The 288,358-nt window shown below is 44.1% G+C and overlaps 1 protein-coding gene and 1 long non-coding RNA gene across 3 annotated transcripts; one reads left to right on the top strand and one right to left on the bottom strand.

Annotated features, from left to right (window-relative positions):
• Positions 1–53,565: 53,565 nt before the first annotated feature.
• Positions 53,566–126,162, top strand: LOC132402248 (uncharacterized). Of its 2 annotated transcripts, none has more exons than XR_009514855.1 (3): positions 53,566–53,926; positions 102,046–102,572; positions 125,837–126,162. It is a non-coding gene; the product is annotated as an uncharacterized LOC132402248 (long non-coding RNA). The 2 variants fall into 2 exon arrangements; XR_009514856.1 differs by lacking the exon at positions 53,566–53,926 and adding an exon at positions 83,422–83,553.
• Positions 59,084–268,663, bottom strand: sae1 (SUMO1 activating enzyme subunit 1). The gene is made up of 9 exons (XM_059985018.1): positions 268,533–268,663; positions 263,322–263,433; positions 259,379–259,552; positions 206,371–206,513; positions 204,207–204,306; positions 142,887–142,989; positions 67,756–67,900; positions 63,907–63,976; positions 59,084–63,291 (listed from the first exon to the last, which is right to left on the bottom strand). The coding sequence occupies exons 1-9, from the start codon at positions 268,622–268,624 to the stop codon at positions 63,199–63,201; spliced, it is 1,032 nt and encodes a 343-aa protein (XP_059841001.1). The 5' UTR covers positions 268,625–268,663; the 3' UTR covers positions 59,084–63,198.
• Between the last annotated feature and the right edge of the window lie 19,695 nt (positions 268,664–288,358).

The following is a 288,358-nucleotide window of genomic DNA, read 5'->3' as shown; positions in this document are numbered from 1 at the left end:
CATTTTGTGTGTGTTACTCTGACCAGAGACACTGTCTGACCTGCTGAGTTCCTCAAGCATTTTGTGTGTGCTACTCTGTCCATAGACACTGTCTGACCTGCTGAGTTCCTCCAGCATTTTGTGTGTGTTACTCTGTCCGTAAACACTGTCTCACCTGCTGGGTTCCTCCAGCATTTTGTGTGTGTTACTCTGTCCATAGACACTGTCTGACCTGCTGGGTTCCTCCAGCATTTTGTGTGTGTTACTCTGTCCATAGACACTGTCTGACCTGCTGAGTTCCTCCAGCATTTTGTGTGTGTTACTCTGTCCATAGACATTGTCTGACCTGCTGAGTTCCTCCAGCATTTTGTGTGTGTTTCTCTGACCATAGACACTGTCTGACCTGCTGGGTTCCTCCAGCATTTTGTGTGTGTTACTCTGTCCATAGACACTGTCTGACCTGCTGAGTTCCTCCAGCATTTTGTGTGTGTTACTCTGTACTTAGTTACAGTCTGACGTGCTGAGTTCCTCCAGCATTTTGTGTCTGCTACTCTGTCCATAGACACTGTCTGACCTGCTGAGTTCCTCCAGCATTTTGTGTGTGTTACTCTGTCCATAGACCCTGTCTGACCTGCTCAGTTCCTCCAGCATTTTGTGTGTGCTACTCTGTCCATAGACACTGCCTGACCTGCTGAGTTCCTCCAGCATTTTGTGTGTGTTACTCTGACCATAGACACTGTCTGACCTGCTGAGTTCCTCCAGCATTTTGTGTGTGTTACTCTGACCATAGACACTGTCTGACCTGCTGAGTTCCTCCAGCATTGTGTGTGTGTTACTCTGTCCATAGACACTGTCTGACCTGCCGTGTTCCTCCAGCATTTTGTGTGTGTTACTCTGACCAGAGACACTGTCTGACCTGCTGAGTTCCTCAAGCATTTTGTGTGAGCTACTCTGTCCATAGACACTGTCTGACCTGCTGAGTTCCTCCAGCATTTTGTGTGTGTTACTCTGACCATAGACACTGTCTGACCTGCTGAGTTCCTCCAGCATTTTGTGTGTGTTACTCTGTCCGTAAACACTGTCTGACCTGCTGGGTTCCTCCAGCATTTTGTGTGTTTTACTCTGACCATAGACACTGTCTGACCTGCTGAGTTCCTCCGGCATTTGGTGTGTGTTACTCTGTCCGTAAACACTGTCTGACCTGCTGGGTTCCTCTAGCATTTTGTGTGTGTTACTCTGTCCATAGACACTGTCTGACCTGCTGGGTTCCTCCAGCATTTTGTGTGTGTTACTCTGTCCGTAAACACTGTCTGACCTGCTGGGTTCCTCCAGCATTTTGTGTGTGTTACTCTGTCCGTAAACACTGTCTGACCTGCTGGATTCCTCCAGCATTTTGTGTGTGTTACTCTGTCCGTAAACGCTGTCTGACCTGCTGGGTTCCTCCAGCATTTTGTGTGTGTTACTCTGTCCATAGACACTGTCTGACCTGCTGGGTTCCTCCAACATTTTGTGTGTGTTACTCTGTCCGTAAACACTGTATGACCTGCTGGGTTCCTCCAGCATTTTGTGTGTGTTACTCTGACCATAGACACTGTCTGACCTGCTGAGTTCCTCCAGCATTTTGTGTGTGTTACTCTGACCATAGACACTGTCTTACCTGTTGGGTTCCTCCAGCATTTTGTGTGTGTTACTCTGTCCATAGACACTGTCTGACCTGCTGTGTTCCTCCAGCATTTTGTGTGTGTTACTCTGACCATAGACACTGTCTGACCTGCTGAGTTCCTCCAGCATTTTGTGTGTGTTTCTCTGACCATAGACACTGTCTGACCTGCTGGGTTCCTCCAGCATTTTGTGTGTGTTACTCTGTCCATAGACACTGTCTGACCTGCTGAGTTCCTCCAGCATTTTGTGTGTGTTACTCTGTACTTAGTTACAGTCTGACGTGCTGAGTTCCTCCAGCATTTTGTGTGTGCTACTCTGTCCATAGACACTGTCTGACCTGCTGAGTTCCTCCAGCATTTTGTGTGTGTTACTCTGTCCATAGACCCTGTCTGACCTGCTGAGTTCCTCCAGCATTTTGTGTGTGCTACTCTGTCCATAGACACTGTCTGACCTGCTGAGTTCCTCCAGCATTTTGTGTGTGTTACTCTGACCATAGACACTGTCTGACCTGCTGAGTTCCTCCAGCATTTTGTGTGTGTTACTCTGACCATAGACACTGTCTGACCTGCTGAGTTCCTCCAGCATTGTGTGTGTGTTACTCTGTCCATAGACACTGTCTGACCTGCCGTGTTCCTCCAGCATTTTGTGTGTGTTACTCTGACCAGAGACACTGTCTGACCTGCTGAGTTCCTCAAGCATTTTGTGTGTGCTACTCTGTCCATAGACACTGTCTGACCTGCTGAGTTCCTCCAGCATTTTGTGTGTGTTACTCTGACCATAGACACTGTCTGACCTGCTGAGTTCCTCCAGCATTTTGTGTGTGTTACTCTGTCCGTAAACACTGTCTGACCTGCTGGGTTCCTCCAGCATTTTGTGTGTTTTACTCTGACCATAGACACTGTCTGACCTGCTGAGTTCCTCCGGCATTTGGTGTGTGTTACTCTGTCCGTAAACACTGTCTGACCTGCTGGGTTCCTCTAGCATTTTGTGTGTGTTACTCTGTCCATAGACACTGTCTGACCTGCTGGGTTCCTCCAGCATTTTGTGTGTGTTACTCTGTCCGTAAACACTGTCTGACCTGCTGGGTTCCTCCAGCATTTTGTGTGTGTTACTCTGTCCGTAAACACTGTCTGACCTGCTGGATTCCTCCAGCATTTTGTGTGTGTTACTCTGTCCGTAAACGCTGTCTGACCTGCTGGGTTCCTCCAGCATTTTGTGTGTGTTACTCTGTCCATAGACACTGTCTGACCTGCTGGGTTCCTCCAACATTTTGTGTGTGTTACTCTGTCCGTAAACACTGTATGACCTGCTGGGTTCCTCCAGCATTTTGTGTGTGTTACTCTGACCATAGACACTGTCTGACCTGCTGAGTTCCTCCAGCATTTTGTGTGTGTTACTCTGACCATAGACACTGTCTTACCTGTTGGGTTCCTCCAGCATTTTGTGTGTGTTACTCTGTCCATAGACACTGTCTGACCTGCTGTGTTCCTCCAGCATTTTGTGTGTGTTACTCTGACCATAGACACTGTCTGACCTGCTGAGTTCCTCCAGCATTTTGTGTGTGTTACTCTGTCCATAGACACTGTCTGACCTGCTGAGTTCCTCCAGCATTTTGTGTGTGTTACTCTGTCCATAGTCACAGTCTGACGTGCTGAGTTCCTCCAGCATTTTGTGTGTGCTACTCTGTCCATAGACACAGTCTGACCTGCTGAGTTCCTGCAGCATTTTGTGTGTGTTACTCTGTCCATAGACACTGTCTGACCTGCTGAGTTCCTCCAGCATTTTGTGTGTGCTACTCTGTCCATAGACACTGTCTGACCTGCTGAGTTCCTCCAGCATTTTGTGTGTGCTTCTCTGACAATAGACACTGTCTGACCTGCTGAGTTCCTCCAGCATTTTGTGTGTGTTACTCTGACCATAGACACTGTCTGACCTGCTGTGTTCCTCCAGCATTTTGTGTGTGTTACTCTGACAATAGACACTGTCTGACCTGCTGAGTTCCTCCAGCATTTTGTGTGTGCTACTCTGACAATAGACACTGTCTGACCTGCTGAGTTCCTCCAGCATTTTGTGTGTGTTACTCTGACCATAGACACTGTCTGACCTGCTGTGTTCCTCCAGCATTTTGTGTGTGTTACTCTGACAATAGACACTGTCTGACCTGCTGAGTTCCTCCAGCATTTTGTGTGTGTTACTCTGACCATAGACACTGTCTGACCTGCTGTGTTCCTCCAGCATTGTGTGTGTGTTACTCTGTCCATAGACACTGTCTGACCTGCCGTGTTCCTCCAGCATGTTGTGTGCGTTACTCTGACCAGAGACACTGTCTGACCTGCTGAGTTCCTCCAGCATCTCGTGTGTTACTCTGACCACAGACACTGTCTGACCTGCTGAGTTCCTCCAGCATTTTGTGTGTGTTACTCTGTCCATAGACATTGTCTGACCTGCTGAGTTCCTCCAGCATTTTGTGTGTGTTACTCTGTCCATAGACACTGTCTGACCTGCTGAGTTCCTCCAGCATTTTGTGTGTGTTACTCTGTCCATAGACACTGTCTGACCTGCTGAGTTCCTCCAGCATTTTGTGTGTGTTACTCTTTCCATAGACACTGTCTGACCTGCTGAGTTCCTCCAGCATTTTGTGTGTGTTACTCTGTCCATAGACACTGTCTGACCTGCTGAGTTCCTCCAGCATTTTGCGTGTGTTACTCTGTCCATAGTCACTGTCTGACCTGCTGAGTTCCTCCAGCATTTTGTGTGTGTTACTCTGTCAATAGACACTGTCTGACCTGCTGAGTTCCTCCAGCATTTTGTGTGTGTTACTCTGACAATAGACACTGTCTGACCTGCTGAGTTCCTCCAGCATTTTGTGTGTGTTACTCTGACCATAGACACTGTCTGACCTGCTGTGTTCCTCCAGCATTTTGTGTGTGTTACTCTGACAATAGACACTGTCTGACCTGCTGAGTTCCTCCAGCATTTTGTGTGTGTTACTCTGACCATAGACACTGTCTAACCTGCTGTGTTCCTCCAGCATTGTGTGTGTGTTACTCTGTCCATAGACACTGTCTGACCTGCCGTGTTCCTCCAGCATGTTGTGTGCGTTACTCTGACCAGAGACACTGTCTGACCTGCTGAGTTCCTCAAGCATTTTGTGTGTGCTACTCTATCCATAGACACTGTCTGACCTGCTGAGTTCCTCCAGCATCTCGTGTGTTACTCTGACCACAGACACTGTCTGACCTGCTGAGTTCCTCCAGCATTTTGTGTGTGTTACTCTGTCCATAGACATTGTCTGACCTGCTGAGTTCCTCCAGCATTTTGTGTGTGTTACTCTGTCCATAGACACTGTCTGACCTGCTGAGTTCCTCCAGCATTTTGTGTGTGTTACTCTGTCCATAGACACTGTCTGAGCTGCTGAGTTCCTCCAGCATTTTGTGTGTGTTACTCTGTCCATAGACACTGTCTGACCTGCTGAGTTCCTCCAGCATTTTGTGTGTGTTACTCTGTCCATAGACACTGTCTGACCTGCTGTGTTCCTCCAGCATTTTGCGTGTGTTACTCTGTCCATAGTCACTGTCTGACCTGCTGAGTTCCTCCAGCATTTTGTGTGTGTTACTCTGTCCATAGACACTGTCTGACCTGCTGAGTTCCTCCAGCATTTTGTGTGTGTTACTCTGACCACAGACACTGTCTGACCTGCTGAGTTCCTCCAGCATTGTGTGTGTGTTACTCTGACCAGAGACACTGTCTGACCTGCTGAGTTCCTCGAGCATTTTGTGTGTGTTACTCTGACCACAGACACTGTCTGACCTGCTGAGTTCCTCCAGCATTGTGTGTGTGTTACTCTGACCAGAGACACTGTCTGACCTGCTGAGTTCCTCCAGCATTTTGTGTGTGTTACTCTGACCAGAGACACTGTCTGACCTGCTGAGTTCCTCCAGCATTTTGTGTGTGTTACTCTGACCAGAGACACTGTCTGACCTGCTGAGTTCCTCCAGCATTTCGTTTGTGTTACTCTGTCCATGGACACCGTCTGACCTGCTGAGTTCCTCCAGCATTTTGTGTGTGTTACTCTGACCAGAGACACTGTCTGACCTGCTGAGTCCCTCCAGCATTTCGTGTGTGTTACTTTGTCCACAGACACTGTCTGACCTGCTGAGTTCCTCCAGCATTTTGTGTGTGTTACTCTGTCCATAGACACTGTCTGACCTGCTGAGTTCCTCCAGCATTTTGTGTGTGTTACTCTGTCCATAGACATTGTCTGACCTGCTGGATTCCTCCAGCATTTTGTGTGTGTTACTCTGTACGTAAACAGTGTCTGACCTGCTGGGTTCCTCCAGCATTTTGTGTGTGTTACTCTGTCCATAGACACTGTCTGACCTGCTGAGTTCCTCCAGCATTTTGTGTGTGCTACTCTGACAATAGACTCTGTCTGACCTGCTGTGTTCCTCCAGCATTTTGTGTGTGTTACTCTGACCATAGACACTGTCTGACCTGCTGTGTTCCTCCAGCATTTTGTGTGTGTTACTCTGACAATAGACACTGTCTGACCTGCTGTGTTCCTCCAGCATTGTGTGTGTGTTACTCTGTCCAAAGACACTGTCTGATCTGCCGTGTTCCTCCAGCATGTTGTGTGCGTTACTCTGACCAGAGACACTGTCTGACCTGCTGAGTTCCTCAAGCATTTTGTGTGTGCTACTCTATCCATAGACACTGTCTGACCTGCTGAGTTCCTCCAGCATCTCGTGTGTTACTCTGACCACAGACACTGTCTGACCTGCTGAGTTCCTCCAGCATTTTGTGTGTGTTACTCTGTCCATAGACATTGTCTGACCTGCTGAGTTCCTCCAGCATTTTGTGTGTGTTACTCTGTCCATAGACACTGTCTGACCTGCTGAGTTCCTCCAGCATTTTGTGTGTGTTACTCTGTCCATAGACACTGTCTGACCTGCTGAGTTCCTCCAGCATTTTGTGTGTGTTACTCTGTCCATAGACACTGTCTGACCTGCTGAGTTCCTCCAGCATTTTGTGTGTGTTACTCTGTCCATAGACACTGTCTGACCTGCTGAGTTCCTCCAGCATTTTGCGTGTGTTTCTCTGTCCATAGTCACTGTCTGACCTGCTGAGTTCCTCCAGCATTTTGTGTGTGTTACTCTGTCAATAGACACTGTCTGACCTGCTGAGTTCCTCCAGCATTTTGTGTGTGTTACTCTGACAATAGACACTGTCTGACCTGCTGAGTTCCTCCAGCATTTTGTGTGTGTTACTCTGACCATAGACACTGTCTGACCTGCTGTGTTCCTCCAGCATTTTGTGTGTGTTACTCTGTCCATAGACATTGTCTGACCTGCTGAGTTCCTCCAGCATTTTGTGTGTGTTACTCTGTCCAGAGACACTGTCTGACCTGCTGAGTTCCTCAAGCATTTTGTGTGTGCTACTCTATCCATAGACACTGTCTGACCTGCTGAGTTCCTCCAGCATCTCGTGTGTTACTCTGACCACAGACACTGTCTGACCTGCTGAGTTCCTCCAGCATTTTGTGTGTGCTACTCTGACAATAGACTCTGTCTGACCTGCTGTGTTCCTCCAGCATTTTGTGTGTGTTACTCTGACCATAGACACTGTCTGACCTGCTGTGTTCCTCCAGCATTTTGTGTGTGTTACTCTGACAATAGACACTGTCTGACCTGCTGTGTTCCTCCAGCATTGTGTGTGTGTTACTCTGTCCAAAGACACTGTCTGATCTGCCGTGTTCCTCCAGCATGTTGTGTGCGTTACTCTGACCAGAGACACTGTCTGACCTGCTGAGTTCCTCAAGCATTTTGTGTGTGCTACTCTATCCATAGACACTGTCTGACCTGCTGAGTTCCTCCAGCATCTCGTGTGTTACTCTGACCACAGACACTGTCTGACCTGCTGAGTTCCTCCAGCATTTTGTGTGTGTTACTCTGTCCATAGACATTGTCTGACCTGCTGAGTTCCTCCAGCATTTTGTGTGTGTTACTCTGTCCATAGACACTGTCTGACCTGCTGAGTTCCTCCAGCATTTTGTGTGTGTTACTCTGTCCATAGACACTGTCTGACCTGCTGAGTTCCTCCAGCATTTTGTGTGTGTTACTCTGTCCATAGACACTGTCTGACCTGCTGAGTTCCTCCAGCATTTTGTGTGTGTTACTCTGTCCATAGACACTGTCTGACCTGCTGAGTTCCTCCAGCATTTTGCGTGTGTTTCTCTGTCCATAGTCACTGTCTGACCTGCTGAGTTCCTCCAGCATTTTGTGTGTGTTACTCTGTCAATAGACACTGTCTGACCTGCTGAGTTCCTCCAGCATTTTGTGTGTGTTACTCTGACAATAGACACTGTCTGACCTGCTGAGTTCCTCCAGCATTTTGTGTGTGTTACTCTGACCATAGACACTGTCTGACCTGCTGTGTTCCTCCAGCATTTTGTGTGTGTTACTCTGTCCATAGACATTGTCTGACCTGCTGAGTTCCTCCAGCATTTTGTGTGTGTTACTCTGTCCAGAGACACTGTCTGACCTGCTGAGTTCCTCAAGCATTTTGTGTGTGCTACTCTATCCATAGACACTGTCTGACCTGCTGAGTTCCTCCAGCATCTCGTGTGTTACTCTGACCACAGACACTGTCTGACCTGCTGAGTTCCTCCAGCATTTTGTGTGTGTTACTCTGTCCAGAGACACTGTCTGACCTGCTGAGTTCCTCAAGCATTTTGTGTGTGCTACTCTATCCATAGACACTGGCTGACCTGCTGAGTTCCTCCAGCATCTCGTGTGTTACTCTGACCACAGACACTGTCTGACCTGCTGAGTTCCTCCAGCATTTTGTGTGTGTTACTCTGTCCATAGACATTGTCTGACCTGCTGAGTTCCTCCAGCATTTTGTGTGTGTTACTCTGTCCATAGACACTGTCTGACCTGCTGAGTTCCTCCAGCATTTTGTGTGTGTTACTCTGTCCATAGACACTGTCTGACCTGCTGAGTTCCTCCAGCATTTTGTGTGTGTTACTCTGTCCATAGACACTGTCTGACCTGCTGAGTTCCTCCAGCATTTTGTGTGTGTTACTCTGTCCATAGACACTGTCTGACCTGCTGAGTTCCTCCAGCATTTTGCGTGTGTTACTCTGTCCATAGTCACTGTCTGACCTGCTGAGTTCCTCCAGCATTTTGTGTGTGTTACTCTGACCACAGACACTGTCTGACCTGCTGAGTTCCTCCAGCATTGTGTGTGTGTTACTCTGACCAGAGACACTGTCTGACCTGCTGAGTTCCTCCAGCATTTTGTGTGTGTTACTCTGACCACAGACACTGTCTGACCTGCTGAGTTCCTCCAGCATTGTGTGTGTGTTACTCTGACCAGAGACACTGTCTGACCTGCTGAGTTCCTCCAGCATTTTGTGTGTGTTACTCTGACCAGAGACACTGTCTGACCTGCTGAGTTCCTCCAGCATTTTGTGTGTGTTACTCTGACCAGAGACACTGTCTGACCTGCTGAGTTCCTCCAGCATTTCGTTTGTGTTACTCTGTCCATGGACACCGTCTGACCTGCTGAGTTCCTCCAGCATTTTGTGTGTGTTACTCTGACCAGAGACACTGTCTGACCTGCTGAGTCCCTCCAGCATTTCGTGTGTGTTACTCTGTCCACAGACACTGTCTGACCTGCTGAGTTCCTCCAGCATTTTGTGTGTGTTACTCTGTCCATAGACACTGTCTGACCTGCTGAGTTCCTCCAGCATTTTGTGTGTGTTACTCTGTCCATAGACATTGTCTGACCTGCTGGATTCCTCCAGCATTTTGTGTGTGTTACTCTGTCCGTAAACAGTGTCTGACCTGCTGGGTTCCTCCAGCATTTTGTGTGTGTTACTCTGTCCATAGACACTGTCTGACCTGCTGAGTTCCTCCAGCATTTTGTGTGTGCTACTCTGACAATAGACTCTGTCTGACCTGCTGAGTTCCTCCAGCATTTTGTGTGTGTTACTCTGACCATAGACACTGTCTGACCTGCTGTGTTCCTCCAGCATTTTGTGTGTGTTACTCTGACAATAGACACTGTCTGACCTGCTGAGTTCCTCCAGCATTTTGTGCGTGTTACTCTGACCATAGACACTGTCTGACCTGCTGTGTTCCTCCAGCATTGTGTGTGTGTTACTCTGTCCATAGACACTGTCTGATCTGCCGTGTTCCTCCAGCATGTTGTGTGCGTTACTCTGACCAGAGACACTGTCTGACCTGCTGAGTTCCTCAAGCATTTTGTGTGTGCTACTCTATCCATAGACACTGTCTGACCTGCTGAGTTCCTCCAGCATTTTGTGTGTGTTACTCTGTACTTAGTTACAGTCTGACGTGCTGAGTTCCTCCAGCATTTTGTGTGTGCTACTCTGTCCATAGACACTGTCTGACCTGCTGAGTTCCTCCAGCATTTTGTGTGTGTTACTCTGACCATAGACACTGTCTGACCTGCTGTGTTCCTCCAGCATTGTGTGTGTGTTACTCTGTCCATAGACACTGTCTGACCTGCCGTGTTCCTCCAGCATGTTGTGTGCGTTACTCTGACCAGAGACACTGTCTGACCTGCTGAGTTCCTCAAGCATTTTGTGTGTGCTACTCTATCCATAGACACTGTCTGACCTGCTGAGTTCCTCCAGCATCTCGTGTGTTACTCTGACCACAGACACTGTCTGACCTGCTGAGTTCCTCCAGCATTTTGTGTGTGTTACTCTGTCCATAGACATTGTCTGACCTGCTGAATTCCTCCAGCATTTTGTGTGTGTTACTCTGTCCAGAGACACTGTCTGACCTGCTGAGTTCCTCAAGCATTTTGTGTGTGCTACTCTATCCATAGACACTGTCTGACCTGCTGAGTTCCTCCAGCATCTCGTGTGTTACTCTGACCACAGACACTGTCTGACCTGCTGAGTTCCTCCAGCATTTTGTGTGTGTTACTCTGTCCATAGACATTGTCTGACCTGCTGAGTTCCTCCAGCATTTTGTGTGTGTTACTCTGTCCATAGACACTGTCTGACCTGCTGAGTTCCTCCAGCATTTTGTGTGTGTTACTCTGTCCATAGACACTGTCTGACCTGCTGAGTTCCTCCAGCATTTTGTATGTGTTACTCTGTCCATAGACACTGTCTGACCTGCTGAGTTCCTCCAGCATTTTGTGTGTGTTACTCTGTCCATAGACACTGTCTGACCTGCTGAGTTCCTCCAGCATTTTGCGTGTGTTACTCTGTCCATAGTCACTGTCTGACCTGCTGAGTTCCTCCAGCATTTTGTGTGTGTTACTCTGACCACAGACACTGTCTGACCTGCTGAGTTCCTCCAGCATTGTGTGTGTGTTACTCTGTCCGTAAACACTGTATGACCTGCTGGGTTCCTCCAGCATTTTGTGTGTGTTACTCTGACCATGGACACTGTCTGACCTGCTGAGTTCCTCCAGCATTTTGTGTGTGTTACTCTGTCCATAGACACTGTCTGACCTGCTGAGTTCCTCCAGCATTTTGTGTGTGTTACTCTGTCCATAGACATTGTCTGACCTGCTGAGTTCCTCCAGCATTTTGTGTGTGTTTCTCTGACCATAGACACTGTCTGACCTGCTGGGTTCCTCCAGCATTTTGTGTGTGTTACTCTGTCCATAGACACTGTCTGACCTGCTGAGTTCCTCCAGCATTTTGTGTGTGTTACTCTGTCCATAGTCACAGTCTGACGTGCTGAGTTCCTCCAGCATTTTGTCTGTGCTACTCTGTCCATAGACACTGTCTGACCTGCTGAGTTCCTCCAGCATTTGTGTGTGTTACTCTGTCCATAGACACTGTCTGACCTGCTGAGTTCCTCCAGCATTTTGTGTGTGCTACTCTGTCCATAGACACTGTCTGACCTGCTGAGTTCCTCCAGCATTTTGTGTGTGCTACTCTGACAATAGACACTGTCTGACCTGCTGAGTTCCTCCAGCATTTTGTGTGTGTTACTCTGACCATAGACACTGTCTGACCTGCCGTGTTCCTCCAGCATGTTGTGTGCGTTACTCTGACCAGAGACACTGTCTGACCTGCTGAGTTCCTCAAGCATTTTGTGTGTGCTACTCTATCCATAGACACTGTCTGACCTGCTGAGTTCCTCCAGCATCTCGTGTGTTACTCTGACCACAGACACTGTCTGACCTGCTGAGTTCCTCCAGCATTTTGTGTGTGTTACTCTGTCCATAGACATTGTCTGACCTGCTGAGTTCCTCCAGCATTTTGTGTGTGTTAATCTGTCCATAGACACTGTCTGACCTGCTGAGTTCCTCCAGCATTTTGTGTGTGTTACTCTGTCCATAGACACTGTCTGACCTGCTGAGTTCCTCCAGCATTTAGCGTGTGTTACTCTGTCCATAGTCACTGTCTGACCTGCTGAGTTCCTCCAGCATTTTGTGTGTGTTACTCTGTCCATAGACACTGTCTGACCTGCTGAGTTCCTCCAGCATTTTGTGTGTGTTACTCTGACCACAGACACTGTCTGACCTGCTGAGTTCCTCCAGCATTGTGTGTGTGTTACTCTGACCAGAGACACTGTCTGACCTGCTGAGTTCCTCCAGCATTTTGTGTGTGTTACTCTGATCACAGACACTGTCTGACCTGCTGAGTTCCTCCAGCATTGTGTGTGTGTTACTCTGACCAGAGACACTGTCTGACCTGCTGATTTCCTCCAGCATTTTGTGTGTGTTACTCTGACCAGAGACACTGTCTGACCTGCTGAGTTCCTCCAGCATTTTGTGTGTGTTACTCTGACCAGAGACACTGTCTGACCTGCTGAGTTCCTCCAGCATTTCGTTTGTGTTACTCTGTCCATGGACACCGTCTGACCTGCTGAGTTCCTCCAGCATTTTGTGTGTGTTACTCTGACCAGAGACACTGTCTGACCTGCTGAGTCCCTCCAGCATTTCGTGTGTGTTACTCTGTCCACAGACACTGTCTGACCTGCTGAGTTCCTCCAGCATTTTGTGTGTTACTCTGTCCATAGACACTGTCTGACCTGCTGAGTTCCTCCAGCATTTTGTGTGTGTTACTCTGTCCATAGACATTGTCTGACCTGCTGGATTCCTCCAGCATTTTGTGTGTGTTACTCTGTCCGTAAACACTGTCTGACCTGCTGGGTTCCTCCAGCATTTTGTGTGTGTTACTCTGTCCATAGACACTGTCTGACCTGCTGAGTTCCTCCAGCATTTTGTGTGTGCTACTCTGACAATAGACACTGTCTGACCTGCTGAGTTCCTCCCGCATTTTGTGTGTGTTACTCTGACCATAGACACTGTCTGACCTGCTGTGTTCCTCCAGCATTGTGTGTGTGTTACTCTGTCCATAGACACTGTCTGACCTGCCGTGTTCCTCCAGCATGTTGTGTGCGTTACTCTGACCAGAGACACTGTCTGACCTGCTGAGTTCCTCAAGCATTTTGTGTGTGCTACTCTATCCATAGACACTGTCTGACCTGCTGAGTTCCTCCAGCATCTCGTGTGTTACTCTGACCACAGACACTGTCTGACCTGCTGAGTTCCTCCAGCATTTTGTGTGTGTTACTCTGTCCATAGACATTGTCTGACCTGCTGAGTTCCTCCAGCATTTTGTGTGTGTTACTCTGTCCATAGACACTGTCTGACCTGCTGAGTTCCTCCAGCATTTTGTGTGTGTTACTCTGTCCATAGACACTGTCTGACCTGCTGAGTTCCTCCAGCATTTTGTGTGTGTTACTCTGTCCATAGACACTGTCTGACCTGCTGAGTTCCTCCAGCATTTTGCGTGTGTTACTCTGTCCATAGTCACTGTCTGACCTGCTGAGTTCCTCCAGCATTTTGTGTGTGTTACTCTGTCCATAGACACTGTCTGACCTGCTGAGTTCCTCCAGCATTTTGTGTGTGTTACTCTGACCACAGACACTGTCTGACCTGCTGAGTTCCTCCAGCATTGTGTGTGTGTTACTCTGACCAGAGACACTGTCTGACCTGCTGAGTTCCTCAAGCATTTTGTGTGTGTTACGCTGACCACAGACACTGTCTGACCTGCTGAGTTCCTCCAGCATTTTTTGTGTGTTACTCTGACCAGAGACACTGTCTGACCTGCTGAGTTCCTCCAGCATTTCGTTTGTGTTACTCTGTCCATGGACACCGTCTGACCTGCTGAGTTCCTCCAGCATTTTGTGTGTGTTACTCTGACCAGAGACACTGTCTGACCTGCTGAGTCCCTCCAGCATTTCGTGTGTGTTACTCTGTCCACAGACACTGTCTGACCTACTGAGTTCCTCCAGCATTTTGTGTGTGTTACTCTGTCCATAGACACTGTCTGACCTGCTGAGTTCCTCCAGCATTTTGTGTGTGTTACTCTGTCCATAGACATTGTCTGACCTGCTGGATTCCTCCAGCATTTTGTGTGTGTTACTCTGTCCGTAAACACTGTCTGACCTGCTGGGTTCCTCCAGCATTTTGTGTGTGTTACTCTGTCCATAGACACTGTCTGACCTGCTGAGTTCCTCCAGCATTTTGTGTGTGTTACTCTGTCCATAGACACTGTCTGACCTGCTGAGTTCCTCCAGCATTTTGCGTGTGTTACTCTGTCCATAGTCACTGTCTGACCTGCTGAGTTCCTCCAGCATTTTGTGTGTGTTACTCTGTCCATAGACACTGTCTGACCTGCTGAGTTCCTCCAGCATTTTGTGTGTGTTACTCTGACCACAGACACTGTCTGACCTGCTGAGTTCCTCCAGCATTGTGTGTGTGTTACTCTGACCAGAGACACTGTCCGACCTGCTGAGTTCCTCCAGCATTTTGTGTGTGTTACGCTGACCACAGACACTGTCTGACCTGCTGAGTTCCTCCAGCATTGTGTGTGTGTTACTCTGACCAGAGACACTGTCTGACCTGCTGAGTTCCTCCAGCATTTTGTGTGTGTTACTCTGACCAGAGACACTGTCTGACCTGCTGAGTTCCTCCAGCATTTTTTGTGTGTTACTCTGACCAGAGACACTGTCTGACCTGCTGAGTTCCTCCAGCATTTTGTTTGTGTTACTCTGTCCATGGACACCGTCTGACCTGCTGAGTTCCTCCAGCATTTTGTGTGTGTTACTCTGACCAGAGACACTGTCTGACCTGCTGAGTCCCTCCAGCATTTCGTGTGTGTTACTCTGTCCACAGACACTGTCTGACCTGCTGAGTTCCTCCAGCATTTTGTGTGTGTTACTCTGTCCATAGACACTGTCTGACCTGCTGAGTTCCTCCAGCATTTTGTGTGTGTTACTCTGTCCAGAGACATTGTCTGACCTGCTGGATTCCTCCAGCATTTTGTGTGTGTTACTCTGTCCGTAAACGCTGTCTGACCTGCTGGGTTCCTCCAGCATTTTGTGTGTGTTACTCTGTCCATAGACACTGTCTGACCTGCTGGGTTCCTCCAACATTTTGTGTGTGTTACTCTGTCCGTAAACACTGTCTGACCTGCTGGGTTCCTCCAGCATTTTGTGTGTGTTACTCTGTCCATAGACACTGTCTGACCTGCTGAGTCCCTCCAGCATTTCGTGTGTGTTACTCTGTCCACAGACACAGTCTGACCTGCTGAGTTCCTCCAGCATTTTGTGTGTTACTCTGTCCATAGACACTGTCTGACCTGCTGAGTTCCTCCAGCATTTTGTGTGTGTTACTCTGTCCATAGACATTGTCTGACCTGCTGGATTCCTCCAGCATTTTGTGTGTGTTACTCTGTCCGTAAACACTGTCTGACCTGCTGGGTTCCTCCAGCATTTTGTGTGTGTTACTCTGTCCATAGACACTGTCTGACCTGCTGAGTTCCTCCAGCATTTTGTGTGTGCTACTCTGACAATAGACACTGTCTGACCTGCTGAGTTCCTCCCGCATTTTGTGTGTGTTACTCTGACCATAGACACTGTCTGACCTGCTGTGTTCCTCCAGCATTGTGTGTGTTACTCTGACAATAGACACTGTCTGACCTGCTGAGTTCCTCCAGCATTTTGTGTGTGTTACTCTGTCCATAGACACTGTCTGACCTGCCGTGTTCCTCCAGCATGTTGTGTGCGTTACTCTGACCAGAGACACTGTCTGACCTGCTGAGTTCCTCAAGCATTTTGTGTGTGCTACTCTATCCATAGACACTGTCTGACCTGCTGAGTTCCTCCAGCATCTCGTGTGTTACTCTGACCACAGACACTGTCTGACCTGCTGAGTTCCTCCAGCATTTTGTGTGTGTTACTCTGTCCATAGACATTGTCTGACCTGCTGAGTTCCTCCAGCATTTTGTGTGTGTTACTCTGTCCATAGACACTGTCTGACCTGCTGAGTTCCTCCAGCATTTTGTGTGTGTTACTCTGTCCATAGACACTGTCTGACCTGCTGAGTTCCTCCAGCATTTTGTGTGTGTTACTCTGTCCATAGACACTGTCTGACCTGCTGAGTTCCTCCAGCATTTTGTGTGTGTTACTCTGTCCATAGACACTGTCTGACCTGCTGAGTTCCTCCAGCATTTTGCGTGTGTTACTCTGTCCATAGTCACTGTCTGACCTGCTGAGTTCCTCCAGCATTTTGTGTGTGTTACTCTGTCCATAGACACTGTCTGACCTGCTGAGTTCCTCCAGCATTTTGTGTGTGTTACTCTGACCACAGACACTGTCTGACCTGCTGAGTTCCTCCAGCATTGTGTGTGTGTTACTCTGACCAGAGACACTGTCTGACCTGCTGAGTTCCTCAAGCATTTTGTGTGTGTTACGCTGACCACAGACACTGTCTGACCTGCTGAGTTCCTCCAGCATTTTTTGTGTGTTACTCTGACCAGAGACACTGTCTGACCTGCTGAGTTCCTCCAGCATTTCGTTTGTGTTACTCTGTCCATGGACACCGTCTGACCTGCTGAGTTCCTCCAGCATTTTGTGTGTGTTACTCTGACCAGAGACACTGTCTGACCTGCTGAGTTCCTCCAGCATTTTTTGTGTGTTACTCTGACCAGAGACACTGTCTGACCTGCTGAGTTCCTCCAGCATTTCGTTTGTGTTACTCTGTCCATGGACACCGTCTGACCTGCTGAGTTCCTCCAGCATTTTGTGTGTGTTACTCTGACCAGAGACACTGTCTGACCTGCTGAGTCCCTCCAGCATTTCGTGTGTGTTACTCTGTCCACAGACACTGTCTGACCTACTGAGTTCCTCCAGCATTTTGTGTGTGTTACTCTGTCCATAGACACTGTCTGACCTGCTGAGTTCCTCCAGCATTTTGTGTGTGTTACTCTGTCCATAGACATTGTCTGACCTGCTGGATTCCTCCAGCATTTTGTGTGTGTTACTCTGTCCGTAAACACTGTCTGACCTGCTGGGTTCCTCCAGCATTTTGTGTGTGTTACTCTGTCCATAGACACTGTCTGACCTGCTGAGTTCCTCCAGCATTTTGTGTGTGTTACTCTGTCCATAGACACTGTCTGACCTGCTGAGTTCCTCCAGCATTTTGCGTGTGTTACTCTGTCCATAGTCACTGTCTGACCTGCTGAGTTCCTCCAGCATTTTGTGTGTGTTACTCTGTCCATAGACACTGTCTGACCTGCTGAGTTCCTCCAGCATTTTGTGTGTGTTACTCTGACCACAGACACTGTCTGACCTGCTGAGTTCCTCCAGCATTGTGTGTGTGTTACTCTGACCAGAGACACTGTCCGACCTGCTGAGTTCCTCCAGCATTTTGTGTGTGTTACGCTGACCACAGACACTGTCTGACCTGCTGAGTTCCTCCAGCATTGTGTGTGTGTTACTCTGACCAGAGACACTGTCTGACCTGCTGAGTTCCTCCAGCATTTTGTGTGTGTTACTCTGACCAGAGACACTGTCTGACCTGCTGAGTTCCTCCAGCATTTTTTGTGTGTTACTCTGACCAGAGACACTGTCTGACCTGCTGAGTTCCTCCAGCATTTTGTTTGTGTTACTCTGTCCATGGACACCGTCTGACCTGCTGAGTTCCTCCAGCATTTTGTGTGTGTTACTCTGACCAGAGACACTGTCTGACCTGCTGAGTCCCTCCAGCATTTCGTGTGTGTTACTCTGTCCACAGACACTGTCTGACCTGCTGAGTTCCTCCAGCATTTTGTGTGTGTTACTCTGTCCAGAGACATTGTCTGACCTGCTGGATTCCTCCAGCATTTTGTGTGTGTTACTCTGTCCGTAAACGCTGTCTGACCTGCTGGGTTCCTCCAGCATTTTGTGTGTGTTACTCTGTCCATAGACACTGTCTGACCTGCTGGGTTCCTCCAACATTTTGTGTGTGTTACTCTGTCCGTAAACACTGTATGACCTGCTGGGTTCCTCCAGAATTTTGTGTGTGTTACTCTGACCATAGACACTGTCTGACCTGCTGAGTTCCTCCAGCATTTTGTGTGTGTTACTCTGACCATAGACACTGTCTTACCTGCTGGGTTCCTCCAGCATTTTGTGTGTGTTACTCTGTCCATAGACACTGTCTGACTTGCTGTGTTCCTCCAGCATTTTGTGTGTGTTACTCTGACCATAGACACTGTCTGACCTGCTGAGTTCCTCCAGCATTTTGTGTGTGTTACTCTGTCCATATACACTGTCTGACCTGCTGAGTTCCTCCAGCATTTTGTGTGTGTTACTCTGTCCATAGACATTGTCTGACCTGCTGAGTTCCTCCAGCATTTTGTGTGTGTTTCTCTGACCATAGACACTGTCTGACCTGCTGGGTTCCTCCAGCATTTTGTGTGTGTTACTCTGTCCATAGACACTGTCTGACCTGCTGAGTTCCTCCAGCATTTTGTGTGTGCTACTCTGTCCATAGACACTGTCTGACCTGCTGAGTTCCTCCAGCATTTTGTGTGTGTTACTCTGTCCATAGACACTGTCTGACCTGCCGAGTTCCTCCAGCATTTTGTGTGTGCTACTCTGTCCATAGACACTGTCTGACCTGCTGAGTTCCTCCAGCATTTTGTGTGTGCTACTCTGACAATAGACACTGTCTGACCTGATGAGTTCCTCCAGCATTTTGTGTGTGTTACTCTGACCATAGACACTGTCTGACCTGCTGTGTTCCTCCAGCATTTTGTGTGTGTTACTCTGACCATAGACACTGTCTGACCTGCTGAGTTCCTCCAGCATTTTGTGTGTGTTACTCTGACCATAGACACTGTCTGACCTGCTGTGTTCCTCCAGCATTGTGTGTGTGTTACTCTGTCCATAGACACTGTCTGACCTGCCGTGTTCCTCCAGCATGTTGTGTGCGTTACTCTGACCAGAGACACTGTCTGACCTGCTGAGTTCCTCAAGCATTTTGTGTGTACTACTCTATCCATAGACACTGTCTGACCTGCTGAGTTCCTCCAGCATTTTGTGTGTGTTACTCTGTCCATAGACACTGTCTGACCTGCTGAGTTCCTCCAGCATTTTGTGTGTGTTACTCTGACCAGAGACACTGTCTGACCTGCTGAGTTCCTCCAGCATTTTGTGTGTGTTACTCTGTCCATAGACATTGTCTGACCTGCTGAGTTCCTCCAGCATTTTGTGTGTGTTACTCTGACCAGAGACACTGTCTGACCTGCTGAGTTCCTCCAGCATTGTGTGTGTGTTATTCTGACCAGAGACACTGTCTGACCTGCTGAGTTCCTCCAGCATTTTGTGTGTGTTACTCTGACCAGAGACACTGTCTGACCTGCTGAGTTCCTCCAGCATTTCGTTTGTGTTACTCTGTCCATAGACACCGTCTGACCTGCTGAGTTCCTCCAGCATTTTGTGTGTGTTACTCTGACCAGAGACACTGACTGACCTGCTGAGTCCCTCCAGCATTTCGTGTGTGTTACTCTGTCCACAGACACTGTCTGACCTGCTGAGTTCCTCCAGCATTTTGTGTGTGTTACTCTGTCCATAGACTCTGTCTGACCTGCTGAGTTCCTCCAGCATTTTGTGTGTGTTACTCTGACCAGAGACACTGTCTGACCTGCTGAGTTCCTCCAGCATTGTGTGTGTGTTACTCTGACCAGAGACACTGTCTGACCTGCTGAGTTCCTCCAGCATTTTGTGTGTGTTACTCTGACCAGAGACACTGTCTGACCTGCTGAGTTCCTCCAGCATTTCGTTTGTGTTACTCTGTCCATGGACACCGTCTGACCTGCTGAGTTCCTCCAGCATTTTGTGTGTGTTACTCTGACCAGAGACACTGTCTGACCTGCTGAGTCCCTCCAGCATTTCGTGTGTGTTACTCTGTCCACAGACACTGTCTGACCTGCTGAGTTCCTCCAGCATTTTGTGTGTGTTACTCTGTCCGTAAACACTGTCTGACCTGCTGGGTTCCTCCAGCATTTTGTGTGTGTTACTCTGTCCATAGACACTGTCTGACCTGCTGAGTTCCTCCAGCATTTTGTGTGTGTTACTCTGTCCATAGACACTGTCTGACCTGCTGAGTTCCTCCAGCATTTTGCGTGTGTTACTCTGTCCATAGTCACTGTCTGACCTGCTGAGTTCCTCCAGCATTTTGTGTGTGTTACTCTGACCACAGACACTGTCTGACCTGCTGAGTTCCTCCAGCATTGTGTGTGTGTTACTCTGACCAGAGACACTGTCTGACCTGCTGAGTTCCTCCAGCATTTTGTGTGTGTTACGCTGACCACAGACACTGTCTGACCTGCTGAGTTCCTCCAGCATTGTGTGTGTGTTACTCTGTCCATGGACACTGTCTGACCTGCTGAGTTCCTCCAGCATTTTGTGTGTGTTACTCTGACCAGAGACACTGTCTGACCTGCTGAGTCCCTCCAGCATTTCGTGTGTGTTACTCTGTCCACAGACACTGTCTGACCTGCTGAGTTCCTCCAGCATTTTGTGTGTGTTACTCTGTCCATAGACACTGTCTGACCTGCTGAGTTCCTCCAGCATTTTGTGTGTGTTACTCTGTCCATAGACATTGTCTGACCTGCTGGATTCCTCCAGCATTTTGTGTGTGTTACTCTGTCCGTAAACACTGTCTGACCTGCTGGGTTCCTCCAGCATTTTGTGTGTGTTACTCTGTCCATAGACACTGTCTGACCTGCTGGGTTCCTCCAACATTTTGTGTGTGTTACTCTGTCCGTAAACACTGTATGACCTGCTGGGTTCCTCCAGCATTTTGTGTGTGTTACTCTGACCATAGACACTGTCTGACCTGCTGAGTTCCTCCAGCATTTTGTGTGTGTTACTCTGACCATAGACACTGTCTTACCTGCTGGGTTCCTCCAGCATTTTGTGTGTGTTACTCTGTCCATAGACACTGTCTGACTTGCTGTGTTCCTCCAGCATTTTGTGTGTGTTACTCTGACCATAGACACTGTCTGACCTGCTGAGTTCCTCCAGCATTTTGTGTGTGTTACTCTGTCCATATACACTGTCTGACCTGCTGAGTTCCTCCAGCATTTTGTGTGTGTTACTCTGTCCATAGACATTGTCTGACCTGCTGAGTTCCTCCAGCATTTTGTGTGTGTTTCTCTGACCATAGACACTGTCTGACCTGCTGGGTTCCTCCAGCATTTTGTGTGTGTTACTCTGTCCATAGACACTGTCTGACCTGCTGAGTTCCTCCAGCATTTTGTGTGTGCTACTCTGTCCATAGACACTGTCTGACCTGCTGAGTTCCTCCAGCATTTTGTGTGTGTTACTCTGTCCATAGACACTGTCTGACCTGCCGAGTTCCTCCAGCATTTTGTGTGTGCTACTCTGTCCATAGACACTGTCTGACCTGCTGAGTTCCTCCAGCATTTTGTGTGTGCTACTCTGACAATAGACACTGTCTGACCTGATGAGTTCCTCCAGCATTTTGTGTGTGTTACTCTGACCATAGACACTGTCTGACCTGCTGTGTTTCTCCAGCATTTTGTGTGTGTTACTCTGACAATAGACACTGTCTGACCTGCTGAGTTCCTCCAGCATTTTGTGTGTGTTACTCTGACCATAGACACTGTCTGACCTGCTGTGTTCCTCCAGCATTGTGTGTGTGTTACTCTGTCCATAGACACTGTCTGACCTGCCGTGTTCCTCCAGCATGTTGTGTGCGTTACTCTGACCAGAGACACTGTCTGACCTGCTGAGTTCCTCCAGCATTTTGTGTGTGTTACTCTGTCCATAGACACTGTCTGACCTGCTGAGTTCCTCCAGCATTTTGTGTGTGTTACTCTGACCAGAGACACTGTCTGACCTGCTGAGTTCCTCCAGCATTTTGTGTGTGTTACTCTGTCCATAGACATTGTCTGACCTGCTGAGTTCCTCCAGCATTTTGTGTGTGTTACTCTGACCAGAGACACTGTCTGACCTGCTGAGTTCCTCCAGCATTGTGTGTGTGTTATTCTGACCAGAGACACTGTCTGACCTGCTGAGTTCCTCCAGCATTTTGTGTGTGTTACTCTGACCAGAGACACTGTCTGACCTGCTGAGTTCCTCCAGCATTTCGTTTGTGTTACTCTGTCCATAGACACCGTCTGACCTGCTGAGTTCCTCCAGCATTTTGTGTGTGTTACTCTGACCAGAGACACTGTCTGACCTGCTGAGTCCCTCCAGCATTTCGTGTGTGTTACTCTGTCCACAGACACTGTCTGACCTGCTGAGTTCCTCCAGCATTTTGTGTGTGTTACTCTGACCAGAGACACTGTCTGACCTGCTGAGTCCCTCCAGCATTTCGTGTGTGTTACTCTGTCCACAGACACTGTCTGACCTGCTGAGTTCCTCCAGCATTTTGTGTGTGTTACTCTGTCCATAGACACTGTCTGACCTGCTGAGTTCCTCCAGCATTTTGTGTGTGTTACTCCGACCATAGACACTCTCTGACCTGCTGAGTTCCTCCAGCATTTTGTGTGTGTTACTCTGTCCATAGACACTGTCTGACCTGCTGAGTTCCTCCAGCATTTTGTGTGTGTTACTCTGACCATAGACACTGTCTGACCTGCTGTGTTCCTCCAGCATTTTGTGTGTGTTACTCTGACAATAGACACTGTCTGACCTGCTGAGTTCCTCCAGCATTTTGTGTGTGTTACTCTGACCATAGACACTGTCTGACCTGCTGAGTTCCTCCAGCATTTTGTGTGTGTTACTCTGACCAGAGACACTGTCTGACCTGCTGAGTTCCTCCAGCATTTCGTTTGTGTTACTCTGTCCATGGACACCGTCTGACCTGCTGAGTTCCTCCAGCATTTTGTGTGTGTTACTCTGACCAGAGACACTGTCTGACCTGCTGAGTCCCTCCAGCATTTCGTGTGTGTTACTCTGTCCACAGACACTGTCTGACCTGCTGAGTTCCTCCAGCATTTTGTGTGTGTTACTCTGTCCATAGACACTGTCTGACCTGCTGAGTTCCTCCAGCATTTTGTGTGTGTTACTCTGTCCATAGACATTGTCTGACCTGCTGGATTCCTCCAGCATTTTGTGTGTGTTACTCTGTCCGTAAACACTGTCTGACCTGCTGGGTTCCTCCAGCATTTTGTGTGTGTTACTCTGTCCATAGACACTGTCTGACCTGCTGGGTTCCTCCAACATTTTGTGTGTGTTACTCTGTCCGTAAACACTGTATGACCTGCTGGGTTCCTCCAGCATTTTGTGTGTGTTACTCTGACCATAGACACTGTCTGACCTGCTGAGTTCCTCCAGCATTTTGTGTGTGTTACTCTGACCATAGACACTGTCTTACCTGCTGGGTTCCTCCAGCATTTTGTGTGTGTTACTCTGTCCATAGACACTGTCTGACTTGCTGTGTTCCTCCAGCATTTTGTGTGTGTTACTCTGACCATAGACACTGTCTGACCTGCTGAGTTCCTCCAGCATTTTGTGTGTGTTACTCTGTCCATATACACTGTCTGACCTGCTGAGTTCCTCCAGCATTTTGTGTGTGTTACTCTGTCCATAGACACTGTCTGACCTGCTGAGTTCCTCCAGCATTTTGTGTGTGTTACTCTGACCATAGACACTGTCTGACCTGCTGTGTTCCTCCAGCATTGTGTGTGTGTTACTCTGTCCATAGACACTGTCTGACCTGCCGTGTTCCTCCAGCATGTTGTGTGCGTTACTCTGACCAGAGACACTGTCTGACCTGCTGAGTTCCTCAAGCATTTTGTGTGTGCTACTCTATCCATAGACACTGTCTGACCTGCTGAGTTCCTCCAGCATTTTGTGTGTGTTACTCTGTCCATAGACACTGTCTGACCTGCTGAGTTCCTCCAGCATTTTGTGTGTGTTACTCTGACCAGAGACACTGTCTGACCTGCTGAGTTCCTCCAGCATTTTGTGTGTGTTACTCTGTCCATAGACTTTGTCTGACCTGCTGAGTTCCTCCAGCATTTTGTGTGTGTTACTCTGACCAGAGACACTGTCTGACCTGCTGAGTTCCTCCAGCATTGTGTGTGTGTTATTCTGACCAGAGACACTGTCTGACCTGCTGAGTTCCTCCAGCATTTTGTGTGTGTTACTCTGACCAGAGACACTGTCTGACCTGCTGAGTTCCTCCAGCATTTCGTTTGTGTTACTCTGTCCATAGACACCGTCTGACCTGCTGAGTTCCTCCAGCATTTTGTGTGTGTTACTCTGACCAGAGACACTGTCTGACCTGCTGAGTCCCTCCAGCATTTCGTGTGTGTTACTCTGTCCACAGACACTGTCTGACCTGCTGAGTTCCTCCAGCATTTTGTGTGTGTTACTCTGTCCATAGACTCTGTCTGACCTGCTGAGTTCCTCCAGCATTTTGTGTGTGTTACTCTGACCAGAGACACTGTCTGACCTGCTGAGTTCCTCCAGCATTGTGTGTGTGTTACTCTGACCAGAGACACTGTCTGACCTGCTGAGTTCCTCCAGCATTTTGTGTGTGTTACTCTGACCAGAGACACTGTCTGACCTGCTGAGTTCCTCCAGCATTTCGTTTGTGTTACTCTGTCCATGGACACCGTCTGACCTGCTGAGTTCCTCCAGCATTTTGTGTGTGTTACTCTGACCAGAGACACTGTCTGACCTGCTGAGTCCCTCCAGCATTTCGTGTGTGTTACTCTGTCCACAGACACTGTCTGACCTGCTGAGTTCCTCCAGCATTTTGTGTGTGTTACTCTGTCCATAGACACTGTCTGACCTGCTGAGTTCCTCCAGCATTTTGTGTGTGTTACTCCGACCATAGACACTCTCTGACCTGCTGAGTTCCTCCAGCATTTTGTGTGTGTTACTCTGTCCATAGACACTGTCTGACCTGCTGAGTTCCTCCAGCATTTTGTGTGTGTTACTCTGACCAGAGACACTGTCTGACCTGCTGAGTTCCTCCAGCATTTTGTGTGTGTTACTCTGACCATAGACACTGTCTGACCTGCTGTGTTCCTCCAGCATTTTGTGTGTGTTACTCTGACAATAGACACTGTCTGACCTGCTGAGTTCCTCCAGCATTTTGTGTGTGTTACTCTGACCATAGACACTGTCTGACCTGCTGTGTTCCTCCAGCATTGTGTGTTTTACTCTGTCCATAGACACTGTCTGACCTGCAGTGTTCCTCCAGCATGTTGTGTGCGTTACTCTGACCAGAGACACTGTCTGACCTGCTGAGTTCGTCAAGCATTTTGTGTGTGCTACTCTATCCATAGACACTGTCTGACCTGCTGAGTTCCTCCAGCATCTCGTGTGTTACTCTGACCACAGACACTGTCTGACCTGCTGAGTTCCTCCAGCATTTTGTGTGTGTTACTCTGTCCATAGACATTGTCTGACCTGCTGAGTTCCTCCAGCATTTTGTGTGTGTTACTCTGTCCATAGACACTGTCTGACCTGATGAGTTCCTCCAGCATTTTGTGTGTGTTACTCTATCCATAGACACTGTCTGACCTGCTGAGTTCCTCCAGCATTTTGTGTGTGTTACTCTGTCCATAGACACTGTCTGACCTGCTGAGTTCCTCCAGCATTTTGTGTGTGTTACTCTGTCCATAGACACTGTCTGACCTGCTGAGTTCTTCCAGCATTTTGCGTGTGTTACTCTGTCCATAGTCACTGTCTGACCTGCTGAGTTCCTCCAGCATTTTGTGTGTGTTACTCTGTCCATAGACACTGTCTGACCTGCTGAGTTCCTCCAGCATTTTGTGTGTGTTACTCTGACCACAGACACTGTCTGACCTGCTGAGTTCCTCCAGCATTGTGTGTGTGTTACTCTGACCAGAGACACTGTCTGACCTGCTGAGTTCCTCCAGCATTTTGTGTGTGTTACTCTGACCACAGACACTGTCTGACCTGCTGAGTTCCTCCAGCATTTTGTGTGTGTTACTCTGACCACAGACACTGTCTGACCTGCTGAGTTCCTCCAGCATTGTGTGTGTGTTACTCTGACCAGAGACACTGTCTGACCTGCTGAGTTCCTCCAGCATTTTGTGTGTGTTACTCTGACCAGAGACACTGTCTGACCTGCTGAGTTCCTCCAGCATTTTGTGTGTGTTACTCTGACCAGAGACACTGTTTGACCTGCTGAGTTCCTCCAGCATTTCGTTTGTGTTACTCTGTCCATGGACACCGTCTGACCTGCTGAGTTCCTCCAGCATTTTGTGTGTGTTACTCTGACCAGAGACACTGTCTGACCTGCTGAGTCCCTCCAGCATTTCGTGTGTGTTACTCTGTCCACAGACACTGTCTGACCTGCTGAGTTCCTCCAGCATTTTGTGTGTGTTACTCTGTCCATAGACACTGTCTGACCTGCTGAGTTCCTCCAGCATTTTGTGTGTGTTACTCTGACCACAGACACTGTCTGACCTGCTGAGTTCCTCCAGCATTGTGTGTGTGTTACTCTGACCAGAGACACTGTCTGACCTGCTGAGTTCCTCCAGCATTTTGTGTGTGTTACTCTGACCAGAGACACTGTCTGACCTGCTGAGTTCCTCCAGCATTTTGTGTGTGTTACTCTGACCAGAGACACTGTTTGACCTGCTGAGTCCCTCCAGCATTTCGTGTGTGTTACTCTGTCCACAGACACTGTCTGACCTGCTGAGTTCCTCCAGCATTTTGTGTGTGTTACTCTGTCCATAGACACTGTCTGACCTGCTGAGTTCCTCCAGCATTTTGTGTGTGTTACTCTGTCCATAGACATTGTCTGACCTGCTGAGTTCCTCCAGCATTTTGTGTTCGTTACTCTGACCGTAGACACTGTCTGACCTGCTGAGTTCCTCCAGCATTTTGTTTGTGTTACTCTGTCCATAGACACTGTCTGACCTGCTGAGTTCCTCCAGCATTTTGTGTGTGTTACTCTGTCCATAGACACTGTCTGACCTGCTGAGTTTCTCCAGCATTTTGTGTGTGTTACTCTGTCCATAGACATTGTCTGACCTGCTGAGTTCCTCCAGCATTTTGTGTGTGTTACTCTGACCAGAGACACTGTCTGACCTGCTGAGTCCCTCCAGCATTTCGTGTGTGTTACTCTGTCCACAGACACTGTCTGACCTGCTGAGTTCCTCCAGCATTTTGTGTGTGTTACTCTGGCCATAGACACTGTCTGACCTGCTGAGTTCCTCCAGCATTTTGTGTGTGTTACTCTGACCACAGACACTGTCTGACCTGCTGAGTTCCTCCAGCATTGTGTGTGTGTTACTCTGACCAGAGACACTGTCTGACCTGCTGAGTTCCTCCAGCATTTTGTGTGTGTTACTCTGACCAGAGACACTGTCTGACCTGCTGAGTTCCTCCAGCATTTCGTTTGTGTTACTCTGTCCATAGACACCGTCTGACCTGCTGAGTTCCTCCAGCATTTTGTGTGTGTTACTCTGACCAGAGACACTGTCTGACCTGCTGAGTCCCTCCAGCATTTCGTGTGTGTTACTCTGTCCACAGACACTGTCTGACCTGCTGAGTTCCTCCAGCATTTTGGGTGTGTTACTCTGTCCATAGACACTGTCTGACCTGCTGAGTTCCTCCAGCATTTTGTGTGTGTTACTCTGTCCATAGACATTGTCTGACCTGCTGAGTTCCTCCAGCATTTTGTGTGTGTTACTCTGACCGTAGAGACTGTCTGACCTGCTGAGTTCCTCCAGCATTTTGTGTGTGTTACTCTGTCCATAGACACTGTCTGACCTGCTTAGTTCCTCCAGCATTTTGTGTGTGTTACTCTGTCCATAGACACTGTCTGACCTGCTGAGTTCCTCCAGCATTTTGTGTGTGTTACTCTGTCCATAGACATTGTCTGACCTGCTGAGTTCCTCCAGCATTTTGTGTGTGTTACTCTGACCAGAGACACTGTCTGACCTGCTGAGTCCCTCCAGCATTTCGTGTGTGTTACTCTGTCCACAGACACTGTCTGACCTGCTGAGTTCCTCCAGCATTTTGTGTGTGTTACTCTGACCAGAGACACTGTCTGACCTGCTGAGTTCCTCCAGCATTTTGTGTGTGTTACTCTGACCAGAGACACTGTCTGACCTGCTGAGTTCCTCCAGCATTTCGTTTGTGTTACTCTGTCCATAGACACTGTCTGACCTGTTGAGTTCCTCCAGCATTTTGTGTGTGTTACTCTGTCCATAGACACTGTCTGACCTGCTGAGTTCCTCCAGCATTTTGTGTGTGTTACTCTGTCCATAGACACTGTCTGACCTGCTGAGTTCCTCCAGCATTTTGTGTGTGTTACTCTGACCATAGACACTGTCTGACCTGCTGAGTTCCTCCAGCATTTTGTGTGTGTTACTCTGTCCATAGACACTGTCTGACCTGCTGAGTTCCTCCAGCATTTTGTGTGTGTTACTCTGACCATAGACACTGTCTGACCTGCTGAGTTCCTCCAGCATTTCATGTGTGTTACTCTGACCATAGACACTGTCTGACCTGCTGAGTTCCTCCAGCATTTTGTGTGTGTTACTCTGTCCATAGACACTGTCTGACCTGCTGAGTTCCTCCAGCATTTTGTGTGTGTTACTCTGACCACAGACACTGTCTGACCTGCTGAGTTCCTCCAGCATTTTGTGTGTGTTACTCTGACCACAGACACTGTCTGACCTGCTGAGTTCCTCCAGCATTGTGTGTGTGTTACTCTGACCAGAGACACTGTCTGACCTGCTGAGTTCCTCCAGCATTTTGTGTGTGTTACTCTGACCAGAGACACTGTCTGACCTGCTGAGTTCCTCCAGCATTTTGTGTGTGTTACTCTGACCAGAGACACTGTCTGACCTGCTGAGTTCCTCCAGCATTTCGTTTGTGTTACTCTGTCCATGGACACCGTCTGACCTGCTGAGTTCCTCCAGCATTTTGTGTGTGTTACTCTGACCAGAGACACTGTCTGACCTGCTGAGTCCCTCCAGCATTTCGTGTGTGTTACTCTGTCCACAGACACTGTCTGACCTGCTGAGTTCCTCCAGCATTTTGTGTGTGTTACTCTGTCCATAGACACTGTCTGACCTGCTGAGTTCCTCCAGCATTTTGTGTGTGTTACTCTGTCCATAGACATTGTCTGACCTGCTGAGTTCCTCCAGCATTTTGTGTGTTTTACTCTGACCGTAGACACTGTCTGACCTGCTGAGTTCCTCCAGCATTTTGTGTGTGTTACTCTGTCCATAGACACTGTCTGACCTGCTGAGTTCCTCCAGCATTTTGTGTGTGTTACTCTGTCCATAGACACTGTCTGACCTGCTGAGTTCCTCCAGCATTTTGTGTGTGTTACTCTGTCCATAGACATTGTCTGACCTGCTGAGTTCCTCCAGCATTTTGTGTGTGTTACTCTGACCAGAGACACTGTCTGACCTGCTGAGTCCCTCCAGCATTTCGTGTGTGTTACTCTGTCCACAGACACTGTCTGACCTGCTGAGTTCCTCCAGCATTTTGTGTGTGTTACTCTGGCCATAGACACTGTCTGACCTGCTGAGTTCCTCCAGCATTTTGTGTGTGTTACTCTGACCACAGACACTGTCTGACCTGCTGAGTTCCTCCAGCATTGTGTGTGTGTTACTCTGACCAGAGACACTGTCTGACCTGCTGAGTTCCTCCAGCATTTTGTGTGTGTTACTCTGACCAGAGACACTGTCTGACCTGCTGAGTTCCTCCAGCATTTCGTTTGTGTTACTCTGTCCATAGACACCGTCTGACCTGCTGAGTTCCTCCAGCATTTTGTGTGTGTTACTCTGACCAGAGACACTGTCTGACCTGCTGAGTCCCTCCAGCATTTCGTGTGTGTTACTCTGTCCACAGACACTGTCTGACCTGCTGAGTTCCTCCAGCATTTTGTGTGTGTTACTCTGTCCATTGACACTGTCTGACCTGCTGAGTTCCTCCAGCATTTTGTGTGTGTTACTCTGTCCATAGACACTGTCTGACCTGCTTAGTTCCTCCAGCATTTTGTGTGTGTTACTCTGTCCATAGACACTGTCTGACCTGCTGAGTTCCTCCAGCATTTTGTGTGTGTTACTCTGTCCATAGACATTGTCTGACCTGCTGAGTTCCTCCAGCATTTTGTGTGTGTTACTCTGACCAGAGACACTGTCTGACCTGCTGAGTCCCTCCAGCATTTCGTGTGTGTTACTCTGTCCACAGACACTGTCTGACCTGCTGAGTTCCTCCAGCATTTTGTGTGTGTTACTCTGTCCATAGACACTGTCTGATCTGCTGAGTTCCTCCAGCATTTTGTGTGTGTTACTCTGTCCATAGACATTGTCTGACCTGCTGAGCTCCTCCAGCATTTTGTGTGTTACTCTGACCATAGACACTGTCTGACCTGCTGAGTTCCTCCAGCATTTTGTGTGTGTTACTCTGACCGTAGACACTGTCTGACCTGTTGAGTTCCTCCAGCATTTTGTGTGTGTTACTCTGTCCATAGACACTGTCTGACCTGCTGAGTTCCTCCAGCATTTTGTGTGTGTTACTCTGACCACAGACACTGTCTGACCTGCTGAGTTCCTCCAGCATTGTGTGTGTGTTACTCTGACCAGAGACACTGTCTGAGCTGCTGAGTTCCTCCAGCATTTTGTGTGTGTTACTCTGACCAGAGACACTGTCTGACCTGCTGAGTTCCTCCAGCATTTTGTGTGTGTTACTCTGACCAGAGACACTGTCTGACCTGCTGAGTTCCTCCAGCATTTCGTTTGTGTTACTCTGTCCATAGACACTGTCTGACCTGTTGAGTTCCTCCAGCATTTTGTGTGTGTTACTCTGTCCATAGACACTGTCTGACCTGCTGAGTTCCTCCAGCATTTTGTGTGTGTTACTCTGTCCATAGACACTGTCTGACCTGCTGAGTTCCTCCAGCATTTTGTGTGTGTTACTCTGACCATAGACACTGTCTGACCTGCTGAGTTCCTCCAGCATTTTGTGTGTGTTACTCTGTCCATAGACACTGTCTGACCTGCTGAGTTCCTCCAGCATTTTGTGTGTGTTACTCTGACCATAGACACTGTCTGACCTGCTGAGTTCCTCCAGCATTTCATGTGTGTTACTCTGACCATAGACACTGTCTGACCTGCTGAGTTCCTCCAGCATTTTGTGTGTGTTACTCTGTCCATAAACACTGACCTGCCGAGTTCCTCCAGCATTTTGTGTGTGTTACTCTGTCCATAGACACTGTCTGACCTGCTGAGTTCCTCCAACGTTTTGTGTTTAATCAGATGGAAATCCATTGGCTGACTGAGCCTGTGAGGAAGCGTTTTGATTTCAGGGATATCTTGTGACAGAGTGGTTGCCTTTACTGTTGCTTTCTTATTTTGGATTTGCTTACCCCGGAGTGTGCTGTACTGCAATGCTCTGCTTTGCACGCTCATAGACTGGCAATTTCACACCCACTTGTTAACCATTAAAAGAGCCTACTAGAGGAACAAAACTAAACCTCCTAGTAACAGTTGCAACCAATGGTTCATCTATTGACATGAGATTCTATATTTGACTCTCAGATTGCTTATCAAATCTAGTCATCTGGAAAAGCATCTCTGTACAAATACTTAAATATTTCCACCAGGCGCCAGACCTATTGTTATCAAAGTCTTGTGGCTTTAACATTCTTCACTGACACAGCAATTGTACTTGATCAATATTCAATAAGAGCTTGTGTAGAACTAAAAACACAGGAACATCTGCAGACGCTGGAAATCCAGAGCAACACACACAATATGCTGAAGGAACTCAGCCGGTCAGGCAGCGTCTGTGGAAAAGAATAAGCAGCCGATGTTTCAGGCCGAGACCCTTCTTCAGGACTGGAAAGGAAGGTTCGGGGGGGGGTCTTGAAACCAGAATAAAAAGGTGGGGGAGGGGAAGGAGGCTAGCTGAGGGTGATAGGTGAAGTCAGGTGGATGGGAAAGGTCAAGGGCTGGAGAAGAAGGAATCTGACAGGAGAGGAGAGTGGGTCATAGGAGAAAGGGAAGCAACAGGGGACCCAATGGCCAGAGTGGGGAATGGTGGGTGGGGGACAGCGTTCACTGGAAGGAGAAATTGATATTCATGCAGTCAGGTTGGATGGTACCAAGACGGACAGGTGCCGCTCCTCGCGAGGCCACGGATCCACACGTCAGACTGACGCGTGCCTTTTACACCTTGTGTAAAAGTAGCTTTGGGTGCTCCTTCCATGAAATCAGTGCATTGTGTTGTCACACACTGTTCAAATTCAGGCCGTTTCAAGTTCAATTTCAAACCCAAGTATACTGTCGCTTAACTGTATACATGCACACCATCAAGTGAGACATCGTTTCTCCAGACCAGGATGTGAAAGCACAGTAGCATGCATAACACACAATAAAATAAGAATTAAATCTACAAATGAATTACACACAATTAAACAAAGTGAAGTGCATAAATTAAATATTGTATGGTGCAGTACAAATTATTCGGTGACACTTCAAATGTGATGCGGCTGGGAGTTCAGAAGCCTAACGGCCTGAGGGATGTTTTCCCATCCTGACCGTTCTTGTCTTTACGTATTGGAGTCTCTGGCCTGATAGTAGAAAGTCAAAGAGGGTGGGATCCTTGATAAAACTAAGGGCCCTGCGTACGCAGCACTCCTGATAAATGGCAGGGTGACTCCTATGATCCTCTCAGCCATTCTCACAGACCTTTGGACTTCCAGTCCGATGCTCTGCTGCTCCCAGACCAGATGGAGATGTCTCCATGGCGTTCCTGTAAAATTCAGTTAGTACGGGGGAGGGGGGAGCCTCACTTCCCTCAATCTCCTTAGTAAATGGAGGCGTTTCTGTGCCTTCTTGATCAGAGAGGAGAACTTGAGGCACCAGGTGAGGTCACCTGCGATGTAAGTAAACAAATAATCAATTGTACGCGGTCCAGAAGATAATGAAGGTGCTTTTACAACACGTCAAAAACTAAAGAATATAAGGTTACTGGTGGATCACACGTGACGAGACCTGGGTGGTGGCCCGGAGTCTCTCGGCCTGGGGGAAGCAGTCCTTGTCCTAATGCTACCTCCTGCCTGATAGTAGAGGGGCCAAAGAGATTGTGGGACAGATGGGAGGGATCACTGACAATGATTGCAGCTCTCCTGCTAGATATCATGGAATGGTGGAAAAGAGGCCCTGATAGGTTCCTCCAGCACTCTGTGTGTGCTGTTTAGGTTGGACTGATCAAAGCACCAGGTCGATTTGGAAAGGTCAGATACAGGCCGAACCGAGGCAGCGGGATCCAGACCCAGCGTGTATCCATGCGACAGGTCCTAGAGAGAGAGGAATGACCCGATGCTTGGATGATTTAAACGCTGGTCCAGTTTAATTGAAAAGGCAGGTGTTGGGACCAGAGACCAGGATTGAGCCAGTTCTGCTGACATTTACTCCGCTACGTGCTGAACTGAGGCTGTGGGCCTACTCCGAGCTCGTGTCTGAGGGCTCCATGACGTTCACTCTGCTGTGTGATGAACTGAGGCTGAGGCTGTGGGCCTGCTCCAGCTGCTCTGGGCTTCGTGTCTGCGAGCTCCCCGATAATTTGTCCCACTGTGTGAGGGACTGAGGCTGAGGCTGTGGGCCTGCTCCAGCTGCTCTGGGCTTCGAGCCTGAGGGCTCCCCGATGATTTGTCCCACTGTGTGAGGGACTGAGGCTGAGGCTGTGGGCCTGCTCCAGCTGCTCTGGGCTTTGAGCCTGAGGGCTCCCCGATGATTTGTCCCACTGTGTGAGGGACTGAGGCTGAGGCTGTGGGCCTGCTCCAGCTGCTCTGGGCTTCGAGGGCTCACTTTCATTTTAAATGCTACTTGCTTAATTTTATCGCTTGCACTATATATTTTTTTCCTCGCTCTCTGAACATTGGGTACTTGTCAATTTTTTCATGGGTTCTTTTGGGTTTCTTGTTTTGTGGCTGCCTGTAAGGAGGTGAATCTCAAGGTTACATAATGTATACATACTTTGATTAAAAAATGTACTTTGAACTTTGAACTTTAAGGGATTGTTATCACAGGAGCAGAATGAGACCATTCAGCCCATCAAGTGAGCTTCAACATTCAACCACGGCTGATTATCCCCCTCAACCCCATTCTTTTACCTTCTCCCTGTAACCCTGACTAATCAAGAACCTATAAGCCTCTGCTTTTAATATACCCAGTGACCTGGCGTCCGCAGCTGACTGTGGCAATGAATTCCACAGATTCACACAGTGATAAATAAACAAGAAGCTGAATCGACGGCTCTGGACTGACATTTCAGTGTAATCTGCAGACGGTGTCGTTCAGTGGAAATGCTGTCGTTCGGACGGGACATTAAGACCAAGGACTGTCTGTTTCATGAGGAAGAACAAAAGTGTTTCCCTTGTGTTTTTGGCCAATGTCTATCTGTCAATCACCATCACTGATGTTACTGAAACAGCAATGAAGAATCCCTTCACATTTGAATGCGACACTATTCTTGGGTCTCCACCTACGACTTGCCTGACAGTAGAGAAAACCGAGAGGAAGCTGCTGACGTGATGAAGGAAGCCGTGGCCATCACCCGAGATGGAGGCCCTTCACTGCTGCTCTAAATGCCAGTGAAATAATGGGCAACAGGTGTGGTGAACTGTGTGCCTGTTGGGACACGCCCCTGCTGACTGCTCCTGTGGCTCCTCCCACAGGCCCCTGTATAAAGGAGATCTGCGGCCTGACGCTCGGCCTCGGTCTCCAAGACCTTGTATGATAGACACTCACTCCTGGTTCCTTCTTCCAGTCAATAAAAGCCGATATCTCGCCTACGTCTCAGTGTGAGTTATTGATGGTGCATCAACAGGTAAAAGAGGCCATCACCGACCCTGAATTAGTCTGCACCATGCCACTTGAGAAACTCTGCAGATGCTGGAACTCAAAAGCAACACACACACAACGCTGCAGGAACTCAGCGGGTCAGACAGTGTCTATGGTCAGAGTAACACACACAAAATGCTGGAGGAACTCAGCAGGTCAGACAGTGTCTACGGTCAGAGTAACACACACAAAATGCTGGAGGAACTCAGCAGGTCAGACAGTGTCTATGGTCAGAGTAACACACACAAAATGCTGGAGGAACTCAGCAGGTCAGACAGTGTCTATGGACAGAGTAACACACACAAAATGCTGGAGGAACTCAGCAGGTCGGACAGTGTCTATGGTCAGAGTAACACACACAAAATGCTGGAGGAACTCAGCAGGTCAGACAGTGTCTATGGACAGAGTAACACACACAAAATGCTGGAGGAACTCAGCAGGTCAGACAGTGTCTATGGACAGAGTAACACACACAAAATGCTGGAGGAACTCAGCAGGTCAGACAGTGTCTATGGACAGAGTAACACACACAATGCTGGAGGAATTCAGCAGGTCAGACAGTGTCTATGGACAGAGTAACACACACAAAATGCTGGAGGAACTCAGCAGGTCAGACAGTGTCTATGGTCAGAGTAACACACACAAAATGCTGGAGGAACTCGGCAGGTCAGACAGTGTCTATGGTCAGAGTAACACACACAAAATGCTGGAGGAACTCGGCAGGTCAGACAGTGTCTATGGACAGAGTAACACACACAAAATGCTGGAGGAACTCAACAGGTCAGGCGGTGTCTATGGACAGAGTAACACACACAAAATGCTGGAGGAACTCAGCAGGTCAGACAGTGTCTATGGACAGAGTAACACACACAAAATGCTGGAGGAACTCAGCAGGTCAGACAGTGTCTATGGACAGAGTAACACACACAAAATGCTGGAGGAACTCGGCAGGTCAGTGTTTATGGACAGAGTAACGCACACAAAATGCCGGAGGAACTCAGCAGGTCAGACAGTGTCTATGGACAGAGTAACGCACTCAAAGTGCTGGAGGAACTCAGCAGGTCAGACAGTGTCTATGGACAGAGTAACACACACAAAATGCTGGAGGAACTCAGCAGGTCAGACAGTGTCTATGGACAGAGTAACACACACAAAATGCTGGAGGAACTCGGCAGGTCAGACAGTGTCTATGGACAGAGTAACACACACAAAATGCTGGAGGAACTCAGCAGGTCAGACAGTGTCTATGGACAGAGTAACACACACAAAATGCTGGAGGAACTCGGCAGGTCAGACAGTGTCTATGGACAGAGTAACACACACAAAATGCTGGAGGAACTCAACAGGTCAGGCGGTGTCTATGGACAGAGTAACACACACAAAATGCTGGAGGAACTCAGCAGGTCAGACAGTGTCTATGGACAGAGTAACACACACAAAATGCTGGAGGAACTCAGCAGGTCAGACAGTGTCTATGGACAGAGTAACACACACAAAATGCTGGAGGAACTCGGCAGGTCAGTGTTTATGGACAGAGTAACGCACACAAAATGCCGGAGGAACTCAGCAGGTCAGACAGTGTCTATGGACAGAGTAACACACACACAATGCTGGAGGAACTCAGCAGGTCAGACAGTGTCTATGGACAGAGTAACACACACAAAATGCTGGAGGAACTCGGCAGGTCAGTGTTTATGGACAGAGTAACGCACACAAAATGCCGGAGGAACTCAGCAGGTCAGACAGTGTCTATGGACAGAGTAACGCACTCAAAGTGCTGGAGGAACTCAGCAGGTCAGACAGTGTCTATGGACAGAGTAGCACACACAAAATGCTGGAGGAACTCAGCAGGTCAGACAGTGTCTATGGACAGAGTAACACACACAAAATGCTGGAGGAACTCAGCAGGTCAGACAGTGTCTATGGACAGAGTAACACACACAAAATGCTGGAGGAACTCAGCAGGTCAGACAGTGTCTATGGACAGAGTAACACACACAAAATGCTGGAGGAACTCGGCAGGTCAGACAGTGTCTATGGACAGAGTAACACACACAAAATGCTGGAGGAACTCAGCAGGTCAGACAGTGTCTATTGAAAAGAGTCAACCGTTGACATTTCAGGCCGAGACCCTTCTTCACACTGCTGTTTGTGGAAGTTTGTTGTACACAAACAGAAAATGATATCAGAACGTTGAACTGTACAACACGGCGCAGGCCATTCAGCCCACAATGTTGTGCCAATCTTTTAACCTACTCTAAAATCAACCTAACCCGTCCCTCCTACAGAGCCCTCCATTGTTCTGAAACTCGTGTGCCTCTCTAAGAGTTTCTTAAATGCCCCTGTTGTATCTTCCGCTATCACCACCCTGGTAGGGTGTTCAACACCCACCACACTCTGCTGAAGAAAAACTTACCTTTGACATCTCCCCTATACTTGTCCCCAGTCACTTTAAAATAATGTGCCGTTGCATTGCTTTTTTCTGCCCGGGGAAAAAGGCATTGGCTGTCCACCCGATCATCTTGTACACTCTACCCAGTCACTTCTCATTCTCCTTCGCTCCAGAGAGAAATGCCCAAGCTCACTCAACCTCTCCTCATAAGAAACAGCAGCATCTCTAGTCCAGGTAGCGTCCTGGTAAATCTCCTCTGCACCCTCTCTAAAGCTTTCACATCCTCACTGAACAGAATATTTCAAGTGTGAAATGTTATCCCCTGGTTATAAAGAATACTGAGACATGAAGGGTGACCAAGAGAAACACAGCTCTTTAGATCTAACCACCACCCCTTCCATGTTGTGTATCCTCCAGCCTTTCTCGTCAACAGATAGCAAGCAAAGGAAGGCTGGTTCAAACTCCACTCTCCTTGCCATGTCAGGCCCAGAACCAAGCATGCTGAACGCGATTGAAACTGAAGTGATTGCTGAAGTTATGCGCAGCAAATTGTAACAACCAAATAGCGTGACTGAATTTGCAGAGATAAGGGACCCTCACCTCAGCCAAGTAAAACAGACAGGCAGCATTGTTTAATCTTTACCAACCTTGGACCCCTATCCCTATGGGCAGGTTCACATGCAACAATCGGGTCTCACTTGGATGAATTTTTCAATTGTTGTCATCCAGAGACAACAGCACCAACTCCAAACCTCGTTTGTTCAGAAGCCCGGGGAGCTTTTCACCGATGAAAAGCTGACTCAATGCCATATGAAGAGGTGTTCGGACAAGATCAGTCACAGCAGTGGCTCTAAGGGACTGTAAGAGGAAAGGAGGGGACATTGACTTAGACTCTGATGCAGAAGTTCCGCTCCCACGGACAATCAGGCAACTCATTCATATACTCATCATATCCTAACCCTTTTATTCCAATTGTACCCTAAACCTCTAATACAAATCCCACCATAACAATGCTACCCTTACCCAACTATAGCTACCCTACTGTAACCAATTTATACTAATCCTACATTAACCCCTTCACACTGTTCCTACCTGAACCCTTAAATACCATTCCAACCCTAACACATTGGTACTAATCACACCATAACCCATTTATAACAATCCATAAGACCATAAGACATAGGATTAGAATTAGGCCATTTGGCCCATCAGGTCTGTTCCGCCATTCAATCATGTCTGATCCTTTTCTTCCCCTCCTCAACCCCACTCCCCAGTCTAATTGTACCCTAAGCCATTTATACTGATCCTACCCTAGCCTATTATACTAATCATACCGTAACCTATTAATACCAATCCTATCCTCACTCATTGGTATATCCTAGTTAAACCAATCCTACTCTAACACATTGGTACTAATCACTCTGTAACCCATTTATAATAATCCTATCCAACCATTTTTATGAATCCTACTCTAAACCATTTACTGTATACTAATCACTGACTAACCCATTTATACCAATCCAATCATAACCCAGTTATACTAATCCTACCCTAGCCCATTTATTCTTCCCCACGTTTATTAACACTCTCCAATTTCTACCACAGTCGACAGCAGAAAACACACCTTCCAGCTCATCTAGTCTGCACCAGCCTTGGTTTCTGCCTGGTCCCATCTACATTGGCCCACAGCATAGCCCTCCATTTCCCTCTCACTCATGTACTTACCCAACTTTCTCTGAAATGTGAAAATCAAATCTGCAGCCAGCACTTCTGCTGGCAGATCAATCATTCCATCTTGGCTGATTTATTGCCCCTCTCAACCCCATTCTCCTGCTTTCTCCCCATAACCTTTGACACCTTTACTAGGCAAGAACCTATCAACCTACATTTTAAAAATACCCAATGACTTGGCCTCTACAGCCATCTGTGGTGATGAATTCCACAGATACACCACCATCTGCTAAAGAAACTCCTCCTCATCTCTGATGCAAAGGGATGTACTTGCATTCTGAGACTGTGCTGCCAGTGCAAAACTCTCCCACGAATAGATATATCCTCTTGCCGTCCACTGTTTCTAGGCCTTACAATATTTGGTAAGTTTCAACGAGATTCCACCCCTCCATTCTTCTAAACACTGGTGACTACATTCCCAGAGGCATCTAGTGCTCCACATACATTAACCCTTTCTTGTAAATCTCCTCTGGACCCTCTCCAATACCAGAATACCCTTTCTTAGGATGGAGGCACCACCTATTGAAGAAGACGTTAAACTGAGGCCGTCTCTAAGGCAGGCAGAAAAGCTTGTTGGATCTTGATACTTTTGTGATCAAAGGTTATTTCGAAGTCAAGAATAAGGCATAAAACTTACTGCTTACAATTATTTTATTAAGTGTTCCAAGAGCAGAAAATGACCGAGGAAGAGGAGGCAAGCGAATAACAAAACGAGAAAGGAAAAAGCGGCTGTGGCCGTCTCATACTCAGGCTGGAGATAACACAAATTCCAGTGATAACAATTAACATATCAGGTGGACAGATTTCAGCGATGTGACACCTGCTACTGAAAACTAAGAAGCTTGTAGAAAAATACAAAAGCAACTGTACTGTAACTGCTGGAAAATTCACTGAATGTATGCCGGTGGTTATGTAAAACTACAAGCAAGTAAAGGGAAGTTAAACTACAAGAAAAATATCATGTCTGCACCCCAATGCAACAAGATCCAGCACTGGAAGAGGGTACTGACCTGTGCTTCCCAGTACACAGCTGGTGTAACGTTAGTGTTAATGTTACAAGCGGCTGACTGCATTGTAAAAGGTGCTTCTCTGGCAGCCTGAGATGGAAAGGCTGTTTGAGAAATGCAAATGTCTCCTTTCGAGTGTGGTGAGGGTGGTGGTGGGGGTTGCTGATGTGAACAATGGAGGGGCAGAGGGGGAGGGGAATATTTAATACAGGGCCGGTCCATATATGTCCAAAGGATTTCTGCCACCCACATAGCCAGAGGGTATGAGCATGAGAGAGAGAATGAGAGAGATAGAGGGTAAGAGAAAGGGAGAGGGAGAGGAAAAGAGAGGGAGGGAAAGAGTGGGGAAAGAAAGAGAGAGGGGGTGGGAAAGGGAAAGAAGGAGAGAGAGGAGCAGGTTGAAATAAAGAGAGATGAGGGAGTTGGAGGGAGGGAGAGAAAGAGAGAAGGAGAGAGAGAAGGGGAAAGTGAGAGAGAGGAAGAAAGATGGAGCGCGAGAGAGGGAGTAGAGGGGGGTGTTGAAAGGAGAGACGGAGAAGAAGAGAGAGCAAGAGAGAGGAGGAGAGGGAAGACATGTACAGGTAGTACATACCACAGGGCTGGAATGTAGTTGATATCACCTTGTACTCATAATTACTTATACAGTACGGTATTAAATACTGCTGAACAAAATGATTCAATCTGGCTGGCATCCAAAACAGACTGCCAGAAGATTACTGAATGACTCAGGATCATCAGAACAAAAGCCATTTGTGATATTCCCCACCTGCCTACTAAATAGTCACTACTTAGTTTAAACTGACTTATTTGACCAGAAGATTAACTTCCAATCCAAAGTGACTCATCCGTTCACGTCTGACACTATGACTGGGTCGTACATTGTTGGGAGAGGTTGCCGAAGGGAAGGTGAGGTTAGATGCCAGTGGCCCTCAGTGAAGCCACAAACCAACCAACTCTTAGCACCACTTGCGGTACATACCCCAGACTACACACTGTCCAAGGTGTCAAATCTTCACCCACTGACCATAGTTCTTGAACCATTAATTTGAGCCACACGGTTCTCCCCTGGTGGTCAGCACATCTCATTGTTTTCAACATCTCCAGCAAATTTCTGCAGATGTACTGATGTTCTAACTGGTTGCTTCAGCACTTGGTATGGGGGGGGGGGGGCGCGCAGGGAAGGGGTGCCTATTGCACAGGGTCGGAAAAAACTGTAGAAAGTTGTGAACTCAGCCAGCTTCAACATGGGCACTAGCCTGCCCAGATTTGAGGACACCTTCAATATGTGATGCCTTAAGAAGGTAGCATCCATCACCAAGAACCCCCATCACCCAGGACAGGCCCTCTTCTCATTACAACATTCAAGGAACCTGAAGACATGCACTCAGTGAGTCAGGAACAGCCTCTTCCCCTCTGCCATCCAATCTCTGACTGGACATTGAACCCACAAACACTATCTAACTATATGATCTCTTCTCGCACTTATTTCTAAAGGTCAAGAGCTCAAAGTAAACTTACTTACATACTGCCTGTTACTCCACTGGCTTTTCAGGCAGCAATGAAGGCCCTTCATCTCTGTCTGTCCTTGGCTGTCTTCTCTATTGTGTCCCACAAGTGGCTCAGGATCCTCATTTCTACCTCTACAGTATGGATTCGAGTTGTCTTTGGTCTCCAGTGTTTTCTTCGCCCCTCAGGGCTCCAATGAAGTGTTGTCTTGATGCTGGAGTCGGCCTCTCTTCTCATCACATGCCCAATCCACCTCCAACATTTCCTCACGATGATGGTGGCCATGTCCTCTTGGTGACACTGAAGGAGACCGGCATGGTTGGAGATATTTCTAGGCCAGAAAATATGGAGTTTCTTCCAGAGGCTCATGGTCTGGGATGATGACAGCTTGGCAAGGTCCCTCTCTGTAAGTCATTTTATTATCAAAGTACATATATGTCACCATACACTACTCTGAGATTCACTTTCTTGTGGGCATACTCAGTAAATCGATCGAATAATAACTCACGCTGATTTGAGTGTATTTCTATGTTACATCGACTGCCCTATTTATCATAAATTATCATGAATTACTATAATTGCACATTGCACATTTAGACGAAGACAGCGTAAAGATTTTTACTCCTCGCGAAAGATGTAAGAAATAAGGTCAATTCAACTTAATTCATAACAGAATCAGTGAAAGACCACACCAGCTTGGATGTTCAACCAAAGTGCAGAAGACAACAAAAAAAAAACCCAAAACAAATAGAAATAGAAAGAACTAATAATAATAAACAATAATTATTAGGAACATGAGATGAAGTGTACTTGAAAGTTGAGTGCATGGGTTGTGGGAACATCTCAATGATTTTATTGTAAGTTGCACTGTACTGTTGCCATAAGAGATCTCACAACACCCATCACCGATAATAGACCAGATTCTGATTGGACTGCAACCCCAGCTTTCTGTCGTGTTGGGGTCATAATCTAGGCCGTAAATCCTCAAGGGTTCGCCGCTCTATCAGCCTAAACCATGTCTGCCCCCAAAGATCCTACAGAAGAATGGTCCGGAGAGTTTCCTCTGCTTCTGGTCAGTTACTGAGTCAGTGCAATATCTGTACTACTTCAGAAGATGAGACTGGCTCTTTAATGTATTCCTAGAGGTGTTCCAAGAACTGATAATCTCTTCATCAGTCAGTTAATTTTTATGGTCTTTAGAGCCTATTCAGATTTTTCATTAAGGTGAGCTAGGGCTTTTCCCTTTAGAACCTTGGAGAGGTGACTTGACAGAGGTGTACAAGATGATAAGAGGCATTGATCAAGTGGACAGCCGGAGACATTTTCCCAGGGTGGAAATGGCTGAGACAAAGAGGCATAATTTTAAGACAATTGGAGGAAAGTATGATGGGGCAGGGGGTATCAGGGGTAGTTTATTTTCCACATGGAGAGTGGTGGGTGCATTAAACACCCTGCTGGCGAGGTCTTAGATTAAAATAGATTAGGGACATTTAAGAGACTCTTAGGCAGGTACATCGATGATAGAAAAATGGAGGGCTACACAGGAAGGAAGGTTAGATTGACCTTAGAGTAGGTTGAAAGGTTGGCACAACATTGTGGGCCGAAGGGCCTGTACTGTATTCCCCCATACTCAAGCTTGGTTCTTATTGGGTCACCATCCTGTCTGCTCAGCAGGTGACAGGACTGCAGCCTAAACGGGTGCTTTGAAAGCCATGTTCGACATTTGGAAAGAGAAACTGGATGTTTGCTCCTTAATGGCGATACAGAACTTTTTACACAGCAGTCAAGGATGCCTACCGTTCTGTCCAACGACTTCATTCGGAAAATCGGACCATCAGGCCGTACTCCTCCTCCCGGCTTACAAACAGAAACTGAAGCGCGAGGTCACGGTGTCAAAAGTGGTGTCGCGTTGGACAGAGGAAACGGATGAGGTCCTCCGTGACTGCTTTGAATCGGTGGACTGGTTAGTATTCAAGGACTCAGCAGTTAACCTCGATGAGTATGCCTCAGCTGTCATGGACTTTATCCGGAAATGCACAGAGGACTGTGTGTCTTGCAAGACGATCCGGGTATTCCCTAACCGGAAACCTTGGATGAATTATGAGGTCCAGTCCCTTTTGAAGGCTAGAGCTGTGGCTTTTAGGTCCGAGGATACCAGTCGCTACACGGAATCCAGGCGTGAACTCCGGAAAGCCATTAAGGGTGCCAAGAGGCAATATCGAGCCAAGTTGGAAGCCCAGGCTAACCGGAGGGATGCCTGTAGACTATGGCAGGGTCTAAATGAGATCACTGGGCACAAAGAAAAGGCTGGGAATATCAATAACTGTAGCGCTTCTCTTCCTGACGAACTTAACGTATTCTACGCAAGATTCGAACAGAAGAGGATCGTCCTGCCCCCTCTGGATGAACCGGACCTGGTGGCATTGAGATTCATCGTCACCGAGGAAGATGTTAGAAGAGCCTTCCTGAAGATAAATCCAAGGAAAGCGACGGGCCCAGATGGCGTCCCGGGACGGGTTCTCCAGGCCTGTGCAAGCGAGCTAGCTGGAGTGTTTGCTGACATCTTCGACTGCTCCCCGCTTCAGTCTAAGATCCCCTCGTGTTTTAAGAAGTCAACGATAATCCCGGTGCCGAAGAAAAGCAAGGTGGCATGCCTGAGTGACTATCGACCTGTGGCTCTAACATCAATTGCTATGAAGTGTTTTGAGCGATTAGTTATGACACACATCAACCATAACCTACCGGTCAACCTCGACCCTTTACAATTCGCCTACGGGAGCAACAGGTCAACGGCAGATGCCATCTCTCTGGCACTACATTCCTCCTTAGAACACCTGGAGAATAAGGACGCGTATGTAAGGCTCATTTTCATCGACTACCACTCTGCCTTTAATACCATCATTCCAAATAAACTGATTCCTAAGCTCCAGAACCTGGGTCGTAGCACTCAGACCTGCAGCTGGGTCTTCAACTTCCTCACAGACAGGACCCAGGCTGTAAAAATAGGGGACCAGCTCTCCTCTACAATCACTCTGAGCACTGGTGTCCCACAAGGCTGTGTACTCAGCCCCCTGCTGTACTCACTGTACACCCATGATTGTGTAGTCAAGTTTCCATCGAACTCAATATATAAGTTTGCTGATGACACCACAATTGTAGGCCGTATCTTGGGTAATGATGAGTCTGAGTACAGAGAGGAAATTAAGAACCTGGTGGCATGGTGTGAAGACAATAACCTATCCCTCAACGTCAGCAAGATGAAGGAATTGGTTGTTGACTTCAGAAGGAGTAGCGGACCGCACGACCCCATCTACATCGGTGGTGTGCAGATGGAACAGGTCAAAAGCTTTAAGTTCCTCGGGGTGAATATCACAAATGACCTGACTTGGTCTAACCAAGCGGAGTCCACAGCTAAGAAGGCCCACCAGCTCCTTTACTTCCTGAGAAAGCTGAAGAAATTTGGCCTGTCGCCTAAAACCCTCACTAATTTTTATAGGTGCACCATAGAAAGCATTTTTCTAGCGTGCATCTCAACCTGGTATGGAAGTTGTCCTGTTCAAGACCAGAAGAAGCTGCAGAAGATCGTGAATATAGCCCAACTCATCACACAAACCAATTTTCCATCCTTGGACTCACTTTACACCGCACGCTGTTGGAGCAGTGCAGCCAGGATAATCAAGGACAAGACCCACCCAGCCAACACAATTTTTGTCCCACTTCCCTCCGGGAGAAGGTTCAGGAGCATGAAGATTTGTACGGCCAGATTTGGGAACAGCTTCTTTCCAACTGTGATAAGACTGCTGAACAGATCCTGACCCGGATCTGGGCAGTACCTTCCAAATATCTGGACCTGACTTGCACTACCTTACTTTCCCTTTTCTATTTTCTAATTATGATTAATAATTTAAATTTTTATTATACTTACTTTGATTTGTACTTCAGGGAGCGCAAAGCGCAGAAACAAATATCGCTGTGATGATTGTACGCACTAGTATCAATTGTTTGGTGACAATAAAGTATTTGTATTTGTATTTATTTGTATTTGATGAAATAAAAGCAGAAAAGTAAGCAGGGTAGACTCGATAGGCTAAATGGTCTAATTCTGCTCCTGTGGCTTATAGGGTTGTTTTTTTTCTGTTCGTTGATAGCACAGGCACAAGTCTCTTGGTAACTTGTGTGGTTGCTTCTAATGAACTGTTTATGCTCCAAATAAGATCAGAATCAGAATCAGGTTTAATATCACCGGCACATGTTGCACAATGCAATACAAAGCAATTTTTTTAAACTGTGAATTATTATATATAAATATAATAGTTAAATTAAATAAATTGTGCAAAAAGAAGTAGTGAGGTAGCTTACGTGGGATTATTGTCCATTCAGAAATCAGATGGCCGAGGGGAAGAAGCTGTTCCTGAATCACTGAGTGTGTGTCTTCAGGCTCCTGTACCTCCTCCCTGATGGTAGCCATGAGAAGAGGGTATGTCCTGGGTGATGGGGGTTCTTAATGATGGATGCCCCCTTTTCGAGGCATCGCTCCTGATAGATGTTCTGGATGCTAGGGAGGCCAGTGCCCATGATGAGGCACAACTTTCTGCTGCCAACGTCGGCCTCTCTCCCAGACGAGCTCGATCGCTTTTACGCTCGGTTCGATGTCGCTAACTCTGAGCCTCCGAGGAAAGCCACCGCTACAACCTGCAACCTGGTCATCCCTGAGGCTGAGGTATGCAGAGGTTTCCAATGAGTGGCAGTCGCAAGGCTGTGGGTCCAGATGGCATCCCAGGGCGGGTACTCAGAATGTGTGCAGCACAACTGGCAGGTGTGTTTACTGACACTTATAATCTCTCCCTCTCCCAGTGTAGAGTGCCCTCGCTTCAAAACATCCACCATTGTCCCTATACGCAGAAAGACCAAGGTAACACGTCTGAACAACTGGCGTTCTGTCGCACTCACCTCAATAATAATCAAATGCTTTGAGATGCTGGTCCAGGACTACATCTGCAGCACGCTACCACCCAATCTGACCCCCTACAATTCGCCTACTGACACAACCGATCGACAGATGACACAATAGCCACAGCTCTACATACCGTCCTTACACATCTGGAGAAGAAAGATGCTCATGTGAGAATGCTGTTCTTGGACTACAGTTCAGCATTCAACACCATAATTCTCTCCAGGCTGGACAAGAAGCTCAGAGACCTCGGCCTTGTGATCCTGGATCCTGGACTTCCTGTCAGATCACCGGCAGGGGGTAAGAGTGGGTTCCCTCACCTCCACCCCTCTGACTCCCAATGCGGGAGCCCCTCAGGGCTGTGTACTAAGTCCCCTCCTTTACTCCCTGTATATCCATGACTGTGCTCTGATCTGCTAATTAAATTTGCCAACGACACTACACTGATTGGCCTTATCTCAAACAATACTGAGGTGGCCTACACGGATGAAGTCATCTCTCTGACACAGCGGTGTCAAGAAAACAACCTCTCCCTCAATGTTGCAGAAAAAAAAGGAGCTGTTTGTGGATTACAGGAGAAATGGAGATGGGCTAACCCCTATTGACATCAATGGATCTGGGGTTGAGAGGGTAAACAGCTTTAAGTTCCCCAGCATCCACATCACCAAGGACCTCACATGGTCTGTACACACCAGCTGTGCAGTGAAAAGGGCACAACAGATGGTTGAGGAAGTTTGGTGTGGGCCCCCAAATCCTAAGAACTTTCTATAGGGGCACAATTGAGAGCATCCTGACTGGCTGCATCACTGGGAACTGTACGGGAACTGTACCTCCCTCAATCGCAGGACTCTGCAGAGAGTGGTGTGGACAGCCCAGCACATCTGTAGTTGTGAACTTCCCATGAGTCAGGTCATTTACAAAGACAGGTGTGTAAAAAGGGCCCGAAGGATCATTGGGGATCTGAGTCACCCCAACCACAAACTGTTCCAGCTGCTACAATCTGGGAAATGGTACCGCAGCATAAAAGCCAGGACCAACAGGCTCCGGGTGAGGATCTTTGACGATGGATGTTCCTTCCCTGAGGCAGCGCCTCCTGTAGGTCTGGGACAGCTTCTTCCACCAGGCCATTAGACTGATGAACTCGCGCTGATTTGGGTGTATTCTATATTGACTATTTTATTTATTATAAATGATTATAAATTACTATGATTGCATATTGAAAAATTAGATGGAGACGTAAAGACATTCACTCTTCATGTATGTGAAGGATGTAAGAAATAAAGTCAATTCAATTCTTATTTCAATCTTGAACAGCAGTTACCTCCTGCCTCCACACCGCCATACCAGACGGTTAGAAGGTCAGGTCACTTAATATAAGCTTAAGTGTTTAAAATTATAAGAGGTGTAGATAAAGTGTGTGTGCACCCTTAACTCCTGGTGGAGTCATCCGGGCACCGTCATGACAAGCTTTTTGCAGCGGTCTTGTTGGTGATTGCTCATCGCAGGGCGTGTCTTGGGCATCTGAAACCTGGCACAGCCCATCCCTCTCCAGGTTTTTTTTTACGAGGTTGTTGCTAGCTCGATGCTCAACCCAGGCACGGGTGGAGAGCGTGCAAGGGAGCCGGCCGGATTCGAACTGAGGACTTCTCGCCCCGAAGTCCAGCGCTGACGCCACCATGCCACCAGATATAGATAAAGTGGATGATAACAAACTTTTCCCCAGGGTAGGCGAGTCCAAAGCTAGATTAGAACTTCACAATGGAACCTTATATTGCTCAAGATAATGAGCTGCTATGGACATAGGTTTAAGCTGAAAGGTGAAAATTTTAAAAGGAATGATAACACATGGGGGCAGAATTAGGCCATTCAGCCCACTGAGTCTCATCCATTGTTCCATCATGGCTGATTTTATTTTCCCTCTCAAACCCGTTCTCTTGCTGCCTTCTTTGATGCCCTGTCTAATCAAGAACCTATCAACCACTGCTTGCAACATACCCAATGGGACCGCAGGGCAACTTCTTCATGGAGAAGGTTCAAAGTAGAAAGTAAATTTATTATTCTCAAAGCACATCTATGCTACCATTTACAACCCTGAGATTCAATCTCTCGTGGGCACTCATAGTGGATAGATGGAAACACAACAGAATCAATGAAAAACTACACACAAAGATGGACAACCAATGTGCAGAAGACAAAAAATGTCACAAATGAAAAAAACCAAGAACAAAAATGAATAAATGGACAAGTAGATAGGTAAATAAATAAATAATGATATAGATCGATAAATATTGAGAACAGGAGTTGTAGAGTCCTTGAAAGTGAGTGAGTCCATAATCAATGCTGGTTCAGGAGCCTGATGGCTGTGGGATAATAACTATTCTTGAACCTGGTGGTGTGGGACCTGAGGCTCATTGTGGTGAGTGAAGTTATCCACACTGGTTCAGGAGCCTGGTGGTTGTGGGGTAATAACTGTTCCTGAACCTGGTGGTGTGGGACCTGAGGCTCATTGTGGTGAGTGAAGTTATCCACACTGGTTCAGGAGCCTGATGGTTGTGGGTTAATAACTATTTCTGAAGTAGGTGACGTGCATCCTGAGGCTCCTGCACCATCTTCTTGAGTGAAGCAGTGAGAAGAGAGCACGTCCTGGGCGATGATGGGGCTGCTGCTTTCCTGTGACACGGCTCTGTGTAGGTGCGCTCAATGGTAGGGAAGGCTTTACCCATGATGGAATGGTCTGTGTCCACTATCTTTTGTAGGCTTTCTGTTCAAGGACTTGGTGCATTGGTGGGTATTTGGAATGGACAGAAGAAGAGGTTGAGGCAATTACAATGGGATCATTTCAGGTGCATTTACATAGATACGTGGAGGGTAAGGTCTGGAAGGGATATGGGCTGAAACAGGAAATTGGGACTAGCAGGGTGAGCACTGTGGTCGGGAAGGACTCAATGGGTAGCAGAGTCTGTACTGTAACCCTATACCGAACACGCACAGCCGGCAGAAGTGGTGACTCAGGTAGATAGGGTCGTAAAGAAAGATTCTGGCACATTGGCCTTTACATAACAGAGTATTCAGTACAGGAGATGGGATGTTATGTTGAAGTTGTATTAGACATTGGTGAGACCTTGTTTGGGGCATTGTGTCCAGTTCTGGTCAACTACCTACAGGAAAGATGTAAATAAGATTGAAAGAGTACAGAGAAAATTTACGAGGATGTTACTGGGACTGGAGGACCTGAGTTATAAGGAAAGATTATATAGCTTAGGACGTGGAAGTTTGAGAAGAGATTTGATATACAAAGTTATGAGGGGTATATAAATGCAATCAGGCCTTTTCCACTGAGGACTACAACCAGAGATTTAGGTTGTGGTTGAAAGGAGAAAAGTTTCTGGGGAACATGAGGGAAACTTCTTCCCTCAGGGTGGTGATAGTGTGGAACGAGCTGCCAGCAAAAGTGGTGCATGTGAGCTCGGTTTCATTGTTTAAGGGAAGGCTGGATAGTTATGTGGATGGTGGGGATATGGAGGGCTATGGTCCATGGGGGTAGGCAGTTGAAATGGCTCGGCCTGGACTAAATGGGCCAAAGTGCCTATTTCTGTGCTGTAAAATTTCTATGACTCCATGTGACATCAAGGCAGCAAAGGGTTAAGTCTAGCTGACTAATACAAACACAGAAGATTTTAGTAAACAGCGTGACAGAAGGCAGAGGGGGCACTTTTGTTTCGCAGAGCTGTTTACTCTGCAGACAAGCCACAGGACGACCGATGAGCCGATACGGCGAGTTGTGTTTTGGTCTGTCTCGCGGCAACAGCAAGAATCACAGAGTCTGGAACCAAAACAGAACACAGAGCAGAGGAGCAGTCAGCGAAAACAAAATAAAAACCTGTTTGAAACAAATTCCTACAAGGAAGTGCCCCATGAGATAAAAATAAGCAATTTACCAAGAAGTGTACTTTGGCGCTCCGTGGCAAACCGCAAGGAGCCCGTGATGCCATAAATACCTCCTACATGTTCAGAAGCCCTTCATGACCTTAAGGCGTCTCTAAGTATCAGTGAAATGCCTTTGAAGTGTAATCACTGAAATAATGTGGGAAAATTCACTGTGAGCTCCCAGAGATAGTGATGACAACACGATCACAAAATCTGTTTAATGATTTTGATTGAGGAGCAAATACTGGTCACAAATAACGGGACCACCATGTAGGTGTGTTCAACAGCCTGGGGAGACTGCCCTGCCCTCCAGCCTCAGCACCGAATCACACCTGACCCACCTTGAGGGTCGATTGACCATGGTTCAGCGACGTACCACAATCGAGAGGAAACATGCAGATGCCAGAAACACAGAACGCTGGAGGAGCTCGGCAGGCCGGGCCGCAGCTATGGAAAAGAGTAAACAGTCAACGTTTTGGGGCCAGACCCTTCATCAGGACTGGAGGAAAAAAAATTGAGAAGTCAGAGTAAGAAGGCAGGAAGACTCCAACCCTATACCTCTTTTACCAATCGGCTTCTCAGCTTTTCACCTCACCCCTTCCCTTCTCCCGGTTTCACCTATCACCTACCACTTTGCACTTCTTCCTCCCCTCCTCAACTTCCCAACTTTTTTCTCCAGTGCTAATGAAGGGTCTCGGCCTGAAATGTCCACTGTTTACTCTCTTCCATAGATGCTTCCTGGCCTGCTGAGTTCCTCCAGCGTTTTGTGTGTGTTGCTCAGCAATGTATCAGAGACGGTGCTTTTTACAGGGCAGCACTCTGAGATCTACCCTTGGTAGGTGATTGAAGCCTTGATCTCTTCTCTCTCTACTCCCGTAACGCTGCTGGTGTTTAAGCAACAATGAAGATCCTTCATCTCTGGCAGTGATCAGAGCTTCCTTCATTGTGTCAACAGCTTCCTCTTGGTTTTCACAAGTTCTGGGTGGAGACTCACAAATGTAGAATGATTCTCCATTGCTGTTTCTATAACAATTTTGTTTTACTAGTCAGAATGGTTGGTCCTGCATTGAACCCTTAAACTTGAGGACTGGTGGACTACTCTTAGATTGGCCTGCATCCTTAGACCTGTTTGGCATGGGTGACTCTACCATGAGCCAAAGCACAAAGCCTTGACTCCAGGCAGCATAGTTCTTGGGTCAGTGAGGCATGCAAGCCTCCAAACAACGACAATGCTTGGTCCTCTTGGAGGATCTCTTATCTGAAATAGTGACAAATCTAAGCTCTCTTCTTGCTGCTGCCATTGGAATGGAGGTACAGGAGCCTAAGGTCCCACACCACCAAGGTCGGAGTGGGCAACTTCACTCAGTCAAAGCTACATCTGTACAAATCCTTGCAGCATCTGGTGATCCTATGGAAGCCAATGTCAGAACATCTTTCAAGAAAGTCAACCCTCACAAGGAGCCAGGCCCTGATGGTGTACTTGCTAGGGCACTGGAAAGATGTGCCAACCATCTGGCGGGAGTGCTCAAGGAGATCTTCAATCTCTCACTGCTGCAGACAGAGGTTTCCACCTGCTTCAAAAGGGCGACTATCATACCAGTGCCCAAGAAGAGCAGGGTGAGTTGCCTCAATGACTGTGGCATGGCACAGTTGTATTCACATCTACAGTAATGAAGTGCTTTGAGAGGTTGGTCATGGGCAATCAACTCCTGCCTTAGCAAAAAGCTGGACCCACTGCAACTTGCCTTTTGCAACAGTAGGTCTCCAGCAGATGTAATCTCACTGGCTCTCTATTTGGCTTTGGATCACCTGGACGATAGTAATGCCTGCGTCGGCTCAGTGCACAGCACCATCGTACCCTCAGTACTAATCAACAAGTTCCAAACCTGGGCCTCTGCCTCTAGATCTTAACTTCCTCATTGGGAGACCACCGTCAGTGCAGATTGGGAAGAAGATCTTCACTTCGCTTCAATCAACACTGGTGCATCTCAGTGCTTAGTTCACTGTAGTCAGAACTAACGTACATGGCTGGGCACAGCTCAAATCCCATCCACAACTTTGTTGATGGGACCACTATCACTGTCAGCATTTTTAATGGTGACGAGGAGGTGTACATGAGTGACTTGTAGATCAGCTGGTTGAGAGGTGTGGCAACAATGCCCTTGCACTCAACATCAGTGTAAGGCCAAGCAATTGATTGTGAACTTCAGGATGTGGAAATCAAGGGATCAGCAGTGGAAAGAGTGAGTCATTTCCAGTTCCTGCGTGTCAGTGTCTACAAAGATCTATCCTGGGCCTAACATATTGATGCAATTACAAAGAAGGCTTGACAGTGCCTAAATTTCATTAGGTGTTTGAGACTTTGTAGGCCACCAAACGCTTGAGCAAATCTCCACGGATGTACTGTGGGGAGCATTCTCATTGGTTGCATTGCCATCTGGTATGGGGCAGCCGCAGACTGTACAGGATCGGAAAACGCTACGTGAAGTTTCAAACTCAATCAGCTCCACCATGGTCTCTAGCCTCCCCAGCACTGAGGACATCTTCAAAAGGCGATGCCGCAAAAAAAAAAAGGTGGCACCCATTACTAAGGACACCCACTACCTGGCGCAGGAGCCTGAAGACACACACTCAACAATTCAGGAACAGCTTCTTCGCCTCTGCCATTAGATTTCTGAATGGACAATGAACCCATGTAAGCTACCTCACTTGTTCTTGCTTTCTTTCTGCATACTTAATTAATTAAATTTATATGGATATATATACGGGTGACACGGTAGCGTAGCAATTTGTGTGATGTCATTACAGCTCAGGTTCGGAGTTCGATTCTGGTTTACCTTCTGTAACGAGTCTCTGTACGTCCTCCTCATGGAATATGTGGGATTTCCTCCCGGGCACTCTGATTCCCTCCCACAGTCCAGTGTCATACTGGGAAGGTTAATAGGTCATTGTAAATTGTCCTGCGATTATGCTCTGGTTAACCGGGTTTGACAGGGGTTGCTGGGGCTGTGTGGCCCAATGGGCCTACTCTATGCTTAATAAATAAATGTACATTTATTCTTCCAGTAATTTGTAGTTTTAAAATCATTTTGCATCACACTGTACTGCTGCTGCAGAACAACAAATTTCACAACATATGCATGTGATGTGAACCCTGATTCTGCTTCACCACCACAGTGAACTGATTGCACAAGCCTATGGACTGACTCTCAAGGACTCTACAAATCCCACTCTCAGTGTTAGAGATTGGTGTATGGACGCATTGATTGATCGATCGATTGATTTATTGTATTCATGCAGTTTTGCACACTGCTTGCCTGTCAGTCTTTGTGTGTAGGTTTTCTTTGACTCTAATGCATTTGTTTGTTCAACTGTGAATGCCTGCAATAAATGAATCTCAGGTTAGTGTGACATACACAGTACATACTTTGTACTTTGAACTTTTCTGAGGAGCTGCACATGAGTGAGCTAGATTGGCTGGTTGAGTGGTGTTGCTACAACAGCCCTGCATTCAACGTCAGTGAGGCCAAGGAATTGATGTGGACTTCAGGAAGGGGAAGTCGAGGGAACGCGCACCAGTCCTCATCGAGGTGACTCCAGTGGAGAGGGTGAGCAGCTTCAAGTTGTTGGCCATCAGTATCTCAGAGGATAATTATGAAGAGGGCATGTCGGTGACTGTATTCCATTGGGAGTTTGAAGAGGTTTGCTATGTTTAGAAAACTTCTACAGAAGTACCACAGAGAGCATTCTAAATGGTTGCGTCACTGTCTGGCATGTAGGGGCTACTGCGCAGGATTGGGAAAAGCTGCAGAGGGTTGTAAACTCAGCCAGCCCCATCATGGGCGCTAGCCTCCACAGCCTCCAGGACATCTTCAAACCATTGTGCTTAAAAAAAGTGGCAACCTCATTAATGACCCTTTTCACCTAGGATATGCCATTTGCTCATTACTGTCATCAGGGAGGAGGTGCAGGAGTCTGAAGACACCCATTCAGTGTTTCAGGAACAGGTTCTTCCTCTCTGCCATCATATTTCTGAATGGTCCATGAATACTATCTCACTACACTCCACCTGTTATACATACAATATATATATAAAATATACACACTGTGGATTCCAGCTAATTGGGACCAGTACATTTTGGCTTAATTAGGCAGTGGTTCAATTAGCGTAAGCCTCATGGAAATAGTTAAAAAGGTATAAAAAAAGACAAATCATCATCTAACTGAGTAAATGAAATACAGAACCAATTAGAACATTACCAATACTACTATGAAACTGTGTATTAGTTCCTAATAGATATTGACAGGGGGTGTAATGTTGAGGCTTTATAAGGCACTGGTGAGACCTCACTTGGTGTATTGTGAGCAGTTTTGGGCCCCTTGTGCTGACATTGGAGAGGCTTCAAAGGAGGTTCATGAAAATGATTCAGGATTGAACGGTTTGTCATATGAAGAGCATTTGATGGCTCTGGGCCTGTACTCACTGCAGTTCAGAAGAATGAGGGGGTGACCTAACTGAATCCTAATGAATGTTAAAAGGCTTTGATAGCGTGGATGTGGAGAGAATGCTTCCTCTGCTGGGAGAGTTTGGGACTCGAGGACACAACCTCAGAATAGAGGCACATCCTTTTAGAACTGAGAGGAGGAGGAATATTTTTTAGCCAGCAAGTGGTGAATCTGTGGAATTCATTGCCCGCAGGCAGCTGTGGAGGCCAAGTCTTTACATATATTTAAGGCAGACAGAGATGCTTGATTGGTCAGGGTACATGGAGAAAGCAGGAGCTTGCAGCTGAGAGGGAAATGCATCAGCCATCATGAAATGGAGCAGCAACTGAATGAGGGCTGAATGGCTTAATTCTGCTCCTATTTCTTATGGTCAAATTCATCTGCTGTTTTCTTTAGAGTGACTGAAACATAGTGAAGATAATAGACTGCCTTCATACGATGCTTTTGATAATTACATTCTACAAACTCTCATTTTCATTGTAACATTCAGGATGATTGTCGATACCAAATTCTTGTATTTCTGAACTTTCTGAAGTAGTGAAATTATTTCATTTTCACTCTGGCCATTTCTTGCTTCTCCAAACCTGAATGTTTGAAACCACGGTGAGCAATACAGTTCGCAATTGTCTTACTGCTTATTTCTCACAAATTATGTGACAAAAATCACTGCTTTTTGAACACAAACAAATGCAAATGACCCTATTTAAAAACTGAACACTCTATGCGCAGTTCTCATTCTCACTCCATATATCAGAATCAGATTTATCATCACTCAGATATGTCATGAGATTAGTTTATTTGCAGCAGCAGTACAGTACATAAAATTGCTAAAGTACTTTGCAAAGATCTTAGGTACCCTAGCTATATATGTACTTAAGATTTTTACAACCAATATGCAAAAGAAGACAAAAGGATAAATAGTAAGAATGTCAATAATTAATGCTAACTAGTAAATTCCTTGAACGTGAGTTGATTGGTTGTGGAGTCCGTAGTGAAGTTATCCACACTGGTTCAGGAGCCTGATATTTGAGGGGTAATAACTATTCCTGAACCTGGTGGTGTGGGACCTGAGGCTCATTGTGGTGAGTGAAGTTATCCACACTGGTTCATGAGCCTGATTGTTGAGGGGTAATAACAGTTCCTGAACCTGGTGGTGTGGGACCTGAGGCTCATTGTGGGGAGTGAAGTTATCCACACTGGTTCAGGAGCCTGATGGTTGTGGGGTAATAACTGTTCCTGAACCTGATGGTGTGGGATCTGAGGCTCATTGTGGTGAGTGAAGTTATCCACACCGGTTCAGGAGTCTGATGGTTGTGGGGTAATAACTGTTCCTGAACCTGGTGGTGTGGGATCTGAGGCTCATTGTGGTGAGTGAAGTTATCCACACTGGTTCGGGAGCCTGATGGTTGTGGGGTAATAACTGTTCCTGAACCTGATGGTGTGGGACCTGAGGCTCATTGTGGTGAGTGAAGTTATCCACACTGGTTCAGGAGTCTGATGGTTGTGGGGTAATAACTGTTCCTGAACCTAAGACTCCTGTATTTCCTTCCTGATGGCAAACGCGAAAAGAACATTGGATGGATGGATGTAGTCTTGTGGCAACACTCCAAACAGATGCTGTGATACAACTATTTCTAAGTTGAGACTGCTGTGTGCAGCTTGCTCACATCTATGTGAGACCTTCGTGAACCTGATCTGAAATACTGCATAATTTTTTACGCTCTTAAGGACAGACATACTAGAGTTGAGAGGCTGGTCAGTAAAGGATTTCTAAAGTGACGTAACAAGCAATCTGCTGGAATTAAGCAGAGCATGGTGGTGGGGGATGTGGGGAGACAAAAGAGGTTTGGGTGGCAGGGCAGTGTAGCGGTTAGCATAGTGCCTTACAGAGCCAGCCAAGTCTGTAAGGAGTTTGTACATTTTTCCCGTGACCACATAAGTTTCCTCCAGGTGCTCCAGTTTCCTCCCACATTCAAAGGGTGTATGGGCTAGGCTTAGTAAGTCGTGGGCAGGCTATGTTGGCATTGGACAAGAGGAACTACTCTCAGCCAGCTGCTGATGTTTGCATTTCTTTATCTCGAGAGGACTGCGGAAGCTGGCACACATTATTATTCTGTGGGGTTGTGACAGACAAGAAGGAAAATAGCCTGAGGCATAGATTAGATCAGCCATAGTCTTACTGAATGGAGCAGGCAAGTGAGGCAGTACATACGTTACTGCTCCCAATTGTCTCTTTGGTATTTTATAGGTTTTCATAAATACTTTTGTATTTCTTTACTCTCCTGTAAATGCACACAAGAAAGTGAATCTCAAGGTAGAATATGATGTGATATACATACCTCACGGTGGCATGGTAGTGTAGTGGTTAGCACTTGACAGTGCAAGTGACCAGGGTTCAACTCCCGCGGCTGCCTGCAAGAGAATGCTGGGCGGTAAGGCTCGAAAGGCTGTTCCATGCTGTATCTCAATAAATAAAATTTCTGGGCAGCTTATCAAGGAAAAGGAAAACTCTGATCTCTAGCTTCTGGCTATATCATTGTTCATTTCCTAATGCATGCATGCATTTCTAAATGACAATAAACGAGGACTGAGTGTCCTCATAATCTAATAATCCACTTATGGGGAAGGCTTGGGGAGTAAACCCCAAGGAAAATTCTGGAGCAGGAATCCCTCAGGCAGTCCTACCTTGAGATTAATGCTGACCGGCAACTTCTGCAACACGACTGGTGCCAAACTGCATCGGTCCATGCCGTAACTCTGGATTCATCAGCTGTGTGGAGAGGGGGAGCTTGCTACACGGGCAACAGCTTGACCTCCATATCGTATTGCCCTGCCTTATGTATTGTAGACAGCTAGGACGCAATATCCATGGTCAACCCTGACCAATGGAGGGCCTCCAATATGTACTTGGATAATAAATATAATTTCAACTTTGAATTTCTTAGTTTTTAACACTAAGTTCCGTGCAGCAAGTCGATTGTAAGGGAAACACACAATTAAATAGCTGTAGTAGGAGGAATCTGATAGGAGAGGAGATGGAATGATGAATAAAAGGGAAGAGAGACCACAGCCACTTGTGATTATCATAACTTAATAATTTCGCTTCACTCTCTTCTCAGTGCGAGGTTGATATGTTTTGTCTTGGTTGGGTTGGACTGATTTTCTGCACAAGCTCTCTTGAAATCACTAAGGGAAAGATAAAGCGAGTTAAGCACAGACAGTCACTCCAGCATGACCCAACCTTGTTGTTCAACCAAATAGAGACAAGAGGTGTTTTTTTACGAAAAAGGTCAACTTTATTTATAGAACGAACACTTGCCTGCAAAATTACAAAACTTTTAAGAAACTCAGTAAAATTTAGTCGAGTCTGCAAGATTATAATTGAATTTAAAAACCAGATTGAAGGAATAACGTGTAGGGTTTGAACAGAGAAGAACTGAGCATCATTTTGGGAAAAATCACTTTGTGTTCATCTTTAAACTGTGGAAGGCAGTCACTGTAACATAACGATTCCTTATAATGGTTCTGTGCATTTTCCAGCTCCAAAGTGAAAGAATGTAAACTCTGTATTTAGCAACCAGTGAAATGAATAAATGGGAACTTACAAACATTGCTCCCCCTTCTCTTCTTCTATTGGCCACTCTGGTTCCCTCTCCTCCTCACCTGCTGATCACATCTGCCTGGTCCCCTTCTCCTTCCCTCTCTCTCATGGTCGACTCTCCTACCAGATTCCTTCATCTCCAGCCCTTTACCTCATCCAACCATCACCTCTCAGCTTCTCACAACATCACACCCCCCACCGTCACTTGGTCTCACCAGCCAGCTTGTACTCCTTCCCCTCCCCCAACTTCTTAACCTAGCTTCTTCCCCCTAATTCTCCAGTCTTCATGAAGGGTCTCAGCCTGAAACGTTTACTCTGTTCCTTGGTTAATAGAAGGGGTCCATGGCATAAAAAAGGCTGGGAATGCCTGTCGTAGGAATGCATCATCCATCGCCAGAGCTGCTTACTACCCAGGCCATGCTCTCTTCTGACTGCTGCCATCAGGTAGAAGGTACATGAGCCTCAGGACTTGTACCACCAGATTCAGTTACTACCCCTCAAACATCTGGCTCATGAACAAAAGGGGATAGATATCTACACTCAGATATTGAGATGTTCACTTGCCCATCCATTGCGATGCTCCCACAACCAAAGATCGCACTTTAAGGATCCTTTACATTGTTATCTCATGTTCCCATTATTTATTGCTGTTTATTTATATTTGCATTTGCACAGTTTGTTGTCTTCTGCACTCTGGTTGATCTTTCATTGATCCTGTAATAGCAACTATTCTATAGATTTGCTCAGTATGCCCACAGGAAAATGAATCTCACGGTTGTATGTGGTGATATATATGTACTCTGATAATAACATTTACTTTGAACTTTGCCTGAGAATTATGTTATTGGGAAAAAGTCTAACACAATGTTCTTAGAGAATCACTCTTTAAATTGAAGTTTAATGCAGCTATAAAGATAGCTGGGATGACGTTCACTGTGGTATCCCAGAATAAGATAATTTCCAAGATTTCTCTTTTTAAAATAAGTAACAAAATAATTCAACCATTGTGTGGTATTGGCACCAAACAACCATATGATCACACAGTAAAACACTATTTATGCTGAAATGATTTCAGCCAGGTTTTGACAGGAATATCAGAGATAACTGGAGTGAGTGACAGAGTTCTTTCCAACTCGCACATCGCTTGTTCAATGATAATTACATAACTGTTCGTCTGGCACTGAAGGTTGTCTTAACAGTAAAGTAAGATGCTGGCCCTAATTCCTGCCAGTCTTTTATCTCCATTAGGATTTCCCAAGGCTAATGCATCTCTGAATTAACAAACTACTTACACTGGACAACAATGATTTTGCTTGTTCTTCTCATTTACTGTATTAGAACTACTACTTATTTGAATTCCAGTCCTTATATTCCACCCATATATTGCAGAATCCTGACTTCAATCAGTTCAGCAGAGGAAGAATTTCCTGAACTGCCCCTGAAAATCCAATCCATTCATTAAGACCAAATGAATGTAGCTTTTGCCAGAAACTACGGATAACTCCCTTCTCTGCAAAGTCAGTGGCTCTTGTGTTACAGCTGGCATCCTCCGGTAAAGAATGCTTTTCTGGTTGGCTGCCAGTGACTGGTGGTGTTCCGCAGGGGTCCGTGTTGGGACTGATTCTTTTTACCTTGTACGACGACAATTTGGATGATGGAATTAATGGTTTTGTTGCAAAATTTGCGGACAATACAAAGATGGGTGGAGAGACAGGTAGTGTGAGGAAGCAGGGTGGCTGCAGAAGGACTTCAACAGATTAGAAGAATGGGCAAAGAGGTGGCAGACGAAATATGTGTCGGGAAGTGTACGATCATGCATCTTGGTAGAAGGAACAAAAGCACAAACTATTTTCTAAATGGGGAGAAAATGTAAAACAACTGAGGTGCACAGGAATTTGGGAGTGTTTGTGCAGGAGTCCCTAGAGGTAAATTTGCAGGCTGAGTCAGTTTTGAGCAAGGCAAATGCATTATTAGCGTTAATTTTAGAATATTTAGAATATAAAAGCAAGCAGGTAATGCTGAGGCTTTAGAAGGCACTGGAGAGGACTCACTTGGAGTACTGTGAGCAGTTTTGGGCACCTTATTTAAGAAAGGATGTGTTGACATTGGAGAGGGTTCAGAGGAGGTTCGCGAGAACAATTCTGGAAATGAAAGAGTTATCATATGACCAGCAACTGAAGGCTCTGGGCCTGTACTCACTGGAATTTAGAAGAATGGGGGGGCGGGGAGGATCTCATTGAATCCTGTTAAATGCTGACAGGCCTAGAGTGGATGTGAAGAGGATGTTACCTTTGGTGGGGAAGTCTAAGACCAGAGGCCACAGCCTCAAAATAGAGGGAGATCTATTTAGAACATAGATGAGGAGAAATTTCTTTAGCCCTATGGTTGTGAGTCTGTGCTGTGGAGGCCCCGTCATTTGGTGCATTTAAGACAGAGATTGATAGGTTCTTGATTAGCTAGGGTGTGAGAAGTTACAGGGAGAAGGCAGGAGATTGGTGTTGAGAGGGATAATAAATCAACCATGATGGAGTGGCAGACAGACTCGATGGGTTGAACAGCCTAACTCTGCCCCTGTCTTATGGAAACCAGATGTACCATGGCCATATCATCATATGGCAGATTACTCACCCATTAACTCATGTTCCTTGTCTCCAAAACACCCACTACCTTCTCACTCACTGTCTCTAACCTCTTCCAGCACCATGGAAATATCTACATTCCTCCAACTGTAGACCATTTCAAACCAACGCTTTCCATAGCTTAAACGACAGAACTGCCGATGCTTGTTCAGCGGAATGACGAAGAAAAAGACTGCCTTGAATTTCCATCACAAATATCACGTCTCGTTCAGAAAGTCCCAATGCATTAACTGTAATATAGGAAGCAGCCAGCTGACCTGTAGCAAGCTTCCACAGACTCTAACTCTTTTGTTTTGAAACAGTAACCACGGCATCTTTTTAAACGTACAATAAACAAACATCGGAAAAGCCAACAGTGCAGCACAGTACACACCAGTGTGAGGTGCTGCACTTTGGAAGGACTAACCAGGGTAGGACTTACACAGTGAATGGTAGGGCACCAAGGAGTCTGGTAGAACAGAGATACCTGGGAGTACAGATCCATATTCCTTGGAAGTGGTATTAAGGTAGATATGGCATGCATAAGTCAAAATATTGAGTACAGGAGTTGGGATGCTATGTTGAAGTTGTATAGAACACAAGAAAGTCTGCAGATGCTGTAAATTCAAAGCAACACTCATAAATTGCCGGAGGAACTCAGCAGGTCAGGCAGCGTCTATGGAAATGAATAAACGGTCAACTTTTCAGGCTGAGGCCCTTCTTCAGGACTGAGTTCCTCCAGCATTTTGTGTGTGTTGGAGTACTGTGTGCGGTGGAAGATTTAAGATAAGTTTGGATAGGAACATGGATGGAAGGCATATGGAGGGCTATTGTCCTGGTACAGGTTAATCGGACTAGGCACAGTAACAGTTCAGCACAGACTGGATGGGGCAAAGGACCTGTTTCTGGACTGTTGTGCTCCATGACTTTATGACCACCCTGAGAATGCAGTCTATATATTTGCAGTTGAGTCTCCGGAATGGCACTTGACCCAACAACCTGGCTATGAAGTGGAATGCAAGGCTGAAGAAGTTGTATCTAACACTAATTACAGATGGAAAATGACACTCTTGAGAGTTGAAGCCCATCGGACCCTCACAGCCTCCAGCTGATCTCTTGCTCACTGATACCTCGGTACCTAAGGAGTGACAGAGGTCTGGTAACCTTCACATGTCTGCTCTTTAGAGCAGGTAATTAATAAAAAACAGCCAAGTGCCAGAGAGTGGAGCATGGTCCAGGAAAGAATGCAGACACTACAGAGGAGAGGGAAAGGCAAAAGGTGAGATGTGGAGTGATACTATAGCTCAATATTAATCAACCTCCTCAAAGAGGACCACAACCATGTCATGGTTTGGAGGCTTGCGTACCACAATGACCTGGAGAGCTAAGCTAGTTGGAGTTTGGGCTTTATGCTTTGGCTTTTGGTAGGGTTACCCATGCCAAACAGGTCAGACTAAGTGTGGTCCACCGGTCCTCCAGGGTTCAGCTCGGGGCTACCAGCCCACGTTGGTCAAATAAAATTGTCGCAAAAACAGCAATGAAGAATCCTTTTACATCTGAGTCTGACGGTATTCCTGAGCCTCCACCTGGGACTTTCCTGGCTCATGCCCTAAACGCTAGCGGCGTAACTGGCATTGACGTGTGAGTATTAATTAACCAAAGACATTCTCATTGGTCTCCAGCTTGAATGGTGATTGAGCTGTTAACCTTTCATGGTGTAGCTTGTCAGCTGCAGTATAACTTCAGGGATGTGGATTCTCTGGCCTGGATATCATGGGTTGGTTGGGGGATGTTGGGGGCCTGCGCAAGAACACATCTGCTTATAGCATCGCTTGATACTGAAGTCTGAGCCAAAGCAATTTGAGGGAACAAGAACAACACAGATGCTTAGAACCAGATCTATTTTGGACACAGAATGGCTGCGATTTCACTGCACGTGAAAGGAATCTTACTTATTTGTAATTTGGTGATTACTTCAGCAGAGCTTTAGAATTGTGCCTGTGTTCAATTTCTCCAAATAATTTCACTTTGTTTTTTTAATGGTAACTTTGCTTGGGAGTTCAACATATTGCTGTTTGCTGGATATTCTGGTTATCGGCTGTGAAGACTGTGCGTCTATGACACCCTAAAAATGTCCGATCTTCCTCAATTTTCCTTACTTGGGCCCGATGCAGTCCACAATTCCATTACTTTTGAGTCCGTCAAAGAAGAAGAAGTTGTTGTGAGGTGGGTCTCGCTGAGACAAGGCCTGTAAAGAACACACATTCACCATGAGCCATTTCCCTGTGGTTTCGTACCTGCCATAACCCTCCCATTCCTAACTCTAGAACTCACACTTGGAACACTGTGTTCGGTTTTGGTTCATTATAGGAAGGATGTGGAAGCTTTAGAGAGGGTGCAAAGGAGATTTACCAGGAGGCTGCCTGAATTAGACAGCAAGCCTTGTGAGGATCGGCTGAGCGAGCTAATTCTCTAAACTAAAAAGAAATGTGGAGGGTAATGGACCAAATACTGGGTGCTGGGACTAATAAAGAAGGATTTCCAATAGTCAGCGTGGATGAATTGGGCTGAATAAGATGTGTGATCCTATGATTCTAGCAGGCAGCATATATTGTGAGAAAGTATACAGCTAGTATAGTAGGCTTCAAGTACTTGAAGAGGGAAAACCAGAGATGTGAGAGGACCTCTTCTTTGGTGTACAGCAGAGAAACAGACTATTTCAGACAGAAATTCAATTCTGTTTGTGCCCTACGTGACCTTCCCCACCTGCATACAATAGTGACCATCTGTGTCTGTACTTGGCACAACCTGAGTCCTGAATTTATTAGTTGCTTATTGACGAGTAGTTTACTGTCTGACATACCTTTACAATTTCCTGGCTGAGCACTCCACCCACAACAGCACACACGGGTGCCAATTCTGAGAAACATGAGCTGGGGGAATCAGACGTAAAGCTTTAGAATATTAGCACAGCATTATTTGACTGCATATCAGCTAAAATATTCTTTTTATTATGACAAAAAAAAAGCACTTCATTTTTCTTCAACTGTGACAAACCAACAAGCTCTTGGAATAAGAGAAGATTAAAAGTTTGGCTGAATTGTGTCACAAAAGCAAGGATGTAATGTTGAGGGTTTATAAAACACTGGTGATGCCACACTTGGTGTAACGTGAGCAGTTTTAGGCCCCGTATCTAAGAAAGTAGTTGCTGACATTGGAGAGGGTTTAAGGGAGGTTCACAAGAATGATTCCAGGATAGAAAGGCTTGCCATATGAGAGCATTTGATGCCAATGGGCCTCTACTCACTAGAGTTCTGAAGAACAAGGGATGAACTCATTGAAATCCATCGAATACTGAAAGACCTTCATTGAGTGGATGTGGAGAGTCTGTTTCCTATGGTGTGAGAGTTAAGGCCCAAAGGATACAGCCTTAGAATAGAGGGATGTCCTTATAGAATGGAGATGAGGAGTAATTTCTTTAGCCAGAGCGTGGCAAATCTGTGGGATTTGTTGACACAGACGGCTGTGGAGGTCAAGTCTTAATGTATACTTAAGGCAGAGGTTGATAGATTCTTGATGGGATACAGGGAGAAGGCAGGAGATTGGGGCTGAGAGGAAAAAATTGATCAGTCATGCTAAACTGGTGGAGTAGATTCGATGGGCCAAACAGCCTGCTTCTGCTCCTATAGCTTACGTTCTTATGACAACAACCTCTCACTCAATGTCAGCAAGACCAAGGAACTGATTGTAAACTTCAGGAGAAGGAAACCAGAGGTCCATAAGCCAGTCCTAACTGGGGGATCAGAGGCAGAGAGAGTCAGCAACTTTAAATTCCACGGTGTTGCTATTTCAGAGGACATGTCCTGGGTCCAGCACGTAAGTGCAGTTGTGAAGAAAGGTGCTAAGGGCAGCCTGCAGGTGTCACCATGCTCCCAGCTCAATGTGACATGCCCACAACTCGCTAACCCCAACCACACATCTTTGGAATGTGGGAGGAAACCAGAGCGCCTGAAGGAAACCCACGTAGTCATGGGGGACGATGTACAAACTCCTTTCAGACAACTGCAGCAGTTGAACGCCGCTGTAAAGCATTACACTTTTAGATTCAAATGGTTCAATTTAATATCAGAGAATGCACAGTATACAGCCTGAAATTCTTACTCTCCACAGACATCCCCAAAACAAGAAACCCCATAGAATGAACGATAGTAACATTAGAACCCCAAAGCCCCTCCCCTTCCCACACACACAAGCAGCAGCAGAAGCATTGACACCCATCTTCCCCCAAGGGGATCAGAAATTATCTATCATTCATCATACTTGAGCTGCACTCCAACAGCTTGTTGCTTTGTCACAGCTGACCTATATGCAGCACACACAATACTACAGTGGCCTACAGTGCTCCTTAAGGTTATTATAGCCGGGGTTGGTAATGGAGATGAGCTTCCACTACCTATTCAATTTTTCCAATGGCACGTGTCTCAAATAGCTTCTGAAGACCAAGTCCAACTCCTGGTCTTCACGTCTGGCTTAGCTACTAAGCCCAGCGGAACCGTTTCTACTGACAGCAGGAGGGGCAAAGAGGGATTACTGGTGACTTAAAACCAGCCACTTCGGGCAGATGGGGCTAATCAGCCGTGGTTGGCAGCTCATCTAGAAGGAAAACTCTTGATCTCAAACCTCTGCTGCCTTGTGGTTATACCCACTCATGGGGAAGGCTTCGGGGAGTAAACCCTAGAGGGCGAAATCTGGAGTTGGAGTCCCTAAGGCAGCCCTACGTTGTGTTCAACACTGACTGGCAACTGATGTGATGCCGCTGGTGACAAACTGTACCGGTTGGTCTCTGCCGTTCCTTTGGGCTCATCACATGCGTGGAGAGGGGAAGCTTGCTACATGGGCAACAGCTTGCTCTCCGTATCGTACTGCCCTGGCCTAAGTATCTAGACAGCTAGGACCCAATATCATGATCAACCCTGAGCAACAGAGGCCTCAGACAACAGTGCTATGCAGGAGCAACAGGTTGAACCAGAAGTGGATGGGCTACACCAGCAGAAGACCACACCGGGTTCCACTCCTGTACCTAATAACATGGTCACCGAGTGCATACCTGAAATATGATTTCTCTTTCATTTATTCTTGCTGATTGCCCAGAGATGGTTTACCAAGATGCTGCCCAGATTAGAGAACATGTCTTATGGGGGTCGGTTGAGTGAACTAAGGCTTTTCTTTTGGAGCTTAGGAGGATGAGAAGTGACTTGATAGAAGTGTATATGATAATAAGGCATAGCTCAAGTGGACAGCAAAAGAGTTTATCCCAGGGTGGAAATGGCATAATTTTAAGGCAATTGGAGAAAAGTATAGGGGTTGTCACAGATAGTTTGCATCTTACACAGAGAATGCGAGTGCATGGAACACCCTGCTAGGGGTTAGGGAGATATGCTAGGAGCAGTTTAGGAACTCCTAGAAAGGCACATGGATAGAAGAATGGAGGTCTATGTAAGAGGGAAGGGTAGATTGATATTAGATCACTGCTGTCTATAAGGAGTTTGTATGTTCTCTCCATGACCACCTGGGCTTCCTCTAGGTGCTCCAGTTTCTTCCCTCATTCCAAAGATGTACCGGTTGGCAGGTTAACTGGTCATTGTGATTATCCCATGATTAGTCCAGGATTAAATTGGGGGATTGCTGGGTGGCACCGCTTGAAGGGCTGGAAGATCCTATTTCGTGCTGTATCTCAATAAATAATGCCCTTACGAATCAAGAACCACTTTAAGTATACCCTATGTCTTGGCTTTCACAGCCATCTGTGGCAATGAATTCCATATATTCAGCACCCTCTGGCTAAAGAAGTTCCTCTTCGTCTCTGTTCTAAAGATACGTCCCTCTATCCTGAGGCTGTGTCCTCTGGTCCTAGACTCTCCCACCACAGGAAACATCCTCTCCACATCCACTCTATCTGTGTCCTCTTGTCCTAGACTCTCCCACTATAGGAAACATCCTCTCTACATCCACTCTATCTGTGTCCTCTGGTCCTAGACTCTCCCACTATAAGAAACATCCTTTCCACATCCACTCTATCTAAGCCTTTCAAAATTCTGTAGGTTTCAATGAGATCCCCTTCCCATTTCAATTTTGAAACTCCGGCGTGTACAGGCCTTCAGCCATCAAATGCTCCCTCATACATTGACCCTTTCATTCCCAGGATCATTCCTGTGAACCTTTTCTGAACCCTCTCGTGCACTGGCTTTACTTGAAACTCATACTACAGTTGGAGTGAGAGATCAACTGGTGTCCCTTTAGGTCTTTAGGTCTCTGCAGGTCTTTTCATTTCTGAAATCATTGCCCATTCTTCGTGTCTGCTCTTTCCTTGAATTATACAGACAGAGGGTTCTGCACCTGGTCTCTTCTTGATTGAAGGCAGAAAATGGAAGACACTTCAGGGGAGAGAAGCAAGTAACATTTTGCACATCATTTCTCTCCAGGAGCTGTATGGTATTTTAAAAAGTCAGCACATCATTGTGAACCTAAGGGCCTGTACAGTGCTGTAATGTTCTCTCCGTCACTATAGAAGACGTACCTATGCTATAACAGTCAGCATGAGACAATGGGAGAAGCATGAAGAAAAATGGACACAGAATACTTCCTCCTTGTCAAGGTTTCTACTGTACTTGAGCACTAAGCTCCTGGGCAGAGCACAGGAAATCCAACTTACCTGATGAACTCGTCTGCAATTAGGTCACTCTTCACCCCCAACGAATCCAGCACATCGCTCCTCAGTTGCAGCAGCAGTTCTGAATCATCTCCATAGCTGTCAGGTGATGGATCGCGGGCCTTCACATTCCGGAACTTCAATAGAACTGCCAGAGAAAGGAGCAATCGATGAGCACTGTGCAGAAAGTAACCATCATCCATCATCAAGGACCTCCAGCATCCAGGCCATGCTGTTCCCATCAGGAGCCATAGGTCCCACACCACCAGGTTCAGGAACAGTTATTACCCCACAACCATCATCCTACTGATCCAGTGTGGATAACTTCACTCACCACAATGAGCCTCAGGTCCCACACCACCAGGTTCAGGAACAGTTATTACCCCACAACCATCAGGCTTCTGAACCAGTGTGGATAACTTCACTCACCACAATGAGCCTCAGGTCCCACACCACCAGGTTCAGGAACAGTTATCACCCCACAACCATCAGGCTCCTGAACCGGTGAGGATAACTTCACTCACCTCAGCTCTGAATTGATTCCACAACCTACAAGGCCACAGGGACTCTTCTCGCTACTACCACCGGACAGAAGGTACAGCAGTCTGATCACTGAACACAGCCTATGGATTCACTTTCAAGGACACTACAACTCACATTCGCAACATTATTGATTCAGTCCTGAAGAAGGGTCTTAGTCCGAAATGTTGACCGTTCACACATTTCCACGGACACTGCCTGACCTGCTGAGCTTGTGTGTACAGCAGACTATCTTGTGTATATTATTTATTTATTACTATTATTATTTGTTTCTCAGTCTTCCTTTATAGCTTTTCATTTATGCTATTGTACTTCCTTGCTTTACTGTGAATGACTGTAAGAAAATGAATACTTGGGTAGTATTTGGTGACATATACATATTTTGATAATAAATTAATTTTGAACCTTTCAATGTTTCTATATCCAACTGTTTGTAAACTTTCAGCAGTGTGTAGTGTGCATAGCCCTATATTTCTGTGTTTTCTTTATGTGCACGTGTTATGGCAAGCTCAGACTGAACTTTTCCACTCTTATCAGGAGACCCCCTTATCTGACCAGCTTAGGGTGAGTTGTTGTATGTATATAGGGAGAAGGTCTTTCTTAGTTTATTTTACTTGCTCTTACATCCTGATGAGCAGTGAAGGAAATGGCCATTCTGTGTATGGAACCTCCAATGTGCAGAGGGTTACAGGCTCAGCCAGCTCCATCACAGGCACAACCCTCCCTGCCATCAGGAACATCTTCAGGAGGTGGTGCCTCACTAAGGACCCTCATCATTGAGGCATATCCTCTTCTCATTACTACCTTCAGGGATGAGGTACAGGAGGCTGAAGACTCACACTTGACACTTTGGGATAGAGAATATCTCTTTCCCATTGTTGAAATGCCTAATACCTGAGGGCATGCATTGAAAGTAAGAGAGGGTAGGGTCAAATGGGATGTGAAGGTACAACGTCCTCTTTATCTATCCTACTTGTAATCTCCTCAAAGAATTCTAATAGGTTCATCAGACAAGATTTTCCCTTAAGAAAACCATGTTGACTTTGTCCTATCTTGTCTTGTGCCACCAAATACTCCAGAACCTCATCCTCAACAATTGACTCCAACATCTTCCCAACCACTGAGGTCAGGCTAACTGCTCTATAATTTCTGCTGCCTTCCTCCTTCCTTAAGAGTGTAGCAACATTCACAATTTTCTAGTCCTTTGGCACCATATTGGAGTCCAATGATTCTTGAAAGATCATTATTAATGTTTCTACAATGTCTACTACTACCTCTTTCAGAACCCTACAGTGCAGTTCATCTGTTACCCTTATGACTTTAAGCTTTTTGAGCATTTTCTCCCTTATAATAGTAAATGCACTCACTTTTCTTCCCTCCGACCCTTCAACATCTGGTACACTGCTAGTGTCTTCCAGTTAAAACTGAGGCAAAATACTCATTTAGTTCATCTGCAATCTCCTTCTCCCCCATTATTATTTCTCTGACCTCATTTTCTAGTGATCCCATATGCACTCTCATCTTTTATTTTCAGAGACATTTGGATAGGCACATGGATATAAGGAAAACAGAGGGATATGGACATTGTGTGGGTAGGAAGGATTAGGTGTTGGGTCCTCTCCTCTCACACTCTGACTCATCTCTCTCTTTTTTCTTATGCTCTGCTGAAGGGTCTCAGCCTGAAACTCTTTTCCATAGATGCGGCATGGCCTGCTGAGTTCCTCAAGCATTTTGCGTGTGTTGCCTAGTTTTTCAGTGTTTTGATTTGCTTTTTAGCTAGTTGGAAAAATGCTTGAAGCTGTTATTAAAGAAGAACTAGTGAGGCATCTGGAAAGAAATGGATCCATCAGGTAGATGCAGCCTGGATTCAGCAAAGACAGGTCCTGTTTGACAAACTTTCTGGAGTTCAAGGATATAACGAGTGCAGTGGATAGAGGGGAACAGATAGACGTTATTTACTTGGATTTCCAGAAAATATTCGATAAGGTACCTCATGAAAGACTTATCCATAAGGATGCATAGAGTTGGGGGTGATGTATTAGCATTGAAAGAGGATTGGTTAAATAATAGAAAGCAGAGAGTTGGGATACATGGGTGTTACTCTGGTTAACAATCATGGTGAGCATTGTGCTGCAGGGGTCAGTGCTGAGCCCGCAATTGTTCACGATATACATTAACAATTTGGAAGAGGGACCGAGTGTAATGTATCTAAGTTTGTTGACGATACTAAGTTGAGTGGAAAAGCAAATTGTGCAGAAGATACGGAGAGTCTGTAGAAGGACATAGATAGGTTAAGTGAGTGGGCAAGGGTGTGTCAGATGGAGTACAATGTTGGTCAATGCAAGGTCATCTACTTTGGAAGGAGAAATGAAAGAGCAGATTATTATCTAAATGATAAAAACTGCAGCATGCTGCTGTGCAGAGGGACTTGGGCATGCTTGTGCATGAATCACAAAAGATTGGTTTGCAGGTGCAGCAGGCTATCAAGAGGGCAAATGGAATGTTGGCCTTCATTGCTAGAGGGATTGAAGTTAAAAGCAGGGAGGTTATGCTGCAACTGTACAGGGCATTGGTGAAGCCACACCAAGAGTACTGCATGCAGTTCTGGTCTCCTTACTTGAAGAAGGATATACTGGCTTTGGAGGTGGTGCAAAGGAGGTTCACCAGGTTGATTCCAGAGATGAAGAGATTAGACTAAGGCGAGAGAAAGAGTCACCTGGGACTCAGGAAGAATGAGAGGAGATCTTATAGAAACATATAAAATTATGAAAGGGATAGATGAGATAGAGGCAGGAAAGTTGTTTCCACTGGTAGGTGAGACTAGAACTAGGGGACATAGCCTGAAGATTTGGGGGAGAAGATTTAGGATGGAGATGAGGAGGAACTGCTTTTCCCAGAGAGTGGTGAATCTGTGGAATTCTCTGCCCAATGAGGCAGTGAAGGCTACCTCAGTAAATAAATTGGATAGCTTTTTGTATAGTAGGGAAATTAAGGGTTATGGGGAAAAAGGCAGGTAGGTGGAGATGACCCCAGGGTCAGATCAGCCAGGGTCTTGTTGAATGGCAGAACCTACTCTTGCTCCTCTTCCTTATGTTCGGCACAACATTGTGGGCTGAATGGCCTGTTCCTGTGCTGTACTCTTCTATGTATGGGTTAGTGGTGGATTAATGGTCACATGGGCGTAATTGGGTGGCGTGGAATTGCCTTTTACCATGTTGTATCAATAACTAAAAACAAATAAGGAACAATCTAATGCTTCCCTCTAATATAATCCTCCATTTTCCATTCATCCATGTGCCCATTTAAAAGTCTCTTAAACTTCACTAACGTATCTGCCTCTACAGAAGGAACCATAAGAAATAGAGCAAATTAGGCCATTCAGCCCATTGACTCCACTCCCCCATTCCATCATGGAGAATTGTAAACAGTCAGCTTCATCATGCATATGAACCTCCATAGCATCCAGGGTACCTTCATGGAGCGATGCCTCAAAAAGCTGGCATCCATCATTGAGGACCCCCACCACCCTCTTCTCACTGCTACCACACACCCAGCAACTCAGGAATAACTTCTTCCCCTCTCCATCAGGTTTCTGAACGGACACTGAACCCATGAACACTACCTCACTGCTTCTCATATTTTTAATTGTGCACTACTTATTTAATATATATACTTACTGTAACTCATGTTTTTTAAATAGTATGCATTGGATTGTACTAGTGCTGCAAAGAGAACAAATTTCAAGACATATGCTGGTGATGTTAGACGTGATTCTGATTCCACTCTTCCTCATTCTTCTGCATTCTCGCTGTAACCACTGATGCCCTGGAACCACCAATTTAAATATACCCAATGACCTGGCCTCATCAGCCATTTGTGGCCATCATAAGATGCAGCCACAACTGACAAATAACGTACAGGTGTCCACTGTATTAGCTACATCTGCTCTTTATGCAGATATCAAAATAGCCAATCATGCGGTGGCAACTCAGTGCATAAAAGCATGCAGACATGGTCAAGAGGTTCTGGTGATGTTCAGACCAAACATCAGAATGGGGAAGAAATGTGAGCTAAATGACTTTGACCACAGAAAGATTGTTGGTGCCAGATGGGATGATTTGAGCAGCCATTCAGAATGCTCTCAGAGGCCACCAAAATTTTTTGCACCGTGGACCGGTTTAATATTGACAATATTCTTGCGGACCGGCCAACCGGGGAGAGGGGGGGTGGTGTGAGGGGTGCGTGAGGGTGTTAATCACGATCAGAATGCAGGCGATAAGTCAACTATAAGACACTTATAAGGGGCTAATACACTCTGGCGCGAAGGTATCACTGCGTTCAGGTGACTGATGACCTCGCATGCGTTCAACAGTGGCCATGACAGGGAATGAGGAAAGCTGCAGTTGACTCATATCGTTTCATATCGCCAAATCATATCGTTCCCGTGCAGTCTGGTAGCACTGCTTTGTGGCCCGGTGTTTGGGGACCACTGGTGTAAATGAAAACAAGTAAAACCTAAATGGGTTTCATCTGTAGCATTTCACAGTATGAAATGAAATCAGTTACCATATATTGAATTAGAGGTGACAATGAAACATAGAGAGCCCTCCGTCGGTCGGAGTTGATCATAGGTGTTGCGTCCTAGCCGTTTATGGTTAGTTGATACTCAAGCCAGGGCAGTACAATATGGAGAGCAAGCTGTTGCCCTCGCAGCAGGCTCCCCTTCTCCACACAGCTAATGAATGGCACAGTGGCGTTGCAGGAATTGCTGGTTAGAGTTGAATTCAATGTAGGACCTCCTTTGGGACTCCAGCTCTAGACATCTCTCTTGGGGGTTTACTCTCAGAGGTCAGAGCTTTCCTCTTCTGAGGTGAGCTGCCAACCACAGCTGACGAGACCCCCATCTGCCCCACCCTTTCTTCCTGTGTCTTGCCACAGATGAGGCCCACTTAGCTTTTACACTCAGAGCCTCCTGTCCCTCATAAAGGTGTGTCTGAGTATATTTACAGTGGCATGCAAAAGTTTGGGCACCCCTGGTGAAAATTTCTGTTACTGTGAATAGCTGTGAGTAGAAGGTGAACTGATCTCCAAAAGTCATAAAGTTAAAGATGAAACATTCTTTTCAACATTTTAAGCAAGATTAGTGTATTAATTTTGTTTTGTACAATTTTAGAGTGGAAAAAAAGGAAAGGAGCACCATGCAAAAGTTTGGGCACCCCAAGAGATTTGAACTCTCAGATAAGGTCTCAGACCTTAATTAGCTTGTTAGGGCTATGGCTTGTTCACAGTCACCATTAGGAAAGGCCAGGTTGTGGGGGGGGGGGGGGGGGTGTGGTTCAGTGTTTCTGCTGGTGTGAGTGGGGCTGAGTGCCGATGCCTTTGCTGTTGCTTGTGTGTGGGGGGGGGGGTGGTGGTGTGTTGTTTCTATCAATCATTCTGTGGGGTTTCTTTTTTGTAGATGTCTGTGAAAAGTATGAATTTCTGTTTGTTTATTGTATACATTTGCTGATATTAATAAACCTTTGAGTCATAAAGTACAGCACAGGAACAGACCCTTCAGCCCATCTCGTTTGTGCTGAACCAATCACATTGCCTACTCCCATCGAGCTGCATTGGGACCATAGCCCCCACACCCCTACCATCCATGTACCTATCCAAACTTCTGTTCAACGTTGAAATCGAGCTCGCATGCACACTTGGCTGGAAGATTTGCTAAACAAAATACCTACTTCAGTATATTTTAAATATAGAAAATGAGACAGTAAAATGTAAAACTGGGAGGCTGAATACTTATTCAAAGCACTGTATGTCAGTGAAAAACTTGTCTATCGAGCAACTCGTCCTTCAGTTGGGGGATCTGGAGAAGATTGTAACCGGACCTGCCCTCTACTCTTGTGGCAGGAGTGATCTCTCTCTCCCTTACTGGTGAGAGAGAACTTGACTGAGATACCTAAGTGCTGGTTTATGGACTGAAGTTTTTGATGGACTCCAGATCTAGATCCAGAACTCTTTGAGGAGCTTTTGCTTTTGCCTGCATGGTAGAGAGTCGGACATTCATTCTTTTGGGTTTCTTCTTTCGTGGATGTCTGTGAAGAGTTAGAATTTCATGGTGTATACTGTATACCTCCTTCGATAATAAATCGAACCACCTGAATCAGATGCTGCTCTGCAGCTAGCTGGTCAGCACAAGTGCAGACCTAGCAATTCTTGACAACTTTTATTTTCTGTAACCATTTCCTGTGACTCAGTTCGTTAATTTTTTTTTCTCACTTTATAATCATGGAAACAAAATGTTTATCAGTTGAATCAGCAGTAAGGTTTAGGAAAGTTTCGCACATCACTACCATCATTATTAATTTCCTGTACAGGTTATTCAGTGCTTTGTTTAGCTACCAACCAGAAGGATTTAGTTAATTTCGTGTCATCTTTTTTTCCATTTCCAACAATATCATTTCTACCTGAGAAACGGAGTCTTTGGAGGTTCTTTGTTTAGCAAAGGTACAACTGTTGCTTGCCAATGGCTCTGTTAATGTACAGTGTCAAAGGCTGGTATAGAAACACCAATGCTTAATGGAGAAATCTTCAAAAAGTGGTGGAGTTGCCCAGTCCATCACAGGCAAAGCCTTCCCCATTACTAAGCATATTTACAAGGAGCACCCCCCGAAGAAAGCAGCATCCATTATCAAGAACCTCCATCATCCAGGACATGCTCTCTTTTTGCTACTACCATCAGGAGGTACAGGAGCCTTAGGTCCCACACCACCAGGTTCAGGAACAGTTATTACCCCACAACCATCAGGCTCCTGAACCAGTGTGGATAACTTCACTCACCACAATGAGCCTCAGGTCCCACACCACCAGGTTCAGGAACAGTTATTACCTCACAACCATCAGGCTCCTGAACAAGTGTTGATAATTTCACTCACCACAATGAGCCTCAGGTCGCACACCACCAGGTTCAGGAACGGTTATTACCCCACAACCATCAGGCTCCTGAACTAGTGTGGATAACTTCACTCACCACAATGAGCCTCAGGTCCCACACCACCAGGTTCAGGAACAGTTATTACCCCACAACCATCAGGCTCCTGAACCAGTGTGGATAACTTCACTCACCTCAACTCTGAAATGATTCCACAACCTATGGACTCACTTTCAAAGACTGAAAATCATGTTCTCAGTATTAATTAATTAATCAGCTAATTAATAGAAATTATTGCATTTCCAGTTTTCCTTCTTTTGCACACTTGTCAGTCTTTGTGTGTAGTTTTTCATTGATTCTATTTTTTTTTGTTATACTGTGAATGCTTGCAAGAAAATGAACATCAAGGTAGTATGTGGTGATATATATGTATGTTGACAATAAATTTTGAGCCATAGAAAAGTATAGCATATAAACTGGCCATTCGGCCCATCTAGTCCATGCTGAACCATTTAAACTGCCCACCCTCACTGACCTGCACTGGGACCATAGCCCTCCCTATCCATGTACCTATGCAAATTTCTTCTAAACATTGAAATTGAGCTTGCATGCACCACTTGCGCTGGCAGCTCGTTCCACACTCTCACCACCCTCTGAGTGAAGAAGCTTCCCCTCATGTCCCCCTTAAACTTTTCATTTTTCACCCTTAACCCATGACAACCTCTGGTTGGAGTCCCACCCAACCTCAGTGGAAAAAGCCTGCTTGCACTTATCCTGTCTATACCCGTCATATTTTGTAAACCTTTATCAAATCTCCCCTCAATTTTCTACATTCCAAGGAATAAAGTTCTAACCTATCCAATCTTTCCTTATAACTCAGGTCCTCCAGACCCAGCAACATCCTTGTAAATTTTCTCTGTACTCTTTCAAAGAAAATCAAATTTGACATTTTAACTTTACCCAATGCATAGTAAGTTAATTGGACAGAATATAGTTGAAGAGATTGTCTTTTGACATTGATTCAGGGGACACCGTGCGTCGTTTTCTCATGTTTATAATACCAAATCCTGAAAGTGTATTCTGTCATGCTAATAGCTTTACACCGACACAAAGTCTGTGATTCTGCCTTAAGTAAGGATATAATTACGAGGATTTGTCTCCTGAAAACTCAGTATCTGCCAAGGTCTCATAAGCGGCACACTCATTTAAGGATACAAGTTCAAATCTTATCGAGGGACTGGACTACAAAAGCCTACACTGATGGAGATGATTTTTCAGATTCATGTGAGGCTCACTCAGTGGGTATAAAGTAATCCAAGTCAGTGGGCTGTCCCTGAAGTCTGGTAAATACATACCCACAACCGGGTGAGGCAACACTTCACCTGCAAATCTGCTGGGGTCACCTACTGTGTACTGCTGCACCTGATGTAGCCTCCTCTACACTGGTGAGACCTGTCGTCAACTGGGAGACTGCTTCATCGAACACCTCCACACTATCCACTCAGTGGCCAAACATTCTAATTCTGATTCCCATTCCCGTTCTGATGTGTCAGTCCATGGCCTCCTCTTGTCTAGTCAAGTTTATTGTTATTTAATTACATACATGTATATAACCATATAATGAAAATGGTTATGTACACATAACACACAATAACATATGAAGGTACAGATAAAACCTACAGATGAATTACACATAATAACAAATTAAAGTGTATTAATTTTAAACATTGGAACGTACAGATTAACCAGTGACACTTCAAATACAATGCGGCAGGGAGTTCAGAAACCTAATGGCCTGGAGGAAGAAACTGTTCCTCATCCTGACCGTTCTGGTCTTTATGCATTGGAGTCTCCTGCCTGATGATAGAAAATCAAAGAGGATGCTGGATGGATGGGTGGGATCCTTAATACTAAGGGACCTACGTATGCAGCACTCCTGATAAGTGTCCCAGATGGAGGGTAGGGAAACCCCTATGATCCTCTCGGCTATTCTCACAGGCCTTTGTAAGGACTTCTGGTCCGATGCTTAAGTGCTGCCAGACCAGATGGAGATGCAGCTTGTCAGGATGCTCTCAACGGTACTCCTGTAAAATGCAGTTAAGATGGGAGTGGGAGCCTTGCTTGCCTCAATCTTCCTGAAGTGGATGTGTTGATGTGCCTTCTTGCTCAGAGAAATGTTATCAAGGGACCAGGTGAGATTATCATGATGTGAACTCTAAGGAACTTGGTGCACGTAATTCTCTCTATGAAGCAGCCGTGTATTTGCGGGGGGAAGGGGGGGGTGGTGGGATGTCTGCACCTTCCTTAAGTCCACAACAATTTTGTTTGTCTTCCCTCCACGTTCAGACCTGTGTTGTTGTTCTCACACCAATCCACCAGCCGCTCCACTTCCTCACTATATTCCATCTTGTCACTGTTCTTGATAAGGCCACTAAGTGTCATCTGCAAACTTGATGACATGGTTTGAGCTGGATCCTGCAACAGTCATGCATCAGCAGTGAGCACACAGCCTGGGGATCACCTGTGCTCAGTGTAATGGGACTAGAGACACTGCTGCCCACATGGACTGACTGTGGCCCTACTGTTAGGAAGTCCAGTATATTACTGCCAAGATGAGGCTGCCCTTCACCTTATATTCTGTCTGGGTAACCTCCAACCTGATTACTCCTTCTGGTTAACAAATTCTTCCTCCCACCCCCTCCCCCAATTCCTCACTCTAACCTTTTACCTCTTCTCACTTGCTTATCACTCCACGTGTCCCCTTTCCTTCCTTTCTCCTATGGTCCACGCTCCTGTCAGATTCTATCTTCTCCAGCTCTTGACCTTCCCCACCCACCTGGCCTCACCTATCACCCAGCTAGTCTCCTCACTGAGCTTTTTTATTCTGGCACCTTCCCTTTCTTTCTCAGTCTTGGCCCAAAATGTCCACCATCTATTCATTTCCATATATGCTGCCTGACCTGCTGAATCCCTCCAGCATTTTGTGTGTGTTGCAGGAGATTCCTTATCAGAACCAATCTAGCCAATGCCAAGTGGAACAACTGGTGCTAAGTTTCCAAGCTGTTGATCAAAAGTTTCACTATATGCGTGGGTAAAGCTCTTGATATGTCCTGAAAGAGATTTGAGAGAAGAATTGGGCTTCTTTCTGACTCATATATTAAGAGCATCTAAAAACATTTTTACAGAGAGTTGTGTATGCATGGAACACCCTGCTAGGGAAATGGTAGACAAAGATACATTAAGGACATTTAAGACACTCTTTGAAAAGAAGCAAACACCAACAAACAATGCTACCAAAGGCAACATCCTCAAAATGGGCCATGAAGCAACTTGCACTTCTTTTACATCTTTTTACGTCAGATGTGACTCTGCTACTGTTAGAGCCTGCTATCTACTTCATGGCGGCATGATTTTTTGGCCAATCGGGCAATCTGGCATTTTGCTGTCTCCGAGAGCCTTCCACAAGGCTGCAACCAAAGTGTGAGGCCAGGAGACCATGAACCATTCCATCTCTTGTTGATGAAAGCACAGCGGAAGAGTGAAATCATTGAGGTGGGTGTAGAGGCGATCATGTGTTTAGCAGCATCTACCAGCCTCTCACTTGCTACTCTGCCAGAGAAGGAATTTGCATACTGTGGACTCTCACTCGAGTGATCTCTCTCTCACTTGATGCTGGTGGCAGATGGGTGCTGGAGCAAGGTTTAATCGATGGGGATTGTAGATTTGTACTCTAATTGAGATTTACGCTGCCTTCTAGTTCAGGTCGCTCTTTTTTGTTACTACTTTCGGGTAAATTTTGAATCAGGGTGGCCTGCAGATAATGAACACCACGCTGAACTGTACTGAAATATTCTTTTCGATTTTGAGCTTTATATTCTGTGTTTTTTGCTAATTCTTTTTGTTGCTATCTGTGTATGGGGGGAGGGGGGGGTTCTGTTCCATGATTTTGTTTTGCTGCTGTCTGTGGGGAAGACGAAGTTCAGGGTTGCATACTACATACGTACTTTGATGACAAATGTGCTTTGAATCTTTGATAAGCATATAGATGATAGAAAAATGGAGGGCTCTGTAGAAGGGTAGGGTTACATCAGAGGTTGAATGAATGAATGAATGAAATTTTATTTCGGTCAGTGCAAACATAACAAAAAGCATAATTTTCAATGATGACTTCATAAGACAAAATTAAATAATAAAAATCTTAAAACAGACAGAAAGGGTGTAGGCTGAAGCTATAGCTTATTACGCCCACCCCTCTTACTTATTGGTGTCAATCATCACATCAAGACAAAAAAATTTCATAATCTTTTAACACAAAATCCAATTATAAAGGGTTCCCATCCCTTGTAATGCTATAGACCAATACTATTAAACAAGGAGTTCATGGACCCCAGGGTTAGACTGACTTAAGAGTAGGCTAAAAGGTCAGCACAGCATCATGGGCTGAAGGATCTATACTGTGCTGTAAAGTTCTAAGTTCTACCACTTAGATAGATGGCACCCAGCAAAAGTTTAAATAGACTGTGCTGGTGGTGTAGTGATATCTGCATGAGTTCTGCTTGTGCTGGGTTGAGCACTGTAAAACAAACCAACGCTAAAGGAAATGGCAAGGTTGCTGTCTGATGTGACAAATTGATGTGGGGTGTAGTAGTAAAGGTTTAAATAAATTGCTCTTTAAATGGTACATGTTACAGTGTACACAAATGAAAGTATGCTGGAGAAAAGCACAGGCAGTTGACAAACTGGAGCTTAAACCTGGTAGTGTCCAGGGAACTATATTCCCCATCTCAGAACAAATTGCAATTAAGTCAGAGTCAATGAGATTGGAGAGAAATATAACTTAACTGCTGTGGAGCCAATTTAAATGCAAGAAAATGATGAGTAGGGGAAAAAACAAATACAGAGCAGTAAATTTTGGAGAGAGAGAGAGAGAGAGAGAGAGAGAGAGAAAATGTTCTCACTTTTAAAAGGTCTGATAAACATTTAAATCTGAAAATTGAAACAAACCCATACTATAAACAAGAGATTCTGCAGATTCTGGTAACAGACATCATCATCATTGTTTTGTGCTGTGCTATATGACGTGATTGATCATGGTCTTCCATCTGTCTTTAATCTGATCCCCTTCACTCTGTTGTTGTTATTTTTTTTCTATCCATGACTATGATTGTTTCTGGAAATTTTTTCCACAGAAATGGTTTGCCATTGCCTTCTTCTGGACAGTGTCTCTACAAGACGGGTGAACCCAGCCATTATCAATACTCTTCAGAAGACTGTCTGCCTGGCATCAGCAGTTGCATAACCTGGACTTGTGATATACACCAGCTACTCATACGACCATCTGCCACCAGCTCCAATGACTTTATGTGATCCTGATCAGGAGGTCTAAGCAGGTGCTACACCTTGCCCCTCCATTGGTAGAGACATAACTCTACCCTGCCACCCTGGAAATCCAGAGCAAGACACACAAAGTGCTGGAGCAGCTCAACAGGTCAGGCAGCATCTATGGAGAGGAATAAACAGTGCTGATGAAGTATCTTTGCCCTCTTTATTCCTTTTCACAGAACTATCTTAGCAAAGGCAGTTAGACTGAATAACAGCTTCTTCCTGAAGGCTGTTGTGCAGCTGAATAATGCTACGCCCTGGCTTGCCAGTGGATTGGAACGTTATGGACATGTTGCATGGTGAACCTGTGGAATTCATTGCCACAGGTAGCTGTGAAGGCCAAGTCATCGAGTATACTTAAAGCAGAGGTTGATAGCTTCTTGATTGGTCAAGGCATGAAGGGATACAAGGAGAAGGCAGGAGATGGGGCTGAGAGGGAAAATGGATCAGCCATGATGAAATGGTGGATAGGCCAGCTATGATAATTAGCAGATTTGATAATTCCACTCCTATACTTTATGTTCTTTACACCTTAAAGTAGGGCTTCTATATGCCTGGGTCACCTCTCTGTGCGATTCTGTTTGACATAAGAAGTAGATGGTCTTCAGGGAAATATGGGAATATTTATTTATTTATTCTTAATTAAGCCACACTGCATGTATTGTAGATATCTGTTCTGCATAGACTGGGTCAGCACTGCAGCCTCGTGGTCTTGACCAATGACAATAGAGTTCTATTCTATTCCTCACACAGATAGCTGTAGAATTGAACCCCAGGAAGCTGGCCCTGTGTCAACGGTAAACTAGCCTCCTTAAATGGCAGCGTGCCTGATTTGTATCTTAGGAACATAAGAAAAAGTAGCAAGTGTAGGCCATTTTGGTTTTTTGATTATATGCTGTCATTCATTAAGATAACGATTTCCTACCTCCAAGCATTTCCCTGCACACTCCCCTATCCCTTAATATCTGAATATCTGTCAATTTTTGTTTTAACAGGCCTCCAGAATACTTCCAAGATACAGAATTTCACAGGTTAATCAGACTCTGTATGAAAAAATTAAATTAATTTACTTATACATTCAGTAAAGTAAATTTTATTATCAGAGTACATGTATGTCACCATTTATAACCCTGAGATTCATTTTCCTGTGGGCATACTCAGCAAAGCGAAGTAACTATAATAGGATCAATGAATGATCAACCAGAGTGCAGAAGACAACAAACTGTGCAAATGCAACTATAAATAAACAGCAATAAATAATGAGAACATGAGATAATGAGATAAAGAGTCCTTAACATGAGAACATTGGTTGTGGAAACAATGACGGGGCAAGTGAGTGTAGTTATCCCCTTTTATTCAAGAGCCTGATGGTTGAGGAGTAGTAACTGTTCTTGAAAAGGCCCTAATAAAATGGTATGTAGCAAAAATATTGTTGGTTCGTGGAGAGAATAGAAGGTAGGAATTACATCCCAGTGACCAGGACTTAAGACAAATGAATTTAAGACTGATGCTACAGAAGAGAATCTTATACTATTTGTAAATTAATTAATTAAATTAGTTTTTCAAGTTTTAATGTTTTAGTTAATTTAGAAGAAGCACATTGAAGCTCTGTATTGGTCAGGGTCGATCACAAATGTTGTGTCCCAGCTGTCTACGTGATATGCAAGCCAGGGCAGTATGATATGGCGAGCAAGCTGATGCCCATGTAGCAAACTCCCCCTCTCCAAGCAGCTGAGGAATCCAAAGAAATGGCACAGATTGATACGCTTCGGCACCAGCAGCATTGCAGGAGTTGCCCGTTGGATCTGAACTCAATGCAGGATTGCAGCTCCGTATTTTTCCTCAGGGTTCACTCCTGAAGTCTTCCCCATGAGTGGACATAGCTGCAAGGCAGTGGAGGTTTGAGTTCAGAGTTTTACTCTTCCGAGATGAGCAGGAAATCATCATCTTAGATGGAGATGCAACTTGACAGGACACTCTCATGGTGCTCCTATAAAATTCAGTTAAGATGTGTGGGGGAGGAGAGCACTTTCCTCAGGAAGTGGAGGCATTGCTGTGCAGCTCTTGTTCAGGGAGGTGATATTAAGAGACCAGGTGAGGTCATCATGATGTGAACTCCCAGGAACTTAGTGCACTTAACTCTTTCTACCTGCTCCCATTGTTTCACAGACCCTGATATCGTCCAGTAAACAAGGACTAAACTTTGCCCAAGGGTGACCTGAAGAATAGCGGAGGGAAGGAGCAATCCTCTCCCTCTGGTATGAGAGAAGCGGAGTATTGGTGTGGAAGTCCCTACAAAGGTCTGTGAGAACGGCTGAGAGGAACATAAGGGTCTTCCTACCATCCATCGGGGACATTTATCAGGAGCACAGCATACACAGGGCCCTTCGTATATTAAGGATCCCATCCACCCATCCACCCATCCATCAGCTTGGCTTTCTACCTTCAGACATGAGACTCCAAAGCAGTAAAACAAGAACAGTCAGGATGGGAACATTTCTTCCCTCAGGCCATTAGGCTTCTGAACTCCCTGCCACATTGTATTTGAAGTGTCACTGGGTAATTTGTACTGCATCCTACAATATTTAATTTATGCACTTTACTTTGTTTAACTATGCGTAATACATTTGTAGAATTAGTTCTTAACTTAGTTATTGTGAGTTCCAGATTCCGGGATTCAGCTCAGGGCTAACAACTCTGACCAGTAAAACAAAACTGTTATGGAAACAGCAATGAAGAATCCTCCTACATCTGAGTGACACCCATGATTTGCACGGCTGATGCCAGTGAAAACCGAGAGGAAGCCCTAAACACCAGCGGTGTAACGGGAAGTAGGTAAATAATTAAGTTACTGTGCGTTACATAAGGACTATTGTGCTTTACACCCTAGTCCAGAGAAGCGGTATATATTTAAAATAGAGTAATCACCAAACTGAAGACATGGAAGTGATCTCTGGGTAAGAATACGTGTTATAATATTTGCCTCAAACCTTAATTGCACTGCGCTACTGAAGTTAAAGAGTATATGAAAAGAAACTATTGGGATTTTCTAACCTTCAGATATTTTTCCAAACATCTACCACGTGTGTTGCGCCACTGAGAATTTCTATCTTGCAGTGATTTAGTCTGCAACTGCCGAACCACGGAGCAGAGGTTTACACGGAATGGAAAATTATTTTGCAATGTTTTCAGCAGAATTAGTCCTGTGCCCATTTAGTCTGCAGATTAAGCTGCTCTAAGCTGTCTGAGCTACAGTATTTCTGCAAACACTGACCTTTACTGACTGCTAAAGTTCACGTGACAGAGAGGCATTCTGTAGAGCTGAAGAGGTTGGTGTTTTAAAAATATAATTTTTAATCCTTGTAAACAAAAATGGTAAAATGCCACGTCTGGAAAATATACTTCATCACAGACACATAGTCTCATCAGCTGCAGGCAAATATTGGCTCGTGACCAAAGCTAGATTTCTTTGCTTTGCTAAATATTTATTGGATTAATAAATTCCATTGAATGAACTTATGCTTAGAAGCAGAATATAGGGCAGATATGTTTTTGAGGCACATTTATGTTGAGAATCATTTGATCAGGTTACCATTGAATAACTCATCCTGTATGATCTTACGTTCAAAATTAGTACAACACTGGGGACCAATAAAATACTTTTGTTGGTAGTGAACTAGATTTTAAACCTACAACTGACTTGTAATATTTCTGGTATATCCATGATAGTTTTGTGTACGTCTTTTGAAAACGGATACCTGTCGTCTCTATCTATCATGGTGACTTGATAGAGGAGTATAAGATGATAAGAGGTATAGATAGAGAGGGCAGCTAGTGCTCCTTTTTCTTAGGGCGAAAATGGCTAATACAAGAGGGCATAATTTTCAGGTGATTGGTCAAGCATCTCCACTCCATCCACCACAAGCACTTCCTTCTGGCCAAACATTTTAATTCCAATTCCCATTCCCGTGGCCACAGGTCCATGGGCTCCTCCTGTGCCAAGATGAGGTCACCTTCAGGGTGGAGAAGCAACATCTTATATTCTGGTAAAAAAAATCCCTCCCTCCCCTCTCCCTCTATTCCACACTCTAGCCTTTTACTTTTTCTTATCTGCCTATTACCTTCCTCCTTCCCTACCTCCTATGGTCCACTCTCCCCTCCAGCCCTTTACTTTCCCATCCACCTGGGTTCACCTATCACTTTCCAGCTAGCCTCCTTCCCATCCTCTCACCTTTGTATTCTGGTGTCTTCCCTCTTCCTTCTCAGTCCAGATGAAGGGTCTCAGCACGAAACATTGACTGCGTATTCATTTCCATAGATGCTGTCTGACCTGCTGAGTTCCTTCAGCATTTTGTATGTGGTGCTTTGGTAACTGGTGTTTAAAGTCCTCCCAACCATTTGTACATTTACATGAAACACTCACAGGAAAGGAGCATCCATCACCAGAGATCCCCACCACCCAGGTCATGCTCTCTTTTTGGTGTTGCAATAAGGAAGAAGGTACAGGAGCCTCAGGACTCTCACCACCAGGTTCAGGAACAGATATTACCCGTCAACCATCAGGCTCTTGAACCAAAGGGGTAACTTCATTTGCCCCATAATTTAAAAGTTCCCACAACCAATGGGCTCACTTTCAAGGACTCTTCATTCCATGTTCTTGATATTTTTATTGCTTATTTATTTATTATTGTTTCTCTTTTTGTACTTGCACAGCTTGTCTTCTGCACTCTAGTGGAAAGGTCTAGTTGGACGGTCTTTCAATGATTCTGTTCACAGATTTGTCGAGTATGCCCACAAGAAAACGAATCTCAGGATTGTATATGGTGACTTATTTGTACTTTGATAATAAATTTACCTTGAACTTTGAAAAGTATGGGGGGGGGTGTGGTGAATGTCAGAAGGTTGTTTACACAGAGATTGTTGGGTGCTTGGAACATGCTGCCAGGGTTGGTGTAGAGGCAGATATATCAGAGACATTTAAGAGACTGTTAAACATAGATGAAAGAAAAATGGAGGGATATGTGGGAGGGAAGTATTACACTAATCTTATAGTAGGTTGAAATGTCGGCAAAACATCCTTGGCTGAAGGTGCTGTGCTGTACTGTAATGTTCTGTGTTCTTTTTTAAAAAATATTTTTATTGAAGGAATGACACAATACAGAATACATAATGGATTACATTTTCCTCCATTTTGCTTTTATATCTTACCCCTAAACAAACCTCCCCTCACCCTCCCTCCCCAAACATACCGTGGCAGCTAATGTACAGTCGGCCCTCCTTATCCGTTGGGGATTGGTTCCGAGACCCCCCGCAGATAACAAAAATCATGGATGCTCAAGCCCCTTATTTAACCTGAATCAGTGCACTGGTCTTTAGGACCCAGCGGAACCCCGGACTTTATTTAACATGTTCAGAGTGGTGGACATTAGGACCCGGCGTAGCTCTGAATCCGCTGTGTTCCTGTTCAAGAAAATAATCACGATCGCGATTGAAAATAAGGTGGAAGTAATAAAGCAATTGGAAAGAGGTGAAATGCCATCGGTCATTGGAAAAGCTTCAGGCTACAGTTAGTTAATGATTGGAACAATTTTAATTGAGCATTTGAAAGGCCCTGCCCCGATGAAAGCTACAATTATTACTAAGCAATGCAGTGGTTTAATTATTGAAATATGTGTGTTTCTTAAGTATTTTATTTGCATAGAAAGGTAAAATATGTACTATATACTAAGAAAAATGTTTGACTGACGCTAAATAATACCGGGTGTACCTGTTCCGACTTCAAATCCGACTTAAAAGATGGACTCAGGAATGGAACTCATTCATAATCTGGGGACTGCCTGTACTTTCAAGCCATTTCTAGATTACTTATAATACCTAATACAACGTAAATGCTATGTAAATAGTTGGTATACTGTATTGTTTAGGGAATAATGACAAGGAAAAATAGTCTGTACATGCTCAAACAACGAGTGCAGAAGAGAGAACTTCCAGGTTTTCCCGATCCACGGTTGGTTGAATCCGCGGATAAAGAGGGCTGACTGTATTTACAATGCAACAATTCACAAATACAAGTACGGACATTTCACAGCCATTTCACGTATGGCTGTGTTCTGTGATCTATGATGACAGCACATATATGCTTCTTAACTGAGGTAACTGGTTCGCAGCTATAAGTGCTGAGGTTAACCATCAAGTTGAATACAGATGCCTAGCGGTAAGAGCCTGTCAATTACAGTTTGGGGCTGTAAGAATTCAGAGTTCAATTCTGATGCTGTCTGTAAGAAGTTTGTTTTTCTTCCCATGAAGCGCATGGGTTTCCTTGGGTCTCCGGTTTCCTCCCAGTCCAAAGAGGTATGTGACTACTAGGGTAATTAGTCATTGTAAATTGTCCTGTGATTGAGCTAGTCCCACTCTGGGGTCCACGGACCTCTCAGTTTATAGTAGGTGTTCCTGGAAATAAAAAAAAAAGTTGGGAACCCCTGGGTTAGTGTTAAATAGGTGGGTTGATGGGCAGTGTGGCTCACTGGGCCAGAAGGGTCTGTTCTGCACTACATCTCTAAAAAAAATAGCGACAGCCTAGGGTCTTCCAAGCCACTGGAAGTATTGGAGAGCTCTCAGTCAAGTTTTAGAAGTGAAGTTAGGCAATATTTTGAAGTGGAAACCAATCAAAGAATGCCAGAACTTAAACACTGGACTCTTCTCAGCCGGCTTGTGGAAGTTTCTTACCAGTAAACTCCAGAAAGGAATTCTAAACTGGAAAGGACACAGTCTCAAAGTCTGGGGTCGGAGGGGAAGATCCGAAAGAGGCTTTAAACATCACGTATGGGGCACCATACACAACATGCTGTATGGTAACCATTGATATAAGCACCAGCAAGACAGTGGCAACATGAAAATTTATACGCAATTGCCATGAACGCTGTCGCAGGAAAACAGCATCCATCATCAGGAAGCCCCACCACCCAGGTTATACTCTCTTCTCACTGCTGCCATCAGGAAAGAGGTATCAGAGTCTCAGGACCTATACCACCAGTTTCAGGAACAGTTACTACCTCTTAACCATCAGGCTCCTGAAACAAAGGAGATAACTTCACTCACCATAATGAGCCTTAGGTTCCACACCACCAGGTTCAGGAACAGTTATCAACTCTCAACCATCAGGCTCCTGAACCAGTGTGGATAACTTCACTCACCACAATGAGCCTCAGGTTCCACACCACCAGGTTCAGGAACAGTTATTACCCCACAACCATCAGGCTCCTGAACTAGTGTGGACAACTTCACTCACCACAATGAGCCTCAGGTCCCACACCACCAGGTTCAGGAACAGTTATTACCCCACAACCATCAGGCTTCTGAACTAGTGTGGATAACTTCACTCACCACAATGAGCCTCAGGACCCACACCACCAGGTTCAGGAACAGTTACTACCTCTTAACCATCAGGCTCCTGAACCAAAGGAGATAACTTCACTTGTCCCATCATTGAAATGTTCCCACAACCAACAGACTCACTTTCAAGGACTCATCATCTTATGTTCTAAATATTTATTGCTTATTTATTTATTATTAACGTTTCTTCTTTGTGCACTGTTTGTGGTCTTCTGCACTCTGGTTGAATGTCCTGGTCTGCTGGTCTTTCACTGATTCTGTTATGGTTATTATTCTATAGGTTTATTGAGTATGCCCACAAGAAAATGAATTTCAGGGTTGTACATGGTGACAGATAGATACATGTGTACTTTGACAATACCATTCACTTTGAACTTCTGAATTTTAGAATGGTACTAGCATGGACAGAAGACTGACTGACTGGCAGGAGGGAAAGGGTGCCTTTTGTAACTGGGTGCTTGTGACTTGCGGTGCTCCAAGGGCCTGCACTCCCTGGAGTTTAGAAAAATGCAAGTGGGGGGGGGGGGGGTTCTCTTTGAAACCTGGTGAATATCGAAAGACAGAGTGGATGCAGAGATGGATGAGTCAAGGACCAGAGGGCTCAGCCTCAGAATACAAACACATCCCTTTAAAACTGAGTGGAACTAATTCTGCTCCTATGTCTATCTGTTTAATAAACTATCTGTTTCAACAAGGGAAAATTTTCAAGGGAAATTTTACTGACTCCGGGTAAAAGCGGGGCGAAAGAGAGAGTGGAGTATTTAATAACTAAATTAAACATTCAGAAAGATAGCTCTTTTAAGAAAATTGCATTGATAGGGACCAGCAGGCTCTCAGCTGAGCAAAGTCTACCCAATCGTTCTCCAATATCCATGAATTTGTCCCACCAAGGAACATGATTAAATTTTAAATACGTGAAAATCTGTAGATGCTGGAAATCCAGAGTAACACACACAAAATGTTGGAGGAACTCAGGAGGTCAGGTAGTATCTATGGAAATGAATAAATTGTCCACGTTCTGGGCTGGGACTCTTCATCAGGACTGAAACGGGGGAAGGCAGCAGAATAAGAAGGTGTGGGAGGTGGAAGAGGACCAGCTAGAAGGTGATAGGTGAAGACAGGTGGCTGGGAAGGGTAAAGGGTTTGAGAAGATAGGAGAGGAAAATGGATCGTTGGAAAAATGGAAGGAGGAGGGGCATCAGGGTGAGGTGATCGGCAGGTGAGAAGAAAAGGTAAGAGGCCAGAGTGAGGAATAGAAGAAGAGGGGAGGGGAGGGGAAAAGCTATTTTTATTGGAAGGAGAAGTCTATATTAATGCCATCATTAAATCTTGGAACATGGACTGAATCTGTTTTCTTTAAATCTCAGTGCAATGACAAGCAATGCTTTATGATATAAAATTAAATACAAATAAGCGGAGAAGATCAAGTATCAAACAGCACTCAATCACAGCAAGGCAAACAATTCTGCTGGTCAAGGCTGAGTAAATACTCAGTAATTATCACTGCTTCCTTTCACTGAAGCACGACTCAAGGACATTTCCAATACACTTGTGTTTTGTATTGTTGTGCCTCGTACAGGAGCTTGGAAGGAGGAAATAACTTAGTCCCTTGAGCATTTCCAACCATTCATTGAGACCAGGGCTGATCTTGACCTAGCTTCAATAGCTCTCTCTGCTCCATATCCATTAAGACTTAAGGACAGAAGTCTCATCGATGTCAGATTTAAAATTAACTGCTGACCTGGTCACCAATTACAGCTTGCGAGAGGGATACTCTCTTGGCTCTGTGATTAGATTTACTCCTTGTGTCCCAAATCCCGACCAACATTTCTTTCACTTTAGGGATCTGGATGGTACAGGCAAGAAAAATGTTCGTTTCATCTTAATTCCCTTTAAGATGGTGATGAGTGTCCTCCTCAAACAGCAGCAGTCCATAAGGCATACCAGTAGAATTAGGCCATTCAGCTCATTAAGTCCACTCTGCCATTCAATTATGTCTGATTTATTATTCCTCTCAACCCCATTCTCCTCATTTTCCCTGTAACCTTTGATGCCCTTATCAATCAAGAACCTATCAATCTCTGCTTTAAATATACCCAATGACTTGGCCTCCACAGCCGCTTGTGGTAACGAACTTCACAGATTCACCACCCTCTGGCTAAAGAAATTGCTCCTCATCTCTGTTCTAAAGGTGGTTGTTGTTCCTCTCTGCTTCTTCTGGTGCATCGGGCAGCATCCTTGCCATTTCTTAAGCATTTGTCTGTTTTTTACGAGGCTGAGTTGCTAACTTAACGCTCAACTCGACACAGATGGAAAATTTGTAAGGCGCTGGCCAGATTCAAAACTGGGAACACTCGCCTTGAAGCCTGCTGCAGCTGCCACACCACCACAGGCCGGCTAACTGTTCTAAAGGGATGTCCTTCTATTCTGAGGTTGTTCCGTCTGGTCCTTAACTCCCCACTATTGGCAGCATCTTCTCCATGTCCAATTTATCCAGGCCTTTCAATATTCAGTGTTTTTATAAATGTAACTGTACCTGCCTATACCACTTTGTCTACTAGTTCATTCCATATATCCACCACCCTCTTTGGCAAACTTGCCCCCACATATCTCCATTATATCCTTCCCTTCTCATGTCATGGATTTAAAGATGAGCGGGAAGGTTTGCTAGTGCTGCACGAGAGGTGAGGGTTTAAACTAGAGTTGCAGAGGGATGGGAATCAGAACGCCAAAACAGATAGTGGAGAGGTTGTGGAGGCCTACATATGAAGCCAGGAATCAAATTGTTGAGCATGGTGGATCCCATGTTCTGAGCTGTGTAAATTTCAATGCAAGGAGTATTGCACGAAAGGCAGATGAGCTTAGGGCAAGGATCAGCACATGGAATTAAGATATGGTTGCGGGGGGCAGGACTGGCAGCTCACAGTTCCAGGGTTTCATTGCTTTAGACCAGGGGTGGGCAAACTTTTTGACTTGTGGGCCACAAAGGGTTCTAAAATTTGACAGGGGGGCCGGACCAGGGAGCAGATGGACGGAGTGTTTTGGTAATACACCTCATAAGAGAAAATAAAATATCATGGGATATGTAGAAAACATGTGCTTTAATTTCAATTGAAAATGAACAAATGCATTACGACAAAATATCTGTCTTTGAAGTCCCATGGTATTTAGCTATTTATTGAAATGACTTTTAAAATACTGAAAATTAAATGAATAAAATACAGCTTTTTTAATAGTAACAGTTATTATTTTAAAGCACTGAAAATTCTGTTATCCTTCAAGATATTATCATCATCACTCTCCTCCTGACTGTCTTTATTTCAAAAACGGTAGGAGATGCAGGTCTACTTGTCCTGCTCCTTCTTATTCAATTGTCCCCTGTGCCAAAACTCAACAACGACCAGCACAATGACAGAACAGTGTGAGCGCGCCAGTATGCCGAGCGCGTTATTTGATCTGGAGCGCATTTTTTATTTTGAGAACGTACGTGCACCTGCGCACTACTCATGTCCATCACTTAACAGAAATTATATGTAACATGTAAGGCTTATTGAAAAAGATATTTTCAAATGCATTTTTTACATAACACAACGAAGAAACTTATTTTTAATTTCAGTGGGAACAGTGTTGTTGGTCTCCCTTTTTAGCCAGCGCATCAAAGTCTGGATTTAGTTTTGTTGTGGCGATTCTCAGGATGGATCTGAGGTGTTGGTCAGTTAACTTGGATCTGTGGCTGGCTTTGTTGATGTTCATGACGCTGAACGCCTGTTCACACAAATAGGTCGAGCCGAACAATGAGTAAAGCGAAATGTGGAGTAATACGCTGCACCTCAACAAAGGTCAATGTGTAGCGGTGTGCTATATGCAGTGCTAAAATTACAACACGGAGTCGGTAACTGCAGTTGAAGAAAAAAACTTTATTCGAAATCCCCAGCCTCACTTTTAAGCCTACCTCAACCTGCCCCCCCTGTGGCGCAGAGGATCCAAAGCTCTGTGCTCGCAAATCCCCGTAGGCTATCTCCCTTAGCCGGAACGCTGGCTAATTGTGAGCCGGTTCGGATGTGCCAGGAAATGGGTCGCCACAAATGTATATAGAGTGCGTCATCTATTGGGAAAACGCCAGAATTGTGGGGAAAAAACGTTAACAAGGTTTATTAATATAATTTCATCAAGTTCTGCGGGCCGGATTAAAAAGCTTAACGGGCCGCATATGGCCCGCGGGCCGTAGTTTGCCCATGCCTGCTTTAGACGTAACAGAGTGGGAGGGATTAAAGGGGGAGGGGGTGGTGTTACTAGTCAGGGAGAATGTCATGACAGTGCTCCATCAGGCCAGCCTGGAGAGTTTGTCTAGTGTGGCTCTGAGGAATAAGAAAGGTATGATCACGTTAATGGGATTATATTATAGACCAAACAACGGTCTGTGGGATTTACAGGAGCAAGTTTGTAGAGAGATGGCAGACTGTTACAAGAACTAATGTTGTGACAGTAGCTGGTATTAACTTTCCACATATCAACTGGGACTCACATACTGTAAAAGGACTAGATGGGACGGAATCTGTCAAATGTGTTCAGGAGAGTTTCTTTAATCAGTACAAAGAAGTTCTAATTAGAGAAAGTGCAATACTAGTTCTCTTATTAGGGAATGAGGCAGGGCAGGTGACAGAAGTGCGAGGTCTTACATAGTGAACGGTAGGACACTGAGGAGTGCAATAGAACAAAGGGATCTAAGAATACTGGTCCATAATTCATTGAAAGTGGCACCACAGGTAGATAGGGTTGTAAGGAAAGCTTTTGGCACATTGCCTCTCATAAATCAAGGTACTGAGTGCAGGAGATGTTGAAGTTCTGTAAGATATTGGTGAGGGCTAATTTGGAGTGCTGCATACATTTTTTGGCCACCTACCTACAGGAAAGATGTAAATAAGGCTGAAAGAGTAACAGAGAAAATTTATAAAGATGTTGCCGAGTCTGGAGGACCTGAGTTATGTGAAAAGATTGAATAGGTTAGAACTTCATTCCTTGGAAAGTAGAAGATTGAGAGGAGATTTGACAGAGGCATACAAAATTATGAGGAGTATAGATAAGGTAAATACAAGCAGGCTTTTTCCACTGAGGCTGGGTGGGACTAAACCTATGGCCTCTGTTTGAAGGGTGAAAGGTAAAGTGTTTAAGGAGAACATGCGGGGCGAAGCTTCTTCACTCAGAGGGTCATAAGGAACTGCCAGGACAAGTGGTGTATGTGAGCTCACATTTAAGAGAAGTTTGCATATGTACATGATGGTAGTAATATGGAAGGCTAAGGTCAAATTGGCAATGGACAGAGGTTCACATACTTTTTTCAAACAAATATATGTAATATTGGATACTTTTTCTCAATAAATGTATAATGTTTATTGTGTCATTTATTTGGGTTTTCCTGTGTGAAGGAATTGTGTGGTCTCTGACGTGAATTGAGAATCATTGTGGTCACTACCCACACTGGGCTGGAGCAAATTCCTGACGTATATACATATGTAGCAGAATCAGAAACTTTGCAGCATCATTACAATGCAATAAATAGTAATAGAGAATAATTACATATATTAAATAGTTAAATAAGTAGTGCAAAAAAAAATTCAAAATAAAAGAAGTAGTGAGGTGGTGTTTTTAAAGAGCAAACACGAGGAAATCTGCAGACGCTGGAAATTCAAACAATACACACAAAATGCTGGTAGAACACAGCAGGCCAGGCAGCATCTATAGGGAGAAGTGCTGTCGACGTTTCGGGCCAAGACCCTTCGTCAGAAGAAGTGAGGTGGTGTTGATGGTTTCACTGTCCATTCAGAAATCAAATGGCACAGTGGCAGAAGCTGTTCCTGAATAGTTGAGTGTGTGTCTTTAGGCTCCTGTACCTCCTCCCTGACGCTAGCTAGCAATGAGAAGAGGGCATGTCCTGGGCGATGGGGGTCCTTAATGGTGGACACCGCCTTTCTGAAGCACTGATCCTTGAAGATTTCCTGGATACTGCAGAGGCTAGAGCCCATGATGGAGCTGGCCAATTTTACAACTTTCTGTAGCTTAATTCGATCCTACGCAATGGTCCCCATATCCCCCATACCAGACAGTGATGCAGCCAATTAGAAAGCTCTCCATGGTACAACTGCAGAAAATTGCGTGTTTTTGGTGTCGTAAAGTCTCCTCAAACTCTATTGAAATGCATCTGTCACCTTGTCTTCTTTACGGTTGCGACAATCTTTATGGTTGGATCCAGGTTAGGTCCTCAGAGAACTTGAAACTGCTCATTCCCTCTCACCTCTGAGAGGGCTGGTGTTATGTTCTCTCGTCTTACCCTTTCTGAAGTCCTCAATCAGTTCTTTGATCTTACTGACATTGAGTGCATGGTTACTGTTGCGACACCACTCAGCTAACTGGTATATCTTGCTCCTGTACGCGCTCTCGTCACCTTCTGAGAATTGCCGAATAAAGTCGATCTGTGATAACAAGACCCTGAAATAATGCCACAGCACATGCTGAATGGGTAGCAGCACCGTCGCCTGTGCTGTGTCATTGTCTAATGACAATGGGAATGAGATCCTGACCCAACTGCATGGGTCAGCAGACAGCACGGGGTGAAAACGTGAAGCTCCATGTGCCGTGGAGGCCTAACCAGTCGAACAATGCCTGACAATGAGCAGCTTACGATCTTTAAGACTGGTCTCTGTAAGGAGACCAAATGGAAATGGAAGCTGTTTACTCTTACTGGGATAATTGTCAATTGTTACTTTTTTTAAAAACTGTATCACATGTCAATTTCATTTGCATCTTATTTAAATTGGAAATAAATAATTAAAAGTGATGAAAAGCTGGTTTAGGATAAGTAAAGTTACTCCATTGTTCATTATTTTCTGACTACCAACACAAAACAAGAGCATATTGTTCAGGATTAGCATCTTAGAACATCATCACACTGCCAATCAGTCAGCCAGCTTTAAAAAAAACTGAAGAGGCTGTAAATCTGAACAAAATCGAATCAGGAAATACAGGACAAATTCAAGCAGCTCAGAGAGATCGAAGGGGGCACCACGGCAGCGTAGCAGTAGGCACGGCACTATTAAAGCTGGGTTTCAGAGTTCAATTCTGGTGTCCTCTGTAAGGAACCTTGCACTAAAGAACTAATGGTGGACTTCAGAAGGATAAGACAAGAGAACACACACCAGTCAGCACAGAGGGGTTAGAAGCGGAAAGGGTGAGCAATTTCAAGTTCCAAGGTATCAATATATCTGTGGACCTATCCTGGGCTCAACTTACTGATGCAGCTATAAAGGCGGCACAACAGCAGCGATGTTTCATTAGGAGCTTGAGAAGATTTGGTATGCCACCTAAAATAGTCTTATATTTCCAGATGGAGAGCTTACTAACTGGTTACATCACCACCTGGTATAAAGGGGGAACTGCAGAGGATCGAAATAACTTGCAGAGTTGTAAACTTAGTCAGCTTCATAATAGGCACCAGTTTCCATAGTATCCAGGAGCGATGCCTCAGACAGGTGGTGCCCATCATTAAGGACCCCCATCACTCAGGCCATGCCTTGTTCTCATTGCCACCATCAGAGAGAAGGTACAGCTCCTTCCTCTTTGCCTTGCCTTCTAAATGGCCATTGAACCTGTGAACACTACCTCACTACTTTTTTTTTAATTTGCATTTTTGCCCTACTTATTTAACTATTTAATATAGATACTTACTGAAATTCATGTTTTTTTCTATTATTGATGTATTGCAATGTACTGCTGCTGCAAAGTCAACAAATTTTATGACATATGCCAGTGAAATTAAATCTGATTGTGTGGGCGTATGTGTGTGGTTGCAGAGTAAGCCCTGCCCTACCCAGACTTCACCGAGTGTCCCAATTGAAATGAAAAAGAACGAGAGGTGACTTGATGGAGGTGTACAAGATGATAAAGGGCATTGATCAAGTGGTGGTGGTGGGTGTTGACGTTTGATATTTTTCTTTGAATGGGTTGGTTCCATGGCTCTTCTTTGTATTGTGGCCTCTATGAATCTCAGCAATGTATACTGCATAGTTACTTTGATAATAAATGTACTTTGAATCTTTAACAGCCAGAAACCCTTTCCCAGCGTGAATTGAATTAAATTGACTTTATTTCTTACATCCTTCACATACATAAATGAACATCTGAATGTGCAATTTACAGTAATTTGTAATAAATAGTATGTACAACAGGATAGTCAATTAACATAAAAAAACCATAGTATCAGTGAGAATTAATCAGTCTGATGGACTGGTGGAAGAAGCTGTCCTGGAGCCTGTTGGTCCTGGCTTTTATGCTGTGGTACCGTTTCCCTGATGGTACCAGCTGGAACAGTTTGTGGTTGGGGTGAATCAGGTCCCCAATGATCCTTCGGGCCCTTTTTACACACCTGTCTTTGTAAATGTCCTAATAGTGGGAAATTAACAACTACAGATGTGCTGGGCTGTCCACACCACTCTCTGCAGAGTCCTGCGATTGAGGGAGGTACCGTTCCCGTACCAGGCAGTGATGCAGCCAGTCAGGATGCTCTCAGTAGAAAGTTCTAATGATTAGGGCCCATGCCAAACTTCTTCAACCGCCTGAGGTGAAAGAAGTGCTGTTGTGCATTTTTCACCACATAGCCGGTATGTACAGACCATGTAAGATCCTCGGTGATACGTATGCTGAAGAACTTAAAGCTGTCCACTCTCTCAACTCCAGATCCATTGATGTCAATAGGGGTTAGCCTGTCTCCATTCCTCCTGTAATCCACAACCAGCTCCTTTGTTTTTGCGACGTTGAGGGGGAGGTTGTTTCCTTGACATCACTGTGTCAGGGTGTTGACTTCTTCTCTGTAGGCTGCCTCATTATTACATGAGATGAGGCCATCAATGTAGCATTATCAGTAAATTTAATTAGTAGATTGGAGCTGTGGGTGGCGACACAGTCATGGGTAAACAGAGAGTAACGAAGGGGACTTAGGAAGTAGCTAATATGAGGTGTATAATTTTAAGGTGATTAGCGGGAGAAGGGGAGGTGGGGGGAAGACATCAGAATTTTTTTAAAACACAGAGTGGTGGGTGTGTGGAACTCACTGCCAGAGGTGGCGGTAGAGGAAGATACATTAGGGACATTTAAGTTCAAAGCACATTTATTATCAATGTATGTATGCATTCTACAACCTTGAGATTTATCCCTTGCATGTAGCCACAAGACAAAGAAACCAAAAAGAACCTAGTAAAAAAAAGACTGTCAAACACTCAATGCAGAGAGAAAATGAAAACAAATTGTGAAAACAATAAAAGTAAAGAGACCCTGAGATTGGCAGATGGTTAATAGAAAAATGAAAAGCTATGTAGGAGGGGAGGGTTAGATTGACCTTGCAGTTGGTTAAAGGGTCAGCAGGACATGGTGGGCCCAAGGGACTATACTGTGCTGTAATGTTGTACGTAAGGCAGCACAGGGAAGCTGCCGTTAGTGCCGGTGACGTTAAACCTCAGTGATTTAAATGGTTCCATTTAATATTGGAGAATGTATACAATATACAAATTGAAACTCTTATTCTCGACTGACTTCCTCGAAACAGAATGTTTTTGTGTTATTTATTTAATTGGGTTCTCTTTACCTAGTTTTAGGACTTATCTGAAGATTTGATCACATTTTAGGTCATACTTATGCAGAAATAGAGAAACTTCTACAGTGTTTACAAACTTCTTAGCACCACTGTATGTTTTTTCTAGGGATGGTAGACAAACAAATGAGGGAGAAAGCAATAGAAAATGCTGGGAATGAGATATACCCAGACACCCTGGACAGCAGAGGAGTTGGGAGAGACAGGAGAAAGACACAGAGACAGGTCTGTGGCAATGTGTGGGATTAACAAAATAAGTTGTTGGAAGATATTTGACTATTCGAATCAAAAAAGATTTGGTAAGATTTGATAGTGGGTGTTTGAGATGTTTGTAACACTGCCATTAGATAAATCAAGTTCTGACTCCTAAATGTTTAGACATCAGCTTTATATGTAACCATATAAAATGCTGGGAACTCAGCAGGTCAGACAGTATCTGCAAAAAGAAATAAACAGTCAACATTTCAGGCCGAGATCCTTCATCAGGACTCGTATGAGGTTTGTGACATCTTCCCCCTTCCTTTTCAGTCCTGGAAAAATGTCTCAGCCCAGAGATGCTGTTTGTCTTGTTGAGTTCCTCCAGCATTTTGTGTGTGTTGTTCTAGATTTCCAGCATCAGTATAACCTCTTATTTTTTACTCTTATCCATAGATGCTGTTTGACCTGCTGAGCTCCTCCAGCATTTTGTGTGTTGCTTTGGATTTCCAGCATCTGTAGAATTTCTTGTTTTTATCTTATGAGTTTTCTTTGTCACATGTATCAAAACATATAATTAAATGCATTATTTGCATCAACAACCAACACAGTCCGAAGATGTGCTGGGGGCAGTTTGCAAGGGTTGCCACACTTCCGGTGGCAACATTGAATGTATACAACTTACGAACCCTAACCAAACATCTTTGGACTGTGGGAGTAAACTGGAGCACCCAAAGGAAACCTGCACGGTCACAGGGAGAATGTACAGACTCCTTACAGGCAGCGGTAGGAATTGAACACTGATCACTGGTGCTGTAAAGCAGTACAGCAGTACGCCAATTGCTATGCCACCGTGGTGGCTGCAAAACACTTATAAATAAAGGAAGCAGTCTGAGGTGATGACTGAAATTCTTACACGGCAAACACATTGCACACATGAAAGCTTTTTGGCTTAAATGAAATTTTCCTATTGCGTGTTTGGGGTGACGTAGAAACCAAAAAGAGAAAACCACAGCTAACTCCATCAGTGGGTGGCTGGGCAGAGAAACATCTTCACCCAAGGAGGTGTAAGGCGCTCCTTTCCTCCGCTAGCCTGCAGGTCACCCTTTGGTAAGGTGTAGCACCTGCGCAGCCCCCACCCCGCCACCTCCTGATCAGGGTCACAGGAAGTCATGTGAAAGTGGTGGATGCTCAGATGAGCAGCTGATGGATATCACAAGTCCTGGTTATGTGATCACTGACACTGACACCAGACAGGTAATCTCTAAACAGTATTGATAACGGCTGGGGTCACCCATCATGTAAAGACACTGCCCAGAAAAAGCCAATGGCAAACCACTTCTGTAGAAAAATTTGCCAAGAACAACCATGATCATACGACGATGATGATGATGGACTACGTCAGATACCCAAGTGCATCTCAGCACTTTTACCATTTGTACTTGGCAAACTGCCTTCTTAGCGACCCACCATTGGTTGAGGTCGACCATGGATGTTGCATCCCAGCTATCTACATTGTTGGTGCAGCTCTGTCTGCGCTGATAAGACCAATGCAAGAGTGGCAGTTAAAACAAAGAGAGCAGTGTACACCGCTTGTGTCGCCAGCACACTGCTGTACAGATGCAAGACCTGGACAACAATGCAAAGGTCACATCTAGAAGTGACCTCAGCTCTGCATTCCTTTGAATGGGCCCGTTTGCCTTCTGCTGCTTGCAGGAGTTTTTCTTCACCAGATGTTGTTTCAGGATGCTTCTCGGTTGGCTGCAGGCTCTTTCCAAGACTCAGTGTTGATGTCCAGCACCTTCATGTCCCACTTTCAGACATCCTTGCTGTGCAATCGCAGATGGCCAGTGGTTCTCTTGCCTGAAGCCAGCTTACTGTGTAGGGGATGGTTTTTGGGATGCAGACAACCTGCATGCAGAAGACAAGGCTCAGCTAGCATAGCCTATAGTGGTTGAGCAGGGTCTACACTAGTGGTCGCCAACCTTTTCAAGCCCATGATCCACTACCTCAGCCATGGTGAACAAATTGTTAGACACACGCATGCGCACCGGGCAGAAGGGACTGGAAGTGGAGCCCTGCAGCCCCGGAAGCAGTCTCTCTTTGCAGGTGGCTTTCCATAGCTGGAGTGTTGCTATGTTACCATTATCTTAATTGGTATTACTTGTTTTCATAATATTCACATTACAACAACTTTAATTCTACGTTTCATTATTTAATTTTATTTCAACACGAAAAATGAATAAAAATTGAGTGTTACACTCAATGTGATGACTGGAGCTGAATACTTTCCGCTAGCTTGCTGAAATTTGGCTCATAACTACAGACAGCCAGTCTGAGTCAGTCTGTGAGGTGTCTGTCAGTAAGACAGCTCCTGTACTTAGATTTAATCATTTTCATCTTTTGCAACACAGCGTTCTCACAAACCTCCTGACAGACTGAATATTTGAATGGACAGTTTCCTTAGTTAGACTGAATGTTGAACCTGCCACGTTTTTCAGGTGTTTTGCATTGGTAAACTGTTACTGAGACACTAGTATAAGTTTCAGAGGTACGCAAGCTAATGACACCACTGTTTATTGTTTCCCAGTTCTTGTACATTTGGGGAACGTTGGAATTTAAAGGGGGAAGAAGTGTTGTAATGTGAGCATTACCAGACATCCCACCCCGCAAAAACTCATTTCAGGGAGGTAGCACCATCAATTTGCAGGAGACTCCTGGGGGAGGTGGGATATCTGCAATAGAGTAGCTCCTTAGCAGCTCCAAGCTAGTTTAAATAACATTAGCTATGATAATGAATGAATGACACCTGTTAAACTCACCTCAACATGTCTTTTACATTTTAACCTACCATGGCCAATAGAAAAATCACTGTTGCAATAAGTGTAGTCTGGGGTGAAGTACGTTTTATATTTTCTTTTTTCTTGGAACCCAATTTTCCTCGGGATCAATAAAGTATGTCTGTCTGACTCTGCCATGGTGCGTGCTTTCTCTCTCTCTTTCACACAAAAAAAAATCAATTTCCGGGATATTGTATATAATTTGCGGGCGTCAGGGAGCCGCTATCAATATGCGGGAGACTCCCGGAACTTCCGGGAGAGATGGGATGTCTGCATTATAAAGATAGGTTGTTGCCGATTAGGACAGTGAGGAAACGATATGATTTGTTGATATGAAACGATATGAGTCAGCTGCACCTTTCCTCATTCCCTGTCATGCCCACTGTTGAACTTGAACCCACGTGAGGTCATCAGTTGCCTAAACGCAGTGATACCTTCGCGCCAGGGATCACTGGTTGGCCTCGGGTAACGGCGGGAAGTGCCGTTGCTACTGTACTGGAGCGCGGACAGATGGGCGCCGCCTCTAAACCTGTTTAGGACACTGAAGGCTCGTGTGGAACCCGGTGCTAAAATATTTGCAGACGACCTAATTCGGGCTCAGCGTTTTGTAAGTAGCAGACCAACTAACTCGCTGCGATCTACTGAAACAAACTTTTGTCGGCCGATAGATCCTACGGGGGGGGGGGGGGGGGGGGTGGGTGGGCGTGCACCCTGTCACACTTCTCGCTCAGTCGCTCTCTCCGGACTGCAATCGCCGCGGCCCCGGCACAGGGACCCCTACCCCTTACCTTGTCCTCTCACCCCACCCACGACCAGCCACACCTGGCCAAAGCGTCTGGCGATGGGTGGGCGGGAGGCTGGAGTTCAGGCCCGGAGGCTGTCTAATGAGGCAATGAAGCCCTCAAAACTGCTTTGGCACCTTGAGACCAAGTACCCTGCACTTAAAGACAAACCTGTTGAGTTTTTTTGAGCTGGAAAAACGTGAGCAAGTGGGACAGAAACGAGTGCTGATAGCCACGAAAACTAAATTGTGGAATAGACTGGACATAAGGAACCTCCTTCGAGTATCACTGTATTCGTCGTGTTTAACACCCCGCCCCACCCCGTTGGCTGGTCTGCAAGAAGCGTGGTGCAAAAAAGGTTGGCGACCCCTGGATTAGGATAATGGTGATGTAGCAGTGTTCCTGCTGTGGACAGCTGTTTGTGGGGAGAGGTTGTTTCTGGGTTTTACTTCTGGTCTTTTCTGCCCGGTGCGCATTTTTCAGTTTTTCCCAGGGTCTACCGGGGAAGTCTCAATGATCGACCAGTTGGCGACCACTAGCGTACACACTTGGGAGGCTGGCATGAAAGAGAATCTCACAGCAGGTACTCTCTCTCTCCAGGGGATACCCAAGATGTGATGAAGGCACCTTAAGCGAAACGTGCTGAGCCTTCTCTCCTGCTTAGCGTATGTTGTCCAGGTCTCGCCGCTGTACAGCAGTGTGACGCAAGCATTATACCCTGCCGGCTTTGTTTTGACTGAGAGCTTGGAGTTCTCCCAGACTGATGCAGTGAGGCAGGTAAGAGTTGTTGCTGATGCCTGAGTCCAAGGAGAGGTTGTCACTGATGATGAACCCCAGGTATGTGAACTGATGAACAACATTCAGTTTGTAGTTATCAACAGTAATGAATGGTGGTGCCTTCACGTCCTGCCCAAGACATTTGTCTTTTTCAGGCTAACGGTCAGACCAAATTCCTTGCACGTGCGGGAGAAGCGATCCATCAAGCTCTGGAGCTGCCACGGAGCATGGGTTGCAACTGCTGCATCATCAGCCCACAGCACGTCTTTTCTGCCGCTACCTAAAAGGAGTTTGTATGTTTTTCCTGTGACATGTGGGCTTCCTCCCACAGTCCAAAGATGTACTGGTTGGTAGGTTGATTGGTTATTGTTGATTGGGATTAAATTGGGGGATGGCTGGGAGGTGTGGCTCAGCTCGAGGGGCCCAAAAGGGCCTACTCTGCATCTCAATAAACAAATAAATCATAGCTTTGTGCACTTTGGTTTTGCATTTTAGGCAGACAAGGTTAAAAAGTCTGTCATCTGATCTAGTAGGTGGGGTCCTCCTATACTTATCAAAAGCAGAATATATGACTCTACTCTGGAATATGACTTACTGAAACAAAGACAAGAAACAGACAAAGAGAAGACAGGTTCCAATTCTTTGGGCTTTACTGAATCCACTGAATTAAGTTGGGCTACCATCTGTACCAACATGCTTAGTTCCACCAAATTAAAAGGGCTATAAATTAATTAAGAGTTTGAAAGATTAAACCTGCAATTGTGTATGAGGTGTCTGTCACCTTCACTCCTGCCCATCTGATCTAACAAGAATCAATGTCTCCTGATGAGATTCTGAAAAGGATTCTTAGAGACAGGATTTACAAGCATAGTCTGATTGGGGATAGTTAACATGGCTTTGTAAGGGGCAGGTTGTGCCTCACTGAATTCAGAGTCAGAATCAGAATCAGGTTTAATATCATGGGCACATGTCATGAAACTTATAGCCGCACAATGCAATACATAATAATAGAGAAAAAAATATTGAATTACAGCAAATATATATCATAGTTAAATTAAATAAACAGTGCAAAACACATAGAAATAAAAAAGTAGTGAGGTAGTGTTCAACGCCCATTCAGAAATTGACATTTCTGGCAGAGGGGAAGAAGCTGTTCCTGAAACATTGTGTGTGCCTTCAGGCTTCTGTACCTTCTCTCTGATGGCAGCAAGGAGAAGAGGGCAAGAGGAGGGTCTTTAATGGCAGATGCAGCTTTTTGAGGCACAGCTTCTTGAAGGAATCCTACAAGAAGGATACTACAGAGGCTAGTGTCCATGATGGAGATGACTAAGTCTACAAATCTCTGCAGCTCACTTCGATGCTGCACAACAGCCACCCACCCTCCAACCATACCAATTCCTTGGAAAAGTGACAAAACACCGATGAAGGTAGTACATGGATTTTAGTGTGGTGTCCAACAAGGTTCCCTGAGGTAGGCTCATTCAGAAAGTTAGACGGTGCGGGAACCTAAGGAAACTTGGTTCCATGGATTCAAAACTGGCTTGCCCATTCTAGGCAGAGGGTGGCTGTGAACAAAAGACCAAAGAGTTTGCCTGTCCCTTTGTGTCTTGCTATGCTTGTGGATTCAACCCGTGGCACCTTTCGCTTGGTTCTTGAGGCTTCACCTACACTGAAGGATCAGAATCCCCTGACAACAGCAGCAATCAAGTGAAAACTACAAATCGTGAGCTCTGAAGTCTCGGTGGAAAACTTTGTAACTTAGTACTTAGTGTGGTTTATTTGTGCTTTCTATTTTTATGATAATAAATTAGGCTTAAGTTACTTCGTTGTGCTTGTGTGCTCATTACCACATCTCCTGGATACTCAAGTTGTTTGAGTCTTTTGGGTCTGATCCAAGTTCTTAACTCCTTGGAAGTGGCTACACAGGTCGATGAGGTGGTTAAGAAGGCTTATGGAATGCTTGCTTTTATTAGTCAAGGCACTGACTTCAAAAGTCAAAAGGTTATGTTGCAACTGGTTAGGCCAGATCTGGAGTATTGCATACGTTCTGGAAGGATGTTTGAGGCTTTGGAAGGAGGTTCACCAGGATACTGCCTGGTTTAGAGGGCACATGCTATCATGAGAGGCTGGATAAAATTGAGTGGTTTAGTCTGGAGTGTTGGACGCTGAGGGGAGATCTGATAGAAATTTATGAAGATTATGAGACAGAGATAGAGTGGACAGGGGGTATCTGTTTCCCAGGGTTGAAATATCTAACTAGAGGGCATGCTTTGAAGGTGAGAGGGGTAGGTTTAAGGAGGATGCGAGGGGTAAGTTTTTTGCTCAGAGTGGTGGATGCCTGGATTGCACTGCATGGTATGGTGGTAGAGGCAAATACAATTGAGGCTTTTAGACCATAAGACACAGGAGCAGAATTAGACCATCTGGCCATCGAGTCTGCTCCGCCGTTCAATCATGGCTGATCCATTTTCTTCTATCTTCTCCTCAACCCCAGTTCCTGGCCTTCTCCCTGTAACCTTTGACGCCATGTCCAATCAAGAACCTATCAATCTCTGCCTTAAATACACCCAACAACCTGGCCTCCACAGCTGCCTGTGGCAACAAATTCCACAAATTCACCATCCTTTGGCTAAAGAAATGCTTTTGCATCTCTGTTTTGAAAGGGCGCCCCTTTATCTTGAGACAATGTCCTCTTGTCCTAGACTCTGCCACCATGGGAAACATCCTTTCCACATCTACTCCGTCTAGGCCTTTCAACATCTGGAAGGGTTCAATGAGGGATGATCTGTACTCCTCATCCTTCTGAATTCCAGCGAGTACAGATCCAGAGCTATCAAACGTTCCTCGTATGATAACCCTTTCAATCCTGGAATCATCCTGGTGAACCTCCTCTGGACCCTCTCCAATGCCAGCACATCTTTTCTAAGATGAGGGGCCAAAACTGTTCACAATACTCAAGTATTGAGACCTCAACAGTGCCTTGTAAAGCCTCAGTATCATATCCCTGTTCTTGTACAGAGAAGCAGACTTGCTGATACGCGTTGAGAAGTGTTAAATAAGCACATTCACAAGGTGAGAGCCTCATGACAATAGGTTTTAATTATTTGTAAGATACACTGCAAAACTGATGAATCACCTCCATGGAATTTAGTTTTTTAAAAAATGTTTATCATAGGCATAACAATTCTATTCGCTACGGAATTTATCTGTTGTCGGGAGCAGATATGGGTATATGGGTATAAAATATGGGTATATTTTAGGGGACGATGCTTGTACAATTGCTAGGAAATGTGGTTGGGATGTTACACATTTCCCACGTCTTGCATCAGCTATGACTCAGAAGGCTGTGGGTTCAAATCCCACTTCAGAGACCTGAGAACAGGAATTGAATCTAATGCTCCAGTGAGGGTCTGAGGTAGAACTGAAAAGATGAGACATTAAATATAGAACTGAGAACAGGTTGTTCAGCCCACAATTTCTGTACTGAACAAGACACCAAATTAAATATAATCTCTTCTGGCTGCACAGGATATATACCCCTCCCCCCATTCCCTGCATATTCAATTGTTCAATGTTTCCTTTTAATATCAGAGAATGTATAGAGTACACAACCTGAAATTCTCTGAGTATTCTCTCGAGTATACAGCTCCTGTGGAATACAGACCTCCAGACAGAATAATACCCTTCCACCATCACTCTGAAACCATGGCCAAGAGATGGACACAGAAAAATCCAAAGGAACTCTTCTGAAGGAAGAGTATATTCCTGAAGTTTCACTGGAATAATTGGCGGGGTTCAGTAAATCTGTACAGAACCACACCGAGTATCTATGTAAAACGTTTGTACACTCCCCCCGTGACTATGTGGGCTTCCTCAAGGTGCTCCATTCTGAACAAGTACAGGCTAGGGTTAATGAGTTGGGGCACGTTATGCTGGTGCTGCAAGCACAACACTTGGGAGCAACCTCCAGCACATTCGTGAACTGTGTTAGCCACTAACACAAAAGAAAGCGTGACAACAGCTTTATTTCGTTAGCAGTTTGAGGAGAGTTGGTATGTCACCTAAAACTAAAGTTCTATAGATGTACCATAGAGAGCATTCTAACTGGCTGCATCATCATCCAGTATGGGAGAGCTACTGCACAGGATCAAAGTAAGACGTAGGGAGTTGTAAAACTAGTCACCTCCATCATGGGCACTAGTCTCCCCAGCATCCAGGACATCTTCAAGAAGCAATGCCTCAGAAAAAGTATCCATCATTAAGGACCCCATCACCCAGGTCATGCCATTTTTCTCATTTCTACCATCAGGGAGGAGGTACAGGAGCCTGATGGCACACACACAATGATTCAGGAAAAGCTTCTTCCCCTGTCAATCGATTTCTGAATGGCCAATGAACTTATGACTATTACCTCACTTTTTAAAAAATTTCTACTTTTGCACTGCTTATTTACTTTAACTATTTAATATATCTATACTTAATGTAATTCATGTTTTTTTTTCCTTATTATTATGCATTGCACTCTAATGCTGTTGTCAAATAAAAGTTATCTTTGAATATTGAGCATACAGCTGATCTGGTTATTATATTATTATCTGTGTGAGCTTGCTACGTGCAGATTGGCTACCTTGTTTCCTATAATACAACCATAGCTGCACATCTGATGCTTCAATAGCTGAGAGGTGCATTGGAACTGATGAAAGCTGCTACAGAACTGCTAGTAATTGCTACATGATATCTCCCTATCACATAGGAGATCATTTTGGCACATCGAATTTTTATGTGAACTGTTCATTCCACATTCCTATCAACTCTAAAACTTTGACAAACCTCTATAGATGCCTTGTGGAGAGTGTACTGACTGGCTACATCACAGCCTGGTATGCACACATCAATGCCCATGAATAGAAAATCCTACAAAAGGTAGTGGATTCGGCCCAGTACATCACGGGCAAAGCCCTCCCAGCCACTGAGCACATCTACATGGAACCCTGCCGCAGGAAAGCAGCATCCATTCACCTCCCAGAAGATCGTCTCTTCTCACTGCCGCCATCAGGTAGAAGGTACAAGAGCATTAGCCCCAGGTTCAGCAACAGTTACTACCCCTCAATCATTAGGCTCTTGAACAAAGGGGATAACTACATTCACTTGCCCCATCCATTGAGATGCTCCTACAACCAATGATCTCACTTTAAGGACTCTTTATCTCATTATCTCACGTTTTCATTATTTATTGCTATTTATTTATAATTGTTTTTGCAGTTTGTTGCCTTCTGCACTGGTTGATCTTTCGTAGATCCTGTAGTAGCATTTGCTGAGTGTGCTCACCAGAAGCTGGAAGCTGAAGCTCAGGGTTGTATAAGGTGACATACATGTACTTTGATAATAAATTTACTTTGAACTCCCCTAGACTCATCCACACTTGGGGCAATCTACATTGGCCAATTAACTCACAATTCACACACACCTTTGAGATGTGTGGGCAAAGGAGGAGCCCCAGAAAAACCCACAAAGGTCAGTGGAGCTGTGAGACAACAGCTCTATTAGCTACACCTCTCTGTACTCTCAGAGAAGCACACACTAAATCCCAAAGAAACTCTGGTGTTAGGCAAATGATAGGAATAATGTTTAATCAGGTGATCCAAAATTTCAACCGTTTATTTCCCTCCATAGATGCTGCCTGACCTGCTGAGTTCCTCCAGCATTTTGTGTGTGTTGCTCTGCAGAATCTTTTGCGACTGTGCCTAGAAATGTCAGTTAATGCACATGCCTGGCATTAGACTTCTGAAGGAGATACGGTTTTCAGCTCTGTTGTGGGAGAAGATGTCTAGGCAGAGAAAAATATTCAAGGATATACTTAAAGCTTTCTTGAAGAAATGCAACATCTTCACAGAATTCCTGAGGACACCTGGCGACGACGCTCAATGTGGAGAAGGAGAAAATGGGAAGGAAGAAAGAACCTCAAGGCCATGGACAAGAATGCACCAGCTTGTGGAGTGCGGTAGCCTAGTGGTTAGCACAACACATTACACTATTGGCGACTCAGGTTCAATTCCCCTTGCCGTATGGGAGGGAAGGGTAGGTTAAAAGGTTGGCACAACGTCGTAGGTCTAGGTGTCTATACTGTGCTGTACTATTCTATGCTTGATGCTACTGCGCCAATCATATGTAGGGCACATGATAGCATAGTGGTTAGCACAACAGACGATCTGGATTCAAGTCCCTCTGCTGCCTGTAGGGAGCTTGTATGTTCTCTCCATGACCTCCCACATTCCAAAGATGTACCAGTCTGTAGGTTAATTGGTCGTTGTAAATGTTCCATGATTGGTCTAGTATTAAATTGGGGGATTGCTGGGTGGTGTGGTTCGAAGGGCTGGAAGGATCTATTCTGCGCTGTATCTCAATAATAAAACAATAAAAATCTTAAAAGCTGCCAATTCAACCACCCCATTAACCACTTCTACCCCATCTGCTGAAGAGCCTGTGGTTTGAACTGATTAGTCAACCTCAGAACCCACAAAACTAGAGATGGGGCAAGTTCTTCTCAACTTCCTAAGAAGGAAGGATGGAAACTTCAAAAGAAAATTTTGCCATTTAAAATCAACACGATGGAATTATTATTTTGTTTGGAGATATAGCACGGTAAGGCACTTCCAGCCCACTGAGAACCAGCAAGCCATCCATTTAACCCTAGCCTAATCACAGAACAATAACCAATTAAACCACTAATCAGTACGTCTTTGGCTTGTGGGAGGAAACCCACGTGCACATGGGAAGAATTAATAAACTTTATTTTTACAGAGGACACTGGAATTGAACTCCAAAACCCCAAACTATAACAGCAATGCACTAACCAGAATCAGATTTAATATTACCGTCGTGAAATTTGCTAACTTTGCTCAGCAGTACAAACCAATATATGATATATAGAAAAAAAATCTGAATTACAGTAAGTATATTAAATAGTTAAAATAAGTAATGCAAAAGCAGGAATAAATTAAAGAAAACCAATGAGGTACTTTTCATGGATTCAATGTCTAATTGGATGGCAGAGGGTAAGAAGCTGTTCCCAAATCACTGAGTGTGTGCCTTCAGACTTCTGTATCTCCTTTTTGATGGTAGCAATGACAGGACAGTTGGTAAGAACAAATTAAAAGAAGGCAGGCACAAGTGCAGCGGCCATCATCTGAATGGACATAGAGCGGTGATCTTAAAGCTTTAGCTCTGGGGCTTCAGCAAAGAGAGCGAAGAGAAGCAAAGGAAAGAAAAGGTCAGATTTTTCTTTCTCTTCTTTATATCTGCTCAGCTAGGACAGTAGAGACGTCAGGCAGGATAGTGTAATGCTCTTTTTGTGGGATATGAAAGGAGACCTCCAGTATCGTCACGACAACCATGAGAAGTACATCCAGCCACAGCTTCTAACAAACTGTATCACGGAGCTGCAGCTGAAACTGGATGAGCTCCGGATCATTCAGGAGGCTGAAAGGTGATAGATAGGACACATAGAAGGGTAGTAACACCCAAGGTGCGGGACACAGGAAACTGGATGACAGTCAGGAAGGGGAAAGGGGTTAAATAGCCAGTGTAGAGTACCCCTGTGGTTGGATCTCTAGCACTGAGTCTACCTCTGTGACTCAGGAGGGAAGAGAAGAGAAGAAACATGCTGTGGTGATAGGGGATTTGCTATTTTGGGGAATGGACAGGAGGTTCTGTGGGCTAGAACAAAATTCCGGGATTGTATGCTGCTTCCTGGGTGACAGGTTCTGGGATATCTCGGATATCTGGGATATCCTGGATATCTGGGATATCCTTAGCATTCTTAAGTGAAGGGTGAACAGCCAGAAGTCGTGGTCCATGTAGGTACCAATGACATGGGTAAGACAAGTGACAAGATTTTGCATAATAAGTTCAGGAGTTAGGTGCTAAATTAAAGGGCAGGACCTTCAGGGTTGTGATCTCAGGATTGCTACCCATGCCATGTGCTAGTGAGACTAGAACTTGGAAGATTGTAGTTTAATGGAGGGAGGGCATAAGATTTTTGGATCACTGGGCTCTGTTCCAGGAAAGGTGGGAACTGTACAGAAGGGATGGTTTGCACCTGAACTGGAGGGGGACTAATTTCCTAGTGGGAAGGTTTGTTAACGCTGCACAGTGGATTTTTAAACTAGAGTTGCAAGAGTATGGGAACTAGAGTGCAGAACAGTTAGTGGAGAGGTTGTGCAGGCAGATGTTGGTAAGACATCAGACAAAATTAGGAATCAATAGGTTGAGCAATATGCGATGAGACTTGAGTTGCTTATATTTAAATGCAAGAAGTATCATAGGAAAGGCAGATAACAGTGATTAAGATGAGGTAGCTGGGTTACAAACAGGGGCAATATGTAGTGAGGAGAGGCTGCTGGCAGATCAAAATTGCAGTCACCAGGATGAGTTGCAATGTAAAAGACGGACAAAATTGAAAAGGGTGAATACAGGAATGAAGGTGTTGTATCTGAATGTGTGCAGTGTAAGAAATACAGGCAGTCCCCGAGTTACGAACGTCTGACTTACGGACAACTCATTTTTACGAACCAAGGAAGGAGTACGCCGTCCACCATCTTAAGTCAGATCGCGACGCCGTCCACCACTTTAAGTCGTTGCCGTTAACACTGTGTTGAGTGTTTAACTTCGTATTTGGCTTAAATTGTTCTTAGTAAGATTGACCCTGACCCGCGCCCCCTGTTCCGGTCGGCTGGTGGCACAGTGAGATCAGAGGTTCGCGAGTTCGACCAATTGACAGACCGCTCCTGTGCCAGGTTGATGTTGATCCAGTGACTCCCGTATAATACGTGCCTGGTTGATGTCGAGCTTGCAACTCGACCGCTTAAAAAAAAACACAGCCAGCTCCAGTTTAAATTCCCACGCGGAATATTGTGGAGGATCATATACCCAAACCCAGCACAGCCCCCATTTGGCCTGTCTCAGTGCAGTGGTCCTTAGGACCCAGCGGACCTCGGGAGCTGGCACAGCTCAGGATCTGCCGCCCGCAGTGTTTCTGCTCCATTGACGGGAAGCAATTGCAATTGAAAATAAAGTGGAAATAATAAAGAGTTTGGAAAGAGGTGAAACACCATCGGTCACTGGAAAAGCGTTAGGCTACAGTCGGTCAACGATCGAAACAATTTTAAAGGATAAAGTGAGAATAATGGAGCATTTGAAATGCCCTGCACCAATGAAAGCTACAATTATTACTAAGCAACACAGTGGTTTAATTATTGGAATACATATGTTTCTTAAGTGCTTTATATGCATAGAAAGGTAAAATATATACTATATACTAAGACAAACGTTTGACTAACTGACGCTAAATAATACCGGATGTACTTGTACTGACGTACGTACAAATCCGACTTAAAGACGGACTCAGGAACGGAACTCGTACATAACCCGGGGACTGCCTGTAAGGTAGATGAACTTTCAGCACTGTTGCAGGTTGGTAGGTATGATGTTGTAGGCATCACTGAAACATGGCTGAAAGATTAGAGCTGGGAGCTTAATGTCCGAGAATACACATTGCATCGAAAGGACAGGCAGGAAAGCAGAGGGTGTGGCATTGCTCTGTTGGTAAAAAATTAAATCAAATCATTAGAAAGAGGTGACATAGGGTAGAAGGTGTTGAATCGTTGTGGATACAGATAAGGAACTGCATGGGTAAAAAATACCCTGATGGACCCCCAAACAATTGTAAGGGCGTGGCCTACAAATTACAACGGGAAGTAGAAAATGCATGCCAAAAGGGCAATAATACAATAGTCATGGGGGATTTCAATATTCAGATAAACTGGGAAAATTGTTTTGGATTACAGGAAGGGGAATTTCTATAGTACCTATGAAATGGCTTTTTAGAGCAGCTCATGGTTGAGCCTACTAGAGCAGGGGTCGGCAATGTTTACCACTGAAAGAGCCAATATGGACCCATTTCCCACAGAAAAGAAAACACTGGGAGCCACAAAACCCGTTTGACATTTAAAATGAAATAACACTGCATACAACGTTTTTTTTTTGCCTTTATGCTATGTATAAACAAACTATAATGTGTTGCATTTATGAAATTGATGAACTCCTGCAGAGAAAACGAAATTACATTTCTGCATGCAACAAAAACATTTTGAACTCCGAAAAAAAGACGTTGGGTTGAAGGTTACTCCATAGTTAGCCTACCTTGGATCGAAGAATTAAAAGAAAGCGTGCACTGGCGTGTGTCAGGCATTGGCAGTGGTGATGTATATTAATAGCGATAAAAAACATGTTGTAGCGGTGTAGTGCTACACGCAGCACTAAAATAAAGACACTGCAGTCAAAGGTAACTTTATTCGAACTAAACAGCCTTGATTTAAAGCCTCCCTCAACTCGTCCCCGTGGGCGCGGATGCTCCAAACGACACGTACTCACAAACCCCCGTAGGCTATCTCCCTTAGCCGGAACGGTGGCTAATTGTGAGCCGGTTCGGATGTGCCAGGAAATGGGGTCTCCACAACGTTTTTAGATTGTACAAGATCACCATAATCTTCAAATTTCGAATTACATTTCAAAAACTAACAAACCACGGGGAGCCACAGCACAGAGATCAAAGAGTCGCATGCGGCTCCGGAGCCGCGGGTTGCCGACCCCTGCACTAGAGGATCAGCTATTCTGGGTTGGGTGTTGTGCAACGAACCAGAATTGATTAGAGAGCTTAAAGTAAAAGAACCTTTGGGGCAAGTGATCATAAAATAATTGAATGCAGCCTGAAATTTGAGAGAAGCATCAGTACAACAGTGGAATAAAGGGAATTACAGAGGCATGATCTCACAATAGGTCAACGGCAGACACAATCTCAATGGCTCTTCACATGGCTTTAGATCACCTGGACAACACAAACACCTATGTCAGGATGCTGTTCATCGACTATAGCTCAGCATTTAATAACACCATTTCCACAATCCTGACTGAGAAGTTACAGAACTTAGGCCTCTAACTGCCCTCTGCAATTGGATCCTCAACTTCTGAACTGGAAGACCACAATCCTTGCGGATTGGTGATAACATCTCCTCCTCACTGACGATCAACACTGGTGCACCTCAGGGGTGTGTGCTTAGCCCACTACTCTACTCTCTCTATACCCATGACTGCGTGGCTAGACATAGCTCAAATACTATCTATAAATTTGTTGACGATACAACCATTGTTGGTTGAATCTCAGATGGCATCGAGAGGGCATAAAGGAGAGATATGCCAACTAGTGGACTGATGTCGCAGCAACAACTTGGCACTCAATGTTGGTAAGCCAAAAGAGCTGATTGTGGACTTCAGGAAGGATAAGACGAAGGAACACATACCAATCCTCATAGAGGGATCAGAAGTGGAAAGAGTGAGCAGTGTCAAGATCTCTGAGAACCTAACCTGATCCTAACATATCGATGCAGTTATGAAGAAGGCAAGACAGCAACTATACTTCATTAGGAGTTTATAGAGATTTGGTATGTCAACAAATATACTTACAAACTTCTATAGATGTACCGTGGAGAGCATTCTGACAGGCTGCAAGTTTACTTGGCTTCATCTTGGTACTACCCTGCAAAGTACCCACGACATCTTCAAGGAATGGTGTCTCAGAAAGGCAGCATCCATTATTAAGGACGTCCAGCACCCACGGCATGCCCTTTTCTCACTGTTACCATCAGGTAGGAGGTACAGAAGCCTGAAGGCACACACTCAGTGATTCAGGAACAGTTTCTTTCCCTCTGCCATCCGGTTCCAAAATGGACATTGAACCTTTGAACACTACCTCACTTTTTTATTATATATTATTTGTTTTTTGCATGATTTTTAATCTAGTCAATATACATATATTGTAACTTATTTATTATTATTTTATTTATTTTTTCTATATTATATATTGCATTGAACAGCTGCTGATAAGTTAACAAATTTCACAACACATGCCAGTGATAATAAACCTGATTCTGATTCCAGTGAAAGAAGAATTGGCCAGAATTGATTGGAAAAGAACACTTTGTTGCAAAGTTTGCAGACGATATGAAGATAGGTGGAGAGGTAGGTAGTTTTGAGGAAGTAGAGAGGCTACAGAAGGACAGACAGATTAGAAGAATGGACTAAGTATTGACAGATGGAATACATTTGTTGGGAAGTGTATGGTCATGCACTTTGTTAGAAGAAAAGAGTTGACTATTTTTTAAATGGAGAGAAAATACAAAAAAACTGAGACACAAAGGGTCTTGGGAGTCCTTGTGCAGGATTCCATTAAGACTAAGGTCGAGTCTGTGGTGAGGAAGGCAAATACAATGTTAGCATTCATTTCAAGAGGACTAGAATGTAAAAACAAGAATGTAACATATAAAGTACCAGAGTATTGCGAGCAGGGTTGGGCCTTTTATGTGCTGAAACACGAGAGGGTTCAAAGGCGGTTCACGAAAATGATTCCAGGATTGAATGGCTTGTGAAATGAAGAGTGTCTTATGGCTCTGGGCCTGTATTCACTAGAATTCAGAATGAGGGGTGATCTCATTGAGTGTTATCAAATAGTAAAATACCTCGATAGAGTGGATGGGAGAGGACATTTCCTATGGTGGGAGGGTCTAAGACCAGAGGACACAACCTCAGAATGGAGGGACGTCCTTTTAGAACGGAGATGAGGGATTTCTTTAGCCAGAGAGTGGTGAATCCATGGAATTCTTTGCCAAAGGCAGCTGTGGAATCTAAATTTTATGGATATTTAAGGCAGAGATTGATAGATTCTAAACTGGTCTGGGCATGAAGGGATACAGGGAGAAGGCAGGAGATTGGGCTGAGAGAAACAATGGTTCAGGAAGCGACTTGAACTGAGATGTTGACTGCGCTCTTTTCCAAAGATGCTGCCTGGCCTGCTGAGTTCCACCAGTATTTTGTGTGTGTTCCTTGGATTCGTAGCACCTGCAAATTTTCTCTTGTCAGCCATGATAAAATGGCAGAGAACACGTGATGGGCCACATGGCCTAGTTCTGCTTCTATTTCTTTTGGTCTTATTGGAGAGCGTGTCCTGGATGGTCAGGTCCTTAATGACGGACACCACCTTCCTGAGGCCCTGCTGCTTGGTTACTAAGGCGGCTAGTACCCATGATGGAACCACCATGCTACTGTGGCACAGATTATCATCTCATGCCAGCACCAATAATCGCTCCTGAAGAAACAGAGGCACCAAAGCAGAGGATTGGCACTGTTCCCACATTTTGCCCAAATGCCTTACAGTCAGCTCACTCTGCCTGGAATATCATAGCCCGAATAGCGGTTTTGATAACAACCAGCAGTTTACCTTCAGGTTCCTGCTGATGCAGCAGGAGACCGGGCTGAGGATTCACACATACACTGCTCTCTGTCAGTGAGGTGGAGGAGGGCACACTATATTGTACTTTGAAAAGCAATGGCAGTTTGGAGGAATGGGTGCTTTCTGTGAAATGTGGTGATACCACTGTAATTGTCCACCACGCAGCTAACTCTATCCGTCAACCTTTATCATCCTTCTCCTCAGTATCCTAAAACAGAGCTATGTTGGCTAGCTTACAGCAGGAATTTTCACCTTTTGCACTGGGTGGTTCTTTTAATAGGTACACCTGCATGTGACCCCTTATTGTTAAAGGATTGAAGTACAAACGCTTTATATGGGGCTTGGAGCTCCTGATCTTAAAAACAAAGATATATCTGCTGCAAAAAATTAGTGGATACTTCCTGGTCAATCATGGGTAAAGCCCTCCCCATGATTGAGTACATCTACATTAAGTGCTATTGCAGGAAAGCAGCATCCATCGCTAGGGACCCTAACCACCCAGGCCATGCTCTCTTGTCGCTGCTGCCGTCAGCAAGAAGGTACAGGAACACCAGGTCCCACACCACCAGGTTTGGGAACAGTTATTAACCCTCAACCATCAGGTTCCTGAACCAGTGTGGATAACTTCACTCACCACAATCAGCCTCAGGTCCCACACCACCAGGTTCGGGAACAGTTATTACCCCTCAACCATCAGGTTCCTGAACCAGTGTGGATAACTTCTCTCCCCACAATGAGCCTCAGGTCCCACACCACCAGGTTCAGGAACAGTTATTACCCCACAACCATCAGGCTCCTGAACCAGTGTGGATAACTTCACTCACCACAATGAGCCTCAGGTCCCACACCACCAGGTTCAGGAACAGTTATTAACCCTCAACCATCAGACTCCTGAACCAGTGTGGATAACTTCACTCCCCACAATGAGCCTCAGGTCCCACAGCACCAGGTACGGGAACAGTTATTAACCCTCAACCATCAGACTCCCGAACCAGTGTGGATAACTTCACTCCCCACAATGAGCCTCAGGTCCCACCCCACCAGGTTTGGGAACAGTTATTACCCCTCAACCATCAGGCTCCTGAACCAGTGTGGATAACTTCGCTCCCCACAATGAGCCTCAGGTCCCACCCCACCAGGTTTGGGAACAGTTATTACCCCTCAACCATCAGGCTCCTGAACCAGTGTGGATAACTTCACCCACCACAATCAGCCTCAGGTCCCACACCACCAGGTTCGGGAACAGTTATTACCTCACAACCATCAGGCTCCTGAACCAGTGTGGATAACTTCGCTCCCCACAATGAGCCTCAGGTCCCACACCACCAGGTTTGGGAACAGTTATTAACCCTCAACCATCAGGCTCCTGAACCATTGGGGATCGCACAGCTTGCTCCTTCACTGAAATGGTCCACAACCACCGGATTCACTTTCAAGGGTTCTTCACCTCACATTCACGATATTTATTGCTTATTTATTTATCACTATTATTTCTTTCCCTTTGTATTTGACATTGTTGTCTTCTGCACTCTAGTTGAATGCCCAAATTGGCGCTGTTTTTCATTAATTCTGTTATAGCTATTATTCTATAGATTTATTGAGTATACCCACAAGAAAATGAATTCCGGGTTATAAGTAAGTATTTAATTATTGAGTTATAGCACAGAATAGGTCCCTTTGATCCAGGCTGCCTAAAAACTGCTGCTTTAACCCTCGCCTAAGTATGGGAGAGTTTGCATTGACCACTTAAAACTACTAACTGGTAGATCTTTGTGGGAGGAAACCTATACAGTCACAGGGACAGCAGACAAGCTCCTGACAGCGATGGAAATTGAACCCTGATCGCTGGTATTGTAAAGCATGTGCTGATCACTATGTTTTCTACACACGTAGTTTCATAATAAAATTGACTTTGAACTTTCAGAGGGTTTGTGGTATGTGATATCTGTTGCACGTAGAGAGACTGGGAAGCCCGGGTCTTTATTCTCTACAGCTTAAAGGATGAACTTATTGAAACATACTAAGTTCTGAGAGTTTGAAGAATAGTTCTTCTGGTTCTCTTGCATAATTTTGTATATGTCTATCACAACTTTCCATGCTCCAAAGGAGACAAATCCAGCCCGTGCAGTCTCAAGCAATGCTCCACTGAACTCTTTTATCCAGTCTATAGAATAATAACCATAAAAGAATCAATGAAAGGCCGCACCAACTTGGGTGTTCAACCAGGGTGCAGAAGACAACAAACTGCAAACACAAAGAGAAAAAATTATTAATAAATGAACAGAGTGCAGAATACACACAAGACCATGAGCCGTATGAGCAGAATCAGACATTTGGCCCATCAACTGCACTCCACCACTCAATCATGGCTGATTTATTATCCCTCTCAACCTTATTCTCTTGTCTTCTCCCTGCGACCTTTGATGTCCTGATTAATCAAGAACTGATCATTTGAGGCCCTCCATAGGTAGGGATCAGCCATCAATGTTGCATCCTAGCTGTCTAGGCGATACATAAGCCAGTATGCAAGCCAAGGCAGTACGAGTGGAGAGCATGCTGTTGCCCCATAGCAAGCTACCATTCTCCATACAGCTGATGAATCTGAAAGAACGGTAAAGGCTGATACAATTGGGCACCAGCAGTGCTGCAGGAGTTACCAGTCAGAGTTCAACTCAGTGCAGGACTGCCTTAGGGCCTCCAGCTCCAGATCTTTCCTTGGGTTTACTCCCAAAATAGGTATAGTTGTAAGGCAGTGGGAGTTTGAGATCAGTTTTCCTTCTCTTAGTTGAGCTGCCAACCACAAATGACGAGCCCCTTCTGTCTGGAGCGACAGTTTTTAAGGCACCAGTAAGCCATCTTTGCCCCTTCTCCTGTCAGTAGAAACAGTTCTGCTGGCCTCAGATGTCAGAGGCTATTTCAGACATACACCATTAGGATCATTTAATAGGTAATGGGAGCTCATCCCTAGCTATAATAATCTTAAAGAACCAGTAACTGACCAACCTCCACTTTACAGCTTCAAGTTACTTGGCATCCACATCATCGAGGACCTCACGTGGTCTGTGCACACCAGCCTCTTTCACCTCAGACAGTTGAGGAAGTTTGGTATGGACCCCCAAATCCTAAGAACTTTCTACAGGGGCACAATTGAGAGCATCCTGACTGGCTGCATCACAGCCTGATATGGGAACTGTACTTCCCTCAATCGTAGAACTCTGTAGAGAGTGGTGCGGGTATCTGTAGTTGTGAACTTCCCATGAGTCAGAACATTTACAAGGGCAGGTGTGTAAAAAGGGCCCATAGGATCATTGGACTCCCAGCCATCTCAACCACAGTCTATTCCAGCTGCTACCATCCAGGAAGCGGTACTGCAACATAAAAGCCAGGACCAACAGGCTCCAGGACAGCTTCTTCCACCGGGCCATCAGACTGATTAACTCATGCTGACTTGAGTGTACTCTATATTACATTGACTGTTCTATTTCTTATAAATTACTATGATTGTACATTCAGATGGAGACGTAATGTAAAGATTTTTACTCCTCATGTATGTGAAAGATGCAAGAAATAAAGTCAATTCAGTTCAACATACCCAATGACTTGGCTTCCACAGTTGTGTGTAGCAATGACTTCCAGACACTCAGCACCGTCTGGCTAAAGAAATTCCACATTGCTCGGGGGATTGAATTCACGAGCAGGGAGGTCATGCTGCAACTATACAGGGTACTGGTGAGGCCGCACCTGGAGGTACAGTACTGTGTGCAGTTCTGGTCTCCATACTTGAGGAAGGATATACTGGTTTTGGAGGCAGTGCAGAGGAGGTTCACCAGGTTGACTCCAGGGATGAAGGGGTTAACCTATGTGTTGAGATTGAGTCGCCCGAGACTATACTCTCTGCAATTCAAGAAGAATGAGAGGGGACCTTATAGAAATATACAAAATTTTGAAAGGGATAGATAAGATAGTAGAAAAGTTGGTAGGGGGTTGACTTTTTTTATATAAAAAATTTCTTTTATGATGTATGACTTATCTTTAAATTTTTGATTACAGAGTAGTATACCTTTATGTGTTATGCTATAACATTTTAATCAATTTTATTACAATATATGAATGTACACAAGTTATGTTGAGATGTATCTATGTGCTGCACTCTGTAAATCTTGTTTTTTTCTTCTGAATAAAAATATTGTAAAAAAAAAAGAAAGAGAAGTTGTTTCCAATGGTAGGTGAAACTAGAAATAGGGGACATTGCCTCAAGATTCAGGGGAGAAGATTTAGGATAGAGATGAGGAGAAACTGTTTTTCCCAGAGAGTGGTGAATCTGTGGAATTCTCTGCCCAGGGAAACAGTTGCGGCCTCTTCACTGAATATATTTAAGATACAGTTAGATCGATTTTTATATAGTAGGGGAATTAAGGGTTATGGAGAAAAGGCAGGTGGATGGAGCTGAGTTTATGGACAGATCAACCATGATCTAACTGAATGGCGGGGCAGGCTCGATGGGCTGGATGGCCTATTCCTGCTCCTATTACTTATGTTCATCATCTCTGTTCTAAAGAGAAGTCTTTGAATTCTAGGCTCTGCACTCTGGTCTTAGGATCTCACACTATAGGAAGTATCTTCTCCATGTCCACTCTACCTAGGACTTTCAATATTTGGTAGGTTTCAACAAGATCTGCTCTTCATTCTTCTAAACTCCAGTAAGTGCAAGCCCAAAGCCATCAAATGCTCCCTTTCAGTCCAGGGATCATTCTTATGAATCTCCTCTGGACCCTCTCCAACGCCAGCACATCCTTTCTTAGATTATGGGCCCAAAACTGCTCACAATGCTCCAAGCGCTCCTTCCTATACAAAGCACATGCTACTACAGCCGTAACACAGCTAACAATTATATTTAAATCTAATATTTAAAAAAAAACACAAATACAACACTTACTATTTCAAAACATTTGAATTTGTAACATGTTGTATATTTGTACCATAAACTCACTGTTCTTAAGTGCATACCCCCTTGCTGACCTTGCTTTATGACTTTGGAGCTAAGCACAGCTCCAGTGCCATATTTAAGTTTGCTGATGGCACCCCTGTTGTGAGCTGAATCAGCATTCAGGAGAGAGATTGAAAATCCGGCCGAGTGAAGTCATAACAACCACCTCTCACACAATGTCAGCAAAACCAAGGAACTGATTATAGACTTCTGGAAAGGGACATCAGAGGTGCATGAGGCAGTTCTCATTGAAGAATCAGAGGTAGAGAGGGCTTAACTTTAAATTCTTTGGTGTTACCATTTCAGAGGAACTGTCCTGGACCCACCATGTAAGTGCAATTGCAAAGAAGGCACTGCAGTACCTCCACTGCCTTAGGAGCTTGTAGAGATTTGGCATGACATCTAAAACTTTGACAAACTTCTATAGATGTGTGGTGGAGAGTATATTGACCAGCTGCATCATGGCCTGGTATTGAAACACCAATGCTGTACCTCTGAACAGAAAATCCTACAAAAGGCAGTAGATTTGGCCCAGTACATCATGGGTAAAGCTCTCGCAACCTCGGAGTACATCTACATGAAAGACTGTCAAAAGAAAGCAACATCCATTATCAGAGATCCCACCACCCAGGATGTGCTCTCTTCTCATTGCTGCCCATTCTCATAGGAGCCTCAGGACTCACAACACCAGGTTCAAGAACAGTTACTACCCCTCGACCATCAGGCTGTTGAACCAAAGGCAATAACTATACTTACTTCCCACAACCAATGATCTCACTTTAGTAAACACAAAGTACACTGCAGATGCTGTGGTCAAATCAAAATGTACAAAAGTTGGATGAACTCAGCAGGTCGGGCAGCATCAGTTGAAAGGAGCAGTCAATGTTACGGGTCAAGACCCTTCATCAGGACTAAAGAAGGAGGGGGCAGGGGCCCTATAAAGAAGGTGGGGGGAGGGTGGAAAACCAATCAGAGGAAAGATCAAGGGGTGGGGGAGGGGAAGCAGGAGCGGTGAAGAAGGAATCTAAGGGGAAAGCGCTATGGGTAGTAGAAGAAGGCAGAGTCATGTGAGGTGATAGGCAGCTAGAAGAGGAGACAGTGGCCCATTCAGGGCCCCAAACAGTCCTTCACTAAGGACATCTTTCCCTCTCTACCCCACTCTGCTTTTCGCAGGGATTGTTCCCTTCGCAACTGTCCACACGTCCCTCCCCACAGATCTCCCACCTGGCACTTATCCCTGCAAGCGTTAAGTGCTACACCTGTCCCTACACCTCCTCTCTTACCACCATTCAGGGCCCCAAACAGTCCTTACAGGTGAGGCAACCCTTCACTCGAGTCTATTGGGGTAATCTATTGCATCCGGTGCTCCCAGTGTGGCCTCCTCTACATCGGCGAGACCTGACGCAGATTGGGGGACCACTTCGTCGAGCACCTACACTCCGTTCACCAGAACAGACAGGATCTCTCAGTTGCCACTCACTTCAACTCTCTTTCACACTCCCATTCGGATATGTTCATACATATGGCCTCCTCTACTGCCATGATGAGGCCAAACTTCAGTTGGAGGAACAACATCTCATATACTGTTCGGGTAGTCTCCAGCCCCTTGGTATGAACATCAAATTCTCCAACTTCCAGTAATTCCCTCCCTCTCCCTTCCCTCGTCCCACCTTCACTCTGTCTCCTCCTCTAGCTGCCTATCACCTCTCATGACTCTGCCTTTTTCTACTACCCATAGTGCTTTCCCCTTAGATTCCTTCTTCAACTCTCCTGCCTATCCCCTCCCTCACCCCTTGATCTTTCCTCTGATTGGTTTTCCACAATCCCCCCACCTTCTTTATAGGGCCCCTGCCCCCTCCTTCTTCAGTCCTGACGAAGGATCTCGGCTTGAAACGTTGACTGCTCATTTCAACAGATGCTGCCCAACCTGCTGAGTTCATCCAGCTTTTTGTACCTCTTGATCTCACTTTAATGACTCTTTATCTCAAGTTCTCATTATTCATTGTTATTTATTAATATTTGCATTTTGTTGTCTTCTGCACTCTGCTTGATTTTCCATGATCCTGTCATAGTTACTATCGCATAGATTTGCTGAGCTTGCCCATGAGAAAATGAATCTCAGGGTTATATGTGTTGACATATATCTACTTTGATTATAAAACTTACTTTGAATGGGAATCGCAGGTTATTGGGTTAAAGGTGAAAGGTGAAATGTTTATGGGAAACATGAGGGGTTACTCCTCATATGTGAAATGAGCTGCCATCGAAATAAGTGGATGAGGATTTGATTTGCACATTTAAAGGAAATTTGTATAGGTTCATGGATGGGCTATGGTTCAGGTGCAGGGTGTTGGGACTAGCAGATTAACAGTTTGTCACGGACTAGAAGGGCCGAAAGGCCAATCTGTAATGTTCTAAGACTCTATGAAATAAATAGACTAACATTCTGGAGAGAACCACACACAATGAGACATGATAGTGACATGGTTCACAGTGTTGTACTGCCAACTGTGTCAAAGAGTTGTAGATTTGAGATCTATTCCAGAGTCTTCAAGGTGTAACCTAGGTCAACCTCAAATGACAATATTGAGGATCGTTTCATTGCTGGAGTTTCTGAAACGTAGCAGCTGATGACTGATGATGTGACCTCTATTCAGACCAGCAGACCTGTTCACCAGAGCAACACACACAAAATGCTGGAGGAACTCAGCAGGTCAGGCAACTATGGAAGGGAATGAGCTGAGACCTTTCATCAGGACAAAGTACAATGAGAAGAATTCTATCCATTGTAGATGACAACCTTCTGCTGCTACATCTATTTGCTGCTTTCCTTTCTGCACACATAGTTACTATCGTTTTTGTATATTGACTGCAGTGTGTCTGCAATATTGGACTGTGAAAGAAGCTATAGAATTTGAAAGGTTCAAAGTACATCTATTATCAACGTATGTATGCAGAACACAACTCTGAGATGCATCTTCCCCACAGTCAGCCAAGAAAGAAAGAACCAAGGGGTCTGTTTAAAGAAATAAAAACCCCACCATGCTAAAAACAAATTGTGCAAAGGGCAACAAGAAAAACGATCAAAAACACAGAATATAAAACACAAAATCATAAGGCATATTTCAGCTAAGTGTTCATTATCTGCAGGCCATCTCAATTCAAAAACCACCCAAAAAATAGCAACAAAGAAAAAAGGAGCGTCCAGAAAGTTGACCACATCATACGCGTGAAGTAGAGTCCACAATCCATGTCAATTAAACCTTGTTCCAGCACTGTCCTCCGACAGCAGCGAGGGAGAGATCATTGCACACAGACACCCTCCTCCGACAGCAGCGAGTGAGAGGCTGGGAGATGGTGCTGAAAACTCGTTTGCCCCTGCATTCGCCTTGATGTTTTCAATTGGTGAGATTTGGAGTCAATCATGGGGTAGTATCCGTCTCCGTGCTTCCTGGCCACCATGCCTCACGCTTTGCTTGCAGCCTCATGGAACCCTCTCAGACACGGCAAAGTGCCAGATCACCCAATCAGTCGAAAACACACCACCAGAATGTAGATTACAGGCTCTTGCAAACAAAAGCCATTATTCTTTCTAATTTTTTCCACGGAAGGGAGGAGGCACCATCATTTCCAAAATCCTCTGCAGCTTGACATCAGCCAGAGCTTGCCTGCTTTTAGCCAGATCACAGAGGGTACACAAGTGAATGAAAGCTCATGAATTTGATTTGCTGACCATCTAATTGCCACACACTTTCTGAAAATTAGGATCCAGGAAAGTGCTGAAAGACAATAATTGGTCTATAAACAAACAGGAGAAAATATGCAGATGCTGGTAATTTAAACAACACACACACACACAAGATGCTAGAGATACTCAGAAGGTGAGTCGGCATCTATGGAAAAAAAGTACAGTCAATGTTTTGGGCTGAGACCCTTTGGCAGGACTGGAGAAAAAAAGATGAGGAGTAGATTTAAAAGGTGGGGGAGGGGAGGGAGAAACACAAGGTGATAGATGAAAGTGGGAGGGGGAGGGATGAAGTAAAGAACTGGGAAGTTGATTGGTGAAAGAGACATGGGGCTGGAGAAGGGGGGATCTGATAGGATCTCAACCAATGCTGCCCTCAACCGCAACTCTTCCATTTCACGCATGTCTGCTCTTACCCACTCTCCCATCACCCTACCAAGGATAGGGTTCCTCTTGTCCTCAACTACTACCCCAACAGCCTCTGTGCCCAGCATGTAGTTCTCCAATGGGATCTCACCACCAAACACATTGCTCCTCACCCCCTTTCGGTTTTCTGCACCCTATGTGGCTCCTTTTTCCATTCTTCCCTCCCCACTGATCTCCCTCCTGGCACTTATCCTTGAAAGTGGAACAAGTGCTACATCTCCTCGCTCGCTACCATTCAGGGCCCCATATAGTTCTTCTACGCGAGGTGACACTACACCTCCGAATCTGTTGGGTCATATACTGTGTCCAGTGTTCTTGTATATCGGTGAGACCTGCCTGCCAGAAGAAGCAAGCTCACCCATGAACCACTCATTTTAATTCCACTATGTCAATCCATGGTCTCCTCCATTGATGTGATGAGGCCACAGTCAGGTTGGAGGAACAACACCGTATATTCCTGGGTAGGTTCCAACCTGATTGCATGAACATAAATTTCTCAAACGTCTGGTAATGTGCGCCCACCCCTCCTCACCTCTCACCATTCCCCACCCCCCTTTCCCTCTCTCAACTTATCTCCTTGCCTGCTCATTGCCTCCCTCTGGTGCTCCTCCCATTTCTTTTTTCCACGGCCTTCTGTCCTCTCCTTTCAGACTCCCACCCCATTCTCCAGCCCTGTAACCCTTTCACCAATTAACTTGCTAACTCTTTACTTCTCCTCTCCCCCTCTCGGTTTTATCTATTACCCTGTGTTTCTGTCTCCCCTTCCCCCACCTTTTAAATCTACTCCTCATCTTTTTTTCTCTAGTCTTGCTGATGGGCTTTGGCTGTACTTTTTTCCATAGATGCTGCCTGGTCTGCTGAGTTCCTTCAGCATTTTGTATGTGTTGCTTGGTCTATGAACAAAGGAAATGCTGCTAATTATGAAAGTCTGCCATGACTGTAAATAATCACGCAATTAAAATAATAATTCAAAGACACAAAATTAGACATCAGCCTTATAAGATGCCTCAATAAGCACAACTTTGTTACAGCGTGTTCTTAGTAACTTAGAATTTCAAGTTCTTGGGTGCCATTAATTTTGAGGATCTAACCTGGACCCAACATGTCGTTGCAGCTACAAAGAAAGCACAACAGTGGCTATACTTCATTAGAGTTTAAGGGATTTGGTATGTCACCAAGGACACTCGCAACTTGCTGGGAAAGCATTGGAAGCATTCTGTCTGACTGCATCACTGTTTGTATGTGGGGGTGGGGGTGTGGCTACTGCAAGGTATCAGAATAAGGTGCAGAGAGTTGAAAATTTAGTCAGCTCCATCATGGGCACTAGCTTAAAATGATGAGTGTCCATCATTAAGGACTCCAGCAACCAAGACATGTCCTCTGCTCATTGCTACCCACTCAACGATTCAGGAACAGTTTCTTTCCCTCTGCCACCTGATTTCTGAATGGACACTGAACCCATGAACATTATGTCACTACTTTTTAATTTATATTTTTGTACTATTTATTTAATTCTGTATTATATATACACACACTTACTGTAATTTAATTTTTTCTTGTTGTTATGTATTTCATTGTACTGCCACTGCAAAAACAACAAATTTTATGACATTTGCTGGTGATATTAAACCCTTTTCTGTTTCTGAATACTGTGCAGCAGAAAATCTCACTAAAGATTTGGTGAATTAGAATATCCTCAGGTCAGGGAGTACGAAATATACATAGAAGCTATTGTATGTTCTGCAATATGAGAGGCCTTGCTAGAGGACAGAGGAACAAAAGACTGCAGTTGCTGAAATCTGGAGCAAAAAGGCAGCTGCTTTTAAAGTTGCAAACTTTCTGCTTCCAACAGGGCAAGCAGTGTTGGTGGAGAGGGAAGGGAGGTGTCAACGATTCATGTTGGACAGGGAAACCAGAGGTCCCTGAGCCAGTCATCATCAGATGACTAGAGGTGGAAAAGGTTTGAAACTTTAAAATTCCTGGGTGTTACTATATAAGAGGGCCTGTCCCAGACCCAGCACCTAAGTACAATTGCAAAGAAAGCACAGCAGCGCCTCTATTTCCTTAGGAATCTGTGGAGATTCAGCATGACACCAAATATTTTGACAATTTTCTATAAATGTGTGGTGGGGAGTATATTGACTGGCTGCATTACAGCCTGGAATGGAAACACCAATGCCTTTAAACAGAAAATCCTAAAAAGGTAGCAGGTTTGGCCCAGTACATCACGGGTAAAGGTCTCCCAAGCATTGAGCACATCTACATGAAACACTGTCATAGGAAAGCAGCATCTATCATCAAAGACTCCCACCACCCAGGCCATGCTCTTTTCTCGCTGTTGATATCAGGTAGAAGGTACAAGAATCTCAGGACTCGTACCACCAGGTTCAAGAACAGTTACTACCCCTCAACCATCAGGCTCTTGAAGAAAAGAGGATAACTATACTCATTTGTCTCATCACTGAAATATTTCCACAACCATTGATCTCACTTTAAGGACTCTTTATCTCATTGTCTCAGGTTCACATTATTTATTGTTATTTATTTATATTTGAATTTGCACAGTTTGTTGTCTTTTGCACTCTGGTTGATTCTGTTAAGGTTACCATTCTATAGATTTGCTTAGTGTGCCCAGAAGAAAATGAATCTCAGGGTTGTATCTGGTGCAATAAAATCTACTTTGAACTTTGAGATCCTGCATCAGGAATAAATGGAGATAATACTGTATACTGACAAATACTCAGTGGCCACCTTATTAGGTACAATTTCTTGTTAATGCAAATATCAAATCAGCTAATCATGTGGCAGCAACCCAATGCATAAAAGCATGTAGACCTGGTCAAGAGGTTCAGTTTTTGTTCAGACCTAACATCAGAATGGGGAAGAAGTGTGATCTAAGTAACTTTGATCGTGGAATAAGTTGGTGCCAGATGGGGTGGTATCTCAGAAATGCTGATTTCCTGGGATTTTCGTGCTCAACAGTCTCTACTTTACAGAGAATGGTGCAAAAAAAAGGGAAAAAAACACATCCAGTGAGTAGCAGTTCTGTAGGTGAAAACACCTTGTTAATGAGAGGTTAGAGGAGAATGGTCAGATTGGTTCAAGCTGAGAGGAAGGTGACAATAACAGTGCAGAAGAGACTATCTGAATGTACACCATGTTGAACCTTGAAGTAGATGGGCTACTTCAAGAAGATGACTAAATACTTGTGCCAAGATGAGGTTACCTTCAGGGTGGAAGAGCAATACGTAATATTCTTTCTGGGTAGGCTCCAACCTGATGGCATGAATATTGATTTCTCCTTCTGGTAAACAAAGACCCCCGCCACCCTTTACTCTATTCCCCACACTGACATTTCACCTCTTCTCACTTGCCTATTACATCCCCCTGGCTCCTCTCAGCCTTCCTTTATCCTACACTCTCCTCTCCTATCAGATTCCTTCTTCTCTAGCCCTTGACCTTTTCCACTCACCTCACTTCACCTATCACCTCCCAGCTAACCTCAGTCCCCTCCTCCCAGTTTTTTATTCTGGCATTATCCCCCTTTCTTCTCAGTCCTGGAGAAGGGTCTTGGCCCGAAATGCCGATTGTCTATTCATTTCTATAGATGCTGCCTGACCTGCTGAGTTCCTCAAGGGTTTTTTGTGTGTGTTGCTTTGTATTTCCAGCATCTGCAGACTTTCTAGAGTTTATACATTCAGTGGCCATTTATTATTAGGTACTGGAGACATCTAAAAATGTGGCCATCGAGTGTAGTTTGGCAAATGGTCACTTGTCATGGACAAAAAAGTCAGACCTTTCGCAGATTAGTAGACAACCATCAGGTTTAGCACTGTTCTTGCGGGAAGAAACATTAACAACAGGAAACCCAGGCTTGCTTTGTCATCCTTGTTTTTCCCCTTTGCTCGGATGTGTATTCTTCCTCTTCAGATCTCTGTGGTTTCAGCAAAGCATGATCAGCCTGACTGATCAGCCAATCAAGATCAGCCACAGATCTCAAGATCTGCGGCTTTAGGTGTTCGTCACCTTGCAAAATAGTATTAAAAAAAACTGTGGTCAGGATTAAATACTTGAAAGTACAAGGCATCATTTCTTGTCTGTTCTACGCATCTGCAAAATATTTCCTTATCCAGCATGGCTTGCATCAAAGCAAAGACAACAATCTGCAATCAAACAGAACAGCTGACCACCTGGACACAGGCGTGACCAAACCCAAAATAATCCTCAAATCCTAAAGACCACCTAAAAAAGAAAAAAGCCCAAATAAAAGGCACATTATGGAAAGCATCTACCTATCTATCTATTTAGCCAATTTGCCACAACATTGTGAGCCAAATGACCTGTTCTTTTGCTGTACTGTTCTCTGGTCTATCCATCTATTACTATCTTTTTTTTCTTTCTCTCTTCCTTTCTTCTACCTGAACCTTCTGGCCAAGCTTGCTATATAAGATGTTGTCAGAGCCTTACTAAGGTCCATATAGACAAACTCTACCAATCTTACCAATCCCCTCAATCACCTCCAAAAAAAAACTCTGACTTGTGAAGCATGACCTACTCTGCACAAAAACCCACTAACACTGGACAACAAAGATTTTGCTTCCTGAGTGCTTTTGGGTGTATCTTACAGACTTTAAGCTGTCAATAACGAAAAATCAGAATGAAATTTCCCTATCTCACACTATTTTTTTTACACAATCACCTATATTTGTTATTTTAATTCATAATTCAAGTCAGAATAACTCACACCAAGATTAAGGAAAGTATTTTGTTGGTCCACAATCCAAACAGGTCATTGACAACAGGCAATTCAAAGAATTTCTTGTGGGACCAGAGAAAACTGCACAGAAGGTATTCAAGGATGTTGTTGTAAGTTTTCTTGGGTGACTACAGAGCACCAAACTACATGCTTCAAGCACACAAAACCATGAAGTGCAACATATCACTAATGATTCATTTTCTGCATTCCCATTTAGATTTCTTTCATGCAAATCTTGGCACTGTCAGTGACGAACATGGTGAAAGGTTTCACCAGGACATTGAGGTCATGGAGAAACAGTATCAGGGCAACTGGAATCCATCAATACTGGCTGATTATTGTTGGACACTTAAGCCAGAAGCCTCAGACACTGTGCACAAATGAAAATCATCAACAAAACAGTTTTAGCTTAGTGGAAATACTGCAAAGCATCAGCAATGTAATTAAAGGCACTATATTCAGAAGTTAATTTGTTTTTCCAAATTTCTATATGATACGAGTAGTCTGAAATTATATATGTGTTCAGTTTCAAGTGGTCTGTCATAAACATAAAACAATTCAGAGGAAACAACACTTCTGAAAAAAATTGTTATCCAATGTAATTAGTCTCTGGCTTTCCAAATTAACATAACTCATGCACCTCAGAACCTTCTTCAACAACTTTCCTACTACAGTACTACAGCAGACTGGTGGAGTGGAGATAAGTCTCCACCAAAGGGCGTGTGAGGTGCTCCTTCCATCCGCTAGCCTGCAGATCACGCCTGGGCAAAGTGCAGCACCTGATTAGTCCCGAAATCCCATTCCCCCTATCAGGGTCACATAAAACCATGGGAGTAGGTGGTGGATGGTTGCATGAGCAGCCGATTTGTATCACAAGACCGGGTTTTGTGACTCCAGGCAGACAATTGCTGAAGAGCATTGTATAGTCACTGCACAGAAGAAAGTAATGGCAAATCCCTTCCGTAGAAAAAATTTGCCAAGATTAATCATGGTCATGGAAAGACCATGATCACCCATGTCATACGACACAGCACATCATGAATGAACGATTATCATGATATGATTGGTGATTTATAATGTAAATAAGGAATTTGAACATCCACAAGGTTACCAATTGGTCAATATTTGTATCTAATTAGTCAATGTCTATAAAAACAGTATTTTTTTGTGCAACATTCAGAATAGCTTGGGCACTGGCCTCCATACCATCCAAGACATCTTCAAGGAATGTTGCCTCTAAAAGGCAGCGCCATCATTGAAGACTGCCCTCTTGCCGTCTTCTCATTGCTACAATCAGAAAGAAGCCAGAATCCTGAAGACATGCACTCAGCGATTCAGGAACTGCTTCTTCCCCTCTGCTATCAGATTTCTGAATGGACAATGGACAATGAACGCTACCTCATTACTTTTTTATTTCCATTTTTTTCACTAATAATTTAACTATTATTATATTTATTGTAATTCACAGTTTTTTCTTATTTATTATGTTACGCACTGTACAGCTGCCTCAAAATTAACAAACTTCAGAACAAATGCTGGTGATATTAAACCTGATTCTGATAGTGGCTAGGCTTATGTCCTGGCATACAAGTGTGATTGAGGAACGCGTGCAAGTTGTCAGAGTCCAGTTAATCTGCAACAACAAATCATTCTATAATCTCGCCAGGTGATACAGCACTTTTTTTTTTTGCAGCAAGGTTCTCAGAGGGGTTAACTGGTAACATCATGGAACAACAGGATGTGCCAGAGAGTTGCGTTCAGATGCCAATCACTATGTTGCTCCCCCAGTCAGTCAGCTTCCAAACTGTACATCACCTAACCCAGGCTGGCTTCCTGCTGGCTGTGCACATCAGCCTTGAGGCTGCGAGCTGCAACACCCACGGCTTTTTCCACAGGACAGCTTGCAAACAAGTGTTGCTACTTCATCATTATTGACTTGATGCTGTTAATGACAGGACGTCTGGAGTCTGCATCTCTGCCACTGGCCTGACACCGTCAATGACAGGCCCACAGGTACTGGCCCGACACCATCAGTGACAGGCCCACAGGTACTGGCCCGACACTGTCAGTGACACGTCCGTTGGTGTCTGTAGTGCTGGACTTGACCAGATATTGTTAACGACAAGGCTGCGGCTTTACTGCCTTCTGATCATCTGAATTGACAAAAAAAAGTGAACTAAAGAGGCCCATTTATTGTTAGTTTATACAACAATGCTATCTTGACCGTCTGTCACATAAAACTCCGATAGTTTTGGATATCCAAAGACTACACAATGGAATATGTTCTAGATTTATCCTCTAACTTCTATCAAGTTCAAGCTTATTGTCCTTCAACCATACATATATACGGCTAAAAGGAACTCTCTTCCTCAGGGGCCAAGGAGCCACACAGCACATATAGCCATACACAGCAGTTACGATATAGCACATATAATTCAGATTAAGCACAATACAGCTACAAAATAAAATTAACACAAGTCCCTGAGCAGCATAGGACTTTGTCCTGGAGCCATTGGAGCACAGTATTAATGGAAGAGCGGACTTGCACAGGGGTTAGAATTTTAACCTACATGGAACCCAGTGTGCTCTCTCACACCACTTCCAGTGCCTTCTCTGCTGGATGATGTAGCAGGCAGCACCACGATAGGCAAGCCTGAAAGACCTGGTCACAAACCCACAAACTACTACCTATTCATCTTGAATCGCAAGAATGTCACAATAAAGCTATTTAAAACAAAAAAAAAATCAGTTAAAAAAACCCTGCAATTTTAAAGTACTTTTCATTATTACCACTTACAAAGCTTCAGAATTCTGGCTTCTTCTCCATCCCTTCCCAGTCCGGACTAAGAGTCCCGGCCTGAAACATCGACTGTTTCTATCTTCCTAGGGAAACTGCCTCTTCAATTTTTCCAGCACTGTTGTGTGCATTGCTACTCTCCTACCTACAACAGGACAACGAGCTTGTCTTGGTTTGGAGGTTTGTTTGCCTCAGTGACCCAGAGAGCTATGTTGGCTGGAGTCAGGGCTTTATGCTATGTCTCTGTTTAGGGTCATCTATGCCATGCAGGTCAAAGGTAGAGGCCAGACTCAGAGTGATCCATGAGTCCTCCAGATTTGGGGGTTCAGCTCAGGGCTAGCAACCCAGGCTGGTAAAACAACAGCGAAGGATTTTTCTACATCTGAGTGGCCAAGGACAGATAGAGATGGAGGACTTTCACTGCTGCTCTAAACGTCAGTGGTGTGATGGGTAGTAAGTTAGTAAGCTCCTCTCCTGAAAAACAATGTGCCTTGACTGCTCTCCATGTGAGCTTGAATGCTGGGTCTGGAGGCAAAACAATTACAACAGGTGGCATAACAAGCCTTTTTCCTGTCACCACGTCAGGAACTTTCAGAGGTCACTTGGAAAAGAATCAGTATTTGCTGAGCTGGCTCAGTTCATGACAGGAGCCAAATCCGCAAATTCCTGCTCTTTGCGGCTAACACTACAATGGGTTCACATACTGAAAAAAAGTACAAAATAAAACATTGGGATCTCAGGGGTCCACATCCACAGATCCTCAAAGATGTCATGCAAGTTGATCGAGTTGTTAAGAAGGTTCAAAATTCAAGTTCAAAGTACATTTATTATCAAAGCATGAATAAATTACACAACCTTGAGATTAGTCTGCCTGGCATCAGTGGTTGCATAACTAGGACTTGTGATGTGCACCAGCTGTTCGTACGACCATCCACCACCTGATCCCATAGCTTCAAATGACCCTTATTTGGGGGGAGGGAGGGAGGAGCTAAACAGGTGCTACACCTTGCCTAACAGTAACCTGCAGGTTAGTGGAGGGAAGGAGATGTCCTTTGGTAGAGATGTATCTCCACCCTGCCACCCATATGATCTTACGAGGGTAGATTGAATGTGTTTTTGCTTTGGAGAAAGGGAGGATGAGAGGTGACTTGATAGAGGTATACACAAAACGATAAGAGGCATTAATTGAGTGGACAGCCAGAGACTTTTCCCGGGGTGGAAATGGCTAATATGAGGGAGCATGATTTTAAGGTGACTGAAGGAAGGTATAAATGGGGATGTTAAAGGGGAGCTTGATTTTTACACAGAGTAGCAGGTGGGTGGAAGATGCTGCCAGGGGGACTGGTTGAGGCAGACAGATTAGAGATTTATGCAACTCTTAGACTGTACATAGGTAGCAGAAAAATGGAGAACTACGTGGGAGTGAAGATTTAGATTGAACTTAGAGAAGGTTAAAAGGTCAGCACAGCTTCCTACGCCGAAGGACCTGCATCCACAGAGATCTTTGCTCTCTGTTTTAATCATCAATTCCTTAAATTGCAGTCACAGAAACCTAACCCTCAGCATTCACACCAACCCCTGAAAGAAGCTACAGGCTGTGATTGTAGCATATGCCTATGCTCAGCTTTCTAAGCAAGTGCTGTGTAGTGGCTTCTACACAGCACAGAGCAGGCTATCAGTGCAGGTTTTGTCTGTACGGCTTGGCCCAAAGCCAACAGTCCTGCTTTGGTCCATATCACAACACACAGGGTCTTTCAATAGTCCGTCCATCTGGTCTTTTGTGTGAAAATCCCGTGTCCTTGCTCCTGGCTGGTTCTCTGCCTCACATGTCTGGGCAAGAACCCCTGTGACAGATTGCCGTGGCTGAGGCATTGTTACAACTCTTTATTCCACTGGGTGCTGGCAACAAGGCGACTTGGAGAAACCTAGAATCCCAATGGATGACACTGTGCTCTTTGTGCTCTAGACACACCCACACACACACACACACACCCAAGATCGATATACTTGATATATTTAAAGCACTTAAAGCTCTTACAGTTTGGATCAGATTAAAACTGCTTGACAATGACTGAGAGGGACTTGTTATTTTAAGCGTTGTCAATCAGTCTGGCTCACAATGCACCCTTTGCTTCAAATTCTCTGCCATATTTTAACTACATGATCTACAATAACAGTAAGATATATTATTGACAGAGAGCCACACACACAAAATGCAGGAGGAACTCTGCAGGTCAGGCAGCATCTGTGGAAATGAATAAACAGTCGATATTCTGGGCCAAGGCCCGTCTTCAGGACAGAAAGCTGGACTGTGGAGATGCCAGTCTTCAGATAAAATATCAAATATAAAACTGCTTCTTCCTTCAAAGCTACCATCTTCTGCTTCCCTCTGAAAAGTTCCATGGAGATTAAAAGCACTTTATATAAAAACAGGAGATTGCCGCTGAGGGGGAAAATGGATCGGCCATAATGAAATGGTTTAGAAGACTTGATGAACCGAATGGCCTAGTTCTGCCCCTATATCTTATGGTCTTATAGTCACATTTATAGACAGTAGGCTAGCATAGAACAGTATAAAACCCTTCAGCTCACAATGTTGTGCTGACCTTTTAACCTACTCCAAGATCAATCTAACCCTTCCCTCCTACAGGAATCCAACTGCTATTAGCAAACATTTAACAAAACTATAGTGCAAGGATAAAACCACTATTGACAAACATTAACAAACCTACAGTGTTTAATTCGTACAGACACCTTACATGCTGCAAGCTCACAAAGAGTTCAGATTTTTAGCTTTTTACAAAAATTATTACACCACAACACACTGTACGCTACATCCCCTCACCAATGGTTGGGTTTTGTTGTTTGGAGAATGTTATTAATGCCTGGCATTCAAGAACAACTGCAGAGTTGAAGAGTTGGTGGGGATAGTTCCACTACGAGAGTTTGAAGAGGTTTCTGAATGCATCAGGCATGGTGTCTCTTTTGAGCTCAAGAACTGTGAGGTAATGTTCCAACTCAATAAAACCCTAATTAAATCACACTTAGAATATTGTGTTCAGTTCTTTTCGGCTCATGATAGGAAGGATGTGGAAGCTTTGGAGAAGGTGCAGAGGAGATTTACCAGGATGCTGCCTGGATTAGAGAGCATAACTTATGATGATAAGTTGAATGAGCAAAGAAAGATGAGTGGCTCAGTAGTGGGTAAGTTGATGGAGAAGATCCCGAGAGGCAGGATTTATGAACATTTGGAGAGGTATAGTATGATTAGGAATAGTCAGCATGGCTTTGTCAAGGGCAGATTGTGCCTTAAGGCTGATTGATAAGTGTGCGTACGGACTACACCGCAGTCTACGTCGTAGCCCTGATTTTCACTTCTGTGTCGCTCTACGCCGTAGCGAGCATGCGTTGGTGTGCGCCAAAACACTAGTTGGCGGTGGGGTTTCTATGCCACTGTGTTGAGTTTCTTCGTGAGAGACATGAACGAGGAAATGCATTTCACATTTCATATTTTCGCATGTCGGCAGGTAGATTTGACGATTTGGTTCATCTATTTCGCATTGGTGTACGCACAGCCTACAGACATGGCGGAGAAGAAGCAACCAGAAATGCGTAGGAGGAAATGTGATGCTACCAAGCGGACTAATCACAGTTGTTGCAGTCTGCGTCACCACGACGCACGGTAACTTTTCTGGAGAGGAACACGTCAGCCTGCTGTGTAGGGTTCAGCATAGGTAAGGCGTAGGGTATGCAATGTCTATGGCGCAGATGCAATGCATAAATCAGCCTTTACGAGCCTGACTGAATTTTTTGAGTAAACACAAAGTACACTGCAGTTGCTGTGGTCAAATCAAGACGTACAAAAAGGCTGGATGAACTCAGCAGGTCGGACAGCATCCGTTGAAAGGAGCAGTCAACGTTTCGGGCTGAAACCCTTCATCAGGACTGAAGGAGGAGGGAGCAGAGGCCCTATAAAGAAGGTGGGGAGAGGGTGGAAGGTGCCAGGTGAAAAACCAATCAGAGGAAAGATCAAGGGGTGGGGGAGGGGAATCAGGGAGTTTTGAGGGTTTTGAGGGATTTATGTAGACCCCAAGATCCCTCTGTTCCTCTATACTGCCAGCGAAAGTGGTAGATGTGGGTCAACTGCAGCATTTAAGAGAAGTTTGGGTAGCTACTTAGATGCGAAGGAGATGAAGGGCCATGGTCTGGGAAAAAGAGTAGACAGGGAGTATCTATCTATGCCTCTCATAATCATATAAACCTCTAACAGATTTCCCCTCAGCCTCCAACACTCCAGAGAAAACAACCGTTTGTTCTACCTCTCGTGATAATCTAGGCAGCATCCTGGTAAACCCCTTCTGCACCCTCTCCAAAGCCTCAACATCCTTCCTATAATGAAGTAACCAGAACTGTATGCAATGTATGCCTAACCAACGTTTTATAAAGTTGTGACATAACTTCATAACTTTTGAACTCAATGTCCTGATAAGGCGAGCATGCCATATGCCTTCCTAAACACCCTGTCAACCTGTGTAGCCACTTTCAAGGAGCTATAAACTTGGACCCCCAAGATCCCTCTGGTCTTGTCCTTAACAGTGTACTGTCTCCTCACATTTGCCTTACCACAGTGCAATACCTCACATTTGGCTGGGTTAAAACTCGAGTTAAAATCGCTATTTCTCTGTCCTTATCTGCAACTGATCTGTATCGTGCTGTATTCTTTGCCAGTCTTCTACACTATCCACAACTCCACCAACCTTGGTATTCAGTACGAACTTACTAAGCTGCCCATTTACATTTTCATCCAGGTCATTTATGTACAGTACATCACAAACAGCTCCATCATGGGTACTACCCTCCTAAAGGTGGTGTCCATCATTAAGGACTTCCACCACCCAGGACATGCTTGTTCTCATTGTTACCATCAGGAAGGAGGAATGGGAGCCTAAAGGGACACACATGACCATTCAGGAACAGCTTATTTCCCTCTGCCATCTAATTTCTGAATGGACAGTGAAACCATAAACACTACCTCACTACTTTTTTTATTTCTGCTTTGCACTATTTATTTAACTATTCGATATATATTTACTTAGACCACTTCAAAATGGCGGCATGACGCAGCGCGCTGTGGCCACTCCAGGAATGAATATTTGTTATCTGTAAGTAGGGGTTGTGTACAGTCCTGATTTGATGGAGACGGACGTGTGAAGCACGGAGGAACATCTGGTGGAACTTCTGACATGCCTGTTTCGCTGCCGCTGCTACTGTGCGATCGAGAAATCTCCAGGAGGAAGGCCCCGAATCCTCTGCTTCGCCTGTTGCTTGGCGGCTGGTGCCAGGGTTGAAGTGCTCGGCAGAGATAGTGCTCGGTGTCGGAGGCTCGAAGTTTTCGGACGGACTCGGAGTTGGCTGTGGTCGGAGCTCCCAAAATGCCGTATCGGCAAGCTGCGGCGCTGCAGGTTCACGGCAGGAAGAGTTTTTCTTCCTTCTACCGTCTGTGTGAGATGATGGGCTGTCAGGACTTTGTGACTTTCTTTTAAACCGTGCATGGACTGCTCTTTATCAGATTACGGTATTGCTTGGCACTATTGAAACTATGTGTTATAATGATCAAACATGAGGAAATCTGCAGATGCTGGAAATTCAAACAACAGCACACACAAAATGCTGGTAGAACACAGCAGGCCAGGCAGCATCGATAGGGAGAAGCGCTGTCGACGTTTCGGGCCGAGACCCTTCGTCAGGACTAACCAAAAGGAAAGACAGTAAGAGATTTGAAAGTAGTGGGGGGAGGGGGAAGTGCGAAATGATAGGAGAAGACCGGAGGGGGTGGGATGAAGCTAAGAGCTGGAAAGGTGATTGGCAAAAGTGATACAGAGCTGGAGAAGGGAAAGGATCATGGGACTGGAAGCCTCAGGAGAAAGAAAGGGGCCAGGGAGGAGCACCAGAGGGAGATGGAGAACAAGCAAACAACTAAATATGTCAGGGATGGGGTAAGAAGTGGAGGAGGGGCATTAACGGAAGTTAGAGAAGTCAATGATCATGCCATCTGGCTGGAAGCTACCCAGCCAGTATATAAGGTGTTGTTCCTTCAACCTGAGTTTGGATTCATTTTGACAATAGAATATTGGATAGACATATCAGAATGGGAATGGGAATGGGACGTGGAATTAAAATGTGTGGCCACTGGGAGATCCTGCTTTTTCTGGCGGACCGAGCGTAGGTGTTTAGCGAAACAGTCTCTCAGTCTGCGTCGGGTCTCACCAATATATAAAAGTTATAATTATGTGGTCTTTGTCAGTTAGCCTTTTATCAATTATGGTATTGTCTGCACTGTTGAAACTATATGTAACTATGTGGTTTTGTGCAGGTCTTGTAGCTTTAGGTTTGTCTGATGGGTTTGTAGTTCCTTTCTGGGGAGCGTGCTAAAACAGTAGCGTGATATCAATACGCAGCAGCCTCTCCAGACTCTGGACTGGGGATTACCAAATGTTATATGGTTTTTCTTGTGTGGTCTGTTTTGTGCTTTTTTATAATATCATTCCGAAGAATGTTGTCTCATTTTTTAACTGCATTGTATTTGTGGTTTATAAATGACAATAAACTGAATCTGAAATACTTACTGTAATTCACAGGTCTCCCCCCCGAAATTATAAATTGCATTGTACTGCTGCTGCAAAGACAACAAATTTCACGACACATGCTGGTGATATTAAGCTTGATTCTGATGGTTGAAGGGTAATAACTGTTCATGAATTCCCCGATCAGGGTCAAATGTAGTCACGGGAGCAGGTGGTGTAGGAAATTTAAAAAAATATTTTCCATCAACCACTGGAGAAGAATTTGAATCCACAGTGGAACAATCATCTTGGCTCATCATTAGTTGAAGTGAACAAGGGCAACGGGAAAGTGCAATATTCACTGACCATCAGGTGTTATGAGAAAGAAGGCAGCTGTATAAACTCATCCAAAAAAATAAGCACAAGGTCTTGTTCAATGCTGTTTTTGTGAAATTTCAGCAGTCCTTTATTTTTGATACAGGTGGTGTTTTGGTCAGATTGACGTGGGAGTCATTTCCAAGTGTTTGTACAGAGGGAAGCAGTGATGCTGGGTTGGAGCAGGTGGGACAGCGAGGGTCGGTGTCCGTACAGATGAACAACTAAGTAGCAATGACAATGGAAAAACTAGCTGCTGTGGCAGGAAACTGGGCTTCAGCTATTTATAATTAATCCTTAGAGCAAGGACTGAAAATAAACCAGTACGTTTTCAACAAAATATTGCGGAAACAAACACTTGGAGAGAAGATATTAGGGAAAGCAATCACAGATGCAGAAACTTTACTACAGAATCGAAGAAGCTTATTGCAAAGAGTGCGGTCACTGATTCATTAACCTGCTTGAGAGGGGGAAAAAGGACAACAAAGGCCTGTGGAATTCGTTTCCACGGATGGCTGTGGAGGCCAAGTTACTGGGCATGTTTAAGGCATGAGAAGATTCTTTATTGGTCAGGGCATGAAGAGATATGGGGAGAAGGCAGGAGATTGGGGCTGAAAGGAAAAATGTATCAGCCGTAATGAAATGGAGCAGACTCGATGAGCCAAATGGCCTAATGCTGCTCCCATATTTCATGGTCTTAATTGTTGTCTTAAAATAAATGAAGCATTTCACACATGCTGAAGTTTCAAAATGCAAAGTACATAGTTTATACAACTTGAGATTTGTCTCCTGACAGGTTGCCGTAAAACAAAGAAACCAAAAAGAAGCCATCAAAAAAGGACCGTCAAACACCCAGTGTAGGGGAGAGGACGAGGATGGCGAGGGCGAGGGAGAATGTGCAAACAATAAAAGCAAGCACACAGCATTCAGAACTGAAGCTCACAAAAGTCAGGCATCCACTAGTTGCAGGCCACAGCCTCTGTCCGGCACAGAGACTAGCAATTTCTGTGGAGCAGCAATCGAACTGGACTGTCCCTCGCCTCCAACCCCGGCACTTAAATCTGACTTGTATAACTGTAGCATGGAAGGCATCGTATAATTCAACATCATTAGGTCAGATACGGCCAACTTGAGCACAATCAATAGCCCAGAGACTAAACCTAAAGCAGCTGTTTTCAAAACAAACGTCATTAGTGCCAACCATCTTCACCCCCCTTCAAAGCTCACTTTAGATCAGAGGTCCCCAAACTTTTTTATGCCATGGACCCCTACCATTAACTGACGGGTCTGTGAACCCCAAGTTGCGAACTGCTCGTTTAGATCAGAATCAGGTTTAACAACACTGGCATATGTCATGAAATTTGTTAACTTTTCGGCAGTAGTACAATGCAATACATAATAATAGAAAGAAACTATGAATTACAGAGAAAATACATATATTAAATTAAGCAAGTAGTGCAAAAATAGAAATAAACAAAAGTAGTGAGGTAGTGTTCGTGGGCTCAATGTCCATTCAGAAATCGGATGGTAGAGGGGAAGACCATATCAATCGTTGAGTGTGGGACTTCAGGCTTCTGTACTTCCTTCCTGATGGTTCCAATGAGAACAAGGCATGACCTGTGTTATGAGGGTCCTTAATGATGGACAGCACCTTTTTTAAGGCATCGCTCCTTGAAGATGCCCTGGATACCATGGAGGACAGAGCTAATGATGGAGATGACTAAATTTACAATTCACTGCCGCCTTCTTCAATTCTGCGCTGTAGCCCAGCCATACCAGACAGTGATGCAGCCGGTTAGAATGCTGTCCACTGTACATCTGCAGAAATTTGCAAGTGTTTTGGTGACATACCAAATCTCCTCAAACTTCTAATGAAATATAGCTGCAGATGTGCCTTCTTTGTTGGGTTCGGGATAGATCCTCAGAGATATTGACACTCAGGAACTTTATTGCTCACTCTTTCCACAATGGATTCAATTCTCCACTCATTAATGAATATCTGTTTTGAAATATATTGCAGATTTAATTGTTTTATATCATCACTGAGATTCAGCAATTGCTCTTCTGTCTGATGAAACTGTTGACTCTTTCGGGTTGTTGGTGTGTCATATACAGAGGTGATCTCTGCCCAAGGTTTTTCTGAGCCAGTAACGGGAGATTATCATGAACAATGCCCTTGTCAAACTGATAATGCTACCACCCAGACATTTCTGAGCAATAGCCACTATTTATAGATCAGACATCCCTCACTCAACCTTTGTGCCACATCAGTTAACAGTCTCTGCAGTAGCCTCATAAAACAGATGCCACAACCACTGGTTTGCTAGTATTGTTCAAAGAGCAGCATGCCAAAATCTTCTCACTGCCTCAGTAAAGCAGTTAGCATAATCAAAGGGCTCACTCCCCTGGACGTTCTTTCTTCTATCAGGCAGAAGATACAAAAGTCTGAAAGCATGTATCAGCAGGCTCAAAGATACAGTCATAGGAAATTACAGCACTGAAATTCACTTGCAATAAATTACAGATCTGTGCTCCCAGATCCCTTTCCTCAACATGCATTGTGTAAGACCGACCCTGATTTGTCCTACTGAAGTGCAAAATCTCGCACTTGTTTGTATTAAATTCCACCTGTCATTTTTCAACCCATTATTCCAGCTGATCTAGATCACACTGCAAGCCATGATATAGTCTTTCTCGCTGTCTGCTCCATCCTTAATCTCGGTGTCATCTGCAAACTTGCTGATCCAGTTAACCACATTATCATGTCCTCTTCCAATATGTAGAAGATTCAGAAGTATGAAGGCATGTATCACCAGGCTCAAAGAAATCTTCTACTCCTATCAAAGAGTTCTCCAGTACAATAAATTGGCCTTTTAGCATCACAATCTATCTCGTTATGATCTTGCATCTGATTGTCTATGTTAGGGTGTTTTTTTCGGGTTCAGCACATATAGCAAATAATTTCAATGACTAACTTCAGCCACTAATCTTCAGATCTGAATAAAGACTGTAGATTAAATTGAAAATGCAGCTCTGAATGATGGGTTCCTAAGAGCTACAGTTAATTGGAAGACCAGACAATGCTGATTTAAGATTCATTTGGGTGACTCATGAGTATATGAAGCAGAAGGTGTGAAGGCTGTATGTAGATCAAAGGAAACACTGTGGATGCATTGCAAAAATATGGAATTGTCCTTTGATCTTTAACATATAAGATGTCAAGTAACATTGGGTCAAGCAGGCCTTGTCCTCCAAAAGGGTCTCAATATACTGCCTGCTGCATCTCATTTTGTTGAACAAAAATACTATTTGATATCAACCTGCTACTTCTCTATGGTGACTTTGTTCATGCGACACCAGACTACCTGCACTGCACTTTCTCTGTAGCTGTTACACTTTATCCTGCATTCTGTTACTGTTTTACCTTGTTCTACCCCAATGCACTGTGTAATGAATAGAAATGTATGCAAGACAAGCTTTACACTTTATCTTGGTCCATGTGACAATAACAAATGCAATTCCAATATTAAATAAAAAAAAGGCACCACAAGGGGGTTAAGTGTCGCACTATAAAGTACATGAAAGATTCAGACTACAGCACCTGCACGCAACTCAGAAGGACTGGAAGTTTAAAAAACTACCCAGTTACACAGTGCACAGGCTGCCCCTTTACCTTGAAGTAGGAAATAATCGCTTGGGGTTCGTTTCAGAGAGGAAGCTTTCTCGTTGCTCCAATCCACTTCTAGAGCCTCTTTGAGGTGGCAAAAATTCACTGTCTGCATCAAGAAAAACAAGGAAAGCAGAAATCAAGCTCAGGAACATAATGAGACAAATTGATACCTCCAAAACAGTAAGACATAGGAGCAGAACAAGGCCATTTGGCCCATCGAGTCTACTCTGCCATTCAAACATGGCAGATTCTTTTTGTACCCCTCCTCAGCCCCACTGCCCCGCCTTCTCCCTGTAACTTTTGACACCTCACATCCCTGTTCTCGTATTCTAGATCTCTTGAAATGAATGCTAACGTTGCACTTGCCTTCCTCACCACTGACTCTACCTGCAAGTTGACCTTTACAGTGCCTATAAAAAGTATTCAGCCTCCTTGGAAGTTTTCATGCTTTATTGTGGATTTAGTTGTATTTAGTAGTTGCACCTTTGGCAGCATTTACAGCTTTGAGTCTGTGTGGATAGGTCTCTGTCAGCTTTGCACATCTGGACACTGCAAGTTTTTCCCATTCTTCTTTACAAAACTACTCAAGCTCTGTCAGATTGTATGGGGATTATGAATGAACAGCCCTTTTCAAGTCTAGCCACAAATTACCAACTGGATTGAGGTCTGGTCTCTGACTTGGCCACCCCAGAATATTAACATTGTTGTTTTTAAGCCAGTCCTGTGTAATTTTATACTGTATTTTATACTTGGAGTCATTGTCTTGCTGGAAAACAAATCTTCTCCCAAGTCACAGTACATTTGCAGTCTGAATCAGGTTTTCCTCCAGGATTTCCCAGTATTTTGCTGCATTCATTTTACCCTCTACCTTCACAAGCCTTCCAGGACCTGCTGCAGTGAAGCGTCCCCACAGCGTGATGCAGCCACCACCGTGCTTCACGGTAGGGATGGAGTGTATTTGAAGACGTGCAGTGTTTCGCTTACGCCGAACATAGTGTTTAGTCTGATGGCCAAAAAGCTCAATTTTAGCTTCATCAGACCACAGAATGTTCTTCCAGCTGACTTCAGAGTCTCCACATGCCGAGATGTGAGCTTTTTATCAACAGTGGGTTTCTCTTTGCCACTCTCCCATAAAGCTGCAACTGGTGAAGCACCCGTTCTACGTGCAGTTTCTCCCATCTCAGCCACTCAAACCTGTAATTCCTCCAGAGTTGTCACAGGTCTCTTGGTGGCCTCCCTCACTAGTCCCCTTCTTTCACGGTCACTCAATTTTTGAGGACAGCCTGCTCTAGGCAGATTTACAGCCGTGCCATATTCTTTCCATTCCTTGATGATTGACTTAACTATACTCCAGGGGATATTCAGTGATTTGAAAATTTTCTTGTATCCATCTCGACTTGTGCTTTTCAATAACCTTTTCATGGAGTTGCTTGGAAACACTTCATGGTACTCCACATTTGTCTTCATGGTATAGATTTTGCCAGGATACTGACTTACCAGCAGTTGAACCCTCCAGATACAAGTGTATTTTTCCTGCAGTGAATTGAAACACCATGACTGCACATGGGTGATCCCCATTTAACTAATTATGTGACTTCTGAAACCTATTGGCCGCATCAGTTATGATTTTGTGTTTAAATTTAAAAGGGGGAGGGTGAATACTTATGCAATCAATTACTTATTGCTTTATATTTGTAATTAATTTAGATCACTTTGACATGAGTTTTTTTTTCTGTTGATCAGTGCCAAAAAAAAGCCAAATTAAATCTACTGTGATTCAATGTTGTGAAACAATAAAACATGAGAAGCTCTATTTCCATCTTTAATATCTTCATTTTTCCCTTTCTGGATTCTTTTGAAGACTCTGACCTGGAGTTCCACTCTGACTTCGGTTCTTTGTGGGAAAGGGACCCTCTCTCGGGGTTTCACAACCGGCCGCTGTTCGGCACGCCAAGGGCTCAGCCTAAGAGTCCGGGTTGGATTTGGAAGCCTAGGATCTCGGACAGATCAAGGGTTGGTGTCACGGCAGGAGACCTGTGTGTCGTCGGGGGAATCGAAACATCTACGGTTGTGTGCCTGGAGACCCGAGATCTTTGGGCACAGAGCTCGAAAAAAGTGACATAACGGACCTTCAGCATCATAAACCAGCTAGTTGTTTGTTATGTCTCTCTGCTTGCTGGTAAAACAGTGACACCTCCTTCTCTCTTATTAGGGAGAGAGCGTGCCGTGGTATGTCGCATACCAGGTGAAATGCGATGTCTTTGGAGTAACTGCAAGTCTGTGTCTTTGCTGTTGTTTTGCTGAGTGCTCTGTGGTGGGTGCCGATGTTTATTTTTGCTTGTGGGGGTAAGGGGATTGTTGCTTTCTGCTGCTTATGCACAGGAGGAAGGAGAGCTGGGAGGGTCTTTGGGCATTTAACTGTTGTTCATTCTTTGGGGGTACTCTTTTTGTGGATGTTTTGCGAAGAAAAAGCATTTCAGGATGTATATTGTATACATTTCTCTGAAACTAAATTGGACCTTTGAATCTTTGTACTCTCAGGGTGAGGGGCTGAATACCTTTTATAGGCCACGTAGGTTGTTCTGCACAAGGACTCCCAAGTTTCTTTACATTCCAGATTTTTGGATATCATCTGTGTTTAGAAAATAGTCTGCACATTTATTTCTTCTACCGAAGTGTATGACCATGCACTTCCTAACATTCTATTTCATTTGCCACTTTCTTGTCCATTCTCCTAATCTGTCTAAGTCCTTCTGCAGCCTACCTGTATCCTCAACACTATCTGCCCCTCCATCAATTTTCGTATCATCTGCAAACATGGCAACAAAGCCATCTATTCCATCATCCAAATCACTGATATACAGCATAAAAAGCAGTCCAAACACCAACCCCTGCAGAACACCACTAGTCAGTGGCAGACCACCAGAAAAGGATCCTTTTATTCCCTCTTGCTGCCTCCTACCAATCAGCCAATGTTCTAACCATTTCTGTAACTTTACTGTAAAACCATGGCCTCTTAACTTGGTAAGCAGCCTCATGTGTGGCACTTCGTCAAAGGCAAATGTACAACATCTAATGCATTCCCTTTAATTATCCTACTTGTAATCTCCTCAAAGAATTCCAACAAGTTTGTCAGGCAAGGTTTTCCCTTAAGGAAACCATGCTGACTTTGTCCTATCTTTTCCTGTGTCAGCAAATACTCCATAACCTCAGCCTTAACAATCGACTCCAACATCCTCCCAAATATGGAGTTCAGGCTAACTGCTCTACAATTTCCTTTTTCTTGCCTCCCTCTTTTCTTAAAGAGTGAAGTGACATTTGCAATTTTCCAGTCTTCTGGCACCAGGCCAGAGTCCAATGGTTTTTTTAAAGATCATTACTAATGCCTCTCTAATCTCTCCTGCCACCTCTTTCAGACCACGAGGATGCAGGTCATCTGGTCCAGGAACCTTATGTACTCTTAAGTGTTTCAGCTTTTTGAGCACCTTCTCCCTTGTAATAGTAACTACACTTACTTCTCTTCCCTCACACTCTTTAACATCTGGCACACTGCTAGTGTCTTCCACAGTGAAGACTGATGCAGAATACTCATTTACTTCATCTACTATCTCCTTGACCCCTATTATTATTTCTCCAGTCTCATTTTCCGGTGGTACTATAACTACCCTTATCTCTCCTTTATATTTTACATACTTGAAAAAGCTTTTATTAACCACTTGAATATTGTTTGCTAGCTTGCTTTCATATTTCATCTTGTCCCTCCTAATGACTCTTTTAGTTGCTCTCTGTAGGTTTTTAAAAGCTTCCCAATCCTGACTTCCCACTAATTCCCAATCCTGACTTCCCACTCTTTTCCTTTTACATTAGCTTTGACTTCCCTTGTCAGCCACGGTTGTACTATTTTGCCATTTGAGTATTTCTTTGTTTTTGGAATACATCAATCCTACACGTTCCTCATTTCCTCCCAGAAACTCACGCTCTGTTGTCATCCCTGCCAGCTTTCCTTTCAATTTAATTTGGCCAACTCGTCTCTCATACCACAGTAATTTCCTTTACTCCACTGAAATACTGCTATGTCATTACTTCCTACCTCTCAACTTTCAAGCTGAACTCAATCATATTGTGATCACTGTCTCTTAAGGGTTCTCTCACCTTAAGCTCCCTAATCACCTCCGGTTCATTACGTAACACCCAATTCAGTATAGCTGATCCCATAGTAGGCTCAACGACAAACTGCTCTAAAAAGCCATCTCATAGGCATTCAACACACTCACTCTCTTGAGATCCATCACCAACCTGCACATTGAAATCTCCCATGACTATCATAATGTTGCCCTTTCGATAAGCCTTTTCTATTTCCTGTTGTAATCTGTAGTCCACATCCCAGCTACTGTTGGGAGATCTATAAATAACTGCCATCAGGGTCCTTTCACCATTGCAGTTTCTTGACTCAACCCACAAAGATTCAACATCTTCCGATCCTATGGCACATCTTCCTACTGATTTGATGCCTTTTTTTTACCAGCAGAGCCACACCACCCTCTCTGCTTAGCTTCCTATCCCTCTGATATAAGGTGTAACCTTGGACAACCATCCTCCCAACTACAACCATCCTTCGGTCACAATTCAGTGTTGGCCACAATATCATACCTAACAATCTGTAATAGTGCAACAAGATCATCCACCTCATTTTTTATACTCTGTGCACTGAGATATAACACTTTTGAGTTAACCACATTTACTACCCTTTTTGACTCTGCATCCCTAATACACAGCTACTCACCCTGCTGACTGCAATTTTGTCCTATCATTTGCCTGCCCTTCCTGACAGTCCAACTGCACGTTATTTTTGCCTTTTCACCATCCATCCCTAAGTTATCTTTACAGTCCTCTTCAATATTTGATCACCACTCTTACTACTGATGTGCATCAAAGCACACAATCATGTCCATGGGCTGAGGATTAACTGAGAATGATCAGAATCAGGTTTAAAATCACCGGCACACGTCGTGATATTTGTCAAGTTCGCAGCAGCTCTACAATCTAACACATAATAATAGAGAAAAACCTGTAAATTACAGTAAGTATATCTATTAAATAGTTAAATTAAATAAGTAGTGCAAAAAATTGATTAAAAAATAGCAAGGTTGTGTTCATGGGTTCAATGTTCATTCAGAAATTGGAAGACAGAGGGGAAGAAGCTGTTCCTGAATCATTGAGTGTGTGCCTTCAGGCTCCTGTACCTCCTTCCTGATGAGAAGAGGACATGTCCTGGATGATAGGGGTCCTGAATGAGGGAGAATGTCTTTTTGAGACACCACTCCTTAAAGATGTCCTTGATGCTATGAAGGCTAGTGCTCACGATGGAGCTGATTAATCTTACAACTCCCTGCAGCTTACTTTGATCCTGTGCCTTTGCCATCCCGACACCAAGTGGTGATGCAGCCAGTTACTGAGGTTACCGAGAAAAAACACGATTTCTGATACTACAGGTGTGTTTTTCCAATGTTAACTCTGCACTAATTACGCTGGTTAAACACAACCGCAAAGCTGTTAAAATCTTGAACAGTGCAGAAGAGCCTATGCCAGCTGCTAGCACCGACTCCTTGCTGAAAATTGAATAGAGCCAACCAGGTAGGGAAAGTCAACATAAACAGGCACACAAGCCCAGCACTTAAGGGCAATTATGAAGAAAGCACAGCACTTCCTTAGGACTTCAGAGATTTGGCATGACATCTGAAACTCTGACAAACATTTATGGTTGTGTAGCAGCGAGTATATTGACTGGCTGCATCTCTGGCCTAATACTGAAATGGTAAAGCCCTCCCTCCGATTGAGCATATCTATATGAAATGCTATTACAGGGAAGCGGCATCAGAGACACTCCCCCCCCACCCGGCCAACCACCTAGGACATACTCTCCTTCTGCTACTGCAAACAGGAGGAAGGTACAGGAGCCTAAGGACCCTCACCACTAGGTTCAGGAACAGTTATTACCCCCTCAACCATCTTGAACCATAGGGGATAACTTCATTCAACTTCACTTGCTCCATCACCGAAATGCTCTCACAACCAGTGGACTCATTTTCAAGGTCTCTTCATCTCATGTTCTCAATATTTATTATTTATTTATTATTATTTATTCTTTCTGTAATTTGCACAGTTAGTTGTCTTCTGCACTCTGGGTGAACATCCAATTTGGGTAGTCTTTCTGTTATTCTGTTATGGTTATTATTCTATGGATTTATTGAGTATGTTGTTACGGATTCAAGCAACAATAAATATATGAGTTAGACAAGGGTTTATATAACAAATAACACGTTTATTAAACACTGAAAACAAACCCCCCAAAAGTAAACAAATCACTAACGTAACCGGAAATCAGCTGCTGTGCAGCAGCTTAAACAGTTCTTAAAGCAATGTTGCAAAAACAGTTCTTTAAAGTAGTATTGCCAAAAGTTCAAAATGCTCACAGTCCATTCAAGGGAGAGACTTTTTAAGACGATTTAAATTCTCTTTCACGTCGTGTTGCTTCGGTTCCCAAAATCGAACTTTTCCCACGAAGAATTTACGAAACGAAACGGCTTAAAGGCACTGACCTTTCCTTTATAACACTATCCTCAATCCTTTCTGCTATTTCGCAGGGATTAACATGAGAACAGTCAACGAATTCCTTCCGAACAAGGATCAAACAAGGCTGAACCCGTTTCACCGTCGAAATCGATTCTCCTCGATCTTTAACTCCCAAACTTCGATCTTCACTCTCCACTGGTTCTCAACTAGCAGTATTGTAAAGAAACTGCTGGCAATGACCTTTTAAACTTTAGGCTTTAGATAATACTTCATCTTTCAACTAAACTGCGTCATCACATTAAATCATGCAGTGGCATGAAGTCAACATGGCAAATCCAGCTACGAACTGCCCCTCCTCACAGGGAGGGGTCCTCCTTTTATACCCTGTAAAAAAAAACCTGTCACATGACCTCTACTGGCAGGAAAATGATGTCACTCCACCATCACAAGACCATTACCTCAAGTCCAGTATAGCTTCAACTCCAGTCACGTGACAAGGGTACCACTGTCACGTGCCACGAGTACGTAACAATGTCCACAAGAAAATGAATCTAAGGTTTGTGTATGATGACATAAATGTACCTTGATAATAAAATTTACTTTGAACAGGTGAAGCTTTGCAAAACGTAGTCCAAAAAAGTGCGGCAACGCAAACACCTAAGAAATTCTTTATACCAATAAGATCACACAATCTCTGCTTTGTTTATAACTAACAATTCTTAAGGTAACCTTCATCTACAGCAGAGGCTGCTTATTAGAAATGCTCCTGTAAAGGCACAATGCCTTTGAAAGTACTGAACAATTATTTCTCCATGTTTATTTCATTCCTCCACTTGCATAAGAAATTGTAGAGCTGGCAGGATTGGATCTGTATAAACTTAAAATCAGTATCTGAGTTGGGGTGGAGATACAGTATATCTCAACCAAAAGAGATGTAAGGGGCTCCTTCCCTCTGCTAGCCTGCTGGTCATCCTTGGGGAAGGTGTAGCACCTGCTTTACTCCCCAATCAGGGTCACATGAAGCCATGGGAGCAGGTGGTAGGTGGTGCATATCACAAGTCCTGGTTATGATGCTATGCAGACAAACTCTGAAATGAACCTCAGGGTAGTAGATAATGACGCATTTGAATTTTTGGTAATAAATTTACTTTGAATAGTACTTTGAATGGTATCAATGAGTTAAAGACAAGGGTTTTAAATTTATGTTTTTGGGATCCATAAGATGTCAACAGCAAGAATTGAGAGGTACAGTAGGAGCAGAGAGCATGGAACAAACTTGAATAATATATAGGCAGCATATTAGAGGGCAATCTTCATTAGAAGTGTGCAGTTTGCAATGGACCATTTTAATAATTGCTCATCATCATAGCTATAATCTTCTCTGCATGTGCTACAATGTTTGGTCTTAGTTATGTTGATTAAGGAAGATTACTTCTGAATTTTCAATCAGAATTTGGACAATCCCACAAATGCCAATTAGCTCCAGATAATCCAGCTCGATGATGAAGATCAGCCTAACTCATTTGTGTTAAATAGATTATGTCTCATGAAAACACCCTACAAAGCATTACTTGTCAATTGCTACACTAATACGTTAGGAGTGATAAGACAGGAGTTCCTTAAGGTTGCTATAGCCAGGGGTGGTAATGGGGATAAGCCAGTGGAAAGGTGGGAGCAGATGGCGAGCGGGTGTTCAGTGCTGTCTACCAGCCTGTAGTTCCCTGCTGCCAGTGGAAAGTCCCTGCATTTGAATGGTCTCTCGCTCCAGGCCTCCAGATGACTGTGCTGGAGTCCCTGATCTTGGGCAAGATTTAATTGACACAGTTTGGACTCTATAGTTCAAAATATGGTGTGTTTCTGGTCGCTCCTTTTTTTGTTGCTATTTTGAATGGCCTGCAGGTAACGAATGACATAGCTCTAGATTGAACTGAACTGAATATGCCTGGACTCTTGATTTGTGTTTTATATTCAGTGCCTTCTGCTCATACTTTTGCTGTTTGTGTGGTTTATTTATTTGTGTGTGTGTGTGTGTGTGTGTGTGTGTGTGTGGTGTGTGTGTGTGTGTGTGTGTGTGTGTGTGTGTGTGTGTGTGTGTGTGGGGGGGGGGGTGGGGTGATGATTTTCTTTGAATGGGTTCCATGATTTTTGTTTGTTTTGTGGCTGGCTGTGGGAAGAAGGATCTCAAGAGTTGTATGCTGCATACAATCTTTGCTGAAGAGCCTGTCATGGCTTCCATGCCAGATGGCACAAATTTAATTAAATAAATTCTCCCCATCTCTGAAACATCTTGCAATGCTCCGAGATCTCTGCCCTCCACCAAGTTTCTTTGTTACGCACACTTCAGTTTAATTCACTCTATCAGCCAGAGGTCCTTCAACAGTGGCCCTAAGGTCTGGGATTCACCCCCTATACCTCGCTGCTTCTTTCTTCTTTTCAAACACCCAACATCTTTCGCTTTTAGTCACCTTTTTTATACCAGTCCAGTTCACGACCAAAAATCTGAGGTGCAAAGGGACTTACCTAGGAGTACTTGTGCAAGATTTACTAAAGGCTAATTTGCAGGTTGAGTCGGCAGTGAGGGAGGCAAATATGATGTTAGCATTCATTTTGAGGAGGACTAGAATATAAAATAAGGGTGTAACGTTGAGGCTTTATAAAGCACTGGTGAGGCCTCACTTGGAGTATTGTCAGCAGTTTTGGGTCCCTTATATAAGAAGAGATGTGCTGACATTGGAGAGGATTCAAAGGAGGTTCGCAAAAATGATTCCGGGCTTGAAAGGCGTTCAATGGCTCTGGGCCTGTACTCACTGGAATTCAGAAGAATGAGGGGGATCTCATTCAAAACCCATCGAATGCTGAAAGACCTCAATAGAGTGGATGTGGAGAGGATGTTTCGTATGCTGGGGCAGACTATGACCAGAGGACATAGCCTCAGGTAAAGGAATATCCATTTGTAATGGAGATGAGAAGTGATTTCTTTAGCCAGAGAGTAATGAATCTGTGGGATTCACACCTCTGGCTAACTCTGTCCATGCTCACGTGTGGAGAATCATATTCGTGGAGGGCCAACAGAACTGAACTAACCTAGCATTTATTAGAGAAAGGTAGCAACACTGGGTATCCTTCAGAAGGCTGCAGTTTATGAACATCTTAAACATGCATTTATCCCTATACATTGTGAGTACAATGGTTACCTGATTTGCTTTGGAAATTTAAGCTAGATGATTGAGGGGAGACTTGATAGAGGTATACAAAATTACGAGGAGTCTGGATAGGATAAATGCAAACAGACTTTTTCCACTGAGGTTGGGTGGGACAACAACTAGAGGTCATGGGTTAAGGGTGAAAGATGAAAAGTTGAAGGGGAACATGAGGGAAACTTCTTCACTCAAGAGGGTATGAGCTGCCAGCGCAAGTGGCACTTGCAATGTTTAAGAGAAGTTTGGATAGGTACGATTCGTGGGGTTATGGTCCGGGAGCAACTCGATGGGGGTAGGTAGTTTAAGTGGCTTGGCACAGAGTAGATGGGCCAAAAGGCCCGTTTCTGTGCTGTACTTTTCTCTGACTCTATAACACTGTAGCATCTCCCTCTGTAGCGAAAAGAAAAACAAAGTGAAAAGGAAATACATAGCGTTAATCTCAAGGCTATAATCTCATTGAGTCCTGAGCCCCCTTCGTACACAGAACGTTATCTGAACTCCTCAATAAAATTCCGCATTCTTGGAAAAGTTAGGTTTGACAAAGATACGGAAAACATGGGTCCTCTGAAAGCTGATGTAGGGTACAAAGGTAGACTAAGAGCAGAATTCTTTGGATTTAAAGTCAGCATTTGTGTTCAATAGGAAACCAAGGAGCCTGTAACCCAATCTGGCTGCTGTGAGCTTTGCTGTTTGCTATTTAGGTCATCGTTTTAATCTCTCAATCAGATGCTGTGCTTTAACCATCACTGTGGGTCTATTATTGTTCAACTCCAGAGTCCTTCAGCCTTCAGCCTGAATCTTTGGACTTATTTTCTTAGGAATACTGCTTTAAAAGTTACTTAATGGCAATGTTTTGTATCTAAATGAATTCGTATCAGAAGCAAGTCTCAATGGAATCAGTTCATTTCAGTACTCCTAAACACAATGGACAGTTCTTTATTTTTCAGCATGCATTCATCACAATAAATACAATTATAAGGCAAGTGTTCCTTAAAGTTTGTTATAGCTGTGGGTGGTAATGGGGATAAGCTCCCACTACCTATTAAACGCTCCTCATGACATGCGCCTCAAACAGCCTCTGACAACCAAGTCCAGCTCCTGGCCTTCACATGTGGCTTGGCTACTAAGCCTGGCAGAACAGTTGCTATTGACAGGGGAAGGGGCAAAGGCAGGTTACTGGCTCCCTAAAACCAGTTGCTTTGGGCAGATAGGGCTCCTCAATGTGCCAATATTTATAAAATTACATGTACAAGCAAACACAATGATAGCTCTGTACTTATTCTTGTCCAGTGTGTGAACTCCTGGCAGTCTCTATCTCTCCCTCTAACTAAAGGCAAAGGCATTTTTATTTGGCACTATGACATATCATCTTTAATTACCCCCAAAGCTAGCTTCAGACTACACACGGATCAGAATAAGATGCACTCCACAATGAGCTACAGTCATATTACAAAATAAACAGAAGTATCTACCTTAAATACAATATACAAACAACATGTACACAACCCCATTATTAAAGAAGCGATTCAGCTTGACTTGTCCATGCGACTGTGCTGTCCAGTGAGCTAGTCCCATCAGGCTAGACCTCTAGACCCTTCCTCCATATGCACATATCTGGATCATTTTTAAATGTTGTTAATGTGCCCACTTCAGTCATTATCCCTGACAGCTCATTCCACTTTTCATGTGCAGAAGTTGCCGCTAATATCCCTTTTAAATCTCTTGTGTCTGATCTTTAACACATGTCTGACTCTTGGGTTAATAAGTTTGCTGATGACACAAAGGTTGGAGGTGTTGTGGATAGTGTGGAGGGCTGTCAGAGGTTACAACGGGACATTGATAGGATGCAAAACTGGGCTGAGAAGTGGAAAATGGAGTTTAACCCAGATAAGTGTGAAGTGGTTCATTTTGGTAGGTCAAATATGATGGCAGAATATAGTATTACTGGTAAGACTCTTGGCAGTGTGGAGGATCAAAGGGATCTTGGAGTCTGAGTCCATAGGACGCTCAAAGCAGCTGCACAGGTTGACTCTGTGGTTAAGAAGGCATATGGTGCATTGGCTTTCATCAATCGTGGGATTGAGCTTAAGAGCCGAGAGTTAATGTTGCAGCTATATAGGACCCTGGTCAGACCCCACTTGGAGTACTGTGCTCAGTTCTGGTCACCTCACTACAGGAAGGATGTGGAAACAATAGAAAGGGTGCAGAGGAGATTTACAAAGAAGTTGCCTGGATTGGGGAGCATACCTTATGAAAACAGGTTGAGTGAACTTGGCCTTTTCTCCTTGGAGCGACGGAGAATGAGAGTTAACTTGATAGGGGTGTACAAGATGATGCGAGGCATTGATTGTGTGGAGAGTCAGAGGCTCTTTCCCAGGGCTGAAATGGTTGCCACAAGAGGACACAGGTTTAAGGTGCTGGGGAGTAGGTACAGCGGAGATGTCAGAGGTAAGTTTTTAATGCAGAGAATGGTGAGTGTGTGGAATGGGCTGCCGGCAACTGTGGTGAAGGTGGATACGATAGGGTCTTTTAAGAGATTTTTGGATAGGCACATGGAGCTTAGTAAAATAGAGGGCTATGGGTAAGCCTAATAATTTCTAAGGTAGGGACATGTTCAGCACAACTTTGTGGGCCAAAGGGCCTGTGTTGTGCTGTAGGTTTTCTATGTTTCTTTTTAGCACCCCATTCCTACGTGCCTTCAATCTGGTCCCTGCCCATCATTATCCTATTACATACCCCTATATCAGGAGTTACCAAACCTTTTTAATCCATGGATCAATACCATTGAGCAAGTAGTCAGTGGACTCCTGCTTTATACAAGTAAGCCCTCAATCTCCTACATTCTAAGGAATAAACACAACCTCTTCACCCAAGTCCAGTCAATATCCAGGTAAATCTCTGCACTCTCTCTCTCTAGTTTAAAAATATTTTTCCCTAAAGCAAGACAAGCAGATCTATATGCAATACTCAAAGGTGGCCCCACCAACATCCCAAACTGCAGTACAACCTCTCAGAACCGATGAAGGCCGGCGTGTTCTTAAATCCCCTAACAGTTTACAATGCACAACTGAAATGCAACTGGCTTATTTTTTGGGATGCGTGAGGAAGCCAGAGCACCCACACAGTTACAGGAGAAGATACAAACCCACCACTAAGAGAAGCACAGGTTGGGAGTGAACCTGAGTTGTTGGAGCCCTGAGGTAGCATCTCTGTGTATCATCCCTTTGCTGCCCATTGGACAACGTAGAACAGTGCATCACTGGAACACTCGACCCATACATTATGCTGAACTAATTAGATTAGTAGTTAAGTACCTAACTAAACTAATCCCTTCTGCCTACACATCAGTACCCCTCCATTCTCTCCCTACCTGAGAACCTCTATCAAACTTGTCTTCACAGGGTATTTCCGATACCTAACACTCTGTCTAAAAAAGAATCCTTGCCCCATATCTAGGTTGGCTCACCATCCAGGCCATGATCTCTTCTCACTATCATTGGGGAAGGTGGTACAGATACCTTAAGGTCCCAGATCACACTGGTATGAATAATATCACTCACCTCAATGAGCCTTGGGTCCCACACCACCACGTTCAGGAACAGTTATTACCCCACAACCATCAGGCTCCTGAACCAGTGTGGATAACTTCACTCACCTCAATGAGCCTTGGGTCCCACACCACCACGTTCAGGAACAGTTATTACCCCACAACAATCAGGCTCCTGAACCAGTGTGGATAACTTCACTCACCACAATGAGCCTCAGGTCCCACACCACCAGGTTCGGGAACAGTTATTACCCCTCAACCATCAGGCTCCTGAACCAGTGTGGGTAACTTCACTCAACACAATGAGCCTCAGGTCTCACACCACCAGGTTCAGGAACAGTTATTACCCCACAACCAACAGGCTCCTGAACCGGTGTGGATAACTTCACTCAACACAATGAGCCTCAGGTCTCACACCACCAGGTTTAGGAACAGTTATTACCCCACAACCAACAGGCTCCTGAACCGGTGTGGATAACTTCACTCACAACAACTCTGAACTGATTTCACAATCTACAGGTTCACTTTACAACTCATGTTCTCAGTGTCATTTATTTACTTATTATAATCATTATTATTTGCTTTTATTTGTATTTGCATAGTTTGTCTTCTTTTGCACCTTGGTCAATCTTTGTGTGTAGTTTTATACTGATCCTATAGTATTTCTTCATTCTACTGTGAATGCCTGCAAGATTTGGTGACATGTATATACTTTGATTACAGGACAATTAACAATGACCTACTAACCTACTAACTGGTACGTCTTTGAACTGTGGGAGGAAACCCATGGGTTCATAGGAGAGAATGTACAAACTCCTTACAGGCAGCAGTGGGAATTTACTTTGAACTTTAAAGTCTACTAGTATTTCTAAGTTTAAAAGTTCAAAGTAAATTTATTATCAAAGTACATATATGTCACCATATACAACTCTGAATTCATTTTCTTGTGGGGATACTCAATAAATACAGAAGAGATTTAATACAGATACAGAACACAATATGGATGTCCAACCAGTGAGCAAAAGATAACGATTCTGTGCAAATACAAAAAGAAAGAAATAATAATAATAAGTAAGCAATAAATATCGAGAACATGAGGTGAAAAGTCTTTGAAAATGAGTTCATAGCTTGCGGGAATATTTCAATGATGAAGTAAGTGAAGTTGAATGGTTATCCCTTTGGTTCAGGAGTCTGATGGTGCAGGGTTCTTGAACTGGTCTTGAACCTGGTGGCGTGAGTCCTGAGACTCCTGTACCTTTTCCCTGATGGCAGCAGCAAGAAGAGAGCATGATCTGGGTGGTGGGGATCCCTGATGCTGGGTGCTGTTTTCTTGTGATAATGTTTTATAAGGGGAGGGCTTTATCTGTGACGGGCTGGGTCAAATTCAGGATCTTTTGCAGTAGGATTTTCTGTTCAAGGGGATTGGTACTTCCATAACAGGCCACGATGCAGCCAGTCAATATACTGTCCATGACACATCTACAGAAGTCTGTCAAAGTTTTAGATGTCATGCCGAATCTTTCTAAGGAACTAGAGGTGTTGCCGTGCTTTCTTTGTAATTGCATTTACGTGCAGGGTCTCTGAAATGATAACATCGAGGAATTTAAAGTTCCCTTTGATCTCCCACTGAAGACTGGCCAGTGGACCTCCAGTTTCTTCCTACAGCAGCCCTTGGTGTTGCTGACATTAAATGACTGGCTGCTGTTGTGCTACTGCTCAGACAGATTTGCCACCTCTGATTCGGCCTACCACAGTGGTGTTGTCAGCAAGCTTCAATCTGGCATTGGAGCTGTGCTTAACCACACTGTCATAAGCAAGTACAGCAGGGGGTAAGAACGCTCCCCTATGCTGATGGAGGTTACGGAGGAGATGTTGCTGCCAATCTGAACTGACAGGAAATCCAGAGTCCAATTCCGCATTCCTCATGGACCTCTGTTTTCCTTAACACCTTGTGTACTTGGTGATTCGACATGTGATTTATGCCCAATATATCTGTGGCTAAGGCAGTCACAGGTAGTTAGCCACTCAGAAAGCAACAAAGCAAAGGTGTTGTGCCTAAACCCTCATCCTCCATTTCCCACAGCTGCCAAACGCTATATAGCATTTGATGTTGCAGTGTTTGCCGAGCTTGCAATAGGTTGCAGATGTTTCATCAGCGGTTGAGGTGACATCCCCAGTGCACCGTTATCAGTGTTTCTCTCGGGAGGGGGGGGGGGGGGGGTTGAAGCCCCTGTTCGCTTGCCTCGGTCAGTTGACCTATTGGCTTGCATTTCTTTGGCGCTTAGGGGTTCACAGATAGTGTCTACTTCAGCGTTTGTTTACTGAGTTTTCAGAAGAGAACCTCGTTTCTAAAACATTTCACGTCTGCTCCAGAAACTCCGTGGTGTCCTTCTCGGTCTTGAAGTATTGAGAAGGCAACACGGTACACGGTAGCAGTGGTCTTTCGGATCTGGTGCTACTTTAATTTAGTTTTTAAATTTAATTTTAAGGCACAATTAGAGTTTAGTGCAATGGATAACAGAGTGACTATCTACCATTGCCAGATACTGCTACAATACAGAGATCGCCCAAAAGCAAACCTTCATGAAAATCTGTTGGTTAGACTGTGCGACCTCGGCTTGCTGAGGGAATTGGGCCTGCAGTCCTTGGAGTCGCCTGATGCCGGTGGCCGGAGTTAGGGACGTTGAAAGCGGTGTGTGAGGAAGCAGAAGCAAGGTGACCGGGCAGGAGTCCGTGCCAGGAAGAAAGTAAGCCCTAGCTGGCCCTTCTGTCCATTCTGCTCTCCAATATCTGCTTGCTGAGGGAATTGGGCCTGCAGTCCTCAGTTGCTTCATGCCGGTGCCCGGAGGTGGGGACATCATAAGTGGTGTGCGAGGAGGTGGAAGTGAGGAGTCCGTGCCAGGAAAAAGGCAAGCTCTAGCCGGTCGGCTCTCTCGTCCATTCTGCTCTCCAATGGACATTAACTTGGACTACATCTGTGGCAACAAAATACTCAGCGGGAGTACAGAAATGGTCAGAATCCCAGACGCCGCCATTCAGCTGTTTTATTCTGCCCTCTCCTGTGCCTATTGTCTTGTTTATTATTTATTGTAATGCCTGCACTGTTCTGTGTACTTTATTCAGTCCTGGGTCGGTCTGTAGTCTAGTGTAGTTTTCGTGTTGGTTTACGTAGTTCAGTATAGCTTTTGTATTGTTCATGTAGAACCATGGTCCTGAAAAATGTTGTCTCATTTTTGCTGTGTACTGTACCAGCAGTTATGGTCGAAATGACAATAAAAAGTGACTTGACTTGACTTGAGATCAGCGACAGTGGAGCATGTCTTCAAACTGCCAGTTTATGTTCCCGTAAACAAGGTGAGAGTTGACCTCCTGTCTAGTCAATGTAGTTCTTGTTGCAGTCTCCACAGGCGATCCTGTACACCACATTGCTCTTGTCAGTTGTCTTTACTGGTACCTTGCTTCTTGAGACAAGCTTCCTTATGCTACGTCCACACTTGTCTGGATAAATCTGTAACCGAAGCTTTTCTCTTCGTTCTGAAATGGAATTTTCCTCCCCCGAAAACAGAACTTTTCTAAAACGCCCTCCAGAGTGTGTAAATTTGAAAACGCCACTTGGGCAAGAGTAGTGTGCACGGGGTAACCAGAGATTTCCAAAAACGCTGTCATGACGTGCTGGAACAGATAGTGGCTGCAGTGTGGCATTTCATTGTTTTCTTGAACGCAACCCCCCACACAACCTAACAATTTCAGAACAGGCGGCAACGAGACTGAAGCCAGAAGAGTTAGAAATGTACTCACCAAATACTTTGACCCATAACTTACTGAATAAATAAGTATACTCACTTTGCCCTGTTTTCTGTCCTCACTTGTATGAAGGTGGTTTACCTATTCATGCAAGTACTTCTCTGACAATAGATGTGTAACAGCCTAATGTAACATTGTATGGAAATACAAGATAATACTGATGCAGACATGTTTTATACATTTAACAAAGTGCTTTATTAATGCAACAGTTAGTCAGTTCTTCAATGTTCGTCGTCAGCCGGGTCATACTGTCAGTGAACTCCCGGACGGTTGCCTCCACACGCTCCAGTATGTGTTTTTTTTAAGTTTTAAGTCCTCCTGCACGAGAGCCAACAGCTGTCCGTCGTTTGGCAATTTCCTTTTAAGTTTTTCTAGTCTGTAACTGCACAAACGCACACTTTCACTGCGAGATTCGACACCAAACACGTCGCCTGTTTTCTGTAGATGTGACCTGCGCATGGCCAGTAGGAGGAGATTCGCCCAAATACCCGTTTTAATGTGAACGGAGGTATTTTCAAAATTCTCCGGTCTAGTGTGGATGCAGCCTTAAAGTCACTACTGGTTTGTGAGTGACTGTGATGTGATGAGGTTTGAGCAGTCAGGCTGTCGCTTCTGAGTTGTCTTTGATATATTCCAACACCTCAAGCTGAGCCAGCAATATTCATCACTGTCCTAAACTACAGAGCACTACAGATTGAAGTCTTGAAGATATCATAGACACTCAGTGATTACAGTAAGGAGATTCATTCTGGAACGTTCCCAATAACTGCCATTGCACTTCAAAAGTGAACGAAACATTAAAAGACAAACTGTATATGAGTCATGGAAAAATACAGCACAGAAATGGGCCCTTTAGCCCATCTAGTCTGTGCCGAGTCATTTAAACTGCCTACTGCCTGCTGTGATCAAAAGAGAAGCCAGCCAAGGTTGGAAACACACAGGTGGTCAGTCAGGAACAACTATACCAGAGCTCAGGAAGAGCAGGGTGAGCTGCCTTAATGACTGTCGTCCAGTAGCACTCACACCTTTGGTGATGAAGTGCTTTGAGAGGTTGGTCATGGCTAGAATCAACTCCTGCCTTAGCAAAGACCTGGACCCACTGCACTTTGCCAATCGCCACAATAGGTCTACAGTGGATGCAATCTCCTTGGCTCTCCATGGGGCCTTGGGTCACCTGGATAATGCAAATACTGATGTGTGGATGCTGTTTACTGACTACTGCTCAGCATTCAACACCATCATTCCTACAGCCCTGATTGAAAAGCCACAGAATCTGGGACTCTGTATCTCCCTGTGCAACCAGATCCTAACTGGAAAACCACAATCTGTGTGGAAATAGCATCCCCACCTCACTGACAATCCACACTGGCACACCTGAGGGATGTGTGCTCAGTCCACTGCTCTACTCTCTCTACACCCACAACTGTGTGGCTAGGCATAGTTCAAATGTCATCTACAAGTTTGCTGACAATACAACCACTGTTAGCAGAATTGCGCGAGAGCAAGATACATCAGCTGATTGAGTAGTGTCGCAGTAACATCGTTGCACTCAACGTCACTGAGACCAAAGAACAACTGTGGACTTCAAAATGGGTAAGCCGAGGGAATACACATCAGTCCTCATTGAGGGATCAGAAGTGGAAAAAGTTCCTGAGTGTCGATATCTCTGAGGTACTATCCAGGGCCAAACATACCAATGCAGTTAGAAAGAAGCTACAATAGCGGCTATATTCTAACTGGCTGCATCACCCTCCGGGACAGTGGGGGGGGGGGGGGGGGGCTACTGCACAGGTTCAAAATAAGCTGCAGAGAGTTGTAAACTTAGTCAGCTCCACCATGGGCACCAGTCTCCATGAAATCTTCAAGGAGCAATGTCTCAAAACAATGGCGCCCATCATTAATGACCCCCACCACCCAGGTCATGCCTTGTTCTCCTGCCTGAAGGCACACACTCAACGATTCAGGAACAGCTTCTTACCCTCTACCATCAGATTTCTGAAAGGACATTGAACCCATGAACACTACCTCACTAGTTTTTAATTTTTATTTTGCACAACTTATTTAATTCAACTACTTTATATTATACATTTGTATCATATAATTTACGTTTTTGCTTTATTGTTATGTATTGCATTTTACTGCTGTCACAAGGGACAACAAATTTTATGAAATATGCTAAACCTGATTTAGATTCTGTACTTCAGTAAGAGAAACAGTTAACATTTCTGGTCCAGGAACCTTTTTTTTGGGCTGTGAACCTGCTTTTTCTCTCTCTGCAGGTGCTGACTGACCTGCTGAGTGTTTCTAGTGTGTTCTATTTGTCATGTCAAAAACATTTTGTTGCTTGTGGGACAATAAGGTTGAGAAAGGTTATTGGCATTGATGTGAAATTAATTATATAATCTGAATCAAATAACCAATCCAAGAGAAATATTGATCTGGAAGGAATCAGACCAGTTAATCTGTCCTTCACTATCTGTTTACTTTTGATTAAAATATTGAAGCAGCTGATTCAGATAACAGGTTCAATTGATTCGTACACATAAAACTATACAGCAACCTTAAAAACAACAGCACCGACTAATGGTATAACCAGAAAAGACAGGAAAATACTCAAAACAATAAAAAAAAACTTTGAGAGCTTTCAGAATCTAAATGCTGGAAGATAACTTTTCTCAGTGGGGTGCATACATTCATTTTTGAAAAAAAATGTCAACACTGAATAGCTTGGTGCAAAAAGCTTGGGCACAGAGGAGAGGCAAGGAGGAAGAGTCAGGGAGAGAGAGAGAGAGATGGTGGTGAACATTGGTAACTTGGATTCAACTCTTTGACGTTGCGGTGTTCACTGAGCTTGGCAATTAGCTTGCAGACGTTTAATCACCAGTCGAGGTGCCATCCTCAGTGCGTAGTGTTTCTCTCTGGGAGTGCTCACATATATATAGCGACTCCCCCCTCCCCCCCATTCGTTTGCTTCAGTCCTGATTGGCTACCCCTTCAGCTGCTGGCTTGCGTTTACATATCAAAATAGACGCCATCTATGAACGTGCGCGTGTGTGTGAAATTAAATAAGTAGTACAAAAAAAAAGTAGTGAGGTGGTGTTCATGGGTTCAATGACCGTTCAGAAATCAGATGGTTCTGAATCGCTGAGTGTGTGCCTTCAGGCCCCTGTACCTCCTTCCTAATGGTAGCATGAACAGAGGGCATGTCCTCTCCTTGGAGATGTCCCGGATGCTGGGGAGGCGAGTGCCCAGGATAGAGCTGACTGAGTTCACATCTTTCTGCAGCTTACCTTTGATCCTGACAGAACTGAAAATAACTTTGCTCTATGTATTTGCTCATAAATCGGTAACCTCCAACCTGATGGTAGGAATATCAATTTCTCCTACTGGTAAAAAAAAATTCCCTCCTTCTTCTTTTATTGCCCATTCTGGCTTCTTATCTCTTTCACCTGCCTATTACCTTCCCCTGGTGCCCCTCCTCCTTCCCCTTCTCCTAAGGTCCACTCTCCTCTCCCATCTGATTCCTTCCTCTCCAGCCCTTTATCTTTCTCACCCGCCTGGTTTCACCTATCACCTTCTGTACAGTCATCCACCCCATTTCCCCCACCTTTTCATTCTGGCGTTTCCCCCTTTCTTTCCAGTCCTGAAGAAAGGTCTTAGCCCAAAACATTGACTATTTATCCATTTCCATTGATGCTGCCTGACCGGCTGAGTTCCTCCCGCATTTGTGTGTGTGTGTTGATCATAAATGAAGTGTTAACCTTGGAGCTGGTAAAAATTACAAGTCTATGGAAGCTGCATTAAAATAACATTTATCCCAAAGTGATCAACAATGCAGCTTAACAACCTGCACAGCGAATCACCACGGCACTGAGAAATAAACATTCTTCATACATACGTATTAAGAACTAATAACGACACTGGGCAGTCAGTTTCAATCTGAGCATATTGTCCCATGCTAGGTCCTGATCTGTGTGTTGGGGTAACTGATCCCAATTAAGTCAGCAATACATACAATTAGTCAAAGTTCATTGTACAACCTTGAGATTTGTGCAGAGAGAGAGAGGGAGAGAGAACAAATCATGCAAACAATAACCGCATGCAAATAATGTTCTGAACGAAGACCACAAAGAGAGTCCGAGACCCCTGGTTCAGTGCAGAGCCCAGCAATGCTGGAAACTGTAGTAGTGTCATGTCAGTGAAAACAGGCCAGGTTCACTGGTAATGGTCTCCGTACTCAGGTAACTCAATACCATTTAAAAACGGAGGTGACTGCTACAGTGAGCTCATGCAATGCTGGAGCCAGTAACCAAACACTACTACTGAACACTTGTGAAAGTCCACAAGATACAGGAGCAGAAACAGACCATTTGGCCCATTGAGTGCTCTACACTACTCAAACATGGCTGATTTATTACTCCTCTCCCCTGCCTTCTCCTGGTAACCTTTGACGCCATGACTATTCAAGAACGGATAAACCTCCATTTTAAATATATTCAATGATTGGGCCTCCACAGTCATCCTCAGATTCATCACCCTCTGTCTAAAATCAATCCTCCTCATCTCCATTCTAAAGGGACATCCTTCTATTCTGAGCCTGTGCCCTCTGGTCTCAGACTCCCACACTACACATCCGCTCTATCTAGGCCAGGCAATTCCCAACCTTCTTTAGGCCATCGACCAATACCATTAAGCAAGGGATCTGTGTGACCTAAAGTTGGGAAGTCCTAATCGAGACCTTTCAATATTCAAGATTTCAATAAGATTCCTCCTCATTCTTCTATACTCCAGCAAGGACATGCCCAGAGCCATCAAACTTTCCTCAAATGTTAAACCCTTCATGCTTGGGAATCATTCTCATAGAGCCTCCTCTGGACCCTCTGCAGTACGATTACATCCTTTATTAGGTAAGGGGCCCAGAACTGCCCGCAATCCACCACAAATGTGAGCAGGCCAATGCTTTATAAAGTCTCAGCTTTACAGGACAGAGGTTTGCAGAGGAGAATTAGGTTGCTGGCTAGCGCACAGAAAATCAAGCAAGGTTTAACACAGTAAAAAGAAAACAGTTTCAGGACCTCAGCAGGTCAGGTAGCACCCCTGTAGAGGAAAAGGAATCGCTGTTTCGGCTCTCAACTTGAAATGTCAAAGTTCAAACTAACTTCATTGTTAATGTATGTATATGTCACCATATATACTATCCTGAGATTCATTTTCTTGCAGGCATTTATAGTAGAACAAAGAGATGCAATAGAATCAGTTTTTTATGGTTTTAATAAGGTATTAGTTGAATTAATGAGATTTTAGCAATTGTAATTTTAAAGTCAGAGTCAAAGAAACGTATAGCACAGACACACAAGCCCTTCAACCCATCTGCTCTGGGCCAAGCCATTTAAACCGCCTACTCCCATTGACCTGCTCTGGAGCCATAGCCCTCTATAACCCTACCATTTATCTATCTATCCAAACTTCTCTGAAACATTGGAATAGAAATAGCATGCACCACTTGGGCTAGCAGCTCGTTCTGCACTCTCACCACCCTCTGAGTGAAGAAGTTTCCCTCATGTTCCCTTAAACTTTTCACCTTTCACCCTGAACCCATGACCTCTGGTTGTACTCACACCCAACCTCAGTGGAAAAAGCTGCTTGCAATGACCCTATCTATACCTCTTTTAACGTATACCTCTATCAAATTACCTCTTAATCTCCCACATTCCAAGGAACTGAATTGACTTTAATTCTTACATCTTTCACATACATAAGTAAAAATCTTTACGTTACGTCTCTGTCTAAATGTGGAATGTGCAATCATAGTAATTTATAATAAATAGAACAGTCAATGTAATATAGAGTACACTCAAGTCAGCGCGAGTTCAACAGTCTGACAGTCTGGTGGAAGAAGCTGTCCCGGAGCCTGTTGGTCCTGGCTTTTACGCTACGGCACTGCTTCCTGGATGGTAGCAGCTGGAATAGACTGTGATGGGATCCCCAATGATCCTGCGGGTGTAAGGATCCTAAGGTACTTCCGCACCTGTCCTGGATCATGGGAAGTACACAACTACAGATGCGCTGGGTTGTCCGCACCACTCTCTGCAGAGTCCTGAGACTGAGGGAGGTACAGTTCCCATACCAGGCAGTGATGCAGCCATTCTCAATTATGCCCCTGTAGAAAGTTCTTAGAATATGGGAGCCCACATCAAACTTCCTCAACCATCTGAGGTGAAGAGACGCTGTTGTGCTTTTTTTACCTTAGTTAAGTGCTAAGCTATTCAATTTTTCTCTATAACTCAGGTCTTCTACACAGGAGCACACCAGACAGATCACAGCTGCTTGTTTACTAAGATTTTTCCCAATATATGGTTAGACTCCACCTACAGGTGGCAAAGCACCTAACGTTTAATCACCTTTTCATTTTTCATTGGCTAAGTGTAAGCATATTACACACTTTCTGTGCCTGTGTGCCTTTTAATTGGGCCTTCACTTATTTCAGGAATGTGGCTTTATCTCAGTATCAAAATATCAGTCTCTTCAAAAATTGCCATCTTGACTTTGTCCTTAGTATCTTGTCTTAGTCTTTTCCTGGGGTTCTTTACTTTAATTTCCTATGTTCTGTGTCTGTTCTTTTGTGTAAACGATCGTAAAGCAACTCACTCATTGTTGGACTCCTAAAAGAACACGGAGATCCCATACCAGTGAAAAGCTATGCACAAAGACTGACAATCAACTGATTCGCAATAGAAAACAATCAGAATCAGAATCAGAATCCTTTATTATCGCCAAGTATGAGGACACATACAGGGAATCTGATGCTGGTTTCCCTGAGCTCTCTCGGTACAGAATTAAAAGCAAACAAAAATAGTGCAAATAATCATAAACTATATACAATGAGGTCCACCTCACTGAATGTACAGGTGGACTTGATTTATAATAGACTAAAATTCAAACTGTGCAAACACAAAAAAAAAACAAATAATACTCAGGTCATGAGTTCTAGAGTCTTTGAAATTGAGTCTATAGGTTGTATTCAGTGAACAGTTCAACGTTGAGGTGAGTGAAGTTATCCATGCTGGAGGAACGTGGATGTGAACCATCCTGCACAGATGCTGCCTGACCCACTAAGTTCCTCCAGCAAATCATAAATCCAAGAGATTATGTAGATGCTGGAAATGCAGAGTAACACACAGAATGCTGGAGGATCTTAGCAAGTTATGCAGCATCTATGTAGAGAAATAAACAGTCAACGTTTCGGCAGCAGTTCTTCAGCAGTTTCTCTGCTGCTGCATATTTTAGCATCTGCAGTCCCTTGTGTGTCTCAGGATTTATAGGGTAAATGAAAAGCCTCCTTGCTAGCATATGTGCTGTAATCAGGTGGAACAAGTACAAGCTAACAGACAGAGGTGAGAGGGGAAAGTTTTTATTTAAACACAAATAGTTGCTGAGACTTGAAAACACTGAAGCGGTAACAGAAAAATATTCAACTGAAAATTATGATAATAGCGAAGAGCAAAACCAAAAACTGTTGCATTGTGAGTGGTGGGGGGGAGAGTGGGACTGATGGAGAGTATTAAGAGCCAATACAGGCACAATGGGCTGAATGGCTGTGGGATCCAATACTGTGAAGGGAAAAGAAATTGCAAGAAAACGCCATCCAATATATTATCACTGTGGCAACATTACCACAAAAATCTCATGCTCAAATACTGTTCGGTCTATTTATAGTTATCTTTAAAATGGATGTCTTTGTCACTGGCTTGCAGTTTTAAACGGCCACCCGCTAATCTGACACTGATCAGGGAGAAATTCATGCTGGTCACTCATTTCCTTTTGAAACTATTTTTTCCACAGTAGTTCTCACCTTTCTTAGTCACTCATAGCATCTGCACACATCAGACAGATCACAACATCTTATTTATTTCCACTATGTACACAGGTAAAATGAATTGTTTCCCATTCAATCTGCCCTAATCGATTCATTACTGTGGTCTTCAAACATAGAACAGGCCCTCTGGCCTACGAAGATGTTGTGCTGACCCCCCCCCCCTTAATTTATTTCAGATTCAGAAACAGGTTTAATATCACTGGCATATGTGTGAAAATATGTAGTGCAAAAAGAGAGGAAAAATAGGGAGGTAGTGTTCATGGGTTTATTGTGCATCCAAAAATCTGATGGTGGTGGGGAAGTAGCTGTTCCTGAATGATGGATGCCACCTTTATGAGGCATCACCTTTTAAAGATGTCCTGGCTGCTGGAGAGACTAGTGCCCATTACGGAGATGCCTGAGTTTACAACTTCCTGCAGCTTATTTTGATGCTGTGCAGATGACTGTGTGGCTAAGCACAGCTCTGATGCCATATTTAAGTTTGTTGAAAACACTACTGTTGTAGGCCAAATCATAGATAGCGATGAATCAGCATAAAGGATGGAGAGTGAAAAACTGGCTGAGTGATGCCACAATAACCTCCCACTTAGCGTCCACAAGACCATGGAGCTCCAATTGACTTCAGAAGGAAACCAGCAGTCCACTAGCCAGTCATCATCAAGGGATCAGAGGTAGAGAGGGTCATCAGCTTTAAATTCCTTTGTGTTATCATTTCAGAGGATCTGTTGTACGTACAGCACGAAAAGCATGGCAGCATCCCTACTTCCTTAGGAGTTTGTGAAGATTCAGTATGACATTTAAAACATTGACAAACTTCCAAAGATGAGTTATGGAGAGTAAACTGACTGGCTTTATCACAGCCTGGTATGGAAATACCAATGTCCTTGAATGGAAAATCCTAAAGAAAAGTATTGGATATGGCCCAGTCCATCATAGGTAAAGCCCTCACCACCACTGAGCACATCTGTTGTCACAGGAAAGCAGCATCCATCATCAGGGTCCCTGTCTACCCAGGACACGCTCTCTTCTCACTGCTGCCATCAGGAAGGTGGCACAGGACCCTCAGAACTCACACCATCAGTTTCAAGAACAGTTAATACCCCCTCAAGTACCAGGCTCTTGAACCAGAGGGGATAACCTCACTCAACATTACTTGCCCCATCATGAATATATTCCCACAACCAATGGACTCACTTTCAACGCCTCATTTTGTGTAACCTCTACTCTGATCCAGGCATAAACGACAGGCTGCTGGTTGATGGTATCCCAGAATAAAGTTGATAAAGTGGAAGGGAGCCTGGCTTCAGACGTTCAAAAACCACTGACCTTTTCTGTCATTGAGATCACTTGGTTAACCTGCCTTATGAATACCATCACCCATGCCTTTGCTTTCACGAGTATTTTTATTTCCTTAAAAAAACAGTTATTTAGTTTAAAACACAGAAAGATGGTTCTACTACACAAAAAAAGATGAATTTTACAGTAAACCTGAGACAGCCTGCAGATGCTGGAAATCCAAAAGAACATACACAAAACGCTGGAGGAATTCAGCAGATCAGGCAGGATCTATGGAAATGAATAAACTGTCACCAGTGTTGTAAATAGGACTTTATATATTCATCCAGTCCTGAAGAAGGCAGCCCAACAAGTTGATTGTTTTTTCATTTCCACAGATGCTGCCTGACCTGCTGAGTTCCTCCAGAATTTTGTGCGTGTTGCTCTGGATTTCCAATATTTGCAGAACCTCTTGTGTCTGTCTATTCATATAGATGAAGGGCTCCCAACCTGAAGTACACACACTCCTCGATTAATGGTAGGGATCCATGGCACAAAAAAAGATTGAGAACACTGATACAGATGTTATTAAACATGGTTCTTTATTACTGCCTTCTATGGTGGTGCAGTTTTACAAAGGTGAACTTCCTTAGCTAAATAGTTTCCAAAAATAACCATCCGATTTATTCAAGTGGCTGACAGGTTATGGCAGCTAAGCTGAATGCAGACACCCAAAAACACTTCACTTGACACTAATGATGGGATAACAAACCTGGCTTCACAATGCTCAGGTTCTTTAAGGTTGCTAGATGTACCGTGGAGAGCATTCCAACTGGCTGTATCACCCTCTGGTATGGTGGTGGGGCTACTGCACAGGAGTGAAGTAAGCTGCAGAGAGTTGTTAAATTAGTCCGCTCCATCAAGGGCACTGGCCTCCATAGTATCAAGGAGCAATGCCTCAAGAAGGTGTCGTCCATCAATAAGGACCCCTATTACCCAGGACATGCCCTCTTCTCAGTGTTACCATCAGGGAGGAGGTACAGGAGCCTAAAGGAACACACTCAGCAGTTCAGGAACAGCTTCTTCCCCTCTACCATCCCATTTCTGAATGGACATTGATCCCATGAACACTACCTCACTACTTTTTTTAACATTTTTTTTTAACTAATTCACAGCTTTTTTCCTTTATTATCATGTATTGCATTGTACTGCTGCTGCAAAGTCAACAAATTTCATGCTGGTTATACCTGATTCTGATTACAGCAGGGGGTGGAAATGGGGATAAGTTCCCTCTACCTATTAAATGCACCCAGCGGAGTATGCCTCAAATACCCTCTGTTAACCAAGTCCAGCTCCTGTCCTTCACGTGTGGATTAGCTATAAAGCCTGGCAGAAGCACTTCTACTGACAGAAGGGGCAAGGACGGGTTACTAGCACCTTTAAACCAGTCACTTTACACAGATCGGGCTCATCAGCCATGGTGTCTGCTCATCCAGATGGAAAACTATGATCTTAAACCTCCAGCATACATGGGGGAATGCTTTGGGACTAAACCCAGAGGGAAAAAACCAAAGCTGGAGTCTCTAAGGCAGAACTACATTGAGTTCAACACTGACAGGCAACTCCTGCCAGAAGATGGAGGCGGAGTTAAGATGGCACTAAATGGTGATTCCTTTGCTGGCATCTTCTGAAACAGCTCTATTCCCATCTTTAATATCGTTATTTTTCCCTTTCAGGGTACTTTCGAAGGCCCAGACCTGGAATTATACACCGACTTCGGTTCTTTGTGGGAATGGGACCTGTTCTCGGGGTTTCAAGACCGGTCGTTGTTCGGCATGCCAAGGATTCAGCTTGACAGTCCGGCTCGTATTGGAAGCATAAGTTCTCAGGCTCTGGAGATGGGTGGATCGAGGGTCAGTGTCACAGCAGGAGACCCGTGTGTCGTTGGGGGAGCCAGAAAATCTACTGCTGTCGCGTGCCTGAAGACCAGGGATCTTTGCGATCTTCAGGCACAGAGCTCGAAAAAAGCGGTGTAACAGACTTTTAACATTGTAAACCAGTGAGTTGTTTGTTATGTCTCCCTGCTCGCTGGGAAAATGGAGACACCTCCTTCTCCCTTATTAGGGGGAGAGAGAGAGAGAGCCTGTGGTATTTTGAATGCCGAATGAAATGCAAAGTCTTTGGGGTAACTGCAAGTCTGTGTCTTTGCTATTGCTTTGCTCACGCTTGAGTGTTTTCTGGCGGTGCTGATGCTTGCTTTTTTTTTTGGCTGGTGGGGGGGGGGATCTTTTTTTATGTTTAACTGTTGTTCATTCTTTGGGGCACTTCTCTGCGAAGAAAAAGCATTTCAGAATGTATATTGTATACAATTCTCTGACATTAAATTGGACCTTTGAATTAGGCCATTCAGCCCATCAAGTCTGCTCTGCCATTTCATCATGGCTGATCCATTTGCCTTTCAGCCACAATCTCCCACCTTCTCCCCATATAGCTTCATGATGACTAATCCACAATTGATCAACTTCTGCCGTAAATATAGCCAACAACCTGCCCTCCACAGCTGCCTGTGGCAACAAGTTCCACAGTTTCTCAAGTTCTGATGAAGGGTCTCAGGCCGAAATGTCAACTGTTTACTCTTTTCCATAGAGCTGCCTGACTTACCAAGTTCCTCCAGCATTTTGTGTGTGTCGTTTTGGATTTCCAGCATCTGCAGATTTTTTTCATGTTTGTGACACCACAGATTCAGTACTCTCTGGCTAAAGAAATTTCTCTTAATCTCCATTCTAACCGGATGTCCTCTATTCTGAGGCTGTGCCCTCTGGCCTCAGACTCCTCCACCATAGGATACGTACTCTCCAAGGCTACTCTCTCTCTCTCGAGGTCTTTCAACATTCGATAGGTTTCAGTCAGATACCCCCTTTATTCTTCAGAATTCCAGTGAGTACAGGCCCAGATCCATCAAATGCCCTCAGTGGAGGTCTACACTATGCTCAGGAACTTCTCTGTCCACGGTATCTTTGGAGAGCTGTATTTACAGGTAACATGACTTCAATAAATTTTATGCAATGTATCTTTCTAAGACAGCTAGAACATAATTCAGCCTACAATGTTGTGATAAACCAGCTAAAAGACAAATCACAAATGCGCGAACATTAGTCCCTCCTACCTACACCATGTTCATATCCTTCTTTCTGCATTACATCCTTGTGCCTAACCAAAGTCTCTTAAACCCCTCTATTGTTTGCCTCTACCACCGTAGAAGGCAGCATATTCCAGGCGTTCACGACTCTCTGAGTGAAAAATTTACCCCTCAGCTCCCCTTTGAACTTACTTCAATTCATAACATTTGGTATTAGGAATTTCAACCCTGGGAAATTGATTTTCTCTGTCCACATTATCTATGCCCCTCACAATCTCGTAAACCTCTATCAGATCTCCTCTCAGCCTCCGATATTCCACAGAAAACAACCCCAGTTTATCCAGCCTCTTGTGATAGCACATGCTCTCTAAACCAGGCAGCATCCTGGTAAACCTCTTCTGCAGCCTTCCAAAGCCTCAACATCAGTCCTATAGTGAGGCAACCAGAAATGTATTCATCCTCCAGATGTGGCTAAGCAGAGCTTTATAAAATTGCAACATAACCTCCTGACTTTTGAACTCAATGCCTCGACAAATAACAGTAAGCATTCCATGAGCCTTCTTAACCGTCTTATCGACTTGTGTAGCCGCTTTCAAGGAGCTATTAACTTAGATCCCAAGATCTCTCTGCTTAACAACACTGTTAAGGACCTTGCCCTTAACACTGTACTGTCTCCTTGTATTTGCCCTGCCGAGGTGCAACACCTCACATTTATCTGGGTTACACGCCATCTGCCATTTCTCAGCCCATATCTGCAGCTGATCTATATCGTGCTGTATTCTTTGCCAGTCTTCTACACTATCCACAACTCCACCAACCTTGGTATCATCTGCAAACTTACTAATCCATCCGTCTACATTTTCATCCAGTTAGTTTTGAAAATCAAGTTGACAAGGCTTACATAAAATGAAATGTAGACAGTCGTACAGAGACAGAGAAAAGAGCTCTCTAGATCTTTAGATAAGCATACAGTCTTCTTTGAATGGAGAATGATCCACAGAAACCACATTTCCTGGAAAATATACCCACTTGTGGACACACCTTATAATGGTCTTTGCACCAAAATACCACAAGATATTCCATTCTATACTGCAGTAAAGCTTCTATTGGTCTATTCAAGCCAGATAATAGAATAACAAAAATTATCTAAACCACACACAGGACTTTTGTTCGCTTTCTGAGCCTCAGCGCTACTCTACAAGGCAAAAGACAAATCAGATTTGACAGTAAAAATGCAGAAAATAGCCCTGGACTCTATTTCGGAGAACTATAAACAAATTTGAGAAAAACATCTTACATCACCAACTTTTGCTGAATCTCTTTTAATTCCTCTTCATTGTGTTTATCTATACAAATCACCCAAATTGTTAAAAAATGTTAGACCGTAAGATATAGGAGCAGAATTAGGCTATTTGGCCCATCAAGCCTGTTCTGCTATTTCACAAGTTTTTCTCTCAGTCCCAATCTCCTGCCTTCTCCCCATATCCATTCATGCCCTGACCAGTCAACAATCTACCTACCTCTACCTTAAATCACATAAAGACTTGGCTTTCACAGCTGCCTGTGGCAACAAATTTCACAGATCCAGCTAAAGAAATCTCCTTTCTAAAAGGACACCCCTCTATTCTGAGGCTGTGCCTTCAGGTCTTAGACTTTCTCCCACCATAGGAAACATCCTCTCCACATCAAGGCCTTTCACCATTCAATGGGTTTCAATTAGGTCACCCCTCATTCTCCGTAATTCTAGTGAATATAGACCCAGAGCCACCAAACATTCTTCACGTGACAAGTTGTTCAATCCTGGAATTATTTTTGTGAATCTTCTTTGAACCCTGTCTAGCTTCAGCACATCCTTTCTAAGATAAGGAGCCCAAAACAGCTCACAATACTCCCAGTGAGGCCTCACCAAAGCTTTATAAAGCCTCAACATTATATCCTTGCTTTTATATTCTAGTCCTCTTGAAATGAATGCTAACATTGCATTTGCCTTCCTCACCACTGGCTCAACCTGGAAATTAAATATATTGGCAACGTATCAAATTAGCAGACGGCATTAAAATAGGGAAGGCTGAGTGTGGTGGCTGTCCATCGTGTCCGATGAAGGCAAGAAATTTTTAAAGTGGGGCAGTTCCACTCTCTCAACCTCAAAAGTCCAGGTGCAGTGGTACAAACACATGCCACAAACCAGGGTCTTCCCTGGTTGCAGTGGATGACCATGATGTCTTTTGTGCCGTGTCATGCTCTTCGCTCTCCACAGAGTGTTGCAGTACTGCCTTCCTGGCCGTTGGATCTCACTATAGGTCTCATCCACTAGAGCTGACTTCACATGCCAGCACAGACATGTCTCTACCTCACCGTGGTAGGGCCGCCAGCTCCCTTCACCTGGTTTAGCCCACAGTGTACCAGGATACGGCTGCCGCAAAAGAGCTATTCGGAGCCCACAGGTGGGAGCTGAGTAAGCTGCCCCAGATTGAACATGACGAGACCCTTTACCAGTGCTATCTCTTCCTGAACACTTAACTTGGTGCCTGTTCATGTGTTAAACTGGACAATAATAGCAAGCTGTTCCAATATGAAGGCTGAACATGGTCACATATCCTGGTCAGGGTGCTGGATAGTGATCTGCAGGCTATTGACCTTCTTCTTCCTTACTCCTGCCCTCCAAGAGGACCACACCCCTGTAACAGGGTTTGGAGACTCGCTTGCTCAATGACCTGGAGAGCTATGTTGGCTGGAGTGAGGACCTTGTGCTTTGGCTGTTGGTGGGGTCACACATGCTGAACAGGGTAGGGGCCACAATAAGAGTGATCCACCAGTCCTCCAGGTTCATGGGTTCAACTCAGGGCTAACAACCCTGACCAGTAAAACAAAACTGTTATGGAAAGAGCAATGAAATATCCTATATTTGGGTGTGACAGTATTCTCCACAAACAAGAGAAAATCTACAGATGCTAGAGATCCAAGCAACACACACAAAATGCTGGAGGAACTCATCAGACCAGGCAGCATCTGTGGAAAAGAGTATCATCAACATTTTGAGCCAAAACCCTTCATCAGAGTTATAAAAATGATCCTGGGATTGAAAGGCTTATGAGGAGCGTTTAATGGCTCTCTGGAATTCAGAAGAATGAGGGGGGACCTTACTAAAAACCTATCGAATGTTGAAAGGCCTCTGTACAGTGGATGTTTCCTATGGTGGAGGAGTCTAAGACCAGAGGATACAGCCTCAGAATAGAGGAGTGTACTTTTAGAATGGAAATGAGGAGGAATTCCTTCATCCAGAGTGGTGCATCTGTGGAATTCAATGCCACAGGTGGCTATGGAGGCCAAGCCATTGGGTATATTTAAGGAAGAGGTTGATAGATTCTTGATTAGTCAGGGAAGAGATGAGAAGGCAGGAGATTGGAGCTGAGAGGGAAAATGGGTCAGCCATGATGAAATGGTGGAGACTTGATGGGCCTAATGGCCTAATTCTGCTCCTATATCTTATGAACAATGGCTATATTCTCAATGTCACTAAGAAAGTTAACCCTCCTCATGTCTTACTAGATTTACCTTTGGGGGGGTGCACCAGCAGGCAGTGAACTAGGCATTGTATGTTGACACCGGTGACACTTGCAGGCTGCCCCCAGCACATCTCGGACTGTGTTGGTCACTGATGCAAAATGATGTGTATTAATTGTATTTTTGATGTATGGGTGACAAATAAACTTTTGCAAGATATTACAGCACATTTGGCCAGCAATTTTGTGCCAATCTTTTAACCTACTCTCAGGTTAACCTCCCAACCTAGGTACACTGACCCCTTGCTTAATGGCATTGGTCCATGGCATAAAAAAGGTTGGGAATCCCTTTATCCTTCCCTCCTACATACACTTCCATTTTTCTATCATAAAGTTTATGATAAAATTAATAAATCATCATATTTGATGTACTCAGAGGCTTGTTCTCTACGAGTGGCTTGCATGCTGAGTTATTATAGCCAGAACCCAAGTGAGTGAAAAGTGAGCGAAAAGTGAGCATTTAATTGCTGAACTCTGCAAGTCAAAGACTTACAATATCATTAGTATCTGTAGGTTCACTGAAGTCACTTTTCTTGTGGGTTGTGTCAAATTATCACCTGCATCTTTAGAGAGAATTTGCAGCAGCCTGGTATTTGATTTGTATCTGAAATGGGCAAGGCAATTAACTAAATTCTCCTCTATTACTCCAGCTCATTTCTAGACAGTGTTTCACAGACAGCTTCAGCTTTATCTTCATGAAGCCCAGTTACTGTTGAATTCAACCAGCCTGATTTGTATCTGGAACTCATGGGTGGGCAGTAACCAACACAAATTTGGAGCCAGATAAATAAAGAACAAAAAAAACTTTGGTACCAGCTCCAGTCCCAGCAGCATACATGTAGATTATTCATCAAAATTGTGACCCGGCATTCTGTTCATATTAAAGTTTTAAGCTGTAGATAAAAATTACCTTGACCAAGGTGACTCTTGCACAACCCCATCCTGACAAACCTGTAACCATCAGCATTCTTCCCTAGTTTTGTACTCAAACCATTCTTGTAATCTATGCAGATGTTCCAGTGCAGTACTGGAAAAGTGCTGAACAGATGGAAGTACTGTCCCCTGGATGAGACATTTAACTAAGAATCCATCTTAACTCTCAGAATCATCACTTGTACAATTTATTTAATTACTGGTTGCTCGTGTGCACGTAAAAGAATAGGCCAAAATTACTTACTTACCTGCAAATAACTGAAACCTTAAAAAAAAATCCTACTTAAACAACACACAAAAAATGCTGGGGGAACTCAGTAGGTCAGGCAGTGTCTATGGAAAAGAATAAACAGTTGACGTTTTGAGCCGAGACCCTTCTTCATGGCTGAAAAGGAAAGGGGAGGATGCCAGAATAAGAAGATGGGGGGACGGAAGGGAGTACCAGCTACCAGGTGATAGGTAGGCACATGTGAATGCGGCAGGGGGCGTGAACTAAGAAGCTGGGAGGTGATAGGTAGAAAAGGTCAAAGGGTGGAGAAGAAGGAAGATGGGAGAGGAGAGTGGACCATGAGAGAGAGGGAAGGAGGAGGAGCACTAGGGGGAGATGATAGGTAGGTGAGAAGCTAGAGTGGGGAAATGAAGAAAAGGGAAGGGGTAGAGGGAAAGAATTAGTGCAGGATGGAAAAATGCAATGGTTGTTGTTAAGCTTCAAATGACGATATCTATTAGCCAAATAGTGGGTGCCTTTTAACTTGTTCTCAAAATGGGGGTATTAGTAGCCAAAAGATTGGGGTGCCAGGATAGCATGACAGTTAGTGCAACACTATTACAGCTCAAGGCATTCTGAGTTCTGAGTTCAATTCTGGTGCTGTCTGTAACGAGTTTGTACATTCTTCCCGTGACCACATGGGTTTCCTCAGGGTGTTTTGGTTTCCTCCCACAGTCCAAGGTTAATTGGTCACTGTAAATTGTCACCTGATTAGGTTAGTGTTAAATAGGTGGGTTGTTGTGCAGTACAGCTCATTGTCTTTCTGCAGTACTTCTCTAAATAATAAAGAGAATAGTGAGCAGCTTAGTCCCAGTCCTAGATACTTCTTCCTGCTGACACACTTATTCAAACTGCTACAATGTCTTAGGTGAAACTGCCCACAATTGTTGATTGCAATTTGATACATCCAAGTGCCGTACTAGTCTGTGACAGGAAGCAAGCTTTCAAGGGACAATCTAGACCACCTAGCCCAGGCATGGGCAAACTACGGCCCGCAGGCCATATGCGGCCCGTTAAACTTTTTAATCTGGCCCACAGAACTTGATGAAATTATATTAATAAACCTTGTTAACGTTTTTTCCCCGCAATTCTGGCGTTTTCCCAATAGATGACGCACTCTATATACATTGACCTTTGTTGAGGTGCAGCGTATTACTCCACATTTGCGCTTTACTTTGTGACCTTGTGGCAACCCATTTCCTGGCACATCCAAACCGGCTCACAATTAGCCAGCGTACCGACTAAGGGAGATAGCCTGCGGAGATTTGCGAGCACAGAGCTCCGCATACTGGCGCGCTCTCACAGTTTTGGCACAGGGGACAATTGAATAAGAAGGAGCAGGACAAGTAGACCTGCATCTCCTACCGTTTTTGAAATAAAGACAGTCAGGAGGAGAGTGATGATGATAATATCTTGAAGGATAACAGAATTTTCAGTGCTTTAAAATAATAACTGTTACTATTAAAAAAAGCTGTATTTTATTCATTTAATTTTCAGTGTTTTAAAAGTCATTTCAATAAATAGCTAAATACTATGGGACTTCAAAGACAGATATTTTGTTGTAATGCATTTGTTCATTTTCAATTGAAATTAAAGCACATGTTTTCTACATATCCCATGATATTTTATTTTCTCTTATGAGGTGTATTACCAAAACACTCCGTCCATCTGCTCCTGGTCCGGCCCCCCTGTCAAATTTTAGAACCCTTTGTGGCCCTCGAGTCAAAAAGTTTGCCCACCCCTGACCTAGCCTAAGTCAAGTTGAGTTTATCGTCATGCACACTAATACGGTGAAGAACAGGTACAATAAAACACCAACCTGCAGCAGCATCATGGGCACATAGGAACTGCTGGATTAGGGCATACAATAGATATTTTTCCAGTACTTTCCTTGTAGGTTTAACTTTCCAATCTTTTATTATCATCCATTCCAATGTACTACTGCCACATAACAACAAATTTCATGACATACGGCAGTGATATTAAACTTGATTCTGAAATATATCATACACCATTATGTAGTTTACTAATGGCACCAGCACTTCATCTAAAATGAGAATAATGGGACTTAAATTGCAGAAAGATGCCTCCACAATGTATGAACAAATGCTTCAGTCCCATGTACTCAACACTATATTTTACACAATTCAGCCACCTTTGTTCTTTGAACTGCAACCCACAAGAGTCACTGCCTCAGGCACAGGTAGAGTTTTTGTGCTCTCTTTAAAATTCATGGAGAGGGCATTCCAGGGTGCTGAATCAATTATATTAATTAAAAATGAACAATGCATCAAGCTTGAGGTTATTGGAGATTGTGGTCAGGGTATCATTGAAAGAACTTTGAGACCGACTTGTGCTTTGCACTGGTTTAAAGCGGTTTCAAACAGAACAGATTCAAAAATGAAGACAGAAGCCATGTGCATCTCTAAGTGCAAGTCTGTTGTCTAGAGTAGAGGACATGTTCTCTTCTCATTGCTACAGCCAGGGAGGAGGTACAGAAGCCATCCATAAGTTTGCTGATGATACAAACATTGTTGGCAGAATTTCAGATGGTGAGGACTTACGGTAAGATGGCGATTGCTTAGCTGCTCCGAACTTTTGTTCTGTTACTGTCGCTATCTTTGCACTAAATGTCTCCATTTTTTAAACCTTAGTCGGGAACTTTTTCGATACCTCTTACTTGCCTGTGAACACATCTAACTTACAATGTCTAGCAAGAGCTCTAAATCCAGGAGAAAGGAAGCTACGGCTCTCTCAGACGAGACCCTGGTTGCGCTCGGTCAGCTCCGAGACGAAATTTTAAAGGAATTAAAAACTGCTTTCAAACAGTTGGAGGACAAGCTTGATGGGATCAACGACAAGGTGGGCAAGCATGCCCAACACTTATCTCGCTTCGATTCGACTTCTGAAGATTTAGAAAGTTGTGTTCGATACTTGGAGACTCTCTGTTCCAGCTTGGAGGAAAAGTGTAACAAACTCCTTTTCAAAACGGTGGATCTTGAAAATCGCAGCAGACGCTGCAATCTTAGAATTCTTGGATTGCCAGAGGCCACCGAACAGGGATCAACAGTGAAGTTTTTCGCCGAGTTTCTCTGTGAGATATTTGGGAAAGATTTGCTTCCGAACCCGCCTGAGCTCGAACGGGCACACTGGGTCCATGTTCCCGCCGGAATTCTGGGCAACCGCCAGCGACCAGTAATCTTGTGCTTCCATCAATACCAGGTAAAACACCGTCTGATCGTGGAGGCACGTCACAGAGGTTTTTTTTATTTTCCAGGATACAACCATTCGCTTTGTGGAAGATTTTGCACCCCAGACCTTAAAGATGCGCGCTGAGTTTAAAGGCGCAATGAAAGTGCTTTTTGATCGTGGTTTTAAACCCTCTCTTCATATCCCTGCTGATCTATGAATCAAACTTAACACTGGGAAATACAAATGGTTTAAGTCAGCCAAGGAAGCTGAAGCATTTGTGGCAAGTCTTCCGGCTATCCAGTCATCTTCGGAACCCGATCAGACCTCCTAAAAAAGTGGATAAGTACTTCTCGTAGTAAAATTACTTTTTCTGGACTCAGACTTTACTTGAATCATTCAGACATTATTCATCGAAACTCTAAGGGCTATTGACAATCTCTCCTTGGATTTGGTGTGTGTGTAATCTATCTTTTATTGTTGTACAACTTTATCTAGAGTTCTACAACTGACTTTAACTTGTTTTGGAGGTTTGAAGTCTTCAGTGAAGGCCTTCCTGTTTGTTGGTTCACAGTTTAATTGCCGATCTATTTTTCCTTCTTTTTATATTTATTTATTTTATTATACTTTTTTCTTTTCTTCACCCCCTTTTTTCTAATTTCTGAATTTTTTCTCTCTTCTCTGTAAATGGTTGATAAATACTCATCTTGAATTTATAATTTCCCCCTTCCTCTCCTTTTTTTTATCCTTTTTTTTCCCTTTCTCTTACTTTATTCTTCTATAATTTTTTCGCTGGGAGGTTAGTTTTGGTCCTCTTCTGATTTTCTCTGTATTAAGTTTTATAGTCCTGCAGAAGGTGTTCTAATCTGTAGTTATGTTTTTTAGTGCATAAACTAGTTACTATTTGTTATAGTATTTACACGGAACTGCTGTTAATGACACAGATCTGGAAGTTGTATTTGGGTTAATTTTTTTGGTAGAGCTAGCTACTTGTTTTGGTAGCCGTCTAGTTTTGGGTTGTGTGGGTGGTGGGGTGGGTTTTCTAGTTCCAACATCACTCACTGTATATATTATATCTCTTTATTGCTCAGGACATGTATATGTTTTGATTTTACGAATCTATGTTTACATCTCTGCTCCCAGACTGCTATTGTACTGCTTGAATTTTTATATGCCTTCTGCCTTTTATGCATTAGTAATCGATAATGGCTAGTGCACTTAAATTCGTGAGCTGGAATGTAAAGGGATTGAATCACCCTGTTAAAAGGAGGAAAGTATTCTCACATATCAAACAACTCAAAGCTGATATTGCTTTCCTTCAAGAAACTCATATTCGTTGTTCTGATAAATCCCGGCTTTTGTCAAAGTGGGCGGGTCAGCATTTTCAGTCATCCTTTACCGCTAAAGCTAGGGGAGTCTCCATTCTTATTAACTCAAATATTCTTTTTGAACTCCATAATAAAATATCTGATATAAATGGCCGTTTTATTATTGTTTCTGGCAAACTATATAACACTAAAGTTGCACTAGCAAACCTGTATGCCCCCAACTTTGATGATGTTAATTTTTTTGAACGTTTTTTTTTCCTCACTACCAGACTTAAAGTCATACTCTCTTATACTGGGTGGGGACTTTAATTGTTGGTTAGATCCTAATTTGGATCGATCGTCCTCTGTTACTAGACCACCTACTAAATCTGCCTTAGCTATCTAATCGTTTCTCTCTAATTATGATATCTCTGATATATGGCATTTCCTCCATCCTACGGAGAGAGATTATTCTTTTTTCTCACATGTTCACAATACCTTCACTAGAATTGATTATTTCTTACACAATAACCAACTTATTCCATTTGCCCACTCTTGTGACTATCAGAGTACACTGATCTCTGACCATGCCCCAATTACTCTCTCTCTGAATTTGCCTGGTTTCCCTCAGAGGAATAAACACTGGCGATTTGATTCAACTTTACTATCGAATGATAATTTTTAAAAATTTATTAAGGATCAGATAACCTTTTATTTTAACACTAATACAACACCTAAAGTACCATCCCAGATTGTCTGGGATGCCATGAAAGCATATCTGAGGGGGCAAATAATCTCTTACACAGCAAATCTCAACAGAAGATCCCGTGCAGATCGATTAGACCTCATTAACCAGATTAAAGAATTGGATCAAATATATGCCCAAACTAAGAACCCTGAATTATACAAGAAGCGTTCTGTACTCCAAACTAAATTTAACCTTCTGTCCACTCAACCTGTCGAACGCCAACTTCTTGAAAGCAAGAATCGCTTTTACATTCATGGGGATAAGTCTGGTAAATTCCTAGCCAATCAGCTGAGGCGTTCCAAAGCCAAACAACATATTACAAACATCCGGAAGGAGAACAGAGACTTTACATCGGATCATTTAGAAATTAATGACGCATTTAAAAATTTTTATTCTCGGCTTTATTCCTCTGAATCTCTGAATGACAATATCTCTGTTGATCAATTTTTACAGAATCTGAAAATCCCCTCACTTTCATCTGATTTCAAAGCCAAACTCAATGCGCCTATGTCATTAGAAGAAATATCTACTGCAATTTCTGCACTGTCCTCAGGGAAATCTCCTGGACCTGATGGGTTCCCTGTAGAATTTTACAAATCATTCTCTTCTCTTCTTTCTCCTCAGTTACTTTCAGTATTATCTGACTCATTTAATTACGGCAAATTGCCACCCTCTTTCAGTGAGGCATCTATTATTCTTCTTTTAAAAAAGGGCAAAGACCCAACAGAGTGTTCCTCGTATAGGCCGATCTCTCTGCTCAATGTTGATGTAAAGATCTTAGCTAAAGTTTTGGCTCATAGATTAGAAACCGTCATTCCCTCCATTATCTCTGATGACCAAACAGGCTTTATTAAAAACTGTCTCCCTTTTTTTAACATTCGGTGTTTATTTAATATCTTATACTCACCTCCAACTGGGATTCCTGAATGAAAGCATTTGATCATATAGAGTGGAACTACCTTTTTGCAGTTTGAGAAAAATTTGACCTTGGCCAAAGTTTCATCTCTTGGATTCAATTGCTGTACCTGTGTCCTACTGCCTCTGTTTTAACCAATTTTCAGAAATCCCAAGTATTTAATCTCAAACGTGGCACCCGCCAGGGATGCCCCTTAAGTCCCTTTCTCTTTGATTTGGCTATGGAACCTCTGGCGATAGCATTTCGAAACTGCCTTGAATTGACTGGGATTTGGAGAGGGGGTGTTGAGCATAAAGTTTCTCTCTATGCTGATGACTTATTACTCTTTCTCTCAAATCCGTCTACATCCTTACCTCTAATGTTTTCACTTCTTGACCAGTTTAGCCAGATCTCTGGCTATAAACTTAATTTACATAAGAGTGAACTTCTCCCAATTAATAAAGAAGCACAAGAACTAACATTTCATGATCTCCCTTTTAAAGTAGTCCATAATCAATTTACTTATCTTGGAATTACAGTCACAAGGAAGTTTAAAGATCTCTTTCGTGAAAACTTTGCCAATCTTTCATATGCTATAAAACAGAGTCTGGTACAATGGTCACCTCTATTTATGTCTTTGGTAGGTCGTATTAATGTTAAAATGTATGTTCTCCCCAAATTTTTATTCCTAAATCTTTTTTTGATTCCTTAGACTCTATTATTTTGTCATATCTGTGGCAGAATAAGCGCTCTAGAATTAATAAAATCCACCTCCAAAAATCTAAAAAAGAGGGTGGCATGGCTTTACCTAAATTTCGTTTATATTATTGGGCAGCTAATATACGCTGTGCTACCTTCTGGTCTTTCTTCCATGGCCAACTCGAGTGCCCTAACTGGGTGGCGATGGAGCTGAGCTCCACTAAAGAATTATCTATCTCTACACTCCCTAGTAGTCTGCCCAGATCAATAGCTAATCCTCTTGTTAGACACACTTTGCGTGTATGGGCTCAGATCAGGAAATGCTATGGTTTCCAGGGGTTTTCCGTTTCCAGCCCTGTTGCTCATAATCACCTTTTTTTACCTACTACATACGATTCAGCATTCCAGGTTTGGTATAGGAAGGGCATTAGACATTTTGAAGATCTTTTCATTGATAATCGCTTCGCTTCTTTTCAGCAGCTCTCTGTTAAGTTCAATCTGCCCAATGCTCATTTTTTCAGATATCTCCAAATCCGACACTTTATTGCTCCTTTAATTCCTAACTTTCCTGAAATGCCTGCGAAAAATGCTATAGACCTATTTCTTTCCATGAATCCACTAGGTAAAGGCTTAATATCAATCATCCGAGATAAACTAGCAGCCTTACGACGGGCCCCCATGGATAAAATAAAAATGGCCTGGGAGCAGGATTTAAATATCTCCTTATCTGAGGAGTGCTGGGATTCAGTTCTCAAATCGGTTAACTCAACCTCTCTTTGTGCTTGCCACTGCCTTTTACAGTTTAAGATTGTTCATAGAGCCCATCTGTCTAAATCTAAACTATCTCGATTCTACCCTAGCGTTAGTCTGCTCTGTGATAAATGCAAGAGGGGTGTGGCCTCTCTCATCCATATGTACTGGTACTGTCCTAGCTTGGAGAAATTCTGGAAAGATGTCTTCACTACTTTATCGTGTACTCTGAATCAGCACCTAGAACCAAACCCCTTAATTGCTCTGTTCGGTTTTTGGAGCGAGACAGATTTATGTCTGGGTCCGACCAAATGCCGAATATTATCCTTTGCCTCTCTCCTGGCTAGACGCTTGATCCTCCTCAGATGGAGAGATGTTGCCCCGCCCACTCATGCTCAATGGCTTAACGACATCATGGCCTGTTTGGACCTCGAAAAAATTCATTATTCAGTTCTCAATTCGGATCTAAAGTTCCATAAGGTCTGGGGACCTTTTATCGAGTACTTTCATAACCTTCCTCTTGACCAGGGTTTTTTTTCATTTTCGGTCCCTTGCTTTCAGCTTTTTTTTCTGGTAGAAGGCATTATTATCCTCTGTTGCTGAGTGTATTCACAGTCTGGGAGTTTGGCTGTCCTGACTTATACTCTCTATATTGTGTTGTGGTTGGTCTGGAGTTGCTGTTGTTTTTTCTTGTGTTGTGGGGCTTGGGGAGGACACTAAGCTTACTTGTCTTTAATTCAGGTGCTTTTTTTTTGCTAAATTCTCTTCCTTTGTAGCATATTGGTATTGTATGCTTAATTTTGCACTGTTTTAATGTTCCTCATTGGGATTTGGGGTTTTTAATTTGTAAAATGTTTTGAAAAACTAATAAAAAAAATTTAAAAAAAAGAATTTCAGATGGTAATGAGAAGGGATACAAGAGTGAGATAGATCAGCTAGATGAGTGATGTTGCAGCCACAACCTTGCCCTCAATGTCAGTAAGCCCAAAGAACCGATTGTAGACTTCAGAAAGGGCAGGGTGAGGGAACACACACCAGTTCTCATCGAGGAATCATAAATGGAAAGAGTAAACAATTTCAAGTTCTTGGGTGTCAGTATCTCTGAGGATCTAACCTGGACCCAATACACTGAACCAACTACAAAGAAGGCACAGCAACAGTATTAGGAGTTTGAGAACATTTGGTACATAGCCAAAAACACTCAAAAATTTCTACAGGCGCACGCTGGAGAACATTTTAACCATCTGATATGGGGGGGGGGGGTACTACTGCACAGGATCGAAGTAAGCTGCAGGGAGTTGTGAACTTAATCACCTCCATCATGGGTACTGGCCTCTGTAGCATTCAGGACATCTTCAAGCAGTGATACCTCAAAAAGGTGGCATCTATCATTAAGGACATCCATCACTCAGGTCATGCTTGTTTTCATTGCTACCATCAAAAAGGAGGTACAGGAGCCTGAATGTACACACTGAACAATTCAGGAACAGCTGCTTCCTCTCTGCCATCAGATTTCTGAATGGACAATGAACCCAGGAACACTACCTCATTACTTTTGCAATTCTTATTCAATATTTCTTATCATACTTATAATATATTTTAAGCATTGCACTGTACTGCTGCCATGAAAATAACAAACTTCACGATAAACGTCAGCGAACCTGATCCAATAGTCTCAAAATCCGAAATCATTGGTCTTTCTAAGTATCCACTCTAAGAGCATTGCACATGAGTGTAGAAATGCCAACTATATTAGTCACAGTCCTACAAGCTGGATAGCTCAGATGACCGCACAAACAAAAGATCTCCTCTTTAAAATTGCACCCCATGAGCTTCCGCACCCAACACATATCTTCAGCAACTTCCACCGTCTCCAACGGGATCCTACCACCAAACATATCTTTATCTTTACCCCACCCCCTGCTTTCTGCAGCGATCCGTGATTCCCCTGTCCTTTTGTTCCTTTCCACTAATCTCCCTCCAAGCACTTACCCCACCCCCAAATAGTCCTTCCAAGTAAGGCAATATTTTACCTATGAATCTGCTGGAATTGTAAATAGTTTCTGGTGCTCCCGATATGGCCTCCTCTACGTTGATGAGACCCTTCGGGCACCTCTGCTCCATCCACCAAAAGAGGGACTTCCTGGTGGCCAAACATTTTAACTCCCATTCTCATTCCTGTTCCGACATGTTGGTCCATGGCCTTCTCTTCTGTCAAGATGAGGCCACCCTCAGGGTGGAGGAGAAACACTTTGCATTCCATCTGGGTAGCCTTCAACCTGAATGCATGAATATTGATTTCTCCTTCCAGTAAACAAAGGCACCCTCCCCTTTTCTTCTATTCCTCACTCTTGCCACATACCTCTTCTCACCTACCCTTGGGTCCCCTCCTCCTCCTCCTCTTTCTCCTGTGGTCCATTTTCTTCTCCTATCAGATCCTTCCTCTCTAGCCATCCTCTTTCCCCTGCCAACTTTTTATTCTGGCATCTTCCCTCTTCCTTTCCCATCCTGAAAAAGAGTCTTGACCCAAAATATTGACTGTTTACTCACTTCCATAGATGCTGCTGACCTGCTGAGTTCCTCCAGCGTTTTGTGTGTGTTGCTCTGGGTTTCATTGACCAAGGCATCATTACTGGGGACAAAGCCAAAACCACAGCAGGCAGTAGAGGCATTCTTCATGTAGAGTGGCCATGGAAAATGCCACTGATTTAGGACAGACAGCACTGATCAGTCATAAGAAGGTAATTTCTAAATAACTTAATTCTATGAATGCAAGAGGTGGGGGGGGTGGGTTTGGTAGTAAACAGGAAAGTAAACACGTGACATTCTGTAGATACTGGAAATCCAGAGCAACACACACAAAATGCTGGAGGAGCTCAGCAGATTAGGCAGTATCTATAGAAGGGATTAAAGAGTTGTCTTGATGAGGTATACACAGAGTTTACAAGTCTTTTGACAAAATCCCAAAAGGCAGGCTCTCAAAGATGTAAAAGCCCATGGGGCTTAATCAAATTGGATCCATAATCGGCTAATGGGAGTAAGCAAAGGATAATGTTAAATGGGTGTTTTTATATCAGGAGGATTGTCTCACTGTGGATCCACAGGGCTCAGATCTCAATCCTTTGCTTTCTTTGGTGGTGGGATGGAGACATGGCTCTGCTGAGTAAGGTGCATGAGCAGCCGGTGCACATCACAAATCCTGGTTATGTGACAACTGACGCAAGGTAGACAATCTCTGAAGAGTATTGATAATGGCTGAGGGTCACTTGTCTTGTAAAGCCATTGCCCAGAAAAAGGTAATGGAAAACCACACCTGTAGAAAAATTTGCCACGATTTGAACGCCTTTGCCAAGATGTGATTGCCTATGTGATACAACACTGCACAATCCTTGTGCAGGATTCTGTAAAGGTCAATTTGCAGGTTGAGTCGGTGGTGAGGAAGGCAAATGCAATGTTAGCATTCATTTCAAGAGGACTAGAATATAAAAGCAAGAATGTAACGCTGGGACTTCATATAAAGCACTGACGAGGACTCACTTGGAGTATTGTGGGCAGTTTTGGGCCGCTTATCTAAGAAAGGATGTGGTGACAATAGAGAAGGTTCAACGGAGGTTCAAGAGAATGATTCTGGGATAGATAGGCTTGTCATATGAAGAGCGTTTAACTAACTGGAATTCAGAAGAATCAGATCTCATTGAAACCTACTGAATCTTGCAAGGCCTCAATAGAGTGGATGAGGAGAGAATTTTTCCTATCGTGGGGGATTCTTAAGATCAGAGGATCTTAACCTTAGAATAAAGGGGTGCACCCTTAGACCGGAGATGAGAAGGAATTTCTTTAATCAAAGGGTGGTGAATCTATGGAATTTGTTGCCATAGGCAGCTGTGGAGGCCAACTGTTATGTATATTTAAGGCAGAGGTTGATAGATTCTTGATTTGTTAGGGCAGGAGACTGGAACTGAGAGGGAAAATGGATCAACTATGTTGAGATGGCAGAGCAGATTCAATGGGCCAAATGGCCTAATTCCTATATCTTATGCTCTTATTATGACCTGCACGGTGCTGTAGTGTTCAATGTTTGGTAGATAGCAAGCAGTTTGATATAAAAAAAAGATGACTACAGCACTAAATTCACAACAGAGTGGCCTTACAGGGTTTGCCATTTAGCTTGTCATGATGGACACGCCACTCATTGCTGTAGAAAGATTAAAATAATCCTGAAGGATCAATGAACGTTTGTTGCAGACTTGCACAGGAACTCCAGTGAAACTTCATGCAGCTCACAGGATTTTTCACCCAATGCTAACTGCTTAAAGTGCTTCCTGATGAATGGGCAGCAGGGTAGCCTTGCAGCTAGCGCAGTCACTTTACAGCACCAGCGGTCACCAATCAGTGTCTGCATGTTCTCCCTGTGACTGCAGGGTTTCTTCCAGGTGCTCCCATTTACTCCCACATTCCAAAGATGCAGAGTTAGGCTGAGGATTAGTGAGTTGTGGAGATGTTTACTGGCACCTGTAGCGTGGTGACACTTGCAGCTGCCTCCAGCACAATCCCTGGACGGACGGTGCTGGATGTCGATGCAAAATGACACATTTCACAGACATCATCGTCATCATTATGTCATATGACATAGGTGATTATGATCTTAGAAAAACAGATAAACTACAGCACAATGCAGGCCCTTCGTCCCACAAAGCTGTGCCGAACCTTAGAAATCACCCAGGGTTACCCATAGCCCTCTATTTTTCTAAGCTCCATGTACCTATCCAGGAGTCTCTTTAAATACCCTATCGTATCCACCTCTACCACCGTGGCCAGTAGTGCATTCCACGCACTCACCACTCTCTGCGCAAAAAACATACCCCTGACATCTGCTCCGTACCTACTCCCCAGCACCTTAAACCTGTGTCCTCCTGTGATAGCTATTTCAGCCCTGGGAAAAAGCCTCTGACTATCCACACGATCAATGCCTCTCATCATCTTATACACCTCTATCAGGTCACCTCTCATCCTCCGTTGCTCCAAGGAGAAAAGGCCAAGTTCACTCAATCTATTCTCATAAGGTATGCTCCCCAGTCCAGGCAACATCCTTGTAAATCTCCTCTGCACCCTTTCTATGGTTTCCACATCCTTCTTGTGGTGAGGCAACCAGAACTGAGCACAGTACTCCAAATGGGGTCTGACCAGGGTCCTATATAGCAGCAACATTACCTCTCGGCTTTTAAACTCAATCCCATGATTGATGAAGGCCAATATACCATACGCCTTCTTAACCACAGAGTCAACCTGCGCAGCAGCTTTGAGTGTCCTATGGACTCGGACCCCAAGATCCCTCTGATCCTCCACACTGCCAAGAGTCTTACCATTAATAATATATTCTGCCATCATATTTGGCCTACCAAAATGAACTACCTTATAATTATCTGGGTTGAACTCCACACTACCCACAACACCCCCTGGCAAATTTTTCTACAGAAGTGGTTTGCCATTGCCTTCTTCTGGGCAGTGTCTTTACAAGACGGTGACTCCAACCATTATCAATACTCTTCAGAGACTGTCTGCCTGGTGTCAGTGGACGCATAACCAGGACATGATATACACTGGCTGCTCATACGACCATCCACCACCTGCTCCGATGACTGCATGTGACCCTGCTCAGGGTGGTGGGGGGGGTGGGGGGGGTGCGCTAAGCAGGTGCTACACCTTGCACAAGGGTGACCTGCAGGCTAGTCGAGGGAAGGAACACTTATCTCCTTCGGTAGATCTACCCATTTCATAATATATTTCAATATTTTGTTATATATGAGACCTAAAGGTAATTTATTTTTAGATGCTTGACAAATTTTTGGAATCCTTACTGCTTGAAATATTGATGCACCCTTTGTTCAGAAATCTACAGATGTCTGCTTTCAGCTGCTGGTAATTAAGGAAGAGTTGGGCTGGGAGGTGGGGGAAGTGCGGGTGGGTGTTAGGACAGCAGGGGAATTCCACAGCACGCTCCAAATATCCTGACAGAAGACAACAGATCCCTTGGATCCCATTAACTTTGCACGTGGCACAAAAGAACGGGATTTTCCCCAAATCCATTATAAATGACTGCTACAAAGCACCATTTGTCTATACCACCCGCAACGCTGGTAATTAAAAGAAACTGGTCCTCATTAACAACCTGTTTTGAGAGACATCGTTTTACTTCATTTGAAATTTTTACTCTGCATCATTTCCTAAGAGTGGCAGGAAGTTTTGAGTATTTATTTTATTGTTTTTTTTACTTTTTGAGATATAGCACAGAATAGGTCCTTGCGGCCTTTTCAGCAACGCCGCCCAGCAAACCCCGTATTTAATCTGAACCTAATCACAGGACAATTACAATGACCAATTAACTGACCAACCAGTATCTCTCTGGACTGTGGGAGGAAACCCACACGGTCACAGGGAGAACATACAAATGTAGTGACGGGAATTGAACCTAGGTCATCTGTGCTGTAAAGAATTGTGTTAACCACTCAAATTTTGCAAGTTAACATAGTTTTGTGGTTTGTTATTATGGCCACAAAGTGTGCTTGTGGCTTCAGGAATGTGTCAAATGCCCTAGTTCAAAAACTTCCATTAAATAAATGTTTCCCGATAGCTCAATATTATCAGGAATTTTACATTTTACTTTTTACACTTATATTTTACTGCGAGGAGGGGTATCCTTTCAGAATGGAGATGAGGAGGAATTTCTTTAGACAGAGCGGTAAATCTGTGAAATTTGTTGCCACGGACAGCTGTGGAGGCCAAGTCATTGGGTATACTTAAGGCAGAGGTTGATAAATTCTCGATTAGTCACGGTTGAAATAGCAAAGCAGACATGATGGGCCAAATGGCCCTAATTCTGCTCCTGTATCTTATAGTCTTGAACCTCCTCTTCACTTTTTACATCCACAGCTTTCTGTTTAACCTGCTATGCCCTTCTTCCTCAAAGTCTCAGTCATAGAAACAGGTCCTACAACACAAGACATTTCCCTACTTTTCCAACCTCCTCTTAAACATACCAATAGCTTTTGCTTCCATCACTCTCTGTGGAAGCAGGTTCCACATTCTCACTATCTTTGCATAAATAGTTTAGTCAGAATCCACGACAGGGAGGTCTCTCTCTCCCTCCTGCTTATTGCTGCTGGAGGAAAGTGTCTGTGTGTGATGGTCTCACTCCCTGTTCCTGGAGCATGATCCCTACACTCCAATTGTCTCTCTCTCTCTCTCAATGCTGTCGGAGGATGATGCCAGAATCTTGGGTCTTGGGCAAGGTTTAATCAAAGCAGTTTGTAGATTGGGCTCTGTAGTTCATGTTCTGATGTGTTTCTGATAGTTCCTTTTTTGTCGTTGATATTTTGTGTGATCTTGATTGTGATGGCCTGCAGATAACAAATGATACAGTGCTAGATTGAACTGAATTGAGGCAAACGGAATATGCCTGGGCTCTTCCAATGACTTAGTGGGTTGATGTTTTATATTCCATGATTCTTGCTTGTTTTTTTTGCCATTTGTGCAATTGGTTTTTTTAACATGGGTGGGGGGGATGGTTGATGTTTTTCTTTGAATGGGTTCCATGATGTTTCTTTTGTTTTGTGGCTGTCTGTGGACAAGATCAATCCCAGGGTTGTATGCCGCATACATATCTTGATAATAAATAAATGTACTTTGAAGGATTTCTTGCTGAATATCCTGAGCATGCTCTGACCCATGTGTAAACTCTTCCTTCACATCAATCCCATGCAAACATTCATCTATTGGGTTACTTCTCAGCTCTTTCTCATGGAACAGCACAGTACAGAAACTTCAGCTCTTTGTGTGCCATCCTTTTAACTTACTCTAAGATCAATCAAACCCTTCCCTCCCACATAGCAATTCTTCTATCACCCATGTGCCTATCTAGGAGCTTATTAAATGTCCCTAATGTATCTGCCTCTAGCACCATCTCTGGCATTCGAAGCACCCACTACTCTGTGTGAAAAAAACTTGACATTCTCCCTTATACTTTCTTCCAAACACCTTAAAGTATTCTCCCTTGTATTAGCCATTTTCACCTTGGAAAAGTGTCACAGTGTCACAGAAACAGGCCCTTGGGCCATTAGTTCATGCTGAATAATTTAAACTGCCTGCTCCCAACAACCTGCAATGAAACCATCGCCCTACCATCCATGTACCTATCCAAACCTCTCTTAAACCTTGAAATTGACCTTGCACGCTGGCAGCTTGTTCCACACTCTCACCTCCCTGAGTGAAGAAGTTATCCCTCATGCCCCTTTTAAGGTTGTCACCTTTCACCCTTAACCCATGACCTCTGCTGTAGTCCCACCCAACCACAGTGTAAAAAGCCTGCTTGCATTTACCTTAATCAAATCTTGCCTGAATCTTCTACATTCCAAGAAATAAAGTTCTAATCTATTCCAACATTCTTTATAGTTCAGGTCTTCCAGTCCCCGCAACACCCTTGATACTTCACACTGTATCCCAATAAATAAATCTTATACACTGCTATCGAGTCACCTTCTTCACTCTAAAGAGAAAAGCCCTAGCTCACTCAACCTATTCCTAGATACTCAAATTGGTCTGATCACCCTAGCCCATTCCATACAGCCAGAAAGACAGTCACATTCGCATGTTCTAAGCATCTATATCTAGATCAGGAACTCCCAGGAGTCAGAAACATCGACCAGCCCTCCAACCAAATAAGCAGAACACGATCATACTTTATCTCTGCCGCTCCTGATCTCAATCATGTCAGTCACATAAATCTAATCACCATCCATTGAGAGATTACAGTAAATACTTGGTAAACAAGCAGCGATGTTTTCAACCTTTATGGGTCACATTCAGAAAAACACTGTATTGTAATTGATTTGTAAAAGTCCAGCCTCTGCAGACAAGAATTGCAAAGCAGAGCTGCCATCTGTTGGTCTGGTTCAATCAAACCTTCAGTCTACTGATAGTATAACTGTGAACCAAGTGTAGAACTTAGAACAGAACAGGCCCTGTGGCCCACAATGCTGTGCCGACCTTTTAAACTACTCCAAAATCAATCTAGCTCTTCCCTCCCATATAGACCTACATTTTTCAATCATCCACATGCATATCTAAGAGTCTTTTATATATCCCTAATTTATCTGCCTCTACCATCATCCCTATCAGCACGTTCTACACAGCCACCACTTTGTTGAACAAAAATCTACCTCTGATGTCCTTCCATATACTTTCCTTCAATCACCTTAAAATTATGTCCCTCCTATTGGCCATTTCAACCTTGTCTCTCATTGTCCACTCTATCTATGTCTTATTCATCTTGTATGCCTCATATGTCTCTTGGTTCTTCACCAAAGAGGTTTAAGGTGCTCCTTCCCTCCGCTGGCCTGCAAGTCACCCTGGGCAAGGTGTAGCAATTACTTAGCCCCCAATCAGGGTCATGTGAAGCCATGGGAGCAGGTGGTGGATGGTCGTACGAGCAGCCAGTGCATATCACAAGTCCTGGTTATGTAACCACTGGTGCCAGGCAGACAATCTCTGAAGAGTATTGATAATGGCTGGGGTCACCCGTCTTGTAAAGACACTGCCCAGAAGAAGGCAATGGCAAACCACTTCTGAAGAAAAATGTTCAAAGACCAATCATGTTCATGGAAAGACTGTGATCGCCCATATCATATGACACAGCACATAACAAATATACTCATTAAGGAAAGATCAATCAGGATGGCATGCCAACAAACGCTTTTCTCACTACGTATGACAATAATAAACCAGTGATCGAAGTAAGGGTTTCTGTTTGCCTGGGAAGATAACAACGCAAGATATAGGAGCAGAATTAGGCAATTTGGCCCCTCGAGTATGTTCTGCCACCTCATCATGGGTGATCCATTTCCCTCACAGCTACAATCTCCTGCCTTCTGCCCATATCCCTTCATGCCCTAACTAGACAAGAATCTATCAACCTTGGCCTTAAATACACCCAATCACTGGCCTCTACAGTCACCGATTGAATTCCACAGATTCACCACTCCCTGGCTGAAAAAATTCCTCCTAATCTTCATTCTAAATGAATGTTCTTCTATTCAGTGGCTGTGTCCTCTGGTCTTAGACTCCCCCACCAGTGGAAACACCTTCTCACATGCACTCTATTGAGGCCTTTCACATTTGATAGGTTTCAATGAGGTCCCCTGCTCATTCTCCTGAATTCTAGTCAGAGAGATCCAGAGCCAACAAATGCTCCTCGTATGAAAAGCCCATCAATCCCAGACTCATTTTTGTCAACACATCTCCGTCTCCACGTCATCTGTTCTCAGGATGAGGCTTTTCATTCTAGAACAAAGGAGATGTCCTTCTTTTTCAAAGAAAGGGGCTTCCCTTCCTCCACCAACAACATTGCCCTCAACCACATCTCTTCCATTTCATGCAAGCCTGCTCTTACCCCATCCTCCCACTACCCTAGCAGGGACAGGGTTCCTCTTGTCCTCAGCTACCATTCCACAAGCCTCTGTATCAGGCAAATAATTCTCCGGAAGTTCCGCCATCTCCAACGGGAAACCATCACCAAAGCATACCTTTTCTTCCCCTCCCCCCCCACACTTTCTGCTTTTCGCAGGGATCCCTCCCTACATGACTCCCCTGCTCATTCATCCCTCCCCACTGATTTCCCTCCTGGCACTTGTCCTTGCAAGCAGAATAAGTGCTACACCTGCCCCTACACCTCCACTCTCAGGGCCCCAAACAGTCCTTCCAGGTGAGGTGACACTTCATCTATGACACTGTTGGGGTCATATACTGTGTCTGGTCTTCCCAGTGTGGCTTCCTGTATATCAGTGAGACCTTATGTAGATTGGAGGACCATTTCACCTAGCACTTATGCTCCATCCGCCAGAAAAAGCAGGATCTCCCAGAGGCCACCCATTTTAATTCCACTTCCCATTCATATATGTCAATCCATGGCCTCCTCTACTGTTATGATGAGGCCACACTCAGGTTGGAAGAACAACTCCTTACATTCGGTCTTGGTAGCCTCCAACCTGATGGCATGAATATTGATTTCTCAAACTTCCGGTAATGCCCCCCACCCCTCACCCTCTCCTTCACCAGTCTCATCCCTTCTTCTGTAATGCCCTGGTTCATATTTTTACTGTTATGCTGTATGTATTTCCTTTAGCAGTTCTGTAAGAGCAGGCTTTTCTGCTGCCAGCCTGTTTGGGTTCTTGTTGAAGATAGGGGATGATGAGGAATTTGTACCACCCAATTAGGATGGTAGAATTAGGAGAAGGTCTTTTTTTCCTGGTGAGGGACACTTAAGGTTGGTCTTAGGGTTTCAGTGGGAGCAGAAGAGAGAAGACACTGGGGAGATCCGGTCGTAGGATACGACCCGGTGCGAGACCCGTTTGTTCGAGATGGATTGCGAGCGACGTTCGGAAGGTGGTGTGAGCTTTCATGTGGCCCAAGGGCACAGTGTGTGAGCAATAGCGAAGTTCAAGATGAGCTCCAACTGTGCACATTTGACTGTTTAATTAGAATGGGCCCTTTTCTTTTTGCTTTTCTTTACTAACCCTTTAGTTAAGATTCATAAATATAATTCCTTTAATCGTATGTAGTGCACTGTCTATTATTTTGTGGCACTGATCACAACAGGATAGTAAATTACACAGCATCCACACAAACCGACCGGGGTTTGGGACAGGAGAGCCATCTCAAGTCTCACAAGTTTGGTGGGACTGGAGAGTGTTTTCCCTAGACTTACCGCAGCCAAGGAAACCCGGGGGTTTCACCTCTCTCACCATATCTCCTTGCCTGTCCATCACCTCCCTCTGGTGCTCCTCCCCCCTTTTCTTTCTTCCATCCCTTCTATCCTCTCCTGTCAGACTCCTCCTTCTCCAGCCCTGGGTCTCTTTCATCAATCAACTTCCCAGCTCCCTCCCCTCCCGGTTTCACCCGTCACCTTTTGTTTCTCTCTCCCCTCCCCCACCTTTCAGAACTACTCGTCTTTTTTACTCCAGTCCTGCTGAAGGGTCTCGGCCTGCTGAGATCCCACAGCATTTTGTGTGTGTTTCATAATTTTCGTGAACCACCTTTGAACCCTCGCTAGGAACAGAGAGAAAAGACTTTAAACAACAGCAATTTCTTTAATTCTGGTTTAAGATGGCATTAGTGAATGTCAGTGACTTCTGGCTGGTAGCTAACGAAATAAAGGATAACAACTCAAAACTCTGTTAATCATACTTTTACTGGCAAATGATCACCACAAATAATAATTTGTAACTTTCCTTTGAACTTAGAAGCAATTTGATGCGGCAGAACCGAGGCAAGTGATGCGGTGGGCTCGTCTATGAGCGCGTGGAAGGTCAGATACAGACTGAATCGAAGCTGCAGAGTGTACCGACGCTACTGAACACGATGCTCAATGGAAATTTACAGGCCAAACTGAGGCAGCAAAGTCCGGTGTATCCAAGTGGCAGAACCTGTTGTTCAGACAGAGATTTTAATTCCACTGTCTGAAACTAGCCAGGCTAGTTTGAAAAGTTCAGGGTGGTGAGGAGCGAGGCGTCGCAGATCACTGCTGGAGGCGGCAAAATCTGATGTCCGGATGGGGAGTTAAGCGCTGGGCCAGATCAAAAAGGTCAAGGTGTCGGGGCCCAAGGTGAGGTACAAGATTGCTGCCCCACGATGTTCACACGGCTCTGCGCTGAACTCTGGGTCTCAGACTCTCTTTGCGGACTTCAGTTCGGAAATGCTACTTGCTTGCGATTACCTTTTGCTTGATGCTTCTCTTATTGCATATTGGGTGTCCAATGGTCTTTTTTATTGGTTATTTTAAAAAAAAATTCTTACCGGTATGATGTGTTATTTTGTTCTCAGCACACTGGGTTAGAGTTTCTTCTTCTCATATATCTGGGGAATGTGCATGCCCTCAAATCCTTTTGTTCCTCAGATCTGGGGTACCTTGTGCTGCTGTGCAGATCTTTCTGGCTGCCTAGGGAGTTCACGGCTGTTATTATCACAGCTGTGTATATTCTGCTGCAGGCTGATACTGACCTGGCTCTTAAGGAACTGTACAAGACCAACAGCACCCTGGAACATGCATACCCAGAGGCTGCCTTCATGGATGCCGGTGACTTTAATAGAGCATCACTGTCTAAAGTCTCTCCGAAGTTTTGTCACCACATCCAGGTGAGCACACGGGGAGACAGCATACTTAATCACTGCTACTCTCCCTCTGCAACGCTTACAAAGCGCTCCTCTGCCCGCAGTTTGGAAAGTCAGATCACTGCTCCATTTTGCTGCTGCCGAGATACAGGCAGAAGCTGAAACAAGAGACAGCCATAGTTAAAACGGTCCACTGTTGGTCCAACCAGTTGGCCTCCATACCACAGGACTGCTTTGATGACGTCAACTGGAATGTCCTTCATGATGAGATGTCTCCAAGTTCATGGAAGGGGTCACAAGTTTCATCCGGAAGTGCATCTAGGAAGTAGCCCCCCAGAAATTGGTCAGGGTCTATCCAAACAAGAAACCAGAAACCCTGAATCAACAGTTCCGTGTGAGCAGAACTTAACGCGTGACACAGAACTTGTGTTGCCAGTAACAAACAGGGACTCAAGAAATGCAGCTGCAATCTGCACAAAGTAATCAAGGCAGCAAAACGACAATACAGGGACAACATCCAGACACAACTCTCTAACAACACGCAGCTTATGACAAGGTCTGCACACCACCGCAGACTTCAAAGCTAAGTGCAGTGGTGTTTCCAATATGGAGGCCTCTCCCCCAGATGAGCTAAATCTTTTTAATGCTCAGTTCGATATTGCAAACACTGAGCCCCCAAGGAGTGCCACCAGCACCTTGGTCATCTCTGAGGCTGAAGTATGCAGGTGTTTCCAATGTGTGGACGGTCACAAGGCTGTGGGACAGAACGGCATCCCAGGGAAGGTACTCAGGATGTGCATGGCACAACTGCCAGGTGTGTTTACAGACATTTTTAATCTCTGCCTCTCCCAGTGTAGAGTGCCCTCCTGCTTCAAAACATCCACCACTGTCCCTGTACCCAAAAAGACCAAGATAATATGTCTGAACGACTGGAGTACTGTTATGCTCACCTCAAAAATAAGCAGCTGCTTTGAGAGGCTGGTCAAGGACCACATCTACAGCTTGCTACCACCCACACCAGACCCGTAACAATTCACCTACCGACACAACCGATCGGCAGATGATGCAATAGCCGCTGTTCTGCATACCATCCTTACACATCTGGAGAAGAAGGATGTTCATGTGAGAATGCTGTTCTCGAACTACAGTTCAACATTCAACACCATAATTCCATCCAGGCTCGACAAGAAGCTCAGAGACCTCGGCCTTCACCCTACTTTGTGCAGTTGGATCCTGGACTTTCTGTCAGATCACCAGCAGGTGGCAAGAGTGGGCTCTCTCACCTCTGCCCCTCTGACCCTCAACACAGGGCTGTGTCCTAAGCCCCTCTCCTTTATTGATGATACTACATTGATTGGCCTTATCTCAAATAATAATGATGCAGCGTACAGAGAAGTCATCACCCTGAGACATTGGTGTCAAGAAAACAAACTCTCCCTCAATGTCACAGAAACAAAGGAGCTGGTTGTGGATTACAGGAGGAATGGAGACAGGCTAACCCCTATGGACGTCAATGGATCTGGGGTTGAGAGGGTGAACAGCTTTAAGTTCCTTGGCATAAACATCACTCAGGATCTCACGTGGTCTGAACACACCAACTGCGTAGTGAAAAGGGCACAATAGCACCTCTTTCACCTCAGACAGTTGGAGAAGTTTGGTGTGGGCCCCCCAAATCCTAAGAATTTTCTATATGGGCACAATGTCAGCTCCCTGACTGGCTGCATCACTGCCTGGTATGGGAACAGTTCTTCCCTCAATTGTAGGACTCTGCAGAGGGTGGTTCGGATAGCCCAGTGCATCTATCTGTAGATTCAGGACATTTATAAAGACAAGTGTGTTAAGAGGAAGGATCATTGGGTCCTGAGTCACCCCAATCACAAACTGTTCCAGCTGCTACCATCTGGGAAACGGTACCGCAGCATAAAAGCCAGGACCAACAGGGTCCAGAACAGCTTCTTCCACCAGGCCATCAGACTGATTAATTCACACTGATACAATTGTATTTTTATGTTATATTGACTGTCCTGTTGTACATACTATTTTTACAAATTATTATAAGTTGCACATTGCACACTTAGAGATGTAACGTAAAGATTTTTACTCCTCATGTATATGAAGGATGCAAGTAATGAAGTCAATTCAATTGAATTCAGTTCATTTGTTTTTGGGTTTCTTAGTTTTGTGGCTGCCTGCTAGGAGACAAATCTCAAGGTTGTGTAATGTATACATACTTTGATAATAAATGTACTTTGAACTTTGATTCACCACTCTCTGGCTAAAGGAAATCCTCATCTCTGTCCTATAAGGACAACCCTCTATCTTGAGGCCATGTCCTCTTGTCTTAGACTTTCCCAACACAGGAAACATCTCCACATCCACTCACCAGGCCTTTCATCATATGATGGTTTCAATTTCTGCCTTAAATATACCTCCAGACTTGGCCTCCATTGCAGTCTGTGACAGAGCATTCCACAGAGTCACCACCACCTGGCTAAAAAATTCCTCCTCATATCTGTTCTAAAGGCTCACCCCTCAATTTTGAGGCTGTGCCCTCTAGTTCTGGATACTTCCACCATAGGAAACATCCTCTCCACATCCACCCTTCCTTGTCCTTTCAACAATCAGTAGGTTTCTTCTAAATTCCAGTGAGTACTGACACAAAGCTGCCAAATGCTTCTCATATGTTAACTTCTTCATTCCTGGAATCATCCAGGTGAACCTCCTCTGGACTCTCTCCAATGACAACACATCCTTTCTGAGATATGGGCCCAAAACTTGGTAATATTCCTAGTGTGGCCTGACTGCTGTCTTACAAAGCCTCAGCATTATATCCTTGCTTTTATATTCTATTCTCCTTAAAATAAGGGCCAACATTGCATTTGCCTTCTTTACCACAAACTCAACCTGTAAATTTACCCTCTGGGAGTCTTGCACAAGGACTCTTAACTCCCTCTGCACCTCTGATGTTTGAACCTTCTCCCCATTTAGATAACAGTCTGCACTACTGTTCCTTTTACCAAAATGCATTATTGTACATTTCCCAACACTGTATTCCATGTGCCATTTTTGCCCATTCTTGCAATTTATCTAAGTCCTGCTGCAATCGCATTGCTTCTTCAGCACTACCTACCCCTTCACTTAACTTCATATCATCCACAAACATTACCACAAAGCCATCAAGTCCTAATCATTGACAATGTAAAAAGTAGCAGTCCCAATACTAACCCCCGAGGAACACCACTAGTCTCTGGCAGCCAACCAGAAAAGGTCCCTGTCAGCCATTCCTCTATCTATGCCAGTAGCTTTCCTGTAACACCATAGGATTTTATCTTGTTCAGCAGCCTCATGTGTGGCGCCTTATCAAAGCCTTCTGAAAATCCAAGTAAGTGACATCCATTGCCTCTCCTATGTCCACACTACGTGTTACTTCCTTGAAGAACTCCAACAGATTTGTCAGGCAAGACTTCCCTCTAAAGAAACCTTGCTAAATTTGACTTATTTTATCATTAGTCTCCAAGTACCTCGAAACCTCATCCTTAATAATAAACTCCAACTTTCCCAACCACTGAGGTTAGGCTAACTGACCTAAAATTTCCTTATTTTTGCCTTCCTCCCTTCTTAAAGAGTGGAGTGACATTTGCAATCTTCCAGTCCTTTGGGACCATGCTAGAATTAAGTGATTCTTGAAAGATAATGACCAATGCATCTGTTATCTCTTCAGCAAACTCTTTCAGGACACTGGGATGTATTCCCTCTGGTCCAGGTAACTTATCTACCTTAAGACTTTTCAGTTTGCCAAGTACTATTTTCCTTTGTAATAGGAACAGTACTCACGAACCTCTTGCATACTGCTAGTGCCTTCCACAGTAAAGATAGATGCATACTACCCATTAAGTTTATCTGCTATTTCTTTGTCCCCCATTACTAGCTCACCAGCATCATTTTCCAGTGGTCCAATACCAACTCTCACCTCCCTTTTACTCTTTACATAACTGAAAAACTTTTAGCATTCTGCTTTATATTACTGGATAGTCTGCCCTCATATTTCATCTTTCCTCTTCTTAGAAATGTAGAAAACCTACAGCACAATACAGGCTCTTCGCCCTGCTGAACATGTCTCTACCTAGAAATTACTAAGCTTACCTATTGCCCACTATTTTTCTGAGCTCCATGTACCTATCCAAAAGTCTCTTAAAAGACCCTATTGTATCCTCCTCCACCACCTTTGCCAGCAGCTTATTCCACGCACTCACCACTCTGAGTAAAAGACTTACCCCTGACATCTTCTCTGTACCTACTCCCCAGCACCTTAAACCTGTGTCCTTTTGTGGCAACCATTTCAGCCCCGGGAAAAAGCCTCTGACTATCCACACGATCAACGCCTCTCAACACCTTATACACCCCTATCAGATCACCTCTCATCCTCCGTCCTTTTGTTGGATTTTATAAGCTTCCCAATCATCCAACTTCCCACTCACTTTTGCTACCTTATATGCCCTTTCCTTGGCTTTTATGAAGCCTTAACTTCCCTTGTCTGCCACAATTGCTTACCCGTCATGCGAGAATTTCTTCGTCTGTGGGACTTATCTATCTGTGCCTCATAAACTATTCCCAGAAACTGCAGCCATCTCTGTTCTGCCTTCATCCCTGCCAGTATCCTCCTCCAATTCTAAGTGGGCAAGCTCCTCTCTTATGCCTCTGTAATTCCCTTTATTCCATTGCAATACTGATACATCTGACTTATGCATCTCCCTCTCAAATTGCAGTATGAATTCAATCATATTATGATCAATGTCTCCTAAGGGTTTCTTTACATTATAAGATTTGGATTATTACACAACACCCAATCTAAGATAGCCTTTTCCCCGAACAGGCTTAAGCACAAGCTGCTCTAAAAAGCCATCTCGTCAGCATTCAACAAATTCCCTCTTTTGCAATCTGACACTAACCTGATTTTTCCAAATCCTGTGCATTTTGAAGTCTTCCATTACAATTTTTCCACCTCCCTTTGCAATCTCAAACCCACATCTTGGCTGCTATTTGGAGGCCTATACACACAACCTTGTTGTAATTTGGAAGTTTGCTGCTTCAGTGACCTGGAGAGTCAGGGCTTTAGGCTTTGGAGGGTCACCAACACCAAACAGGTCAAAGGGTAGAGGCCAGACGGAGAGTGGTCCACTGGTCCTCCAGGTTCAGGGGGTTCAGCTCGGGGCTAAAAACCCTGACTTACAAAACTGTTAAGGAACCAGCAATGAAGAATTATATATCTGGGTGCAATGATACTGGGACTTGTCGATTGACAGTAGAAAAACCAAGAAGAAACTACTAACACGATGAAGGAAGCCTTGAACACCACCAGAGATGGAGGACCTTCATTACAGCCCTAAATGCCAGTGGTGCAATTGGGTGGGGGGGGGGGGGGGAGAGAGGAGAGAGGAAGGGGAAGAGACATACAACTTACTCTTGTCCCCTTTTCCTCCATTACCATTCATTCTCTCAGACTGACACACCAGAGTTCAATCACTATCATGGTGCTGGTGTCAGACTGGAACACAACAGGTCTGATCACCACGAGCTGCCTCAGTGACATCAGCACTCCTTCCTGATCAGGAGGTCAGCATCTTGGGGACTCCAGTAACAGGCAGTTCTGCTGCATGTCAATTTGCGTGGTGGGATGGAGATATGTCTCTACTAAAGGAGGTGTAAGGCACCCCTGCACTCGTCTTGTAAAGACGCTGCCAAAAAAAAGGCAATGGCAAACCACTTCTGTGGAAAAATTTGCCAAGAACAATCATGGTCATAGATCATGATCATCCACGTCGTAGGACACGGCACATAATAAAGAAGAAAACTGCTGCATGCAGAACACTTCCATTCGTTTGTTATCTGCCATATTGTATGTCTTTCTGTGGTTGGCAGCTCATCAGGAAGACTCTGATCTCAAACCTCTGTTGCCTTGTTGCAATACCCACTCACGGGGAAGACTTCGGATGTAAACCTGGAGGGAAAAATCCATAACTGGATTCCCTAAGGCAGTCCTACATTGAGTTCACCATGGACTAGCAACTCCTGCAATGCTGCTGGTGCGAAACTTTGTAGAATCAGCTGTGTGGAGAGGGGAAGCCTGTTGCATGGGCAACATCATGCTCTCTGCCCTGGCTTGCATATCATGTAAACATATTGCATATCTATGATCGACCCCGACCAACAGAGGCTTCCACTCAATACCCTAAGAATATGTCTCCAGGATTTCTTCAGTCAGTGTAGAATAATAATAACCAGTTTAATAATAGCAATCAAGGGCACCTGACTTCTCGAGGATCAGTATCGCTGCAGCTGTATTCCCAAGAGTCAAAATGTAGCATTATTTTAGTAATAGACTGCTGGCTCAAATACCTTTTTGATCATGGTGGTTTCATTTGGATCGAGCTTGACTTTCTTAGCTTTAGGTCCATCTTCTTCAGTGGGTCCAACTTTTACCACCTTCTGCTTCTCTCTGAAAGGAGATCAAAGACACTTTATACTGTATGTAACATACATTTACTTATTGAGATACAGGCGGAATAGCGCCTTCCAGATCTTTTGAGTCACAGTGCCCAGCAATTCCCTGATTTAATACTAGTTTAATCATGGAATAATTTACCATGACCAACTAACCTACCAACCAGTATGTCTTTGGACTGTGGGAGGTCATTGGGGGGGGGGGGGACATACCAACTCCTTACAGGGAACAGCAGGAATTGAACCTGGTTTGCCTGTACTGTAAAGCATTGTGTTAACTACTACGCTAACAAGTGCCCTAAATATGGGTGGTAAGATAACATAGAGCATTGGACAGTATAGACCCTTTGGTGCACAATGCTGTGCCGACCTTTTAACCTACTCTAAGATCAGCCTAACTCTTCCCTTCCACTTAGCTCTCCATGGTTCTTTCATCCACACACCTAAGAGTCTCCTACATGCCTCTACCACCACATTTGACAGGGCGTCCACAAACCCACCACTCTGTAAAAAAAAACCTTACTTCTGACAACGGCGTGCCTCTATCTAACTGTCTCTTAAATGTCTCTAATGTATCTGCCTCTATCACAACCTCCGGCAGGATGTTCCACTCGCCCACCACTCTCTGTGTAAAAAAAAAAGTGTTTATGTTTTGTAACCTTAAAACATTAATCTAATTGGAAGAAAGACAGAGGAGTCCGGGAACACAGGTTTAACTTCGAGCTTACTTTGAGCGAGGCACTCATGCATCTTTGGTAATGTGATTGATTTATTTATGTATCGACATACAGAGCATAATAGGATCTTCCAGCCATTCAAGCCGTGCTGCCCAGCAACCCCGATTTAATCCTAGCCTAATAGCATGATGACCAATTAACCTCTCAAGCGATAGGTCTTTGGAATATAGGAAAAACTGAGCACCTGGAGGAAAGCCACACAGTCCCAGGAAGGACACACAGGCAGTGGCAGGAAATGAACCCAGGTCGCTGGTGCTGTAAAACACTGTGCCAACTACTGTGTTACTGTACTGTGATGATGTAAGTAATCCACGCATTTATATATAATCTGTAATGATTATTTAAACAAAAAGAATGTTTAAATATATTTGCTGTGGAGAATTTCTTGTGGGATAACATATTCCTGACAAGGGGGTTCACTCTGTCTGGCAGGTGAGACGTGGCTGTGAAGCAATCTCAGGTTCTGGGGCCTAACAATATTTTGATGATGTAAAACAAGGCAGCACCCCCTCCCCTTTGTAACACACGCACACACAAACTGAAGGGGGAACTGTGTAGGTCAGGCAGCATATATGGAAATGAATAGATAGTCCAAGTTTCGGTCTGAGACCCTTCTTCAGGACTGAGCAGAAAAGGGAAAGATGACAAAATAAAATGATGAGGGGAGGGGAAGGAGTCCAGCTGGAAGGTGATAGGTGAAGCCAGGTGGATAGGATAGGTCAAGGGATCTGATAGGAGAGCAAAGTGGACTATAGGAGAAAGAGAAGGTCAGCCCGAAACGTCAACAGTGCTTCTTCCTATAGATGCTGCCTGGTCTGCTGCATTCCACCAGCATTTTGTGTGTGTTGCTTGAATTTCCAGCATCTGCAGATTTCCTTGTGTTTACATTGTGGACTGTGTTGGTTGCTGATGCAAATGACATTTCATTGTTTATTTCAATGGTTTTGATGTACATGTTTCAGAGTAGATTTATTATCAAAGTACATATGCAGTATAAAACCCTGACACCTGTTGTCTTCTGCACTCTGGTTGAACACACTAGTTGGGTAATCTTTCACTGATTCCTTTATGGTTATTATTCTATAGAGTTACTGAGTATGCCCACAAGAAAATGAATCTCAGGGTTGTATATGACGACATACATGTACTTTCATAATAAATTTAATTTGAACTTTTGAACTTTAAAAATTTATTTCCAATGGGGAAGGAACAGGGGAGAAAGAATTTCACCGGAAAATCACCAGAAAAGCACCCATGAAAATCTGTTGAAACGATGATGAGATATGTTGTGCTGGAAAAGCAATTTAATCTTTTGAACTTACTCCACAAATTCATGCTCTCCCAGGTCAGCAAACATGTAACCGTGGTAACCAAAGACATCGCCAGCAAAGAACTTGATATGGTGCGCTCGGCAGAACTGATCGATCTGGACCATTACATCACGGGGACAACAAGTCAGGCACACCTGCGAGGGGGAAATAAATATTAATAAAACTCCAAGTCAAGTGACTTTTTTATTGTCATTTCGACCATAACTGCTGACAGTACACAGTAAAAACAAGACGTTTTTCAGGACCATGGTGCTACATGAAACAATACAAAAACTACCGTAGATTCCGGACTACAGAGCGCACCTGATTAAAAGCCGCACGCTCTAATTTTAGAAAGAAAATCAATTTTGTACTTGTACAGGCCGCACCGGATTTTAAGCCGCAGGTGTCCCACGTTGTAATATGAGATATTTACACAGAAAGATATTACACGCGAGGATTTTTTAACTTTTAATTAAATCTGTGTGGTAACATAAACAAATATATATTGCAAATGCTTTTTTTTGAACAGTGCCTGTAACACAGCTACTTTTAAATATACATACGTATCGGTAACTCACAAATTACATTGCGTATACTTTTTTACTGAACAGTGCACGAACAACATTCCAATATCTCCTAACGACTGGTAAAAAAAAATATATATACTGCAGCCTACCAGGAAAAGTTATTGATCGCCTTCTTCATCTTCCTCCTGCGCACTAAAACCATCAAAGTCCTTCAGTGTCCGAATTGAACAACCTCAGGATCTCGTCACTCACTTTAGTCTCTTCGTTGTCGCTCTCACTTGAGCGCACGCGGTCCTCTTCATCACGCAGCAGTCCAGCCTTTCGAAACCCGCTGGTGATGGTGGAAGTTGTGACACCACTCCATGCATTTAGGATCCACTGGCAGACTTGAGTTAAAGATGCTCTTTGCATGCGTCCTGTTTTGGTAAAGGATTTCTCGCCGCTCATCATCCAAGCCTCCCACTCAACGCGCAGCGCCACTTTAAATGCCCGGTTCACGCTGATGTCCAGTGGCTGCAAATACTTCGTGGTGCCCCCAGGAATCACAGCTGGAATTGAGTTTGTACTCTTGATGGCAGCTTTCACTGAACTTTCATTGTCAGCTGCTTAAAAAATCACCATCAGTGGAAGCTTTAGTCTGGATGCTGTGCAGCTCAGAACACAAGTAAAATGCGTTCTCTCATGGCCACTTGTTTTCAGTGTGATGGACGAGTCACCTTTTTTATTAACAGTCCGAGTGAGAGGCAGGAAAAAACGTCAAAGGTACTTCATCCATATTTATGATATCATTTGGCCCGATGGAATTCTCCGCTATCTTTGTTTGAGTGAATGTGCGGAAGTTGGCAAGTTGTTCCTCGTGGTCGGGAGGGAGCTGCTGACACAGAGTCGTGTGTACTCTGACGGACAGGCCTTTTCGTCTCATAAATCTAAAACACCACGATGGCCCACCTCTAAAATCTTCGATTTTCATTTTGGTGGCGATTGCTTTAGCCTTCAGTCTGATCTGCACGGTGGAAACACCGCAGCCACCTGCTCTCTGTGTGTTAACCCAGTCTTCAAGAAAGTTTTCAAGTTCGGGCCATCTGCTATGATTACCTCTGAAAGCTTTTGTCGTCTTTTTGCATTGACTCAGTTCTTCACGCTGGCGTCTCCACCATCTCAACATCGATTTATTTATGCCAAGATTATGTGCAGCAGCTCGATTTCCTTCTTCAACCGCCAGATTGATCGCCTTTAACTTAAAAGCTGCATCATATGCTTTTCTTCGAGTGTTTTCCATGTTGATGAGGGTGAGTACAAATGATTGATTTACAATAATTTAATTGTGAAAGTGCGCTTGATTTATTGTACAATTTCATTGGACCGCTGTGAACTACTCATCAATTTTATTGGTCTACTGTTACGAGGCAAAATGTTTTTGGCGGCATGAAAAAAAAACATGCATTAGCCGCACCGTAGTATAGGCCGCGGTGTTCAAAGCGTGGGAAAAAAGTAGCGGCTTATAGTCCGGAATTTACGGTACACTGAACTACGTAAAAACAACAGAAATAACTACACTAAACTACAGACCTACCCAGGACTACATAAGGTGCATAAAACAGTGCAGGCATTAGAATAAATAATAAACAAGACAATAGGCATAGTAGAGGGCAGTAGGTTGGTGTCAGTCCAGGCTCTGGGTATTGAGGAGTCTCATAGCTTGGGGGAAGAAAGTGTTACATAGTCTGGTCATGACAGCCTGAATGCTTTGGTGCCTTTTCCCAGACGGCAGGAGGGAGAAGAGTTTGTATGAGGGGTGCATGGGGTCCTTCATAATGCTGTTTGCTTTGTGGATGCAGCGTGTGGTGCAAATGTCTGTGATGGCGGGAAGAAAGACCCCGATGATCTTCTCAGCTGACCTCACTGTCCGCTGCAGGGTCTCGCGATCCGAGATGGTGAAATTTCTGAACCAGGCAGTGATGCAGCTGCTCAGGATGCTCTCAATACAACCCCTGTAGAATGTGATGAGGATGGGGGGTGGGAGATGGACTTTCCTCAGCCTTCACAGAAAGTAGAGACGCTGCTGGGCTTTCTTTGCTATGGAGCTGGTGTTGAGGGACCAGGTGAGATTCTCCGCCAGGTGAACGCCAAGAAATTTGGTGCTCTTAATGATCTCTACCGCAGAGCCGTTGATGTTCAGCGGAGTGGTCGCTCCGTGCCCTCCTGCAGTCAACAACCATTTCTTTTGTTTTGTTCACATTCAGAGACAGGTTGTTGGCTCTGCACCAGTCTGTTAGCCGCTGCATCTCCTCTCTGTAAGCTGACTTGTCATTCTTGCTGATGAGACTCACCACGGTCGTGTCATCGGCGAACTTGATGATGTGGTTCGAGCTGTGTGTTGCAGCACAGTCATGGGTCAGCAGAGTGAACAGCAGTGGACTGAGCACACAGCCCTGGGGGTTCCCCGTGCTCAGTGTGATGCTGTTGGAGATGCTGCTCCCAATCCGGACTGACTGAGGTCTCCCAGTCAGGAGGTCTAATATCCAGTTGCAGAGGGAGGTGTTCAGGCCCAGTAGGCTCAGCTTTCCGATCAGTTTCTGAGGAATGATTGGGTTGAATGCTGAACTGAAGTCTATGAACAGCATTCAAACGTACGTGGCTTTTTTGTCCAGGTGGGTTAGGGCCAGGTGGCCATAGCGTCCTCTGCTGAATGGTTGGGACGGTACGCAAACTACAGGGGGTCCAGTGAGGGGGGGGGGGAAACAGCAGGGTCTTGACGTGTCTCATGACGTGCCTGTTGAAACACTTCATGATGATGGATGTGAGTGCAAAGCGACGGTAGTCATTGAGGCAGGACACTGAAGGCTTCTTCGGTACAGGGACAATGTTGGTGGCCTTGAAGTACGTTGGAATGACGGCGCTGCTCAGGGAGATGTTGAAGATGTCAGTGAGAACATCTACTAGCTGGTCTGCACATCCTCTGAGCACTCTACCAGGAATATTGTCTGGTCCAGCTGCCTTCCGTGGGTTGACCCTGCACAGGGTTCTTCTCACATCGGCCACGTGGTTCATTTTATTGTCAAAATGTGTGTACAATACAACTCTGATATCCGTCTTCTCCAGATAGCCATGAAATACGAAAAACCTCACTGGATTTGTTGAAAGAAAGGACATGAAAAAGAAAAAGCAGCAAAACTCACAAACCTCAAACCCCCACCGCCTCCCTCTTACAAAAAAAACTAACAGATCACCCACACAGAAAGCAGCAGCTGCAAACATCAAAACCCCAAACACCCTCAACCCCATCCCTTGCAAAAAAATGACAATTACATCAAACCTCAAACCCCTTTGTTGCAAAAAAAAGTGACGATAGCATCCAACCCCCTCACACACAAAAACACAAAAAACTAACAGATCATTCACACAGAAAAACACCAAGAACATCAGACCCCAAATCCCAAACTCTCCCCTCACCCAAAATGTAACATATTGCCCATCAGCAGCAAGAACAAAAACACTGAAAACTGAAGACCAATATAAAGTACAGTCCAATAATCACATAAATCTCAGAATTTTGAAAACATCCTGCCGTTGGCATCAATGAAAACTGCCACAACAACTCATTAACTGGCCACCTGTTAATTATATCAGTTACAGAACTTAGTTTTGGTGTCTACAATTAAAAATTGGAGTGTGTGCGGGTTGTGGGTAGGAGGTTACATGAGCTCCATGTGAACTGAATGTGGAAGGGAAAGAGTGAATAGATTTTGAGGTGGGGGGGGGGGTGTGTGTGTGTGTGTGTGTGTGTGTGTGTGTGTGTGTGTAAGTGTAAGAGTAAGAATGAGAAAAGTCAATAGAGGCATCCAAGGCAGTGATTGGTGAACAAGCCACAAAACGGTAACTGCAAGGAATGCAATCCCAGTGGAATAACGTACCCTCCGCCATAAAGTAACAGAAGGTCCTCAGAAACAGAAATTCCAAATATTACTAAATAGGTCTTGCCATGTTACAACTGTGGACATCAGTCAGCAGTTAACACACCACACATCCCCCATTCAGTGCAGTTCTTTGTGGTTCAAAGTACATTTATTATTTAAGTATGAATACTTTATACAACCTCAAGATTCGTCACCTTACAGACAGCCAGTAAACAAAAAAACCCAAAAGAACCCATTACAAAAAAAGACCAATGCGCAGAGAAGAAAAGCCACATTGTGCAAACAATAAAAGTGAGCACATAGCATTCAGAATGGAAGTGAGTCCACAGACACGAAGCCCAGAGCAGCCGGAGCAGGCCACAGCCACAGTCTCAGTTCAGCACACAGCTGAGTAAACATTGCAAACAGAACTGACCTGACCCACGCCCCTGGTTCGACATCCTGCCTTTTCAATCTGACCTGACGTTTAAATCGTTCATTGGATCATTCCTGGGCCTTGTCGCCTTGATATACTCTGGGCCTGGACCCTGCCCCGTGCCCTCACATTTTGGCCCATATCCAACCTTTCCAGAACAGTCTGATGAAACTCCAGGTTTCCTGGCTCTTGGCTTAGGTGGATGGGCCTTGACTTTGCCTCAAGTCTGCCTCGATTTCTCCTCGCACCTGCTTACTTCAGTCCTCGACTCTTCCTCACCTCCGCACACCTCTTCGTTGTTTGTGGTGATCGCTTACCAGTAATTTTACCAGAAAATTTTATTAATAATATATTTAGTTGTATCCTTTGCTTTGTTTGTCACCAATAAGTAGTCACCGGGTTTCCCTGGCGCCAGTAAACATAGAATATTATAGCACATACAGGACCTTCAGCTTACAATGTTGTGCCAAGCTTTAAACCTTTCTCAGCGATCAATCTTAACTATTCCCTCCCAAAGAGCCCTCCATTTTTCTTTCATCCATGTACCGATCTAAGAGTTTCAGAGTAGGAGGAGAACACACAGTACTGTGCAGAAGTCTGAGGCGCATGTACAAAAAGTCTGTAAAGTGAAAATGATTTTAAAAACAATGAAATTAAAAGATTCTAAATATCAAAAGAATTGCTATAACGAGCTGTAAGCAGTATAAAAACTAAACCAAATCAATATTTGGTGTGACTTTAAAACTGCATCAATTCTCTTACTTCACTGTCGAACTAAGAAAATCAGCTGGTAGGTTGTTCCAAATACCTTGCAGAACCGACCACAGTTCCTCTGCAGACTTTAGCTTTCTCCTTTGCTTCTGTCTCCCAGGTAATCCCAGACAGGCACGATCAGGGCTCTGTAGAGGCCACACCATCTGTTGCAGAACTCCTTGTTCTTCTTTTCGCCGAAGATAGTTCCTTATGACCTCAGCTGTGTGTTTGGGGTCATTGTTCTGCTGCAGAACGAAGTTGCGACCAATCGGGCGCCTTCCCGATGGTATTGCGTGATGGATGAGAATCTGCTTGTTCTTCTCATCATTGAGGTTTCCATTACTTCTGACCAGATCACCAACTCCATTTGCAAAAATGTAGCCCCAAACCTGCAGGCAACCTCCACCGTGCTTCACTGTTGGCTGCAGACACTCATCCATGTAGCGCTCTTTAGCTTTTCTGTGGACAAACTGCCTCCTGTTTGAACCAAAAAAAAAATCAAACTTTGACTTGTCAGTCCAGAGCACGTGTTGTCATTACTCAGCATCCTAGTCATTGTGTTTTTGTGCGTGAGTCTCTTGCCTGTTTCCATTTCAGAGGAATAGTTTTTTGGCAACAACTTCTTCCATGAAGAACAACTTCTGACAAGATTCTCTGGACTGGAGAGGGTGCACTTGAATTCCAGTGGTTTTGGTGAGATCTGAGCTGACAGTAATGCAGGACTTATTCCGATTTAGAAGGGATGTCAGTTTGATGTATCTCTCATCTGCTGCACTCAGTTTCTGTGACCAACCACCGGTTTCTGGTTGTTTGGCTTGCATTCTGCAAAGGTTTGGCAAACGTTCTGCTTGCCTGTTTCTTTGTGCTTCTTGGACAGCTCATCTTGAAACTCCTGTCTACCACAAAATTTCTGCTTGGGAGAGAGCTTGCTGATGCAGGATGACCGCCTTGTGTTTTGTCTCACTCTTGCCGTGGAATAAGAATCGATGAACTAAAGGTTAAACTGTCACATCGGTCACACCCTCACCTTTTAGTTTGGTTGTCCTTCACCCAATTTGCTCCTTCTACACCCTGCTTAGTTCATTCAACTCATTATGTCATTAAACAAAGATTACAAACAGGATGCTAATGATCAATCATGCATTGGAAACAAAGGAATGCAACCTTTTGTGCTTCATGGAGACCTGGCTGACAGAGGAGATACCGGATCATGCTATTGAGCCCTCTGGGTTCTTCCTGTTCTGGGCAGACAGGTCGAAGAACCTCACTGGGAAGAGTAAAGGAGGAGGGGTATGGTTCATGGTCAACAGTGCTTGGTTCAACCCCCCGAATGTGCATAAACTCAAATCCTTTTGTTCCCCAGACCTGGAATACCTGGTGCTGCTGTGCAGACCCTACTGGTTGCCTACCTAGGGAGTTCACAACTGTTATCATCACAGCGGTGTACATTCTGCTGCAGGCTGATACTGACCTTGGCTCTCAAGGAACCCTACGAGACTATCAACACGCTGGAGACTGCAAACCCAGAGGATGCCTTCATTGTGACCGGTGACTTTAATCAAGCGTTGCTGACTAAAGTCTCTCCGAAGTTTTGTCAGCACATCCAGGTGAGCACTCGTGGAGATAACACACTTGGCGACTGCTACACTCCCTTCCACACCATTTACAGAGCTCTCCTTCACCCAAGGTTCACAATGAATAGCACAGCTAACTTGTGGCGAGGGCTGCATACCATTGCAGACTTCAAAGCCAAACGCTGTGGTGCTGCCAACATCACGGCCTCTTTCCCAGATGAGCCCAATTGTTTTTATGCTTGTTTCAATGTCCCTAACTCTGAGCCTGAGGAAAGCCACCTTAACAACCTGCAAGCTGATCATCTCTGAGGCTGAGGTATGCAGATGTATCCAACAAGTGGACAGTCACAAGGCTGCGGGACCAGATGGCATCCCAGGGTGAGTACTTAGGATGTGCGCAGCACAACTGGCAGGTGTGTTTACTGACATTTTTAATCTTTCCCACTCCCAGCATAGAGTGCCCTCCTGCTTCAAATTATCCACCATTGTCCCTGTACCTAAAGAGGCCAAGGTAACACGCCTGAACGACTGGCATCCTGTCGCACTCACCTCAATACTAAGCAAATGCTTTGAAAAGCTGGTCAAGGATGACATCTGCAGCTTGCTACCACGCAATCTGGACCCTCTACATTTCGCCTACAGACACAACCGATTGGCAGATGATGCAATAGCCGCTGTTCTGCATACCATCCTTACACAACTGGAGAAGGAGGATGCTGTTCTTGGACAACAGTTCAGCATTCAACATCATAGTTCCATCCAGACTTGACAAGAAGCTCAGAGACCTTGGCCTTTTCTGGTTGGCTGCTGGTGACTAGTGGTGTTCCACAGAGGTCTGAGTTGGGACCATTTCTTTTTACATTTTTCGTCAATGACTTGGATGACAGAATTGATGGTGTTGTTGCAGTTGCAGACAATTTGAAGACAGGTAGAGGGGCAAGTAGTTTTGAGGAAGTAGCGAAGCTTCAGAAGGACTTGAACAGATTAGGAGAATAGACAGGTGGAATACAATGTCAGGAAGTGTATGGTCATGCACTTTGGTAGAAGAAATTAAAGAAGACTATTTTTTAAATGGAGCGAAAATTTAAAAATCTGAGGCTTGGGAGTCCATGTGCAGAATTTCCTAAAGGTTCATTTGCAGGTTGAGTCTGTGGTGAGGAAGGTACATATGATGTTTGCATCAATTTCAAAAGACCTAGAATATAAAAGCTACGTTGTAATGTTGAGGCTTTATAAAGCACAGGTGAGGCCTCACTTGGAGCACTGTGAGCAGTTTTGGTCCCCTATCTTAGAAAGGATGTGCCGACACAGGAGAAGGTTCAAAGGACATTCACGAAAATGATTCTAGGATTAAACGGCTTGTCATATGAAGAGTGTTTGATGGCTCTGGGCCTGTATTCACTAGAATTCAGAAGAATTAGGGATGACCTAATTGAAACCTAACGAATGGTGAAAGGTCTTGATAGAGTGGATATGGAGAGGATGGTTCCTATAGTGGAAGAGTCCAGGACCAGAGGGCACAGCTTCAGAATAGAGGGGTGTCCTTTTAAAATGGAGATGAGGAAGAAATTCTTTAGCCAGAAAGAGGTGAATATGTGTAATTCATTTCCACAGGTGGTCTTGGAGGCCAAGTCTTTAGGTCCTTAAGACAGAGGCTGATAGATTCTTGATTGGTCAAGGCATGAAGGAATAAGGGGAGAAGACAGGAGATTGGGGTTGAGGGTAAAAATGGCTAGAACAGACTCAACAGGCTTTATGGTCTTATGTTAACATAGATGCACTTTGATAAGAACATTTGCCTTTGCACTTTTTCTCTGGATACTTGCTGCTGATTGGCAGCATGTTATAAACCTGAGCACTTGGCCCATGATCGGTCTCTTATTGTTCTGTTATCCTGACTCATGAGGTTCAGCACTGGGCTCATTGCTCATCATTTCTGTCCTCTTCAACGTTCCAGAAAGGTTAAAGTTATAGGCAAGCAAGCACCATCTTTCCTGGTCCCTAAACCACAAGTTTGTACACAAGGCAACAGCACAAAAACACACACACACACACACTCACTCTCAAGACTCCAATTATGAAGATATGCTGAACTCACTTAAGACAGAGTTTGAAATAGGGACACAGCCCATGAGGCACAAAAAGTCACAAAACTTTCACTCTAACAACGGCAATGCATTCAAATGAACAGATTTTTAACCTTGAAAACTGCATCAGGAATCCACCTTCAGCATATCACAAACATTATAACATGGCTTGAGAAACCAAATATATGGAACAATTATTACCATCAGTCTCCTGAAGCACTGTAGGTAATCTCACTCACCCTCAACACAAACTTATTTCACAACCTACACACTCACTTTCAAGGACTCTACAACCCTTGTTCTCAGTATTTTTTTAAATTTGCAGTTTTTGTCACCTACCTACAGGAAAGAGGTAAATGAGGTTGAAAGAGTACAGAATAGATCTACAAGGGTGTTGTTGAGTCTGGAAGACCTGAGTTGTAAGGAAAGATTGAACAGGTTAGGACTTTATTCCTTAGAACGTAGAAGATTGAGAGGAGATTTGACAGAGGTATACAAAATTATGAGGGGTTTCGATAGGGTAACTGCAATCAGGCTTTTTCCCACTGAGATTGGTTGGCACTACAACCAGAGGTCATGAGCTAAGAGTGAAAGGTGAAAAGTTTAAGGGGAACATGGGGGGGGGGGCGGGGGGAAGCTTCTTCATTCAGAGGGTCATGAGAGCGTGGAACGAGCTGCCAGGTTAAGAGGTGCATGTGATGTTTAAGCAAAGTATGGAAAGGTACATGGATGGTTGGGATATGGAGGGCTATGGTCCCAGTGCAGGTTGCTGCCATTAGGCAGTTTAAATGGTTTCAGCCCGGACTAGATGGGCTGAAGGGCCTGTTTCTGCACTGTACTTTCTATGACTATAATTTATATGGTTACATAAGAAAAGACCAAGAGTAGGCCTGTGCAGCAGATCTGCTGTTCAGTAAAATCATAGGTTATTTTCTATTTCAGCAGCACTTTCCTGTTCCTTTGATTCCATGTATATCCAAAAATTATCAATCTCTTTCTTGAATATAGTAATAGAATAGCATATTACTTTATTTTCATTGTTCAAGACAAGAAGATTGTGGTGTTACTCCAGTCTGTGCAAAATGGTTATTTACATTGCAAGCAACAGTTTAAATAATTTTTAAAAATTCCTATATTTACAAGCAACAAGTGACTTTGATTATTCATAACACTCAGAGGCCATTGGCAAGCCTGAGTGTAGCATTATTCAGCTATGTAACAGCCCTCAGGAAGAAACTGTTTTTTCAGTCTTACTGTCTTAGCTAAGATGTTTCTGTACCTCCTACTAGATCGCATGAGATTGAACAGACAGTGCCTGGGATGGGATGGGTCTTTAATGATGTTACAAGCACGCTGTTGGCAATGAGAGTTGTAGATTGCCTCCAAGTCCAGTAGTTAAGTCCCAATGATGTCCTGAGCCATCCTAATCACCCATTGGAGTGCTCTGTGATCTGTCTTGCTGCAGAGCCCCACACCATCATTCCCTACGTCAGTATGCTCTCTGTCACACATTAGTAAGTTAGACAGCGATTTTTGAGGCAGGTTAACTTTCCACCGAAGGTTCAATACTGTAAGGGTAAAAGTTCTTTCCATTTCCATCACATTCCCAATTCCATTTTCAAAGAGGATATGTTAAATAAAAACTGATTGTGAAGACATACAATACAGTCAGCAGTTCAGAATCAGATTTAATATCACTGGCAAATTTATTTTGCAGCAGCAGCACAGTGCAATACATAAAAATACTATAAATTACAATATGAAATGTGTATAAAAATTCTTAAATAGCAGTGAAATAAATTACTAGATAAATACAAAGAAAAATAAGATGATTGAACAAAGATCAGAAAAATGCAGCATAAAAGCTAATTAAAAGTTAAAGAGTTGAAATAAAAATATTAATGATACTTGGGTAAGCCCCTGTAATCTAACTGTTTTCATGATATTCACTCATATGTGTAATAACTTTGGTACTCTGTACATAATGCGAAGGAGACAGATGTGCTATAAATTTCAATATTCCAGTTATGGATGGAACTGAAAAATGTAATGACAATGGTAATAATAATTCCAGAGTTTCACATCATTAGAAGTAAGTTTGAGCAGGCTGATTTAACTGCTAAGCTGCTCCTTTACCTTTCTCCTTCCCTCCCCCACTGACCCACTTGGACTGACTTTTAAAGCTTTCGGTTGACCGGTTCTTAAAGGTCTAAAGCAATATTTCACAGTGTGATGCCTCCCTTGTTTCTGTACCTCTTGCATGATTAGGTTTGGAAATCCCCTCCCTGTTCTCAAAGCAGTGGGACCTCGACCAGATGTTGAACGTTAGATTCAAGGCAGCTTCTTATTCATATTCTAATGTCATCTGGATATTAATAAATGGCGCTGTGCGCTGTTCTCTTTGAGTTGATAAAAAGCACACAAAAAACCTGGCTATCTGTATCAAGAACATATCTCCCTCACTCACTGAAACCATTTCGATACTGTTCAGTTATACAACTTTGGGCATCCAAGTCAAGTGATTTTGCTTTGTCTATTTCTTATCTTATTACACTGAACAACAAAGATTTTACTTCGTGAATACTTTGGATGTAACTTATGGATTTTGGGCTGATAATCACGAAAATCACCATGAAATTACCCTATCATGCACCTTTTTAAAAAAAATCACCTACATTTGTTATTTCAATTCATAATTCAAGTCAGAGTAACTGTTGCCAAGATTAAGGAAGGCAATTTTGTTGGTCCACAAACCAAACAGGTCATCAATGACAGGCAATTCGAAGAACTTCTAGTGGGACCAGAGAAAATCACATGGAAGGCATTCAAGGATTTTGCTGAAAAATTTCTTGGCAAATGCAGAGCACCAGAATACATGCAGCTGGTTGACAACAGGCTTCAAGCATACAAAAACCATGAAGAGCAACATGTCACGAATGATCCATTTTCTGCATTCCCATTTATGGTTTTTCCCTGCAAAAATTGGTGCTATCACTAACGAGCATGGTGGAAGGTTTCACGAAGACATTGCAGTCATGAAGAAACTGTATCAGGGCAACTGGAATCCATCAGTGCTGGCGAATTATTGTTGGACACTTAAGCCAGAAGCCTCAGACACTGAGTACAAATGAAAATCATCAACAAAACATTTTTAGCTTTGATGAACTATTACAAAGTGTCAGCTCCATTATACAATTAAATGCATTATATTCAATAAAAATTAATTTATTGTGTCTCCAAGTTCCTCCATGATAAAAGTAGTTTGAAATATTTGTGTCCAGCTTCAAGCAGACTATCATAAACTAAAAAAAATTTAGAAGCAACAATTAAAAAAATTGTTATTTGTTATTTAAACCACATTAAGACATCCCAATATATGGACTCTTTAGTGACTTTAAAGCCCTAATAAACTTTCACTTGATACTGACTGGTTTGCTGATTATTGAAGTGAATGTTTCTGGGCAAACCTTTTGGAGCTAAGGAGGATGAAAGGTGACTTGATAGAGGTGTACAAGATGATAAAAAGTATAGATAGTGAGGATAGCCCGAGACCCATAATTTTAAGGTAATTGGAAGAAAGTACGGGGGAAGAGCCATGTCAAGGTTAGGTATTTTACACAGAGTGGAAGAAGCAAGGAATGTGCTGCGGGGATTGTGTAAGGGGCAGACACATTCAGGACATTTAGGTGATTTCCTAAATCAGGGGTTCCACGTATGCCATGGAACCTTACCATTAACAGAGGATTCAAGGACCACATATTGGGAACCCCTGCCCTAGATAGACAACTGGATGATCGAAATCCTGGGTAGAGACAAAGGAATACTGTCGCACTCAGATGTAAAAGGATTCTTCATTGCTGTTTCTGTAACAATTTTGTTTCATCAATCAGTGTTGATAGACATGAGCTGAACCCCTGAACCAGGAGGTCCGGTGGACCACTCTTAGACTGCCCTCTACCCTTTGACCTGCTTGACATGGGTGACCTTACCAACGCACAAGGCCCTAATTCCAGCCAGTATAGCTCTCCAGGTCACTGAGGCACACAAGCTTCAATACCCCACAACAAGGTTCTATCCTCTTGGAGGAGATTGATCTTAGAGATGGTGAAAAATCCAGCACAACTCTGTGGACCGAAGGGCCTGTGTTGTGCTGTAATGTTCTATTTCGACGTAAATTTCTGTGCCCCTTCCCATGTGCGGGTTTCCTAATGTGAATGTTCTAATGGTGCCTCTTCCTCACTATTCAATCCCTTAGTGAGTTTTCTAATTGTCTTGCAGGAAAACAAAACCCTGCTAAATCAGGTTGCTTATGCTCTCGAGTTCTGAAGAATGAGAAGTGATTACTAAAGCACCCAGAGCAAAGAGGGTTTCAACTCAATGGTTATTCCACCCCTCAACCTATCCACCACTTCTAGGAACCGCACTCATTGCTGTCAGGCCCCATCACTCAGGACAGGCCCTCTTCTCATTTCTACCATCAGGGAAGAGATACAGGAGCCTGATGACAAACACTCAAAGATTCAGGAACAGCTTCACCTCTGACAACTGATTTTTGAATGGAACACTACTTCACTACTATCTTTTTGCAATACAATGAATTTATTTTTAAAAATGCATTTCTTATTGTAATTTATAACCTTTTATTATCATGCATTGCAATGTACTGCTGCTGCAAAACTACAAATTTCACAATACACACCAGTGATATTAAACACGATTCAGATTCAGAAATCAAAACTTTTTATAAAGACGTTTTGCAAACTCTCTGGAAGAGCTGGAGCTAAGTATCTGTGCATGCCTTTTGCATTAGAATTTGCACAGCTATTGTGAACTTAGTTCCTGATTTCCAATTCAGTAACTATACCAGAGGGGGGAAGGGAATTAACATCTGAAGAAATCTGCACCTTGTTGAGTGATGAGCACATTCTAGACTTGAGGAAACAGATGGAGCGTGCTGTTACGGAAAACAGTCCCACATTATATAAACTCAGCAGTCAATGGATTAATCTGTTCTGAATTTTGCAACTGTGTGGTGGTGAGAGATCCAACCCATCACATTTAAAATCTGACCTGACTCAATCATTAAAATCTCACCGTAAAGTGAGTGTGCATGGAATGCACTGTCTGGAGTGGTGCTGGAGGCAAATATGATGGGGTTGTTCAAGAGGTTTTTAGATGGGCACACAAACACCCAGGAAATGGAAGAATGTTGACAATCTCTCTCTACACCCATAACTGTGTGGCTTGGCACAATTCAAGTGCCATTTATAAATTTGCTGACCTTGTTGGCAGAATTTAGGATGGTGACGACAGGCGTACAGGAGCAAGATATGGCAGCCAGTTGAGTGGAGTTGCAGCAACAATCTTGCACTAAAAGTCAGTAAAACCAAAGAGCTTCAGAAAGGGTAAGAGGAGGGAAATGCACTAATCCTCATAGAGGGATCAGAAGTGGAAAGAGTGAGCATTTTCAAGTCTTGGGTATCAATATCTCTGAGAATCTAACACGGACCCAACATATTGAAACAGCTACAAAGAAAACATGGCAATGACTATATTTCATTAAGAGATTGAGATCTGAAAATCTCTACAAATTGTACCACAGCGCACATTTAAATTAGCTGCATCATCATCTGAGATGGGGGGGGGGGCACTGCACAGGATCGAAGCAAGCTGCAGTGTTGTAAGCTTAGTCAACTCCATCATGGGCACTAGCCTTCATAGTATCTAGGGAACAATGCCTCAAAAAGGCAGCATCCATCATTAAGGACCCCCATCACCCAGAACATATCTTGTTCTCATTGCTACCATTCGGAAGGAGGTACAGAAGCCTGAAGGCACACACTCAATGATTCAGGAACAGCTTCTTCCCTTCCACCCTCTGATTTCTGATTGGACATTCAATCCATTAATGGTACCTCACTGCTTTTTATTCCTGTAATGCGCTGTAAGGTTTCACTGCAAATGCAATGGTCTCGCTGTAATGTTTCATGCCAATGCAATGGTTTCTCTGTAGCAGCAGTGTTTAGATTATGACTACAGATAACGGGGACTTTGGAATGTGTGTCATCCAATGACAGGTATGATGATTTTTCTTGTGTGTCTGAAAGAAGGTATTCACGGTCTTTCGTTGGGGAGAGATGAAGAGAGAAGACGCAAATGGAGAGAGTCAGTAGACCGCCGGATGGAGTGGATCCGGAGCAAGGGTCCGAGGGTCAGCGACACTCGAAGGAGGACGATGGGGAACGAATGGACGGAACAATGAGCTCCAACGTGCACTTTAGACAGTTTCATTAAAATACGCCCCCTTTCTTTTTATTTTCTTTACCAACCCTATAATCAGATTAAGATTTAGAGAGTTCAATCGTTTAACTGCATATGGTGTACTGTCTGAAATTTTGCGATGCGCATTTGTATCCGGGCCACACATCACGCAGCATCCACACAAACGAGATTTCTAAGTTTGGCAGGGCCAGAAGCCATCTTCCCCTAGACAAACGCTTGCTGGCCAAACCTGAGGGGTACATTCCTATTTTTGCACTGCTAATTTGATTTAACTAATATACATCTTACAGTAATTCATACTTTTTGCCTCTATTATTGTGTATCGCAATGTACTGCTGACAACAAATTTCACGACAATTGCCGGAAATATTAAACCTGATTCTGAAAAAATATTGAAGCAGAAAGGATAAGTTTAAAATGTTGAATAGATTCAAATGCTATTCCCTGGAACGTACGGGTTGGTTGGTTAATTGGTCACATAGGTGTAATTGGATAGTGCTTGCTTGTTGGGGTGGAAGGGCCTGTTACTGTGGTGTACACAGCCGTCCCAAGGAATGAGTGTGCGATTCTTGTTATGTTATTAGGGAATGAGACAGGGCAGATGACAAAAGTTTGTTCAGGGAAACACATTCTATCTAGTGATCATAATGTCATTAGTTTCATAGTAAACATGGAAAAAGTTCTGCAGATAGATAGCTTGTGATTCTAAACTGGAGGAAGGCCCATTTTGATGGTATCAGAAAGGATCTGGCAAGTGTGGATTGGGACAGGCTGTTTTTTTGGCAAAAGTGTTACTTGGTATGTGGGAGGCATTCAGAAGTGATATTTTGAGAGTACGAAGCTTGCATATACTGGTCAGAATAAAAGATAACAATAACAGATAGCAACAGAGAGGACAGTCACAACTTCAGCAAACCTATCCAGGCATAGCACACAGATATTGACGTCCTAGTTAAGGAAAAAAAGATGCATAGCAAGTACAGGCAGAACAGAACAAACGAGGTACTTATGGAGTACAAGAAATGTAAAAGAATTCTACAGATATGTTAAGAGCAGAAGGATTGCAAGGGACAAAATTGGTTCCCGGGAAGCTCAGAATGGTAATCTATATGTGGAGCCAGGAGAGACGGGGGAGACTTTAAATGGGCTTTTTGCATCCTGTTTCTGTGCTGTACTTTTCTATAACTCCTTATGACCACAGAGGAGCACCTTGCCAAATAGAATGTGGTGACTCAGGGTGACGATTCGACATTGTCTGATACTCATTGGAGAATGGCCACTGATGGAACCCTACCACACAGATCCACACTCTGAGGAGGAATACAGATAGGATGAGAAGATTAAAGATAATCTCAGAGCAACAGACAGAAATGGCCACCTGTTTTCTCAGAACCACTCACACCCTGCACGTGGGTGCAGAATCAAAACCTCAGTTAAATATAATCTTTGCTGACTCAGATGTTTGGTGGGTGGGGGCGCTATGATGTTTTTTTCATAGATGCACAAAGCTCACCAAAGTTAGCTCTATCACCATTATTTTTTCTGTCACCTACTGAAACCTTATCTGCCTACTCACAACCTGTAAGGTTATGAAACGGTGACCCTCTATTCTTATTAAGACAATGTCAGACTGTATACTGACACAGTTAATAACACAGTCAAATAACCTAGTATGTAAACCCAACAACTTTAGCTTTATTGTTCTTCAACAAGAGAAGCTTGCCACCATCTCGACATCCTTTCTCCTTTCTTCTGACAAAATCCCCCTGGATCTTTTTTACAATCATTCAAAAGTTCCTGTTTATGAACAGAACAACATCCTGCCAGACCAAAAGAATGTGGAGACATAGTTACTTCAGACACTGGAGTACCACACAGCACAAGGACTAAGACCATAAATATTCGATTTATCCTTGGGAATGCTGTGTCCATTCCCCAAGGTCTTGGCACCTGGACTCCAAACTTGTACAAGTAAAACCTTTCTTTCAGATGCCAGTAACCTCGTCATCTCTCAGGAATGTAAATTATCACAAGATCTTGCGCCTAACATATTTAGATACGCTTGCACCTTTGGAGATGAAAGCTGCCTGGCTAGGGCATCACTTAAGAACATGAGACATAGAAGCAGAATTAGGCTATTTGGCCCATCGAGTCTGCTCTGTCATCTCGTCATGCCTGATCCATTTCCCTTTCCTGCCTTCTCATCTCTTCATACCCCAACTAATCAAGAATCTATCAAACCCTGCCTTTCATCATGGTTGATCCACTTCCCTCTCCACCCCAAACTCCTGCCTTCTCTCCATAACCCCACAGGTGCCTGTGGCAAAGAATCCCACAGATTCACCCCTAAAGGGGTGGAGCAGAGCTACGATGGCGCTCAGAAGCGACTTCTTCAAGCTCACCTGCGGAAACAGTGCCTCTCCTTCTCAGCGGTGGATGGGTTTCTATCGATCTACAGCTACACCCAAACTTCGGTTCTCGATGGCAATGGGACCCACTCCAGGGGCTCAATTACCAGCCCTTTCTTGCTATCCCAAGGATGCAGCCTGGAAGACGAGTATGCTTTCAGGGTTCCGAGCTTTTGCGGCCCTGGGGACGAGCCGATTCTATGTCAATGTCGTCGACTGGAGTATCACAGGAGAAAATGGAATATCGTAACAGCTGTCAGAGGCTCTGTACTCAACGAAACACGCTCTCCCTCTCGTCAGGGAGGGATTCTCAAGTCGGCGAGCTCGGAAAAAGTAAATCAGTGAGTTGTTTGTCTGTTGGTCTCCCCTCTCTCTCTTTACTCAGCAGAGAGCCTGTGGTATGTCGAATTGTCAGGTGAGTGACAGTTTTTGATGTACTGCAGATCATGGTCTTTCTTGGGGGCTTTGCTATTTTTTGCTCGGTGGGTGGAGGGTGCTGATGCTTTGTTTTGCTGAAGTAAGTGTGGGGTGGGGAAGGGTTCTTGCTTTGCTGCTGCTTGTGTGTGGGGGGGCGGCTTTGGGGTTCTAACGTTTCTACCTCACTTATTCTTTGGGGCACTCTTTTGTTTTCATGGATGTCTGCAAAGAACAAGAATTTCAGGTTGTATATTGTATACGTTCCCTGATATTAAATGGAACGATAGAAATAAATCCCTCCTCATCTGTTCTAAATGGATATAACTTTATTCTGAGTCTGTGTCCTCTGGTCTCCCTCACCGCAGGAAACATTAGCTTCTCCTTCTCAAACTGCAGGGTGAGTCCTATCCTATTATGATCACTGGTTCCCCTAAGGTTTCCTTTACACAAGCTCTCTAATCAATTGCAGTTCACTGCACAACACCCAGATCCAGACCAGCTGATCCCCTAGTGGAATCACACATCATAGGCGCTTGAGTTCAACCTATTCCAATGTTCTAATAGACAAGTCAAGTGTGGCTGTAATCAACTCTGAACTTTCTGCAAATGAACTAATCATTCTGCTCACTGCTGGCACACAAATCTGACACTCCTGGAATCAGTTTGGCAAACCTGTGCTGCCTTCCCTCCATTTTGTGCGCACCTTTCCTTAGGCAGGGAGATATGATAGAATTAGAACCCCATTTAACTTGCAGCAAAATGTTTTCACTCTTAAATCCTTTTGCAATGGAGTCCAACTCACCTCCCTCTGAATGAAAAAGCTCCCCCTCAGATTTCCCTTAAATATTTCACAGTTCACATTTAATCTAAAGGCCAATGAGTCAAAAACTCTCAAAACAACCCTATCTACCTGTAATGCCGTTTTCAAGAAATTACGGATCTGAATTCTCACACTACTTTGTTCTATGGCACTCCTCACTGTGTAAGTCCTACTCTGGTTTATTGTCCAAAAGTACACCACCTCATACTTGTCTGCATTCAATTCCATCTGCCATTTTTCATCTACCTAGCTGGTCAAGATTGCCCTGGAAACTTTCAGTCTTCCTCGTTGTCCATCACACCCCCAATTTTGGAGTCATCCAATCTACAAACCTGCTGATCTAGTTCATCGCATTATCATTTGAATATAAGATAGAGGATTGGGAAGTTTTTAAAAACCTACAGAAAGCAACTAGAAAAATCATTAGAAGAAAAAGATGGAACATAAAAGCAAGCTAGCAAATCATATCAAAGTGGATGGTAAAAGTTTTTTCAAGTATGTTAAAAATAAAAGAGAAATAAGAGTGGATATAGGACCGCTAGAAAATGAGGCAGGAGAAATAATAACAGGGGACAAGGACATAGCTGATGAACTAAATAGGTATTTTGTATCAGTCTTCACTGGATGACACTAGCAGTATGCCTGATGTTGTGTGTGAAGAAAGAGAAGAGAGTGCAGTTACTATTACAAGGGAGAAGGTGCTCAAAAAGCTGTAAGATCTAAAGGCACATAAGTCACCTGGACCAGAGGAACTGCACCCTAGGTTCTGAAAGACGTAGAGTTAGAAATTGTGGTACCATTAGAAATGATCTTTCAAAAATCACTGGACTCTGGCATGGTGCCAGAGGCTTGGAAAATTGCAATGTTACCCCACTCTTTAAGAAAAGCAGCAGAAAGGAAATTATAAACCAGTTAGCCTGACCTCAGTGGTTGGGCAGGAGGTTAGTGGGAGAGACTAAGAGAATGACAAGGGAATTGCAGAGGGAGTGATCCTGTGTTAAGCAAGGGTGGGGGGGGGGGGGGTAAAGGTACGTTTAGTGGTAAGATTGCTTTGGAGACGTAGGTTTTTTAATGATATACTTTATAAAAATGTTGCACCTGCACACACCCAAGGCATCGCAGGACAAAATCACAGCTGTACATTGCAAAGGACCATTGCTGGAATATACACTCAGTGGTCACTTTATTCGTGTACACCTATTCGTTAATGCAAATATCTAATCAGCCAATCATGTGGCAGTAACTCAATGCATAAAAGCATGCAGACCATGGTCAAGAGGTTCAGTTGTTGTTCAGACCAAACATCAGATAGGGGAAGTACGTACAAACAAGCTGGATGAACTCAGCAGGTCAGGCAGCATCCGTTGAATTGATTGGGGAAGTGATTTTGGCCATGTTAGTGTCAGATGAGGCTGTTTGGAGTATCTCAAACTCTGCTGATCTAGGAACTTCAAACACAACAGTCACTAGAATTTACAGAGAATGGTGTGAAAAACAGGAAAATCCAGTTCTATGAATGAAAACATCTCCTTAATGAGAGAGGTCAGAGAATAAACACGAGGAAATCTGCAGATGCTGGAAATTCAAATAACAACACACACAGAATGCTGGTGGAACACAGCAGGCCAGGCAGCATCTATAGGAGAAGCACTGTCGACGTTTCGGGCCGAGACCCTTCGTCAGGACTAACCTTTCGGATGAAGGGTCTTGGCCCGAAACGTCGACAGTGCTTCTCCTATAGATGCTGCCTGGCCTGCTGTGTTCCACCAGCATTTTATGTGTGTTGAGGTTAGAGAATGGCCAGATTGGTTCAAGCTAACAGGAAGGTGACAGTAACTCAAACAATCACATTACAACAGTGGTGTATCAAAGTGCATCTCTGAATGCACAAAATGCCAAACCTTGAAATGAATGGGCTATAGCAGTGAAAGATCACAAAGGTGGTTTCTGTGACCACTTTATTAGGTACAGCTGACACCGAGTGAACTTCATGCTACAGGTTTTAGTATACAGGTGGCCCTATTTTTGGAACGTTCGCTTTACGACAGCTCGCTGTTACGAAAAACCTACATTAGTACCTGATTTTGCTAACCAAAGAGGATTTTTGCTTTTATGAAAAAAAGACGTCTGCTTTCATTGTGTGTTTACCCAACAAAGGCTACCAAGACCGTGAAGCCGTGTGCGGGCAGTAGTGTGCGCAAGCGTATACGTACCGATTTTTTTCTCCAAATCGATTCCAGCTCGCTGTTTTCCTGATTTTGATAAGTGAAACTACACCGTACATACAATATTTCTATTTTATATAGGCTGTATATTTCTCATATAATTCCTGCTTTTACTATATGTTCGTGTTATTTTAGGTTTTATGTGTTATTTGATGTGATTTGGTAGGTTATTTTTTGGGTCTGGGAACACTTAAAATTTTTTCCCATATAAATTAATGGTAATTGCTTCTTCGCTCTATGGCATTTCGGTTTACAAACGCTTTCATAGGAACACTCTACCTTCGGATAGCGGGGGAAAACCTGTACATCTATAATCAGTGCTGAAAGGCTATTTAACCTCAGAAGGCATCACAGCCAAACTGAGTCCCAGTGATGAAGATGAAGAACTAGAGACTTGACAGGAAAACCCAAGCCAGCAATCAGTGCTGGACAGAGGGAGTACTTCATTATTAGGAATCTATCCTTTGGCTAAGACCTTCCTGTCTGCTCCAATAGCAAATCCCACAGCCTCATGAACTTTGTCTTCAGCCAAAGGAAAGTTTGATCATGTTTTCCAGATCCATACCATCTCTCACTCATATTTCTGTCATAATAGTGGCTCTATTCCAAAGTACATGTATCAAATACTACAAACTACAAAGCAAATTTATCAAAGTACTTGGATGTCAGGGTGGCAGTGTGGAGACGTCTCTACTAAAGGAGATGTACGGCACTCTTCCCCTCCACTCGCCTGCAGATCACTCTTGGGCAAGGTGTAGCACCTGTTAAGGCTGCCACCCCCCCCACCCCCCCCCCCCCCCACCGACTGATCAGGGTCACATGAAGCCATGGGAGCATCCCTCCTACATAATACTTTATTTTTCTTTCATCCATGTGCCATGTATCAAAGAGTTTCTTAAATGCTCCTAATGTCTCTGCATTATGCATCGAGTGGTGGGATGGAGTTACATCTCTGCCACTGGACAGGGTGTAGCACCTGCTTAACCCAACCGGCAACCCCGCCCAAACAGCATCATGTGAAGCCATGGGAGCAGGTGGTGGATGGTTGTATCGACAGCTGATGCAGATCACAAGTCCTGGTTATGTGACCACTGATGCCAGGCAGACAATCTCTGAAAAGGATTGATAATGGTTGGGGTCACCCATCCTGTAAAGACATGGCCCAGAAAAAGGCAATGGCAAACCACTTCTGTAGAAAAACTTGCCAAGAACAATAGCTGAGGGAGAAGGGAGAGAGAAGGTGGGGAGGGAGAGAACTGAGAACATGAGTTGTAGAGTTTCTACAACATTGGTTCAGAGTTGATGTGAGTGAAGTTATTCATACCGGTTCAGGAGCCTGCTCTTTGAAGGGTAATTACTCTTCCTGAAACTGGTGGTGTGAGACCCTAAGCTCCTGTACGTTCTTCCTGATGACAGCAACAAGAGGAGAACGTGGTCTGGCTGGTAAGGGATACTTGAGAGACGGGCAAAGGGAATTACAAGGTGATTGGTGAGAAATCCTGGTTATTTCATCTCCCTTAGCCCAAGGGTATTATGGTGCACCCTCGTGCGGAGTCATGAGCAAAAGGTATTGTGTTGCCAAGAAAGAGAACCAAAAAATCACAAGGACTCTATTTCAGTGAGAATGGAGTTCACATGTGCACACAGGTACAAAACATTATTTGTGTTAGGGTGATTAGATAATGTCAAACCCCAAGAGGGAAATCGTGCAGTTTTTAAACAGTCAATTCAAGCATAAGATTCTTGAAACTGCTCGAGGCTATTTTTAAAAAAATATACAACCCCAAGTCACGCAATTTGAGCGAAGGAATCATCCATGTGCTGTTAATTAGAACAGAACACTGACAAACAATAACAAAACATTAAACAGTTGTGCCATTGGTTATTACACTAAAGGCTTCAGCCTTTGCAACATCTTACAAGCTTGGCATGATTTAGATTCACTTTTCAGCTGTGACAGTTTTATTCCCAAGAAACTTACCCCTATTAACAAAACAAATGCCCCAACCATCAGGCTCTTGAATCGGAGGGGATAAATTCATTTACCCCATCACTGAAATTTTCCCACAACCAATGGACTCACTTTCAAGGACTTTTCATCTCATGTTCTCGATATTTATTGTTTGTTTATTTATTATTTCTTTCTTTTTGTATTTGCACAATTTGCTGTCTTCTGCACTCCAGTTGAACACCCCAGCTGGGTGGTTCCACTGATTCTTTTATGGTTGTAATTCTACAGATTTATGCTCAGAGAAAGATAAATCTCAAGGTTGTATATGGTGATATATACGTACCTTGATAATAAAATTTACTTTAGAATTGGAGTTAAATTGAGGCGAAAAAGCACTGCTCACAATTTTTTTTAATAATTGGAGCAATGGAATGGAAGGTGGAACTGAGTGATGATGGCCCCATATGGCCCCTTTGCTCGCATCTTCAGAAACAGCTTCATTTCTATCTTTGATCTCTCTATTTTTCCCTTTCAAAGGTTCTTTTGAAGACCCTGACCTGGAGTTACACTCTGACTTTGGTTCTTTGCGGAAATGGGACCTGCTCTCAGGGTCCCACGACCGGCCACTTTTCGATAAGCCAAGGACTCAGCCTAGAAGACTAGCGTGCCTTCAGGATGCCAGATTTTCGTGGCTCTGGAGGCGGGCAGATTCAAGGCTGATGCCACTGTCGTTGACTATCGCGTCGTGGGAGAACAAGGAAGATCAGAAGCAGTGGGCTTGCTGCTGGCTGTGTGCCCAACAACAGAGTTCGGAAAAGGCGATGCAACAGACTTTTAACACCATAGATCAGCGAGTTGTTTTGTTATGACTCCTCCCCCCCCCCCGCTGTGAAACTGGAACACCTCTTTTTCCCTTATTAGGGAGAGAGAGAGAGCCTGTGGTATGTGGAATACCAGGAGAATAAGTAGTCTTTAGGGTACTACAAGTCTGTGTCTTTATTGATGATTTCCTGAACTCTTGCTTAGATGGGGGAGGAGGTGCCGATGCTTTTTTTGCTGGTGGGGGAGAGGAGTCATTGATTATTTGGGGCATTCCTCTGTTTTCATGGATGTTTGCAAAGATAAAGAATTTCAGGATGTATTTTGCATATATTTCTCTTACATTAAATGTACCTATTGATGTAAAGAACAAAGCACAGGCACTTCAGACTCTAACATCGAAACAGCGATCTGTTGGTATCTGCTCTCAGCGTGGAAGGCGTGACACCTCTCTCGCCTTTGCTAGTGACTGAGTGCGAGAGAGACAGAGCGGGAGCCTGTAGAATGTTGAACTGTTGGATGAACAATGGTATTTGCTGGATCACAGAGTATGGTCTTTCTTTCTGGGCTTTGCAATTGCTTGCTTGGTGGGTGCTTCCTGCTAGAACAAATTGGGGGGTGGTGGAGTTGACACTTTGCTGCTGCTGTGTGTGTGGGGAGGGGAAGGGAACAGTGGGGTCCTAACATTGCCCTGTCATTCATTCTTTGAGGTTTTCTTCTGTTTTGTGGATGTCTGCAAAGAGTTTCAGGTTGTATATTATATACATTCTCTGATACTAAATGGAACTATTGAACCTCTGACACTCTGATTTAAATCTCTTCCAAATACAGATCTAGAAACATAGAAAATCTACAGCATAATACAGGCCCTTCGTCTCACAATGCTGAGCCAAACATGTACTTACTTCAGAAATTACCCAGGGTTACCCATAGCCCTCTATTTTTCTAAGCCCCATGTACCTATCCAGGAGTCTCTTAAAAGACCCTATCGTATCCGCCTCCACCACCGTTGCCAGCAGCCCATTTCACACACTCATCACTCTCTGCATAAAAAAACTTACCCCTGACATCTCCTCTGTACCTACTTCTAAGCACCTTAAAACTCTGCCCTCTCATGTTAGCCACTTCAGCCCTGGGAAAGAGCCTCTGACTGTCCACATGATCAATGCCTCTCATCATCTTATACACCTCTATCAGGTCACCTCTCATCCTCCGCCGCTCCAAGGAGAAAAGGCCGAGTTCACTCAACCATTTCTCATAAGGCATGCTCCCCAATCCCAGATCTGACAAAAGCTGTTAAAATTTAATGTCTAGTTCAAACAGTTTTAAATTAAGTTTAGAAATAATAATTCATTCTTGTTTTTATAGATTAGGCAGTATTCTTTGTTGCGTATGTTGATACATTTGCGACTGTTAGCTAGGCAACATGGAGGATAGAAAAATTGAGGGCTATGTGGGAGGGAAAGGTTAGATTGATTGTAGACGCAGTTAAAAGGTCAACACAGCACTGAAGGCCGAAGGGTCTGTACTGTCCTATCTATGCTCAAAGAATTCAAGATACCATAACAGCAGATGAACTCACTGCAATGGCACCACCTTGGGGAAGGCGGCTGTTTTGTGACACACTACAAAGAATGAAGTGATCCAGACTCAATTACCATTTTAACAGTCTACACATCTGCCTTCAACAGAGTGCTCCCAAAACTGAAAAGTACACTAACATGGATAACACAAAATATTTATGATATGAGAAGACCATAAGACATAGGAGCAGAAATAGACTATTCAGTCCATCATTCTTCCCTCATTCTTCCAAACGCCAGCAAGTACGGGACCCAGAGCCATCAAACGCCCCTCATTCATTAACCCTTTCATTTCTTGTGAACCTCCTCCGGACCCTCTCAAAAAGCAGCACATTTTTTCTTAGGTAAACTGCTCACAACAGTCCAAGTGCAGTCTGACCATTGCCTCAGCATAACACTATTGTTTTTATATTCTGGTCCTCTCCAGAAAAGAAAACAGTCAGTAAATCCTTTGCTAAAGTGCCACCTGCTTCCTAACTACAGTTCTAATTTCAAACATTAATCTATATTTTCTGAATAAAATTCTTTGGCTCCCCCCCCTCCGCAAACTAAAGGGGAGCTTGAACAATTTGGTTTCTGATGGTCTTCTTGGATTGATACCCAACTATGGATATCAAATTGGTTACCCGAGACAACAGAAAGGTAGTATGTGGTGACTGAAAGCTACAAAAGGGGCACACCGAAATAAACGGTGCTCCAGAGGTTAATGCTTTTAGGCGCCTTCCTAATGAAAATTAGCAGTCCCTGATCACAACTGGGACAAGATCAGCTGTTCCTTTGGCTGCACTGTTTACACAATGGCCGGAAATCTAAAACAAATACACAATGGGAAGAGTGCCAATGTTTTGGGACTCGCAGCACTGGAAGGTGGAAAACAAGTCGCAGCACAAGGAATCAAGATTCAAGACTGGTTAATATGACAAGTGTAAAGGAGAACAAAATAACTACTCCAGATCTGATGTAGCACAAATAAAAACTCAATAAGATAAAGAACACAATTTTTTAAAAAAATACATTTAATATAAATACCCAAGGCAGCTTTTGTCTGGCCTCAAGCCACGGTGTCTCCTGTTTACAACCACCAGGAGAGAAGGTTTGGAGCCAGTGCTGCCCCCCCCCCCCCCCCACCCCGTGTTCTCTCGGCAGAAGACAAGTTGTACTGTGGTCAACTGCAGATTTCAATGGCATACACTGACTCAGGGTCTGGACTTTTTTTGTGTGGCTGTATTTTACTAATATCATACAAGTGCTTGCTTTCCTGTATGTGCTATATGTGCTTGTGCTGTGTGTGACTGCTGGTACTGTGTTTTGCATCTTGACTCCGGAGGGACGCTGTCTCGTTTGGTTGTACTCATGTATGGTTGAATTGAACTGATTGAATTCAATACAGGTAGATTGATTATAAAGTGACGCTATGCTCAGGAGTGTCTGTTCGTAAGGTGACTGATAGGGAATCATAAAGTAGTGGTGGTTAGGTGTGTGGTGGGGTGGGTCAGTGGGTGGAGGTGTTGATCAGCCTTACTGCTTGGGGAAAGGAACTGTTGTTGAGCCTGATGGACCTGGCATGGATGCAACACAGCTTCCTCCCCAATGGGAGTGGGACAAACAGTCCATGAGCAGGGAGGGTGGGATCCTTCATGATGTTACTGGCCCTTATACAGAAAGCTGCCAGAAATGTCCTCAATCAGAGCTCCTGATAAAGGATCTTGGCCCAAAATGTTGACTATACTCTTTTTCATAGATGCTGCCTGGCTTGCTGAGTTCCTCCAGCATTTTGTGTGTGTTACTTGGATTTCCTCGTTTGTTACAGGCTAGGGCGAGTGAGTTATGGGCATGCTACATTGGTGCCGGAAGTGGGACAACATTAGGTTGCCCCCAAGCACATCATCAGACTCTGTTGACCATTGACACATAACGACGCACTTCACTATATGGTTTGATATATGTGATGCACCATCAATAACTCTCGGAGATGTGAGGCGAGATATCGGCTTTTATTGGCTGGAAGAAAGAACAAGCAGCAAATGACCACCACACTACATCCTGGAGACTGAGGCCGGGGCTGTGTCTCCAATCGCCTTTATACTGGGGTCTGTGGGAGGAGCCACAGGAAGTGGGGGGGGGGGGGGCCGTGTCCAGACAGGTATATGTAGTTCACCACAATATGTATGACAAATTACTTTTATTATCAAAGTATCCTGAGATCCATTTTCTTGTGTGCAAACTCAATAATCAATGGAATAATAACCATAACAGAATCAATGAAAGACCACCCAACTAGGACGTTCAACCAGAGTGCAGAAGGCAATAAACTGTGCAAATACATAAGAAATAATAATAAATAAAGCTAATCTTTAAAAAATATATTTGGTGCCTGAGATTTGATGATGAAATAATTACTTGCTGCCTTACTCAATCACTATGTAAAACAAACCCCGCAACTCAAATTCCACCTATGACTAATTACTGAATTCAGACAGAAACAAATCACAGGCTCAAATGAACAGATGAGTATTAGGTATTAATAAGGCAGTGAGTGTATTTGTATCTTTCTGACACCACTTGTTCTTCGAACAGAAGGCCAATCCAGAGCAACACACACAAGATGCTGGAGAAACCCAGTAGGTCAGGCAGCATCTCTGGATATAAATAAACAGTTGCTGTTTTGAACTGAGACCCTTCTTCTGGGCTGGTCAGGGTGGGGGGGGCATATACCAGAATGAGTAGGGGGAAGGGGGAAGAGGAAGGGGAAAGAGGGGAAGGAGGGCAAGCTAGAAAGTGATAGGTGAAGCCACATGGTGGGGTAACGGGGATGAAGTAAAATGCTGAGATGATTAATGGAAAAAGTAGAGGGCTGGAGAAGAAGCAATCTTTTTGAAAAGGAGATGCCATGAGAAATCGCTGCTTATGCCATCCAGTTGGAGGCTACCAAGACAGAGCATGTGGTATTGAAACATAGAAAACCTACAGTATAATACAGGCCCTTCGGCCCACAAAGCTGTGCCGAACATATCCTTACCTTAGATCTACCTAGGCTTACCCATATTTTTCTAAGCTCCATGTACTTATCTAGGGGTCTCCTAAAAGACACTATCATTTCCTCCTCCACCACTGACGCCAGCAGCCCATTCCACGTACTCACCACACTCTGCATAAAAAACTGTGCCCTGACTTCTACTCTATACCTACTTCCAAGCACCTTAAAACTGTGCCCTCTCGTGCTAGCCATTTCAGCCCAGGGAGAAAGCTTCTGACTATCCACACGACAATGCCTCTCATATCTTGTACCCCTCTATCAGGTCACCTCTCATCCTCCGTTGCCCCAAGGAGAAAAGGCCGAGTTCACTCAACCTATTCTCAAAAGGCATGCTCCCCAATCCAGGCAACATCCACTAAACCTCCTTTGAACCCTTTCTATGTATTGCTCCATCAACCTGAGAGTGGCCTGACTTGTGGCCACACAGTTACCATGCATTGAGAATCCATGCATTCTCAATGCTCCAGACTAAACCACCTGTTTGTCCAGTCTTTCCCGAATGCTAATACTCTCTATTCCAGGCGGCTTCTTCTGTGTCCCCTAAGTTGTGAAATCAATGAGACCCAAAGTATTAGCAGCCTCGCCACCCAGGACATGCCCTCTTCCCATTGTTAACATCATGGAGATGCTACAGGATCCTGAAGATCTATTGCTACCATTATGGAACTACATTCAACGTTTTAGGAATAACTTCTTCCCCTCCACCATCAGATTTCTAAATTGTCCATGAACTGTTGGACACTACCTCACTACATCTCTTTCACACTACTTATTTATTTGTTTTTATTATCTCTTGTTTTAAAATGCCTTGTACTGTACTACTACCACAAACCAACATATGTCATATGTTGGCATTAATAAATCCAACAAACAAGGCTGTGTGCTTAGAGCCCCCACCCCTTCATTCTACTCGCTTTGCACGTATGCCTGTGAGGCTAAGCACAGCTCCAAAGCCATATTTAAGTTTGCTGATGGCGCCACTATCAAAGGCCAAATCAAAGGTGGTGATGAATCAGCAAACAAGAGGGAGTTTGAAAATCTAGCTGAGTGGTGTCATAACAACAACCTCTCACTCAACACCAACAAGACCAAGGAGCTAATTATTGACTTCAGGAGATGGAAACCAGAGGCCCATGAGCCAGTCTTCACTGGAGAATAAGAGGTGGGGAGGGTCAGCAACTTAAAATTCCTAAATGTTATTATTTCAGAGGAACTGTACTGGGTCTAGCATGCAAGTGTGATTATGAAGAAAGCATAGCAGTATGTCTACTACTACCTCTACTTTCTGCCATGAGGAGATTCAATATGGCATCTAAAACTTCGACAAACTTCTAGAGGTGTGTTGTCTGGCTACATCACAGCCTAGTATGGAAGCACCAATGCCCTTGAATGGAAGAGCCTACAAAAGTTAGGGATATGGCCCACTCCATCACAGGTAAAGCCCTCCCCAACATTGAGCAGATCTAAATGGGTCATTGTTGCAGGAAAGCACCTGTCATCTAGGGTACCCGCCATCCAAGCCATACTCTCTTCTTACTGCTGCCATCAGGAAGGTGGTACAGGAGCTTCAGGACTCACACCACCAGCTTCAGGAGCAGTTACTACCACACAACCATTAGGCTCTTGAATCAAAGAGGATAACTTCACTCACCCTAACACTGAGTTGTTCCCAAAACCTATGGACTCATCATCAAGGATCTTCATTGTATGCCCTTGATCATATTATTGCTTGCTTGCTTATTTGTTTGTTTGTTTATTTATTTATTTATTTATTATTTCATTTTTCTTCATATTCTTTTTTATATTTGCACAATTTATCCCCACTTTGGTTGTCATCCATTCCGATGGATGTGGTATCTCATTGATTCTACTGTGTTTCTTGTATTTGCTATGATTTCCTGCAGGAAAATTAATCTCAGGGTTGTGTATGGAGACATGTATGTACTTTGATAATAAATTAACTTAGAACTGTCTTTCCTCACATTCTTTCAAACCCAGCAACAATTCTTTCTTTGATCTTTGTACTATCATTCCCTCAACTGAAAAGTTAGAAATCTCCTTGTGTGATACTTTATGGGAAAGTAAGATAATAATTGCTCACTGCCCCCAAAAATTCTGTGACTGTAATCAGATCTAATGTTCTGCATAGCAAGAGACAACAACTGTTACCAGTAGGACCCAAAACCTAACAAGAACATCAGGGATAGGCAACATGTTATGGAGTCACATCATTCTGATGTGTCGTGTCGATGACATGAGCGATCATGGTCTTTACGTGACCATAATTTCTTGGCAAAATTTTCTACAGAAGTGGTTTTCTATTGCCCTCTTTTGGGCAGTGTCTTTACAAGACTGGTAACCCCAACCATTATCAATCCTCTACAGAGATTGTCTGCCTGGCATCAGTGGTCATATAACCGGGCCTTGTGATCTGCATCAGCTGTTCATACAACCATCCACCACCTGCTCCCATGGTTTCACATGACGCTGTTTGGGAGGGGTTGCCAGTTGGGTTAAGCAGGTGCTACACCCTGTCCAGTGGCAGAGACGTAATTCCATCCCGCCACCCGATGCATTATGCAGATACAGTAGGAGCATTTAAGAAACTCCTTAATAATAGATGGCATAACGATGAAAGGAAAATGGAGGACTATGTAGGAGGAACGGGTTAAAATGACCTTAGAGTAGGTCAGAAATACATCGTGGGCTGAAGCGCCTGTCCTGTGCTGTACTACATACTTACAATGAATGAATGACCGTGACTGATGACTGAATAACCTCAGGTGCCCTGTAGTTTCATTAGCGGCTCTACTGATGAATGTACCTGACTTTACCACCAGCCCTGGCAGGGTGTTGCATACACTCATCACTCTCTGTGTAAAGCACGTAACTCTGACATCCCTCCTATACGTTCCTCCAATCACCTTCTGGTCATTCAAGCCAGGTTGCTGAGCAATCCCCCGATTTAATGCTGAACAATTTAAGCTCTTGAATCCCATTGAGATGGCATCTGCGTACAATGTTCCTTTGGTCAGTATCTTCTGGATAGATCATGAAATCAGATGTTCCCCCCACTTCTTTTATGTCCTCAAGTGTGCTTCTTGTCTTGAATGTCGTCATGCTTTGCTGTTTGGGTGGCTCAGCGCTCTGCAGTTTCTGAGAGGATACCGGGAGCAAAGGCAGCATGAGTGAACCTTGAGCCGAGAAGCCTCCAGGATGGCGCACGAGATGACATTTGACCCCATTTCACCAATTATAGCCTCCATTGTTCACCAATTATAGCGACGAGGGAGATTGAAACATCAAGACGAGTGCAGAAGTTTTGAGATTCTTCGGGTGTTCCAGCGCTCTGCAGTCTCAAGGCAGTGTGCATGAACCTCGTAATGGGCAGGCTGCAGGATGGGGTACAAGCTGATATTTGGCTCCATTACACTGATTAAGCTCCCACTGTTTGCCGACTTTTGATCGGTTGCACTGTACCTAAGAGGGGAGACGAGAGCCTTCTGCTGCGCCCAGGCCTGGAGGGTATTATCCAGTTTTTTTCTGCTTTTTGGATTTAGGACTATAGACTATTTTCAGTTTTATAGTTTTTATATTCTGTGTTATTTTCACCTGATCTTCTGAGTATTTTTTGTGAGGGAAGGGGATTTAGGGATTGATGTGCCTGAAGCATTTTGTTTGTTTTTTGTGTAGGTGGAGGGATTTCAGGGTCTGTATGCCTGTTCCATTTTTGTTCATTTTTTTGTGTGTGGGGGGGATTTGCGGGTTGATGTACTTGATCTGTTTTGTTTATTTTTTCGTGCGGGTGGAAGGATTTAGGGGTTGATCATTGTGCTGCCTTTCTTTTCTTTCTTTCTTGGTTTCATGGCTACACAGAGGATTAAATTTTAGAGTTGCATACTTTGATTAAAAAAAAAGAACCTATGAACAGTTAACCTACCAACAGGTACACCTTTGGACTGTGGGAGGACGTACAAACTCCTAATGGGCAGCTTCTCACTGCTACCAATCGGCCAGGGAGCTTAGAAGCCTGAAATCCCACTCCACTCGGTTCAGGAACAGCTATTTCCCTTCAAACGTTAATTTCTTGAAAAGACTGTTACAACTCTGATCACGACAGCTTAGCAACACTATGATCTCTTAGCATGAAGATGGACTTCGCAGTTTTTTCTGTTCTAATTGTATTTTTCATGGTAAAATTTCTGCATACATCTTGAATTTAGATTTTCCCATGAATGCTGCTGCAAGTAAGCTTCCCACTGAGCTGTGTATACAACTTAATTTGTGCAAATGACAATAAACTTGACTTTCACTTGACAATGGCAGGAACTTGAAGGACCAGTGTTATGTGAGGTTAATGTAGTGGACTATTTCTGCCACCTAGTGTCACTGCAGTAGCATGGTGGAGCAACATTATCAAATAGTATGCTCCAAGCCCTTCAGCATAAACACTCACAAATTTCCACATGTACTGTGATCAGCATTCCAACTGGTGCCCCAACTATTCAAGAACTTATCAACCTCTTACTTAAATATTCCCAATGATTTGACCTCCATGGCTGCTTGTGACAACGACTTCCACAGATTCCCCATTGCCACTCTCTAGCTAAAGAAACTCCTCATCTCTGTTCTAAAAGGACATATCTCTTTTCTGAGGTTCACAGACACAAAGCCCAGAGCAACCGAAGCAAGCCCATAGCCTCAGCATCAATTCGTCACACAGCAGGGCAAAATCGAGGAACGACTGCGTAGGTGCATGGATGCCAGCGACTTTGTCTGGCCAGGGAAAGTGAGGAGGTGATAGAGAGGAGTTATAGGCAAGTAGTCACACTGGGGACTCAGGAGACAGATAATAGCTGTCAGGAGAGGGAAGGGCAAGAGTCAGATACTAGGGAGTACTCCTGTGGCTGTTCCCCTTAACAATAAGTACTCCTGCTTGAGTACTGTTGGGGGGGGGGGAATGGCCTACCTGGGGGAAGCAACAGTGCCTCTGGCACAGTGTCTGGCCCTGTGGCTCAGAAGGGTAGGGTAAGGAAGAGGATGGCAGCAGTGATAGGGGACTCTCTAGTTAGGGGGTCAGACAGGTGATTCTGTGGACGCAGGTAAGAAACACGGACGGTAGTTTGCCTTCCAGGTACTAGGGTCCGGGATGTTTCTGATCATGTTCAAGATATCCTGAAGTGGGAAGGTGAACAGCCAGAGGTCGTGGCACATATTGGTACCAACGACATAGGCAGGAAAAGGGAGGAGGTCCTGAAAACCAACTACAGGAAGTTGAGATGGAATTTGAGAAGCAGGAACTCAAAGGTAGTAATCTCTGGATTACTGCCTGTGCCACATGACAGTGAGTATAGGAATAGAGTGAGATGGAGGATAAATGCGTGGCTGAATGATTGGAGCAGAGGGCAGGGATTAAGATTTCTGGATCATTGGGACATCTTTTGGGGCAGGAGTGACCCGTACAAAAAGGACGGGTTTCATCTGAATCCCGGGGGACCAATATCCTGGCAGGGAGGTTTGCTAAAGCTACTCGGGAGAGTCTAACTAGAATCGCTGGGGAGTGGGAACAAAACTGAAGAGACAGAGGAAGGGGTGGTTGGCTCCCAAAAATGGAGGAAGCTTGTAGACAATGTGAGAGGGAGAATAGGCAGTAGATAAAGAAGGGATATGCTCAGACTGATGGTCTGAGATGTGTCTATTTTAGTGCAAGGAGTATCATGAACAAAGCGGATGAGCTTAGAGCATGGATCAGTACTTGGAGCTATGACGTTGTGGCCATTACAGAGATGTGGATGGCTCAGGGCAGGAATGGTAACTTAGACTGCAAGGCTTTAGATGTTTCAAAAAGGGCAGAGAGGAAGGCAAAAGATGAATTATGAAAGGAAGCTGGCAACTAATACAGGTCTCCCCTCCACCCCTCCATTTACAAAGGTAGAGCGTTCCTATGAAACCTTTCTTAAGCCGAAATGGCATAAAGCAAAGAACCATTAATTTATATGGGGAAAATTTTTTGCAAAAGCAAAAATCCTCTTTGTAATGCGAAAACAGGTTACTAATGTAGGTCTTTTGAAAAAGCGAAGTGGCATGAAGCGAACATTCGTAAAGTGGGGGGCACCTGTATTAAAGAAGATACTAAAAGCCTTTTTAAGTATATAAAGGGTAAAAGAGAGTTGAGGGTAGATATAGGACGCTGGAGATATTGTAATGAGAGACGCAGAGATACTGAATGTGTAGTTTGCATCAGTCTTCACAGTGGAAGACACCTGCCGTATACCGGACATTCAAGAGTGTCAGGAAAGTGAAGTATGTGCAGTGAAAATTACAACTGAGAAGGTGTTCAGGAAGCTTAATGGTCTGAGGGTGGATAAACCTCCTGGACCTGATGGAATGCACCCTCGGGTTCTGAAGGAAGTAGCTGGAGAGATTGCAGAGGGATTAACAATGATCTTCCAAGAATCGATAGATTCTGGCATTGTACCGGATGACTGGAAAATTGCAAATGTTACCCCATTATTTAAGAACAGTGGGAGGCAGCAGAAAGGGAACAATAGACCTGTTAGCCTGACATCAGTGGTTGGGAAGTAGCTGTAATCGATTGTTAGGGATGAGATTATAGAATACCTGGAGGCACATGACAAGACAGGCCAAAGCCAGCATGTTTTCCTGAAAGGAAAATCCTTCCTGACTAGGCTACTGCAATTTTTTTGAGGAAATTACAAGTAGGGTAGACAAAGGAGATGCAGTGGATATGCTGTACTTGGATTTTCAGGCCTTTGACAAGGTGCCGCACATGAGGCTGCTTAGCAAGATAGGAGCCCATGGAATTACAGGGAAGTTACTAGCATGGGTGGAGCATTGGCTGGTCGGCAGAAAACAGAGCATGGGAATAAAGGACTCCTATTCGGGGCTGGCTGCCAGTTACCAGTGGGGTTCCACAGGGGTCAGTGTTGTGACTGCTGCTTTTTACAATGTATGTTAATGATTTGGACTATGGGATTAATGGATTTGTGGCTAAATTTGCTGATGATACAAAGATTGGTGGAGGAGCGGGTAGTGTTGAGGAAACTGTGTTGAGAGCCTGCAGAGAGACTTAGATAGCTTAGGGGAATGGGCAAAGGAGTGGCAAATGAAATAGAATGCTGGAAAGTTTATGGTCATGCACTTTGGTGGAAGAAATAAACAGGCAGACTGTTAGATGGGGAGAGAAATCAAAATGCATAGATGCAAAGGGACTTGGGAGTCCTTGCGCAGTTAACCTCCAGTTTGAGTCAGTGGTGAAGTAGGCAAATGCAATTTTGGCATTCATTTCTAGAGATAAAGAATATAAGAACAGGGACGTGATGTTGAGGCTCAATAAGGCAGACCACAGTGTTGAAGCTCAATAAGTCAGACCATACTTGGAAGTATTCTGTGCAGTTTTGGGCTCCTTATTTTAGAAAGGATATACTGACATTGGAGAGGGTTCAGAGAAGATTCACAAGAATGATTCCAGGAATGAAAGGGTTACCGTATGAGGAATGTCTGGGAGCTCTTGGGCTGTATTCCCTAGAGTTCAGGAGAATGAGGGGAGATCTCACAGAAACATTCCAAATGTTAAAAGGCCTGAAAAGATTAGATTTGGCAAAGTTATTTCCCATGGTAGGGAAGTCTAGGACAAGAGGGCACGACTTCAGGATTGAAGAACGTCCATTTAGAACAGAGATGCGGAGAAATTACTTTAGTCAGAGGGTGGTAAATATGTGGAATTTGTTACCATGAGCGGCTATGGAGGCCAAGTCATTGGGTGTATTTAAGGCAGAGATAGATAGGTTCTTGATTAGCCAGGGGAATCAAAGGGTATAGGGAGAAGGCAGGGGAGTGGGGATGACTGGAAGAATTGGATCAGCCCATGATTGAATGTTGGAACCGGCCTCATGGGCTGATTGGCCTACTTCTGTTCCTATATCTTTTGATCTTAAAAGAGGTGGGGGCTTGGCACAGCTGATCAGAGATAGAGTCATGGCTGCAGTAAAGGAGGAAGTCAATAGACAATAGGTGCAGAAGTAGACCATTCGGCCCCTCGAGTCTGCACCGCCATTCTGAGATCATGGCTGATCATTCACTATCAATACCCAGTCCCTGCCTTGTCCGCATATCCCTTGATTCCCCTATCCATCAGATATCTATCCAGCTCCTTCTTGAAAGCATCCAGAGAATTGGCCTCCACCGTCTTCTGAGGCAGTACATTCCACACCTCCACAACTCTCTGGGAGAAGAAGTTCTTCCTCAACTCTGTTTTAAATAACTGACCTCTTATTCTCAATCCATGCCCTCTGGTACTGGACTCTCCCAACATCTGGAACATATTTCCTGCCTCAATCCTATCAAATCCTTTAATTATCTTAAACGTTTCAATCAGATCCCTTCTCAATCTCCTCAATTCCAGTGTGTACAAGCCCAATCTCTCCAATCTCTCTGCGTAAGACAGCCCTGCCATCCCAGGAATCAACCTAGTGAATCTACGCTGCACTTCCTCAATTGCCAGAATGTCCTTCCTCAAACCTGGAGACCAAAACTGTACACAATATTCCAGGTGTGGTCTCACCAGGGCCCTGTACAAATGCAAAAGGACATCCTTGCTCTTGTACTCAATTCCCCTTGTAATAAAGGCCAACATTCCATTTGCCCTCTTCACTGCCTGTTGCACTTGCTCATTCACCTTCATTGACTGATGAACTAGGACTCCTAGGTCTCTTTGCATTTCTCCCTGACCTAACTCTACACCGTTCAGACAATACTCTGCCCTCTTGTTCCTGCTTCCAAAGTGGATAACTTCACATTTATTCACATTGAATGACATCTGCCAAGTATCTGCCCACTCACCCAGCCTATCCAAGTCTCCCTGTATTCTCCTAACGTCCTCTTCGCATGTCACACTGCCACCCAGTTTAGTATCGTCAGCAAACTTGCTGATATAGTTTTCAATGCCCTCATCTAAATCGTTGACATAAATCGTAAAGAGCTGTGGTCCCAATACAGAGCCCTGTGGTACCCCACTAGTCACCTCCAGCCAGTCCGAGAAACACCCATTCACTGCTACCCTTTGCTTTCTATCTGCCAACCAGTTTTCTACCCATGTTGAAACCCTGCCCCCAATGCCATGAGCTCTGATTTTACTCACCAGTCTCCTATGTGGCACCTTATCGAATGCCTTCTGAAAATCTAGGTACACAACATCCACTGGCTTACCCTCGTCTAACATCCCTGTTACACCCTCAAAAAACTCCAACAGATTAGTCAAGCATGATTTGCCCTTGGTAAATCCATGCTGGCTCGGCCTAATTCTTTCTTTCTTTTTAAATCTTTTTATTAGTTTTAAACAAACATAAATGAAACATGAATACAAAATGTTTGAGAGTACATAATTAATAGTTTAAATATACATTCAGATATGTAATAATAAAAATATATAACCTCTCAAACCCAGAACAATAATGAACAAAGAAGTAAAAAGAAAAAAAAGGAAAAACCCCAAAGAAGAGAAAAAAAAACAAAAAAAACACTAACCAACATGGGCCATTGAATAATATTAAGTATATATACAGTAGTGCCAATAACTCCGAACCTCCATCCAATTGATTAAGGATAATATAAGTAAGGTTTAGGAAAAGACAATTCAACTCATGTGAAAATGTTGAATAAAAGGTCTCCAAGTTTCTTCAAATTTAACTGAAGGATCAAAAACCACACTTCTAATCTTTTCTAAACTCAAACAAGAAATAGTTTGAGAAAACCACTGAAATACAGTTGGAGGATTAATTTCTTTCCAATTCAATAATATAGATCTTCTAGCCATTAATGTAACAAATGCAATCATTTGTTGAGATGAAACAGATAAACGATTATTATCCGTCACTGGTAAACCGAAGATTGCAGTAAGAGGATGTGGTTGAAGATTAATATTTAAGACTTGTCCTTGTTTACAAAATTATTGGAAAGATATCTTCAGTATTATCTCAAAGGCCTAATTCTATTACTGCCATCAAGATGTGCCACTATTTCGTCCTTAATAATGGACTCAAGCATCTTCCCCACGACTGACGTTAGGCTAACAGGGCGATAGTTCTCGGTTTTCTCCTTCCCTCCCTTCTTGAAAAGTGGGATAACATTAGCCACTCTCCAATCTTCAGGAACTGATCCTGAATCTAAGGAACATAGGAAAATGATTACCAATGCACCCGCAATTTCCTGAGCCACCTCTTTTAGAACCCTCGGATGCAGACCATCTGGACCCGGGGATTTATTAGCCTTCAGTCCTACCAGTCTACTCATCACAGTTTTTTTCCTAATGTCAATCTGTCTCAATTCCTCTGATATCTTATGACCCTGGCCCATCCATACATCTAGGAGATTGCTTGTGTCCTCCCTGGTGAAGACAGATTTAAAGTACGCATTAAATTCTGTTGCCATTTCCCTGTATCCCATAACAATTTCTCCCAATTCATTCTTCAAGGGGCCAACATTGTTCTTAACTATCTTCTTTCTCTTCACATAGCTAAAAAAGCTTTTGCTATCCCCTTTTATATTCCTGGCCAGACTGAGCTCATACCTGATTTTTTCTCTCCGTATTGCTTTTTTAGTAAAGATCTGCTGTTCCTTAAAACTTTCCCAATCATCTGTATTTCCACTCATCTTAGCTCTGTCATACTTCTTTTTCTTTAATGCTATGCAATCTCTGACTTCCTTTGTCAACCACTGTGGCCCCTTCCCCCTCTTTGAATCCTTCCTTCTCATTGGAATGAACTGCTTTTGCATCTTTTGTATTATCCCCAAGAATATCTGCCACTGCAGATCCACTGTCTTTCCTGCCAGGGCATCCGCCCATTTAACTTTGGCCAGCTCTTCCCTCATGGCTCTGTAGTCTCCTTTATTTAATTGCAACACTGACACCTCTGATCTGCCCTTATCCCTCTCAAATTGTAGATAAAAACTTATCATGTTATGATCACTACTTCCTAATGGCTCCTTTACTTCAAGATCACTTATCAATTCCTGTTCATTACACATCACCAAGTCCAAAATAGCCTCGTTCCTGGTTGGCTCAAGCACAAGCTGTTCCAAAAATACATCCCTCCACAAACTCCCTATCCTGGGGTCCAGCACCTACCTGATTCTCCCAGTTCACCTGCATGTTGAAATCTCCCATAACGACTCCATTACCTTTAGCGCATGCCAATGTTAACTCCCTAATCAACTTGTACCCAATATCCACGCTACTGTTTGGGGGCTTGTACACAACACCCATTAGGGTCTTTTTACCCTTACTGTTCCTCAGCTCAATCCACACAGACTCTATTTCCCCTGTTCCCAAGTCACCTCTTGCTAAGGACTGAATCTCATTCCTCACCAACAGGGCCATCCCACCCCCTCTTCCCATATTTCTGTCTCTACAATAGCACGTATACCCTGGTACACTCAATTCCCAGGCCTGATCCCCTTGCAGCCATGTCTCCGTTATCCCAACAATATCGTAGTTCCCCATTTTCATCTGAGCTTCAAGCTCATCTGTCTTATTTCCGACACTACGCGCATTCAAGTATATAATTCTTAGCCCATTCCACCTCTCTTTGCTTAAAACACTGTCTATTGTACCTAACCCAGCTCCTTGAACTTCCATCGGGCTAAATGCACCTTGAATTTTGATGACCTTCTCAAGATCACCCAAACCTTCTACACATTTAACCCCATGCTCCTTCTGACCAACCCTCTGTACATGTAACTTTTCCAACACATGTTCTGTCTCACCTTTCTCCTTTACACAATTAATATTTGGAGTCACGGAGGGATTGTCTACTGAGTCTCTGAGGGTGGAAGTTAGGAATAAGAAGGGATCAATAACTCCACTGGGTGTTTTTTAATAGACCACCCAATAGTTACGGGGACTGAGGAGCAGACAGGGAGACAGATTCTGGAAAGATGCAATAACAGGGTTGTTGTGGTGGGAGATTTTAATTTCCCCAGCATTGATTGGCATCTCCCTACAGCGAGGGGTTTAGATGGGGTGGAGTTTATTAGGTGTGTTCAGGAAGGTTTCCTGACACAATATTTAGATAAGCCTACAAGAGAAGAGGCTGTACTTGATCTGGTACTGGGAAATGAACCTGATCGGGTATCAGAACTCTCAGTGGGAGAACATTTTGGAGATAGTGATCACAATTCTATCTCCTTTACCATAGCATTGGAGAGGAATAGGAACAGACAAGTTAGGAAAGTGTTTGATTGGAGTAAGGGGAAATATGAAGCTATCAAGCAGGAACTTGGAAGCATAAATTGGAAACAGAAGTTCTCAGGGAAATGTACGGCAGAAATGTGGCAAATGCTCAGAGGATATTTGTGTGGTGTTCTGCATAGGTATTTTCCAATGAGACAGGGAATAAAAGGTTGGATATAGGAACCATGGTGTACAAGGGCTGTTGAAAATCTAGTCATGAAGAAAAGTAAAGCTTACGAAAGGTACAAAAAACTAGGTAATGATAAAGATCTAGAAAATTATAAGGCTAGCAGGAAGGAGCTTAAGAATGAAATTAGGAGAGCTAGAAGGGGCCATGAGAAGACCTTGGTGAGCAGGATTAAAGAAAACTCCAAGGAATTCTGTAAGTATGTGAAGAGCAAGAGGATAAGATGTGAGAGAATAGGATCAATCAAGTGTGACAGTGGAAAAATGTGTATGGTAGTGGAGGCACTTAATGAATACTTTGTATTCACTATGGAAAAGGAACTTGGCAATGTAGGGATGACTTAAAGTGGACAGAAAAGCTTGAGCATATAGACATTAAGAAAGAGGATGTGGTGGAGCTTTTGGAAAGAATGAAGTTGGATGAACCATTGGGACCAGACAAGATATACCCCAGGCTACTGTGAGTGGCGAGGGAGAGACTGCGGAGCCTCTGGCAGTGATCTTTGTATCATTAATGGGGACAAGAGAGGTTCCAGAGGATTGGAGGGTTCTGGATGTTGTTTCCTTATTCAAGAAAGGGGGTAAAGATAGCCCAGGAAATCATAGACCAATGAGTCTTACTTCAGTGGTTGGTAAGCTGATGGAGAAGATCCTGAGAGGCAGGAATTATGAACATTTGGATGCATAATATGATCATGAATAGTCAGCATGGCTTTGTCAAAGGCAGGTCATGCCTTACGAGCCTGATTGAACACATTGATGAAGGTAGAGCACTAGATGTAGTGTGTATAGTTTTCAGCGAGGCATTTGATAAGGTACCCCATGCAAGACTTATTGAGAAAGTAAGGAGGAATGGGATCCAAGGGAACCTTGCTTTGTGGATCCAGAATTGACTTGCCCACAGGAGGCAAAGAGTGATTGTAGGCAGGTCGTACTCTGCATGGAGGTTGGTGATCAGTGGTGTGCCTCACGGATCTGTTCTGGGACCCCTTCTCTTTGCAATTTTTATCAATGACCTGGATGAGGAAGTGGAGGGATGGATTAGTAAATTTGTTGATGACACAAAGGTTGGAGGTGTTGTGGATAGTGTGGAGGAATGTCAAAGGTTACAGCAGGACACCGATAGGATGCAAAACTGGGCTGAGAAGTGGCAGATGGAGTTCAACCCAGGTAAGTGTGAGGTGGTTCATTTTGGTAGGTCAAATATGAAGGCGGAATATAGTATTAATGGTAAAACTCTTGGCAGTGTGGAGAATCAGAGAGATCTTGGGGTCCGAGTCCATAGGACACCCAAAGCAGCTACGTAGGTTGACTCTGTGGCTAAGAAGTCACATGATACATTGGCATTCATCAATCGTGGGATTGAGTTTAGGAGCCAAGAAGTTACAGCTGTATAGGAATTTGGTCAGACCCCATTTGGAATACTGTATTCAGTTCTGGTCACCTCACTACAGGAAGGATGTGGAAACTATAGAAAGAGAGCAGAGGAGATTTACAAGGATGCTGCCTGGATTGGGGAGCATGCCTTATGAGAATAGGTTGAGTGAACTTGACCTTTTCTCCTTGGAGCGGCAGAGGATGAGAGGTGACCTGATAGAGGTATACAAGGTGATGAGAGGCATTGACTGTTGGCTAGTCAGAGGCTTTTTCCCAGGGCTGAAATGGCTAACACGGAAGGGCACAGTTTTGAGGTGCTTGGAAGTAGGTATACAGGGAATGTTAGGGACAAGTTTTTTTTTTACACAGAGAATGGTGAGTGTATAGAATGGGTTGCTGGCTTCTGTGGTGGAGGCAGATACAATAGGGTCTTGTAAGAGGCTCCTGGATAGGTACATGGAGCTTAGAAAAGTAGAGGGCTAGAGGTTACCCTAGGTCATTTCTGAAGTAAGTACATGTTCAGCAAGCATTATGGGCCGAAGGACCTGTTTTGTGTTGTAGGTTTTCTATGTTCTATGTTTCAAAATGTTATGGAGTTCACAGACACAAAACCTGGAATAGCCAAAGCAGGCCCCTGGTCTCAGCTCAACACACAGTAGAGCAAGTTGTCACGGAGTTCACAGACATGAAGCTGGAATTGGGTGATACTGAGCACATCACCATGGATTCAACAAAATTATCATTGTCTGTGAGACATGTTTTGTTTGACACAACTCTTCACTGCAAATCACTGATCTAAACTCAAAATAATCGCAGTACAACAAGCAGAGACGGCACTGAAGCTTAAACTAGGAACAACTTTTTCAAAATGTAAACTATCTCATCGTACTTAGAATCATTTCACATCAGCGAGTAATTTATGCAATCATCCACCTGATCCTATAGATAGACTGACTCAAACTCTTCAGTTGGTTGTGACTAACATTGGAACATATGGTTGCAAGAAAAAGTTTGTGAACTCTTTGCAATTAGCTGGTTTTCTGCATTAATTACTCATAAAATGTAGTCTGATCTTCATCTAAGTCACAATATTAGACAATCTGTCTAAACTAATAATACACAATTACTATACACTAATACACAGTTATTAAATACAAAGAGGTATTGATCATGTGGATAATCAGAGGCTTCTTCCCCAGGGCTGAAATGGCTAGCACAAGAGGGAACAGTTTTAAGGTGCTTGGAAGTAGGTACAAAGATGTCAGGGGTACGTTTTTTTTTCAACGCAGAGAGTGGTGTGTGCGTGGAATGGGCTGTCTGTGACGGTGGTGGAGGCAGATACAACAGGGCCTTTTAAGAGGCTCCTGGAGCTTAGAAAAATAGAGGACTACAGGTAGTAACTTTAGGCAATTTCTAAGTCAGTACATGTTCGGCACAGTATTGTGGGCTGAAGGGCCTGTATGTAGGGCATGCTGTAGGTTTTCTATGTTTCTAAGGATTCACATCAAGATCTGATTCTTCAAATACAAGTGTAAAGGACTGAAACACTTTACCACAAGCAGTTATAAATTTAAAACATATTTTAAAATCTGACAATGATAAGATTTTTTTTTACAAAGCAAGGTGTGGAACAAAGATCAACAGATGGACATACACTCAGTGGCCATTTTATTAGCTACAAAGCATCTAATCAGTCAGTCATGTGGCAGTAATTCAATGCATAGAAGCATGTAGACCTGATCAAGAGATTTAGTTGTTGCTCAGACCAAACATCAGAATGGAGAAGAAATGCGATCTGAATGACTATGACTGTGGAATGATTGTTGGTGCCTGACAGGGTGGTTTGAGTATCTCAGAAACTACTGATCTCCTGGGATTTTCACAAACAATAGGGAATGGCACGAGAAACAAAAAAAAAGCAGTGAGCCACAATTGTGAGGGCAAAAATGTCTTGTTAGTGAGTGGTCAGGGAAGCAGCTGACAGGAGGGCGACGGTAACTCAAATAACCACGCATTGTAAAAGTGGTGTGCAGTGCAGAATAATACTTTTGAACGCACAACATGTTGACATTGATGTATGGGCTGCAGCAGCAGAAGACCATGAACATATAGAAATACACTCCAGGAAATACCTTATAAAGTGGCCAATGAGTATACAATTGTAAAATCGTAAAGCTGGTCCTACTGCCTCATAGTACTAGCGATCCGAGTTCCAACCTGATCTCAGATCCTGTTTATGTAGTTTACACTTTCTTCCATGGACAATGTAAGATGCCACAGGCCTGGTTCTTTTATTTGGTGGTGAGGGAAGAGTACGAGAGCTGTGTAGTCTCGGTTGAAACGACGACTTGGCCTGCTTGTTGTGCAGTCCAGGTGACGAGACACCGGAGTCAATGCAGCACAGCGTTCACGCTCAGTTGGAAGCTGGACTCCCGTTGGTGCTGCCCTCCAGTGTTTGATTGGTGGAATGACGGGCTGGATCGCCAGTAGCTGTACCTTTAATTTGTGGGATACGTCACTCGGGGTCCTGGACTATATATGTGTTTTTTTTTGTGTGTGCATCTTAATGATTTTTTTTTTGCTTGCTATTTTGAATGTGCTGTGTACGTTTTGCATTTTGGGCCCAGAGGAATGTTGTTTTATTCAGCAGTTTCCATGTATGGTTGGATGATAATTTGATCTGAATGTATGGGTATCACCCCCCCCCAACTCAGGTGCACTGGCTCCCCCAACACCCCAAGACATCAGGGTTGGTAAGTTAACGGACCATTCGAAATTGATGCTAGTTGTAGGTGTGTGGTGGAAGATGGTGAGAATACAGAGAGAATAAAAAAAAGTAGGGTTGCTGTTGCAGAAATCAGTTGTTTTTACATTAGTTGAATTAATGTAAGACTAAAATCGTAGTTTTAACCGTGTCAACAAACTTGTGTACAGTATATGGTGGTTTGCCTCCACCTAGTGGCAGAAGGTGGTATAGCAGTTACATTGACTAAGTATTAGCACATTATCCACAAGATGTAACTGCACAACTGTTGATTGTTCTATTCTTACCCAAGGAATTTCTGTTAACTGGATTATAAATGTGATGGATTTTTCTGAGGTGCCATCCTTTCTTCTATTTATTGAATCTACTGAATCTTTGTTTTACTTCTCAGCTCCTCACTTAGTTTCAAATGCTCTGCATTTTTGTTTAAACTTTACAATAAACAATTGTAAAGAATCAATGAATCAAAACTTCTTGCTCATTCCTGAACTCCTTAAAAAAAAAACAGGGATCAAAAAGAACTAAGATCCAACACTGTAAACAGGAACTTTGACAGTTGGCATGGACTCGGTGCATGAAATGGCCACCGCTGTACCTCCCCATGATGAGGTATAGGGGCTCCAGAGGTGAATGCCTTCCCTCTATATACTTTGATCCTTATGTGCCATGTTGTATGACATGGGTGATCATGGTCTTATCCATGATTGCTCCCGGTAAATTTTTTTTTCCTACAGAAGTGGTTTGCCATTGCATTCTTCTGGGCAGTGTCTTTACAAGTCGGGTGACCCTTGTAGGTGACCTGATAGAGGTGTACAAGATGATGAGAGGCATTGATCGTGTGGATTGTCAGAGGCTTTTTCCCCAGGGCTGAAATGGTTGCCACAAGAGGGCACAGGTTTAAGGTGCTAGGGAGTAGGTACAGAGGAGATGTCAGGGGTAAGTTTTTTTTAACCCAGAGAGTGGTGATGGAATGGGCTGCCGGCAACGATGGTGGAGGCGGATATGATAGGGTCTTTTAAGAGGCTTTTAGATAGGTAGGTGGAGCTTAGTAAAATAGAGGGCTATAGGTAAGCCTAGTGATTTCTAAAGCAGGGATGCGTTCGGCACAACTTTGAGCTGTAGGTTTTCTATGCTTTTACCTCCAACCCACTATCAAGACTCTTTAGAGACTGTCTCCCTGGCATCAGTGGTTGCATCACCAGGACTTGCGATCTGCACCAGCTGCTCATACGACCATCCACCACCGCTCCCTTGGCCCTGATGGGGGGAGGTTGGTGGGGTCTAAGAAGGTGCTATACCTTGCTGAGGGTGACCTGCAGGCTAGCAGAGGGAAGGAGTGTCTTGCACCTCCTTTAGTAGAGACGCATTTTTAAAATATGCACACCATCTTTGAAAAACACCACCTGTGAGTGATGTGTCATTTCAGAGGCAACAAACTATCTGCATAACTTAAAATCAGAACCAGGTTTAATATCACTGGCATATGTCATAACATTTGTTAACTTTGTAGCAGCAGTACCTAATAATAAAAGAACTGAATTACTGTAAATATATATTTATAATAATTAAATAGTGCAAAAAGAAATCAAGAGTAGTGAGGTAGTGATCATGGGTTCAATGCCCATTCAGAAACTGAATGGCAGAGGGGAAGAAGCTGTTCCTGGATCTCTCAGGCTCCTGTATCTCCTTCCTGTGGTAGCAATGAGAAGAGGGCATGTTCTGGGTGATGGGGGTCCCTAATGATGGACACTGCCTTTAAGAGACATCACTCCTTGAAGACCTGGATACTATGGAAGCAGGTGCCCATGACAGAGCCAACTAATTTTGTAACTCTCTGCAGCTTGCTTCGATCCTGTGCAGTAGGCCTCCCCCCCCCCAACCCCCATATGAGACGGTGATGCAGCCAGTTGGATTGTTCTCCACGGTACATCTGTAGAAATTTGTAAGCTCCTAAATGAAATACAGCCGCTGTCATGTCTTCTTCATAGCTGCATCCATATGATGGCTGCAGGTTATAGGTCCCCAGAGATACTGACAGCCAGAAACTTGAAATTGCTCACAAATGCTTTGAGCACTTCAACTATTCCTTTGATACAGTGTGGTAAATTTAGTGTGATGCATTTTGAAGAATCAGTTAATGTTTTTCAATTACAATATAACAGCTGAAACCACTTCACACAAAAAAAATTAAGGTAAACAAGAAAACAGCCGTCAGTTCATACATTCTCAAAACAAAAGACAACTAATTATTTTCTTTTGCATACATCCAGTAAAGCAACCAATTTCCAGAGTTGGCCAATTAACGCTTCTCGCCGGATGAAGGCCCCACAGAAGGACTGAGTTCAAGTTGTCACTCTCCTCGATGCTGAAGGGAAGATGTTTTTGAAATTCCAAGACGTGACTATTGGTGTGGACTGCAGCTTATATTGGGCTCCTTCAGTTTTTTTCTGGTTTCATTCTTGTTGCCGATCGGTGGGTGGGTGACATGTTACTTTGGGTGAGTGAGGGAGGGGTTGGGTGTTTGCTGTTTTCGTGTGGGAGCAGCCTAGGGATTCTTAGCTGCCATGTCCTGGTCGACGACCTGTTAGTTTTTGTGGAAGGAAGAGGTTGGAGGTGGTGGGGGAATTAGGGGTTTGATATCTTAGCTGCCATGTCCTGGTGGGCATTCTGTTAGTTTTTAATGTGAGTTTGTTTCTTTTTCTTTTTCATGTGGGAGGGGAGCCTCAACAATTTCCATGGGTTTTCTGTCCCTTACCGCTATTTGGAGAAGACAAATCCCAGAGTTGTATTCTCTGTACATACTTCGATAATAAAAAAAAACCTTAGACTTATTTTCTTTGAACCTTTTCTGTTCACTTAGATGAAAGGTTCTGAGCTAAAATAAAAAGGTTTAAGCACAAGAGATTCTGCAGTTACTGGAAATCTTTAGCAACACACACAAGGTACAGGAGGAACAAAAGGTAGTGGGTACAGCCAAGTCCATCATGGGTAAAGCTCTCCCCACCGTTGAGCACATCTACATGAAGCTCTGTTGCTGGAAAGCAGCATCCTTATCAAAAACCCCACCATACAGGCCATGCCCTCTTCTTGCTGCCATCAGGGAGGTGGTACAGGAGCCTTAGGAACCACACCACCAGGTTCAGGAACAGTTATTACACATTAACCATCAGGCTCTTGGACAGAGGGGCTAACATCTCACCCCACAACCAATGGAGTCACTTTCAGGGACTCTTCATCTCATACAGTCATTGAGCCATAGAAAAGTACAGCCCAAAAACAGGCCCTTTAAACTGCCAACTCCCATCGACCTGCACCCAGGCCTAGCCCTCCATACCCCTACCATCCACGTACCTGTGCGAACTTCTCTTAAACATTGAAAATGAGCTCACGTGAGTCACTTGTAGCTCATTCCAGACTCTCACCAGCTTCTAAGTGAAGAGGTTTCTGCTCAGGTTTCCCTTAAACTTTTCACCTTTCACCCTTAACCTATGAACTCGAATTGAAGTCCCACCTAACATTAGTGGAAAAGGCCTGCTTGCATTTACCCTATCTATAGGTCTCATATAGGAGAAGGGGCAAAGGCAGGTCCTGGCACCTTAAAACCAGTGCTTCAGGTGGATGGAGCTCGTCAGCCTGGGAAGGCAGTCCGTCTGAGAGGGAAAACTCTGATCTCAAACCTTCGCTGCCTTGCTGTCATACCCACTCATGGGAAAGGCTTTGGGAGTAAACCGAGGCCAAATCCGGAGCTGGAGTCCCTAAGGCAGTCCGACGTTGTCTTCAACCTCGTTCTGTCAACTCCTGTGACGACACTGGTGCCAAGCTGTATCGGCCCTTGCCCTTCCCTTGGACAACATCAGTGAGGTGGAGAGGGGAGACTTGCTGCATGGGCAACTGCTGGTCTCCCATACAACCTTGCCCAGGCCTGTGCCCTGGAGAGGATTCCAGGCGCAGATCCATTGTCTCGCAAGACTAACAGATGCCAAAGGTCTCAACTTTGTATATCGCTATCAAACCTCTTTTTAATCTTCTATGTTCCAAGGAATATAGCCCTAGCCTATTCAACCTTTCCTTACAAGTCAGGTCCTCCAGACCCTGCATCATCCTTAATTTCATCTGTACTCTTTCAACAATATCTACATCTTTCCTAAGCACATTAATGGTGATTGGTGCGTCCTAATCACCATTAATGTGCACAGGAAAGACGTAAATAATAACATAACATTCCATCTCCAGTACTCAGTACTTCGATTTATGAAGGTCAATATGCCAAAAAGCTTGCTTTTTTTTTTATTTAACAACCCTATCAACCTGAGCCACCACTGTCAATGAATTAGGGACCTGTATTCCCAGATCCCTTTGTTCTACCACACTCCTCAGTGCCCTACCATTCAGTGTAAGGCCTATTCTGGTGGAACCTACCAAAGGGCAACATCTCACACTTGCCTGCATGAAGTTTCATCTGCTGTTTATCAGCCAACTTTTCCAGCTGGTCCAGATCCCGTGGAAAGCTCTATCCACTACATTCCCAATCCTGGTGTCGTCTGCCAATCTGCTGATCTAGTTAACCACATTATCATCCAGACCACTGATATGGATGACAAAAAACAATGGACCCAGCACCGATCCCTGCGGCACTCCACTTGACTCCAGGGCCTTGGCAAAAGCCTCGCTAAAATCCACATAGACAACATCCACCGCCTTGCCTTCATCAGCTTCCGTAGTAACTTCCTCAAAAACTTAGACATGACCTACCAGGCACAAAGCCATGCTGACTAACCTTAATTCGTCCATGTCTATCCAAATACTTTTATTTCCAGTCCTTTAGAATACCGTCCAATAATTTTCCCACTGCTGATGTCAGGCTCACCAGACTATAATTTCCTGGCCTATCTTCAGAGCTTTTCTGAAACAGCGGAACAACATTGGCCATCTTCCAATCCTCCGCTACCTCTCCCGTCGCAAAGGATGATTTAATTATCTCTGCTAGGGCCCCGGCAATTTCTGCACTTGCTTCTGCAGGGTCCAAGGGAACACCTTGTCAGGCCCTGCGATTTATCCACCCTACTTTTACTCAAGACAGCAAACACCTCCTCCTCTAATCTGTACAGGGTCAATGAAGTTGATGTCATTTTGCCTCACTTCTATAGACCATCTCCTGAGTAAAGGCAGATGCAAAAAATACAATCACATTAGCAATATTTGTTTGTTTCTTTGTGGTTACTGTAAATGCCCACAAGAAAATTAATCTCAGGCGACATACATATATGCTTTGATAATAAATTTACTTTGAACTCAGCAGATTTGACAGCACATATGGAGAGGAATAAACAGTCCAAAGCTGTGTTTCCTCTCTGGAACAGCCAGTTATTTAGTTCCTGTCACCCTGTGTGATATAGCACAAACCATTCTCTCCCCCCCCCCCCCAGCCCCCAAATCCCTAGTCCTGATTTCTACATGACAAAATTGTTTCCTAGCCACTGACCCTAGCCCCCACACAACTCCCAGAGTCATATATACACTCGCTGGCCACTGTTATTAGGTGCACCTACTCAGTAATGCAAATTTCTACTCAGCCAAACATGTGGCAGCAACTCAATGCATAACAGCATGCAGACACGGTCAAGAGGTTCAGTTGTTATTCAGACCAAACATCAGAATGGGGAAGAACTGTGATTTAATTGACTTTGACTGTGGAGTGATTGTTGGTGCCAGATGGGTGCTGTTTGAGTATCTCAGAAACTGAGGATCTCCCAGGATTTTCATGTATATAAGTCTCTAAAGCAGAGATTCAGACCCTGGGGTCCACGGACCTCTTGGTTAATTGTAGAGGTCCTTGGCATGGTTGGGAACCCCAGCTCCAGAGGTTACAGAGAATGGTGTGAAAAGCAAAACGCATTTTAGTGAATGACGGTTCTGTGGACAAAAATGCCTTGTTAACAAGACAGGTCAGAGGAGAATGGCAGACTAGCTCAAGCTGACAGGAAGGTGACAGTAACTCAAGTAACCGCACATTACAACAGTGGTGTGCAGAAGAGAATCTCTGAATGCACTACATGTCAAACCTTGAAGTGGGTGGGCTACAGCGGCAGACCACACCGGGTTCCACTCCTGTACCTAATAAAGTGGCCACCAAGTATAATGAGAGGCATAGAGTCACAGAAAAATACAGCAGAGAAACAGGCCCTTCAGCCCATCTAATCTGTGCCAAACCATTTAAGCTGCCTAATCCATTAACCTGCACCTACACTAGATCCATCCATATTCCTGCCATCATAATTTTGAATACTTCTATCAAACCTCCTCTCAATCTTCAACGTTTCAAGGACTATAGCCTATCTTTCCTTACAACTCAGACCCTCCATACCCAGCAACATCCTTGTAAATTTTCTCTGTACTCGTTCAACCTTATTTACATCTTTCCTGTAGGCAGGTGACCAAAACAGCACACAATGCTCCAAGTTAGGCCTCTCCAACAACTTGTACAACTTCAACCTAACATCCCACCTTCAGTATTCAACACTTTTGATTTATGAAGGCCAACGTGCCAAAGCTTTCTTTATGCCATCTAGCTGTAACACCACTGTCAATGAGTTATGGACCTGTACTCCCAGATCCTTTCATCCTGCCACACCCCTCAGTGCCTAAGGTTCACTGTGTAAAACTTACCCCAGATGGTCTTAGCGAAATGCAACACATCACTTGTCTGCATTAAATTCCATCTGGTATTTTTGCAGCTGGTCCAGATCCCTCTGCAAACTCTAACAGTCTTCCTCACTGTCCACTACATCCCCTGATCGAGTTAACCATGTTATGTAATGGAAATAATCTTGAAAATAAAGAGTCAAGTTTGAATGTTATACCCATGTAGATAGTATACCAGCATCACTGAGAGGATTCACAGAAGAATGAAGATACCTACCTACAGGAAAGATACAAGCAAAATTGAAAGAGTACAAAGAAAATTTACAAGGATGTTGCCGGGTCTGGAGGACCTGACTTAGAAGTTAAGTTTAAACAGGTTAGGACTTTATTTCTAGGAACGTAGAAGACTAAGAGAAGATTTGATAGACGTATACAAAATAATGTGGGGTATAGATAGGATAAACTCAAGTAGGCGTTTTCCACTGAGGTTGGGTAGATTAAGGGTGAAAGGCGAAAAGTTAAGGAGAAACTTCTTCACTCAGAGGGTTGTGAGAATGTAGAATGAGCTGCCAGCACAAGTTTGATTTGAACTTGTAATAGTAGCTTAGATAGGTACATGAATGGTAGGGGTATGGAGGGCTATAGTCCCAGTGCAAACCAATAAGAGAAGGCAGACTAAATGGTTTTGGCATGGACTAGATGAACCGAAGAGTCTGTTTCTGTACTGTACTTTTCTATGACTCTATGACAAGAAAGGCAGGATGCAGAGAACAGAATCCTTTCTCAACAAAATCATAAGCTCAGGAAAGGATTGATAGAAGAAAAAATGGGAGGATTATTTGAAGGAACACATTGCCAAGATGAAAACCCACTGGATTTGTCTTCTGACTATACACATTAACAGTAAAGTAAGAATTAAATTGGAATAAGTCAGCGTTGGATAAAATGGCCCTCTATCACACAGAAAATATTAGGATACTCACTGCATCATACTGGGCTAGGAACTCCAGAGGCTTGTCTTTGATGTTATCTGTGTCAACTTTGACCTCCACCATTGGGTTTAGGTTCTGCGCACGCTCCAGAGATGCTTCAGCCCGGTTTCTTCCCAAAGTGCCGGCCGGAATGAGGAACTGAGATTGTGCATCCTCTGGGGTAGTCTGCAATCAAGATGAATTTCAGTAACTGAGAACAACAATTTAAAAGCGATCAATCAAAAATTAAGGAACCTATTAAGCTCATGTAAACCATACTGGATGATTACACATTTCTTCCTGACATCACATTTGATCAGCAGAACTTCTAATTAACTTGCACGGATAATCGAAGTTCAAAGTGAATTTTTTCTTTCTATATTTCTATCTATTTTAAGTTTTTTTGTATCTTTTTTTTAAAATCTATTTATTGAGATAATGCAGAACAGGCCCTTCTGGCCCTCTGAGCTGTGACACACAGCAAACCCCAATTATAACCAAGCCTAATCAGAGGACAATTTACAATGGCCAATTAATCTGCCAACCGGTTCCTCTCTGAACTATGGGAGGAAACCAGAGCACCTGGAAGAAATCCAGGCTGCATGGGAAGAACATAAAAACTCCTTACAGGCAGCAGCAGAAATTGAACCCAGGTTGGCACTGCAAACTGTCCTACCAAATTTTCTAGTAAAGTATGTATTTGTTACTAAATACCACCTTGAGATTCATTTTCTAGCAGGCATTTTCAGGAAAATAAATACAAAGGAATTTTACAAAAAAAAACTATACATAGTCCCTTGGTCAGACCCCACTTGGAGTACCGTGTTCATTTCTGGTCACCTCACTACAGGAAGGATATGGATACTATAGAGAGTGCAGAGGAGATTTACAAGGAGGTTGCCAGGATTCGAGGGCGTACCTTAAGAGAATAGGTTGAGTGAACTTGGCTTTTTCTCCTTGGAGCGACATAGGATAAGAGGTGACCTGATAGAAGTGTATAAGATGATGAGAACCATTGATCGTGTGGATAGTCAGAGGCTTTTTCCCAGGGTAACATGAGGGGGCATAGTTTTTAAGGTGCTTGGAAATAGGTACTGAGGGGAAGGTCAGGGGTAAGTGACGGGTGCATGGAATACACTGCTGGGGGCAGTGGTGGAAGTGGATACAATTGGGTCTTTTAAGAGTCCCTCAGGTAGGTACATGGAGCTTGGAAAAAAAAGAGAGGGCTATGTGCTAGGGAAATTTTAGGCAGTCCCTAGAGTAGGTTACATGGTCGGCTCAACATTGTGGGATGAAGGGCCTGTAATGTGCTGTAGACTTCTATGTTCTGAACCCTAATGCAAGGAATCGTCAGTTTACCATCAGTTTATCGTCAGTTTAGCAGATGGTCATTCAGCCCATCAGCTCTGTTTTACCATGAAGCTCAGGTCCACAATGTAGTGCTGACCAATATGTCCAACTTGTTATATTCTTCTGTGCTTTTCGTTGTAGAACCATGATTGTGGAATGATGTGTTTGGGCATGATTCTATTCAATGATCAATCTACCCTTTTCCTCCTAATCAGCCTGCACCTTTTCACTTTACTTACATCTATGAGCTTATCTAAATGTCCCTAATGTGGTTGGATTGAGTTGTTCTCTGAGCTTAGCAACTTTCTTTCAAATGTTTTATCACCATGTGAGGAGACATCATCGGTGTGCTGTTGATTGTGGTGAGTCCTCTGAAAGCTTGTATTTATCAATCAGCTGATTGACTGTCATTTTAAAACACGAATTGTGATGTAGGGATGGAATCTGTGCTGATTGGCTGTGGGGCAAACTTCGTGCATCGCGGTCAGGAATTTTGCCTGACGTGCTCTGCAAAATCCAATGCAGAGACTGCAGCAAATGTTATGTCGGCCAATCTGGGAGAAAACTATCCATAAGGATCCATGAACATCACCCGGCTGTAAAGCGACTTGACCAATCTCCCTAGTCTCTACCACAATGACTATAATGCACCAAGTTTGTCACACAACCAATCTGTGATGGGACTTCCTCCTCACTTTGAATCTGAGTTTCTGAACTTAATTGATTGATAAGTATATAAAGGCCAAGTATTCAGAGGACACATCACAATCAACAGCCCACTGACAATGTCTCCTCACATGGTGACGAAACGATTGCAAGTCATTTGCCAAGATCAGAAAACAACTCAATCCAGCCATCAACCACCTAAGCTACGCATCTTCCAAGTTATTTCCAAAACAGTCTTAGCCTATTAAACCTACTTAAGCTTTCTTCAATGTAATTAAGCTAACATAAGCAATTACAGGTGTCCCCCATTTTTCGAATGTTCGCTTTACGTCACCTGTTACAAAAGACCTACATTAGTTACCTGTTTTCGCTAACAGAAGGTGTTTTCATTGTTATGAAAAAAGGCAGTAAGCACGTTGAGCTGCCAAGCTCCTCTCCCGGAACTGCATTCTACCCAACATTGCTTAAACACATTCCTGTGAGCATCTGTGCTTTATGTCAATTTATTTTGTGCATCTGTTAGCAAGATGAGTTCTAAGGTATCGGAAAAGCCTAAAAGAGTGCGTAAGGGTGTTATACTTAGCATAAAACTAGACATAATTAAGCATTTCGATCGTGGTGAACAAAGTAAGAATATAGTGAGTTTGGCTAAGCATTTGTGGAAGTTGACAAAGATGATGTTGAAGAGGTTTTGGCATCCCATGACCAAGAACTGAGAGATGAAGAGTTGATGAAGAGGAAAGGATAAAAATTGAAGCCTAACACAGTAGTGAACGGCCTGAAAGTGAAGTCGTCCAGGAACTTAATGTGAAGCAATTGTGTGAGATTTTTGCTGCGATTGACAACGCTGCAATGATTGCAGAAAAGTATGACTTTAATTTTGAAGGCGTTTGTAGGTTTAGGGCTTATTTGCAGTATGGTTTGAGTGCTTACAAAGAACCGTATGATAGAAAAATGCGTGAGGCTAAGCAGTCAAGCCTACAGTTGTTTTTCAAGCTTTCCACATCAGCCCAGCAGATGATGAAACTCGACCTTCGACATCAAGGCAGGCAGACATAGAAGGTGGTGACCTGCCTGCCCTGATGGAAAGAAACGACGATGAGATGACACCCCAGTGTCCCACCACCCCAACCTCTGACGACTCAGCCTAACACACCATCATCAGTGTGCTCACTGTCTTCCCGATTCCGGTAAGTGAAACTACATTGGACGTACATTATCTCTAGTTTATATAAGCTGTGTATTTTTATGTGTTATTTGGCAGCTTCATAGCTTAAAGGTTACTGGAAAGAGTGCTTCTGCTGAGAGCACTTGTGAGATTTTCACTGCGGTGGACAGTGCTGCGATAATCGCAGAAAAGTACTCCTACATTATATAGGCTGTGTATTTATCAGATCATTCCTGCTTTTACTATATGTTACTGTTATTTTAGGTTTTATGTGTTATTTGGCATGACTTGGTAGGTTATTTTCTGGGTGTGCAAACACTCACAAATTTTTCCCATATAAATAAATGGTAATTGCTTCTTTACTTTACGACATTCTGGCTTATGAATTGCTTCATAGGAACACTCAACCTTCGAATAGCGGGGGAAACCTGTATAAGCATAAGTAAGCAGTCAGCATAAAAGATATCAACTCTAGCTCATTGCCTTAGCTCCACTGCGCAACACAAAATACAACATAGATAGAAAATAGATTTATGGCTCCAACAAAACTCTTGGGCATATGGATTATAGAAAAATGGAGGACTCCGTGCGGGGAAAGGGTTAGATTGATCTTAGAATAAAGCCTGGCAGAGTATCGTGGGCCGAAAGGCCTCTACTGTGCTGTAATGTTCTATGCCTATAGGTTGTATTGAAAAAAGCTGTTTCTGTTGATAGAATACCAAAGCTCAAAGTACTACCAAACACTGAGGTAACAGAACTTTGCCGGAATACCTGCTGATGATCGAGGAGAGTCAGTGCTCTGACGCCCGCCAGAATAAGGTTTTTGGCCACTTCAGCTCCAAGGCCCTTCATCCCCACCAGCAGCACACGGGAGCCGCGTAACCTAGAAAACACGTTCAAGGTTATTGTCATTCAACCATACACAGCTAAACGAAACAATATTACTCCGGGACCAAGGTGTAAAACACAGTAACAGCTCATACAGTAATATTAATAAAGAGATTGAAAAATGTATTCTATAGAAGAACAGTACTGTGCAAATGTCCCCTCATAACTACATCTTTACTTAAGACCACAGACTTTGTGATGGTGTAAAGTTATTAACACAACAGAATAAATTTGCAGGATTTGGTATTATAAACATGAGAAAATGACACATGGTGTCCCCTGAATCAATGTCAAAGACAATCTCTTCAACCACTATTCTGTCCAATTAACTTACTATGGACTGGATGAAGTTAAAATGTCAAATTTTATTTTCTTTGAAAGAGTATAGAGAACATTTACAAGGATGTTACTGGGTCTGGAGGATCTGAGTTATAAAGAAAGATTAAATAGGTTAGGACTTTATTCCTTGGAACATAGAAAATTGAGGGGAGAATTGATAAAGGTATACAAAATTATGAAATAAGCTGCAGAGTGTTGTGAACTCAGCCAGTTCTATCATGATCACTGGCCTCAGTAGTGCCCAGGACATCTTCAAAGACCAACACCACAAAATGGCAGCATCCATCATCACGGGCCCCCATCACCCAGGACATGCCCTCTTCGCATTGCTACCATCAGGAAGGAGGTACAGGAGCCTGAAGATACACTCTCAGTGATTCAGGAACAGCTTCTTCCCCTCTGCCATCAGGGAGGAGGTACAGGAGCCTGAAGACACACTCTCAGTGATTCAGGAACAGCTTCTTCCCCTCTGCCATCAGGAAGGAGGTACAAGAGCCTGAAGATACACACTCAGCGATTCAGGAATAGATTCTTCCTATTCTTCTGAATGGATATTGAACCCATGAACACAAGCTCACTACCTTTTTACTTCTGTAACCCCCTGGGTCGCCTCAGGCTCGCTCAGCTCGTTCTCGTCTAGGGGGAGCAGCCTTCGGCCCCGCCAAACTGGGTAATCAGCTGGTGAGGATGCTGTGTGATGTCCCCGCCTCGCCCAAAAACAGACAGTATACCATAATCGATTAAATGAGTACAATTTATAAAAGTTACTATAACTAAGTGATTAATAACGATACAGTATATATGAAGAGAAAAAAATAAAGAAAAGGCGCCAAACTTATCAAAGTCCAAACCACTTCGTGCACAACCGTTGGAGCTCAATTACTGAAGTCTTCTAGCCACCATTCGATCCCCTCCAAACTCCTCGACTCGCAGCTCAGGACCCTCCGAGTGGTCAACCAAGCACATCTAGCTTCATCCCCCCTCCTCGGAGTACCTCCTGGCCTCGGACCCCCGCTTGGGGTCCATTCCTCGCCCAGCTTACAGCACTGCATCCTCTCTCTCTCACCCCCTCGCACTGATCTGCCCAAAAGCTTACAGACTCAGAAGAAAGAACATTAATCCCCATTTGGTTTACAAAGGAATACAATTCTCGTTATCAGTAAATTTTAACCCAAACAAGCTTCCAGCACTCTCTCGCAACAAAGGAGCATTCCTGCTTTTAACAAAAAAAAGAAGCCCTTTTGATTACATACACAGTAACAAAGAAAAAAGAAGAAACCCCCTTTACACTTCTATTTTGGATTACTTATTTAAATTTAGCTATTATATTTACCTACTGCAATTCACCTTATTTTTTCTATTATGCATTGCAACATACAGCTACTGCAAAGATAACGAACTTCATGACATATGCCAGTGATACTGAATCTGATTCTGATAAATGAACTCACAACCATGAGCTGCCGAATCAAGTAAAGCCTGTCCAGGGGCTGACAGCCACAGAGTCAGCCAGCTCAGCGCCCTGTCGACGGCTTCAGACCACAGCCGCAGAAGATTCAGTTCCACGCTGAAGCACCTCAATTAAAAATTGTGCAAATAGTAAAACACTTTCAGCCCTCAGGATGTTCTACATTAAACCAGAGATGAAAGCAAGTCCATCGCCTGTGAGACGATCAAACCTTGCAGTGTGAGGCCCAAGACCACTGCACCTTCCGCTGGTAGCAGTGAGCGGGAGACCGGTCAAACACGGGCAGACGGTGCTGAACACCCGTTCATTTCCTGCTCTCGTCCTCGTCAGTTTTAACCTTGCTCGACACTTCAATTGGCAGGGAACAACGGTGCCAACCACAGGCTTGTAGTCTGCCATTAGGAATCAACCCCCAGCAGGGGTGTAGCTGCACTCCCTGCCAAATTGCAGAATTGGCAGAGATCGCAGAAGCGCCAGATTGTTCAGTTGGCCAAAAATACATTAAGGAGGAAATTACAGGCTGCAATTGATCCCAATTCAAAAGAAGTCATAGAGTCACAGAAAAGTACAGCCCAGTAACAGGCCCTTCAGCCCATCTAGGCCATGTAAAACCATTTAAACTGCCTACTCCCACCAACCTGTATCAGAACTATAGCCTACCATCCACATATCTACCCATTCTTCTTTTAAACGTTGAAATCGAGCTTGCATGCATCATTTGTGCTGGCAACTCATTCCACACTCTCACCACCCTCATGTTCACCTTAAACATTTCACCCTTAACCCATGACCTCTAGTTGAAGTCCCACCCAACCTCAGTGGAAAAAGCCTGCTTGTATTTACCTTGTCATAATTTTGTATACCTCTATCAAATCTCTCCTCAATTGTCTACGTTCCAAGGAATAAAGTCCTAAACCTATTCAACCTTTCAACATAACTCAGCACCATCCTTGTAAATTTTCTCTGTACTCTTTCAATCTTATTTACATCTTTCTTGCAGGTAGGTGACCAGAACTACACCCAATACTCCAAATAAGGGCTCACTGTCTTATACAACATCAACATAACATCCCATCTCCTGTACTCGATATTTAGGTTTATGAAGTGCCAAAAGCTTTCTTTATGAACCTCTCTGTGACACCTCTTTCAATGAATTATGGACCTACATTCCCAGCCCTGGCATATCTAGAAGAGTAAGTATCCAGCAGTTTTATGAGCAGTCTGCAAGATGTCACGTGCCGGAAATGTGAATGGAAGAATTGGCTTATTTCATGATATAAGCCAATGATATTAAACCAGATTCTGAACTATACTTGCTTGTCCACATCAATTAAGATGTTTCTCACAAACCATGATCTCACCTTCAGTACTGTTTAAGTTCTCATTATTTATTGCTATTTATTTATATTTGTATTTGCACAGCCCAACGGTGTCTCTACTTTTTGCGAAGGCTGAGGAAAGTCCATCTCCCACCCCCCATCCTCATCACATTCTACAGGGGTTGTATTGAGAGCATCCTGAGCAGCTGCATCACTGCCTGGTTTGGAAATTGTACCGTCTCAAATCGCAAGACTCTGCAGCAGAGAGAGAGAGGTCAGCTGAGCTCATCGGGGAGGTTTACACTGCACGCTACATCCGCAAATAACATAATGAAGGACCCCATGCACCTCTCATACAAAGTCTTCTCCCTCCTGCTGTCTGGGAAAAGGCTCCGAAACATTTGGGCTCTCACGACCAGACTACCTAACAGTTTCTTCCCCCAAGCTATCAGACCCCTCAATACCCAGAGTATGGACTGACACCAACCTACTGCCCTCTACTGTGCCTATTGTCTTGTTTATTATTTATTCTAATGCCTGCACTGTTTTGTACATTTATTTTTGTACAATTATTGTAATGCCTGCACTGTTTGCACTCCCGCCATCTGGCAAAAGGCATTCGGACTCTCACAACCAGACTGTGCAAGTTTCTTCCCCCAAGCCATCAGACTCCTCAATACTCAGAGTCTAGACTGACATCTACATCATTATTATATTGAAATTTGTCTTCTACTGTGCCTTGTTTATTAATTATTATACTGCCCTGCACTGTTTTGTGCACTTTATGTAGTCATGTGTAGGTCTGTAGTCTAGTGTAGTTTCTGTGTTGTTTTACATAGTCCAGTGTAACATTGAGTTGTCTCACAAAGTCTTGTATTGTTTCCTGTAGCACCAGGGTCCTGGAGGAATGTTGTCTCATGTTTACTGTGTACTGTACCAGCAGTTTACGGTCAAAATAAAAAGCGACTGGACTTGACCTGATCAGGGATTGGAAAGGAAGGGGGAAGAGGCCAGAATAAGATGAGGGGAGAGGAGGAGTGCAGACTGGTAGGTGACAGGTGAGGGTGAAGGTAGGTGGGTGGGGGAAATGAAGCTGGGAGGTGACTGGTGAGGGTGAGGGTGGGTGAGGGTGAGGGTGAGGGTGAGGGTGAGGGTGGGGGAAATGAAGCTGGGAGGTGACTGGTGAGGGTGAAGGTAGGTGGGTGGGGGAAATGAAGCTGGGAGGTGACTGGTGAGGGTGAGGGTGAGGGTGAGGGTGAGGGTGAGGGTGAGGGTGAGGGAAATGAAGCTGGGAGGTGACTGGTGAGGGTGAGGGTGGGTGGGGGAAATGAAGCTGGGAGGTGACTGGTGAGGGTGAGGGTGGGTGGGGGAAATGAAGCTGGGAGGTGACAGGTGAGGGTGAGGGTGGGTGGGTGGGGGAAATGAAGCTGGGAGGTGACGGGTGAGGGTGAGGGTGAGGGTGAGGGTGGTGGGTGGGGGAAATGAAGCTGGGAGGTGACGGGTGAGGGTGAGGGTGGGTGGGTGGGGGAAATGAAGCTGGGAGGTGACGGGTGAGGGTGAGGGTGAGGGTGAGGGTGGTGGGTGGGGGAAATGAAGCTGGGAGGTGACTGGTGAGGGTGGGTGGGGGAAATGAAGCTGGGAGGTGAGGGTGAGGGTGAGGGTGGGTGAGGGTGAGGGTGGGTGGGGGAAATGAAGCTGGGAGGTGACGGGTGAGGGTGAAGGGCTGCAGACAAAGGTACCCAACAGGAGAGGAGAGTGGACCACGGGAGGAAGGGGTGAGGTGTGAGAACCATGTTTGGGGAGCACCATGAAATACCACCACTGTGTAGGAACGCAGCTCTGTGCGGTAACTGGTCAAACTGCGTTTCCTTCAGCCGGGCGAACGTGTCAGCGTCGGCCACTGGACTCGGGCGCGCCCGCTCCCCTCCAGTGCGACCACCGGCGCCGTTCGCCCCCCGCTGGACTCACCGCTTCTGAGCCTCCAGCCCCCACAGGCGGATCTGCCGGTCATACTGCGCCGCCTCCTCCTCGCTGATCACCGGCTCTTCCTTCTCCACCATGTCGTCCGCCCGCCCTTTTCCAACCCCCGCTCCCGTGACGTCGGCACTCCGTGAGCGCACGGCGTCGTCGCGTCAGACGTCACAGGGGGGAGGAGCGCCGCCGGACCAGCCATGACGTCAGGGCGGCCGTGTTGCAACCTTTCGGAGTCACGTTAGGTCTTTCATTCATTCAATAGTGGATAGTTTATTGAACCCCAAAGGAAATTAGTGTCACAGCAGCATTACAAGTGCAGAGTTATAAATATCAGAAGAGAAGTAGACAGAATAAAAAATAATTTAGCACTAACAGGAGAGTGTCATCACTTATCCTGCTATAAGTTGACTCATTATAGAGCCCTGGTTCTTGCTCCTCCAAAATATTCCGCATAGAAGTTGAACTGGAAGTGGCAGCGGAGGGTAGGCTTAAGAAGGAGATTTTTGAAAAAGAAGAGCTGTCTTGAATTGAATTGGGTTTGATTGTGTGGCTATTGTAGGATGAAGATTTTCCATGCTTTAATTATGCAGGGGAAGAATGGCCAAGGGTACGAATGACCTCGTATAGCACATTTTGGAGCAACACAATTATCTCTGTCTTTTACTCAGCCAAGGTGGCATGCAGAGCGTGAGAATTGCCGGGATTTTCCATGGGGCCCATTGTTCTACGACAGGCTCCACTGCGTCCAGTTTAACTCCTATAACAGAGCCAGCCTTTCTAACCAGTTTATTGAGCCTGTTGGCATCACCGTGTTAGAAACATAGAAAACCTACAGCACAATACAGGCTCTTTGGCCCACAAAGCTGTGCCGAACATGTCCCTACCTTAGAACTACCTAGGCTTTACCCATAGCCCTCTAATTTTCTATGCTCCATGTAGCCATTCAGGAGTCTTTTAAAAGACCCTATCGTATCTTCCTCCCCCACTGCCACTGGCAGCCCATTCCACGGACTCACCACTCTGCGTAAACAACTTACCCCTAACATCCTCTCTGTACTTACTTCCAAGCACCTTAAAACTGTGTCCTCTCGTGCTAGCCATTTCATCCCTGAGGAAAAGCCTCCAACTATCCACACGATAATGCCTCTCACCATCTTATACACCTCTATCAGGTCACCTCTCACCCTCCGTCGCTCCAAGGAGAAAAGGCCGAGTTCATTCAACCTATTCTCATAAGGCATGCTCCCCAATCCAGGCAACATCCTTGTAAATCTCCTCTGCACCCTTTCTATGGTTTCCATGTTCTTCCTGTAGTGAGGCGACCAGAACTGAGCACAATACTCCAAGTGGGGTCTGACAAGGGTCCTATACAGCTGCAACATTATCTCGCAGCTCTTAAACTCAATCCTATGATTGATGAAGACCATATGCCTTCTTAACCACAGAGTCAACCTGCATAGCAGCTTTGAGTGTCCGATGGACTCGGACCCCAAGATCCCTCTGATCCTCCACTCTGCCAGTCTTACCATTAATACTATTTTCTGCCATCATATTTGACCTACCAAAATGAACCACCTCAGACTTATCTGGGTTGAACTCCATCTGCCACTTCTCAGCCCAGTTTTGCATCCTATCAATGTTCCGCTATAATTTCTGACTGCCCTCCACTTCCTCATCGAGGTCATTTATAAAAATCACAAAGAGCAGGAGTCCCAGAACAAATCCCTGAGCCACACCACTGGTCACCGACGCCATGCAGAATATGACCCGTCTACAACCACTCTTTGCCTTCTGTGGGCAAGCCAGTTCTGGATCCACAAAGCAATGTCCCCATATACACTAAATCTACGGCTCTACCTTCATCCTCAAAAAATCCAATTAGGCTCGTAAGGCACAACCTGCCTTTGACAAAGCCATGCTGACTATGCCTAATCATATCATGCCTCTCCAAATGTTCATAAATCCCACCTCTCAGGATCTTTTCCATCAACTTACCAACCTCTGAAGTAAGACTCACTGGTCTATAATTTCCTGGGCTATCTCTACTCCCTTTCTTGAATGGAACTCCATGACTTCCTCCTTTTCTGCAGCTGTGACACTATCTGTGATCAGCAGTGCCTCACCCCCACCTCTTTTGCCTCCCTCCCTGTCCTTTCTGAAACAACTAAAGCCTGGCACTTGAAGTAGCCAATCCTGCCCCTGCACCATCCAAGTCTCTAAGGAGCTGCAGCTCAACACACCGGGTGCAGATATGGCCGTCTGGGAGGCTGGGAGTCTCCAGGACCCCCCACATCTGACATCGAGCACAGAAAACTGGCCTCACACACATACTCTCTGTCTTTATTTTAAACAGATAACCAGCCTGGCCTTGACTCCTCATCGCCCGAGCCCAGTAGAGCCTGTCTACTCTGTCTCCCACTACTCTGACGCCCGCTCTCTAAAGCTGTCTTCCTTTTAAACTCTTCCCGCTGTTCTCGCTGGCCGACCTCCATGCCCCGTTCAAACCGCTGAAGAAATAACTGCTGATGCCATTGCCCCAGCACACCACCACATAGATGACTGCTGTTTGTAGAAGTCCCCATTGACTGGAATTGCACTGGCCCATACAGACATGTGGAGGCAAGAGTAGATGCCCCTCCTGACCAGACAGCTGCCTACAGTCGGGAGGGGGACTTGCGGTGCAGGGAATGTTGCCCGGATTCTCAATTATAAATTTGAAATGGATTTATTATGAAGGTACATATAGGTCACCATGTACAACCCTGAGGTTCATTTTCTTGCGACCATTCACAGTAAGTACTGTTACATACCTCGTGGGTATCTTGTGACTGTCTTATGACCATGATGCAATTGAGTATCTTGTGAGCATGATGTAATTGTCTTGTGATGGTGGGGCGATGTAATTTTCCCACCAGTGTGAGGTCACACAATGGAAGTTTCCCACCAGTGTGAGGTCACACAATGGAAGTTTCCCACCAGTGTGAGGTCACACGATGTAATTTTCCCACCGGTATGAGGTCCTGTGATGGCATGTTCCGACAGGTATATAAGGGGAAACCCCTGTTGTCAGGCGGTTTGTGCTTAGTTTTGCTGCATATTGGTCTCATGACGCAGTTTCATTTTAAAGTGGAGTTTTACTTTTAAGGTGGAAACGTTATTGCCGGCAGTTTCGTCAATCGCTGTCAGATTTTGTTTGTACACCTTTGTTTTACCTCTACAGTCTAGTATCGGAGAGTGAAGACCTTACCAAAGTATGGGAACCCTAAGTATTGAGTGAAGTTGGTGTCGTTAGGCGGCTTTGTAAAAGATCGACCTTATAGAATCTTAGTTCAGGAATAGTGGCCTGCGTCTGAGATAACCCCTGCAAGATCAGGAAGGTTTGTGCAGTGTTCACCCTCCAGGAAAAAAGGTCAGCTCCTTTAAGCCGTTTTATTTCCTTCGTTGTGAATCCTTTGGACAAAGCATCTCTTAGCTGGGATCAGCAGTACCATCATGTCTTCGAAGAAATCAGTTTTCAGGGAAGTTTCTCTTTACTGACTGTATAAATCACTTGGACTTTCAAATTTACCACTTTAAGGACTATTCTGGAGTTTGGCTGTGAAATTGCCGGGGAGCAGTTAACTTCTGTTTAGGTTAGTCATTTGTTTACTTTTCACTTTCATTGAGCAGAGTTTAATAAATGTTTATGTTTGTTTACAAAACCTGACTCAATTGTATATTCATTGTTGCTGACCACTTGACAGTACAAAGAAACAACTAAATCAGTGAAAGGCTACACACAAGACAGACATGAGATGCTGGAGGAGCTGAATAAACAGTCAATATTTCAGGCCGAGATCTTTGTTCAAAACAGAAAGAAAGGGGTAAGATACCAGAATTAAAAAAGTAGGGGGTAGGGAAAGGAGGGTAGCTAGCAGGTGATAGCTGAAACCAAGTGAGTGGGAAAGGTAAAGGCTAGAGAAGAAGGAATCTGATAAGAGAGGAGAGCGGTGTTACGTACCCCGTAACTGGGTCACTTACCAGCAAAGATAGAGAGCTCTGTTGAAGTCTGATGGTACTATTTTTAACAGTATTTATTGATAAAAATACACAAAAATAATATCAATGCAAACATACAGATAATATACGTCGTCAATACTAAATCTAAAAGCGCGGGTATAATAATAATCAATAAGAAATATCTCTATAGTTGTCTAGGGGATAATGTATTATCCGACGGAAATATAAAAGTCACTCAAGTTCATTCAAGCTGTAGGCTGCAGCCTTTGGTTGGAGTCAAGAGAGAGAGAGTTTAAACTTGCCCATTCCTTTTATGATGTCGATCCTTCGAGAGTCGTTGGGGCTGACTTCTCCTTTGTTGTTAGCTAAAGCCGTTCTCCTGTGGCAAGGCCCACCAATTCCGAGGCAAATGGAAAAGGACGCACGTGGCTTTCCACCGGCTTTCGCTATTACGCTGTTACAGGATTTCTAGCGTTTCTTCTGGTGCGTCTGAGGGGGCTGTTCCCCAGACTCTGACTCACAGGGTCTCAGATGTCAATCAGGTTGGGATGATGCAATCCCTCCACTAACACCCCCCCTCGGTTCACTGCCTGGGGGCTTCGATGAATCGTACAGTATTCAATACACAATTCCGTCTCCAAGAGATAATGGCCATTATCCGTGGCTTTGTCTCTCGGAGGCCCAGGACACATTCCAAACATTGAGGAATCTGCGTGTGTCTCTCTCATTTCCTGGGTCTCCTGACCCGAATCAATAGTGATCCTGTGATCCTCAAAAAGGAGGGGGCTACAGGCGTAACAGTGGGTAGTAGAAGAAAGGGGAGGAGGGGACACAGGGGTAGGTGATAGCCTGGTGAGAAGAAGTAAGAGGTTTGAGTGGGGAATAGAAGAAGAGGGAAGGGGAAGGGGTGGATATTTTCACCAGAAGGAAAAATTGATATTCATGCCATCAGGTTGAAGGCTACCCGGATGGAATATGAGGTGTTGCTCCTCCACCCTGACGGGGGCCTCAATTTGGCACAAGAGGAGGCCATGGACCGACATGTGGGAATGGGAATGGAAATTAAAATGTTTGACCACCAAGTAGTTCAGCTTTTGGTGGATGTAGCAGAGTTGTTGCAAATACCAACATTTTTTAAAAAAACAATAAAAAATAATAAATAAATAAATAAATAAATAAGCAATAAATATCGAGAGCCTTGCCCAAGGGTGAGTTGCAGTCTCGCAGAGGGAAGAAGTGGTTTTCACCTCCTTTGGTAGTGACAAATCCCTACCTATGTTCCCTCTAAGCTGTGCGTGCACACACGATTTTCAACCAGCGCACAAAGGAAATTAAGGTGCGCACAAAAGGTTAGGTATATAAAATAATGCAGTAATTAATAATTATACTTAATGAAAATAATCTTTTAGCTAAATGTTTCTGTTAACTAGTTAGTTGGTTTTTCAAATACCACAATGCACGTCTCTAATTTGCGTCACCTCACCTTTCCTGTTCCGGTTTGTACAGCTGCATCGTGGCAGCAGCCATCTTTGGAGGACAGTGTTCATATTGTACAGCTTACAAAGATCTGTTTCAAATCCTGTAGATAGCTTACTAAGTTTTTATTGAAAAAAATACTATGTCGAATTCAAAAGAAGCGAAGGGCAAGAAGCGCAAAATAACTGCAAATTTGTATAAAGTTGAATGGCTTAACAAAATAGTAGAAACTGCTACACCGAAAACATCACTGCAGATACAAGTTCGCTGTTGAGTTTTATAAACAGTCTTTGTGTTCATTTAGAAGAAAGGTTTCCTGAAGATGAGGTACCAGAATGGTCAGCTTTTGATTTCTCCGCAATTGCAGATTGTGACTTCGCATTTGGCAAAGAACAAGTTAATGCCTTATGCCTAAAATATCATGATTTTCTAGCTGAAAACACTGTAACAGTTAGACAGCTTAATGATTTCAAATTTTCCGTGCAAGAAAAAATGAAATTCAAACTGATTTCAAACTTTGCTCAAATGGTGGCATTTGTACTTCAAAATGAACAGTTTTGCGACCTTGCACAGTTGATGGACACTGGGGGAACCTTTCTTGTGTCTAATGCAGACTGTGAGCGAGGTTTTAGCCTAGTGAATCAACTCAAAAACAAGCTGAGAAACCGTTTGGATGAATGTCATTTGGATATGTTAACGAGAATCAAACGCTATCAATTGGATGGAAGTTCTATTAGTCTAGATAGAGTTTACAAAGAATGGGTAAATGCCAAAGACAGGAGGGAGAAAAAATAACAGAGTGACTTAAATATGTATGTTATTTTGTTGTCATTCTGTGAAGTTTTATTTCAAATATTTTGTAAACCTACATAAACTGTGCCATGTGTGCATTCAGTGCACACATAGTTTTGTCACAGGAAAAAAATTTGTGCAACATAAGATTTTTGCGTACGCTGACTACTAAAGGTTAGAGGGAACATTGATCCCTACCCAGTCACCCAATTTTAGCAACATTTGACAGCTACCTGGACATGTACATGCATTGGAATATTTCCATCAGAGCTGCTCACACAAGTCCCCTTCCTAATGGTGCCACAGTAATTACACCAGCGTGGGGAGCATTCTAACTGGCCACTTTACCATCTGGTATGGGGGGGGGGCGCACAACACAGGATCAAAATAAGCTGCAGAAAGTTGAGAACTCAGTCAGCTCCACCGTGGGCGCTGGCCTCCCCAGCATCCAGAACATCTCCAAAGGTCGATGCCTCAAAATGGGGACATCTACCAAGGACCCCCATCTCCCAGGACATGCCCCCTTCTCAATGCTAACGTCAGGGAGGAGGTACGGGAGCCTGAAGGCACACAGTCAACGATTCAGGTACAGCTTCTTCCCCTCTGCCATCTGATTTCTAAATGGACATTGAACCCATGAACGCCACCTCACTATATTACTTAACGTTAAGTTACAGTTGCTATTATCATATATTGAAATGCACTGCTGCTTTACAATAAATTTCACGGCATATACTGGAGTATTAAGCCTGATTCTGATTTTGATTGGAAGGGTTTAGAACAGGGGTTCCCAACCTTTTTTATGCCATGCACTGAGGTGTACGTGGTTATCCCTCTGCGGGATATGGGCCAATCACAGGCTAATGGAAGTCAATTCAATTCAAGTTTTATTGTCGTTCAACCATATATGAATACCAGTGAAAACAGCCAAACCTAACAGTGTGACTCCCAGGTCAAGGTGCAAACCACAGTAGCAGCAGTCACACACAACACAAAGTGCACTGCGACTGGCACATAAAAGATAGAAAGCAGATAAAGGTATCAATAAGATATAGCAATGCAAGGGAAATAGTCCAGCCATGAGTGCCACGGAAATATGCAGTTGATTACAATATAGCTTATCTTCTGCAGAGTAAACACCGGGATGGCAGCACGGGCTCCACACTGGATGGTTTATCACCTCACCCCCGGCTGATCTATATTTGTGCGTCGCATCGACGCCATAGGTAACGCGTACCTTACACCGTACCTACACCGTACCCTATGCGTAGGGTGACGTGCACCTCACCAGAAAAGTTACTCACGCATTGCAGCAACGCAGACTGCAAAGACTGTGATTGGTCCGCTTTGTGGCAACACATTTCCTCCTGAGCATTTCCGGTTGCTTCTCCTCCGCCATGTCTGTACACCAATGTGAAATCAATGTGAAATCAATGTGAAATCAAATCTACCTGCCGACATGTGAAAATGTTTGAAATGCATTTCCTCGTCTATGTCCCTCACAAAGAAACTCAACACAGTGGCACAGAAACCCTACCGCCAACTAGTGTTTTGGCGCACACCAACGCATGCTCGCTATGGCGTAGAGCTACGCAGAAGAGAAAATCAGGGTTATGGCGTAGCCCATACACACGAGTATAGATCAGCCATAATGCCACTCTCCTGGTGACTGTCAACAGGTGGCAATAGAGCCTGAGGCCTAGTCCTTGCTATGACCAAGGCCACGCAGCACCCTGCCATCCGCTCCTGCTCTCAGCCAGTAAATCAGTAAATAGAACTTGTGGCACTCCACATTGACAATGTGCAAAAGGGTCTTGCAATAACAAGAAAAGCAACTAAGACGATCACTTGCTATTGGACTCTACACCTCCTTCGACACGGTATCAAAGTGTCTGCTTTTCATGCTGTACGGCTCCACCTGGGTAAGTGCAGCTCCACTAATACTAAAGGGGATAGCTAGAATCCAGAATATCCATACAACAAACAGGGACTCAGTGTTATGTTGTGTAACTTCAGAACAATAAACTAATTCAAAGGAGTCTGTGGAAATGAGCAATCAACGTATTGGGCCAAGACCCTTTGTCAGGAAGTCCTGACAAAGGGTCTCGGCCCAAAACGTTGACTGCTCGTTTCCACGGATGCTGCCCGACCTGCTGAGTTCCTCCAGCTTGTTTGTACATGTTGATTTGACCACAGCATCTGCAGTGTACTTTGTGTTCAAAGGAGTCTGAACATGCAGGTCTAACTTTGTATTTATAAGACCATAAGATACAGGAGTGGAATCAGGCCATTCGGCCCATGGGGTCTGCTCTGCCATTTTCAACATGGCTGATTCATTTCCCTCTCAGCCTCAGTTTCTTGCCTTCTCCCTGTATCCCTTCATGCCTTAACCAATGAAGAAAATATGAACATCTGCCTTAAATATTGATAAAGATTTGGCCTCCAAAGCTACCTGTGGCAATGAATTCCAAAGATCCACCATTCTTTGGCTAACTAAACTCCCTCTCATCTCTGTTCTGAAAAGTTCTGCCCCTCTATTCTGAGGCTGTGCCATCTGGTCTTAGACACTCCCACCATAGGAAACATCCTCTCCACATCCACTCTATCAAGTGCTTTCACTATTCAAAAGGTTTCAATTAGGTCACCCCTCATTCTTCTGAATTCCAGTGAGTACAGGCCAGAGACATCAAATGTTCTTCATATTAAATCCATTAAATCATGAAATCATTTCCATTTATCTCCCCTGAATCCTCGCCAATGTCAGCACAATCTATCTTAGATACGAGGCCCAGAACTGCTTGCAGTATTCCAGGAGAGGACTCAGCAGTAAAGCTTCAACATTACATCCTTGCTTTTGTAATTCTAGTGCTCTTGAAATGAATGCTAACATTGCATTTGCCTTCCTTACTACAGACTTCAGCTTTTGACTTTAAGCGAGGCAAGCACGTATCACGTGGGGCTGAGAATGATGGAGGTATGCAATTTATGTAATTATACATATAACTCAATTACTTAAACAAGAATGGTTAATCAACAACATACTTACAAGATTATTCGAATGTTACTTAAATATTGCAGTGTCTATAAGAAGTACTCATCCCCTCCCGTCCCCCCCTTGGAAGTTTTCATATTTTATTGTTTTACAACATTGAATCACAGTGGATGTAATTTGGCTTTTTTTTAACACTGATTGACAGAAAAGATCTCTTTCATGTCAAAGTAAAAACTGATCTCTACAAAGTGATCTAAATTAATTACAAATATAAAAAAGAAAATAATTGATTGCATGGGTAAGTATTCACCCACCCCCCCCCTTAATATGGCACACCTAATCATCATTGGTGCCGCCATTTCGTTTTAGAAGTACATAATTAGTTAAATGGAGATCACTGTGTGCAGTCAAGGTGTTTCAATCGATTGCAGTAAAAATACACCTGTATCTGGAAGGTCCAACTGCTGGTGAGTCAGTATCCTGGCAAAAACCACACCATGTAGACAAAAGAACACTCCAAACAACTCTGTGAAAGGGTTATTTAAAAGCACAAGACAGGAGATGAATACTAGAAAATTTCCAAGTCACTGAATATCCCTTGGAGTACAGTTAAATCAATCATCAAGAAATGGAAAGAATATGGCACAGCTGTAAATCTGCCTAGAGCAGGTCATCCTCAAAAACTGAGTGACCGTGCAAGAGGGGGACTGGTGAGGGAGGCCACCAAGAGACCTATGACAACTCTGGAGGAGTTACAAGCTTCAGTGGCTGAGATGGGAGAGACTGCACAAACAACAACTGTTGTCCAGATGCTTCACCAGTCACAGCTTCATGGGAGAATGGCAAAGAGAAAGCCACTGTTGAAAAAATCTTGCATGAAATCTCGGCTAGAGTTTGCCAGAAGTGTTTGTGGGAGACTGAAGTTTTCACTTTGATATGAAAGAGCTTTTTCTGTTGATCAGTGTCAAAAAAGCCAAATTAAATCCACTGTGATTCAATGTTCAAGGGGAGGGGTGGATACTTTTTATATGCACTGTTGATACATAACACTCAGCATGCCAGGCAGATTCTGCTGAGGAAATGGACAGTTGACCTGGATCCACTAATCGCTTCCCAGCCCTCATTCCACCCCTTCCCCTCAGCTCTGTATGCTGGCTCCTCTCTTCAGCTCACATCTCCCCACTGTCTTTCAGATCCGGTGAAAGGTCTTGACCCAAAGCAATTATGGTCCATTTGCCACCGCAGACCCAGCAATTTGTTCATTGGTCCAAATTCCAGCACATCTTTGGCCCTGAACTTACAATGAAGGAAAATATACTTTTTGCCATCTTAACCACCTGCATGTTTCCTCTGAATTCAAAGTAAATTTATTATCCAAGTAGAAGCCCAGTGGAGCTGTTTCTACAGACAGGAGAAGGGGCGAGCCAGGTTACCGGCACCTTAAAACCAGTCGCTTCAGGCAGATGGAGCTTGGCAGCTCACCTGTCAGAAGAAAAAGTGTGATCACAAATCTCCGCTGCTTTGTGGCTAAACCCACTCATGGGGAAAGGTTTGGCATGCATGGAAAGAGGAACAGCCTGCTACATGGGCAACAGTTTGCTCTGCATATTGCGTATCTAGAGTGCAACATTCAAGGTCAAACCTGACCAACGAAGGCCTCACATATATGTTACCATGTACAATCCTGAGATTCATTTTCTGGTGGGCTTACTCAATAAATCCATAGAATCGTAACCATAACAGAATCAAAGAAAGACCACCTAACTAGGGTGTTCAACCCAAATGCATAATACAACCAACTGTGCAATTACAAAACAAGATAGATAGATAAATAGATGAATTGAAAACATGAGGTGAACAGTCCTTGAAAGTGAGTTCATTGGTTATGCGAACATTTCATTGATGGGGTGAGTGAAGTTGAATGGTCACGAGCCAGATGGTTGTGGGGAAATAACTGTTCCTGAACCTGGTGGTGTGGGACCTCAGGCTCATTGTGGTGAGTGAAGTTATCCACACTGGTTCAGGAGCCTGATGGATGTGGGGTAATAACTGTTCCTGAACCTGGTGGTGTGGGACCTGAGGCTCATTGTGGTGAGTGAAGTTATCCACACTGGTGCAGGAGCCAGATGGTGGTGGGGAAATAACTGTTCCTGAACCTGGTGGTGTGGGACCTCAGGCTCATTGTGGTGAGTGAAGTTATCCACACTGGTTCAGGAGCCTGATGGATGTGGGGTAATAACTGTTCCTGAACCTGGTGGTGTGGGACCTGAGGCTCATTGTGGTGAGTGAAGTTATCCACACTGGTTCAGGAGTCTGATGGTTGTGGGGTAATAACTGTTCCTGAACCTGGTGGTGTGGGACCTGAGACTCATTGTGGTGAGTGAAATTATCAACACTGGTTCAGGAGTCTGATGGTTGAGGGGTAATAACTGTTCGTGAACCTGGTGGTGTGGGACCTGGGGCGCATTGTGGGGAGTGAAGTTATCCACACTGGTTCAGGAGCCTGATGGTTGTGGGGTAATAACTGTTCCTGGACCTGGTGGTGTGGGACCTGAGGCTCATTGTGGTGAGTGAAGTTATCCACACTGGTTCAGGAGCCTGATGGTTGTAGTAACTGTTCCTGAACCTGGCGGTGTGGGTCCCAAGTGTCCTGTCGTTTCCTCCTGATGGCAGTGGTGAGAAAGAGCTTGGTGTTGGGGGTGTCTCTGATTATGGATGCTGCTTTCAAACTGACGAGGACACCAAGATCTGTACACAAATATTTCCAAATCTATCACCATCTAAGGAGTTCCCTGCCTTTCTGTATTCCTACCAGGTAACTTCACATTTATTTACTTTATATTCCTCTTTCAGATATTTATCTAGTCCCTCAAATTGCCTTAAGTACCTTGATGCTCCTTTGCAGACAGGAATTTAGTGATGGCCCATGTGTAGAGGGAGAGCCATGGACACAGAATGAACAGGGTCTTCCATCCACAGTAAAATACAGCACAGAAATAAACCTTTTTGCCCATCTAGTCATTGCCAAACCATTTAAACTGCCTAGTCCCATCCACCTGCACCGGGACTGTAGCCCTCCATGTCCCTACCACCCAAGCTTTGCGTAAAAGTAAAATCGAGCTCACATGCACCATTTGCACTCGGAGCTGATTCCACACACTCACGACCCTCTGAGTGAAGATGTTTACCCTCATGTTCCCCTTAAACTTTTCACTTTTCTTTGCTGAATTCAAGTTACTACCTCCTCTGAACAGAAGAAGATAAACAGGAGCTCGAGTGGGCCATCGGGCCTCTCAAGCCTGCTCCACCATTCAATAAGGTCATGGCCGATCTGGCCATAGCCCTTAATTCCCCTACTTTGCAAAAATCTATCCAACCTGTCTTCAATATATTTACTGGGAAATCCTTCGCTGTTTCATTGGGCAGAGAATTCCACAGATTCACCATTCACTGTGAAACGCAGTTCCTCCTCATCTCCGTCCTAAATCTACTCCCCTGGATCTTGAGGCTATGTCCCCTAGTTCTAGTCTCACCTACCAGTGGAAACAACTTTCCTGCCTCTATTTTATCTATCCCTTCCATAATTTTATATGTTCCTATAAGATCTCCTCTCATTCTTCTGTCCAGTGAGTACAGTCCCAGAAGAGTCAATCTCTCATAGTCTAAATCCCTCATCTCTGGAATCAAGCTGGTGAACCTCCTCTGCACTGCCTCCAAAGCCAGTATATCATTCCTCAAGTAAGGTGACCAGAACTGCACACAGTACTCCAGGTGCGACCTCACCAGTACCCTGTACAGTTGCAACATCAGCTCCCTGCTCTTAAATTCAATCCCTCTAGCAATGAAGGCCAACATTCCATTTGCCTTCTTGATAGCCTGTTGCACCTGCAAACCAATCTTTTGTGATTCATGCACAAGCACTCCCAAGTCCCTCTGCACAACAGCACGCTGTGTGCTGTGTCTTTACCATTTAAATAATAATCTGCTCTTTCATTTTTCCTTCCAAAGTGGATGACCTCACATTTACTAACATTGTGCTCCATCTGCCAGACCTTTGCCCACTCACTTAACCTACCTATATCCCTCTGCAGACTCCCCATATCCTCTGCATAATAAGCTTTTTCACTCAATTTAGTATCATCTGCAAACCTCTTCCAGATCGTTAATGTATATCGTGAACAGTTGCGGGCCCAGCACTAACCACTGTGGCACACCGCTCACCAATGATTGCCAACCAGAGTAACACCCATGTGTTACCCTCTGCTTTCTATTAGTTAACCAATCCTCTATCCATGCTAATACATCACCCCAACTCTATGCATCCTTATCTTACCAATAAGACTTTTATGAGGCACCTTATTGAACACCTTCTGGAAATCCCAAGTAAGTAACGTCCATCTGTTCCCCTCTATCCATTGTGCTCATTATATCCTCAAAGAACACTAGTAAGTTTGTCAAACAGGACCTGCCTTTGCTGAATCCATGCTCCATCTGCCTTATGGATCCATTTCTTTCCAGATGCCTCACTAGTTCTTCTTTAATGATAGCTTCAAGCATTTTCCCAACTACAGAGGTTAAACTAACTGGCCTATAGTTACTTGTCTTTTGCCTACATCCTTTTTTGAAGAGTGGCATGACATTTGCTGTCTTCAAATCCGCTGGGACCTGCTCAGAGTTCAGAGAGTTTTGTTAAATCATCACCAAAGCCTCTATTATAACCTCTGCCATTTCTTTCAATACCTTGGGATGCATTCCATCAGGACCAGGAAACTTATCTATCTTAAGGCCTACAAGTTTGCTCAGCACTACTTCTTTAGTGATAGCTATTGTATCGAGGTCCTCACCTCCCATCGCACCCTCATCATCTCTCTTTGGCAAGGTAGATGTGTCCTCTACCGTGAAGACCGACACAAAATGGTCATTCGAAGCCTCGGCCATTTCCTCCTTACCCAATATCTCGTCCTTCAAAGGACCTACATTCACTTTAGCCACCATTTTCTGCTCTATATAATTATAAAAGCTTTTACTATCCATTTTTAGATTTTGTGCTGGTTCATTTTCATAATCTATCCTCCATTTCTTTATTGCTCGCATAGTGGTACTTAATTGCTTTTTAAAGTTCTCCCAATCTTCCAGTTTCCCACTACTTTTGGCAACTTTGTATCCACAAGTTTTTAGTTTGATGTCTTCTTTTATTTCCTTAGTTATCCAAGGCTGGATCTCCCCATCCTTACTCTCCTTGCTTTTAATTGGAATATATTTTTGTTGAGCACCGTGAAAAATCTCTTTGAAAGTCTTCCACTGTTCCTCAACCGTCCCACCAAACAGCCAGTGTTCCCAGCCTACACCCGCCAAATCCTCCCTCGTCCCATTGTAGTCTCCATTGTTTAGGCATAATACACTGATTTTAGATTGAACTATTGCACCCTCCATTTGTATGAGAAACTCAATCAGACTGTGATCACTCTTTCCAAGAGGATCCCTAACTACAAGATCACTAAGTTTACCCGTCTCATTGCACGGAACCAGATCTAAGCTAGCACGTTCCCTTGTAGGTTCAGTAACATGCTGTTCAAGAAAGTAATCACGGATGCATTCTACAAAGTCCTCCTCAAGACTGCCTCGACCAACTTGACTCGCCCAATCTAGGTGCAAGTTAAAGTCCCCCATGATAACCGCTGTTCCATTCTTACATGCCTCGGATATTTCTCTCCACCCTGCAGCCACTAAATCATGCCCCTTTGTGCTGATTTGTGCCACAAGTTCACTGACCTTGTTTCGAATACTACAGGCATTCAAATAAAGTGCCCTCACACTCATTGTGCTTTTAAAATCTTGACATCTTTTACTTTTTTACACCAGACTTTTCTTCACTCCACTCTTACTTTTCTCTTGTTATCTTTTGCTCTTTCTTTATCTTTATCCACACTTTTTCTTTTACTTTATCCATACTTCTCCAATCTGTTGAATCCACCCCCTATGATTTAGATTAAAGTCCTATCCACGGCCCTAGTGATGCGATTCACTGGGATCCAGGTCCCATCACGGTTCAGGTGGAACCCGTCCCATTGGTACAGCTCCCTCCTTCCCCAGTACTGATGCCAGTTTACCATGAACTCAAACCCACTTCTCCCATACCAATCCCTGAGCCACGCATTTAACTCTCTAATCTTCTTGACCCTATGCCAATTTGCACTTGGCTCAGGTAGTAATCCAGAGATTACCACCTTTTTGGTTTTGCTTTTTAATTTAGTCCCTAGCTGCTCAAATTCCCTCAGCAGAAGCTCTTTCCTCATTCTCCGCATGTCATTGGTACCCACGTGGACCACGACAACTGGATCTTGCCCCTCCCACTGAAAATCCCTCAGCAGGTCAGATAAAATGTCCCGAACCTGGGGAGGCAACACAGCCTTCGGGATGCTCTATACTCACGACAGAGAACTCTGTCTATTCCCCTGACTGTACTATCCCCAATTACCACTACATCTCCCTTCTCTCCCCCTCTTGAATGGCTCCCTGAACCACGGTGCCACAGTTAGGTTGCTCATCCTTCCTACAGCCCCCACTCTCACCCACACGGGAGCAGGAATCTCAGACCTGATGGACAAGCTCACGGGCTGAGGCTCCTCCAGCACCGTCTCTGGGATCCCACTACCCGCCTCACTCACAGTCACAGCCTCTCGCCTCCGACCCAGACCGAACTTGAGACAGTTGATCTCATGGGCGTGACTGCCTCCTGAAACAGAGAGTCCGGGTAACTCTCCCCCTCCCTGATGAGCCGCGGTGTTTGAAGCTCAGATTCCAGCTCAGCAACTCTGAGCCCGAGTTCCTCGAGCAGCCAACCCTTGCTGCAGATGTGGTCACCAGGGACCACAATGGGGTCCACCAGCTCCCACATCATACAGCTACAGCACATCACCTGATCCTGCATCACCCCTACTTTATTTAATTAGCTGTAACTTAGTGACTTTTCATTCAACCACTACAACAGCCTTACCTGCCACTTACCTGTGCCTCCTCGCCAAAGCCTCAAGTTCCCACTCCTACACTGGCCCACTCACACAGTGGCCGCTCCGCTTTGACCCTGCTTTACTTTTATTTGCTCCTGCTAATGAATCACGAATTGATTGGTCCACCACTAATGCGCTGACCCCCATGAAACACTCCTTACTTAAACTCTCCTCCCCGACCTATGCAAAGCTCTCTCTCTCTTTAAATCAATTGGTCTGCCGCTAATGAGCCCAGTCCCGCGAAATGCTCCTTTTTTAAACTCACCTCCCCGACCTGTACAAAGCTCTTTCTCTCTCTTTAAATTGATCAGTCCGCTGCCAATGCGAAGTCTGGAATGCCAAGTCTTAACCTTTGTCAAAGGCCTTGTTTAGATTTTGGTTAATTGGGGCAGAATGTACTGGTCCCGATGTGTCCCAATTAACCAGAATTCACGGTCCTCTAGTTTAGGCCTCACCAACATCTTATACAATTTCAATATAACACCCCAAAGTCCTCAGTAAAAGCTCTGTTTATGCCCAGTCTACCTGTTACATTGCTTTCTAGGAATTATGGATCTGTGTTCCCAGATCCCTCTGTTCTGCACTCCTCAATGCCCTTCCGCTGACCGTGTGAAGCCCTGGTTTAACCTCCCAAAGTCTAACACTCACACTTGTCTGTATGCGTTTATGATAAATCATTTGCAAGACAATGAATATTCATTTCTTTCAGGGAAGAGGAGGTGCATCAATCTCCACTGCCCCAATCTGGAAGTTATAGAAGTAAGTTTATTACCGTCACACGTATCAAAAGAAAAGTTTTGGGACTTTAGGATTGGTTTGTGTATGAGATACAGTACTATGCAAACATCTTAGGCACAAATATACAGTTTGGGTGCCTATAACTTTTGCACAGTACTGTAGTAATTTTATGTATTGCACTGTACTGCTGCAAAAAAAAAAATTCCATGATGTATGTGAGTGATGATAAACCTGATTCAGCCATCTATTGTGGACAGGGACTGAGAGTGGGACGGGGGTAGGGAGAGGGGAGAGAGCAGGAAACACCAGAGAGACGTTCTGTAGTGATTAATAAATCAATTGTTTGGAATCAAATGACCTTGCCTGCTGTCTCAGGGCTGGGTGCATCTGCACCCACACCACCCTGTGCCCTGGTACTCCTCTTCTATCACCTGTCCCACACCCCTCCCGCCAGCGCTCCACCCTCACTACTCCCAACAGCCTTTTCTCCCGCCAGATTGACAAGCTTGCTCTCCGCTCCACATTGACAAGCGCAGTATTGATAGGTTAAGGTCTCCTTGGGGTTTGGGGGCTTCCCCTGCTGCTCACACTGTGGGCGGGGGGGGGAGGGTCGTTGCTTTCACAGCTCCTTGTGTAAAAGGGTGTGGGCTTCGGGGCTTCGACATTTCCATGGAGTTTCTTGTAGTGTGGAGGTCTGTGAAGAGCACGAATTTCAGGTTGTATACTGTATACATTCCCTGAGGTTAAAATGAACCTTTGTTGAACCTTCACACGCCTAAGACTTTTGCACAGTACCGTAGGTCCCTCTGAAATCAGCCACCCCTGTTTGTTGGTTGTTGTAGGATCTATCTCTACTACTTTGTGAAGACCTGGTCAATGAAAGCAATTGTGTTTTTTAGGGTAGTGAGGCTCACAGTCACATGGGAGATAACATTTCATGCCTGGCGTTGCTGTTGTCATTAGCTGGACGGGCATCTCCTTCTTCTCTCTATAATCTCCTGCTTCTCATTATTATTAAAGTAAAAGTTCAAAGTAAGTTTTATTACCTAGGTACATATATGCCATGCATGCAACTCTGAGATTCATCCTTGTCCTTTGCAAGCATACTCAGCCAATCTATAGAATAGTTGCTATTACAGGATCAATGAAAGATCAACCAGAGTGAAGAAGACAACAAACTCTGCAATTACGAATATAAATAAATAGCAATAAATAATGAGAGCATGAAATAACAAGATAAAGAATCTTTGAAGTGAGATGACTGGTTGTGGGAACATCTCGATAGATGCGTTTTGTTTAAGAGCCTCACAAGCTGAGGGGTAGTCACTGTTCTTTAAGCTCATTGTGCGAGTTCTGAAGCTCTTGCACCTCCTCAGCAGTGAGAAAAGAGCATAGCTCGACTGGTGAGGATCTTTCTTGATGAACGCAGCGTTCCTATGACAGCGTTTCGTGGAGATGGTTGGAACGGATTTACCTGCGAGGTACTGGGCCAAACCTACTACCTTCTGAAGGATTTTCCATTCAAGGGCATTGGTGTTCCCATACCAGGCCACGATGCAGTCAGTCAATCGACTCTCCCCTACACATCCATAGAAGTTTGTCAAAAATTTTGAAGTCATGCTGAGTCTCCTCAGTCTTTAGGAAGCCTTGTCTTCTTTGCAATTACCTTTATATGACGGGTCCACAACAGGTCTTTTGAGATAGTAGCACACAGGAATTTAGTATTACCGACCCTTTCCACCTGTGATGAGGACTGGCCCATGGACCTCTGGCTCTCATTCTGAGCGTCAGAGAGTCCTGCAGCAAGGGAACAGGCCTCTTTTCCGATGGCTCCATGCCAACCATCAATACTTCGACTTATGAAGGCAATTACCGGCTTCCTAATTTTCCATTGCAGAACTGATTGATTGTGGACTTCAGGAAGGGTAAGACGAGGGAACACACACCAGTCCTCATAGAAGGGTCAGAAGTGGAGAGAGTGAGCAGCTTCAAGTTCCTAGGTGACAATATCTCTGAGTATCTAACGTGGACCCAACGTATCGATGCAGTTACAAAGAAAGCACGACAGTGACTAGATTTCATTAGGAGTTTGAGAAGATTTGGTATGTCACTAAAAACAATAGCAAATTTAGCACAGAGAGCAATCTAACTGGCTGAATTACCATCAGATTTTGTGGGGTGTTGGGAGGGGTGGGGGAGCTACTGCATAGGACTGAAATAAGCTACAGAGATTTGTAAACTTAGCTCCATCATGGGCTCTAGTCACCACAGTATCTAGGACATCTCCAAGGGACAATACTTTATTCTCATTGCTACCATACAGGAGCCTGAAGGCACACACTCAGTGATCCAGGAACAGCTTCTTCCCCTCTGTATTCTGATTTCTGAATGGAGATTGAACCCATGAACACGACCCACTACTTTTTAAATTCTATCTGTGCACTACTGCAATTACTGTAATCTGCAGGTTTTTTCCGAAAGCAAAGGCAGCAGATTTAATGACAAATGCCCCTTTGATATCAAACCTGATTCTGATTCTGAATACTGAGATGCCTTTACTCAGACACACAGTGAGGCAGAGGTGGAGTTCACTTGTCCACTAGCAATACGAACACAGGCCAATGTTCCTGCAACGATGAACTCAGGCTAACGAACCCAGGCACAGAGTAACAGGTGACTCGAGTATAAAACACTTACAGGAGTTTATTCACTGAAGACTCACAAGGCACGCGGAACGGATAGTTCAAGGCCGAGAGGCAAGAGCTCAATGCATGTAAATCAGCCAGTTGTTTTGTTTTTGTTGGCCTCCCCTC

The sequence above is a fragment of the Hypanus sabinus genome, chromosome 11 (assembly GCF_030144855.1).
Source record: "Hypanus sabinus isolate sHypSab1 chromosome 11, sHypSab1.hap1, whole genome shotgun sequence".
Taxonomy (NCBI): domain Eukaryota; kingdom Metazoa; phylum Chordata; class Chondrichthyes; order Myliobatiformes; family Dasyatidae; genus Hypanus; species Hypanus sabinus.
Note: the sequence above shows the minus strand (reverse complement) of the source record. Positions and strands in the feature narration are given on the sequence as shown.

Bases quoted from the DNA above. Each gene is read 5' to 3' on its own strand.
- sae1 (XM_059985018.1), bottom strand. From the start codon at position 268,624: ATGGTGGAGAAGGAAGAGCCGGTGATCAGCGAGGAGGAGGCGGCGCAG. The intron at 263,434-268,532 runs GTGAGTCCAGCG...CGTGTTTTCTAG, and splicing joins GGGCTGGAGGCTCAGAAGCG to GTTACGCGGCTCCCGTGTGC. The intron at 204,307-206,370 runs GTAAGTTCAAAA...ATCTCCTTTCAG, and splicing joins GGAGAGCATGAATTTGTGGA to AGAGAAGCAGAAGGTGGTAA.